The following is a 236763-nucleotide window of genomic DNA, read 5'->3' as shown; positions in this document are numbered from 1 at the left end:
GCCTCCCCTCTGCAAGTTGGGGCTATTAATACAACAGCAGCAGCAGCAAATATTTATATACCGCTTTTCAACAAAAGTTTCCAAAGCGGTTTACACAGAGAAATAATAAATAAATAAGATGGTCCCCTGTCCCCAAAGAGCTCACAATCTAAAAAGAAACATGAGATAGACACCAGCAGCAGTCACTGGAGGTCCTGTGCTGGGGGTGGATAGGGCCAGTTACTCTCCCCCTGCTAAAAAAAACAGAATCCCCATGTTAAAAAGGTGCCTCTTTGCCCAGTTAGCAGGAGTTGACCTGAGCACACTAAAAGTACTATATAGGATTGCTAAGTATTGTTATTATTGATTATTATTATTATTGTTAATCCCGTTTTTACAAAGCGCCTGCCTATTGCTCATAGCGACTGCAGTGCATCTTCTGTGTCAGGTCCAGACCTTGAGACGCTTCTTGGAACATGGTTGAGGCTTCTGAAATTACGTAGGGTGTGGAGAAAGTGGCCTCCCACAACGCCAGAACCAGGGAGCACCCCATGAAACAGATTGGCAGCAGCTTTAGGGTGGACGGAAGGCAGGACATTTTCACACAGCACATAATTGATCTGTGGGATTCCTCCACGGGATGTGGTGATGGCCACTAGCCTAGATAGCTTTAAAAGGCCAGTTCATGGCAGGCAAGAAGATGAGTGGCTACTAGGCATGAGGGCTGTGCGCTACCTCTGGGTTCAGAGCCAGGATGCTTCTGCATAACCGTTGCAGGGGAGCAATGGCAGGAGAAGGCCGTTTGCATTTATCTCCCGCTTGCGGGATTTCCAGAGGCATCTGGTGGACCACTATCTGGGGAACAGGATACTGGGCTACATAGGCCTTGGGCCTGATGCATAAGAACATAAGCATGGTGTAGTGGTTAGAGTGCTGGACTAGGACTGGGGAGACCCGAGTTCAAATCCCCATTCAGCCACGAGACTTGCTGGGTGACTCTGGGCCAGTCACGTCTCTCTCAGCCTAACCTACTTCACAGGGTTGTTGTGAGGAGAAACTCAAGCATGTAGTACACCGCTCTGGGCTCCTTGGAGGAAGAGCGGGATATAAAATGTAATAAATAATAAGAGCAGCCCTGATGGATCAGGCCCAAGGCCTTTCTAGTCCAGCATCCTGTCTCACGCAGTGGCCCACCAGATGCCGCTGGGGAGCCCACAGGCAAGAAGTGATGAGGGCACGCCAGCAAAACTCTCCTGACGTCCCTATGGCTCACCACCAAGCCAAACGCAGCTGCCAACCTTACCTGCCACGTCCGATGGCCTGCCAGGCGTGGTGATTCTGCACCTGCTTTTGTGGCCTCCAGCAGTCATGAAATGCAAGGAGGTTTTCAAGCCCCTGGTGGGGCACCATGCATGGCTGACGAGCTGCGTTCAGCTTGGCGGGCCTGTTGTAATGCCGGCCTGTTGTCACAGCAGCCCGGGCGGGACTTCAGTGTGCAGTCTGCTTTCTGGGCCGCTCTTAAAAGGAGGGTCGTCTTCTCTGCTCAGCCTGGACCTTGCAGCCTGCTCTGCAGGACAGCCAGGTAATCCTACAACGGCATCAAACATTCGCCCTATTCAGATAATGACTGTATGTACGTTCCCTTTAAAAATAAGCCCGGATACATACCCGCTAAAAATGCTAGATACAGATGGAAAATGTGCTTCTGTACATGCCTTGAGTGCATGTGAATTACCGTGCACATATACAGATGTGTACATGTGTGATTTGTGCATGTGTACACTGTACTTCAATTGTATGAATGTTGAACGTAGCGCATGAATGGGCTGCTGTGTCCTACAAATCTCCAGCTGTTGGGTGTGGTTAAAAAAAACCATTGCCACTGCAGTGGTGAATTCTGAAACATTTGCAAGAATCTGGCAAATCCAGGATTCCAGAATGGCTCGAGAGGCTTCCGGCGCTTGGTAGGGGTGCGTCTTTCTTCAAAGTAAAGTGTGCCGTTGAGTCGGTGTCGACTCCTGGTGCCCACAGAGCCCTGCGGTTGTCTTTGGTAGAATACAGGAGGGGTTTCCCATTGCCTCCTCCCGCACAGTATGAGATGATGCCTTTCAGCATCTTCCAATATCGCATCTGCCTGGTATAATACCAGCGGGGATTCGAACCGGCAACCTTCTGCTTGTTAGTCCAGCATTTCCCCGCTGCACCACTTAAGGTGGCGGGTCTTTCTTCCACAGATACTATTCACTGGCCCTTTCCTCGCCAGCCTGCCTGGCACCAGCTTCCATCATCCCTTTCCTGCGCCCTGTTCCATCTTTGCCAAAGCAGTCCGTTGCCGTTGCAGCCATTGTGCCAAATCAGCAAAGGGAGGAAGGTGGATTTGCAGTAGCTTCGAGGCTTCCCTGGCACGAAAGGTGGCCCAGTCTGGCACATCAGCTTGGCTGCCCAACATTTGGCTGCCCTGATGCTGCTGCTCCGGACGGAGATTGGATGAGACCTCCAGAGCCTCCTGCTTCAGGTCTCGTTCCCAGAGCATGGCAGCTACTCATTCAACCTTTTGTAATAAAGAGTTTAAACTAAATGTGCAGTGGATTGAGTGAGGGGTGGGTCCCGGACGCACTTGGGGGGGGGTCTCAAAAGCAAGGGGGAGAGAACTGCAAAAGAGAAGGAATTGGGGGTGATCTTAATAGAGGGAAAGAAGGTGAGAGTGAGTATTATTATTATTTTTCCATTTATATCCCACTCTTCCTCCAGGAAGCACAGAGCGGTGTACTACATACTTGAGTTTCTCTTTCACAACAACCCTGTGAAGTAGGTTAGGCTGAGAGAGAAGTGACTGGCCCAGAGTCACCCAGCTAGTATCATGAGGCTGAATGGGGATTTGAACTCGGGCCTCCCTGGTCCTAGTCCAGCACTCTGACCACTACACCACGCTGCACTGCAGGTAGGAAAATATTATGGACTGGCACACTCTAAGCCAGGCCTGCTCAACTTTGACCCTCCCCAATGTGTTTTTGGACTACAACTCCCATAATCCCCAGCCACAGTGGCCAATAGCCAGGGATTATGGGAGTTGTAAGCCAGCATCTGCAGGGGGGCTGAAGTTGAGCAAGCCTGCTCTAAGCAGAGGCAGACCTTCTAAAGGGTTGGGAAATATCACCGAGGAGGGTAGCCTGAAACTAGTTCCAGTAGCTCTCTATTTATTTATTTATGTATTGCATTTTTATACTGCCCCCATCCAAAGGCTCTGGGTAGTGCCCAGAGCTAGAATGAATCCACCGTTCAGAGGCAGTATACTTCTGATTGCCACGTGGCTGGGGATTATGAATGCCAAGAGTGGCAAAATCGCAATCGGGCTTTGCTTGTACGTTTCTTTTGGGCGGCTGGTTGTCCACTGTCTGGGGCAGAGAAGCAATACTTAACGTTTAACTGGCAGTACAGCAATTGTTTTAAGAGCCCAAAGTGGTACAAGTACCTCTTCCAATGGCATGCACACACTTGCTTTTTAATTTTTGTCCCCCTGTTGCCTCAGGTTACAAAATGGAATGAATGTGCATATCAGCTATGGGAAAATATATATACATATAATCTGCTTTAGCCTTGATTTCTATAACCAGTATCTTTCATTACCACCAACTGAAATCTTATCACGGTGCCCCTAAGAAGCTGCCTCCTACTGAGTCAGACCCTTGCTCCATCTAGCTCAGTATTGTCTACACAGACTGGCAGCGACCTCTCCAAGGTTAGAGGCAGGAGTCTCTCTCAGCCCTATCTGGAGATGCCAGAGCAGGAACATGGGGATGATAGGAGTTGTAGTCCAACAACATCTAGGGACCCAAGTTCAAGTATTCCTGCCCTATGCCCTTTTTTGATAAGGAATTCCACTTGACAATTGATCAATATTCTGACAACAAACCTTCCTCTTTTTTTCTTTCATTCATATATATATATATATATATATATATATATATATATATATATATATATATATATATAATGCCAAAGTTCCTCTCCATGAGCCAGTCCATGAATAAAACATCATTGCTTGCAATTACCAGCACGCTGAGGCCCGTTCAGCTTGACGGCTAATATGGCTTTTGGAGAAGAGCCTAGAACAATGGTTAAAAATTAAGCAATAATGGCCCATGACAACTGTTTTATAGAGAGCGGGGGGGGTATATTTCCACCATCCCCGGGTGATGTAATTGCCGTGAGCTCAGTTCCTCCACAGACGTAGAGTCTGCAGGGGTTCCCAAGACCCCTCGCAGGAAACCGGAGAGCTGGGCGTCCTTTGGGAGCTCACCTTCTCCTGAAACCCAGCAGCTGCCTTGCAAAGAGGAGCCACCGAGGGATAGGCTGTTGTGCAGTGATCACGGCTAGGCAGCTTGGCTTGAGCCCTCCAGCTGCTTTTGAGCCACAACTCCCAGCATCCCTAGCAATTGGCCACTGGGCCTAGAGAGGTTGGGAGTTGTAGTCCAGCCAAAGATGTGCAGCCCGGTGTGAATGTACCCTTGCATCTCCTAGCCATAAGCCTGGTTCTCAACATGAGAATCTTGCCCCTTTGAGAGAGCTGGGGGAGGGGCACACTTGTCCCCCCTCCCCGAGGCTCACATCATACATGATTGTGGGGTTGCAGCTCCTACCGCACGCTCAGCTCCCACACCGCTAGGGAGCAACACTGCTGATGTCGAAGTCACTGCATCGTCTGCCCACTCCACAGCTCTGTTTCACAAACCCTTAGCTGCACGGGACATGCCACTTCTGCCTGTTACAAAGGGCATATATCTAGAACACAGGGAACTGCTTTATACCGAGTCAGGCCCTTGGTCCATCTAGCTCAGAATTGTCTACACTGGATGGCAGCAGCTTCTCCAAGGTTCCAAGCAGGAGTCTCTCCCAGCCGTCCCTGGAGATGCTGCCAGGGATTGAGCCCAGGACCTTCGGCATACAAGCAATCAGACACTCTTCCACTGGGCTGCAATCTCCTCCCGCAAGGGGAATATCTTGCAGTGGTGTCCCATTCCAAATGTAAACCAAGGTGAACCCTGCTTAGCAAATTCACAATTTTAAATGTACCATATTCCAGCGAAAGTTCCCAAAGAGGCTTGCATAGATCATTTATTCCCCTGCTAACAGAGCAAAGAGGCACTTTTTAAAAGTGACAATTCTCTTTATTGAGCAGGGGGAGAGCAACTGGCCCTATCCATCCCCAACATAGCATCCCTCCAGTGGCTGTTGCTGGGGTCTATCTTATATCATTCATTCATTCGTTCGTTCATTCATTCATTCATTCATTCATTCGATTTCTATACTTCCCTTCCAAAAATGGCTCAGGGCGGTTTACACAGAGAAGTAACAAACAAATAAGATGGCTCCCTGCCCCCAAAGGGCTCACAATCTAAAAAAGAAACGTTAAGATAGACACCAGCAACAGCCACTGGAAAGGATGCTGTGCTGGGGTTGGAGAGGGCCAGTTGCTCTCCCCCTGCTAAAGACAAGAGAAATGGCTCTTTACAAGGTGCTCAGTGAGCAGCAGGGGTCTTCAGCCCATCTCTGACCCTCCCTCCTTTAAATCTGGCCTTTGTTAGTGCCCCTCATCTGCTGCTGCATCTTCTGCGGCCAGCCTCTGGCGACTCATCTGCCTGTGACAGACCCACACCCAGCCGTGGCCATCTCCATTGGGCCCAGAAACCCAGATGCGGACTTCTCTGTAAAGGGACTGGCAAGCAGCCATTTGTCTAAAGGTGAGGGAGGTGGCGAGAGGAAAAGGCATTGCCTGCTGCAAAGCTATTCACACTGGGGAGTGCAATCATTTGTGCAGGGACAGCCCTCCTATGGCCAAGTCGAAACTATCAAGGGCTTTGAGGACCCATAGGCAGCACCTGCAGCCTGAGCCCAGGTTTGGCCTGGCAGGAGAAGCATTCCCAGGTCTGTGTGGTGCAGAAGTTCCTGAGAGGAGGCAACAGCAGAGTAGCAGCACTACTCTAGCCGTGTGCTCCGAGCAACCAGGAAATGCAACCGTATTAAAAATTGATATTTCAATGAGATAATTCTGCTTGCGCTGGCTTTTAATTGATTGCCTGAAAGCCAAGTACCTTTTTTCCCCCCATGTGTGGCAAACATTAATATTTTTTACAGCCAAGTAAATCAAGCTCCGAGTGGGAGAGGTGTCCCCACAAATCATACGCACCAACTCTGCCAGCTGCACACATCTGGGTTAGGGATGTGCAGAACGTTTCGAGCTCGGAATGGCCTGCCTTGAAGCGGGCTGTTTGGACCGAGCCGAAACGGAACACCCTTCGAATGAAGGGCTCGTTCTGTCGGGACCACCAGCTCAACCAGTGGTTCCGACAGAACATTCTGGGCATTTGCATCCCGTTTGTGTTCCGAGCATTTTGTACCAAACTGAACGCAAATGCCTAGAACATTCAATCGGAACAACTGGTCGAGCCACTTGGTCTGACGCAATGAGCCCTTCATTTAAAGGGCGTTTGGCTCGGAACACTCGTTTCGGCCCGTTTCAAAGCTGACCATTCCGAGCTCGGAACATCCTGCACATCCCTAATCTGGGTGGGTTTGGAGCACAGACATCGGGGAGCAAAGTGGTCTGGAAGGATGAGAACAGGATTCCTTACCCATGTGCTGTGGAAGCCATTCCAGGAAGTAGGGGGCTGGTCCTCAAGAGTAAAATCAGGGTAGGAAGAGCATCCAGCCAGGCTCCAAGCCCTGTGCACCCTCCCGAGAAGGGACTACACCTACTATTTCTATTTCTACACCACTTACCAACACAAGTACTCACAGCGGTTCGCAAAAAATGAATAAGAAGATAATTCCCTGTCCCCAAAGGGCTCACAATCGCAAAAGAAAAACAAGGCAGAAACCAGCAAGAGCCACTGGAGGGATGCTAAATACAAAGATAAGTGATAATGACGTAGTGCCCAACAAGTGGTCACGTGTGAGCCACGATCTGGGTAGGGCAGCAGCGGCCAAGCCATCTCGTGTGCCCAGCACTGGGGGTGTGTGTGCCCAGCACACACACACCCCCAGATTGCAGCGACCACACGATCACTTCTGCCGCCTCCCACCTCGATGTTGGCTGAGGCACAATTGTTCCTCAGGAGCGCACCCAGGACTTGGGGCCTGGCATGGTGCTTCTCCCACCCAGCTGCTGGTTGTGAGAACAAACCCAGACTAAGTTGTATGGCTCTCCGTTATGACGAAGCCACTGCCTCCTGGGCTTAGCAATGAACACCTTCCTTACTGAGAACGTAAGAAGAGCCTTGCTAGATGAGTCCCAAGATCTGTCTGGTCCAGCATCCTGTTTCTTACAGTGGCCCACCAGATGTACTAGTACTGTTCTTACCACCACCACTAGTAGTAGTAGTCCTAGTAGTAGAGATGAAGGCAGGCTGCCCCCTCTCCTGCGGTTTCTCCCTTGCAGCTGGTATCTGGAGGCATCCTGCCTCTGAGGCTGAAGGTAGTCTAGAGCCATCAAGACCACTAGCCATTGACAGACCTGTCCTCCAAAGCGATCTGCATGGCCTAAAGGTTTGCAGACTAACTTAAGGGAACTTTTTCTTCATTGCTGAGGACTTGCCACATGTGATCTCTGCATGTTGCAGAGGATTCTGAGAAAACGAGGGCATGGGATGATGGGAGCTGTAGTCCTCCACATCTGGAGAGCCTCGGGTTACCAGCCCTGATATAAATTCACGATTGGAAGTGAAGGTTCACTTCGTGCTTCATTGCAGTGGCCAAAATAGCCAATAAACTCACTCTAGGGTCTTGATGAATTTGATATCCAGGATGTATGAACTGGCTTCCAACCACAAATGAACTTACTCTGTATACCATCTTCTTCTAATTGAACATTAAAAACCACAGCTGATCAACCATTTTTACAGGCCATTTGGAGCTTCTGTCTCTACAGATACGTTATTTTCCAATACAATGTTCAACTGGACCTGACGTGTTCTCTCTGTTTATTAATTCCCACCTCCAATTGAGGTTTTGTCTCATTTTTCACTTTTTTCAGACGCTCTTCTACTGAGCTATGGCCAAATCCATCCCTTAAGGGGAATATCTTACAGTACTCACATGTAGTCTCCCATCCAAATGCAAACCAGGGCAGAGCTTGCTTAGCAAAGAGGACAAGTCATGCTTGCTGCCACAAAACCAGCTCTCCTCCCACTGACACAGCACCCTATGGCCTAGGCAGCTGGGAACCTTGACTCCCCAGCTGCAACCCGGCATGTAGGGGGTTAAGGTGCGGAATGCGTGTCTGAGCCTGCTTGTCACTCTCTCTGGGCAGGTCTGCTTCTTTTCCTCCTGCAGCTTCATCCATCTGCATGCAAGCGACAGGCTGCTCCAGCTCTCCCCAGACGCCCAGGGAGCCTCCTGAGCCTCCTCTCCCAGATGGGTTGTGTAGACTGGGGTGGGAGGGGCTAGGGACTGGAGTGAGGAGATGCTGGCCCACCAGATCTGAGCCAACCTCACTGGAGAAAGGTGCTTGGTGCTCCTGACGGAGGCCTTGCCTGTGCTCTCAGGTTGCTGCCTCCTCCTCCTGCCTGGTTTCCCCTGCAGTAGGTGTTCTCAAATTTGGGTTGCCCAGATGCTGGTGGACTACAACTCCCATCACCCCCTGCTACATCATGGGAGTTGTAGTTCAGCAACATCTGTAGTGCCACAGGTTGGGAACCCCTGTCCTGAGCTATGTCAAGCTTAAAAGGTCCCAAAGCATTACCCCAAAATTAGTTTTATTATTTTCATTATTATTTCCCGTTTACACAGTCAGACAGGTGTTATTGACTGGTTTGTTTCATCCAGACATCAAGTCCTTCCCAAGGACCTGGGATGGCTGGATTTTATTGTCAATATCATTGTTATTATTATAGATAGATATTGTCGCGAAATGTAGGCTGTTCCCAGTAAGGTGTTTTGGAATTGTGGTGGAATTGCAAGGAACTGTGTTTTGGAATTGCACCTAGGGTGCCAGTAACCACTGGGATTATTTTGGTCTTTTTCTGCCACAGCCGTTCAATTTCAATTTGTAGATCTTTGTATTTGGTGATTTTTTTCTATTTCTTTTTCTTCTATTCTGCTATCCCCTGGTATTGCTATGTCGATTATTTTGACTTGTTTTTCTTTCTTCTCAACTACAGTTATATCTGGTGTATTGCGTGGCAGATGTTTGTCTGTTTGTACTTGCAAGTCCCGTAATATTTTTGCATCTTCATTTTCCACAACTTTTTCATTTTTATAAAATAAAATACACAAACCAATAAGCCCAGGGGGCAAGAGGCATGCATGCCACACTTCGATGCTTAAGCTGAAGAGACCCTGGTGAAGGAGCGCATGGTGAAGAATGACAACAGCTTCAGCTATATTCAATAAGAAAAGGTTAACACATGGGCACAGAGACAGAGTAGGTCAGCCCCCCCCCCCAGGCTGGATGGACTACAACTCCCATCATCCCTCTCCACAACATGGCGGGGGATGATGGGAGTTGTAGTCCAACAACATCTGGGGAACCAACCGTGGGAACTCCTGGACTAGAGACAGGTAGCAGAAGGCAGGGAGAGTGGTTGCCGTTTACGCAATTGAACGAGGGGAGGGAGACAAATCTCCCCTGGCCTCGGAGGGCGGCTTTCGGAGGAGGAGGCAGGCCCCACTCCTTCCTTGCCACTGAGGCCCCCCGCCTTCGACGTGCTTCGGAACGGTGCCGTCAGGCGCGCGCGTCGGGTCAGCTGGAGGAGCGCCGCACCACGGGTCTCCGTGGCACGTGTGGAGGGTCAGCTGGCTCTCGTTAACGCGGAGCTGCGGCGCGCGTCTTTTTTCCAGCCAGGCCGGGTTTGGTGGTGTCAGCAGCATCGGCGGCGGCGGCGGCGGGGCTGAGGTGTGGCCTGGGGATTCCCTCCCCCGCCCGCCCCGCCCTCTGCTCGGAGCAATACGGCGCAGCAGCGGCCGCAGCCAGAGGGGCAGAGCTTCGACGTGCTGGAGTCGGGCCGCGAGTTTGGCAGCAGGAGGCGAGGAGGAGCGCGCGCTCCGCAGCCACAGCCGCCGCCGCCGCCGCCAGCCCTGGCGCCAGGCTCGGCCGCTGCCGCAGCATCCCCGAGGGCGGCTCGCCTGGCCCCAGGCAGGGACGCAGCGGCAGGGAGGGACTCCCCGACGGCGGCTCCGCGGCCGCAGGGCGCTGCACAGCAGGCTCCGCGCGGGACTTCCAGGGCGCGGCAGAGCAGAGCAGCAGCGCCCTCGCTCCGCACCGGCCCAAAGGCGCCCCCTCCCCGGGCTCGACGGCGCCGCAAACCGGCAACAGCCGCTGCCTGGTGTGGAGGTGAGTGGCTCTGGCGGGCTCGCTTCTCCGCGCGACGGGATGGTGCGGGGCGCCAGGACCCCTTGCAGGCGCTCTGGGTTGCAGCGGCGGCACCAGAACCAAAGCTGACGGCGGGCGCAGCTGGGGCAAAGCGCCTCTCTGGGTGGGCGAGCTGGGCCGCGCCGCATGTTCGGTTTCCGCAACAGTCTTGCGGGGTGTGTGTGTGTGTGGAGCCACTTGTCTGGGGGGCTGCCCCCCCGCCCCCACTTGGAGCCGGCCTTGTCTAATTCTCCAGCCTGCCTCTAGGGACGACGGGACGGGACGGGGGCGCACCAGGACCGTTTGCAGGCGCTCTGGCTTGTCGCGTTGTCCCCAAATGCCATTGCTTGGCATCCCATCTAGCTGGGGCGGGGGAAGCGCCTGTTGGACAGGATGGAAGTGTCTCTCAGGTGCCCTTCGTGTGGATTGGCACCTTGGGATCCTAGTAGGAAAGCTTGCTGGCTTCTCTTGGCCATTAAGGGGCTCTGATTTGGGGGGGGGGGTGTTGGAAGGATTGTGCAGTGCTGAGCTTCCAAGAGGACCACCCAAAGACACTGCAGGAGCAGAAATTGTGCCCCCAGGGCTCCTAATGCAAAGGATCTGCTCCAAGCTGAAAAGAGAGCTGGTCCTTTAAGGGATGGAGCTGCTCTGGGAAGAACAGAAGGTTCCAAGTTCCCTCCCTGGCCGCATCTCCAAGACAGGGCTGAGAGAGATTCCTGCCTGCCGGCTTGGAGATGCCGCTGCCAGTCTGTGTAAAGGATGCTGAGCTAGATGGACCAAGGGTCTGACTCATACATGGCATCTTCCTGTGGTCCTCTGCAAGCTTTGGAGGTGGGTGGGTGGAGGAGGGTGGGTCGCAAGTCTCTCCTCCTGCTCCTTGCAAAGGAAGAGTCGGATTGGGCCCACAGATGGTGCCAGCAGGCAGAACCAGGTTTAGGCACAAGCTCAGTAAGTTACATCTTAGGGCCTTGCATGATGAAGGGCCTCTGAATGCAAAAAATTAAAAGTTTTGCCTAATGCGTTTTCATTTCCAGGCATTTCTCTTGCAAATAGGCTTATTGCAAGATACCTGCTCTGTTAGATGATTAGTTCTTCATTGCATCTTGGCTAAGTTCTTTTAAAAAAAAAGAAAAAGCATTGTTTCTGTTTTCGTTGCCCTTTTTGTTAGAATGGTGCGGGCCTCAGGCCTGTCTGAAAAGCATCTGGCTTTGCTGGCCAAAGGTCTTCCAGCCCTGGTGATGCCCCAGGAATCTCCTGCCTAAGGCAACTGCCCCACCTTCCCTCATGAAAGGACTGCCCTTGGTGACAGTGTAGAAAAGGGCTTCTCAACCTGTGGGATTAAACCACAATTTGTTGTGGCTGGGGGTGATGGGAATTGTAGTTCAGCAGCATCTGGAGTACCACAGGTTGGGAAGCCGTGGTTTAGGAGACCAGGAGTTCAGATCCCCACCCAGCCAGAAAACTCATTCAGTGATCTTGGCCCAGTCAGTCTCTCTCTCGGAGCTTAGCCTGCCTTGCAAGGTTGTTGTGAGCATAACATGGGAGGGGCGTTCTAATCTGTGTGTTTTGACCTATGCTTACAACAATAAACGTGTATTCCTTCGTGGCAGGGGCCATGTTCACCACCCCAAAAACCACCCTGGGAGAAGGGCAGGACAGAAATGTAATCGGAACAAATAGAATAATGACCATTCCTCTCTGTCTTCAGATGTGCATTTGAAAGTCAGTTGCTGCACTGAGGCTTTGGGATTGGTTGAGATGATGCTGGCTTGTCGGCTGCCTCTGCCTGGCTTGTATTTGGCTGTCGGTGTTGTCTCTCTTCAGTATTGTTATTTTAATTGTGTATTGTTAGCCACTTTGAGGCCGTAAGGCAAAAATGGCATATCAATCTAGATAACAGCAGCCGTACTGACAGCGATGAAAAGGAGTGTTAAATTATATCCTATTTTCTTCTGTGTGGAGTAATTCCGTCTGTGTTCAGAAGGGTAGATGGAAAGTCAGATACCACGTTGCTCAGGGGCTGAGTGAGAGCTGAGGCCAGACAGAGTGGCACCGTTGCAGCCGAGGGCATCCGCAGAGATAATTCGTGGGGAGGCTGGGCCCGGCCAGACCAGTGGTGCCTGGAGAATTCTTAGTTGCCGCGCCAGGGTGCTCTCGGTGGCTCACATCCTCTGCATGGGCCACTTCTGCGGGCCTGTGCATGTTTCCGAACACACTCGGCTCCTTCTCCTCCCACCCGCACAGACACCTATAGCTGCAGTTTCGTGCTGGCGCTGTGTTGGCAACGTGGTATATTCATTCATTCATTCATTCGATTTCTATACCGCCCTTCCAAAAATGGCTCAGGGCGGTTTACAAAGAGAGATAACAAACAAATAAAATGGTTCCCTGTCCCCAAAGGGCTCACATTCTAAAAGAAACATAAGACACACACCAGCAACAGTCACTGGAGGGATGCTGTGCTGGGGGTGGAGAGGGCCAGTTACTCTCCCCCTGCTAAATAAAGAGGATCACCACTTTAAAAAGGCGTCTCTTTGCCCAGTTAGCAGGGGTAACTTGGCAAAATACGAAAACCTATTTAGGTGGAGGAGAAATATGGTGCTGCTTTGGTTGGTTGGAGGTTTTTCCTTTGTTTCTTTGCACAGTACCTTCTATGCAGGAGCAGTCTGGGTAGTGCTAGGTACATTTTAATTTGCAGACAGGCCAGTGACTTTGGCAAAGCATAGCAAAACAGCAGCAGCAATCCAGATCTCTATAGTGATAAGGTGGAATTGTAGCAGCAGTATCTGTAAAGGCTCTCCACATATATATATTTTAATTTATTTTATGTTTATGTCCCACTCTTCCTCCACGGAGCCCAGAGTGGTGTATGTGAGGTAGGTTAGGCTGAGAGGGAAGTGACTGGTTTGTTTATTTTATTTATTTCTTTAATTTGATTTCTATACCGCCCTTCCAAAAATGGCTCAGAGCGCTTTACACAGAGAAATAATAAATGAATAGGATGGATCCCTGTCCCCAAAGGGCTCACAATCTAAAATGAAACACAAGATAGACACCAGCAACAGTCACTGGAGGGGTGCTGTGCTGGGGGTGGAAAGGGTTAGTTCCTGGTTTGGAGTCACGCAGTGTGCGTTGTTGCTGAAGGGGGATTGGAACTCGGGTCTCCTCAGTCCTAGTCCAACACTCTCACACAGGGCTGCAAAAGCTGCTGTTGGACTACAACTCCCATAGTCCCCAGCCACAGTGGCCAATAGTCAGGGGTTATGGGAGTTGCTGGGGTTATGGGAGTTGTAGTCAATCAGCAGCTGGAGGGCCAAGGTTGTGCAGCTGTGCTCTAACCGCTACACCACACTGGCTCTTTGTGCTAGTTCTCTGTGGTGTGCAGTGGGGGGGGGGGCAGATATGAAATTGGAAATCTACCCTGGGCATAGAAATGGCCCCTTGCAGCATTGCTGATCTCATTGTTTTTGTGAAGAATGCAAAAATGCAAGTAGGAAAACATTGCCAAAATGTTTAACAAACATTGCCAAAACCGAACCAAGCTACAGACGGGTTGATGATGTAGTAGTAGGAAATATTCCTTGCAGGCGGAACTGGGAAGTAGCCAGTAGGCCTCCCTTCTGCAGAGACGTCTCTTGCCATGTCTCTGGTCGTCACAGATCAAGCTGGGCTTGGAAAGGGGATTTCTCTTTCCATGGGGGAGCAAAATGACATCATCTGTGTCAAGATAAGCCCACAGTTTGGAGGTCAAAAGGCTTCCTCGGCACAGATCCTCTCAGCTTTCCTCGATATTGTACAGGACAGGGCTCCTCAAACTTGGGGCCCCAGCTGTTGGGACTACAACTCCCATCGCCCACAGCCACATTGGCTGGGGATGATGGGAGTTGTAGTCCATCAACATCTGGGGATCCAAGTCTGAGAAGTCCTGGTACAGGATTTATGCTTTGAATAAGTGTGTGATCTTCTATACGGGATAATAATCCCCCACCCACTAAATTTATTTGGCCTCAGTTCTGTGCTGACTTGCATCTAGGAGAGGACCCCACCCCACCCGGACTCAGTTGCTGGCCCACCCTGGGAATAATTCCCCAGTGGAGGTCGTAGCCCGGTGCCAGTCGTGTTTACACAGCCAGTCCTTAATTGCTACTGGTTGCTTGGGCAAGGCTGCAGGGTGACTGGTGGTGATAATGGGTCTGGCGTTGGGAGCTGTTAATCACATGGCTGGACTGAGAAAACAACTGCTTTGGAGGGGCAGAAGATGAGCCTTCTTGCTTATGTGCAGGACGTCTTGTACTTTTCGACTCAGAGTCTCAAGCCAGAGGCCAGGGTGCGGGGTGGCTGGAGAGAGGGTAGGTTTCTTCTGCAGGGAAGGGCGCACAGGCAATCCTCTGGTTGGCTAATTCCAAAGCTTCTCAAACTTGGGTCCCGCTGCCCTGGTGTTTTTGGACTACAGCTCCTGTCATCCCCAGCCACAATGGCCTTTGTCTGGGAATGATGGAAGCTGTAGTCCAGGGACATCTGGGGACCATTTTGAGAAGCCCTGATGTAAACCCCTTTAAGAACGTTTGTTGAAAAGCAGCATATAAATGTTCATAGCAGTAGCCAGGGATGATGGGAGTTAGAACATAGAACATAGGAAGCTGCCATATACTGAGTCAGACCATTGGTCTTCTTTGGCTATTGGGGTGGGCCATGGCCATGGGGGCTGTCATGGAGAGGCACCTTCTGCACTCTTTGGCAGCTACACAATTGGCAGCTACATCAGTGTTAGATGCTGGAGAAGCGTGTTGTGTCCTGGATAATTAGATGGTTATTAGGAGGCCTCCTTTTCTGGTCCTTGTCTGTCCCCTTGTTCCCATACACTTGCACACCATCTTCCTGCACTCTGAAGTTCGAGGGAGAAATCCTGTTGGCTGGCTTCCGTATATTCTTGAGGTCCCCAAAGGCACATCTCCCAAGTTGCTGCTCTTGTTATGTACAGAGGGGTATTCTGGGGTCGATAATTCCTAGTGAACAAGGTTTGCAAAGTGGTCAGACCAGAAGTGCCTTGGGAGTGACATCCTTGGAAGAAATGGTTTGCCACGTGAAAGAGGCCAAAAGTGCCTAAAGCTCCTTTGGTGCAAACGGGTTCTTCCTCCCCAGTTCTTCGGCTGCTGTGGTGAATGTGTGGTCAATTGTGGCTCTGTGGTCTGGCCTGACCCTTTTGTGCACTGCTTAAAATGTTGTTGTTTCCAATCTTTAGAGACTGGAGCATCTCCTGTTAGATCACTCAAATGTGGAATGTGCATGAAACTACCCCACACAGGTAAATTCATGTGGCCATATCCCCAAAATGATTAGAAAACAGTTGGCAAAAACTTAGTGTCGACCAAATAGAAAAACTTGTAGATGATTAATAAATTACTTTTTGGTTTCACTAATCCAGGGGCTCTCAACCTTGGGTCCCCAGATATTGTTGGACTACAACTCACATAATCCCCAGCCACAGTGGCCTTTGAGATGATGGGAGTTGTAGTCCAGCAACATCTGGGGACCCAGTTTGAGAGCACCTGCACGAATCACTCAATTTAATATTCATTGCATATTATCAAAGGAGATTACTTAAAATTTAAACAACAAGAGCTGACACTTATTCTTGCCATCTTAAATATTTTCCTTTTTTCATTTCTGGTTCAAAATATATTGCTTAAAAGCTTCAATAATAAACAGGTTTATTTTATACTACTAGCCCCATCAATTTGACTATTTATTTATTTGTATTTTAGGTGGCTCACAACACCATCTGTTAATGTATGTTATACAAATACATCACGGCAATAATTACATAAGCACAAAAACACAGAGTTATGGTGGGGTTAATAGCATAAGGTGCTCTTCAAAATGCAAGTTAAGAGTCTTGTATAATGACAGATAAATAGCAATACTTTTCTCCTCTTGAATCCCGGGGACCCTGTGGCCTGCTCAGTAATGCAACCTTGCAAAACAGTCCTCAAAAGTTACTAGCCTTCTTTAATTTGAGGGTATTTTTACCCATGATTTAATCTTCTGTAGTTATTTATTTAAGAGATGTATGCCCCGCCCTCCTGCAAAGCCTCAAGGCTGCTTAAAATCGATACCAAATCAGAATCGATGGAATACATTAAACCCAAACAAAGCAAAGCCAGCAGATGAAAACAGTAAAAATCACAACCGATAAAACTTCACATTCGATCTAATTTTAAGAGGGGGATTAAAATACTAAAAGGTCATGAAATGCCAATTAAATACCAATGATTGGTACATCCAAGAATGACCTTGTGATGAGTTGTCTGTTCAGGGCAGGTCTTGCACGCTATTCAGAATATATAGCAGGCCTGGCGAGAAGTGAATCCTGTTTTACTAAAGTATTGGTGTTACTACTGGGTTGCTGTTGTGCTCTTGTTTTTAAGTTTTGTTTTAGTGGTTTTAAGTTAACTTGTTCTATATTTCTGGCATTGTTTTAAAATCCCGCTCATAAGCCAACTCTAAGACAGACTGGTAGGAAGGCAGAATATAACTTGGATGTATGAGCTGCACGAATCCTTTCTGTGGCCCATTTGCAGATGACAAGCTGCAATTTGGAGCTGAAAAATAAGCATAGGCCCAGAGCCAGCATGATCAGAATTTTGCTTTTAAAGTAAATATGTAGGATCCAGATTAAGACAGAGCTGTGTATGCTTGTTTTATGTATGTATGTATGTATGTATATACACACACACACTCCTGGAGAATTAAAATCTTGCACCATGAAAAGCTGAGCTCTGTGACCTATATAACTTATTTAACATATTTGCCAGTTTCTCTTATTTTACATAATGTATTCTTTAGTCTGTAATTAATAATATATTACTTATTGTAGTAATTTATTCTGTTTTTCTAGTTATTGGGAGGGGTAAGGAGGATACTAGAAGTCTTATTAATTCTGAGAGTTCAGCAGCCATTGCCTACACAAATTTCAAGCATGTCTTCATTGCCTTAAGGACTAGAAACTTGGTGGCTTAAAAATATGTAAGGTGAGATACTTAGGTGGTTGAACTCTGTGCTCCCATGGAATAGTAGCTTACGCACAGGTCATGGTGTGCTGGTCTTCAGGGCTGGGAAATTAGAGCCAGCATATTGTTGTCGTTAGTGTTGGACTCAGACTGGGGAGATCCAAGTTCAAATCCCCATTCAGCCTTGAAACTCACTGGGTGACTCTGGGCCAGTCACTTCTCTCTCAGCCGAACCTACCTCACAGGGTTGCTGTGAGGATGAACATAACCATAACCATGTACAATGCTCTGGGCTCCTTGGAGGAAGAGAAGTGTATAAATGTGCAATTCCTCCCCACTCACCCCCACCCTCGATTTCTAGGTAATAGCATCAACGTCACACTTTCAGGCACTGGTCCAGATAGCTGAGTGGCAGAGCATCTGTTTTGCATGCAGAAGGTTGCAGGTTCACTCCCTGGCAGCATCACCAGGCAGAGGCTGGGAGAAACTCCTGCCTGCTGAAACCTTGGAGAGTTGCTGCCAGTCAGTCTAGTAGACCAAACTGGGTAGAAGGCAGCTTCTTAAGTTCCCATGAGTGTGTGCTTGTGCAGAATCTCATTGTTCTTAGAGGCCAGTAAACTATCAGCACTTAAAACTCAAGATTTCTCCAGCCTCCGTTCCTTCTATCTCCTCTTTGTGTTGGCTAAAAAAAGACGCCCATTGCAAGACACCTTAGAAGGACACAAATTAAATTTTTTTCCACTTTTGGAGCGGAGTTTCCTAGGAAAACCATTCTGGAGACACAGAGGCTGGCTCCCCTTCTCCGACCTTGCAGCAGTCTTCATCCCACCCCCAAACTGATAAGATTCCATTGGTATGATGGGATGTGGGGGTTTGCAGCTGGGGGCAGCAGACAGGAAGGGATGGGTCCTATCTCATAGTTTCCATAGCTCTTGATAATGTTGACATGCCAGGCTAGGAAGGGAACTAGACCAGCAAGCTTTTACTGTCCCAAAGAAGGTGAAACTGATAAGATCACTGAGCTGGGCCGATGAATGTGTTCCTTTCTCCTCCCTGCCCCCATCCCCAGTAAAGATAGCAGAGCTGGTGGGAAGCAGATAAGATAGCATCATCCTTCTTTGCTTTGTCTTACAGAGCTATTTGTTAACCCTGCAGGGCATCTCTGCAAGAATTGCTTGTTCTGAAAACAATGTAAGAATGTTTGTAGTACACACACACACACACACACACACACACACACACACACACACACAGAGCAACTGATTTAAGCTGCAGCAGATTTGGAAACTGAGGCCAAAGAGAGTCCCTTTGTGTGGCCAAGAGAATACTTGGCATAACAAAATTGGTTTCCATTTTTTACAAAGTTAAATTTTCTGAGCCACCTTCCAGACTTATTGGGCAGATTAAAACTAGCTTAATAAGTAAATATCTGTCCTTTCTTAAAGTTCATTCTAATAATAATAATATTGTGAATTTATCCATACTGGAGACTCAAATCTCCCTTTACTTGGAGTAGACCAGTTGTCATCTGCCTCCTCAGATTTTTCGCTACCTTTCAAAATTGCAGACAGGTTATGAAATGAGCAAATAGAACCATATATATCTGCAAACGATCGGTTTGGTCGTTACTTCATTATCTGGTCCTAAAATGCGCTATAGGGCTGTGTCTGTGCCGTGAGTGTGCCCGTCCTCTCCCAGTATACCAGGGACCTTTTTCCTAATCACACGGGGCTGGAGACCAGTTTAAACTAGTATTCGTGGTGTGTGTAGAGGGGCAGTTTAGACAATTCTCTCCTTTCCCAATTGTGGAAAAGGCACCTTGCATACAAGGTGAGGAAAGGTTAGGCATGCTCATAGCACACAGGCATCTGTATTGCTTTTTCCAGGGTCAGAGGACAGTGTTGAGCCAGCCCCCAAACATGTACATGTGTACAGACACCTGTATGCTCGTACGACGTAATGTCTAGATAGGAATAGAGTTTATAATTCGTGGCAGTGATGATGTCCAGCAGTTGAGAAGTGGGCATGGGCATTGGCAGGAATTTTTCCAAAGTGAGGGTGTGTGTCTCTCCCCTGCTAACTGAGCAGAGAGACACCTCTCAAAATGGCGATTCTCTTATATTTAGCACGGGGAGAGCAACTGGCCCTATCCAACCCCAGCACAGCATCCCTCCTGTGGCTGCTGCTGGTATTTGGCTTGGTTGTTTTTTTAAGATTGTGAGCCTTTTGGGGACAGGGGCCCATCTTATGTATTTTTCTGTGTAAACCACTTTGAGAACTTTGGTTGAAGAGTGGCATAGAAATATTCGTAGTAGTAGTATGCAAATATATAAGCCTGTGGCTCTGCATTAATTCAGCCATGAATTGGGAAAGGGTGTGTGTGTGGCGGGGGGGGGGGGAGGGAGACGGACTGCCAGTTTTGCCTCCACCCTGAGGACATTTATGAAAGTGGTGGTGGGGTAGTATTAACTAACACAACTGTGTTCTAGTTAAGACCTGAAATTAAAATTTACATAGTATTCTGGATTATTTTCATGGCCCCTTTTCCCCCAGGCGGGATCAAGCCCCAACGCTACATTTTATCATAAAATGTGGAGTGAGGGCTTGATCCAGCCCCAGGGAAAGGGGACTATTAAAAAAATATACAGCAGCACATTAAAATAATGCAGTGAAGCACCTCCTGTTCTCACGGATTTCCCCTGAGATTCATGCAAGAGACTCTGTGGGTGCATTTTGCTCTCTGTTGACGTGCCCGTCGGACTGCCCAGCTCTGTACCCACTCAGCTCCTCGATGGCTTTGGGCCACAAGCTTCTAGGGATGGGGTTCAGGGCAGGCCCAAGTGTCACAGGAAGGCCCTGGGGTCACCATGGGTCGCGCATCCCTGGACATAAGCTAAGCATGCCGTGCCGGCTTTTCCTGTGTGTTTTGCCCTGGAGTCTGGAAGTGAAGAGACCAGCTGAGTGTTTGGAGTGAATCTGTTGGTTTTTGTACTATTATCACCGCATGAATTATTTAACTTGGAGATGCTGCAGCTCATTGTGTGAGGGCTCCAGCTGGGCTGACGCCTTTGGTGTGTTGATGGAGGCGGCAGAGAAAATCAGATGCAGGCGGGTGGAGAGGTGGTTGCGCGTTCAGGCAGGGTGTGGGGTTGCTTCAACGGATGGATTGGGCTGGGAGCCCTGCACGGAGGCTGAAGAGGGGAGACACGACTTGGCCTGGGAATGCAGCCTCTCAAGGTCGTCCGCTGAAATGGAGACCCCTTGGCTGGGGACTCTGGGATTTGAATGGGGAACTTCGTCGGAGCGCGAGGCTGTGCCTTAGCCTAGTGACCTCACTGGGAGGAGGGACTGTGTGTGCTGCTCCATGGCATGAAAGGGAACATGCCACAGCCACCCCTGTGATTGGCAGGGAGTGTGGAGTCTTTGGATGGGCTGCCCCGCTGGGTATAAATACTAGGAGCCCAGCCTCCTGCCCTGCCTCTTCATGAGCATGCCTCTTGCTCCAGCATCCAGCCCCTGATCCTTGGGACCTGGGCTTGGCAAACCGTGCCCTCTGGCTTGCAGGCAGGCGTTTTGCCACCTCTCTGCGGAGGAAGAGCCTTGCTGTGTGCACGCCTGAAAGTGCCATGCAAGCCATGTTCGTTGCATGCAAGCCACACCAGCCATGCGATTGGCAAACGTGCCTGGTTGTGACTGGGTTTCTTATTTCTGGCCTAACCCTTTGCTCTGAGCATGTTCCTTGGTCCAGGCTTTACCAGAAACAGTCTGCCTCCTGCCCCTTCTCTAAGTCCCGAAGACCATCCCCGACTCCATTCAGAGCTACCATGTTAATTTACCGAATGGGTAAATTCTTTTCTATTTCTTTTGATGGAACACAGGAAGCTGCCATATACTGAGTCAGACCCTGGGCCCATCGAGCTCAGTGTCATTTACCCAGACTGGCAGCGGCTTCTCCCAGGCTGCAGGCAGGAGTCTCTCCTCTCAGCCCTGTCTTGGAGATGCTGCCCCGGAGGGAACTTGGGACCTTCTGCACGCAAGCAGGCAGGTGTTCTTCCGGGAGGGGCCCCATCCCATCAGGGGAACATTGTCCGGGGCTCATACATGGAGTTTCCCCTTGAAATGCAAACTGGGGCAGACCATACTTAGCAAAGGGGACCAGCCAGGCTCGCTGCCACCAAGCCGGCTCTCCTCCCTCCACATGGAGATAATGCTAGATAAGATGTCCATGTTAGCCCTCTTCAAACTTTATAATAAACACTCACCCCAGTTTACAGTATACATTTGTTCGCATGCTATGTTGATTGCAGGTACAGCAGTACATTTTCTATCCGTATGCTGCATTTGAGGAGCCTGAACCCAGGTTTGTTTTTAAAATGAGCACAGGTACATTCACACAAAAATGTGAGCAAGTGTACTGTACACTGAAACATTGTAATGTCTGAATAGGGCTTATGTGACGACATAACATGGAGACTGGCCATCAGGGATTTAAATGGGATATGATGTCTATCAGGGTTTCTTAACTTTGGGCCCCCAGATGTTTTTGGACTACAATTCCCATCCTCAGCCACAAAGGCCATATCTGGGGATGATGGGAGTTGTAGTCCAACAACATCTGGGGGCCCAAGGTTAAGAAACCCTGATGCATATAATATTTAGAAGCTTCCCTGGAAAGTTCAAAGTGTTTCACTTGCATTAGCGTGGTGTAGTGGTTAGAGTGCTGGACTAGGACTGGGGAGACCCGAGTTCAAATCCCCATTCAGCCATGATACTTGCTGGGTGACTCTGGGCCAGTCACTTCTCTCTCAGCCTAACCTACTTCACAGGGTTGCTGTGAAAGAGAAACTCAAGTATGTAGTACACCGCTCTGGGCTCCTTGGAGGAAGAGCGGGATATAAATGTAATAATAATAACAACAATAAACAACTTCAGATCCAGTTTACACATGTAACAGAATCAGGTGTGTGAATTCTGAGACTGGAGTGGGCCATTTCAGATTGCCGGTGAGGGATACTCAATTTGTGTGACTTGCTAAATAACTCCCTACAAGTAAATATCTAGAACCATCAGGGGGACCAGGAGCAATCCTAGTTTGTTCCCTGCATGCTCATTTCTACTTGCAGGAAGGTTTTTGGGGGGTTGGCGGAGACAGTTGGCAACCCTGATTCAAAGATGAAGCCCTCCCCGCTGCAGTCTGAAATTGGACCATCTGTTCTTCCACCTTGCCCCTCTGTCCTCTCATTCTGCTGCATGCGTAGACCAGGCCTCGGCCATCCGGACAACAATCCTGTAAGGCGGGTCAGTATTATGCCCGTGTTGCTTGTGGAGGCTGGGATGGAGAGAAAATAGCTTGCCTATGGCCCGCCATGGAGTTCATGGCAAGAGGCACGATTCAAATGCGAGACTTCCTGCCCTGTAGTTTGGGGAGGCGAGCTGGCTTTGTGGTAAGGTCAAGTGTGCCGTCGGGTTGGTGTCGCTTCCTGGCACCCACAGAGCCCTGTTGATTTTCTTTGGTGGGATACAGGAAGGGTTTGCCATTGCCATCTCCCGCTCAGGGTGAGATGATGCCTTTCAGCACCTTCCTCTATCGCTGCTGCCCGACAGAGGTGTTCCCCATTCGAGGTCTGCTTCCTACGCGGCCCCAGCTCTCCGCTGCTGCGCTCCCTCCTGGCTAGGCAAGGGGATGGGAGGGCCCCGATCCCCGCCCCCCAGTGCACTGGATCGAGAAACCACGTTTTGTGCACGAAGTCCCTGCTGGTCTCCAGCGCCGGGATGCCTCTCATTTCCAGGCCTGGTGGTTTGGCTCTCCACAAACATTCCGTCTGGCACAGCAAATCCAATCTCTTCCCAGGGCACGTTTCCAAGCACTCATGTCCTTAGTTTCCCGAGCGCTGTGTGGGGCCCTCGGCCACATTCTGCTAGACACGTCTGCTTTGGATCTCTGCCCGCGGCTCTTGCAGAAGCCACCTTCCGCGGCTTCTTCCCCTGAACAGCCCCCCCCCCCGAAGCAGAACAATAGAGTCTGCTACTCGGTTTTCCTCCTTGTGGTCCCCTCGTTTCGGCTGGCCCGAGTTGATCTGCTGCGTTCGTGCTAAGGGTTGAAGCTGTGTCCATGCTGTGGAATAAGTTTGATAAGACTGACTCTCACATCCCTCATTCATGAAGCATCCTGCATTTGTGAATGGGCCATCGCCGATCAAGTACAGCAGAGGGAGCTGTTCTTCTACCATTTGCACACATCATAATTATAACTGAGAGGAGAGCTGGTCTTGTGGTAAAGTGTGCCATTCCGATTCCTTGCGCCCACAGAGCCCTGTGGTTGCCTTTGGTAGAATACAGGAGGGGTTGACCATTGCCCCCTCCCGCGCAGGATGAGATGATGCCTTTCAGCATCTTCCTATATTGCTGCTGCCCAATATAGTACCAGTGGGGATTCAAACCAGCAACCTTCTGCTTGTTAGTCAACCATTTCCCTACTTCGCCACTTAAGCAAGCATGACTTGTCCCCTTTGCTAAGCAGTGTCCACCCTCATTTGCATTTGAATGGGAGACTACATGTGTGAGCACTGTAAGACCTTCTCCTTAGGGAATGGGGCCGCTCTGGGAAGAGCACCGGCATGCTTGCAGGCAGAAGGTTCCCAGTTCCCTCCCTGGCAGCATCTCCAAGACAGGGCTGAGAGAGACTCCTGCCTGCAACTTTGGAAGAAGCCACTGCCAGTCTGTGAAGACAATACTAAGCTAGATGGACCAAGGGTCTGACTCAATATAATGCAATCTCCTCTGTAATTGGGTCTGTTTTGTATGTCCAGCTGCCAATCAAGCATACAGCAGCCATGCAAAGAAATCAGGTGATCTACCTGGATGTTTGAAATATCCTTTGTGTGGGTACTTGGAGATGTGTCCCTGTTAACTCAGGGGTCCTCAGCCTTGGGTTCTCTGTTGCTGTCAGTCTACAACTCTCATTAATCCTGCCCACAATGGATGATGGGAGTTGTAGTACAATATCATCTGGTGACCCAAGGTTGAGAACCATGGATGAACTCTTCTCAGTTCAGTCCTCACTTTATCATCACCTCCAACAACTTGTATTTGGAGATGGAGAGTAAACTAAGACAGATCTTGTTTAACTAGATTTTTTTAATTGATTGATTGGACAGTGATTTCTCAAAGTAATCAGCCCTTCTGGGCTTGATTCTGTAAAACATGATCCAGCAGCCAACAGGCATCAATACCAGCTGTTCTCCCTGGGCAAATAGGAACTTCAGAGGGGATTTTCGTCATAGGATGTTAGAGCTAGAAGGGACCCTTGGCGGTCTACCCCCCTTGCTCAGGGCAGCAATCTATTACAGCATCTCAGCATCCCTGAGAGACGGCCATCCTGTCTGATTGAAAACCTCCAGCAAAAGACAGCCCATTGCTGCTCAGGAAAATCTTATGGAGGAAGGACCTTAAACCTACCTCCGCCCCCCCATGAACAGTCCAAATCCAGATTCCCCCCCCCCATGTTATTATTTTTAAAATAATGATGTACAGAATGACAAGGATGCTTTTAACATCATGTGTAGTTTGATCTTAAGATCCAGCAGTGAGTTCATCCAAGCAAATACTTTAAGAGAAAAGCATATTGCTAATGCTGCTTCCCCGTGTCCATTCTTGAAGGACCCAGTCAGGAAATGCATCATGTGAATATCGAGCGCTTCACTGGAGCCAGACAGATTAAAGTCGGTGGGGAGTGTCTAAAAGTAAAGTGGGAGTGAGAAAGGAGCCTCCTTTGCTGCTCGCCCTGGACTCCCACGTTTTAGCTGTCTCTCCACCTCCCACACCAGAGCTGGGCTTAACCCGACTTCAAACGCTTGCCACTGTGAAGACACCGTGACCTTGCTTGTCTCATCTTGTTCTCAGCCAAAGTCTTCCGAAACAGAATTTAGACTTGGATGCTAGGAAACTAGAAGCAGGCGGGAGCAGAGCAGTCTGTACTGGATTCTTCGCGGCAGTCTTGGATGGAGTGGAAAAAATCTCTCGCGTTTCGAAGTTCCAGCACCTAAGGGGCCTCAGATTTGGCCAGACCCCAGACTCTCACCAGATTTCTTAGAGCTTTTGGTCAGGTTTGAAGTTGAGGTTTGTTGTAGTACAAGAAGGATGTTCTTTGTGGAATGTCTTCTTCCTCCCTCCCACCCATCCAAAGATTTGACAAATCCCAGATTCCAGAGAGCCATACCTAGAAACTTAACCATGGTGCCTAGACTAGGCTATTCAGAGACAGTTGTGTAACATTTTATTTGTAATATTCATATATCTTACAGCAGACAGCACTCGCCTGTGGTCTCTCATCCAAATGCAAACCAAGGCAAACCCTGCTTAACAAAGGGGACAATTTCTGCTTGCTGCTGCAAGGCCAGCTCTCCTCTGTAACTTTTTTTTTTTTTGCTGTTCTTGCTGGTTTGGTATTTAAACAAGTGTAAACCAGCCACCAACAAGAAAGGATGTAGCAGCCAAGAAATACACCGCAGACTAGCACATGGTAGGGTTGCAATGAAGGCCTTGGGGAGGATATTTAGACGCCATGACGTGTCTATATCTACAAATATTAGAATTGTTCGGACCATGGTTTTTCCTGACTGTCACTGGTTAGCCAAGGTTCCAGGCAGGGCTCTTTCCTAGTCTTTGCCATGGATTGAACCTGGGGCCAATTCTGTGCAAAGCAAGTGCTTTTCTCCTGGGGTATGGCCCCATCACCCCTGCACAATTTGTATTGCAGACTTGATGGAACCCGAGTTCAGTAGCAGCTGAATATTCCTTGATGTGTCCGAGACCGTTGCCAAATACTGCTGGCCCAAAACAGTTGCCAAATACTGTCCTCCTTGTGTGCACCTTCTCCCCACTCCCAAAGGTAGGGAGAAGAGCATCTTGCTTCTCTCACTGGTGCCCCAAGAATCTGCTGCCTAAAGTGACCGCCTCACCGCTCCCCATGGAAGGACCACCCCTGCTCGAGCTGTGTGTGGCTAGTGCTTTAGTTGCACAGGAAGGCTTTTAAACAGGAGGGAGATGGGCACACGACATAGGACCAACAGTGATGCGTCCCAAACGTTGGCTTAACGTCTTGCGCTTTCTCCCTCAGAGACCTAATCTTCTCATTTGTCTCAGTCCCCGCCTTGGGATTGTTTTTAATGAAAGGCGTTATATAAATGTAATAATAAACAAATAAAATAAATGTGTGGGGGGCATCTGAACGTGCCTATAATTCCACCTGTCAGCTCAGCACAATAAGGCCTGAGAGGAGACCGCCCTGTATCTTTCTGATGGCTGTTGGCAACCTTGCCATTGGAAATTTTGCATCCTGAAGAGCAGAACGGGAATTAAAGCACGTTTGTGAAGTTGAAGAGACCGACTGTGTGGATGTGGCTGCAGAGAACACACTCTGCAGAATAGCATCTTGCAGGAGCAGAAGTGGCGAGCAAGGTTGATCCCCTTTTCATCTACCTTTCAAACAACAACAACAACAAAACCACCACGCAGACACTCTGCTTCTTGGGGCTGGAGACTGCACGTCCTTGTGAATGTGGAATAGAAAGCATCTGACGGGTTAACTGCTGGACTGTTCCATTTCTTCCTGTATGAGTCAACTTGGGTTCTCCTGAATGGTTCAGTCTGGAGCGGGTGGGTGGGGGGAGAGGGCAGGAGGGAAGGAAGGAAGGAAGGAAGGAAGGAAGGGGTGGAGGGGGAAAGCCAGCGAGAGAAAGATGTCACAGTCTCTAATCTATCTGTCATTTTTATTTTCCAGCAAACCAGAGGAAGGAGCAGCCCTTGAGCTCCTGAGGGCCAGAACAATGCTGAGGGAGAGGGAAGGGGAGAGGACCGGAGTGCCTGCAGGAGTCTGAAGACAGGTGAACGCCAGCAGCCGAGGGGAAAGGCGAGCTGGTCGCTGGGGAGCGCCTCTTGGCTCGGTGGAGGGGGGTCCTGGCTGCGCAGCGGCTGAGCCATGGCTACGAATTTCAACGACATCGTCAAACAGGGATACGTGAAGATGAAAAGCAGGAAATTGGGGGTGAGTGCCGGAGGGAGGGCTTGGTGCCTCCCAGCAGCTTGTGGGCTGTGTTTTGACGCTTTGTGGCCAGGCGGGCAGGTGCGAACTGCAGAAAACCGGGGCGAGCAGCAGCAGCTTTTGTGTGCAAGGATCTTCTGACGGGAGCCTTTCGCGCTCTCTCCTTCCTTTCCTCTCCCTGCCTCTTTCTCTGCCTGACTCCCAGGCAGAGCCCTTCTGGAGGGACCTCTGTTCCTGCCGCTGGCCTTGTTGGTGGGTGTTTGGGGCTGGTGGCATTGCTGGTCATTTGGGGCGTTGCTGGGGAGGAGATGGCCTCCGTGGAGTTAACGCTTTGAGTGCTCCAGGGAGCCTTTCTGTTTCCAGCCGGGAGGATTTCCTTCCAGGATACAAGCTGCTTACAAATGTGTTGGCTTCTCCAAAACTGTGTCTGTCTCTCTGTCTCTCTGTCTTCTCTGTGACGGTAGCTGGGCATTTCACCCTCCCCAGCTCTGTGTGCTGTTCGTGGTGCCCTGCTCTGGATGTGTCTGTGGCACTCCCTTCCCCGGGGACTCCTCGAAGCTGGGCATCTTATGCAAGTGTAGCCAGACCGGTTATCTTGGCCGTTTTCGGGGGGCTGGGTTTGGATTTGGTAGCAGGCGTCATGGCTTTTTGCATCGGCTGTGTGTTTTGCTTGAAAAATATGATTTGGATGGACAATGTCTCTTCCGTGCTGTATGATTTGTCTCCAGCTCTGCACCTTTGCTACACAGTGGGCTGGTATCTGGGCAACAGAGAAATGGAAATTGGTGTTGGGATTTCTCTTGCATCGTTGGGGGCTCTCAGCTGCCTGCAGAGTCATGTTGGCTGCATTCTTGGCCAGCACCTTTGGCCCCTGATGGGCAGCGCCAAGTCGGATGTCAAGTCTTGGGCACAGCCGAGCCCAGCAAGATCTCTCTCTGCCAGGGGTGCCTGGCCTAGATGTGTGCTGCTTTCAAGAGCAGGGGAATCTCCAAGACTTGGCTCCTAGGGTGTGTCTCCCGTGAGGCTTGCTGCTCGCCCTCTCTGTTTGCAACAGAAGTCCCTGGGATGGACCACCCTTCTCCCTCCTAGTGTGCTTGTACTGGCAGGGCTTTCAAACTCCGTGGCCAAAGAGCTCTGGATTGCCTACAGGGGAAATCCCATGGCTTATGCTTGGAAGGAAGACGTATATTCAAAATTAACACCACTTAACATGTACAGTTTGTCCTTTAGATCAGCGGCTCTCTACCTTGGCAACTCACATCTACTATATTGTGGCTGAGGATGATGGGAATTGGAGTTGGAAACCCCTGCTGCTTGCAATCTTTTTTTTTTTTTAAAAAAAATCCCCTTGTAGAATTTGTGAGAATCTGGAGGCCGCCTTAGTTTCCTGTAGCATTTGGGGATCCAGCTGTGGAAGGGGCCCTCTGATGGCTTCAGCGGGGCCTGGGAAGATGAAAGACCCCTGGGCCATGCTCCAGCTGCTGAATGACCGTGAGCAAATCACTTGGACCCTTTCTGCTCACTTTCATACTTGCCAGGGGGGGGTTCAGTTCCTGATTTCATGGTGACACGGGAAGAGGCGTTATTTATTATTCATTATTTATTGATTTGATTTATATCCCGCCCCTCCAAAAATGGCTCAGGGCGGTTATTCCGAGTCAGACCGTTGGTCCACCTAGCTCAGGACTGTCTGCACTGTACTGTCGACAGCGGTTCTCCAAGGTTTCAGGCAGGAGTCTTTCCCAGTTCCCATACCTGCCTGGGGATAGTGTCAGGGGCTTGAAGGTGGGACCTCCTTAATGCCAAGCAGGTGCTTTTCCACTGTGTGATGGCCCCCCATGCTCTAAGGGGAACATCTTCTAGTGCTCACACACGGTCACCCATCCAAGTATAAACCAAGGCAGACCCTGCTTAGCAAAGAGGGCCGTTCATACTTGCGAGACCAACTCTTCTCCCAGATCTTTTGGGCCGGCCACTTAGGGTTATAATGAGGGCTAATGGCCGGAGTTACCTGCCTAGACTCTGTTGCCATTGTAGTTGCGGATGATGGGAGCTGTAGTCCCAACAACATCTGGGGACCCAACTTTGCCAACTCCTGACTTATGGGATGTTTCCGTTGAATATAATGGCACAGCAGGGAAGTAGCTTGCCTAGGGAGCAAGAGCTTGCTGGTTCAAATCCCTGCTGGTATGTTTCCCAGACTACTGGAAACACCTCTGTTGGGCAGCAGCGATCGAGGAAGATGCTGAAAGGTAGATGGCAATAGTCAACCCTTCCTGTATTCTACCAAAGACAACCACAGAGCTCTGTGGGTGCCAGGAGTCGACACCAACTCGCTGGCATTACTTTACAGCAATTCAACGAGTCTCCAAAGGGGAAGGCAGACCTCGCCCAGGTGACTGCAAGGCAAGGTCTGGGATTAGGAAGCTGCCTACTAATGAGTCAGACCATCTAGCTCAGTATTGACTGGCAGTGACTTCTCCAAGGTTGCAGGCAGGAGTCTCTCCCAGATCTCTCTGGAGATGCCGCCAGGGAAGGAACCTGGACCTTTTGCATGCAAGCAGGCAGGTGTTCTTCCCAGAGCGGCCCCATCCTCTAAGAGGAATATCTTCCAGTGCTCACACATGTAGTCTCCCATTCAAACGCAAACCGGAGTGGACCCTGCCTAGCAAAGGTGACCATTGCTGCCACAAGACCAGCTCTCCTCCCTGATCCCTGCCAGTGAGCATTTTGGGGTGGGTGTCCATGAGCCATTGACTGGTATCGTGCCCGTATACAGAGGTGTTGATGCCACGGAGCCTTTCTCACCTGCTGTGGCCTCCTGCTGCCCAGCGTTCTCTTTCCCTTTGATCTGCCTGCCCGTGGGATGCAAGAGCGGCTGTTGCCAGGTGAACTGTCTCTTTTCATTTTTTTTGCTCCGCAGGCCAGATCTTGGCTCTGTTGCCAGCCACGCACAGCCGCTTTCAAGGCCTTGACCCTGGGCCGAGGGTGCTGGCAGCCGATACGGCTGTGGTGCTGTTTCAACCCTCGTGAGGGATCGGAAATGCCCCCTGAGGTGCCCCTGGTTCCTTCCAAATGGCCGTGGGATGCATCGGATTTCTGAATGGCCAACAGGAGCACTTTGTCCACTGAAAACTTGTTCTGAAATGATGAGTGTAAAATGGCTGGGCCTAAACGGAGGATGGCGGGGCAGATCAGGTTCTCGTCGTATCGTTCTTGTTGCCTTTCCACCAATAGGTTTGTTGCACTCTAGATTTGAATGGGTCGTTGGGGGTCGTGTGGTCCATCCCTCTCCACAGTGCAAGGATCTGCTGTAGCCAGGATTCCCAAGCTGGGGTCTCCAGAAGGTCTTGGGTTACAGCCCCTATCCCCCCACGGCTCTTGAGATGGGTTCGTTAACGGGACTGTTACTTGCCCAGCACAGAACTAGTAATCGGAAGTGTGTCTTACTGAGACGGGGAGCTTGCCTAGCTGTTGGGATAACGTGCGGGAAGAGTCCAGAACTGGAGACGTGCCCCTGGATATCTTATGTGCGATGGTGTGTTGTTTATAGGGATGAGGCCGTAGCTCAGGGGTAGAGCATTTGCTTTGCATGCAGAAGGTCCCGGCTTCCCAACTCCGGGAAGGGCTGGGCGAGAGACTCCTGCCTGGAACCTTCGAGGGCTGCTGCCAGTCGGTCGGGCTGTTCTCGCAATCCTAAACAGGGTTGGAGGAGCGCCCGGTTCGGGGTAAGAGAGCTGTGAGCAATCCCCAACGGCGCTTGTGTGTTTGCAAAGGCAGGAGGAGGGGAGAGGGATGGTGTGGGACGCTCCCCTACTAACTGAGCCAAGAGGCCCCTTTCTAAAAGTGGTGATTCTCTCTTATATTTAGCAGGTGGGGAGCAACTGGCCCTATCTGTCCCCAGCGCAACAGCCCTCCAGGGTGTCTGTCTTGTGTTTCTTTCTTAGATTGTGAGCCCTTTTGGGGATGGCACCATTTTATTTTTTTTATATATATCTATGTAAACCGCTTTGGGAACGTTTTGTTGAAAAGTGGTATATACACATTTGTTGCCATGTTTGTACTCGGAGCCAGGTAGGACAGCTTTTCATCCAGCACCAGTCAAAGTGTAGGGACAGAATGTGGGTGGGCTGTGCCCCTCCAAAGGCCATTGTGGCTGATGGGAGTTGTAGTCCAACATCTTCTGGGGACCCATGGTCTAGAACCCCAGGGCTGCCTTGTGCAATTGGTCTGTAGTCACGTCCTCCTTACAATTTGGTGGTGTGACCTCAGGCTGGGGTGCTTTGGCCATGCATGGCCTGGGATTCCTGCCCGGTGTTCCCTCTAACATGGGATTCCCAGATGTTGCTGACCACAACTCCCAGCATCCCCAAGCAAATGCCATTGCAGCAGGGGATTCTGGGTGGTGTAGTCAACAACATCTGGGAATCCCAGTAAGAGGGAACATTGTTCCAACACCATCCTGCCAAATGGCCTCCTTGGTTAGCTGGGGTCCTCCTATCCGCCCCCCCCTCCCCAATGCAAAGTGCAGTGCACTCTGTCTGAGAACAGCGGAAGGGGATCTTCTCTCTCTCTGAGTGGACCCCGGAGCTCAACTGGGCATGGGTCTCCCTCTCTGCAGCCGGTGTTCTCTCCTCTCTCTGGTTCCCCGACCAAGCAAGCCATGGAGGAGGTTGACTGGTTTGGAGGAAGGGGAAGAAAAGTGTGTCTGGTTCTGGCTGGTGTATCTTTCTCCTGGCCTGTGTGCCTTCCTGCTGGTCCGTCTGTGTGTGTTTCGGTGGCTCTGTTTTAGATTATTTGCTTGTGCTGGCACGGAGGCGCTTGTGAAAGACACAGGACAAGAGGAAGCTGCCGTGCGCCCCCAACCGGAAGGTGGGACTAGAGCCTCTCCACAGCCCCGGAAGACTTGCACTGAGCTGGGGCCCATCCCTGTAGGAAGCCCCCCTGCACCGAATCAGATGCTTGGTCTACGTAGCTCAGGACTGTCTACACAGGCTGGCAGCAGCCTTCCAAGGTTTCAGGCAGGAGTCTCTCCCAGCCCTACCTGGAGGTGCTGCCAGGAAGTGAATTGTCGACCTGCTGTGTGGGGGGTATGCAGATGCTCTTTCACTGCGCTGTGGTCCCGTTCCCTAAGGGGAATATCTTGCATGTAGTCTCCCATTCAAAGGCAAACCAGGGTGCACCCTGCTTAGCAAAGGGGGCAATTCATGTTTGCTACCAGAAGACCAGCTCTTCTTTCATAAGGCTTACCTCATACTGAGTCAGACCGTTGGTCCATCTAGCTCAGGATTGTCTACCCTGACTGGCAGCGGCTCTCCAAGGTTTCAGGCAGGCAGGAGTCTCTCCCAGCCCTACCTGGAGATGCTGCCAGAGAATGAACCTGGGACCTTCTGGGTGCAGAATGGCTGCTGTCCCACTGAGCTATGCCCTCACCCCCATCAAACAGGAACATAGAAAGCTGCCTTATACAGAGTCAGACCACTGGTCCCTCTAACTGAGCATTGTCAGATAAGCAGGGTCCGCTCTGGTTGCATATGAATGGGAGACTAGAAATGTGAACACTGTAAGCTGTTCCCCCTCAGGGGATGGAGCCACTCTGGGAAGTGCATCTAGGTTCCCAGTTCCCTCCCTGGGAGCATCTCCCAGACAGGGCTGAGAGAGATTCCTGCCTGCAACCTTGGAGAAGCTGCTGCCGGTCTGTGAAGACAGTACTGAGCTAGATGGACCAAGGGCCTGACTCAGTATATGGCAGCTTCCGATGTCCCCTCTGTTGAGACCACTGCCTTATTTGGTATCAGAATCCCAAGATTCCTCTGTAACATGGGAACAGGGTATACCAAGAGGGTGAGAACATGCGGCTTCCTTAAGGAACGGGTTCTCAACCTTGGGTCTCCTGCGGTTAGGGTTAGGCCAGGCCATTGCGGCAGGGGGTGATGTGGGGCTGTAGTCTGTCACCATCGGGGGACTCAAGGCTGAGAAGCCTTATCCTAAGGTGAGATCTGAGCCGGCCGACACGTAGGGCCAAACTACAAGCGGCATTAAACAGTCCTAAGCAAACAGGACTAACCAAGGGAGTCCCCCAGTGGTGGTCCTTCCATCCAGATTCAGCCATGGGGAACCGCTATCTGACTTGAAACCATGGGGCATCCTGTACCATTTTTGTGCCCCATATCCCCCCCCCAAAAAAAATCTATTTTGCCACTGCAGGGACAATTTCAGGGATGAAAATTATTATTATTATTTATTTACATAGTCAGACAGGTGTTATTGACTGGTTTGTTTTATCCAGACATCGAGTCCTTCCCAAGGACCTGGGATGCCAGAATTTTATTGTCAATTGTTATAGATATCGTCGCAGAATATAGGCTGTTCCCAGTAAAGCTGCTTTTTGTAATTGGCCGATGGTGATTTCTGTGGCCCCGATAGTGTTGAGGTGCTCTTCAAGGTCTTTTGGGACTGCACCCAGGGCGCCAATGACCACTGGGATCATTTTGGTCTTTTCCTGCCACAGCCTTTCTATTATTGTTGTTGTTGTTGTTAATAATAACAACAACAACAACATTTTATATCCCGCTCTTCCTCCAAGGAGCCCAGAGCAGTGTACTACATGCTTGAGTTTCTCCTCACAACAACCCTGTGAAGTAGGTTAGGCTGAGAGAGGAGTGACTGGCCCAGAGTCACCCAGCAAGTCTCATGGCTGAATGAGGATTTGAACTCGGGTCTCCCCGGTCCTAGTCCAGCACTCTAACCACTACCCCACTGTCCTCCTCCACACTTTGCAGCCCCAAACCAGATCGGGAGGGGTGGGTCTGTAGCTGGGGCTCAGAGTCCTGCCTCTCCTTCACTTTCCACTCTCAGCCGGTCTCTGCATGGCAGACTTAATGTCACGTTTAGTTTGTCCCGCCTCTGTACACCTGGCGAGCTCTGTGTGCTCCACGATTTAAATCACTAGCAGGGTGGATAAAAATCAATGATTTTTTTTGGTTTAAATCGGATTTTTTTGGTTTAAATCGGATTTTTTTTATTTTTTTAAAGAAATCATTGATTTTTATCCACCCTGCTAGTGATTTAAATCGTGATTTAAATCGAATCCACCCTGCCGCCAGCGAAGCAGGCAACGGGGCGAAAGGCCTCTTCCTTTGTCTCCTGGGGACCCCAGCGTAGCAGACACGGGCTTCAGCTTGAACCTGCCCTGCCGAGATCCGGTGCTGGATTCTTGCTGTTGTGAAGTCGGGGAGAGAAGAAAAGGCTTTGGATCTCCCCCCACCCCCCGTTTCCCAGGCAGCCTCGTGCTGCTTTGGTGCCATTCCGTGGGGTGGGGCGGGGGGGAGGCTTGGCTGGCACCCCCCAGAGCTTTGCCTGTGACAGGTGTTGCGGGCTTTGAAGTCTGTGCTGGGCCCGGCTTCCTCCGCTCCGTGGAGATGCCGTCTTCCAAGTGCAGGCCCTTTGAAAGCGCCGGAGATGCACCGGAGGTGGGCCGTGTGGATTGTGCTCTCAGGAAGCCTGTGCTACGTGCCAAACAGACGCTGGGCTGCTCCCGCGGGGCTCGTTAGGTGCCTCCAGAAGCCGTCAAGCCTCAGTTTCCTGCATCCAGGCAGCCCGACGGCCAACAGAGCCATCCCCATGTTTGCACAGGATTTCCTTCTGCAAAAAGTGTGTGTGTGGGGTGGGGGGCCGTGTTGATTGTAACCAAGGCTGGTCCCCCGGCTCTCTGCGTGTCCTCTCTTGGTGGCTTCATGTTGGGAGCAGGCGTGGAGCTCTGGGGCCAGGTTAGGCAACCAGCTGTTGCTGAACTACGACTCCCATCATCCCAGCCACAACAAATGGAGAGCCAAGGTCTGGAAAATAGGGACCCGGGGAGCTGCCATATGCCGAGTCAGACCCTTGGTCCATCTAGCTCAGTACTGTCTACACAGGCGGGCAGCGGCTTCTCCAAGGTTGCAGGTGGGAGTTCCTCTCGCCCCTTCTTCAAGATGCCAGGGAGGGAACCTGGGAGTTTCTGAAAAGCCTTCTGCATGCAGCTGCTCTTCCCAGAGTGGCCCCATCTCCTAAGGAGAAGATCTTGTGGTGCTCACACATGTAGTCTCCCATTCAAATGCAAACCAGGGTGGACCCTGCTGAGCAACGGGCCCATTCGTGCTGACTGCCACAAGGCCAGCTCTCCTCGGTTGCCTGCTCCTGCTCTAGAGTCTTGCTCCTCTTGAGGGGCGGAACAAAGGAAAGAGATTCCTGGAGTGAGAGATTCTGCATCATCCACTTCTGTAGGAAGATCAGAAGCTGCCTTATACCCAGTCAGGCCCTTGGCCCATCTAGATCAGTAATGTCGACACTGACTGGCAGCAGCTTGCCAGGGTTTCCGGGAGGACTCTCTCCTAGCCTTACTCAGAGATTATTTATTATTATTATTATTATTATTAATAACATTTTATAGCCCGCTCTTCCTCCAAGGAGCCCAGGGCGGTGTACTACATACTTGAGTTTCTCTTTCACAACAACCCTGTGAAGTAGGTTAGGCTGAGAGAGAAGTGACTGGCCCAGAGTCACCCAGCAAGTCTCATGAGGCTGAATGGGGATTTGAACTCGGGTCTCCCCAGTCCTAGTCCAGCACTCTAACCACACGGATTGAATCTGGGCCCTTCTGCATGCAAGCAGGCAGGTGCCCTTGCCGCCCCTGAGTTACAGCCCAATCCCCGAAGGCAAGTATCTTACAGTGCTCACATGGGAGTCACCCATCCAAATGCAGACCAGGCTGGACCCTGCTTAGCAAAGGGGACAACTCCTGCTTGCGCCCACAAGGCCAGCCGAGGACTCCCTGTTGCTCCACCTCTCAATTCCAGAGCAGTTGAGTCGCTGCCGGGGAAATGGATCTTTTTGCTGCAGTCACTCCTATCCGGGGTGTGTGTGTGTGTGTGCGCGTCTCTGCCTTGGGTCCCCGGGTGTCGCTGGACGACCACTGCCCTCCTCCCCAGCCCCATCTGCAGGAGGGCTGAAGCTGTGTGGCCCGGCTCCAAGAGATGCACGGAAGAGGGAGTTTCAGCAGGTCCCGCTTGTTGTGCCGTGGCAGGAGAAGCTGCGCCTGCTGAGATTCACCCTCCTGCCCATCTCCCCAATGCCCAGAAGGCCTGCCCTCGCTTGCATGTGGCAGCCCCCGAGGGAGAGTAGGGCAAGGCGGGGAAGGAGCCCTTTGTTGGGGATGGAGGGGGGTGCTGAGTCCCGGCAGGCTCAGGTGTGCCGCCTGCAGCGAAGGGGGCTGGGATGCAATAGGCAGAGCCTGCTCGCGGGAGGAGGTGGCGGCAGCGAGAGCCTCGAGGGTGCGTGCTCCCTTGCGGCGGCTGCGCTCCGCTCCGTCTGGTAATTAAGTGGCTGGGCTGTAATTAATACTGGCGTTGTGACAGGTAGGGAGTCCCGTGAGGGGGGGGCGGGGGCAGGAGAGCTGTCAAAGGCAGCTCCTGGTTCCCCACCCCCACCCCGCGGCTGCCCCCTCCCCCCTCCTGGGCTGCAGGGAAGGGTCTTCTCTCTGGGAAAGGAGACCCCTTTTGTGGGTGGGAAGGAGTCCGTCTGGTCTGCTAACGTGGGCGGGTGGGAGGACGGAAGAAGGCTTGTTGTGCACACAAGGGTGTGCCCCCCCCGCCCCGCCCCAGGGCTGCTGTAGATGCTTCCGCGCTTGCTCCAGCGGAGCCCCGCGCTCGGCTGCGCTGTGGGAGATGACGCAGGGGGCCAGGTGTACCGTGGCGGCCCTCCTCTGCCGCCTCCTCGCAGATGCTCCCAGCCCTGGCTTTGCTCTCGGGGTGCAGCGCAGGAAGCGGCCTTCGGCCGAGTCAGGCCTTTGGTCCAAACTACCTCAGTGTTGTCCACACTGACTGGCAGCAACTTCCCACAAGGTTTCAGGCAGGAGTCTGGAGGTCCTGGAGAACCCGGGCCCTTCTGCATGCGAAGCAGATGCCCTCAGCCCCATCCTCCGAATCCGGCAGCAGGAAGCGCTCACGTGTAGCCACCCACCCAAATGCAAGCCGAGGCAAGCCCTGCTTAGCGGAGGAGGCAGTTTGTGCCGCCTGCTGCAAGACCGACTCTCCTCTCTAGGCCGTGACGCGCTCAGCCACGGTAGCCGTTGGGAACTGTATCCCTGGCAGAAAGTGAAGCCGGGTCCAGGAGGGTTCAGGCTCCGAGCAAGCAAACAACGAATGCCTCGGAGGGCCTCTCTCTCCGCTGCAAACAACCCCACGCATCATCGGGGCTTAGGGGATCCCCACTCCTGGGCAAGAGGAGGCCAGGTTTTCCTCTGGCAGCCTCTCTCTCTTGCTAGGCTTGAGCCTCCAGTTTTGAAGCCTTCCCTTCTTCAGCTGTGTGTGAGTCTGCAGGCTGCAAGTCCTTCTGACAAGCACCCAAACTCCCTGTGCCTCTGCGAGGTCAGCATCTTGCTTGTTGCCGACCACGTACATGGCGTCCGCACGTGCATGGAGGCCGTGTGCCTGCCAGTGTCAGGTGTGGGTTGTTGTGTGGGTTGTTGCGGGGCAGTGCCCTCATAGTAGGAAGCTGCAGGGGATGGCGGAGCAGGTAAGGACCTGCTCTGCTCCCTTCTAAAGGTCCTGCTCGCCACTCCCCCTGCCCCCAGCAGTGCCGAACCGGTTTGGCACCGAACCAGTGCACAAGCTTTGGTTCATCAGTATTGTGTCTACACAGGCGGGCAGTGGCTTCTCGAAGGTTACAGGCAGGAGCCTCTCCCAGCCCTATCTGCAGATGCCAGGGAGGGAACCGCCTTCATGCAAAGCAGATGCTCTAAGAATGTCCTAAAATGGCGCTAAGATACAAGTGGCAACCTTACGGTCTCCCCCAGGAAGAGCTCAGCAGGAAGGGGTCCGATCAAGCCACGCGGGTCATCAGGCGGCGTGTCTTAGGTCTAGAACTGCAAGAAGAATCAGCAAAGCTGCTGAGAGGGATTTATATAGGCAATCGGTCCTTGCATGTAAGGCCTGTTGAGATCTAAACAGTTTAACCACAGCAAAATTTAGGAGAGCGTTGACTCTCGCTCGCCGAAATGAGCTCCCTACTGCAGTTCTAGAGGGGAAGTTCAAGAAACTGCCATATACATCGCCCGCCTCTGCGCTTGCGGCTCGGGAGTCATAGAAACTACTGCACGCGTAATTCTTTACTGCACATTTTACAAAGGTAGTCATACAAATTTTATTTCACCATTATTTAATGGAGTTTGCTGGGCATCCTGACAAGTTTTATTTAGATTACCTGCTGTCCAGTTGTAAAGAAACAGTCTCTAGCAATGTGACCATGTCTTGCTACATGGTTTGTAACACTCGCAAAGAATTTACTACTTGATTGGACGTTGTTCTTGTTCGTTTATCTTGCTGGTCAATGACCGAAGTAAAGTATCTATCTATCTATCTACTAAATGACAGGGAATGCCTGCTGAAAAGCCCTGGTTCCTTCCAAAGAGTCATAAAATGCATGGAATTTGGAAATTCAATGCATCCTACAAGCATTTGGAAGGAGGAACATAGGAAGCTGCCTTATAACCCAGTCAGACCCTTGGTCCATCTAGCTCAGTATTGTCTACACAGACTGGCAGCAGCTTCTCCAAGGTTGCAGGCAGGAGTCTCTCCCAGCCCTACCTGGAGATGCTGCCAGGGAGGGAACTGAGTACCTTCTGCATGCAAGCATTCAAGCAAGTCTCTCATTCAAATGCAAACCGGGGAGGGCCCTGCTTAGCAAAGGGGACAATTCATGTTTGCTTTCTTGTAGACAGGCTGGGCATCTGCAGAGCCCATGGAGGGCAGAATGTCCACTCTATGCAAACATCCTCCACTCCTAGTCCCCACACACTGCCTTGTATCAAGTCAGAGCCTTGGTCCCTTCAGTTTGCAATTGTCTGCTTTGACCAGCTCTCCCAGTTTCCAGGCAGGAGTCTTTCCCAGCCCTACCTGGAGTTGTTGCCAAGGGATGGAACGGGGTGGGTGGGTGGGTGTGCCTTCTGCATGCGGAGGAGCAAAGGCCCTGCTGCCACTCAGCTACGGCCTCATCCTTTCTAGACCCAGCCTAGACTAGGGTTGGGGTATTGTTAATGGTTTATCCATCCAGGGCAACTGGGTTGTGATTTCCGCTGCTGCAAGTCTGCAAGAACCAGCTGCTCTTTTGCTCCAACCTTTGCAACGGAGAGAGAGTCTTTGCTGACTGGTGGGGTTTCGGTGGGACGGCTCTCTTTGCTGAAGCCAGCGCCTTCTCCTCATTGTGTGGGGAGGACTGTTCCCTTTATTCCTTCCTCAGCCCCAGACTAATTACTTTCCGTTTGCCATCTGTTGGCTTGGGGACCCACAGCCTGCTGCCCCTTTCCAGCCCGCTCCTGTTGCTGGTGTCCTCTGTCACAAGCTCTGCCTCCAGGTTTTTCTGTCCCCCAAGACAGAGTGTCAGCGCCTCTGACCTCCTTTGCCAGAGGTCTGTCTCTCTTGCTTGGATGAGCTTGTGCAGGAAAACTGTCGGGTCTTTCCAGCCTCTGCCTGCCCTGCTTGGATCCAGAAGGCACCACGCTCTGTGCAAGGTGGGAATGGGGTGATATCATACAGAGCCATGTTAAGCGCACACTCAGAGCACACTTCACCCACGGCTGGAAAATACTCTGAATTCCTAAACATCAGGTCCCATTTTAAACGGCTGACCCTGTGGCTGGGATGAAGCGAAAGCCAGACTAGGCAATATGCAGCAGATTAACCCTCTCCTGATGCTCTGCTGATGCTGGGTTTTTGTCTGAAAAGGAGCCGAAAGAGGCTGCCGCCTGGAGGGGTGGGGTGGGGTGGGGTGCGCGGCTGCTTAAGGCAGTGCTGGATAGACCTCGGTTCAAATCCTCACTCAGCCGCAAACCTCACTGAATCGGGGCCCACAGTGGAGCTTACTAATTTTGCTGGGCAAGATCGCCTGGCTCGGCCCGCTCATATGGCCGCCTGTTGGCTGTGCGGTGCAGCGCAGGCTGGTGCCACTGGCATGGGGGCCGGGGGCACATTTGCAGGGCCCTCCACCCTGACTGGGTGAAGCAGCGTGGGCCGTTGCTACTGCCAGGGGGGAGATTTGGAGGGCCCCCTGCCAGACGAGCACTGGCAGCCCACCAGTTGCGGTGGTGCAATGCAGGCCAGTGTGTCACTGTGGAGGCTGGAGGGACATGATCCGGGGGACATTTGGAGCCACCACCACCCCCACACCCAGCGGAGGAAAGGACCTTGGACTGGAAGTCCGGTCCTAAAAGCACCACTGACTGTAAGTTGCTCTCGTTCAGCCTCACCTACCTCACAGGTGGCTGTGAAGATGAATGAGAGGAAGGCCATAAGAGCTGTTACGTGACAGACTTATGAACCAGTCTGACTGAAAAATGTAAAAAATGTATTCCCATAACATAATGGGAGGCAACAGTGTGTGTAAAGTCAGCCGCATGTTGTATTTGCCTGTTTGTGATTTAAAAAGTGAAACACCAGCTGAACAGAAATGCCACACGTACGATGGTGAGACGGCACTAACGCATCCTTCCAAAAAGCTTTATGGAAGAATAACGGCTTTCGTGTGAACAAGAATAGCGGAATAAACGGACACGTCCCCTTGCCGAAAAAGAAGCTGCTTTGTGCTTGGAAAAGCCTCTGTCAGGGCAGAATCTCAAAACAGCCTGCCTGCTTGGTACTGGCCCCTTGCCCTGAGACGTTAGTTCTGGCCTCTGACGAAGCAGAAACCCTGAAATTTCAGTTGCACTCTGTGACCTGGCCGGCCGGCCTGCAGCACGCTAATCCTAACCAGGTTGCTTCCTTGGCCTGCCTTCCAGTAGCGTGTCAGAGTGGGATTAGGCAAGGATGTTGGCCCGCGAGGCTGTCAGTGGGTGGAGACCACCCAGAGGGAAGCTGAAATTCTTCTTTGGAGCCGACGAGGCCGGTTGGATTGTACGTCGGGTCTGGCTCCAGGAGGCAACGGTTCAGACTTGTGCTGAGCTGTGAAGCTTGCAGGGAGCTCTTGCCCGACTTTCTCTCTTGACTTTCCCTACCACACAATAAGGAGACATCTCCGCCTACCTTGAACTCTTGGGGCAAGGCAGGAGCAGCGTCTGATTAAAATTTTAACCAAAAAATCTTTGGCCACCAGCTTGCTGGATGTACTTCTTCCCCATGCATTGGATAGAAGAGCTGCCTGGATTGTCCCCTTTGCGAAGCAGAATCTGTTCTGCCTTGCATTTGGATGGGAGACTACATGTGTGAGCACTGCAAGATATTCCCCTTAGGGGATGGGAAGAGGCCCTGCTGCTTGCACGAAGGTTCCCTCCCTGGCAGCATCTCCAAGACAGGGCTGAGAGAGATTCCTGCCTGTAACCTTAGAGAAGCCGCTGCCAGTCTGTGAAGGCAAAGCTGAGCTAGACGTTACCAATGATCTGAATCCGTATAAGGCCGTCTCCTTTGTTCCTAGAAGCCATCTTATTGGGACACCCGTGACAGCCACGCTTCCAGTTCTGGTCCCTGTACTCCTTGTGCCTGCACTCTGCATGTAGTGCTAATTGAGAGGCTTCCGTTTCGGCTCTTTCCCCCACCCCAAATCCACACACACACTCTTTAACCACCCTGATTGTGAACACTGCAGAGGGGTTAAGTAAGGGGTGCAGAATCCAGATCATGTGATCTGGGTGCAAATCCCAGGGTGGCAAGCGGAACAGAGAGCTGTTGTTCTGAAAGATCTACTCCAAAATAAAAATGCATACAGCGGTCTCCTCTTACATTCATGTAGGTGAGACAGACTTGCTCCAGCCTCAGAGGCAAGATGCTGCTCAGTACCCGTTGCAAGGGAGCAACAGCAAGACAGAGGACATGCAGATACCTCTTGCCTGGGGGCTTCCCAGAGGCATCTGGTGGGCCACTGTGGGAAACAGGAGGCTGGACTAGAAGCGCCTTGGGCCTGATCCAGCAGGGCGGTTCTTATGTTCTTAAGACATGCTTAACATTTGGCAGGGATGCTGAGCTTTGGGTTCGTCTGAGAGCCAGCGTGGTGGTGTGGTCAGAGTGTTGGGCTAGGACTGGGGAGAGCCCTAGTTCAGATGCCTACTCAGCCATGATGTTCACTGGATGCCCTAGGCTGCTCTCCTGCTTTCAGCCTAACCTACCTTGCAGGGTTGTTGTGAGGGTAAGCATAACTCTGTATGCTGCTCTGGGTTCCTTGGAGGAAGAGCAGGATATAAATGTAAGAATAAATGTTATTAAATGACAACGGTAGCCCAACAACAACATATGGGGACCCAAGATTCAGAAAGCCTGCATTGGGGGTACGGTTATAACTCAGTGGCAGAGCATCGGCTTTGCATGCAGAAGGCCCCAGGACCAGAATTATTTACTTGGATGAACCGGAGTCTGGGTAAAGCCAGCGTGATGTAGTGGTTCGAGTGCTGAACTCGGAGCGGGGAGACCCGAGTTCAAATCCCCGTTCAGCCATGAGACTAGCTGGGTGACTCTGGGCCAGTCACTTCTCTCTCTCAGCCTAACCTACTTCACAGGGTTGTTGTGAGGAGAAACCCAAGTATGTAGTACACCGCTCTGAGCTCCTTGGAGGAAGAGTGGGATATAAATGTAATAATAAATAATAGTAGTAACAACTCGGTGGCAGAGCATTTGGTGAGCACGCAAATGGTCCCAGGTTCAATCCCTGGCAGTGATTCCAGGGAAAGGCTCCTGTCTGAAGCCCTGGAGAGTTTCTGCCTGTCAGTGCAGACAAGACTGAGAAAGACTAGGGGGATAAAACAGGGTCTTAACACTCATTCCCGTGTCCTTGTTGCTGTATCTCAATTCTGCCCTTTCCTTCTATTCTCTGTCCCCAACGCCCCCCACCCCAGCCCCATTACCGCTTTGATTCAGTCCGAAAGCAAATACAGGAACAATCAGCAGAAAAGAGAGAGAGAGAGTCAGTTGACAGGTATTTTCTATTAGCCCAGAGGCTGCCCTTCTCAATCTGTAACCAACTTGGCAGCCCCTGGTTAGCTGGTACAAGCTGCAAAGTCAACAAGATCACTCTGCTGGGTGTTGATGGATAGCATGACATCCCCGTCGTCCAAGGAGAGATGGATGGACAGCAGCAAAGGAGGTAGCAGCAGTGAGAAGGGGAGAAGGCTGTTCCCTGGCCTCTCTTCTGAGTGTCTCTGCGTGGAGCTTTCCTCTGAGCTCCAGTGCAGCATGGACAGTGACTTCAGACCGTCAACCGGTGGTGTGGTCCTTGTATTCTGCAGACCACCCCCTGCCCTGCCCTGCCCTGCCCTGCCCTGCCCTGCCCTGCCCTGCCCTGCCCTGCTCTGCTGCAGGGAATTTTGGCACTTAAAGCTCTGAACTGGGAATGAGAGAAAGGCCTGATATGGAACATAGGAAGCTGCCATATACTGAGTCAGACAATACTGAGTCTAGCTCAGTATTGTCTTCACAGACTGGCAGTGGCTTCTCCAAGGTTGCAGGCAGGAATCTCTCTCAACCGTATCTTGGAGATGCTGCCAGGGAGGGAACTTGGAATCTTCTACATGCAAGCATGCAGATGCTCTTCTCAGAGTGGCCCCATCCCCTAGGGGGAATATCTTACCATGTGCAAACATGTAGTCTCCCATTCAGATGCAAACCAGGGTGGACTTTGCTTAACAAAGGGGAGAATTCATGCTTGCTGCCACTAGACCTAATCTCTCTTCCCCTCCTAACTGAGCAAAAAGACACCTTTTTAAAGTAGTGATTCTCTTATATTTAGCAGGGGGAGAGCAACTGGCCCTATCCATCCCCAGCACAGCATTCCTTCAGTGACTCTTGCTAGGGTCTGTGTATGTTTCTTTTTAGATTGTGAGGCCTTTGGGGACAGGGAGCCATCTTAATTTGTTTTAATTTTATTTCTCTGTGTAAACCGCTTTGGGAGTTTTTGTTGAAAAAAACATTCATCAGAGTACTAATGCGGTGAGATGAGAGCCCTGTTCAGACGACTGAAATCCGGGGAGGAGTCAGGAGTCAGCCAGGATAGAAAAGCTGGGCGCGCCCCTGATCAGCAGTGATGTCAACTCCGGGAGCAAGAGAAGAGGTGGAGAGAGGATCATGTGGGAGGCTGGAGCTAGTTTGGATGGGCACAGCCAACCCGTGTTCTGTCCCCAGCGTTTTATCGGGGGTGGAGGAAAAGGCATCCACCCCAGCTCCTGCCTCCCTCCCAATCACACTCCTCTCATCCTACCCCGTGGTGGAGCCAGCCTAATGGTGGCCTGTGTCCGCCCCGCCAGCAGCACCGTGAGTGACGCCCCATGCACACCATGTCACATGCATGGGGGTGTGGCCTGGGCTTGGGAGAGTCCTTGTCAGCCCTCCCGATCTCATTTTCAGCCAGTGTTTGCTGCTTGGCTGTGTTTATTTCCCTTCCTCTCCCTCGCTGGAGGGAAACGAACGCAGCCAGGAAGCAAACGCTGGTTGAAAATGAGTTCGGGAGGCCTGGGACAGGCTCTCTGGTGATTGGGCCATGCACCCTTTGCACGTGATGTCATTCTCCGGTGGCCCTTTTCATTGGCGGCCTGGGTTCTTTGAACCCATTCACTCAATGGTGGCTCCGGCCCTGATCCTACCTTGATCTTGGAGTTCACACAACTGCCGATTGAGAATGCACCCAGCTCTCCTACTCTGGCTGGGTGCTCCCTCTACACTGATTTCGACTGTGTGAACTAGCCTGTTATGGGAAGAGAACTGGTCTTGTGGTGGCAAGCATGAATTGTCCCCTTTGCTAAGCAGGGTCCATCCTGGTTTGCATTTGAATGGGAGACTACATGTGAGCACTGTGAGATATTCCCCTTAGAGGATGGGGCTGCTCTGGGAAGAGCATCTGCATACAGAAGGTTCCAAGTTCCCTCCCTGGCAGCATCTCCAAGATAGGGCTGAAAGAGATTCCTGCCTATAACCTTGAAGAAGCTGCTGCCAGTCTGGGTAGACAATTCTGAGCAAGATGGACCAAGGGTCTCACTCAGTATATGGCAGCTTCCTATGTTCCTAACTAAGAGGACAGAAAACTCTAAAGATTGTTTTGTTTGTTTGTTTTGTTTAAAATGTTTATACCCTGCTCCTCCAGTACATTACTGCTTGGGGTGGTTCACAACATTTATAAAACAGTTACAATATAAAGTCAGACTAATAAAATTAACCAAATTAAACAAGTTCAAAAGCGAAGCTAAAACCACAATCAGAATTAGCTTTTAAATCTTCAAGTTGTTTTAAAAGCTAAAGACTAAGAATTATAAAAACTAAAGTATTTATAAACTTGAAAGAGTTTATAAACAAGTTTAAGAATTATAAAACTACTAAGTCTTAGATCAGGCATTCTTGATTCTCTCTTAGCCTAGGATGTGTGATCATGTAACCACAGCCAGCGGGGTTCTCTCTGACTGGAGCTGACCACTCCTCTGAGAAACACAGAAACTTGGGAGTGCCTCTGGACACAAGAGAGTCTGGCTGAAGCACCTTTGCTCCAGGAGTTGGGTGTGTTCAGCTCTGGGTGTCCACTTCACTTCTTGTTTATGTCAACAGACTGTCTCTCCTTCTCTCTCGGTTAGATTTACCGGCGTTGCTGGCTGGTGTTCCGGAAATCTTCCAGCAAAGGCCCCCAGCGGCTGGAGAAATATCCCGATGAGAAGTCCGTGTGTTTGCGTGGCTGTCCCAAGGTGAGTCTCCCTCCCTTACCTAATCGCCAGGGGCATCATTAGGGGGTGGTCCAGGGGGCATGGCCCCCCATGAGTTGCTCAGAGCCCTGAATCTCATCAGCCGCCACCTCCCTCCTCTCTGACCTCTTCCAGAAAGGAAGTTTGTCAAGGGAGGAGGCACCTGCACAGAACATGATGGGGAAAGAGCTCTGAGCCTTCCCTGGCTTTCGCCTGCTTCCACCCTCATAGGTGCTGTATTAGAGACTTTGAAAAACATAGATAACTAGGAGGCGAAGTGTGTTGTTGACTGGCTAAAGTCATTCTGCATAGATTATACTTATTGGGGAGTTCAAGAAATGTATGTCATAGAATTTTTTATTAATCTGCTTCCAAAAGGGAAGTAAAAGAACAGTTTTGAATTTGTTGGATTTCAACTTCAAACATTATTCATTTTATTGACTGATTCTCATATATAGTAAATTTGAACCATAGTAAATTTGAATCTGAGAAAGATCTTCTGCTTCCCTTGGGCGTGATGTCATTTTTGAATGATTGATTATCGTTAAGTGTTTAAAAAAACCTGTTGAATTTTAAAAATCTGTTGAATAACACAACAGCTAAAAAAGAACGTTATATTCAGAATTTCTTTGAAAAAATAAAAACTATTTACATGTTTCATTGAGCATATCCTGGTGTAAAAATAGTGCATTCCTCTCATTTCAGTGGCAGGCTTGCATATGCAACATTTGGTATTTGTAAGTAATTGCAAAGTAAGAAGTTGTTTTGCACAAACAAATCCACAAACGCACTCTTTGTTTGTGGATTTGTTTATGGCATCTCCAGGTACTTAAAATCAGGGGTGTTTTAATACTTAAAATAAGTATTATTTTATACTTATATTATACTAGAGTCTTTAAAAGTCTTTAATTAAAATTCAATCATATTTGTCCAAGAATACTTATATGTAAGTATTTATTTCTTGAGCAAGTATGATTGAGTTTAATTATCAAAAGACGGGCTGTGGGCCCAGGGCCCAGACCTTTTAGGAACCAAGCAACACCCCTGGTTTTAAGTACCTGGCAGTGCCACTTCTATCCTGGGGAGGAGGGAGGCTGGAGAGCAAACGCAGGGGGCCATCCCAGCACCCCTTGCTCTGGCAGTATGCTTAAGTCATTCCCAGCAAGGGGGCTGCGAGAGGTAGGAGTGGGCGACCTCCTGCATTGAGCCAACTTAGGAGTTGTCCACTTTGGTGATGAGCATTCCCTCCTCTAGCCGTGTTCTCATTATCACGAAATGCCTCTCTGGGGCACCATTGTGGTCTGTGTGACACTTCATGCAGGAAAAACATCTCTGCCCAGGGGAGCCGCTGTGGCAAAAATAACCTTGTTTATGTTTGCAAGGGAGGGGCCCTTCCCGCGTGGCCTCTCCCTGCCCGGCTCTTCTCCCTTGGCACCTGGCCTCCCAGGGCCTCTGTTCCTGCCAGGGCCGTTGTTTTCAGAACAGAAGGTGGTCTTGGGCTCCTGAAAAATGGGGCCAGTGCTAGCAGGACAGAAGGCTAGGTGTGTTAGCTGGGCATCCTCCTCCTCCTTTTCAGGGATGACATCCTGCCTCTCCAAGACCACTCGCAGCAATGCAGCACTAAACATGTAATAGCATTAAAAGAAACTGGAGGCGACACCAATCAAAATGGGGAAGAGATGCAAATATAGCTGCTTTCAAAAATGGGGCCAGCAGAGAGAGAGAAACCTCTGCAGGCCAAAAGCTTAGGCTGCTAGGAGCATAAGAAACTGCCATATACAGAGTCAGACCCTTGGTTCATCTCGCTCATTATTGTCTACCCAGACTGGCAGCGGCTTCTCCCAGGTTGCAGGCAGGAATCTCTCTCAGCCCTCTCTTGGAGATGCTGCCAGGGAGGGAACATGGACCCTTCTGCATGCAAGCAGGCAGGTGCTCTTCCCAGAGTGGCCCCATCCCCAAGGGGAATATCTTACAGTGCTCATGTGCAGTCTCCCATTCTAATGCAAACCAGGGCAGATCCTGCTTAGCAAAGGAGGCAATTCATGCTGGCTACCACAAGACCAGCTCTCAGAATTGTCGGGCTGGGAGGGGCCCTGGAGGTCATCTTCTAGTCCAGCCTCCTGCTGAGTGTAGGAAACTGCTCCAGCCTCCCTGGCGGCTGGACATCCCGCCTCTGTTTGTTTTGAAAACCCTCAGCAAGAGAGAGCCCACCACTGCACCAGGCAGACTGTTGCACTGGCAAGCAGCTCCTGCACTCCGGAAATCCCTCCGACTCTGCAGTCGTTTCCTTGGTTTCCTTGCCCTTTCAAGGCGTTGGTTCTAGTGCTGCCTCACTTGGGAAGCAACCCAGAGGGAGGCGTCTGCAACTTGTAGGTGGCAGCTCTTGGGATGTTTTGAAGACGGCTCCCCTCTCCCCCCTCTCAGTCCTCTCTTTGTTGCTTCGCTTACTTAAAAGGAGACTTGGTACATGGCAGAGAAAGGCCAGGAGGGAGCGAGTCGGATGGGCCTCTTGAAACAGGGTGTCCCACAAACACATTCTCCGTTTGCACCTCCCACCTCTTGTGGGTTTTAAAGCGGGAAGCCTCCTTGTCGGGAGTCCCGTCCCCACCTGCCCCAATCCTGGAGCCGGATTTGCAGAAAAACAAGCCCATCCAGCTCATTCCCCCCACCCACCCGCCCGCAGCTAGAGAAACCAGAAGGTGGTTTGTTTGAGCCTCTTTGTAGAGCCACTGAGACGTTCTTGTGTCGGGGCTGCTGAGCAACACAGGATTCCCTTCGTCCTCTCTGTGTTGGAAGGTCGCTTGCAGGGCCTGGTGGGGCTGTAGCTCAATGCTGGAGCATTGCCTTTGCATGCAGGTTCCCAGGTTCCATCCCCAGCACCTGCAGTTGGGGCCGGGAAAGGCTCCTGCCTGAAACCTTGGAGAGCTGCTGCCAGAAACAGAGTGGAAAATACTGAGCTAGAGGGACCGGGGAATCTAACTCGGGAGATTGAAACTACCGATGTTCCTATACAAGGTCTCTATGGGGATGGGGCCGTGACTCACTGGTAAAGCATCTGCTTCCATGCAGGAAGTCCCAGCACCAGTCTAAGAACTGCGAAGGACTCACACTCTATGATCACGCCATGTCTTCCTTTTTTGAAAGATGAGACTGGGACCACGGCTCAGTGGGAGGGTACCTGCTTTGCATGCAGAAGGTCCTGGGTTCAGTCGCAGGCAACATCTCCAGGTAGGGCTGGGAAAAACTCTGGCCTAAAACCTTGGAAAAGCCGCTGCTGGTCAGTGCAGATGGTGCTATCCTGAGCCAGATGGACCAGTGGTCTGACGCTGTATAAGGCAGCTTCTTGTGTTCATGTTGGAAGTGCCCCCAAAGTGCCTTTCCTTATTTATTTATGTATTTATTTATTTATTATAACATTTATATACCACCCCAAACCAAAGTCTCGGGGCGGTTCACAATTATAAAACAATACAAATAAATAAAACATTAAAATCAATTAAAACTCCCAAAAGCTGCTTAAAATGAAAACAGTTTACGATATTTAAAATTACAAAAGCTAAAAGGCCTGGTTGAAAAAGATGAGTCTTCAAAGATCTTTTAAAAATCGCTAGAGATGGGGAGAGCCTTATGTCAGCGGGAAGCGCATTCCAAAGTCTCGGAGCGACAAGGCCCATCCCTGAGTGGCTACCAAACGACTTGAAGGTAGCCACAGACGGGCCTCCCCTGACGAATGCTTTCCTTAATGAATCTCTCTCCCCTGCAGGTCACAGAGATCAGCAGTGTCAAATGCATCACGCGGCTGCCCAAGGAGACAAAACGGCAGGCCGTGGCCATTATATTTACTGACGACTCCGCCCGGACGTTCACCTGCGAATCTGGTAGGAAGCTGCCGCCATCCAGTGGTGGGGTTTCTAGCTTTTTATGAGGCTATGTGGGGTTGGAGTGCGGGTGGAGGGTTGCCTTTAATTGGCCCCTTCTGCCCAGGGGGCTGGATGGTGACAGAGCTGTTCCCATCTTGCAGAGCTGGAGGCCGAGGAGTGGTACAAGACCTTGTCCATCGAGTGCCTGGGAGCGCGGCTCAACGACATCAGCCTCGGGGAGCCAGATCTGCTCGCCCCCGGGGTGCAGTGCGAGCAAACAGGTAAGAAAATCGGGAGGAAGCTGCGTACAATCGGATAGCAGGTAGGAGCGTCTCTCACCACCACCCCTAAACAAAATTTTTTTAAAGACCTCGCTCGTCACTCCCCTCCCTCCAATGCCAAACCGATTCGGACCTTGTCTGAGCCAGTGCACGAACCTCGGTGTGTGCACATCCCTAATACAAAGTGCGGGGGGCAGAGTCAGTGCCGGGAGCTGAACAATGGCTCGTAGCCAGTGGGATGAGCGCACCAGTGCTTTGCTAGGAAGCAATTAGGTGATGCTGAGCCCATGGAGCCTGCAAGGCAGCAGGTGAGCGAGTCGCACTGTCCAAGCGAAATCTCCCACCCTGGCCTAGAGTATTTCTCCCGGGCCAGTCCAATTCCAGACTTCCTTGCAGGATCTCCATCAGGGATGGCTCCAGTCTAGCCTGATGAGGAGCTGTTGACCTCACTTCGCCCCCTCTTCCCGCAGATCGCTTTAACGTCTTCCTGCTGCCCTGTCCCAACCTGGACATCTACGGCGAATGCAAGCTGCAGATCACCCATGAAAACATTTACCTCTGGGACATGCACAACCCCCGCGTCAAGCTCGTCTCCTGGCCCTTGTGCTCGCTGCGCCGCTACGGACGAGACGCCACACGGTTCACTTTCGAGGCTGGCCGGTACGATACGCGTGCATAGCACGTCCTTGAGCTGCTTTCGTAGAGTAGGCCTGCCTTTTGCCTGGAAGCCACGCAGCCCTGAGTTGCTCAAAGAGGTTCTGTGTTCTGCTGCTGGGGAAGGGTTTAAAGCACCGTCCAGCTCTACACTTGGAGGGAACAGCTGAGAACTTTTACATGAGTAAGATGTGGGCCTGGGAAGGGGCAGGCTGGGGCGCCCTTAAGACACATGTGCCTGTAGCCACTCCCAGCTGCACCCCAGTGCATTTGCTGCAAAGTATGTGTCTGCTAAATGAGGAAAGAGGCGTCTTTTTAAAAAGTGGCACTTCTTTTATATTTAGAAGGGGGAGAGCAACTGGCCCTATCCCTCCCCAGCACAGCATCCCTCCAGTGGCTCTTGCTGGCTGCTTCTTTTAGATGGTGAGCCCTTTTGGAGTAGGCAGCCACGTTATTTTTATACTGTTGATTTTTTTTATGTAAACCACTTTGAGACTCTGTTGATAAGTGATATCATGATGTTCTTAGGAGCCACCTAATGGCACAGTGGGGAAGTAACTTGCCTAGGGAGCAAGAGGTTGACAGTTCGAATCCCCGCTGGTATGTTTCCCAGACTATATATATATCAGGCAGCAGCGATATAGGAAGATGCTGAAAGGCATCATCTCCTACTGCGCAGGAGAAGGCAATGGTAAACTCCTCCTGTATTATACCAAAGGCAACCACAGGACTCAACGGCACAGCTTTATTTTACTTTTAATGTTCTTAGACTCTGCTTCTGTAACACATTCAGGAAGGGAACAAAGATGCTCCCGTCTTTCCATTCAGAAATAATTACTTTTTTTAACCATTCACACCCAAATCCCTTTGGATTCTGGTTCACCTCATAAATAAGCTTGGGTTGTTCCGAGTTGCCTTCATCTGCTTCCCTTTCCCCAACACTTTACCTTCCTGCAGCAGTTATGGGTGGTGGGGGTGTCTCCTTGGACCTTCCTTAGGCCCCAAAGTCTTAGCAACAGAAAACTCCTCAGTGCAAAGATCCCTGGATTTTTGCCAGGCACTCGGAAGCCAGCTTTTCAATGTTCAAGGATCCTGGCACTGGGATCTCCAAGATAGGCCTGAGAGAGACTCCTGCCTGCAACCTTGGAGAAGCTGCTGCCAGTCTGTGTAGACAATACTCAGCTAGATGGACCAGTGGTCTGACTCTCAGTATGTGGCAGCTTCCTATGCAGGAGAAGAAAAGTCAAGCAAGAGCTGGGGCCGAGAAGGAAGAAAAAAGGATGCATATGGCATACCTAGAAATAGCAGCTAGTAAAGCTTTTCTTTCTTGTGTGGGGTGAGCCCAGTTTCAGCTTCCTCTACACCACAAACAATGGTCCACCCAATAAAGATCTCATTTAGTCTTCAGTTTTGCCCATCAGGTGGCAAATAATCACCTTTTTAATTATTTAGAGCACTTCTTGTACATTTATTCAGTTAAAAATTCATTTAGCACCTCAGTTTTTTTAAAAAAAGCATAACATTTGAAAAACTGTTGCAAGAGGAGGAGAGGGTTTCCTGATGCTACAGGTACCAGCCAATCCATGCTTTTCACAGCCAGCGTCTGCCAAAACCCAGCAGAATCACTTTGATCCTGGCAAGCAGATTGCACATCGAGACAAAACAGAGAGAGTCTGGTTCCATAGCACCTCCACTATTCAAGTGATGGGTGTCTCTGTGCGCCCTGCAAAAACTTGAGCTGGCCCAGAATTGCTTGTGTTTTGAGCACTCAGACCTGGATAGTTCATCATGGATGAGGTTTGCTGCAATTGTGCTGGGGGAAATCATGTTCTGCTCGGAAAAACCAGCCCTGTAATCCCCAGCCTCATGGAATAAAACTGAAATGTTTACTGTTCCATGGAAGGATTTAATCTCTAGGTCCGTGAAACCATAAGCTCCCAGCCCCTTTCCTCTTTCTGCAGGCCTACACGACTGAACTTTGCAAATTGATTTAGGTCACCCCAGTCTGTGTCTATTAGCGACTCCAGTTAATTACCAGTTACAAAGGAAAGAAATGCGATCTTTTCCTTTTATCCCAGACCTTCACTGACTCATTATGCCCGCCTTTTATACAGAGATTAGAGAAGCCCATCCTGCCCTGCTTCAAGGCCATGGAACAGGCCCTTCTGACAATAAAGCTGTTTGTTTCTTTGACAGCATGAATGCTGGGGAATAACCCACCCACCATTGGGAAGAAAGGGGAAAAACTGAGCAAAGCAGGCAGAGGGCTCCATTCACCTCCTTCGTTTCCATTGTGGGAGGATCCCAGGTCTTTGAAATGGGGGAAGAATGCATGACCTGTTCAAAAGATTATTCCAGTGCAATATGAGATCTCATATTGCATCATTGGCAAAAATTGTATTTGCTCGCTTCCATTTTAAAAATTTAGGCTTACGGAGCTCAGGGAGATACAGTTCTCCCCACCCCCTGCCTTATCCTCACAACAACCCAGCAAGGTAGGTTAGCCTGTGTGTGAGAGAGAGAGAGAGAGAGAGAGAGACAGCCTGGCCCCAGGTTGCCTAGTGAGTTTCATGGCCGAGTGAGGATTTAAACCCAGATCTTAGGAGGTTTAGATGTTCTAGTTTCTCTGTGCCACTGTTTCTGAAAAAGCTGGTATATGTGTGTTTTGGGATTGTGTTGGTCATGCTGGAAGATAGTGAATTACAGGGTAACAGCTCTGGGGTAATGCACTCGTATATGGGTGAGGAATGTTTGTTAGGGCGGCCTAGAGGCAAGCTGGGAAGCAGGTAGGCATGGATGCTCAAGCTGAGACCTTGATGTGTGGCTGGATGACAAACTGAAGAGCCAGCCCAGAGTCGGTGGGCTGATAGGACCAAGTGGCCTCCATTATCACCTAACCCCTGTGAAGTCCGTAGCTGCAGTAACCCCTTCTGGCCATCTGCTGTGGTGGTGCTCATGAGCAGCCAAGAGCAGGCCAACAGTGCCCTCGTCTGGCAAGCTACGGTGACACAAAAAGTGGTCCCCAGTTTAACACCCTGATGTCTTACAAAGATATTTCAGCAAGGTGTGGCATGTATTTATGGACCGCCTGTGCATGATTTTGCATTGTGTGGGGCTTAAGCATGCTGCTTTTGTGGTGTACGAAGTTCATAATGGATTAAAGTATAAAAATCTGTAGTGGCCGGTGGGTGGGTGTGTTTGAGAGGAGGAGGAGAGGACAGGTGGACGGCACATATTCTGATATGATGAAGGATATTGAGAGAGTGCTTTTCAACAAAGAGTTCTCAAGGCAATTCACATAGAAAAAGGAATGAGATGGTTCCCTGTCCCAGAAAAGCTTGTGATCTCACAAGGGAAAAACCAGCATCTGCCGTTGGGAGGGGTGCTATGCTGGGACCAGAGGGGGACCGTTACTCTCCCGCTGCTAAGAAAGTCACCACACTCAAAGGTGCTTCTTTGCCCGAAAAGGGGTTGCAGTTGAAAAACCAAGCACAAGGAAGGCAGCAGTGACAGGAAGCAGTTCTGTGCTGGGATGGAGAGGGAAAGGTGTTCTCTCCTTGCTAAATGCAAGACAGTTGCCACTTAGGCCAGTCGGCAGAGCTTCTCGCAGGAGTGCGCAACTTCCTCCTGCCAGTGTTGGACTACAGCTCCCATCATCCGTGGCTGTTGGCCACTGTGGCAAAAAATAATAGGGGTTGGTGTCCAAAAACAGCTTGGAGAGCAACAGTTGTGCAGCCCTGGGTTATGGGATGGAGACGGAGCACGACTGGGCAAACCTGGCCCTCCAGCTGCTGTTGGACTACAACTCCCAGCATCCCCAGCCCCAAGCTTGCGCCCACCCCCCGAGACAGAGAACTACCTATCTCGGAGACAGTGAACTATCGGCCGTAGACCAGCTCACAAAGCAAACGGTTATGGGATGGATGTCGCCTGCAAGTGGCATGAAGGGTCTTTGCATTTGGGCTGCGGAAGACTGTGTGTCTCTCTCCCCCCCCCCCGTGATGTCCTCCCTCGTGGCCTGTTTCTATCCGTTGCTGCCCTTTTGCTTAGCAGGATGTGCGACGCCGGTGAAGGGCTGTACACCTTCCAGACCCAGGAGGGCGAGCAGATCTACCAGAGGGTGCACAGCGCCACCCTGGCCATTGCGGAGCAGCACAAGCGCGTCCTGCTGGAGATGGAGAAGAACGTGAGGGTGAGTGTCAGGTGCCGGGCTCAGGCTGCCCAGAGGGTTGCTTTCGGCTCTGAGGTTTGGAAAGGGTCTGTCCGGGGTTCCCTCTAATTTTTGTCATCAGTGAGCAGAAAGAGGTTTTTGTTCTGGCTGGCAGGATCAAGGCAGTTATCACTAGTTGCCTCATCCTACAGAGCGTGAACGCAGCCGGGATCACCAGCCTCCCAAGGCGGAGGATGCTCCTTGCCGCAGAGAAGACCGGAAGCGTGGTCATGAAATCAACTCAGTGGTGTAACAGGCTGCCGGAATAGCAAGAGCCACGTCTTGTTTCCTTGTAGAAAGTGGAGGGCTCTGCGTCCCTGCTGAGACCCTGCAGAGGGCGGGGGGAGGCCCGGGACTGTGCCCCGCCCCTCCTTGCAAGCACTGCCCCATTGCACGGGAGGAGTCGAATACAGTCCTTCCCACGGTCTCCCCAAGAAAACAGCTGTGTGTGTTGCTGCTGCTGCTGCTGCAAGTGCACCCTCTCCTCTCCTCTTCTCTTCCAGCTGCTGAACAAGGGCACCGAGCACTATTCCTACCCCTGCACACCCACCACCATGCTGCCACGCAGCGCCTACTGGCACCACATTACTGGGTCACAAAACATCGCCGAATCCTCCAGCTATGTCGGTGAGTTTCTCCTCTGCCTGAGGAACAGAGGCTTCCTCCTGAGAGGCTTCCTCTGCTGGCGTCTGTGTCTGTGTCTGTGTGTTACGGCTGCGCCTGGAGGGGCCGTCGGCTTCCGCCTGCCCCCAAAAGATTGCCCAAGATCCAGCTACTGGCTGTGTCCTGGGTGCTTCTGCGCGAGAGCTCTGGAGCACTGCTTGGGGCCTTGCGTTTCCACAACTCACTGCATGGAATTAAAACAAAGGTTCCACCTAGTATTTAACCTAGTGCTATACTGTATTAACTAGTGATCCCCTTCGCCATAGCCAAATCCTTCAATAATGTCCATTCCCAAGTAAATTATATTTTAATTTTTATTTTATGTTTACATTTTTATCCCACTCTTCCGCCAAGGAGCCCAGAGCAGGACACATAGTTATGTTTATCCTCACAACATCCCTGTGAGGTAGGTTAGGCTGAGAGATATGTGACTGGCCCAGAGTCACCCAGTGAGTTTCATGGCCAAATGGGAATTTGAACTCAGGTTTCCCCGGTCCTAGTCCAACCCTCTAACCACTACACCACATTAGCAACTTGGCAAAGAGGCACCTTTTACCGTGGTGATTCTCTTTATTTAGCAGGGGGAGAGTAAGTGGCCCTATCCACCCCCCTAAATATCATCATCATCGTTAATAAAGTGTTTATTGTTTGCAGGTTCAGGCCATTTTATTGCTTCCTGTTGATCCCAATTGAAGGATTAATGAGTAATTGCTCCTTGAACTGTGTGAATTGCCACATGTCAGTGTCTGTTCTGATGTCGGGAAGAATCTTTCATTACTGATTTCTTTTCTATTTAAAGACGAGAAATAAAGAGAGAAAAACCTGTAATTAAAGAGTTCTGCACAGAAGTAGAAAGTGACGTGGGGCAATCCACGCTGAGGCTATTCAAGGGGCAATTACTTGGAATCAATGCAAGCAATAAAGCAGATTGAACCTGCAAGGAGGAAGTGTTTACTTTAAAGGCACAGGAACCCAGAAAACTCTTCCTAGTGCTTTGGCGGTCCACACTGGACAAACTGGAGCTGTATTTGCAATTTATTACTCAAAATTTCAAAACCCTCTCAGATTCTTGTGCTTTGCTTCAGCACGTTTTTCCAAAGAGGGGGGAAATAGAGGGGTGAGGTGATGCATCTTGGCAAACGGGAGCTGTGCTCTCTGTCCACAGGCGACACGTACTCGGGACCCCAGGCCAGCTCAGAGACTGACCTCCTGAACCGGTTCATCCTACTGAAGCCAAATGCTCCCAAAAGCGGAAAGAAAGACAACGACTGCAGCTCAGCCTCACAGTGACGCAGCTCTGGGTGGAAAGAGAGACGGCAAGAAAGAGACAGACCCAGTCAAGAGTCCAGCTCAGTCCCAGGGGACAGCTGCTCTGTACTGAAGATCTTTTGTTCCGGTCCCTGCTCCCCTCCTTCTGTGAAGGGGTCTGTGGTTTGGGGACAGCTTTTCCACTGCTGGGAAGAGGGAGCAGCATTTGCACTGAGGTCGCTCAGAGTGGAAGGTCCCAGACCCAGGAATGGGCCCCGGGCAGGCCGAAACTTCAGCCTGGCAGACAAAAGACCTCTTGGGCTCAGTGTGAAGGCAAGAGCCTAGAGAGGAGGAGGATGGCCAGGACTAGCTTATATATTGTCGAAACAATTTTAAGTATATAATATTGCTTATGCATATTCTATATATCGAGAGATTTTTCTCACGCGAATGCACATTTCTTCGCCGCCGAGGCGAGATTTTTAAATGGTTGGTGGGGTGGGCTGGGCTGTCTGTCCCCTTTCTTCCTTTCTTCCTTTCACAGAGGCTGCAATTCCAGGCCAAAGCGGGAGAATGTTTAGCCACAATAAATCTTCCTGGATCATTGCTGGGAGCAGAAAGGTTAGGCTTTTCTCGTGGACAAAACTGGGTTGTTGCTGATACAGGCCTTTCTGCGGACGAGCAGGCCCACCTCTGTCTCCGCCAGGGCATTTGCTGCCGATATGAGCCAGGTCTTTTGGCGAAAGTGAGAATATAAAAAAGAGCAAAGTTTGCACTTCTCTGAAACATTCACACACACACAAATGAGTAGACCTTTGCAACATCTCAGGAGAACCCGGTTTGTCTTTCCCGGCTGTGACTTCTGCACAAGTCTGCTCCTTCGGGCCTTCAGAGGGAGGTGCCTGCTGCCCCCACATCCGGGCTACTGGCTCAAGACAGTCTGGGCCTTCTGGGGCCTGCGCAGGGCAGGCGGGGAGGTGTTCCTTGTGGCCGTGTGCGCGCCTGGCTGTCCCTGGCGGATATTTGCAAACGGTCCATTCGCTTTCAAGCGTGGGTGCTATGTACAGAGACGCGCGCGAGGCCCCAGAGCAAGGCAGTTTCCAGCTGGGTGTTGGGTGAGGTCAGTGGTGCACCTCGGCCATGTTGGAGCCTGGCACTTAAAGGCCTTTGGAGGGTCCCCCGCTGCGCGTGAAGCACCATTTTTCAACACGTAGGTTCTTGAGGGCACAAATCACACCACCTAGGACAGATTAAAGACTATTTGGGGGCGGGGGGTGGGGACAGGGCATGTGGAGGCCCTGGACTCCGGCCCCGTAAGAGCATCCTCGTAAGAGCGCCTCTGGATGAGGTGGCAGGCACAGGGGAGAGAGCCATTTTCAGGCGGCCTTGTTTTCATCGGCTTATTATGGCAGGGGTTCTCCGATTGGGATTCCCAGATGTTGCAGTCCAACAACATCCCCCAGGCAATGCTGCCTCACTCCGTAGGAAGCTGCCTTATGCTGTCAGACGTTTGGTCCATCTGGCTCAGTATCGCCTGCTCTGACTGGCAGCAGCTCTCCAAGGTGTCCAGCAGGGCTCTCTGCTGGCCCGGCCTGGAGATGCTGCCAGGGAGTGAACTTGGGCCCTTCTGCTTGCAGGCATACAGATGCCCACATCCCCGAAGGGGGAAATCTAACAGCACTCACACGTAGTCACCTACAGTGTTCCCTGTAACAGGGAATTCCAGATGTTGTTGACTGCAACTCCCAGCATCCCCAGCCAAAGACCGAAGCAGCTGAGGATGATGGGAGTTGCAGTTGTCAATGACTGAGATTCCCCGTTTCAGGCAACATTGGTCACCTGTGCAGATGCAGACCAAGGCAGACGCTGCTTAGCAGAGGGGACGCTTCATGCTTGCTCTCACGGCTCTCCTCTCCATCTCCCTGGTGAGAGCCAGCTCCGTTTCCAAACTGACCCTTGCAAGTGTTGAGAGCGGCGGGGAGCAACACGGAGGAGAGGCGCTTGCCAGCCACCACCTGTTGTGCCTTTTGGAAGCCTTGCAGAAGTCCGAGGGGCGGTGCTACCTGCCAGGGTCAGAAGAGAGGCTCCGGTGGCCAGGGCAGAGACGATCTTGCTGCCGCCTGGCCTGGCCTGGCCTTGCGGAAGGGCCACCCTGAATGCCCATCATTCCCATTCATGGTGGTTTTGGCCACACTGGCTGGAGATGATGGGAGTTGTAGTCCGGAAAGAGGAGAGCAGGTCTTGTGGTAGCAACCATGACTTGTCTCCTTTGCTAAGCAGTGCCTGCCCTGCTTTGTGTTTGAATGGGAGACTACATGTGTGAGCACTGCAAGATATTCCCCTTGTGGGATGGGGCTCCTCTGGGAAGAGCTTGTATGCAGAAGGTTCCAAGTTCCCTCCCCGGCAGCATCTCCTGATCGGGCTGAGACTCCTGCCTGAAACCTTGGGAAAGCTGCTGCCAGTCTGTGTGTAGACAATACTGAGCTGGATGGATCAGTGTTCTGGCTCAGCAGAAGGCAACTCCCCATGTGCCTATGAGATGCTGCCGTTCAGTGCAGACAATACTGAGCCAGACAGACCAAAGGTCTGACTCAGAAGGCAGCTTCCTGTGTTCCCGTTTTTGGGAAGCCCAGTTTGCGAACCCCTGGCTTATAGAAAGGCTCTTGCTCTCCTCCTCTGGGAAAGCTTCCCCTGCGCCCAGAGTCGTCTCCCCACTCCTCAACCCACCAAGATCCACCCACCAGGCAGAGCCTGCACTGACCACTCCATCCTCGCTGGCCTCCTAATGGGCCCTGCCCGGCTTCCCCAGATGTTCTGCACTCAAACCTTCCTTTTGCGGGCTGGAGACCATCAGCTGGTCACGAGGGCTCTGCTTTTCTAGCAGTCTCACCCCAGAAGCGGCTTCCCCCTCTGTCCTGAACAGCAGCAGTCTTCAAAGTGGGCAGCTGTGGGGTTGCCAGCTTTCTAACTAGCTCCTGCTCCTATGTCTCTTGCACTTTGACATTCACAGGCGATAGAGGCTTCTTGAAATACGTCGTTGCTGACGTCTGCAGATCGAGCTGCTGCCGGAAGCACCAGAGCAGGTCAGTGGCAGCCCTGTTTTCTGTCCTCCCAGCTTGCCATCCAAAAGGCCAGTCTCTATCCCTGCACAAAGCTCCGTCTATTTCCCCCGCCCCCTTCTGCCATCGACATCTTCAATGCCATTTTCCACCCGGCCAGTTAGTGATTTGAAGAATTGGTGGAACACACTCACAGGGCGGTTGGTTTTTTCCTATGCCGAAATTTTAAACAAAGCAATTGATTTTCTAGTTTTACTATTTATTGAATACCTTTCTAGAAGGGCTATCTTTTTATTGTAGTACAAAACTTGGTATTGTGTTTGTTTTGTGTTCCTTTTTTTCTTTTTACAATAATGCTGGAGGTACTTACGCTATCTTGTGCTTTTTTGTGTAAATAACTGTATTTTGGATCCTGTGTGTACTTGGGCAAAAGAAGACACTTCCAAGCAGTTCAGCTGCATTAAAAAAAAAATCCAAGAAGGGGCCAGCATTTGTCCAAAACTGCCTTATTCCAACTACGGTTCAAAGATAATTTCAGACCAAAGTTTAGTGGGGAACGAGAAACCCACAAAATGGATGTTCCCTGGATAGGCTTTCCCTCTATTCTTCACAACAAATATTTATATACCACTTTTCAGCAAAAGTTTCCAAAGCAGTTTAAGTAGAGAAATAATAAATAAATAAGATGGATCCCTCTCCCCAAAGGGCTCACAATCTAAGGCCTGGAGCTTGATCCAAATTCCTGTGCTTGGGGGGTCCTCAAAACAGAATCCCCAGATGTCATTGGGATACAGCAGCCATCATCCAGTTGCAATGGCTGTGGGTGATGGGAGTTGTATTCCATGGTAATCTGGGGGCCTATGCCTTGTTACCGAATATTCCTAAGGTCACACCACAGGTCCTAAGATTTCGAGAGCATTTGATTTGATAGCGCTGTTGATGAATGATGTTCCACCCCCCTGGGTGTCTGCAGAGCCGGCTTCTGTCTCCCCGCCATTGTTTCAGAAGTTGATTCTTCTCCTGGAGGTTTGCCAGAACTTTAGGGGTGAGCATGGTTTGTCGATTTCTCTCTGCTGAGAAGGCAATTTGTGGCTGGAAATAACATTTTGTGAGGTTTCTTGTTTTCTCACATGATGAGATCACCATGGTGGTCTGCCCTGGGATCCAGGGGTCTCAAACTCAGGCCCTCAGATGACCATGGACTACAACTCCCATCATCCACAGCCATTGCAACTGGGTGGTGGTTTCATGAGGTGGTTGCCCCAGTGGCAGGCGACTGGGGGACCAGCAGGGCAGTGAGATGCCGCCCTCTCCAAGTTGCCATCAGAGCAGATCTTCGAAACTGACCTGACCCTTGCAAGGAGCTCTGCTCTGCACACTCCTGGCAAAATCTGCTAGAAGCAGGGCCATAGCAAGGCCCCGGGACCAGAAGTGAGGATGGGGCCATGTCCCCCTCCCTGCTGCCTTCAGAGAGGTGCAAGGAGGAGAGCAAAAAGCAAGCTGCTGCCACCCAACTGGTGGGGCCTTCTCCCCCCAGGGGCCCTGCTAGGGTGCAGCCACACCTGCAGCAAGAAGCAGGAAGCTGCCTGTGGGTAACCTTCCCACCTCTCCACCCCTTGAACCACCTTCAGAACTGACCTTTGCAAGTTTTGAAAGGGAACTGGCCCCGTTTGCTGCCTTGCCTCGGCAACTGCATTATCGTGGGCCACCCGTTAAGAAGAAGCAAGAAAGCCCAAATACTTACAGGTCCCCATACACTTGGGGTGCTGATGCTAAATCCCATCCATTCAGTCAAGACACACACCAACCATGCCTCTCTGCTTTGTATGCCCCATGTTCATTTCGCCCGCCCGCCCGCCCGCCCACCCAGTAAATGCACAAAAATCACCTGCCCCCACCCCAGGGAATTGCTCGTGCCAAACCTCCTCCTGAAATCGCCTGCAGAAAAGAGAGCTGCATTTTTGGTCCTCCTTCCACAGTGGCTGCTTTTAAGCTTCTTCAGCCATGGGAATGTGGTCCCCGTTCTGTTGGGTGGCAAGAATCAAGGCTTGGTCTACAAAGAGCATCACAACTTTGGGGACACACACACACCCCTGCAGATGCTAGACAACAGCTCCTATAAACCTCCAAATATTGGCCTCTGTGGCTGGGGATGATGGGAGTTGTAGTCCAAAAAAGAGCTGGAGGGCCACAGTTGTGGAGCTCTGTTCTACACACACATGCACCTGGCAGCCCTGCTCCAACACACCATTGCCCACATTTAACCCTTCAGAGGTGCCCTGTGGAGGCTTAGGACTCACAAACCAACCCCCATGTAGCCGGGCTTATGCATGCAGCAAGGAGGTGATGGATTCTTGCAGTGAACTGTATTATTTGAGGTGGATGGTGGTTATTTACTGTATTTACCTAAATCCAGGATTAGGTCTCCCCCCCCGCCCCGCCCAAGTTCTTTGATGTTAGAAATCAGGAGGTCAGCTTAAATTCAGTCCCCTTCCTTTTGAGTAAATTATAGGTATAACTTGTATTTAACCTTTGAATTTAAGATAAGCTCCTTTAAAATAGAATCTTGCATTTGGGTAGATATGGGTATGCTTCTCTATGTAAACAACTCCCTGCAAGCAGAAACAGTACAGCAGGGAGCAGCTGAGCCTTTCTCTCTCACTTTCTATTTGCAGTGAGTGAGAGCGAGTGAGAGATCGTGCACAAACATAGGGGAATAATTTTTTTAAAAGGGATCCTCCCACCTCTCATCTGAAATGGTAGAGCCCATTTTCATGGAAGCAAAATTATGGATCTCTGCCACTGTTTGTTCATGGGTCTTTTGGGAAAATAGGTGGATTTGTTTGGGCTCTGACAATTTCCCACCACTGGACCTGCTATTAGGCATCAAGTTGTTGGTGGTTTAAATTATTGTGCTGATTTCTGCTAAAGAGAAGAGGGGAGAGAACTATTTTTAGGCTGTTCCTCTACTAGTATAAGCACTTCTGTGGAAAGAGGGGGAAACAGATGACATAAAAGCCTTGGAGTTATAAGTTTTGTGCGTTGTTTTTTTTTTTTTTAAGTCCTACACCATCTCAGGAGTCTGCAAACTGCATAGATTTGAGTATATGGTGAATTAAGTCATTCTCTAATACAAGAGTTCCCAACCTGGGTGTACCCAGATTGATGGACTACAACTCCCATCATCCCCTGCCAGAATGGCTTTGGGCATTCTGGCAAGGGGTGATGTGGGTCATAGTCCAACAGCAGCTGGGACCCTCAGGTTGGAAGTCCCTGCTACGTGTACATATAGCAAGTACAGATAAAAACAGATATTCCAGGTGAAGTTGATACAAAGAATATGACCTCAGGTTGGGATAGGTAAAAGCTTGGACAGCAACTCATCAACACAAGGCTGGCCCCAGAGTAGAGGATGCCCAGAGGGGTTTAAACTGTGATGTGGAGGGGCTTTTAAAGGGTTTGCCCAGAAAGATTGGTTTCTGCTTTTTTAATTATTAAAAAATGGAACTGCTCGGTCAATAAACATTACTCACTATTCCACTCCTGGTCTGGGTTTTAAATCCACACTATAGATGAGAACCAGTTGCAGGGCTGGAGTTGCTGAAGCTTTGAACAGACTGAAAAGCATTGCTTGAGGCCATATAAACACTCTAGGCCTGTTCATGCACATTCAATACTTGTATGAGTGTACAGTAGACACAGGTACAGTCATTCACATGTTAGGTCTGGCCCATTTATCTGAAGGGCCTGTATCCAGGTTCACTTTAAAAATGAACACCAGTCAGTCGAACATGTGTGCGCCCTAGTGTCTGGATTGGGCTTTGGTGATGGCCCATTCACACATGCCAGTCATCAATGTGTGAACCAACCCTGCCTAAAACAAACCCCTATTCACTGTATGCTTACTGCATACCTCTGTTCTTTGACAGGCTCTTCCTAGCAGTTATGCTTAAAGCTCTGCAACAGCCCACTGAAAGCAGTCTCAGCATGGAGGTATAAATTATCACCTTCATAATTACACAACTTATTGTGTAAATTATCACACAGGAAGCCATTTCAAGGGTTTTATTAATGCACAGGCCTGTTAATATCCAGGAGCAGAGGAAGTTGCAGGTTCACAAGAGTGCTGTGAATATATGGTCACCGGGAAGCCATCGTTAGGGGGCTGATCTCTGAGCGGATGCTTGCCACCTTTGACATCATTCGTCCTGGAAAAGAACTGAGACTAGAGAGGAGACAATCCCACCAGGAGCCTGCACCGATACAGACTTCTAATACAGACACACAGAGCAAGCCATTTCCACCAATGACCTCCAAGTCTTTCTCTTTGGGCTAAAGACCCAAATGGTGTGTGCTATGTGGGAGTGTGAAAACAAGACATTCTGGGCTCCAAAAATTTACCAACATTTAGTAGCAGCTCATACTAGGGCACCACAGTGCGGGGAGGAGACACATCTTTGGCACACGTGCGCACCCCTCCCCCAGCTCCTTAGGACAAGCTGCTACTGCCAATATTCATTTACAATTTTAAAACAAAACAAAACAATGGACCCTGCTCATTACTTTATGCTGAGTGGGTAAAGGTAAATGGCAACCAGCAAAACCCCCAGCTTTGACATTCTTTCCAAATCCATGCTGATGACCTCTGCGTGTACTAAAGCTTAGAGTTCTTGTGGCGGGATTCCTGGACACCATGCTCCATTTCTTCATGAGTCTTGCGAAAGAGGCTCACACTCTCCCTCCTCATCGGCGTTGGCTCAGTCCTGTGAGATTCTTTAGCTGCCAGGGACACAGACAGGCATTGGGTTAGCTACTCGGGTGCCTTCTCAAAGGAGAGGACAAGTGGGATATAACATTTTTAAATGAAAAAGCTGCTTTAAAAAGTGGATGACAAAATCAACATGCAGGCAGGAATATGCCACTGCCCGATACAGCTGGGGAGGGCCATTCTCTAGGAACATAGGAAGCTGCCTTTTACTGAGTCAGACTGCTAGTCCATCTAGCTCAGTATTGTCTACACAGACTGGCAGCAGCTTCTCCAAGGTTGCAGGGAGGAATCTCTCCCAGCCCTACCTAGAGATGCTGCCAGGGAGGGAACTTAGGACCTTCTGATTGTATAGCAGATGCTCTAAGGCAATAAATTGTAGTGGGGGGTGATGGGAGTTGTAGTTCATCAACAACTGGAGGCCCCCAGGTTGCGATGCTCCAGGGAATGAATGACAGGGAATGCCCTCTGAAAAGCTCTGGTTCCTTCCAAAGGGCCAACACGCACTGCTTGTTTCAGGGAATACTCCACTCACTGAGGAAGGGCGTGAAGGTCCCAACAGGCCTGACTGCTTTCTTGGATTGAGCGCATAGCCATAAACACCCCAGAATCCTGTGCAAAGTACAGAGGTTCAAAAGGGAAACTAGCAACCATTGATTGTGTGAACAGCTTCCAAACTACTTGTACTCACCAGCTATGCCATTTAACAAAACGTTATGTGAGGATTAAGCACCTTCTCATGGAGAAACTAGGCCGCTTCCGATGCTATAAATTCACCTCGCTGTAGCCATGTGCAGCGGGGCGAAGGGAGAGGAAGTCCCGCCTCCAGTGCATCCCTCTCCCATGTGCCTGGATTGCAATCCAATGGGTCAGGCAAGCCACATCGCAAGTGGGACAGGTGGACGATGGCGGGACTTCCTCTCCCTTCGCCTTGCTGTACATGGCTACAGCAGGATGAGTTTATAAATGTCTGAGGAGGGCTAATGTCTCCCAATCAACACCACCACCGAGTGTAGCTATAATTGAGTGGATGGGTTCAAAGCACCCAGGCCCCACCGCTCCACCCCTGGCTATTTTCTTCATTATCTCCCTCACTCTGAGGGGCCACCGGGGAGACGGACGAACACGGCCCCTCCTCTCCTCTAGATACATCCCTGAACATTAAGTTAAGCCAGGCTGGAGTAGTAATCTACACCACGGCTTGGGATAACCACCACCAATAACCTCTTGCAATGTAATATTTATGTCTCCAATTAGAACAATTTTTGTACAAGTATACACGTGAAAAACTGGTCATCCGTACTGATTATTCTGTTGACAATCCCACAAAGCAGCTTCCGCACAGATTCTGCCATAAACAACCCATGTGCATAACCAATTTTGACGCAAGCTGGTCACGCTCTTTCTCCACTGGAATAATTACAAAAAGATCCCCCTGCGCCACGGCTGCCACTTTGCAAGGGCCTGCAGTAATCCTGCTTCTGGCATGACTTACAGTAACAGCAGCACCCACGAGTCCCTGGACAAGGGCTTCTCCGGTTGCTTGCACCTAGGAAACACAAGTGTGTGAACTGTAACGGCCACTTCCTTCCTTGTTTTGACACCTCTGGGTGAACCAAAGCGGAGTATCCTCCACAGCCAGCCTGTGTTACTGGGCTGGAAGCATTTGTGGAAGCCTGAAACTGCATTGCAGGGACATTCAGAAGTAGGGACTTAGTGGGAAATTGAAAGAGCTGCACACACGCGTACACAAACACACACAGAGAGCAGATGCTCAGGAACAATCAGGACAAACACAACAGATTAGCTTTGGAGCTACTGCTGGGATGTTAAAGAGCAATTTGCCTAGAAACCTACAGGAAAATTTTCTAAGCAAATTTGCCTGATTCAATTCAGAGACCCAATAAAGCGTTCTGTATGCAGCGTCAATTCCCAATCCCTCCCCACCACACACACCTTTTAATGTGAGTAGTTCATAGGCATTCTTCATTGTGCCTCCGACAGCACAAGGCTGCGAGATTATGAGAGGGGAGTACATATGGATCAACTGCAAACATGTAGGCGATGACAAGTTCCCTACAGTTTGCATGCAGGAACAAACAGGTGCCAGTTTACCCTTTTCATGCATCTTGCTGCCCTCACACATCCAATGAATGCTGGGGTAAGCAGGTCATAGCAGCCAGGGTTATCTAGAACTGGGAAGAGCCAAGTTCAAATCCCCGTTCAGCCATGAAACTCACTAGGCTAATTCACACGCTTAGAAACAGGGTAGAACCAGCATCCCAACCCAGTTCAGGAGCTGTGTATGCTCCTAATTTCTGATCATCTGCGAGAAAAAAACAAGGTCAGCAATGACAGGCAGCATGCCTCTTGCTGGGTACGAGGGGTCCATCCTACCCAGCAGCTGAACGAGGTGGGAGAAAAAGACCTCCTACCCAGCAGGAAGCAAGCGGATGATCACTGCCTGAGTCTCCTGCCTTGTTTTTCACCTACACATGATCAGGAAGCACAAGTGCACACAGCCCCCAAACCTGGGTGGGACACTTGTCCTGACCTATTTCTGCTTGTGTGAACTAGGCTGCCATCTTGGAGAAGCCACTGCCAGTCTGTGCAGACAATACTGAGCTAGATGGACCAAGGGTCTGACTCAGTAGAAGCTTCCTTTGTTCCTAATTGGCCTAGTGGGTGACTCTGGGCCAGTCACTTCTTTTTCAGCCTCACCTACCTCACAGGGTTGTTGTGAGGATAAACATAATCATGTACACCACTCTGGGCTCCTTGGAGGAAGAGCGGAACATAAATGTAGTAAATAAATTGGAAAATAGGAAGCTGCCTTATACTGAGTCTGATTCTTGGTCCATCTAGCTCAGTATTGTCTACACAGACTGGCAGCAGCTTCTCCAGGGTTGCAGGCAGGAGTCTCTCTCAACCCTATCTTGGATATTCCAGGGTGGGAACTTGGAACCTTCTGCACGCAAGCAAGCAAATGCTCTTCCCAGAGTGGCCCCAGCCCCTAAAGGGGTCAATCTTGCAGAGCTCACTCATGTAGTCTCCCATCCAAATGCAGACCAGGTGTTCCCTGCTTAGCAAAAGGGACAATTCATGCTTGCTACCACAAGACCAGCTCTCAGGCTCAAATCCTATAAATCTACATGTATTCACTGAACACCTGGACAGGCACACACGTGGCCGGGGGAGCGGGCGGAGGGGGGTGTTATTCACTAAATGTTGGAGGAGCAACAGCTAGTCTCTGGGAACGGCTTTTGTCTCCATCCAAAGCCATGAAGCAGGTTGCAAAGAATCTCCTTATGGGACGTGCTCCTCCTGGATATAAAGGGTTTCACATGCTATCTGAGAAGTTTGACAGGGTGTTGACTCTCCTAAGAGCTTTAGGCACCATAAATGTGGGGATTTCTCAGAGCACCACTTGAGAAGTGTACAGCACGAGAAACCTGATAAGAAGCACATGACCCTGTTTAGATGCTTGGAAGGTCACAGGCTAGAACCATTCAGTGCATCAAGTAAAAATAGAGTTGAGTCCAAGACAGCAATCACGAACAGTGGCTGACATACTTTGCTAGAGAAAGTCCTCCTGAAATTTAGTAGTGCAGCAGTCTACTTACTCCCTGAGTTAGTCTGGATGTCAGCCAGTAAACTTACTGCAGTCAGTTGAAGTTAAAAGCTGAGATGTTTAAAAGACACACAACTAGAAGTCTCCTATCATTTTCCAGACAATAGGAACACAGGAAGCTGCCTTCTACTGAGTCAGACCATTGGTCCATCTAGCTCAGTACTACACTGACTGGCAGCAGCTTCTCCAAGGTTTCAGGCATGAGGCTCTCCCAGCCCTACCTGGAGATGCTGCCAGGGAATGAACCTGAGACCTTTGCATGCATAATAGATGCTCTACTTCTGAGCAACAGCCCCATTCCCAAAGATACGCCTACCCCTTCTTCACACGTCATTTTAGGCGGCCACTTTGCATCAGCGACTGTAAAAGTTTACGGTCCCTAACATTTCTCTGTACTCTACTTACTCAGTAATGACTCCCAGCTGTTCTTGTTTAATTTCTCTCTCTTTTCCTGGTCTAAGACAAGCTGCATCTTGTTTTTTACACTTACACACACACCCCAAATGGAAAGTTGGCTAAAGCTACGGCTCACATGATCAATGCAAACGTGCACTTTCTATAAATCTAGCACGACTGCATCACCTGCTTAGCTGTGTGTCCCATGTTCATGGCATCAGCCATTCGGTTTTCTAGGAAGGTCCAGGTCTCCTCAAAGTCGGGAGAGGAGTCCTGAATCATCACCAGCTCTGTAGTGTTGTAAATGCCAGTCAGCACTGCCCGACGAGTATACCAGTTTATCTGCAAAGGCAGAAATCACAAGACGAGTGTTATCTAGGTATCAGTAAAATTTAGATTTTGAAAACCACACTTCATAGACTCTCTCCCATCATCAGTAGGCCAAGCACTCCTAATTCGCTTCACTCAGAACTGGAATGCTCTCCCAGTGAATATCTGCTCTTTGACATCTGTGGCTGCTTAAAAAAAACAACTAAAAGACCTTTTCATTTGCTCTGGCTTTTAGCTCTTAGGGGCTGCCATGTCTCTCGGCTTTCCTGCTTCTGCTTGTATTTTTAATGGGTTTTTTGTTTTGTTTTGTTTGGGGGGAGGTATATTACGGTTTGTATTGTTTAACCGACGTTAAGGTTTTTAATGTGATTGTTATGGACTCTTACTGTATTTCAGCTTTTGTAAACTGCCTTGGTATGTTTTATGAAAGGCGGTATAAAAATTGAACAAAGAGGGATATTTAAAAGAGGGACTGCCGAGGGACATTTAAAAGCCTTCTTGACTAGTGCCAATATGGCACTGTGCAGTCAGCCACACTGTCGAAAAAATTCACACCATCATCCTGCATTTCAATACTGGGTTTTGTATCTACGTACTTTGCGATTATCTCCCTCATGTCTTAATAAGCATAGCTAGGGACGTCCAGGTCAGCAACTGACTTTCTTTTTAGACTAACATCTATTGGGGACTATGCTGGCTGACTTCTACTTCTTCCAAACCAGCGCTATCCAAAGTGGAAAATGGGACTGGTGTGCAACTCCGCACAGCCCATGTCTGGTGTTACCCACAGGAGCTGCAAGTGATCCATACACATTTTTTCCAGTCTCCAAGGGAACTGGGGTGGGGTGGGGGGAGCAAGTTAGATGCTACTTCTACAGTTCTTTTAAAAGCGCAGCCACAATTTGCATACTCCATGAAGAACTTTCATTTCCTGGTGTGATCACTGTCTTTATTTGGCTTTCTGTTTTATTCCTTTAATTTGTCTGCGTACTACTGTCACTGCAGCGGTTTTATTCTCACACCAGTTTATTAAAGCCATTCATTAAAAAGACCTGTTAAGTTCTTCCTACCCTTTACTTATGCTCACAATAGGTCGAGTAATTCATTAATTGCTTTAATTAAGATATAATTTACTTTGCTTTAATTTCCTGCCAGAAAGATGATGGCTCTTATTGTAAGCCCTGGGTATTTTTAGGAAGCTGCTTAGGAGTTTTCAAACAGCATATTTCACTTTCTGTCATCCTGGCTGGAGCTAGGAGCCTAAACAGCAGAAATGCATTTTAAACTGGCAAATGCCCAATTCAGCTCTGTGTGCCACTTAAACACTCCCCATTTTGTTCAATTCTATTAAAAGAAGAACAATGTTATAAATAAAAGCATAATGCTATTTAGGCTTACTGACTGCCAGTTTTAGATATACCGAGTTCTAAAAGTGCTGTTGGTTTTGTTGGCTTTTAGGTAGCATTATTATTATGGTTCCTTTTAATGTTTTATTGTATGTCATCCTGGGAATCCCTGGAGAGAACACAGGAAGCTGCCACATATGGAGTCTGACCCTTGGTCCATCTAGCTCACTACTGTCTACACTGACTGGCAGCAGTTCTCCAAAGTTTCAGGCAGGAGACTCTCCCAGCCCTAACCTGGAGATGCTGCCAGGGACTGAACTAGTGGTGTGCACAGAACCAGTGCCTGCTGGTTCGAAGGTGGTGCTGGGGATAGCTTTAAGGACTAGGGAAGATGCTCTTACACACACACCTGCCACATTTCCCCTGCTGATGCTGTGTCTAAAAACAATCCCGTGGAGCAGCAGCGTACCTCCATGCTACCCAGAAGTACCTCCTTGCCACATCAGAAGCACCCGGAAGTGCTTGGTGTGCGTGTTGCAATAAGTTCTTCCGATCCGACATACAGCAAGGGGGCAGCAAGGAGGTACACTGTCACCCCACAGGACCATTTTTAGACACAGCAGCAGCGGGATGATGCAAGAGCATCCTCCCTGGTCCTTATAGCTATCCCCCACCGCCCACCTTCAAAACAGTCGAACCTTCGAACCGGTTCGGAGGTCCATAAAAGGGCCTCCGAACTAGTTCATGCACATCCCTAGACTGAACCTGGGACCTTTTGCATGCAAAGCAGATGCTCTGCTACTGAGCTATGACCCCCACCCTGGTGATACATTATACAAAAATAAGAATAGAAGGTGACGAGCAATCTATAGCTGTATTCTGGTATCTGGCTCAGAGGTCTGCATCACTGAAAACTGAGCTTACATCAACAAACATTTGGCAACTTGTTTCCTAGCCTTCATAGGCTTGGAGCAAACAAAGCCATGGAGTTTCCAAACCATTGTTGGGAGATCAGGTGAGCCCCTTGGGTACTCCTTCCTCGTCTACTATGGTTAGTAAGATAACCATAGTTAAATGTTCCACATGCACCAATTTTAACATTCATTTTGGACAGCGGCAAACCAGTTTGCAACCAGGACTAGAAACTAGTTTGCAAAGTCTGGTGGGTGAAAGCTCACACATGCAGAGCCCTCAGCAGAGGGCAGGTCTATCAGCCACCTCCAGGTTCAGAGGCAGGATGCAGATCCTGAGGAATTATAAGGGAGCAACCACAGAAGAGAGGGCATTCCTTCATCTTTTGCCCGTGGGCTTCCCAGAGGCATCTGGTGGGCCACTGTGGGAAACAAGATGCTGGACTAGACAGGCCTTGGGCCTGATCCAGCAGGGCTGTTCTTATGTCCCCACTGGCTGGTGGCAGGGAGCTTGAAAACCAGGATATTCTTACAGTACATATTTACTATTTATTTATTATTTTATTTATTTTATTCAATTTCTATACCACCCTTCCAAAAATGGCTCAGGGCGGTTTACACAGAGAAATAATAAATAAGATGGATCCCTGTCCCCAAAGGGCTCACAATCTAAAGAATACTCATGCAATACATACTCATGAGTCTCTCTGATCTTCAGGGAACAGAAGAAATCCTTCATCAGTTTGCAATATGGCCACATATGGAACATACACTTTACTAATAATTAGAATGATACTGGAGGGAGAGCTTGGGTTTTAATACAATTATATGCTACATTTTGGAAACTGATGTAACCTAAAGCGAATGCAATAGCGACACTTACATCGGTGGATTGGTCTCCAGCGTAATGCCACATGTCATCCACCATGCTCGTCAGGAGGTTGAGGCTGGCTGGGATATTGTGTGGCATCAACAACATACTAATAGCCTAGGAGAGGAAGAAAAGCCACAGAAATGAAGGCAGCAACAAGAAACACTCTTGAGAACTCTGTTCTCAAGCATCGGAGAGAACTACCATCTCTCAGATGCTTTCCTCTGTTCTTTTCTAACAGCCCAGCTTTCTTCTGCAGCATGAATTTCTTGGTCTCCTGCTGGTTTCTACTGTCAGCAGCGTCACTCCAGTCCCGTTCACTGCCTGCCTGTGCTCTACAGAGCAGGAAACCTGGTAACGTTTTTTGCTGCTATGAGGAAGGCCAATAGACAGCGCCTAAGCTCTGAGGTATCTCTGAAAGAACCCTATTTGATTCCAGGGGCAATCTAACTGAAGCTTGAGTTTCTTATAGGTTCTTGAACAGAAGAAATCTATCACGGACACTTCTGATCATTTGCTACTGCAAGAAAGAAATCTGGAATCAGATATACTGATAGGAGTGGACTCTACACCCACTTTGATAGACCTAGTAATGAACACAGATGGAGCACTAGGAAAAGCACATTGAAGAATAATCTTAGTTTTGTACCTGGGGCCATTTTTCAATATATGGAATCAGCATCCTCAGTCTGGTCTCTACAGCATCCCTTAGAAACTGGTCAGTCTTCTTCTTCCTTTAAAATAAAAAAATAAAAATAAAAGGAAAATATTTGGTAATTTGGCACTGACCTGACCCATATCCTTCAATCAAGGTTAACATCCAAGATGTATGAGGAAGGCTATCTTGCAGGCTGCCTTATCATCACCAAATTCTGGTTACCTTTATCTACACACATTTGTTGCACATATACTACATGCAGCCCTTGAATGTACGTGCTCCTAGTTAAGACACATGGCACTTAAGATGTGTATGAATTGCCACCTTGTTTCAACTTTACAACACTCACTGCAGAAAGGGAGACTCTGCTAGAGAGTAGCTGGTGTGTTGGCTAGAGGAGGCAGCAACCATGGCCACTCAGGCTCACAATGGCATGGAGGCTTGCAGTCCTGGCTGCAGGCGCTGCATCGGAGACTGCAGAGGGGTCGGTTGACTTGTCCGTCCCAAATGCTCCATCTGCTGCCATTGCTGCGGCTTCTCATCCTGTGCTGCGGGAGTGAGAGGCAAAGAGTGCGGACTGTTCCCAGCCCACATGCTGCCTTCCGCCATCCTCCTTCCTTCCCTGTCTAACACTTGCCTAGGAGGAGGAGGCGGCGTCTGAGGAGATGGAGGCAAGCAACCCAGTTGCCCCCTTCCTTCCATGGAAAAAGTGAGAAAGAACCAGGAGGGGACTGGGCAGCGAGGGTGAGCAGCTTCCAATTCTCCAACATCAATTTCACTGCTGTACGCCTGCACGTCTGTGACTGACACACCACTATCTTTGACAGCAGCATTAAGAAACAGACTATCTGGTCTTGGTTCAGGAACCAAACCCCCATTCCGAACGTATTTTCTTTTGGGGGAAAGAGACTCTAAGTTACAATATTTCTATTTAAAACACAGTTTTCAGGGACCAATTCCGTTGTAAGTCTGAGGACTTCCTGTATTTACGTCATCTCCCCCAGCAGCTGCAGTGCCCAGTACTCACTCTGCCTGGCCCAGCTGCACCAGTTTGTGCTGTTCCTCGAGAAGTTCAGAGAGCTTAGTGTTACACTGCGACACAAAGTGCAGGATCAGTTCACTGCCATCATTGTGAAACAGCCCCGCGGCAGCAACAGAGAGACCCAGTGACTAAAGGAAGGAAGGGAGACAGGTTGAGTAGGTCAATTCTCACTCGAGAGCCAGCAAGTTGGCAACACTGCTCCACAGTCTACTGTGGGGTGGGCAAACTTGTCCCTCTCCTCCCATCATCAATCAATAAAGTTGTTGTTCAACAACATCTGGAGGGCCAGGTTTGCCCACTCCTGGCCAACTGGGTAGAGATTCAAAATGAAGCAACCCTGCGTTAGAACACTTGCCCTTGGAGAGCAGCACGGCAGAAGTCAAGAATCTGAACGGCAAATTCAGGAGTCCCTGATTCAAATCTCAAGTTGCCAAAAATTTACTAGGTGGCCTTTGGCAAGCCATTCTCTCCCAGCCTTAGCACCGCATTACAATATGGGGAGGATAATTCTGACCTACCCTTTGAAAAGGATGTATTTGAAATCCTCTGAACAGTTTACAAGGCTATATAAATTGCCTACTGTTTCTACTACTATATATCTTTAACAGGTCCCCCTTTCCAGAAACTTAGTGTGTCTACATTTAGTACATGAATGAACTGGGATGGCTGGTGCCATCTGGGGCGGGAAGGGACAAACACTCATTGGGATTCTTAACAAGGTCTACATGCCTACGGATGGAAAAGAGGCGAAAGCATTGTGAGATGTTCAGCTTTCAGTGTGTTCTCATGCATTTATTGTCCTGACCATCAGTGGCCACATTGGCAATTGTGTTTTAAAAGTTTTAATAACACAAAGACCACTATGAAATGGTATCGATGTTGGCAGAGGAAAGGACATGAAAATGGGCAGGAATGACCTCCAAAGATTACTCCATGGAGAGAGGACAATGATTTGTTCATTGTTACCCTAACCCTGATCCTCACGTCATCTACTGAGGTTTGCTAAGGTAGTTCCCCTGCTAACTGAGCAAAGAGGCACCTTTTAAAAGTGGCAATTCTTTTTATTGAACAGGGGGAGAGCAACTGGCCCTATCCAGCCCCAGCACAGTACCTCCAGTGTGGTCTGTCTTATGCTTCTTTTCAGATTGTGAGCCCTTTGGGGACAGGGAGCCATCTTATCTTATTTATTATTTTTCAATGTAAACCACTTTGGGAACTTTTTTTGAAAAGTGATATATAAATATCCATTGTCCTCGTCGTCCTAACCTCACTCTGTGCAAAAATTGCTGCAATTTTACCTAATCATTTGGGGGTAGGGAAACACAGAGAAAGCTGTAAGTGCAATGCTATCACCTATTTTCCATCTCTAGGGGGTTAGATGTTGCCAAAAATCGCTATAAGCATTTGCCCCCTGAGACGATATAGATGGTCAAAATCTGTGGGCCTGGCTTGTGGACTAATTATGGTCCTTTCTTTTATACAATCCTTTTTCATGCTGCTGGGCAAACCTAGGCAGTTCTGTGCCCACAGAAGATCTACAAGGATCCTTAATTTATCCTCTGCGCTGCATGGATACTCCACATCCAAAAACCCTTAGGTTAGCACCTCATCTAAATTACAGCCTGCCACAAGTAGGAAGCAGAAGGAAGCAAGGTTTTCTACAAGGGGGGCAGGTGGGCAGTTTAGTCAATTCTCATGTTGGGAGGCAGGTCCCTTACCCCACTCAGCCTTCACAAGGATCTGGGAGGGTTCCTGGGGAGCAGGGAGAGAGCCGTGGCAGGGCACAGAACTGGGAGAAGCCCCTGCCACAGCTCCGGCTGCCAGCCAATGAGCTGGAAACAGCCTGGGCTTTCAGCAGTGAGTTCTCACAAGCGCTCAATAGATTTCCCCACAAGCCTAGAGTGCAGGTCGTCGGTGACAAATATTTATATACTGCTTTTCAACAAAAGTTGAAATCCCAGATGTGGGGTTGCAAGCAATGTCAGCATCTGCAGGGTAGGGAGACCAAGGAGAATGGTGGTGTGAAGGGGGGGGCTGTGGCTCAGAGATAATGAGGAAGCCCCAAGAGGAAGCTTCAGGGGGCGCACAGGAAGAACGGAAGTGTCAAAGAGCCCCCTCCCTCTCCTTGTAACCAAGGCCTTCAAGGGTGTGGGTCAGACAAAGCACCAAGAGACAAAGCAACCGCAAGAGGGCTGTCTGTCCAGAAGAAGCAACATCTCGCATGTGTTTATTAGGTAAATAACGCTGAGGTCCAAGAGACTTAAACAGTACAGCTACAATGGTTCCCCACTCAGGCTCCCGGGAGCTGTAGTTCTGCTAAGGGCTTGAAGTGCTTCATTGGAGAATTCTCAGCATTCCTTCAAGAACACCATGGCAGTTACAAATCAACTTAAGCTTGTCATGTAGACCAAGGCTCCCAACTGGGGGTCATAGGAACATAGGAAGCTGCCTTCCACTGAGTCAGACCATTGCTCAGTATTGTCTACACAGACTGGCAGCGGCTTCTCCAAGGTTGCAGGCAGGAGTCTCTCTCAGCCCTATCTTGGAGATGCTGCCAGGGAGGGGACTTGGAAACCTTCTGCATGCAACTGCTCTTCCCAGAGCAGCCCCATCCCCTAAGGGGAATATCTTCTAATGCTCACACATGTAGTCTCCCATTCAAATGCAAACTAGGGTGGACCCAGCTTAGTAAAGGGGACAATTCATGCTTGCTACCACAGGGTCAGCTCTCCTGCTAACAGCAATGGTTGCCCAATCAGGTTCCCGGGAGCTGTAGTTCAGCATGTGCTTCATCAGAGAATTCTCAGCGTTTCAATAACACAGAATTCCTTCAGGAACACCCTGGCAGCTAAAAATCAACTTGGGCTCACAGCACAGACCAGGGGTTCCCACCTGTGGGTCCCCAGATGATGCTGGACTACAGCTCCCATCATCCCCAGCCACAATGGCCATTGGCCACTGTGACAGGGGATGATGGGAGTTGTAATTCAACAGACTCTGGGGGCCACATTTTGGAAGCCCTGGCATAAGTACACCACATGTGTCCACTGGCACACCACTGGTGCTTTGGATGTATACCTTGGCTCCCTCAGCAATAGCATCTGATGTCCAGCCATGAGTAGGCACAAACTCCAGGGCTGCAGTCAGGATCCGATTCTGCAGCTGCTCCTCACTCTCATAGCCCTCGGATTCTTCACCTCCCTGATCAGTGTAACTAGGAGGGAAAGAGCAGTAATAGGAATTACCCGAAACGTCAGCAAGTCCACAGCTCTAGCCCCTCAGATGCCTTTTCATTAACTGTTATTTATTTATTTATTATTTATTTATTCGATTTCTACACCGCCCATCCAAAAAATGGCTCAGGGCGGTTCACATAGAGGAATAATGAATAAATAAGATAAGATGGATCCCTGTCCCCAAAGGGCTCACAATCTAAAAAGAAATATAAGATAGACACCAGCAATAGTCACTGGAGGTACTGTGCTGGGGTTGGATGGGGCCAGTTACTCTCCCCCTGCTAAATAAAGAGAATCACCACGTTAAAAGATGCCTCTGCCAAGTTAGCAGGGGTTTAAGAACTGGTGTTAGAACTGCTGCCAACAACAGGCAGGGATGGGGCTGTGGTTCAGTGGCAGAGCCCCTGCTTTGAATGCAAAAGGTCCCAGATGTAATCCCAGGCAGCATCTCCAGGTAGGGCTAAGAGAAAATTCCTGCCGGAAACCTTGGAGATCCCCTGCCAGTCAACGTAGACAATACTGAGCTGGATGGACCAATGGTCTGACTCGGGTTAAGGCAAGATCCTATATTCGGGTCCCAGAGCATGGTGATAAGGGCACACGATGCAGAGTCCTTGCTGAAGCTAAGTAGGTCTTGGTGTGATCAAGATGCTGGATGGTGTGGTCAAGATGCTGGTTGGGAGATGCAGGTAGGCTACCTTTGGGGACGGGGCCATTGTTCAGTAGTGGAGCACCTGCTTTACATACAGAAAGTATCAGGTGCAATCCCTGGAAGCATCTCCAGGTAGGGCTGGGAGAGATTTTTGCCTGAAACCTTGGAGTGCTGCTTCCAGTCAGTGCAGACAATACTGAACTAGATGGACCAACAGTCTGACTCGGTATAAGGCAGCTTCCTGTCTTCTATGTGCCTAAGGCCAGGGAATTGGTAAAGTCCAATAGCAAACCAAAACTACTCTTTCCGTTTTACTAATTTTGTGAGCTCCAGCAGTATACTGGAGGGGTGGAGTAAAAATATTTTAAATAAACATCTCAATGCACACACCTTGCATATAGTCTTACAAAACAACTGTTTGTCTGTAAACAAAGGGATAGTGGCTGTTGCCAGTGTACCTCCTGTTTCTTTTTAGAGTGTGAGCCCTTTATGGAAATGGAACCATCTTCACCTTGTTATTCTTTCTCTGTGTAAACTGCTTTTGATAACTTTTGTTGAAAAGCAGTATATAAATAATAATAGTAGTAATAGATGCCTGATACATTCAGGAATCAGCTTTTCACAGGGCCATTTGATTGTCAACACCGTTTGTGTACAGTTAATACTAGAAGAAGCACTGAGATGCTGCTCATGTTGTCTTGGGATTACGGACAGTGGAAGGAGATAATAGAACCGCGCAGATGTGTGTTTCAAAAAGGTTTGCACTGGAACAAATGCCCCCAGGGATGCAGCAACATCACACCCTGCTTACAATTCAAAGGATGACACCAGAATTGGCTGTTTATTTGAGAGAAATGAGCTCTCAGAGTTTTTGCTCCGGGGGAATCCCTGTAGATTACCTGGGGCGTGAGTGTGGATGCTCTTGATCATGCTGCTCACCCACAGGTGGAGACTCCACATGCTCCTGGCTGGAAGACTGTGGTGGCGGCTGCTTCTGCTCTTCTGAAGCTCTCTGCAGCACAGCTGCAGTGTGGACGGCATGCTGAGCTGGATACAGCCGGTGTCTGACAACTGAATGAGAAACCAGATCAGCAAGACAAGCGATTCCCCTTACTGACAGTTTCGACAATGGCACCGTTAAAATACAATCTTTACTATGTGGAGAGCAGTTAGAATGTGTGAATAGGGCTGAGGACTCCCAAGTCTAAATCCTCATTCAGGAAGCAACCTGGGTGACAACAGTCCAGTCATCTCTCAGGTCAACCACAAGGTTGTTGGAAGGACAATGGGTTAAGCAGGGGGAAATACACACCAACCAAAACTTAGAGGAAGGGTGGGGCAAAGATATAATACTGACAACCAACGCATTGTTACTTATATCACACAAACCTATTGAGAAACAACACTTTATAAGGGAAGCCAAGAGAAAATGGCTTGTTCGGGACACCTTATAAATATACAAAGGATAAGTAGCGACTGGATCCCAGGTTCATGTCCATACTTTACTCACTGGACAAAACCACCTCAATAATTGGGCTGGATTATTTGTACAAGTGTATGCAGTTACAATTCCAAACAGTATACACTTTTAAAGCCTTTTTGAAAGCATGAAACACTTATTGTTCAGAAGCTCCAACATGCCAAAGGAAGTTAACTACCACAACTGGCAAGTTAGCCAAGAGCCTATTTCCAACAATGAAATTAGATGAGGGGTTCTCAACCTGTGGTACTCCAGATGTTGCTGAACTACAACTCCCATTATCCCCAGCTACAATTTATTGATGCAAGTTGCAGTTCAGCAACATCTGGAGTACCACAGCTTGGGAACCCCTGACTTAGATTATGTCAGCATGTCACTATTACTTATTCAGTCATTGGTCAGTATAAACATACTTCATACTGGATTGCTGTAGAAACAAACATTTCTTTTCACCCAAACATAGCTTTTTCTAAGCAGATTTGATCAGTTGTGCTATGCTGCTCAAAGTGGAAAAATGTAGAAGTCCGAGTTCTACATTGAACTCGGGTCATTTGGCAAGGAATATGCATGTCATTGCTGGAAAAGTGAGGTTTGCTCTACCCTTTACTCAACAAACACCTTCAGAGTAAAATCCACTCACATGGCACAAAGCTTCCTAAATGCACAGAGAAACAGGAACCCAGGAAGCTGCCTTATTGGTTCATGTAACTCTAGATTGTCTACACTGACTGCCAGCAGCTTGCCAAGGTTACAAGCAGGAATCTTTCCTAGAGATACTTGGAGATACTGCCTTCTGCACACAAAGCAGATGCTCTTCCACTGAGGTATACCACCATATCCATCTGAAGCTGTCAGTTAAGGTTATAAGCAGGGCTGCAGAAATCCACTAGTCTATTAGTTTATGTTGAGTGAAAAATGATGCCTGACGAGTTAAAAAAAAAAAAGTCTTGATAAGCAATATACCAACATAGCTTGATGAGTAAAGTATTTTGTCTGGTTGATAAACTGAGCCAACATTTCTTCACCCTGGGTTATCAGGCATGGGCCGGGCATTTGCATAGCAGATCCTTTCTACTTGTACAAGGAGATCTTTATCAGGGGCTCTTCTCGGGGTGCCCCGAAGGTGAGGTGCTATGGAGAAGAGAAACTTTTAGGCTAGGCCAACCCATTTTGAGAAGGCATGCCTGGCACCTTCATTTTTGGGTGCCAAGCAAATACTTTTTATTTCCCCAGGCCTTGAAAACTGCCAAACTCTTTTCATTTGTTGTGTTTTTGTTCAACTGTTTCCATTTTGTTCTCTTTTTACTCCTAAAGACAATTCTTGTTACTTTTTAAAGACAGTCTCTCTTTATGCACTGTGACTATATAAGTATATAAATTAACAAGCATCAAGGAAATAAATCTGAATGACCAGGAATTTTAGAAGTTGTAACAAAAGCGTTTGGGTGGTGTACATATGACAAAGAGGAACAAAATTCATTCATTTTATATGGTTTTTATTTGAGCTCCCTGAAGCCCTGTAGAAGAATTAATGTACTGAAGGGTGCTATAAATTTTTAGCAGACTTAAGATTGCTGCTATCCAGTTTTGATCTGTTGGGTTTATTTTACTCATTTTTGTGGCTGTCATTCTTGTGTGCCCGCTACAGGTCACCCCGATAATTTTAATTTCAAAGTGGGGCATACTTTTTCACTAGGCAGTGATTTTCATACAGGTTGCTTTTCTCGGTTTGTACACGTGTCTTTCTATTTTTACTACATTTTGCTTTTGGGAAACAAAAGAAATACTTTGGGAAACAAAAACGGGGAGTGCTGTTTAAGAACAACCAAAAAAGCAGAGCCCACATTCAACAATAAAGAGCGAGCACTGAGTCCACGAAGGGAGCCACGCAGCAGGCCTGCCCAACGCTCCCCCGCCAAGGGGCTGGGGGTCAAGCCGAGACGAAGGGAAAGGCACTCTGCACACACTCAGAGGCACCCTTGCGGCGTCCGCCCCGCCTCCTCCTCCAAGTCCTCGAAGCCCCAGCCTTGGGAAGAGGCGGGGGGGGGGGTGGAACGAGCCCCCTTGGGAAACAGCTCCAGCCCAGAGTCATTTGCATATGCAAATGAGGCCCTTGAATCACCTCAGGCGCCTCTTGCCCTTCACTTCACCTCCCCCCCGGGGGCGGCGGACTGCAGAGCCCGGCCTGCTCCCGGCGCGGGAAGCAGCTGGCCGCCGCGCCCGCGCTCCTCTCCCACCGGCCGCCGCGCTCCCCGCTTCCTCATCGCGCCCGCGAGCAGCCTCACCCGCCTGGCAGCGCAGCAGCCGCCAGCTCGCTCGCCTCAGACTCGCCGCTGCGGCCGCCGCCATCTTTGATGCGGGTCAGGGTGGTGCCGACGCCTCCAGCAGCCAGGCCCGTCTTGCCGCGGCCGCCATCTTTGGTGCGGGCAAGAGGAGGCGAGCTCTGGGCGTGGCCTGAAAGCGGGAGGCGGCCCGTCGCGAGTCGGAAGTGCGTCACCAGCCGGAAAGGGCCCCCTCGACCACCAGAGTGGAGCGAGGAGCGACGGCGGGTTGCTGCTGCGGAGGCGAAAAGAGGTGAGGGAGCGAACGGCGCGGCGGGCCGGGATGGGCTCCCTGCGAGGCCCGCCCGGTGGGGCTAGAGAAGGGAGGCTCGCCTCTCGTTTGCGCACGCGCGCCCCCTGGCCTGGGGGAAAGCTCTGATGACGTCATCCCTGGGCTCTCCGGATTTGTATGCCGCTGCTCAGCCAAAGTGGCCGAAGCGGCTTGCCTGGAAGAATCCCGATAAGATGCTTCCCTCTCTCCAGAGGGCTCGTGGTCGGGAAGGGATTAGGGGAGGCAGAGACCGCAGCAGCATCTTCTTCATGAGACACACACGCCCTCCACTTTCTCATTCGCAACTTTTAGATCCCGCTTTGAGTCTGGTTTGTACTCTCTGCTGTTAAGAAGGCATCTCGTCTGCTTTGCGCAGAGCAGCTCGCAGAGTTAGTAAGTGGTGCACTGGAGGGGAAATAATAGGGGTATATGCCTTTTAAAGAATAGACAGGCCACTGGCAGGGATGCTGTGCTGGGGATGGAGAGGGCCAGTTGCTCTCCCCCTGCTAAATATGAGAGAACCACCACTTTGATAGGTGCCTCTTTGCTCAATTAGCAGGGGTTATGTGGCCTTCTCTTGTCTTTTGCCGGGAGGATCTGCCCACTGCAGCCTCGTTTCCTTCCCTTCGCCCAGTATCTAATCACAGAAACTCATCTCGGATCCTTTTGTCCTCCTTGGGAGCACCCTAGCTCTTTAAACTAGCTCTGTAGTTTAAAGGCTTGATCCTCCTCCCAGGTTTCCTAAAGGACTCTTGCTTTTCAGGTTGAGCAGCACTCGTTTTCCAGTTCCTATTGGCATACAAGGGCATTTAGTCTGAAACTAAACAGGCAGAAAGAGCAAAAGGCCTCAGAAGGAATCTTGTTTAGAAAACGGCAGTGGCAGCCCATGGTTGAAACCTGAGTCCTGTTGCCTTCCACAAAAAGAGAGGACCCCAGTGGAAATAGCAAGCTCCCTAAACTGGATCTGCAGACTTGGTTTCATAACTTGCTGCACTCTTATCTGCTGATGCTCTTTGGGATTGTTTAGTTTTCATTGGTTGCCTGAGACCTCCTTCCTGCTTAAGTCTACTGTTAGTGCTTTTCTAAAATTCTTATCTTTACCATTTGGAGGAGGATGGGTTCTCTCTCATTAAAGATTGGTTATGTTAAATGTGTGCTGCTGAGATAAGGAAGAAATTCCTTCCTCTTCTGTGTGTTCCATTTTTGTGTTTTTTGTTTCTTAGTATACTATAAACCTACCATGCTATAACTGAAAATGAATTCCTTGGTTGAAGATTTGAGAAGAGATGCTTTTAATTTAATTTTAATCTATCAGCCAGCCCAGAAATGTAGAAGCCGGACAGTGGTCACAATTCGGGTACTTATTAACAGACATTATGGAGTGGAGGGATATATGGGCTTCTCTTTATCTCCCAGAGTTGCCGGGGTCTCCCTCTAAATATCCTAGACAGCATGGCTCCCTGGCACCTGGGATTTGTCAAGCTCTCATTTAAGCAGAGTCGCATTGATATTAATTGATAAGTTTCAATCGAAGTGGAGCCAGTCGATAAAGGAAAGATTATTGTTCTATGGGTTTTCCACTGAGTTCTTACCCCCTTTGCCCTGGAGCTTTGATGGGGCCAAAATGATGCTCAAACAAAGGGGTTTGGATATGGAATTTCAGAATGGGGTAGGCAAACTCTCCAATTCTATTAAGAGTTGGTGGATATCACCTTTCTTTCTTTCTTTCTTTCTTTCTTCTAATTTAAAATCTATAAAATACAAACATTAAAGCTTAAAACCAGCTGTTTACCTATCTACTGTTACAGTCCCAAAACGACAAAGAGCATTTACCTTCACTCAATTTAATGCTTTCCCATCAGTGTGGCTGGAGGGCAGATATAAAAGAACTCCATATTATTTACATAATGCCTAGGTGACTTACCCTGTAAAATTAGAGTCCCTTTTTTATCTTACTTACGTAGATCAGAGGAATTTTATGTTTCTTATCTCCTCTCCTACAAAAATGTACATGTAACTTCATGAATTGCTACATTTTGGGCCATTGCACACAACATGTGTTAAGAAGTTTTGAAGGCTTCCCTCATTATCGTAGATGGTGATAGTTAAGTAATTGTATATAGGTTTCTTGTGTTCCAGATTGATTTATTAGATAGTTTCATATGGATGGTGATGTGTTTCATTCTGGTGTGCTGGTAATAAAGATCTGCATCTGAATAATAAAGATCTGAATCTGAAAAACTGGCTGAGTGTGGCGGAGTTCAGACATAACAAACTATTCTTTTAGTGAAGCTATAGTTTTATGTTATGTCTGGACTTAAGCCTCCCCACAAACCAAGGCTTGTTTGGGGGTAACCATACCAGAACCTGAAACCACCATTTGAAGCTAGTTTGCAAGCCATGATTTATACCAAGTGTGTTTTTCAGTTTGAATTTAGAGACCATGGGCAAGCCACAGTTAGGACCCCTGCTAACTGGGCAAAGAGGCACTCTTCAAAAGTGGTGGTTCTCCTTGTATTAAGCAGGGGGTGATCAAGTGGCCCTATTCCACCCCAGCACAGAATCTTGCCAGTGGCTGTCTACCTTGTTTCTTTTTAGATTGTGAGCCCTTTGGAACAGGGCATTATTTTTCCCCAGTGTAAACCACTTTCAGAACTTTTGTTGGAAAGTGATATATAAATATTTGTAGGAGGAGGACAACCATCAATCCATCTCAAGAAGCTGCTTTACCATTGGAATAGGAGCGAATCTGCATCCTGCACTGATGGGGAGACAAAAGCAGAGCTCAGACATGGTTGGCCTGTTTGTCTTGAAGCTGCAGCCATGATGCAGAGTCTTGGCTGAAGGTAGCACCGACTGATTTTGCATTATGCCTGAACTCATCCAATAACTTATTAGACCAATATTCACAACCAGGAGCTAATGGATTAAGTAAATCTCTAATCTTTGCCTCTTGCTTCATGCAAATGTCCTTGGTTTTTGTCATCAATCCTTCCAGTCCAGCAATTATTTCAGACACGATGGAGCACGGGATCTCTGCCGGCCAGCAAGTGGCCCTGGTTTGGGATAGCCACTCGTCCCCAGAGGCACTCCAAAGCCTTGTGCAGAAGATTCAGGCTGTTGTGGGAGCTGAAGGTGGCGTGTCTGTAGAAAACCTCAACCAGCTACTCAAGTGTAAGAGCTCGAAAGTATTCAATGTGTTGTTTAAGATGGTGCGGGACAGATAGGAGTTAAGACCATTAGAATTCCTCACCGGGTCACTAACAGCATGAGAAAATGCCCTTTGCCTGTCGTACTGCTTGTGCTGGGCAGCAGTGGCATTTCCTTGGACAACGTGGACAGAACCTGTGTCTGTCTAAAGAGAGAGCTGCCTTCCATTGAAACGCGGCATCAGTCCCTCTGTCTCAGCACTGTCTATGCTGACTTTAAAAAAATTTTTTTTACATTTTATATCCTGCTCTTCTTCCAAGGAGCCCAGAGTGGTGTACAACTACATACTTAAGTTTCTCCTCCCAACCTAACCTCCCAACCTGTGAGGAAGGTTAGGCTGAGAGACAAGTGGCTGGCCCAGAGCCACCCAGTAAGTTTCATGGCTGAATGGGGATTTGAACTTGGGTCTCCCCGGTCCTGGTCCAGCACTCTAGCTACTACACCACGCGATTGACAGCAGCTTCTAGGGTTTTCAGTGGGGGCCATTTCCAGCCCGACTTGGAGATACCAGGAATTGAACCTGAGACCTTCTCCATGCAGTGTGTCCACCAATGCGCCCATTTTATATATGTATATGTATATATACACACACACACACACAGAGTAGTTCTGGTAAAAACTAATTCGCCTACTTTCCTTTCACTGTAATCTTAATTGATAATTGCCATCTTCACAACTTAGCCCACTTCTGCCTCAAACGTTCATGCACCTGCTATCTCAAATTGGGGTAGATGACCTCATCACAAACTACCCTGTTGAGGTGTCCCTATGTGTCCATACAACAGTACTCAATGTGGTTCAAATCAGTTCAGAAGTTAGCCCACTTGTGCCTCAAACGTTCTCATGTCCACCATCTTGGGGTGGATGAAATCATCACAAATGCCGCCTCTGAGGTGTCCCTACAACTGGACCAAATTTGGTTCAAATTGGTCCAAAGGCAGAGAGTAACAGAAACGTAGGCTAAAAACCGCCCTGAGCCATTTTGGAAGGGCGGTATATAAATCAAATAAATAAATAACTAAATAATAAAAAGTCTCCTTATTTTTGCCTGGCTGATCCAGATTGCATGACTGACCTCAACGTGCCTTAAACTTCTGCTCAGTGACTGGCTTACATGATGTGAAGGTGACCTTCAGCAAAGCTTTCAAAGATTGCTACTTGGAGGGTTTTCCCCAAACTGTGGTGATTTCACCACTCGGAATGTATAGTTCTCAACTTGGTCAATTGTGATATTATGTGTGTATGTAAAGTTACTAGAATGTACATGTACATGCTTACCATTGTATATTTTCAGCATCCTATAAGGAGTCCCAGTTTGATGTGCTTCTGTCTGGACTGGTGCCTGGCAGCTTAACGGTGCATAGTGCAGAAATACTAGCTGAAATGGCTCGGATAGTCAAGCCGGGGGGCCGTATCCTCCTGAAGGAAGTAGTGACAACAACAGAAGCAGGTAAGGAACAGTTGGCCCCTCTTGGACTGTGTGCTTCAGAAAAATAGAGCAGCCAAAGGCGCATTGTTGGGTGTCAGCCAATGTGGAGTGCATCAGAAGGTTGGTGTTGAGTTGACACTGATAATTGCATCTTCATGAGAATTAAGATCAGCTGCAGGGCTTTTGGGGAACTTGCAGCCAAGATACTAATGAGAGGCTAAGCCACTCTCTGTGTCACTGGAGAAATCCATGGCTAATACTTCCTTAATCACATCAGGCACTAAAAGGTCCAGGCTTAGGTGTTCTCTCCTGTTGGCTTCTCAAGTTTTGTGCGCCACACCCAGTTCTTAATTATGGGCTTTGCTTTCTCCCTGCTGTACCTCCCAGGTAACAACAGGAAACTCAAGACAGTAACCAAGTTATCCACCGCTCTGACACTCTCTGGATTAGTGGAAGTGAAGGAGGTATGTGTGCAGATTTGGAGTCTTCTGCAGATTATCTACTCAAGAAACAGGCATTGTGAAAAATGCTCAGTGCTTTGTGTGTTTAAAATCTTGTTGGATTTATACAGAGAGCAAATCAAAGTAGCTTTGACAATCTTGGAATTGTGTTGATATTGTTGTGCCCAAAGGGGTAGTTTGGACCCAGAAGGCCTTGTTATTGTGTGTATATTATGCTTATGCATAAGCTTATGTATATTATGCTTATTGACTCTAAGTGTCAATAATGTACCTATCATTTTAATAACCTTCACTTAAAAGTCTTGTTCAATTTATCTCATATATATAACAGGGTGAATTTAAAATATCTTAACCCCTAAAGCTAGATACTTGGTCAATATTCCAAATATATCTCTCTCTTTCTCTCTCAGAGCAGAGACAGACCAGCCCAATTCCATTGTTACAAATTTAGACCCTTATTCCAAGGATCTGTCCAATTCCAGTGAATGCAGTCCAAGTTCTTCAACCGAGTCCATACATTGTTCTGAGACAAAGCACTTCTCAGATGCTGTGTTCTCAGCCACTTTGCACTCTGCATATGCTCTAGAGCACCTCAGAGCCAAAGGAACTGAACACTACCCCCTGAGGACTCTCTGGTCCTCTAGTGAGATAAAGCAATTTCTTGGCTGAGACATGAGAAAGACACAGACACCAAACTGTCTTTTGAATGTTTACTTAACTAATAGCAGATTTTACAGAGAAATAACAGCTGGCAGATGGTGTGTATGCATGTTGCCTTAATTATTAGCAATAACTAATACATACAAAACTACTAAGAATATCCTAAATTTGTAAGAAAAGGAAGAAGGTGGGGAGAGATAGAGATTTGGATTGGAGTGGGGGATGGAACTGAGGTTTTCCAAAAAAAGTTCATATTACCAGGCTTCAGACTAGGCTCAAGGCTGCTCTTGTTGAAAACTGGAATCTGGAGACTTGCCTCAGGTGCTGGAGGGCCTCGGAGCTTATTGAGAGCGTAGGCCTGGAAAAACCTAGAACCAAGTTCCAAGTAGAAATCTGTGCTCTGAACTCCACTCTTCGCCAGAGTTCACAAACAGGGACTCTGTGCTGTGGATAAGGCCCGGCTCACCACCGTCTCCTTTTGGACCCACACTCCACAGTGCCCAACCCAAAGAGTCAGAAGCCCTTCTTCCTTTTCTCAGAAATCTCTGTCTCTCCTTTTAACAGCATTTCGTTCATGCTCTTCAGTGAAAAATGGCTCCTGCCCTCCCTTCGGGGGGGGGGGGGACTTTCACACAGAACCTTACCAGTCTTATCACTGAAAAAAGTATCGCTTCTACCAGTTTCATACAGCCTCTAGTGTCTTTTCTTGCAGCTAAGACAGGCCTGCTCAACTTAACCCCCGCCCCATGTTTTTGAACGACAACTCCCATAATTCCCAGCCACAGTGGCCAAGAGCCAGGGATAATGGGAATTGTAGGCCAACATCTGCAGGAGGACCGAAGCTGAGCAGCCCTGAGCTTAAGACATCATGAATTTTGCTATCTCTTGAGTTTGTCTCTGAGTAACTAAAGTACAACAAAGATGAGAGATGGGCGGGGGGTGGGGGAGTGAGAACACTGTTCCCTCTAAGATGTGCACACATGCGCTCACAAGTTTTTGCATGTTCGCTCACTTCATTTAAAATCCCGCTCAGGTTGAATCAGGAAGGCTCCACTCTGAATGCCGGTATGCGCACACTGCCTTGATACTGCCACCCCGAACATAACTCATTTCGCAGAGATGAAAAAAATTAGAAGGACCACTGAGTGAGAGTAAGGGAAATCAAGAGATGCAAAATAACCTTATCGGTGCTTATTGACAGTTATCTCTAATGTTTCAGTGTGACATAAACCTTGCCTGCTCAGGTTACAATATAGTCAGATATGCATTGATTAGCATGATTATTGCAGAACTCAGGCCCAAATGGCCTTTTAAGTTTGGTGCATTATCTTGATCAGAGTTTCAAAAGCTGCTTCATCCTTAGGAGAGGAGAGCTGGTCTTCTGGTAGCAAGCATGACTTGTCCCCATAGCTAAGCAGGGTCTGCCATGGTTGCATATGAATGGGTGACTTCATGTGTGAGCACTGCAAGATATTCCCCTCAGGGGATGGAGCCGCTGTGGGAAGAGCAGAAGGTTCCAAGTTCCCTCCCTGTCTTCTCCAAGAGAGGGCTGAGAGAGATTCCTGCCTGCAACCTTGGAGAAGCCGCTGCTGGTCTGTGAAGACAATACTGAGCTAGATAGACCAATGGTCTGACTCAGTATATGGCAGTTTCCTATGTCAACATTTCTATGAGCACAACACAGCCACAGCGATCCCAGAGGAAAGCCTCTCGGTCAGCATATCTTCAGCCTCAGCACCCCATTCTCGGAGACAAAAGGTCAAAGTTCAGAGCTCCCCAAAGAATCTCCTGCTCTATGAACAGGCCTGGTATACATCTTAGGTGAGGGTCTGACTATCCCTGATACAGATCTAAGCTGAGTCCATTGCATGCATTACAATATGATTTCTGTAAGAGAAGAATATATTGTGTAATACAGTGATTCCCAACCTGGGGGCCTCCAAATGTTGCTGAACTACAACTCCCATCATCCCTGGCTCCTGGCCATCATGACTGGGGGTGTTGGGAGTTGTAATGCAGCAAGAGCTGCGGTTTGAGACCCTGATTCTAGACGATCTGTGCCTCTTCTGGGAGGATGTGAGCAAAGGATTAATACCTTGCTTTGTCTTTCATTCCAGCTGCAGAAGGAGCCTCTAGCCTCTGAGCAAACGCAGTCTATCCAGGAGCGTCTGGGCTTTCAGGGCAATGACGTCCTTTCCGTGCAGATGGAGGGCAGGAAGCCCAACTTTGAAGTAGGCTCTTCTAGTCAGCTCAAGCTATCTTTTGCCAAGAAACCAGCTCAATCTGGTGAGTGAGTGAGAGATGGGGAGTTCCCCCTTTCCCGGTGTGCTCAGGGACAGATGCACTCACTGTAGAGTCGGAATCCCGCTATTCTTTGGTCGAAGGCCCCCTAATAATGCTAGTGGGCGACTGATGGGCCGCTGTGGGGAATGGAAAGCTGGAACAGACAGGCCTCCTCGAGAGATTGTGTCCATGTGGGAATGGCGATGTTGAAACAGTAGCTCATGTGCTTTTGTACTGCTCATTTTATCGTGATCTGCGTCTTAGACTCCATTGCCCCTCTTGTTCTTAGACATACAAATAATTCTGATGAGTTTTATACAAACCTATTTCTTTCCGATACATATATCGATGTCTCGTATCTGGTGGTCAGATTCTGTACAGCTGCGATTAAGGCCCACATACAGTGTGTCGGAGATGGTTAAATTCAGATTCTTCATTTGTTTTGTTTTTATTTTGTTATCTTATTCCATTGTATGTTCTGTGTAATAGTTCTTAATTGTATATTTGTGTGTATTATTATTATTTCTTGTTTACACAGTCAGACAGGTGTTATTGACTGGTTTGTTTTATACAGACATCGAGTCTTTCCCAAAGACCTGGGATGCCAGAATTTTATTATCAGTGTTGTTGTTGTTTAGATTTCTATACTGCCCTTCCAAAAATGGCTCAGGGTGGTTTACACAAAGAAATAACGAACAAATTAGAGGGCTCCCTGTCCCCCAGGGGCTCACAATGTAAAAAATAAACAAGGCCGACCCCAGCAACAGCCACTGGAGGGATGCTATGCTGGGGGTAGATAGGGCTAGTTACTCTCCCCCTGCTAAATAAAGAGAATCACCACCTTAAAAGGTGCCTCTTTGCCCAGTTAAAACTACCGGTATATATGCATGTACTGTTATCGACATTAATTTTTGGGGACTCTTGTATCTTGATTTGAGCTGGGTGCTGATCTTTGATCGTAATAAACTCAGTTGATCTGAATTGAATTGAATTGACAGGCCTCCTTGGGCCTGATCCAGCAGGACTGTTTTTATCTTCTTAATGGCCTAGGCAGTGATAGAAATATGATCTTTGCAAACTTGATTGTGTTCTCTAGTCAGTAAGTGTAGCTTTCTCTATTGGTAGCTTCCGTTTCAGTCCCAAGAGAAACAGACTGATGATGATTGGTAGCTGTACTTCGTTTTTGATTAAAGACATTTTGCATTAGTCCATTCAACATCTTGAGACCCTCCCCCCACCCCTCTTGAAGGGTTGCATTAGACTAAGATTTGCCTGTCAGAAATGTAGGGTCCCTTGCTCTCTTTTGAACTCTGGCAGTCTATTTTATAGGACTGCAGAGGTCCCTGTACCTCTGAACATGGTGTAATACAGGGCTGCACAACTTCAGTCCTCCAGCTGTTGGACTACAATTCCCATCATCCTTGACTGTTGGTCAGTATGGCTGGGGTGATGGGAGTTGTAGTCCAACAGGCACTGGAGGGCCGAAGTTGTGCAATCCTGGCATATTATATCATCACATTCTGCACTGGCAGAAGCTTCCAAAGGGAGCCTTGTTCTGGATACATTACACTAGAGTTTTCATAGCTAATCTCCTTAAAACAAGGGTTCACATGTTTGGCCCTCCAACTTGGCCTTCCATCATCCCAGCAAATTGTGACTGGGAATAATGGAAGTTGTAGTCCAATAGTTGGAGGGCTAATTTTGCCCACACCTGATTTAGTGGGTGCTATTCATTCATTCATTCATTCAATTTCTATTCCGCCCTTCCAAAAATGGCTCAGGGCGGTTTACACAAAGAAATAACAAACAAATATGATGGATCCCTGTCCCCAAAGGGCTCACAATCTAAAAAGAAACATAAAATAGACACCGGCAACAGTCACTGGAAGTACTGTGCTGGGGGTGGATCGGGCCAGTTATTCTCCCCCTGCTAAATAAAGAGAATCATCACATTAAAAGGTGCCTCTTTGCTAAGTTTGCAGGGACTAATGTAGATCCATTATGCCATATCTCAACAACCATTCCTTCTTTTTGTCCCCAGAAAAGCTGGCTGTGGATCCAGCTGCTGCAAAACTCTGGACTCTTTCTGCCAATGATATGGATGATGACACAGTAAGTGGTGGGGTGGGGGGAGCTGAAAGATGTTGTAGAATCTATATATTTAATTCTCCTGGGTGTGCCTTTGGAACGTGCGTCCCGGCAGCCCAGCTGATTGGCTGGGCTGCGGAGGCGCCTGATTGGTCCTGGCGCACCCAGGAGAATTGCCTGGCTGGGCGGCTGCGGAGGCAAGGCAGCGGGCCAGGCCGTGCCACGGGCCAAGCGGCGGCGGGCCAGGCAGCGGCACTCTCGGGCCCGGCAGCGGCGCTACTAGGGGCGCAGATGCTATGTGCCTGGTCAGCTAGTTTATTATTATTATTATTATTTCTTGTTTACACAGTCAGACAGGTGTTATTGACTGGTTTGTTTTATCCAGACATCGAGTCCTTCCCAAGGACCTGGGATGGCTGAATTTTATTGTCACTTGTTATAGATATCGTCGCAGAATATAGGCTGTACCCAGTAAAGCTGCTTTTTGTAATTGGCTGATGGTGATTTCTGTGGCCCCGATGGTGTTGAGGTGCTCTTCAAGGTCTTTTGCAACTGCACCCAGGGCGCCAATTACCACTGGGATTATTTTGGTCTTTTTCTGCCACAGCCTTTCAATTTCAACTTGTAGATCTTTGTATTTGGTGATTTTTTTCTATTTCTTTTTCTTCTATTCTGCTATCCCCTGGTATTGCTGTGTCGATTATTTTGACTTGTTTTTCTTTCTTCTCGACTACAGTTATATCTGGTGTATTGTGTGGCAGATGTTTGTCTGTTTGTAGTCGGAAGTCCCATGATATTTTTACATCTTCATTTTCTACAACTTTTTCAATTTTATGGTCCCACCAATTCTTGGCTACAGGTAGCTTGTATTTTTGCAGATGTTCCAGTGTATCATCCCTGCTACCTTGTCATGCCTTTGTTTGTAGTCAGTCTGTGCGATCTTCTTACAACAGCTGATTAGGTGGTCCACTGTTTCATCTGCTTCTTTACAAAGGCGGCACGTGCTGTTTGTGGTGGATTTTTCGACTTTTGCTCTTATTGCATTTGTTCTTAGTGCCTGTTCTTGTGCAGCCAGTATTAAACCCTCTGTTTCTTTCTTCAAGTTGCCATTCTTAAGCCATTGCCAGGTCTTGGTGATGTCTGATTTTCCACTTATATTGTGCAAATATTGACCATGCAGGGGCTTATTTCTCCATTTTTCTGCTCGGTTCTTGACTTGTTCTTTCTTGTAGGCCTGCTTTCTTTCATTGGTGTTGAATAGTTTTGCGTTATCGACCATTTGAAGCGCATCTTCTTCACTGTCCTTGATATATTCTTCAAGGCCTCTTTTCTCCTCCTCTACTGTTTGATGGACTTGCAGCATTCCTCTTCCACCTGAGCTGCGAGGGAGGTAGAGCCTATCGACATCACTGCGGGGGTGCAGAGCATGATTGATGGTCATGATTTTCCTGGTTTTACGATCTAGCGTCTCTAGCTCTGCCTGGGTCCAGTCTATTATTCCTGTAGTGTATCTGATAACAGGTATAGCCCAGGTGTTTATGGCTTGTATGGTGTTCCCGCCATTGAGTTTGGACTTGAGGATTTTTCTAACTCTCCTGATGTTCACTCCTAATTTTTCTTTTAACTTCAGTGTGTGCGATGTTATCAGCCTGGAGAATGCCCAAGTATTTGTAAGGTTCTTTCTCTTCCAGGTTCTTGATCTTGCTTCCATTGGGCAGTTCTATTCCTTCTGTTTTTGTTATTTTTCCTCTGTTCATTATTAATGCAGCACACTTGTCTAGTCCAAACTCCATTGCTATATCGCTACTGAATATACGGATAGTGTTTAGCAGTGATTCGATTTCTGACTGGGACTTTCCATACAACTTCAGATCGTCCATGTACAGCAGATGGTTGATTTTACTTGACGTTTTAGATGTTTGGTATCCGAGGCTTGTTTTGTTTAGTATTTGTGAAAGTGGGGTCATGGCGATTACAAACAACAGAGGGGATAGTGAGTCCCCTTGGAAAATGCCTCTTCTAATGCTAACCTGTCCAAGTGCCTCGCCATTGATTGTTAACTGTGTACTCCACATGCTCATTGCTTTTTTTAATAAATATCTGAATAATAATAATAATAATTATTATTATTATTATTAATTTAGAGTTAGAAGGGACCCTGACGGTAATTTAGTCTAATCCCCTGCTCAGGGCAGGAATCTGCTACGGCAGTTCCTGACAGATGGCCGCCCAGCCTGTGTCTGAAAACCCTCCAGCAAAGGAGAGCCCACCTCTGCATGAGGCAGGCTGTTCCACTGTCCAACAGCTCTTACAGTTAGGAAATTCCTGCTCATGTCTAACCTGAATTTGTTTCCTTCTAAGTTCAATCCATTGTATATTGTGATCTTTATCCACCTGTTGTTTTTTTTAGGAGAGTTTGTATTCTGTGCATTTCTCTGTGGTCAGATCCACAACACGTTACTGCTGCTGCTTTACTGTGAAATAGCTACAACCGTCTGCAACAGTCACAGCAGGAACTCGCCCAAAGTGGGGGGAAAGACTTAACGTAAACATTTTCATTTTGTGCGCATTAGCGTCTGTATTCTCGGCCTCTTTTCAGGATCTCCTCGATTCAGATGAGCTGCTGGATCCTGAGGATTTGAAAAAGCCAGACCCAGCTTCACTCAGAGCCCCCTCCTGTAGGGAATCTGGAAAGAAGAAAGCCTGTAAGAACTGGTAAGTGCTAAAAGGCAGGAACACACTGACCCCCAAGCTGGATTGGATCTGGGGATCGTAAGCCTGGAAGCTGGTTACTCTTACTGGACAAGGGAGGTCACACATTGAATGGCATGAATGAAGCTTCAGAGTGTTGGAAACAAGACTTTCCCATTGCAGGCTGCTCAAGTATCCGTGTTATTATATTTTTAAAAATTTGATCTAGATTTAATCAGTCAAGTTGGATGAAACCGCGTAGGTTCTCACCACTTGTCACTCTGCAGTGGTCCAGTTACCTCCCAGGGTGCTCTCCAGCCTGTCCTCTAGCAGGCTCTTTCTTTGAAGAAATATTTGCTGGAATGTGGCCTTGACGGTGCCTCTCACTTCTTCCTCTCACTTCTTCTTAGAGCCTTCTTGCTACACTTACAACCCGTTTAGCTTTGCTGCTTGGATCAGTGATGCTGTGCCTGTTTCTGAAACAGGGCAGCAAAATGTCATCAAGGTGTAAGAGGGGGGAAATCCAGCCAGGAAGTTATAGGGATATCGGACGCTGCCATATACTGAGTCAGACCCTTGGTCTGTCTCACTCAGTATTGTCTACACGGACTGGCAGCGGCTTCTCCAAGGTTGCAGGCAGGAGTCTCTCTCAGCCCTATCTTGGAGATGCTGCCAGGGAGGGAACTGGGAACCTTCTGCATGCATGAAGAGATGTGGGGCTGCCATCGTACAAACACATGCTGAAGGTCATTGTCATCCAGCAACATCTGGGGACCCAAGTTTGAGGACCCCTGCAAAATCTTTGCATGATGTTATAACCACCTTTGTAACCGAAATGCCCGCATCGTCGCCCCTAGTTTATTCCTGCTGCTTCCCCCACCCTCCCCTTCCTCCGTTGTCTCCCTTGTGTTGATTTTTGGATTGTGAGCCCCTTGGGGGCAGAGTCCTGACCTCTGGTTCCTCGTAAAGCATTGCGCACGTGGTGCTCTATCAGTATCCAAGTCACCAAAGAGACTCATCCATCCTCTTCCTTCCGCAGCACGTGTGGCCTTGCTGAAGAGCTAGAACAGGAGAGGAAGAGCTCACAGCCCAAATCCGCTTGTGGAAATGTAAGGATGAACGCTGAAATTGCCCGTACCAACTGGTTTTATCCCAGAGCATTTGCGACTTAATGCCAGCTTCGTAACATCACTGCACGCGCGATGCACTTTCCTGCATGGCTATGTTTGCCTTGATCAAAGTTCCACTGGACATTTCATGCAGGGAAAATGATCACGCTCAGCACTCCCAAGTGCTTCCCTTGGCAGGAACCTGACGCCCCCTTTCTTCTCTCCCCACAGTGCTACTTGGGGGACGCATTCCGCTGTGCCAGCTGTCCTTACCGGGGCATGCCAGCCTTCAAACCTGGGGAGAAGATCCTCCTGAATGAGAACAACCTTCACGATGCCTGAAAGAGGGGTAGACCCCCAACTCCTGGCACACAGCTGTCCAAGACTTCCGGGCTCCTGACCGCTCTGCTGTCAAAACTCACGCGCTGGGAAAAAACCCCTCCTAAAAGGGGAGGAGAGTAGGGGGCTTCGGGGGGGGGTAGCAGCTGGGCTGCCGGGAGCTAAAGGGAAGACCTTGCATTCCAGACTCGCTTCTGAGTAGCTCATCATCGTCACTGTTCACAGCGTTCCTATTTATGAACGTGTCCTTGGGAGCACCAGGGGCTCCTTAAAACGAGTCTGTATTGGCATCTAGGCATCTGTGGTCTGCCTCGTAGACAAGGCCGCTGCGAGGGATGCCTTGAATTGCTGAGCCAGTGTGCCAACCCACTGCCCACCCCCTTCCTGCTTGCTTCTGTCAATGGGTCGTTCTTCCATTCAGAGGAGCAGGAAGCGATCGCTGTAAAAGCTACCAGGATGCCAGCAAGAGGAACCGACAGGGGTGGTTTCGCGCCAAGGAAAGTATTGAAGGCTTGCCGAAGATTGTCAAAAGAGGCTGGGGCAGGGGATTGTTCTTACTAAACACAATAAAAGGGTACACCACAGCATTAAACGTGTGCCATGGTCTTAGTCCTATAGGTGGGTGGGCTTGGGGTGAGCTTTTCCATGCGACCCTTCCACATGAGGCCGTCCTGTCTGGCCACCTGTGGGCCATCCAAAGGACTAATCCAGAGGGGTTCTTGGAAAGGCCACTGTGGCAGGGGATGATGGGAGTTGGAGTCCAACATCATCAGGGAACCCCTGGGCTGATTGATCGTACAAGACAGTCAAGCCGCGTGTTGCTTTGGCCCTGGGTAAGTGTTTCCAGTAAACAGAAGCTGCTGGGGGTCAGTGCAGTGGAATGGGGTGGGCGTAGGGGGTGAACCCCTGTGGTGTGGTCCTGACAAAAATCCACCCCCCCGCCCCACATTTCCAAGGTGTTTACCTCTGAAGAGGGAAGTCCCCATTGATGCAATGGGAGCCTCTCTCTTCAGACAAGTGGCAGAGTGGATTCTATAGAGCAGGCCTGCTCAACTTCGGCCCTCCTGCAGATGTTGGCCTACAATTCCCATAATCCCTAGCTATTGACCACTGTGGCTGGGAATTATGGGAGTTCTAGTTCAAAAACAGCTGGGGGGCCTAAGTTGAGCAGGCCTGCTATAGAGAGATCAATGGCTTGGGGTGGGTAATCAAGACTGCAGTGCTGGCGGGGGTGGAGAGGAGAAGGGCTAAATTTCTCCTACCTACGTACCATGGTCTACATCTAGGCTGCACCACTTTTACCCTCCAACTACTTTTGGACTACAAATCCCATTATCCCCAGCCACAATGGCCAACATGATGGGAGTTGTAGAACAACATCTGCAGGATGCTGAAAGCTGTGCAACCCTGGTCTGGATTCCGTGCCCTCTCCTGTATAAGTAGCCACCAGTTGGGGTACCGAGGCAGAAGGGCTCCCCAGCCCTAGTGAGCCCCCTTCCCTGCGATGAGGAACTCTGGGGAGGGAGCCTTGGCCCCTTGATTCATGCCAAGTGCGGACACCCCACAGGAAGAAAAGTGCAACATCTCTATGGACTACAGCCCCAAGTGTCATTCTGGTATCTCTTTGCTGACAACAATACAAGTGATATTGATGATCAATTTATACTCAGATTTGTCCTGGCCTCCTAGCTTGGGCCACATACTGTGTTTTTGTGAATATTACCTCTGGCTTGCACCCGGGGTGTGTGGGTAACAGAAGGGTGTGCGGTATACAACATCAGTTTTAGATTGGAGCAGAATGTTAGAAGAGGTGAAGATATTTCTAGTTCTGACTGGCCATTTGAACCGTATGAGAGCCAATGTGGGTAATAGAAGGGCGTGAGCACCCTTGGTTTTCCCCTCAGAACTTCCAATCAGCTGTCGGTTATGCTCATGCATGGGTTATATTTGTGAAAATACAGTCTCCAGTGTTGTCTTAGTACAGATGTACTCAGCTTTAAAACATAGGGCAGTCGTAAGAGTACCTCTGCACATGTGGAGAGTTGCTTGCCCTGACCACTGACTTGACTCCACACAACTGGGATTGAGGGAGAGGCTTCCATAGTGACAGCCTGCCATGTCACACCTTACAACTTATTTATTATTTATTTAGTGCATTTTTCTACTGTCCCAACCCAAGGTCTCAGGGCGGTTAAACACACAATGTATTCTGGAACTTTCTGTACCGTGTAATGCAAATTGGTGTTTTCTGAAATGCCATGCATTCTTTTAGCTGGTGCAAAAGGCAGTTACTTGGTATATTTATAGACAGCATAACTCTTCCATCTGCATTAAAATGCATTATTAATGGAGCATCTGCGTGCTAATGCATAGTTACAAAGAGTGACTCTTAATAGCAACCAATTAGCAGGTTAAGGAGTTGGGACTACAGTGTCAGTCTTATCATATCGTTATTGTTAATGGTCAATGACCAGCTTCCTTTAGTAAATGCAATAACAGTAGCAGTAGTAACAGCAGAGCAAAACAATTGTGCATACAAATAGATGATAAAACTCTAATGTACAGTATACAACCGAAAATCATTTAGCCAGGGTGTAATTGGCTGCAGTTGTTGTTAGCACACAGTTTATGAATTTTGCAAGCTACACAGAATTTAGCAACACTTGTGATATCTGACTACTGATCAGAAAGGAGGTGCATAATATAAAAATTGTCAGTTCTTCCTGGATACTTTATCAATAAAGGCGATATTAATTCATAGCATATATCACAATAGAAGGAGCAATATAAGAGAACGTGACCCAATGTTTTAACTTCATCCAAACTTCCCCATGGGCATGTTCAATTCACATATGGGATGTTCTGATACCTATGATCCAAAACAGTAGATGGAAGAACATGGAAGCTGCCATATACTGAGTCAGACCATAGGTCCATCTAGCTCAGTATTGTCTACACAGACCAGCAGTGGCTTCTCCAAGGTTGCAGGCAGGAGTCTCTCTCAGCCTCGGCTATTCCCTAAGAGGGGGAAAAAAGCTCTTTGACCCATCCTGTAACGATAGAAGGGGTCAGAGCAGTTATCTCAACGGGAAAGAACACATCGGCCCCGGGGCATGATGGTCTGACATGGCCTTTCTATAAGATTTACGCAGATCAGCTACTACCAGTTTTAGTAAAATTATTTAATTTTGTCCTAGACAATGGGCGTTTAAATAGGTCCTTTGGGGACGTCCTCTTAATTTTCCCCCCAAGAAAGGTGACACCACTTTACCACAAAACTGGAGACTGATAACCCTCACAAATATTGATTACAGAATCTTTGCCAAAATCCTAAATAACAGATTGGTGAAAGTGGCCCCTAAATTGGTCCACAGATTGCAGACAAGCGCTATCTCGGGAAGAAAGATGAGACTCATTGTGTCTGCTGAGAGAACTTTTTTACTCTATACAGAATGAAAGTTAGAAAGGTCACCTCCTCTTATTGGATCAAAGGCCTTTGACAAAGTGAACCACAATTATCTGTGGACATTGTTGAAAGCTAAAGGTATACCACCCCTATTCGTTACTTGGATACAGCTGCTGTATATGAATGCAAAGGTGACACCACAGATTAATGGATGGTGGGGCGACCCGATCATTTTGCATTCGGGTGTCTGCCAAAGATGCCCACTGAGCCCATTACTTTATGTTTTTGCCCTGGATCCGATCCTGATCAGGATTCAGAGAGAACCCCATCTGCAAGGACTCTCGGTCTCTATCCCTCCGCCCTGCGAGATCTTCCCAGGAGGGAGGAGGAAGGAGAGTGAGGGGATAGCCGAACCACCTGTCCACTCAGAACCACATACTGAGTTTAGGGTAAAATTTCTAACTCATGCCGATGATGTTACGTTACTGTTATCGAATGAAAATGAAATCTCTGTAATACTAGACCTCTTCTGGGAATATGGCAAGATCTCGGACTCAGAATTAAATGCTGACAAAAGTGTATTTGTTAAAATGGACCCCGGACGCCAGCAACTCTCATGCCTACCCATCTCTGAATGTAAAAGCGAAGGGGCCCCAGAGTCCAAATGGAAGTGGGTAGATACAGTAAACATTTTGGGGATTGAATATGGGATTAAGGAAAAAGTCTGGGGGGGAAATTGGACAGATTGGGAAGAAAAAGTAATGCTTAAAATCACCATGTGGAAAATAATGGAGCCTTGCCATGTACCAGAAAGCGGTTTACATCCGGACTTACCTGATACCCCCGGTGCATAACCTGGCGGTAGTCTATCCTCCCCCGCTCGATCTCCTTCGGAGAGTTGAAAGCCAGATCTTCCGTTTAGTATGGCACACAGCGTCCTTCCCTTTGGCCCGTGCGGTAGCATTTAAGGAGGTTGAGCGGGGAGGCCTAGCCCTGCCTGCCCTGCAACCCTATTTTGTAACTGAATTCATGTCCTACAATTTTGGAAACTGGATTTTCGTGAATGTCCATAATATGTCCAACCTCCTGCAAAAAACCTGGGTCTCGCTTTTCGCTCTGCGTTGGTGCAAGTCAGCATGGGGCATAGCATGGTGGGGGAAAGGATCTTTCAATGGTAATATCACACAAGTATTAAAAAGAGAACACCAGGACTACTTGAGAGATTTGTTATTCACACTTAAAAAATGGAAGGTTGAACCAGATCTATTTAAAGGATCCTCCTCAGTTAAGCAGCTAAGGAAAACAATTTATGGAGAGATTCTAGAAGTGGGTTTCTTAAAACCTAATTTAGAACGTAAACGCTACAAACACCGCACTTCACAGTACTTGTTGCAACCCGACCACCCTATCACTCTCTTTAAGGAGAAAAAAGTCCCTTTCCATTTATGGGAAACAAGGTGGCGCTTATACCATCAAGTACTACCACTTAATGCGGCTAAGCCATGGCTCCCAGAGGACCAGCAAGAGTGCCCTAAAATCACCTGCAAACAGAAAGCTAGTGAGCTAGGCAAAACATTCAGGGAAACCCACTCACATTTCTTAAAAGAGTGTGTGGTAGCCAAAAGACTGTGGCAGGGAGTAAGCAAGCTGTTAGAGTGGCCTGATTTGGAAAAACAGACTTGGGAAGAACTAACCTCGGGTTTGAGCGATAGAACCTCCTTTTGAGGTCCCAGAAAGAAACCTTCAAGGAAATGGGACGGAACGGGTGCCCTCATACTAGGGAATTGGAACGTCCCCCTTCTCGTAATCAGGTTAGTAAACCTGTATGTCATTTATGCAATGCTCCTGCATAGGAATAGGGAGGGAAGACGCGACCAAGAGGTTCACGCAGATGAGACAGTAAATCTCTTCTGGAAAAGTTTGTATGGTTATGTGCAAAAAGACAAGAGTATCTCTTCTAAACAGCAATGGGACAAATTGTGGGAATGGACGTTAGACGTAACCCCACCCCCCACCCACCCCAATTACCTGATGTGCCTTGAAATCCCCCACCCCCGAGTTACAGTACTACCTGCATATACTTCATAACTTGTGAGTTTCCAAATCCTTGTAAATCTTTGTAGATATATCATGTACAAACAACCACTTTGTATATAATTGTGCTTTGGCAACGTACTGTATGCTTTGGTAGTTTGTTGGTTCAATAAAAAAATCTTGTCCTATCAAAAATAAAATAAAAATCTTGTCCTATTTTGGAGATGCTGCCAGGGAGGGAACTTGGAACCTAGATGCTCTTCCCAGAGCCGCTGGAACCTAGATGCTCTTCTCCATCCCCTGAGGGGAATCTCTTACTCAAGTCTTCTATTCAAATGCAACTAGGGTGGACCCTGCTTAGCTAACGGGGCAAGTCAACCACAAGACCAGCTCTCCTCTCCTAATCAGTGATAGAATCACAGTGTATTGATCAGTGACAGATGTACTGCATCAGCCGCATAGAGTAAAGTGGATATGATGCTTTGGCTTTACCTGACACATCAGATAGATGTCTATCACCTAATTCTGGAGGATGGAATCTTATATTGATTAGCCTCTAAATCATAGAGTTGGCGTAGCAGTTAAATAATATGGGTGCTGCTAGTATGTATCCCTGCCACACCCCTTTCTCAACCTCTATTGCTTTAGTCAACTGTCCTTGTGGGTTACACTGTACTCTAAGAAAAGTATTCTCTTAGAGATTTTGAATACACGACAAATACAATGAATATTTATACACCGCTTTTCAAAAAAACGTTCCCAAAGTGGTTTACATAGATATTAAATAAATAAATAAAAATGGCTCCCTCTCTCCAAGGGGCTCACAATCTAAAAAAGAAACATTAGACACCAGCAATAGCCACTGGAGGGATGCAGTGCTGGGGATGGATTGCTCTCCCCCTGCTCAATAGAGAGAACCACCACTTTTAAAAAGTGGCTCTGCTCAGTTTTTGGATAACTAGGAGCAACCTCCAGTTAAAGGATGTATCGGTCAAACTTCTCCATAATCTGTCTATCAAAAGCTGCTTTAAAGTCAATGAATGTAGCATGCAATGCCCCTTTTGACTTATTTATGTACTTATTCACCAATCGTTGCAAAACGAATCCCTGGTCAAGTGTGGTCTGGCCAGCTCTGAAACCTGCTTGCTCATTGGCTATGATATGTTTGTTGTCTAGCAGAATCACTGATTTCCATAATTGATGCATACGTATAATTTGCTTATTGCACTTAAAAGATCGACTGGCCCATAACTAGATGGATTGGCCTTATTACCTTTCCTTAAAATGTGTATAATTATCGCCAGTGAAACATGCTTCTTTAGATCTCACAATGTGGCTAATACAGCAGAAACATTTTATTTATTTATTTATTTTTCAAATTTGTACACCGCCCCAAACATTCATCTCTGGGTGGTTAACAATAGCATAAAGCAAATTAAAAACATACAAAAACTCAAAACAATGTAACAATTTAAAAATAAACCAGAGATTAAAACCTAAAAATTTAAAAAGCTGAGAAAGCTTGGTCGAACAGATGAGTTTTCAGGTGTTGTTTTTTTAGAAACTGCCAGAGATGGGGAGGATATTCCACGTTTCTTCCACGCTGGAAAGGAGAGATTGGCAACCCGTAAGGGGTCAAAGCCTGAACAAGTAAAAGAGTTTTCAGTTGTTTTTTTAAAAGCAGCCACAGATGCCAGAGAACGGACGCCCATTCCAGAGCATTCCCGCGCCTGGGGCAATGAGAGAGAAGGCCCCGTCCCGCGTGCCTGACAATCAAGGCTCCCTCCATGTCGGCATGTGGAGCAAAGTCCCCTCTGACAAATGTGGGAGCAAACCGTGAAGAGCTTTAAAGGGAATAAGCTTGACCTTAAATTGGATCCAACCCTTGAACTGGATCCAGAGACCAATTGGCAGCCAGTGCAGCTCTTTCGTTTTCTGATCCTTCCAAGGGAAAGCCTGAAGGGCGCATCAGTTTCTTCCCATTCAAGTGATGCCTTGGGCTGGACCTAGGGGCGGGCAATCGAGGCAGGACTCAGGGTGCCTCACTGAGGGGGATGCCAAGCTGAGCTTACACAAGCCACGGTACTTGAAAACACTGATACAGTAGCGGGCACAGGGGCGGATTAAGCTTTGCTTTTACCCATAGGCAAAAGGGCTTTTGCCACCCTTAAACAAAAAAGATTTGCTTTCCCCCCCCCAAGGTAAAAGGGGGGATTTTCTCCTCACCCACTCCACCCTTGCTGCAGCTGCCGCTGCCCACAGAGAGGGGCGGCAACATTTGAGGAGGGGCAAAATTTGCTGCTCCTCACGTTTTGCCGCCATAGGCAAATGCCTCCTCTGCCTCTCCGTTAATCCGCCACTGGGCGGGCGGCAAAAGCAACCCTTGCCCAGGGTGCTGCTAATGCTAGGGCTTGCTCTGCTGCTGCTGAACTGTGGAAGACTTGGCATCTTTTAGAGACCTGTCAAACGGGAAAGCTCTTGAGGGAACTTTCCCGCAGAGCAAGGAAGATAGGAGGCTGCCTTCTACTGAGTCAGACCCTTGATCCATCTGGCTCGGGATTGTCCACACTGACTGGTAGCATCTCTCCAAGGTTCCAGGCAGGAGTCTCTCCCAGCCCTACCTGGAGATGCTGCCAGGGAGGGAACCTGGAACCTTCGGTGCACAATCAGAGGCTCTTCTGCTGAGCTACTATAGCCCCATCCCCGAAGGGGAATAGCTTACAACAGATGGTGCTCGCATTTAGCCACCCATCGGCATGCATATCCTCTACATGCGTCTTCACTCTGCCTAACAAAGGGGACAATTCATGCTTCCTACCGGAAGACCATCTAGCTTACTCAGGCTACACTGACTGGCAGCATCTCTCCAAAGTTTTGTGCAGAAGTCTCCTCCAGCCCTACCTGAGATGCTGCCAGGGCATGAACCTGGGACCTTCTGCATGCAACTATGCAGATGCTCTTCCACTGAGCGACTGTACAGCCTCATCCCCTCAGGGGAATATCTGACAGTGCTCACTGCAGTCACCCATCCAAATGCAACCAAGTGAACCTTGCTTAGCGAAGGGGATCATTAATGCTCGCTCCTGCAAGACTAGCTTAAGCGAGGTGGTAAAGCTCTGAGGTGGGAGAATAAATGGCACCCTTTCAGGGGTGGGCATCTCTCTTTTGAATTCTCCACTATGTCAAAAACCAACTTGCAAGGAGGAAGCCAGCACAGCAGGGAGTGGACCGGGCCAGGACCTTTTCCCCAGCACAGGTCATTTTCCATTGTTAAAATTTAAAAATGCAGCTCTCTTGCTGCCTGCAGCTGGAAGTGGTACAGCCCATTCTGAGGACTCTACCACCTTGTTTTGTGTGCTGCATGTGTACCTGGGCATAGGGGCCTACACCCATGGGCACAATCTACTCTGCTTTGTTGAAGCTCTTTACTCAGTCACGGATGTGAAACTAATGCATATTTGTTGATTCAGATCAGATTTCTCCCATGAATCATGCTATTAAGCTTTGCACGGAAAGGGCAAGGTGCCAAGTTGTGTTGTGCTGTGGCAGCGAGCAGAGAGGCTAGAAGCAGCCACACAGCCCAGGCTCAGCAGACCTCCCGAAGAAGAGAGGACTCACAGGGCCAGAAGAGCAAGGATGTCGGGGGGCGATTTCTGCAGCGTCCTGGTGACTGGTGCAAACCGGGGCATCGGGCTGGAAATGGTGAAGCAGCTCCTGGGGCGGCCAAAGCCCCCGCAGTGGGTCTTTGCCACTTGCCGGGACCCACAGGGAGAAAAAGCCAAGGTAAGAGCCAGAAATGTTGGAGCTGACCATTCTTTTAAGAGAGGGCCACTTCTGGACAGCAGATTTCTGGGGGCAGGAAAAGGTAGCCAGAGTGCAAAAATATTTTCCAGAGGCCTCTGTCTTTATGGATTATGAGCTGCGGAGGCCCTAAGCAAGGCCAAGCTTAAAAGGCCCCATAGCATTATTGAAGGAAAATTATTCTAACAAAACAGACAACAAACACAGAAATAATTAAGCTGTATTTTTACATCTCTACTTGGCAAAGATGTAATGAAAGATTAATCATCTAACAAGGACAGTTATCTTGCAATCAGCCTATTTGCATTAGAAATTTATTTAAATGAAAGCACATGATGGTTTCTTAGCACTTATTAAAGCTTTTAATGTATGGGTTCTGCACATTAAATCTCACATATTTACAAAATTTAATTGTAAACCACCCAGAGACACAAGTTTGGGGCGGTATTGAAATATTTTAAATAAATAAACATACAGATTTGTAAACAATACCATTTTATAAATTATTGTGTAGCCATGTAAGTATATCTTTGCCTTATCACAAGGAACATGTCTATTTTGGAGGTGTTTTGCCCATTCTCCTTTGTTTCCCAAGCAATTATGTAAAACTTGAAATTATTATTATTATTATTAATTCAGAGGCCCCATATAATCTGAGTCCCTATGCCGTTGTTTCCTTAGCTTGTGCCTAAATCTGGCGTTATGGGAAACTCGCCTTAGCAACGAACATAGGCTTTTATGTTGCAAAGCTGCCCACAGTTACTATTTTGCAGGCATGGACGTGACGTGACTTTCTGGTCCCAATCCCAATCCCTGGTAAAACGTGCTGCCTGTTAATGTCCTCCTTTTTGCTTCCTGAGAATCCCCTTTTAATGTGAGTTGCTAGATCTCTTGTCATTCTTCAGAGATCTGCTCCCTCTCCAAGGGCTTTAGAAATTAAATATGTGTGGGGGCAGGTGGGGTTGGGGATTGGGCCGTAGTTCAGGTAGTTATTATAGTATTATAGAAATACTTAGGCACTGTTAACATGCTAAGGTACTTAGTTGGTTTGCAGTGATATTTATGGTTCCCAAGGCAAAACTTATTGTAACTTGGAGCCAGGGGCGTAACTGTACTAGGGCAAGGGGAGACAGTTGTCTGGGGCCCCACTGCCTTGGGGGCCCCCCCAGAGGCAAGTCACATGGCTGACACCCCAGCCGCCCACCCGCCCGGGCTTCCTTTCACTATCCCCATTAAATGACTTGCATCGTCCACAATTTACAAGACCTTCTGTTGTGGCACATAGTGTGTGTGTGTGTGTATGCTTTTTATTACCACTATTCAGCCTCATTTAAGACTTCTTTACTTCATGAGCTGAGCTTCAGTGAGTGGGGGCCCATTTTAAAATCTTGTCTCTGGGCCCACTCCAACCTTGCTACGCCCCTGCTTGGAGCATTTTGGTGTGAGATACAGATATCTGGGAGCCTTTGTTTGAATGCGAACTTGGCATGTTCATGGCCCCACCAGTGACATAGTTGCCAGTCCAGAAGTGCAGAAGGCATTCTTCATGACAGCCCCCAAGGCCATGGCCCACCCCAACTGCCAGAGAAGCCAAGTACCAGTGCTCCCTCCGTCCCTGCACCCCCCCTCATTACACCCCCGGCCCCACGCCATCAATAGCCCAGGAGAGGCAGCATCTCCAAGATAGGGCTTGGAGAGATCCCTGCCTGCAGCCTTGGAGAAGCTGCTGCCAGTCTGTGTAGACGATCCTGAGATAGATGGACCAAGGGACTGACTCAGTATACAGCAGCTTCCAGTGCTCCTAAACTTCAACTGTGCCACTAGCCAAACCCCAGTTTTCCCACTTGGTACACCTGATGTACTTAAATCAATGACAGGGAATGCCGACGGAACTGCATGGGTTCCTTCCAAATGTGCATAGGAATGCATGGAATTTCCGAATGGCTGTTCAGGCTTATACAAATACATTAAGTGTCCGTCCCCCCCCCCCCCCGGAGGATTTGCAGGCTGTCCTGGTTTGCCCTCATCCCCTTTTTTTCTAATTCCAGGCACTGAAAACTCTGGCTTCCAATCATCCCAGCCTGGTGATCCTGCAGTTTGGTATGTCTGCTTGATGGCTCTTTGTTTCTCCCTTCCGCCTCAGACCTTGAACCAGGCACACACCTGACACCGAACCCTCCTGATGGGAAAGAGCTGTGTCAACATGCCCGCCAGGGCAGTGCTCGGCTTTTGTCTCCCAGTCTGCTCTGCAAAAACCGACATGCCCTCGGGCTCCATTCAGGGCAGGGCAGATTAACGTGCCTTGAATAAGGGCTGCTGTCATAACACGCCTGTGCAGTATGCTCACCCCTCTTAGCTTTGTTCTTGTGAAAAGCAGGTTCTTCCTGCGGCCACCTGCAGAGGTGGGCCATTCAGGGCGATTGCTAGTACTGGCAGAAGACCCTTTGTGCAGCAAGGTGGGGCAGTTGCCTCAGGCGGAGGATTACTGGGGCGCCACCAGGGCAGCTGGGGGTCCCCTACAGCCACGCTCAGAGCCGCTTTGGGGGACTGACCTGATCCATGCAGGCTTTGCTGGGAGCTCCTCTCCTCCCACTCTGTAAAGCTTGCAAGGAGCACAAGGAGAGGAGAGGAGGCCGGTGGGAACCTTCCCTCCTCCCTGCCTCCTGTGCAAGTTCAAAGCTTTCAAGGGTCAGCTTCTGCAAGGGGGCGGCTGACCCCCACCAGGATCGTGGGGCAAGGCCGCATTGGGTGCCTCATATCAGGTGCCACAATGCCTTGGGCCACCCCCTGATCATGGGGGCTGAGTCAAGGCCCAGGCAAGTCACTCCTGCAATGAGGAACAACATTATTGTTATTTACTTATTATCATTTACATTTTATATCCCGCTCTTCCTCCAAGGAACCCTGAGTGGTGTACTGCATACTTAAGTTTCTCCTCACAACAACCCTGTGAAGTAGGTTAGGCTGAGAGAGAAGTGACTTGCCCAGAGTCACCCAGCAAGTCTCATGAGGCTGAATGGGGATTTGAACTCGGGTCTCCCCGGTCCTAGTCTGGCACTCTAACCACGCTGGCCCAATGTGCGTGCATGGGATCATCCCTTTGGCTTTGGGGAGGCAACTAGAATCAGCGAATGACATCTAAAGTGGCCCCAAGTATCCTTTGGGAAGAGCATACTAGAGAATCATGATGTCTTTTGTAATCAAGGTTTATCACAGATTATATGGGGCTAGCTACAGGGCATAACTCTGGCTGTGTTAATGCAGCAGCAGTGGCAACATGAGCCAGCGTGGTGTAGTGGTTAGAGTGCTGGACTAGGACTGGGGAGACCCGAGTTCAAATCCCCATTCAGCCATAAAACTAGCTGGGTGACTCTGGGCCAGTCACTTCTTTCTCAGCCTAACCTACTTCACAGGGTTGTTGTGAAAGAGAAACTAAAGTGTGTAATACACCGCTCTGGGCTCCTTGGAGGCAGGGGCGTAACTACCATTAGGCAAGGGGAGGCAGTCGTCTTGGGGCCCCACTGCCTTGAGGGCCCCCCCAGAGGCACATCACATGATTCCCCACCTGCCCATGTTGCACCCCCTATGAACTATGTTGCGTCTCTTGGAGATCGGCAGGAGCAGAGAGTAAAAGAAACTCAATTCAATGTGAACTAAGTATTCACCGTATTCATAATGGGGATGTGAGTGTGGGTGCACTATATATTGTGAAGTGTGTTTGTGTGTGTATATCAGCGGGGGGCCCATTTTAAAATCTTGTCTCTGGGCCCCCTCCAACCTTGCTACGCCCCTGCTTGGAGGAAAAGCGGGATATAAAATGTAGATAATAATAAAATAAATAAAAATAATAAAATAACATAACTCCAGGCTCCAACTGACTTTTTTTTCGCGTGGCACCCCCAGCAGGCTTCCTCAACCTACTGGTGGTTGCTTTTAGAAAACTAGGAGGTTCCAGGGCAGCTCGGCCATGAGGCAAGGTGAGGCGGTCGCCTCAGGAAGAAGATTATTGGAACACCTCCAAACTGGGAAGATGCCCTTCTGTCCCTGGTTTTTTAAAGGGGTGGGAGAGAAGGGTGCACAAAAAGGGGGGGGGTGGCATCTGGAAGACAGGATTGCCAAGGATTGAACCTGGGACCTTTTGTATGAAAAGCAGATGCTGTACCACTGAGCTTACAGCCCCATCCCCGAAGAGAAATATCTAACAGGGCTCACATGTAGTCTCCCATCCAAATGCAAACCAAAGCATATCCTGCTTAGCAACAGGGGACAATTCACGCTCACTACAAGACCAGCTCTTCTCCCAGCACCCGGCACAGGAGCCTTAAGCCAACACTGGGAGAAGCCAATAAGGATCTAGGAGCTATATCTTTGGGTGTGCCACCTCCTCCAGGACATGCTCCCGCAAACGGCTGCACAGTTCACCATTCGTTTTGCAAGAGAGAGTGGGGTGGGGGGGAGAGGTTCTCCTGACATTTGTATCCTGCCTTTCTCACATCACAGGGCTCTGTGCAGAATGGCTGAGTCCTGTCCCTGGGCACTTCAGCCGGGTGCCTTCAAACCGTGTCCTAGCTGGCAGCTGAGAGGGCTGTTGCATATTTCATTTACAACTGTTAATTCTGTTTATATCAACCACACAGTAGAACCAACATGACTCTGGCAATTTGCAACATAAGAGAAGATCTCAGGTCTGTCAATAAAGCCTTGATTCTGCAAACATTACTCAACAGCTCCCAATTAGTCATAAAGCGATTCCATTTCGGTCTTCTCACTTAAGCTGTCAATTTCACCCTCCGTGCATACGCCCACATCTTTTCTACCCTTCTTCTTGTTGCAGTGATTCCATCAGTATCACGGCATGTTTACAAAGTAACACGTTCGAAATATAGGTCCCTGCTCCTATGGGCTTACATTTGTTAGACTTGGGTGGGGCAGGAAAAGAACACAGAGGAGGAAGAGGAGAGCTGGCCTTGTGGCAGCCAGCACGGATTGTCCCCTTTGCTAAGCAGGGTCCACCCTGGTTTGCACTTTAATGGTAGACTACATGTGAGCACTATCAGATAGTCCCTTTAGGGGAGGGGGCTGTTCTGGGTTCCAGGTTCCCTCCCTGGCATGTCAGGGCTGAGAGACTCCTGCCTGCAACCTTGGAAAAGCTGCTGCCAGTCTATGTAGACAAGGAACCAGGCTTTTTCAGAGGGCATTCCTTGTCATTAATTTTAGTACATTCCCTAGAGCATCTGTTTTGCATGCAGAAGGTTCCAAGTTCCCTCCCTGGCAGCATCTCCAAGATAGGGCTGAGAGAGATGCCTGCCTGCAACCTTGGAGAAGCCGCTGCCAGTCTGTCTAGACAATACTGAGCTAGATGGGCCAAGGGTCTGACTCAGTAAAAGGCAGCTTCCTATGATCCTAATCAAGGTTAGCAATTGATGGATGCAACCAATATGCAGCTATAACTGAGCCCTATTACAATCACTGCACATACAATCTGTGTACACATGCAGTTATTCACACACTGTATTCAACACTGGTACCGTCGAACACTTCCAGTCTGTACAACAACAACAGCAACAAAATATTTATATACCGCTTTTCAACAAAAATTTCCAAAGCAGTTTTATGGAGAGAAATAATAAATAAGATGACTCTCTGTCACCAAAGGGCTCACAATGTAGAAACGTAAGACAGACACCAGCAACAGCCACTGGAGGAATGCTGTGCTGGGGATGGATAGGGCCAGTTGCTCTCCCCCTGCTAAATAAAGAGAATCATGACATTAAAAAGGTGTCTTTTTGCCCATTTAGCAGGGGTGTACATGCACGTAAGAGGTATCCCTGTACATATACCTGTAGCGTGTGCAGCATAATGCCTGAACAGGGCACTGGGCAAGCTGAATTTGAGCTGAGTTTGCAGACTAGAGGGTCAGAACCAAGTGGAAGAGGTGGACGGATGCAAAGCTAGCCATGGCATGCCAAATCTTGTGCCAATAATCAAATAAAATCTCTTTATTTCGGTCAGCGACCAGCATAAGGTTAAAACAAATGTAGAAGATAAAACAGTCAAACTTCTACTACAAACAATAAAACCAAATAAACTAAAGAAAAGTCCTCCTGGACATAGATCAAGGTACTGAAAGTGGACCCACCAGAACGACTAAGAATACATCACTTAGAATAAAAGGAGACCGCAGTATTTCATAATAGACCTTGACATCCCATGTGCTCTTCCCGCAGAATCCACAGACGAAGCAAGCATCCAGGCCCTTGCAAAGGAAGTCACGGCCCGCCTGGCTGGGGGCGGCCTGAATCTGCTGATCAACAATGCCGGCGTCATGCCACCAAGCACCCTGGCGTCGGTGACGGAGGAGGACATGATGAGCATCTACCACATCAACGTGATTGGGCCGATGCTGCTGGCCAAGGTGGAGGACTTGGCTTTCCCCTGGGCCTTGCTGGGCACAATAGGCTTGTTCGCATGACCCTAAACCGGGGTAGGAGAGCCATATGCACAGCCCCGATTGGTGGTCGTGTGCGGCTCAGGTTCTTTGAACCCCGCCTCTGCCCTCTTATAGCCCCGCCCCTGACCCTACCCTCATTCTGTCCCCAGGATGTTACCAAGGGGGGATGAAAGACGGTCCTCCCCAGCGGCCTCCCATCCTCTTACCCTGATGTTTGGGTTCATATGGCCACAGATCGGGCTCTCGCCTCCTCTGGCTGGGCACTCCTCCAACCCTGGTCCTGTGGATCATCAGCCTAGAGTCTGGTCTTCCAGGGAAGGATCTGAGCAGCGGGACAAGGCAAGTGCCTCTTTTCAAACAAGAAAGAGGCTCCCCAGCTGGCCCCTCCCTCAGCTGTGCTGTGAGCCTGCTTCCCTCCCAGCTTTTATGATGGGGACATGACCTGCACCCCCCTAGCCAAGGGAGTGATGCTAGCTCAGCTGAACCACGGAGTGCAAAACAATGGCCGTCCTTTCTGCACAGAGGAAAGCGTTAGGGCAGGGATCCCCAGCCCTGCGTTACTCCAGATGTGGCGGAATTACAACTCCCATCACCCCCAACCACAATATGTTGTGACTGGGGGTGATGGGAGTTGTAGTTCGTCAACATCTGTTTGGGAATCCTTGGGTTAGAGTAACAATGCTGAACATATGGCCGTCCTCTCTCCGTGGCAAAATCTCTGGAGGACATTCCTGCCGATTTTCAGGTCCCTTCCTCTGACATTTCATAGTGGTTTTTGTGTTTTTAAAACTCTTTAAAGCTTTTAAAACATGATTGCAAATGTGGCCGCTGCTGGTCCAATGGGCAGGACAATACACGCACGAGAACCCCCTGATAGCTGAACGTCTCTCAACACAACCACCTCTTTCCCATCTCTAGGGGTGGTGTGCATCTTGTCAAAATCACAATGAGCATCCGACTGTCCCCAGCCCTGATACCCTCCCAGCGGGCTCATGGACTACAGAAAGAAGAAAATAACTGTGTGTGTGTGTGTGGATTTCCCTGCAGGCATGTCTCCCCCTTCTGAGGGCAGCTGCAGAGAAGAGCAGCAGGAAGGGACTGAGCTGCAGCAGGGCGGCTGTGATCAACATCACCTCAATTGGTGGCTCCATCGGCAACCCTCCCAGCATGAACATGTTCCCAGTCATCGCTTACCGCTGCAGCAAGGTAACTTAGCAAAGTGGGCTTCTGCTTCCACTCCCTGGCCTTCTGGCCATCAGTGCAAACATGTGAGGGTGATGGAGAGCTGGTCTTATGGTAATAGGCATGAGTTGTCCCCTTTGCTAAGCAGGCTTCACCCTGCTTTGCATTGGAATGGGAAATTGCATGCATGAGCACTGGGAGTGTAGCGGATTCAAGCCTTTGTCTCAGAGCAAGCGAGCAAGTGAGGGAAAGAAATGCTGAATCATCCCTGCTGAGCTGCCTGGCTAAGCTTCTCCTAATTTAGGGGAAGGTTTGTGTAGTCAGACTTTGCGTTAAAAGTTAAATTTCTTTGGTGTGTGTGCTCTGTATATTCTGGATGCTATCCTATTATAGTTTACCTGCAACATAATTGAAATAAGAAACACTAGCCTATGCCCACCATACCTAGGGCATTGCAAAAGACTCTATAAACATTTAAGCGTGCCTAAGACAACCTATTTTTGTAACCTACTAAGTATTTCTGAGTGTATTTAAAGCCTAAAAGCCTCAGATGGAAGAATTCTGTATAACTGAATGAAACTGGGGGTTTTTTTAGTTCTTTTATTTTTACATGCCTCTCTGAGTTGGTTTTAAATTCAGAAAAAGGGCCCCCCAAAGGGGAATTTATCTGGTGCAAACAAGTCCAAAAAATCCAGCAATTATTTTATTTTTATTTTATTTTATTTATTTTTGCATTTCTATACCGCCTTTCGTTAAAATATAGCCCCAAGGAGGTTTACAAAAGTTTAAAACATACAATAAAAACACAATAAAAACAACATGCTAAGAGTATAAAAACATATAAAAACAGACATAAAACAATACAACAAATAAATAACAAATAATCAGTTTTCCCACCATGTGTAGTCTTGCACATGGAAGATTTTTGTACTTATCCAACAGCAAAATAAAGAGAGTTTTCCCTGGGATTCCATCCCAAGCCCAGAGAGGCTCAAGCTCTGTCGATAAGGGGGTGGTAGTGGTGGCGGCAGCAGCATTTAAAACCTACCAGGAATATAGAATAGTTTAAGGAGAAGCCTAGCCAGGCAGCTCAGCAGGGATGGTTCAGCATTACTTTCCCTCACATAGGCTTGTTCTGAGACAAAAGCTTTAATCCGCTTCAGGGAGATATTCCCCTTAGTGGATGGGGCCGCTCTGGGAAGAGCACCTGCAAGCTTGCATGCAGAAGGTTCCAAGTTCCCTCTCTGGCATCTCCAAGACAGGGCTACGACTCCTGCCTTGGAGAAGCTGCTGCCAGTCTGTGTAGACAATACTGAGCTAGATGGACCAAGGGTCTGACTCAGTATAAGGCATCTTCCTATGTATGTCCCTATAGTGAGCTAGTCTTGTGGTAGTGAACATGAATTGTACTTTGCTAAGAAGGTCCATCTTGGTTTGCATTTGGATGGGTGACTACATATGAGCACTGTCTGCTGATTGATATTCCTCTTAGGGGATGGACCATAGCTTAGTGGAAGAGCATCTGCTTTGCATGCAGAAGGTCCAAGATTCAGTCCCTGGCAGCATCTCCAGATAGGGCTGGGAGAGACTCCTGCCTGTAACCTTGAAGAAGCCACTGCCAGTCAGTGTAGACAATACTCAACTAGATGAACCAATGGTCTGACTCAGGATAAGGCAGCTTCCTGCATCCCTAGGAGGTTCCTATGATAAGCACCTAGACACTTCAGTACAACTTTATAATGCTGTTCCAAATGCACTATGTTAGCCATGTTAGATGGCATTGTTAAGCTTTTAATGTTTGACTTGCAAGGGCCCCAAAGCAAAACCTGGAGTTCTCAAACGCAGCTCCCCAGATGCTGTTGGACTACAACACCCATCATCCCCGTTGTAGTGGGGGATGATGGGATTTGTGATCCATATGCAAAACGCATGGGGATCCAATGTTGGGAACCCCTACCTTAAGCTGCTGTACTCCCACAGAACCCTTGGCTACAAGCCTGAGCATAACACAGGTTGACCTGAGCATAACACAGATTGGTTGTTGCCCTGACATCACAACACAGGCCAAGGAAATACTAGCAGTTATTTCAGGATGTCTCCTCAAATGCTTCAGCTGCAATGCAATTCCCCTGCTCACTGAGCAAAGAGGCACCTTTTAAAAGTGGTTTTCTTTACTGAGCAGCGGGAGAGTATCTGGCCCTATCCATCCCCTGCACAACATCCCTCCAGTGGCAGTTGCTGGTGTCTCTCTTCTGTCTCTTTTTAGATTGTGAGCCCTTTGGGGACAGGGAACCATTTTATTTATTGACTGATACCTATATAAACCACTTTGGGAACTTTTGTTGCAAATCAGTATATAAATATCCGCCGTATTCGTATCAGAGGAGTTTTGTGAAGCCTGTGCGCCCACTTCCGTTCTGCCATTTCATGATGATTCTCTGGCCTTTTTTTCCAGGCGGCCCTGAATATGCTCACGCGGTGCCAGGCATTGGAGTACAACTGTTATGGCATTCTGTGTGCTGCAATCCATCCAGGCTGGGTGAAAACGGACTTGGGGACCAACAAGGTAATGTTTCCTAAGGCAGGGCTTCTCCAAATGTTGTCGTACAATACTGCTCAGGGCAGCTCGCAACAGTAAAAGTAATAGAACATTTCACATAATAAAGCAATGTAGAATAAAAACAACTAAACCCAATTAAAATTCAAATGAGAACCCCACCAGGCTGCAGCAAAACATATTGAAAAAGCAAGTACTAAAACCCGGCAACGTCTTTTGCACATTTCTCTGCTAGAGACACTTGCATACCTTTCCTCCTCATAGTCCTCAAAGTTGCTGGTATCTCCAGGGCCTCTACACTTGGGTATGAATGGAGCTTCTGCCTTTCTCTGATAAATGGCAAATCCTATCTGTAGCTGCAAACCATGTGTGATATTTTAATGCCACTGACACACAGATAGACTCCCATTTCTGTCCACTGGGTGATACCGACTGTTTCAAGGTAGGGACGAATCTCAAGTGGCGTAGGGACATGGCCTGATTACTGTGCCCTGCGGAAGGCTGGTTCTTAGGATCCTGAAATCGCTCTTAGCGTGGGGCCTCCGAACCTCTTGGACCTGTGCTTCTACACCGCAGTGCTGCTCAGGGTATTTGGCAGGGGATGCGTTGCTACAGTGCCCGGTTTCCTGTCCTTGTGGCAGGACTAATTTCTAAAAATGGCTTTGAATAATGCAGGCGGAGCTGACCGTGGAGGAGAGTGTGCGTGGAATCCTCAGCGTACTTTCTGGCCTCTCCGAAGAGCAAAATGGCCGCGTGGTGGATTGGCGGGGGGAACCGGTGCCCTGGTGAACAGCCCCAAAGAGGCCCAGCAGCGGAAGCAGGCCCGGCTAGCCTGAGAATGAAACATAGATCTACTTTAAATTTTTTTATAAAATTATTATTTTTTGCAGTCAGCCTAAGAAATGTAAAACTGATTGATGACTAAATTGTTTTGGGTTGGCTTTCTAATAAAGTCAGTGCTTTGGAAAAAAACTTTTTGTTTTTAGTTAAAATGTCATTTATTCCTTAAATAAAATTCTATGAGTTATCTTGCATTTGGCATTGGCACAGCCAAAAAAATAAAGCAGAAACCCCCACACAGATACAAAAATACAAACAAGGGCAAGAAAGTCCAGTATGTTTTCGAGGGGGCAGGTAGGAAAAAAGAGCACAAATATAGAGGCAGGGAAATATTGAGAAGTCCAGAAGTGCCAGGGATACACAAGCAGAGATGTAGCCATTAGGGGTCGAATGAACGGAATGAGGCATAGGAAAAGCTCCTGCTAGAGGGAAATCTAGAACCAGCAGGGCTGTGGCCAAGGCAGGTGTGGGAAGATCCTCTTTGTTCAGAGGACCGAAACTAGGCACCTGGCACAGAACAGAATTATTATTATTATTTATTATTTTTTTTTTAACATTTATATCCCACTCTTCCTCCAAGGAGCCCAGAGCGGTGTACTACATACTTAGGTTTCTCCTCACAACAACCCTGTGAAGTAGGTTAGGCTGAGAGAGAAGTGACTGGCCCAGAGTCACCCAGCTAGTTTCATGGCTAAATGAGGATTTGAACTCGGGTCTCCCCGGTCCTCAAAACCTTGTTCCAAGAAGATGGGAGCAGCCTGAGGTGGGCAGGGCTGCGGAGAGTCTGGGGTGAGCGGTCTACATCAGTGTTAAGGACCAGAACTCTCCTGGGAGCGCTTTGAAAAAACTTAGGAGCATAGGAAGCTGCCATCTACCGAGTCAGACCTTTGGTCTATCTAGCTCAGGATTGTCTTCACAGACTGGCAGTGGCTTCTCCAAGGTTGCAGAAAGGAATGTCTCTCAGTCCTATCTTGGAGATGCTGCCAGGGAGGGAACTTGGAACATAGATGCCTCTTCCCAGAGCAGCTCCATCCCCTGAGGGGGAACAGCTTACAGTGCTCACACTTCGAGTCTCCCATTCAAATGCAACCAGGGCAGACCCTGCTTAGCAAAGGGGACAAGTCATGATTCAGTTGCCATTCTCCAGCTTCAGTCACGCTGGCTGACATTCTGCACAGAAAAAGACACAACACCCCTATTCACAAGGATCAGCAGGGATTTTATTAGTCAAAATACCAATCGGAAGTGTCAATAGAAAAATAAAAGCGAATATTAGCAGTGCTGTTCTCCCATACAAAGATTTGTTCACATTTGCAAGAGTTATTAGTGGACTGCAGAGGTTCAGAAACTGCTTCGATGCAGTAAGGGCGGACTCTCTTCACCTCACGGCTGCAGCTTTTGGGAAGAACTCGCTGCAGGGGGAGGGGTCCTATGGAGCATTGCCCTTATGTGCATCTTACACCTTGGTGAAGTTCACAATGAGAAGAGGCGGCATGGTGCAATTGACGAGTTAACTTTTGGGGCATGAATGTTTCATCGTGATACACAAGGTTTATGCCCCCATGCATGCCTTTAATACAGAGTTTTCCTGCTTGGGTCCCCAGAGGTTGCTGGGACTACAACTCCCATCATCCCCAGTGACCGAGGATGATGGGAATTGTAGTCCCAACAACCTCTGGGGACCCAAGCTGCAGAACATCTGATTTAGGAGGTATTTTGGTCACAGGATACCCCATCCCGCTATTGTGTGTAGATTGGTAAGAGTGTGAACTCGTGAAACCTTCCCAAGCGATAGTGTTTTCACTGGCAAGCTATTTGGCTATATCTCCAGCTGGTGGGGACGGCCCCTTGTAACCTTCTGGGTTGCAGTGGGAATGCCTAGAGGCAAAGCAGATTTGATCGTGGGAGGAAGAGGACCTCGTTTCAAGGAAGACTCCCAGACTGCAGTGGGTTCAGAAGGCAGCAACCAAGCAGTTGGAGAGGCTGGGAACGCTTAGCCAAGAGACAATGGAGAGATGCCACCACGGTCAACTAGCTGAAAGCCTGTCCCACAGGGAAAAGGGAGGTCTTGTTCTCTGTTGCTCTTGAGCTCAGGACGAGAAGCAAGGGGTAGAAATGACAAGGAAGCAGGAATCCTTCCTAGTGGCTAGGCTGAATCTAACGGCAAGAACGCTTTGACAGTGGAACAGTCTGCCTCAGGAAGAGACGGGCTCTCCTCCTCTAGTGGCTTGAAAACAGCAACTGGATAGGCATCTGTCAGGGATGCTGGAGCAGTTTCCTGAACTGAGCAGGGGCGGGCGGGCTAGAAGAGGGGTAGGCACACCTGGCTCGCCAGCTGTTGCTGAACTACAACTCATAAGAACATGAGAAGAGCCTGCTGGATCAGGCCCAAGGTGGCCCATCTAGTCCAGCATCCTGTTTCACACAGTGGCCCACCAGATGCCTCTGGGGAGCCCACAGGCAAGAGGTGTGTGCCTGCCCTCTCTCCTGCCGTGGCTCCCCTCGCCCTCAGCTGTAGTTTACTGCAGCTGGGGATTATAGGCATTGCAGTCCGGCAGCAGCTGGAGAACCAAGGATGCCTGCCCCCTTCATGGCTGGAAGAGGGTTCTGGTCCCTTCCAACTCCAAAATTTGATTGAAACAGGTTTTCAACCACTGGGTTAACATGGAGCTACAAAATCAAGCAGAACCAAATTGAAGAGCAGAAGGTTGGATAGAGTTATGAGACAACGATGGCCACATTTTTTCAGATGCAGAGAAGGTAAAAAGAAACAACTGACAGAAGTGCCCACCCAATCTTAGGGCATGGAAAAATCACAACCAAATGGTTGGAAGAATCATAACAGAGGGTCAGGCGGATTAAACCCAATGGATAACATCCAAATGACACAAGGATAGCTGTGTAGGTGCCCTTCTGGTAGCAACCGCACGGCTTATGCCAATGGCTTCTCAAACTTGGGTCCCCAGATGTTGATGAACAGGGGTCAGCCCATGAAACTGACTGCCAATCATTTTGGGAACGACCGAAGGAAGTACTTCTTCACAACACAAATTTTAATCTGTGGAATTCCCTGCGACAAGGTTGGTGATGGCCATTAGCTTAGATGGCTTTAAAAGGGGCTTAGACAAATTCATGGAGGACAGGTCTATCAATAACTACTAGTCTTGATGGCTGTAGGTTGTCTCCAGGCTCAGAAGCAGGATACCTCTGAAGAACAGTTGAGGGGAGCAAGAGCAGGAGAGAGCATGCCTTCATCTTCTGTTTGGGAGCTTCCTAGATGCATCAAGCAGGCCATTTTGAGAAACAGGATGCTGGCCTTGGGCCTGATCCAGCAGGGCTGCTCTTATGTTGTTGGGCTACAGCTCCCACCATCTTATTTATGTATTCTTTTAATTTTTCTATGTGAACTGCTTTGAAAATTTTGTTGAAGAGCGGTATATAAATATCTGTTGTCATCGTTGCCAGCCACAATGGCCAAAACTCAACAATATCCAGGCTAGAGAATCCCTGGCCTATGCAATTCATGACATGGAGAGAATTCTGGGACAGGGGCAGAAGCAGGGAGGGAAAATTGTACAAAAAGATTAGATCAGAGGTCACTGCATTTCATTTTATGTTTATAAAATCCTATTCGATCACAGCATTTAGAGCCGCTTTTTTAAAAAATCAGGGAAGCTTCAACCCTGAATGCCTGAGGGAAGAGGTATGATTCAAAGGTTTACTCAGAGCAAAAAGGCTTCCAAATTTCGATATGGGGAGGGGTTGTGTGTGGTTTTAAAAAGCAATTCTGTTTGTATTCTGAGACTCCACAAGCACATGAGAGGTCTGTAGCACATCCAGACACACACAGGTGCATAGAAACTTCTGAATTTGCTCTATAACGGCCTCCCTAAGAGTGAGTTTATACCAGCTCTTTCTTCAACACTGGGGTGTTTCCCGAAGTTCACTGATGAATCATGGAGCACCCCCTTCTCCTCCTGGGGCAGCATGTCTGAATCCCCAGGCAGCGGGCCAGCAATCTACACGGACGCCACTCGAGGGGGCTAGGCCAGGGGTGGGCAAACTGGGGCTTCCACTGTTGTTGAACTACAACTCCCCCCCTCATGAACTGTAGCTGGGGAAGATGGGAGTTCTCGTGCAGCAACTCCTAGAGGGCCAAGTTTGCCCACCCCTGGGCTATGGGCAAGGAACCGGTCACTGGGAGAGGGGCAAGTGGCCCAGGCACTTGTGAGGTCCAAAACACAACCCAGGCTCCCAGTGGGAAGCCTGGCTTGCAGATAAACCATTCGTGCACCTGAATGCAAACTTCTACAAAAACAAGCCAATGTTTTTGTGTGGTTAAGAAGAAGAAGAAAAACAAGCAAGATTCAGACCACAGATCATCACAACACTCCTTACGTAAACAGACGTGGGGAATATTTCACAGGAAATCTGCACGAACTAATAACGGTGGGCCTCATTAACAAGGGAACACCCCAGTATTCAGGAACTTGTTACTTTAGCAATTGCCGGATTTCCTCCAGCTACGGTTTGCCCTGTGAGACAGAGACACCATGACCATCTGCAAGACTGGTGAAACTGCACTTCAAATCCATCATGGTGTGTGTGTGTTGTTTTTGAGGTAGCAACAGAAATTCTTCCTTGTATCTCAGCCTCAACACAGCTCCAGCTGGCATTCAAAAAGGTCCTTGCCAGAAGGAGCTGCTTGACGGGTTGTTTATAGCTTCCAATTCACATTCGTCCCTACGAAAAGGGCTACAGTTAATTAAAGTGCATGTCCTTTGCAGGAGCAAGATTCAGGAGCAAGGTATCAAGACAACCATCCCAAGTCCTGTGTGGGACTCTTTCAGTTACTATAGAACAGTCTCATCTTCACATTGCTTCACACCCCGCCCCCAACGCCCCCCACCCCCACCCCCCGCTTGGCACTTAAGGTGACAAAAAGTGTTACAAAACGTAAACGCCTAATTGGCTTCTGTTTCAGTCGGGAAATCTGAAAGCTTGTTCAACAGCAGAGCCAGAGGGGAGACCTTCCAGGCTTGGTGGCCAGATCTTTGCTTTCATCTTCCTCTCAACAGGGAGATTCCGTCAGGATGCCTTGTGCACAATTAGAAAGCAATCACAGCTGTGCCACGACATCGCTCGGGGCCTGGAAAACGTGTGCGTCTGTTCACAGAATCCTCAGTTGCCTTCCCAAAGAGGGCCTCTCCAGCCAGGGAGGTGCACATGGTGCAAGAAAGCTGTTTTGGGGCACTGTCCAAAACTTCTCCCACACAAGCCTCAGTGAAATGAACACAAGCTTTTCAGGTAGCTCTTGTTCACTCTCGTGGGACTTACGCCAGAATACTTCCCTGCGGATTATGGACCTCTTTGCTCCGTTGACTCTGCACAGTCTATTCCTGTTGGCCTCCAATTCCAAGTTGATGCTAAAGCGTGGCCAGGATCCGTAAGAAGGAAATCACCACCACGCAAAAGGTCTGTCCCACTCCAAAAGTCAGGGCCACAAAAGGGACCATTTCCTTCCCGGCAGATCTGTAAACTCCAGCAATCACAGCACCTGCAGAGGAGGGGGGAAAGGGACTTCACAGGCTGGTTGCTGATCACTTCTCCCTCTGGCCTCACAGCAACCATGAGGACGACAAATATGGAGATACAATCAAGCCTGCAGGCCAGCTTGCTTAACTTTTCTGATGGCTTCAGCTAATGGCTAGAAATGAAAAACCACCACCCCGGATCAGATCTAGGCTCCCTCCTACTTAGAATTTTAATTTACTTCCCACATTTTCACCCTGCCCTTCCTTCCAAGGAGGTCAGAGCAACAAACATGGGTTTTCTCCGCAATTTCAACTGAGAACTCCCTTGGGAGGTAGGATAGGCAGAGCGGTGATGACTTCAAGGTCACCCAGCGGGTCTCATGGCTGAGCAGCGATTTGAGCCTGGCCCCCCAGATGTTATTGACTACAACTCCCATCATCCCCAGCCAAAGCACATTGCAGCTGAGGATGTTGGGAGTTGTAGTCAACATGCAGGAATCCCTGTGACAGGGAACCCAGATACTCATCTCAGCTCTGACCACTGTTCCCTCTAAGGCATGAGCACATGCATTCAGAGTGGGGCATTCCTCAATGTCCATCTGCACTCACCAGCAGCGTTCCCTGGGGCAAGGATTTCCTGCAATGGTCTCTGGCTAGGTTTTCTGGGAGTTGTAAGTCAACACCACCTTGGGATCCCTGTTACAGGAAACGCTGTTCACCCCATCAGCGGTTACCATTATCGGGTGCACAGTCGGGAAGAAGCCGGCCCCAGCTGTGTCCCAGTGACCTGGCAGACAGGTTCTTTGTGCTGGAAGTGAAGGACTCTGCGCTGTCTCATGCCTCAATGACAGAGGGGGACAGACCAGTGAGTCAGAGGGCTAGAGGGGTCAAGGCATTGGTCATTCCTCCGCTCTACTGCTCTGACACTATCCCTTTGAGATGTAGATTGCTACTCTCAGGGATTTCCTTCCTGCCTCCTTCCTCTCCCTAACTCACACACGCTTGCCTCACTCTGCACCATGTGTGCACAGAGATGCAGACAGCATCTGTCTGCATCCAGCTAGCTAGCTGGATTAGAGAGTCTATCTCTCTACTTTCCTATCTAGAATGGAGTTCTCCAATAAAGACTCCTCATATTGATTTGAAACTAAGAACTGGCTCCAAGTTGCTTTTGGCTCTTCGCAAACATGCATGCCTGGGCAGACTCTGCTGAGTTTTGCCTCTGGGCACTCTGCTGTAATAGAAGGGTATCTCTGACCAGGGAGAATTCCCAACACTTTGGAAAAGCCAACCTACTTGTTAAGGTCCCCACAGTGATGGGTCCCACGATGCCCATCAGCAGGATGCTCACCGACATGAACTTGCCGTATCTGTGCCGCCGGAGAGTGACGAGGGCTAGCAGTGCTGCGGGGATGTGGAAGAAGAGGGAGGACACCAGCGTCCACAGGAAGACACCGTACCACATCTCTGCCATGAAAGAGGAAAGCAGGCTTAGCAGTGGGACTTCCTTTGCACGTCTGCAGCAGTTGACTTGCTGCCAGGGAAAGTCATTCGCTGACTACAGTTGCTTCTACAGCAAAGGTTCGGCAGTCCTGGGTCCCCAGATGTTGCTGGACTACAATCCCCATCACCCCCAGCCACAATGGCCAAAGCCCATTGTGGCTGCAGGTGATGGGAGTTGTAGTCCAGCAACATCTGGGGACCCAAGGCCAATGTTCCCTGCAACAGGGATTCCCATATGTCAACTACAATTCCCATCATCCCCAGCTGCAATGCCCTTTGTCCAATGCAGCTGGGGATTATGGAAGTCGTAGTCAACAACATCTGGGAATCCCTGATACAGGGAACTCTGCCCAAGGTTGAGAACCTCTGCCCTATATAGGAACATAGGCAGCGGCCTCCTACCGAGTCAGACCGTTGGTCTATCTGGCTCAGTATTGTCTACCCAGACTGGCAGCGGCTTCTCCAAGGTTGCAGACAGGAGTCTCTCCCAGCTCTACTTGGAGATGCCCAGGAGGGAACTTCTGTATGCAAGCAGACAGGTGCTCTTCCCAGAGTGGCCCCATCCCTGATAGAGAATATCTTACAGTGATCCCACTGAAATGCAAACCAGGGCACACCCTGCTTAGCAAAGGGGACATTTCATGCTTGCTACCACAAGACAGACTGTGTGTTGCCTGGGGCGTACTGCCTGGCATTCAAGTACAGACAGATACCTATGGTTGTGGACTTGCAGGAAAATACCATCAATGTTCCAAAACCCTGTAAATGCTGACCCAGCCTACACCACAAAACGTCTTTGTGTCACAGAGTAGCGTGAATGGCGAGTCTGGTATGTGAACTCAACCAACACCTAATGAATCAATAAGAACTGCAAGGCTGCCCAGGCGTACTGTGAAGTCTACCACCACTAGAAGTCACGCTCCAGACTTCAGGCCTGGTGGGGCTTTTTACTCTCCAGAACCCCCCTCATCCAACACATTTACGTTCACAAAGCAAGTGGGGATGCTCCAGATCTCTTCCTCATTGAGGCTTAACTAATCTGTTCTAGCCACCTTCAGTGGCGCAGCGGAGAAACGCTTGACTAACAAGCAGAAGGTTGCTGGTTTGAATCCCCACTGGCACTATATCGGGCAGCAGCGATATAGGGAGATGCTGAAAGGCCATCGTCTCATACTGTGCGGGAGGAGGCAATGGTCAACCCCTCCTGTATTCTACCAAAGACAACCACGGGGCTGTGTGGGCGCCAGGAGTCGAAATCGACTTGATGGCACACTTTAATCTGTGCTAACTGATCCTGCTCACAAATAAGCAAAAACACACATTCTTGCTCACAAACACAAGATGGATCAGACTAGAGTCCCAGCATGCACTAGGTAAATGTTCTTCATTGTAGCGCCCGGGGGCCAGTGGTGGCCCCCCCCTTCAACCCTATGTGTAGATCCCGGACTAATTTTGCACTTATTGGGTGTGTGCAAAACTTCAGCCAAAGCCGAAAACTCTGCACAGTCCCCCAGGACCATGTAGGAATTCCCACAGTGCTGTGCCTTGCCCAGGGCCAGAGAACCCCCATAAGGGAAATCGAGCCCTTTTGAGCCCCTGCACCATCTCAGAAGGCCCAAGGAGTGCCGGGAAGTGTAGCCCTGTCCAGTGCTTTCCTCCTAGACTCTTAAGAGAGTGCTCAGTCTCCCTGAAAGGGCCCTCTCAGCACTGAGAAAAGTGCAGGTCAGCACAGTGGCAACAAATGGGAACATAAGCTCTGGCAAAATAAATGCAAGGAGACAATAAGGGATGCAAAGAGAGAGTATGAGGAGCATATAGCTAGAAGTGTCAAGGGGAATAACAAAAACTTCTTTAAATATCTCAGAAGTAGAAAACCTGCCAGGGAGGTGGTTGGCCCCTTAGATGATGAGGGTGTGAAAGGGATTATTGAGGAGGATAAGGAGATTGCAGAGAAGCTGAATGAGTTCTTTGCACCTGTCTTCATGGCAGAGGATACTGAGCATATACCCTCTCCGGAATTGAGCTTTTCAGGTTTAGAGGCTGAAGAACTGGGCCAGTTTGGGGCAATGAGGGAAGATGTTCTAAACAGTCTTGAAAAGCTAAAAATTATCAAATTGCCAGGGCCAGGTGGCATCCACCCAAGAGTTCTGAAGGAACTCAAATGTCAAATTACCGAACACCTAGCCAAAATACGTAACTTGTCCCTACAATCAGGCTCTGTACCAGAGGACTGCAGAAAAGCCAATGCGGCTCCAATTTTCAAAAAGGGATCTGGTGGGATCCAGCAAACTACAGGCTGGTCAGCTGTGCCAGGTAAATTGATGGAAAGCATACTTAAGGACAACTTTGTTAAACATATAGAAGAACAGGCCTTTCTGAAGGAGAACCAGCATAGCTTCTGCAAAGGCATGTCCTACCTCAATAACCTTTTGGAGTTCTTTGAAAGTGTCAACAGGCATGTGGATAAAGTTGATCTGGATGACATAGTATATTTAGATTTCCAAAAAGCTTTTGACAAAGTTCCCAACCAAAGGCTCTTGTATAAACTTATCTGTCATGGGATAAGGAGAGAGATGATGCCTTTCAGCATCTTCCTATATCTCTGCTGTCCGATATAGTACCAGCGGGGAATCGAACCGGCAACCTTCTGCTTGTTAGTCAAGCATTTCCTCGCTGTGCCATTTAAGATGACATTCTAGGACTTTAGGGACACAGAAAACTGCCTTATACCGAGTCTGATTATTGGTCCATCAAACGGAGCACAGTCTACACTGACTAGCAGAGGCAGCTCTCCAAGGTTTCAGGCAGGGGTCTTTCCCAGCCCTACCTGGAGATGCTGCCAGAGATTGAACCTGGGACCTTCTGCATGCAAAGCAGACGCTCTACCACTGAGCTACAGCTCCACCATCTAAGGAAGCTGCCCTCTTTCAAGCCAGACCCTTGGTCCGTCTAGCTCATTCTTGTCTATACTGACTGGCAGCGGCTCTCCAAGGTTTCAAGCAGGAATCTTTCCCAGCCCTGCCAGGGAGTGAAGCTTCGGCCTTCTGCATCTGGAGGAGATGCTCTGCCACGGAGCTACAGCCCCATCCCCTGGGGGAATCTCTTACACCAGTCAGCACTCACAGGTAGCCCCCATCCAAATGCAAACCAAGGCAAGCCTTGCTTAGCAAACGGGAAAGTCCACCCTGGCTATTGCAAGGCCAGCCCTCCGCCACTTCAACAGGGCTGTAGTGTCCTCTGTTTGCGGTGTGTGTGTGTGTGTGCGTGCGGGTGTGCATGCATGTGAACATGTGTGCGTGCATGCATGTATTGTGGCTGGGGGTGCTGGGAGCTGTCACCCCGAAGCTTCCGGGCACCCAAAGTTGGGGGCTCCCCGCTGCACTGAGCAGAGGTGGGGTTGGACTAGGAGACCTCCAGGGGCCCTCCCCCCCCTCACAGTCCACGCGAGGCCCTCTGGGCATGTGCAGAGTGCAGCGCGCCTCCCTCCCCCCACCCGGGGCCCGATTTCTTTGATTACGCCGGCAGAGAGTCGCTTTGCCGGCCACCCCGCCCGGCCGCAGCACGTTGCAAAGCCCGGAGATGGGGGGGAGCCCCCGGCGGGAACCAAGGCCCCGGTCCCGGTCCCGGCCCCGCCCCCGATCAGACTCGCGGCAGCGAAGGGGGCGCCTACCCGAGAAGTGGCAGAGGGCGTTGGGGCAGGCGATGTAAGTGAAGTTGCCGCGCGGCACCACGCGGAGGCTCAGGATCTGCTGCAGGAGGCCACTCGCCGCGGAGGGCTCCATTCCGCCAGCCCGCCGCCGCCGCCGCCGCGGGCACCATGGAGTGGGCGGCCCAGAGCGGACCTCCCCCCTCCCCAGCCTGCACTTCCGTCTGGCCTCCCATTGGCCAGGCCTAGGCCGGAGGGCGTCGCTCTCTCCTTCCGCCCGTCTCTGCGGCGCTCTCCTTAGAGATAGGAAGAGGAGAGGGAGACGCTCGGCCCGCACTTCGGGTAAACGTTGGACGCAGGAGAGTTGCAAATCGTCACGTTTTGTTTTTTACGCAGCGGAATTGCAAATCGTTATGTTTAAACTTGCACAAGTAACATGAACAAACACCATCTAAAACACACCACTTAAAAACTATATAAAAACAATTCAGAACCATCTAAAACCAATTAAAATACTAAAAAACAATTTCAAACAAACAAATTGAGTTGCAAATCGTTATGTTTTGCTTCCCCGGGTTCCATATCCCCCGCTTTGAAGTGTTACAGGCTGGTTGGGGAAGGGACGAAGGAGGGGAAATATATAGGCAAGCCTAGGGAGGAGGAGGCCTGTATCCCCAGAGAATTATAATTAGGAGCTTGGCCTGCAGTTCTGTTATTACCTGCTGCTGCTGTTCTTAAGGGTTTTTGTTACATTTCAAAGTCGTCGTCGTCGTTGTTTTAAGTATTTTATGATGATTGTATATGATGGTTGCAAGTCACGTTGGGACTTCATATATATATATATATATATATATATATATATATATATATATATATATATATACATACACACACACACACACACACACACACACACGATTTCTACATATAGAAACACACTAACATGCTCCTTCTAGGATCCAGAAACTATTTGGTCTGAGTATCTGTTTAATACTTTAATTTTCATCTATCAAGGTGGGGTGAGGGATAAACACATGCACATATACAAGGTATAGAGAAAGGGGAAAGGAGAAGAATCTGTCAAATGAGATAACAGTTGGTGCATAAGGTGAAGAAGGCTCCCAACCTTGGGTCCCCAGTTGTGGTTGGTTGGACTACAACTCCCATCTTCCATTCCCCAGCGGCCACAAAAAGCTGGAGAGCCTCAGCTTGGCCAGTCCTGCACTAGCCCATCGGTTGGGCACTGAAGACGCCTCCGGGCTCCCTTGCTCTTGCTGCAGACAGTACAGCTACCCCAAGGGAAGAAAGCCCAATAAGAAAAGTCGGCTGAGACCCCAGAGCAGGGGTAAGCAACCCTGGCTCTCCAGCTGTTGTTGAACTACGACTCCCATCACCCCCAGCCACAACTCATTTTATTTATTTATCACAGAAGTATTTATTTATTTATTTATTTATTATGAAAAATAAATAAAAATTTATTTAACATCCAAATATTTATTTATTTATTTATTTATCTATCCAATATTTAATTTATTCATTCATTCATTTATTTATTATAAAATCAATTGTGGCTGGGGATGATGGGAGTTGTAGTTCAACCATGGCTGGAGAGCCAAGATTGCTCGCCCCGCTCCCTGTCGCAGAGCGTCCTCCCGGAGGCCACACGGCCGGCCTCTCTTCCTTGCATCTCTGTGGTTAAGGCGGGGCGACGCTCTTGCTCAGGCGACGGGGTCCCGTTCTCGATGGTAGCAGCGTCGCTTCCGGAGGCGCTTCCGGTGGAGGGCGCTGGGGCGGCTTCGAGCCATGTCGGACTCGGAGGAGTATTCGTCGTCGGAGGAGGACGAGGATTACTTGCCCTCAGGTGGGCACCTCTGCCCTCCCGCGGAGGGGGGCCGCGGCGACGTGGTGGGGCCGGCCAGGGAGGCCGGAGGGAGAGCGAGAGAGAGGGCCGGGCCGGGCTCCCAGAGCGTCCACTCCATCCGGGCTACACGGGAGGGGGGCCACGTGACCACAGCCTGCCTCGGCCTCTGAGCTGCTGGCCCTGCACGAAGCCCAAAGGGTTGTTTTCAGGCCATGTAAACAGGGCTGAGCTGGCTCAGGGCTGGGGGTGGGGTGTCGACGGACTACAACTCCCACCAGCCCCTGCTGCAGTTTATGGCTGCTGGGGGTGATGGGAGTTGTAGTCCTGCAAGAGCTGGAGAGCCTCAGCATGGCCAGCCCTGAGCTAGAGGGGCCAAGGGTCTGATACAGGAGAAGGTGCTTTACAGCAAGGACTCCCAGTGTTGGGCACCATTGGACTACAGCTCCCATCATCCCTGGTCACAGTGGCACGGTGGGAGTTGTAGCCTAGCATCATCTGCGGACCCAAGGTTGGGATCCTCGGTTTGTAGCAATGGAGCTGTGGCTCACCGTTGCATGCGGAAGGTTCCAGGTTCAATCCCTGCGTGCATCTCAAAAATGCTGGGAGTGGTTGAAGCTGGGTCTTCCTGCAGGCAAAGCAGGCGTGCTTCCTCTGTGTGGCAGCTCCATGTAACCTCCCTCACAGGCTAGCTGTGAGGATAAATTGTGGGAGAGGAAGGGGCCATAGATGTCGCCCTGAGCTACTTGGAATGCGGGCAAGTAGGCCACCAGGTGGAGAAAGATGACCTCCAGTTCCTCTCTTCTGCACAGGCTGCCTGTGATTTCTGTCTCCTGCATTTGCCACAGAAGCCTCCAAGACGTGCATGGGCCAGTGCTCTCCGGCAGTGAATTGAGTGCATAGCCAGGCTTTCTGGGCTGGGTTCGCCATATTCGCTTTGATTGTAGGCTGTCGTTACAGTTACTTTATTTAAAGAAATTAATCAAAAGGTGTCTGAGAGCCCCAAGCCAGCCCTACAGAGGAGGCTGCTGCTTGTATGAGAGTCCCTGACTTTACTTTCTTCCAGTCTTTACTTTTTAGGATGGGTCCATTCCAAGGGAGTGATTGAGCCACTTGATACCCAGCACAAAGACTAAATGGAATTGTCCTGCACTCAGGGGTGCCTTTCTCATGGTGTCTCAGTATGAGTCCGTGTTCTGAGTTTTCTACCTTCACGTTTGGCACAGTGACTCATGCAGAAACTGGGGAGTGAGTTTCTCTGACACAGAGAAATGTGTCACACTGATGTTTGTACACTAAAAGTAAGCCTTTTGAAGTGCATGGGTGAACTGCGCCCCCAGTCTTCTGGGATGAGCACAAGTGTACATAGGGTTGGGCTCCGTATGTGTTACACTGTCTTAGTCTCACTTGTTGCCCAGTGGCAAAACCATCCTTCCCCCCCACCCTGTTAATCATCTGCCATCTAGGGTACCATAGGCACAAGATTTGTTGTGCTAAATGACCTTTTTTTTGGTAACTGAAGCTCTGTTGGCATAGGTGAAGAGTATAGTGAAGATGACGTGGAAGAGCTGGTGAAGGAGGATGAGGTGGTGGAGGAGGAGAAGCAGTCGCCCCGGGTAAAACGCAAGAAGACTTCCAAAGGCATTGCATGCCGGTAGGTGCTGGCACTGGAAGTGAGCAAGCATGTGGTGATAGGTACCCCTGCCAGCAGGGTATAGGCACCCTTGAAAGTGCCAGCTGTCTCCTCTTTAGCCAGGGAGAACAACTGCATCTCTTCATCCCAGCAGAGCATCCCTCCCAGTAACTGTTGCTGGTGTCTCCCTTGGGTTTCTTTTTTAGGTTGTGAGTCCCTTTGGGGCTGGGAACTATTTTCTTTCTCCTTTTGCTATGAAAACCACTTCAGGCACTTTTTGTTGAATAATAGTATTATAAATATTATTAATATGAATATAGACAAATATTTATATACCACTTTTCAACAAAAGTTCCCAAAGTGGTTTACATAGATAAAAATAAACAAAAATGGCTCCCTGTCCCCAAAAGGCTCACAATCTAAAAAGGGGGACTTACTGTATGTTTCAGTCTTTTTGCAACCACAGTTCCCCTAACCCGCTGTTGCCATTGATTTCAGCGGCTCGTCTACCACAAATTTGCCAATGGCGAGGTTTCCCCAGATCGGTACCCTTGTGGTTGGCAAGGGATGACTGTATTTAAAAGAGATAAATAGCTCTGCCTCTGAATATCTCAGTCTAGCTGCTGTGGATAAACTGCCATGGCTTTCTGGTGCCTAGGATTTGTCAAGTCCTGGGTTACATTGATGCCTGCAGTACTTCCATACTGTTGATCCCTCACTTATGAGCCTTCCAGCCTCGTTCAGGATTTCTCTTCACAGCTTTGGGCATCTGAAACGCTGCCAATGATGTTCATAAGCAGTAGCAATCACTTGTTTGCTGATTTGGCGTTGGTGACCTTCGTCCTTAGGAAGAGGAACAAAGGAGGTGGCTGGTTGGAGCCCGGTGGAGGAGAGGCATCGAAAGAGGAGGACAGCGACAGCGAGGGTGGCGAGTCAGGCGGGCATCCGACACAGACAGATGCACCTGAGAAGAAGAAGGAGGAAGATGCTCTGTGGGCCAGCTTCCTCAGCGATGTGGGCCAGAAACCGAAAGCCACTGCCCCACCTCAGGGAACCCGCACACTGAAAGATAAGGTAAGGGGAAAGTCTGGTTCAGGCATTGCTGTTGGGGAAATGAAGAAAGGAGTGGGGCCTTTTCAGTTGTGGTACTCCCCTCTGGCACTAGAGATGGGAGGGCCTGCGGGGGAACACCAATTTTTCCAGGGAAAAAACATGTTTTCCCCTCAAGCCTTCACACCTGGAGAGCTGGTCTTGTGGTAGCAAGCATGACTTGTCCCCATAGCTAAGCAGGGTCTGCCCTGGCTGCATCTGAATGGGAGACTTGATGTGTGAACATTGTCAGATGTATTTCCCTCAGGGGATGGAGCCGCTCTGGAAAGATCAGAAGGTTTCAAGTTCCCTCCCTGGTTTCTCCAAGATAGGGCTGAGAGAGACTCCTGCCTGCAACCTTGGAGAAGCCGCTGCCAGTCTGTGAAGACAATATTGAGCTAGAGGGACCAAGGGTCTGACTCAGTAGAAGGCAGCTTCCTCTGTTCCAGCTCTATCTGGCACACCCTTCCCTACCACTTGCCATGTTCTGTCTCTGCTGATCTTTCAGGGTGGGGAGGGATGCTGCTCTTCTTTTCAGCTTTTGACATGATTGTATGTTGCGCCTCTTCAGCTGACAGGATTCAGAGACCATTGGCATTGGACATGGCATTGCAAGTGTAGAAATGTCAGACTGTATTAAGCACTAGAGAAAACTGGGGCTGGCTGTGGTATTTGACCAACGTACACTCTCATCCTCTGTCTTGTAGCCTGCTGAAGAGAAGGATTCACGCAAGCCACAGGAGATGGCCAAGGACCCCCAGAAGCCCAAAGTTGCCATCACCAAAGTGTTTGATTTTGCTGGCGAGGAGGTGAGGTGAGTTTGGCCATTTCAAGCAGTGAGGTGCTGTGTCCTCTTGGAGTGCTTGCCTCTCTCTTTAGCTGTGGCCCAAGGCGTTCACCTACAACTGTGTCTGCAAAATAATGTTTAAAGGGCACAACTTTTTATATCAATTAAAATATATGTATTGCAACTTTCTGTCCTGTAATGGGGCCCCCCACAGCGGCTGCTGTAGACATTAACTCAAGCAAACACAGACCTTTACTGCATAGAGCAGCAATGTGGTAGCCAGGCAATCAAAGCTTTCCCAGTTCGATTGGGAGAAGCCCGGGAGCCTTCTTTCTGTTTCACTGCAGGAGACATAACATAATTACTGGTAAAAGAAGAGCTGAGGGCTGTAAAAAAAACCCCATTTATTCACCCAGGCTTTTTATTAGATTTATAGAATCTATCATTGCTTTACATGGTGTTTTAACTTTGTTTTTTAATCTGTGCTTCAATGTAAACCCCCTTGAGACATGAGTTTTGGGCGGTATACAAAAGAGCCCTGTTGGTTTAGACCAGTATCCATGTTGTCCTGCTTCCTAACTGGCTGGCCAGATGCTCCTGCAAGACGTCCAGGTCAGGCATAAAGGGAGCAGCCTCTGTCTTCTCTCCGCAGTTTTTGGTGCTTGATATAAATGAGACCTTCAGGTCTCATTTAAATATTGTTGCTAGATCTATCCTGTCTGAATTTGTCCAATTCCCTCACAACAGGGGCCCCCAACCTTGGATCCCCAGGTATTGTAGGACTACAACTCTCATCATCCCCAGCGGCCAGGCATGATGGGAGTTGTAGTCCCACAGCACCTGGTGACCCAGGGTTGAGAATCTCTGCCTTACAAGATAATGATATAATCCAGAGGTAAGCAACCTTTGGCACTCCAGCTCCCATCAGTCCCAGCCACAATGTATTGTGGTTGGAGATGATGGGAGTTGTAGTTCAACAACTACTGGAGGGCCAAAGATTGCCTGCCCATGATCTAATCAGTGGCTGGATTCCAGCATGGAGATGGGGAGTGGGGGCGGCGGGAGATTTCCCTTCCCTTTCTCTCCACCCCAATGCCCAGCCATACTAAGCAGGCCTAACTAGATTCCATTAGTGCCTTGGGACTGTGAGGAAGGCAAAAGGCAGGCCTGGTTCAGCGCTCCTCACTAGGCTTCGCCTTGATCTGCAAGTGCAAACGTTCCGAGGCTTTTCTCCGTCTTCCCTCTTGACCCAGAACGGGGTCGCGCACTTGCTCCTCCTGGCTTCCGTGCCCTCTGGCTGGGGATGGACTGGTCTTGCCAAAGGCTGAAAGCTGCTTCTTGTCTCATGGAGGAGAGTGAGCTGAATGGCAGGACTGAACCCGGAGGACGGATGGCTAGAAGTGCCGTCTAAAAAGTTCTTAATGCCTTTTAGTAGAAGCAAAACCTTTAAGGAACCTTTAAAAGAGCCCTTAAGACACACTTTTAAAGCCAGGCTTTTAATCATCTCTGGATGGTTTAAAATTTTGATTGCTCTTAAATTTTGCTCTTTAAATTTTTTAATTGCGGTAGTCTTTGAATGTTTTAAATTTTAATTGTTGTTTAATAGTTGGTTTTATTCTGCTTTATTGTGTTTGTTTTTGTAAACTGCCTAGAGCCTTTGGAGTCAGGCGGCATGTAAATTAAATAAATAAATAGTATAGATTAAATAAATAAAATTAAATAAAATAAAAGCACAAGCAATCAATGTACTCACTGCACTGGGTGCCAGTCTGTTTTGAGGTACAGTTCAAGGTGCTGGTTATTATCTTTAAAGCCCCAAATGGCTTGGGCCTCCGGTTCCTTAGGGACTGCCTGCTCCCAGCTGGATCTACCCACCTGACTAGGTCGGCTGGGAGGGCTCTGCTGTGCGTGCCAGCACCTGCTGAGGCCCTTTTGTCGAGCGTGCAGGACGGGGCCTTCTCAGTTGCAGCCCCCAGGCTGTGGAACGTGCTCTCAGCCGAGACCCTCATGGCTCCCTCCCTCCCAAGGAAGGTGAAGCCTGTCCTTTTTATTTGGGCTTTTGGCCAATGAACTGTCCCTTGCTGCTTTAAAACACACACACACATTTTGGCTGCATTTGTTCTGTTTTTGTTTGTTCGATTCGATTCGATTTCTATACTGCCCTTCCAAAAATGGCTCAGGGCGGTTAACACAGAGAAATAACAAACAAATAAGATGGCTCCCTGTCCCCAAAGGGCTCCCAGTGTAAAAATAAACACAAGATAGACCCCAGCAACAGTCACTGGGGGGGTGCTGTGTTGGGGGTGGAGAGGGTTTATGGTTTTTATTGAATTGGTTTAAACGTGCCATTAACTGCCCTGGGTCATTCGGATGAAGGGTGATCTATAAAGGAGTATGAGGCAGGGCCCTCCAGATCGGTTTGCCACAGCTGCCATGGTGAGCGTGGAGCTGAGTGCCCCAGGGATGGAAGAGTCCCTGCCCTCTTTCCCAGCTCAGAGATGGGGGGGGCCCCCTGCACTTAAGCAGCGTAGGAGTGTGAGCCTGTCCCCCTCCGGGTCTTGTCCCTTTCATGCAGCCACAGGCTTCAGGCCAGCGCTGGGCCCGGAGTTGGGGTGGGGCAGCTGGGAGGGAAGGGAGGAGGGCAACAGGGAAAGATGTATGTCCAGTGCAGAATGTCAAAAAACATTGAACCAAAAGACGTAGTGATCTTCGGCCGCTTCCAAACCTCAGCATGATGTCAGCAGCGGGGACTGTCGGAGTCAGCGGAGAGCAGAGGTTTTAGCTGCATGCTAAGACTGGGCAAAGTGTGTGAGTCCCTGTGGAGGAGGGTGGAGGGCGAGCAGAGGCAAACCAGGTAAGCAGGTCCTGGACAAACAGCAAAAGGCCCAGGCCGTTTCAGTTGCTGTAATGGGCGCCTGGGAAGTCGTGCTGCCGCTGATGAGAAGAGAGGAGAGCTGGTCTGGTGGTAGCAGGCAGGAATTGTCTCTTTTGCGAAGCAGGATCTGCCCTGGTTCCTGTTTGGATGGGAGACTACATGTGAGCACTGCAAGATATTCCCCTTCGGGGAGGGGGCCATAGCTGAGCGGGAGAGCATCTCCTTTGCATGCAGAAGGTCCCCGGTTCCCTCCCTGGCAGCAGCTCCAGGAAGGGCTGGGAGACACTCCTGCCTGCAACCTTGGAGAAGCCGCTGCCAGTCTGTGTGAGCTAGATGGCTCAATGCAGCATAAGGCAGCTTCCTGGGTTCCTGTGAGACTGGACTGTGTTCACTTTGAGTAGCTATAATTCAGAAAGCGATTGACAGATCAGAGAATATTCAGACAAGCCTTAGACAGTTTGAAGGCAAGTCCTAGAAAGGGGAGGACTGAAGAAACGCTGCTTGTTTACCCTGATGAGAAGGCTACGGAGAGGGGGGCGGGCCTGTTGACCCTTTCCTAATATTTAGGAAGGAAGAGGCTCACATTGTTCACCAGGCCCACTGAGGATAGGGCAGGAAGCAACAGGTTTAAATAACAGGAAGGTGGATCTGGGTTAAATGTGAAGCAGAACTTCCTAAGATCAGTTCAGTCGCTGGATAAGCTGACCCCCCTGGGGATGTTGTGGAGTCTTCGTGCTCGAAAGTTTTCAAGGAAAAGCAATGCCGGCATCTGTGGAGGAATGATTAGTGTTGGGCTAAACTAACGAAAGGGCCGTGAATGGGCAAAATGACTGGATTGAGCATGGCTTGGACCACAGACTCCCCAACCTGGATCCTCTGTGTCGTCGGACTACAGCTCCCATCATTCCCAGCCACAATGGCCAAAGGCATGCTGAGAGTTGTAGTCCAAAAAGATCCAGAGACCCAAGGTTGGGACCCCTGTTTTAAGAGAATGTGGAAGGCAGCGGTTTTGCCTCTGGGCTCACTAGAGTGAAAACCAGTGCTGGGTTTATTATCTACTGACATTGTTAACTCTGCTTTCTCCAAGAAGCTCAAGGCAGCATAACTGTTCCCCCTTTTATCTTCACACAACAGCCCTGCAAGGTAGGCTGGACTGAGAGTGAGGGACTGGCCCAAGATCATCCAGTGAGCTTCATGCTTTAGCAGTGATTTGGAGTGCCCTGCCTGTGCCATCACCCAGGCCCTCTGGAGTGTATGACCAGGAGTCCCTTTTGCTGTCTCTCTGGTTCTGACGGTGCACAAACGTTCCCCCTTGAACCGGTGGCTTTGCCATTCTCTCCTTGCATCATCTCAGGGTCACGAAGGAAGTTGATGCTGCTTCAGAAGAAGCCCAGTTGTTCCTGAAACAGCAGGGCCAGAAACCGGTGGGCCCAGCTCCTCATCCAACGGGTTCTGGGTAAGTCCCTGGCATTTTGGCTGTACGGTGGCAGAAGTCATGTGGGTGGGGGTCAGAATCCTGCTTTGCAGGTGTTGCATACAAATCAGTGGGGGGGGGGTCTTGGAAGGGAGAGAAGAGGATCTTGGGAGCCTCATTCATGGGTCCCTGCAGTTCCCCCATGGTGGAACTCTTGCTTGCTTCACCATCGGCGAAAGTGGATGCATGTACCAGGGTGAGCATGTGGGTTTATCTGACTGGGCCATGGAGGCCCCACGTGGGCTCTCTCTAGCCGAGTCACATTTCTCTCCCACTGAAAGGAGTCGGGGAGCCCAAGGCCTACTCCCGGTCTTTCTCAACAAGCTAGAATTGGACCCAGAAGGCATTCTAAGGATCCATCCTGTTTATTTTGCCATAAAGGGAATCATTAGGAAAGGGATTGAAAATAAAAACGGCTAATGTTATAATGCCATTATTAGACAGATCTATGCTGTGGCCAGATCTGGAGTACTGAGTACAGTTCTGGTCGCCATATTTTAAGAAGGATCTTGTAGAACTGGAAAAAGTACCGAAGAGGGAAACCAGAGTGATCAGGGGGCTAGAGCAGCTCCCTTACGAGGCAAGGCTACGATATCTGGGACTTCTTGGTTTAGAAAAAAGGCAACTGAGGGGATGCATGATAGAGACCTATAAAATCATGCATGGTGTGGAGGAAGTGGATAGAAAGAGAAATCCTCCCTCTCTCACAACACTAGAACCAGGAGTCAGCCCTTGAAAGTGATTGCCAGGAAATTTGGGACTGACACAAGAAGGACTTTTTCACCCAACACATAATCTTTGGAGTTCTCTGCCATGAGACATGGTGATGGCCACTTGCTTGGATGGCTTTAAGTGGGGCTTCATCAAATTCAAATTCATGGCAGGCAGGTCTGTCAGTGGCTACTAGTCTTGATGGCTGTAGGCTATATCCAGGCTCAGAGAGAGGATTCATCGGAGTACCAGTTGTAGGGGAGCCACAGCAGGGGAGGCGGCATGCCTTCATCTCCGCTTGTGGGCTCCCCAGAGGCATCAGGTGGGCTGCTGTGTGAAGCAGGAGGCTGGAGTAGATGGGCCTCCTTGGGCCTGATCCAGCAGGGCTCTTCTGATGTTCTTATGCACATGCAAATGACGGTTAAGTTGCATCACTCGCTGAGAAGTCAAGGTGTGGCAGAAGCCATACATCTGCCCAAGTTGTATCTGTGTTGGGGACTTGTTCCTGCAGAGCACCAAAAATTCCTTCCATCTAGACAGGTGGGATGCCATGAGATGCTGGACTGAAGGGTGAGGAGGTTCAGTTGCTGATTGGGCAAGATCCACGGTCCCTGTGCTGTGCACTGCCTTGCAAAATCTTGGCAGGCCCTGATGTTCCTGACCTTTCAGCTGCCTTAGTCTGCACACAGTGACACCACTTTGTGAATAAAAGGTTCCCTTTTCCACTCCAGATTTCCCGGCTTCTATAACCCAAATTCAGTGTGCCAATCACTGCTGAAGCTATGGCGAAAGTGAGCTCCAGGAACAATGTCATGAGAGTCTCTTCCCATTCACAGTGGGCTTGTTCTTCCTCTTGTTTGGATGTTCTCCCAAATGACAGGTCTGAGTGCGTGACCTCCACGGCCTCCTGGTGCCTCCCTCCAGGTTGCTCAAATTAACACAGAGGGAAGTTTGGCTTGGCAGCGACTGGAGGCAGCTCTGTTCTGTTGGTGCCTGGACTTGCCTGGAGGGTCACAGGCAAACCTCTGGGTCAACATAATGCCTCGTTGCAATGGCTTTTGCTTCTGGCAGTTGAGGGGCGGAGGCAGAGAGGTGCCTCGTGCTCCTGAAGACTCCCCCACCCCCTGCCCTTGAGTCTTTGGTTCATGAAACTACTGCAGTGTGTTCAGATTCAGGAACAAATCTGAGAGCTTGAGTGGAGTAGCCGCCGCTGGCGGGGAACAGAATCCCCCCACCCCGTCTGCCACCACTCTGCGTAAAGCCCCGTTGCCTTCCCCCTGTGTGTACCGGGGTGGCCAAGTGGCGGGACTGCAACTCCCATCAGCCCCAGTTGTCTTCATGTAGGGGATGGGTAGAGCTTCTGCCTCACACGGGCCCAGGTTCCATCCCTGGCAGTGCCTCCAGGTAGGGCTGGGCGGGACTCCTGCCTGAAAGCTTGGCGATGTCGCTGCCGGTCCTTGTAGACAGTGCTGGGATAGATGGACCATGAGGATGGGGCTGTAGCTCAGAGGTAGAGCAGCCTGCTTTGCATGCAGAAGGTCCCAGCTTCAGTCCCTGGCTGGATCTCCAGGCAGAGCTGTGAGAGACTCCTGCCTGAAAGCTTGGAGGAGCCGCTGCCGGCTAGTGTAGACAGTAGTGATCTAGACAGACGAAGGGTCTGACTCGGTATAAGGCAGCAGCATCCTACGGGCCTCAGGTTGGCCTCTCCTGATATGTACTGTATTGACCAGAAGAGAAGGCAACTCTGAATGTAAGACGATGCCTTAAAAGATAGAAGTTAAATATAGATTTATATGCGTATTTACCCACAAGAAAGAGGATGCTAAATCTAAGACAGCCTCTCTATATTTAATAGGAAAGAACTGGGGGGGGGGTGGAGGGGAGGAGGAACCTCGTCCTAGATTTGGGTAAACACAGTACTGATGCTGTGGCCTGTCTTTCAGACCAGAAAGCACTTTGGGAGGCGGCAGGGGTTGGGGCTTCTGCTCTTGCAGGACCTGGACTCTGTGCAAAAAGATGGTGAGCGGCCATTGGCTTTCCTAGTAGGGAGCTGCCCGAGCTCTGCCCTGTCACCACGAACCAGGGATGTGCACGGACCGGTTCAGCGCTCCTTTTATGGAGCACCGAGCCGGTTCGAAAAGTCTGGCGTTCAAGCCGGTTGGGAAGCAGTGGGGGAGTCCTTTTAAGGGGCAGGGAGGGTGCCCTTCCCTACCCTGCTGCCCCCAGAGCTCAGTGCTGACTGGGGCTGCAAGGTGGTATGCTACAGCCCCATGCTAGCAGTTTTGGGGAGAGCGCTGGTGGGCGGAAAGCGGCAGGGCGGAGAAGGGCACCCTCCCTGCCCCTTAAAGGAAGCCCCGCCCTGCCTCCTGGGAGTTCACGAACCAGTCCGTGCTCATGCCCACCACTGAGCAGCAACAGCTCTCTGGCACTTCCGGGAGATGCTGCCAGGGATGGAGCCCGAGACCTTGAGCCCGCCAAGCAGCGTGTTCCCCCCCTGAAAGGGAGAGAGGAGAAGTGTTGTCAGGGCAGCCAGGTCTGTGGCCCGCTATCGGGGGGATGTCTGGGCCCTTCCTTTTGGGCCCGTTAGCCGTCTTGTCTTTTGAGGGTGCCCTTCGGGAGGGGGGTGTGACTGCGGGGTGGTCTTTGGAGGAGTGCCTTGCTGATGCCGGCCACCAGAGGGCGCAGGCTGGCTCCCAGCCACACCCGCCATGAAAGCAGCTCCTCTTCGGGTGATGTCATCCCATCTCTCTGCACGTTTCGCCATTCTTGGGGGACTCTTTGTCAGGTGCAGAGTGGGCCTCGGCTGGTCCCTCCGGCAGTTCCAGCAGCACACTGGAGCAGTCGGGCAAGCAACGTGGCTGGCCTAAGTGGCTGCTTCCCCCTGGATTTGTTTGCTAGACCCACTGTGGTGCTTTTGGCGTGGGGTGTTGTGGTTCACGTTCGCTGATTGCATCCAGATCCCCGGCCTTGTTTCAACTTGGAGCTCTCATCAAGAGGTTTCTTGCTGAGAAAAGTGCAGGCCCCTTGAACCGCTGATTGCCGGCAGCTTCAAGTGCTGCTACGCAAAGCGTAGACCTGCAGGTTAGCCTGACAGCAGGGATCCTGTGTTTCTGAGCCAGCACTCGCGGAGTCGGGAGTGTATTGGTGGGACATGGGAAGTGGCCTTGTACTGGGTCAGGCCCTTGGTCCATCTAGCTCCGTCTTGTCTATGTCGACTGGCAGCAGCTCTTCAGGCAGGAATCTCTCCCAGCCCTACCTCGAGATCCTGCCAGGGAGTGAACCTGGGGCCTACCCCATCCCCTTAGGGCAGGAGAAGGCCACCGTGGCTCTCAATGATGGATACCAGTTCTGTCATTCGCAGCTGCAGCTGGGGATGATGGGAGTTGTAGTTCAGCAACAGCTAATCTCGCATGGAGTCTCCCATCCAAATGCAAACCAAGGCAGGCGCTGCTTCGCAGAGGAGGCAATTCATGCTCGCTGCCACAAGACCAGCTCTCCTCCCCCATTAAGCTTCTGGCCCCATAGAGGCACCTTCTTTGGAAAGGCTGGTGAACTTTGTGACGGAAACGGTTGGAAGGAGTCTTCCATTTAGGAGAGAGTCTCTCTTGGCTGCCCAGGCAGACGGCCAGCTGGGGAAACCATTTCCGGTGGCTTCAGAAACCGAAGCCGCCTTGCAGCTGCCGGTGGCGGAGCGGAGCTTGCTTTGGACGGCGCCTGCCCCGCTCCTCCTCCTGCGGACCCGGCAGGTTTGGGCCCTTCTGCTCCGTGGCGCTGTGCCTTGACTCCTGGCCAAGTGGGGGCACAGTGTGGCCATCAGCAGTAGGCGGCTGATTTGCCCAGGAGGAGGAGGAGGAGGAGGGCAGCCCAGGCCGGGAGCATCTGGCCTTCATGAAGCCGCTCTGTGCTTGGTGGAGGCCCGGAGCGCAGCTGCGACGCACCGATTCTGCAGGCAGCAGCCAGAAGGGGAGCCTGAAGCCGCTCGGCAAATGTGCCTTGGAACGAAACGCGGCTCCTGGAACTGCAGGCGCCTTGCCCTGAGAGCAGCAGCACGCTGGGAGGAGAGCGCCTCCTTTGGTTGGTTTGCGGGCTGCTGCTGGCCGAGTGGCAGCCTTTGAGTGGGGCGCCAGCCACTGGCTCTGCTGGGGCTTGGAGTCCGAGACCTTCCCGGCCCCGTAAAAGCCAGAGCCTTGCGCTCCGCGTTGGACACAATGTCTAACCCTCCATGGCAGCCAAATCTTCCAGTGAAAACAGGTGACGGGCATTAAATTTCTCTCCCCAGCTGTGGAAGTCCAGTGACCAGCCAGGATCTTAAGGAGCAGCTGTCTGGCTGAGGATGGGAGCTGCCTCCTTCTGAGCCAGACCCTTGGGCCGTCTAGCTCAGCATTGTCTGCTCTGACTGGCAGCAGTTCTCCAAGGATTCAGGCAGGAGGCTCTCCCAGCCCTACCTGGCGAGGCTGCCAGGGATGGAGCCAGGGGCCTTCTGCCTGCCAAGCAGATGTTTTGCCACTGAGCTACATCCCCATCTCCGAATACCTGGCAGTGCTGACACGTAGTCACCCATCCAAACGCAAACCAGGCTGGACCCTGCTTAGCAAAGGCGACAGTTCACACTCACTCCTGCAGGCCCTGCTCTCCTCCCCAAGTGAGTGGGGTGGATTGCCACAACTGCAGGCATGTGGGAAGGCGTTGGCCCAGGACCTTAAGAGGGGAACAGGCTCCCCTCTGACTCTGTAGGAGAGCAAACTGCCCACACAGAGGAGCTACGGTACCCCCTCGCTCTTGCACGTGCCATTGCTCTCAACACGCACCCTGAATGCAAGAGGGCTAGCCCAGAATGAGAGGCTCACACACAGGCACCCTCCTCCACCATCAGTGTGCTCAGATCTCCTCCCTGCCACTTGCTACACGGGATTACCATCAGCACACCAAACCACTCCCCCCCCTCCCCCCTCCATAAAGCAACATAAAGGTGCAGCTTTCTGAATCACACTCAGGTCTTGCAGAGCTACCAAAGGGTCAGGAGGAGTGTTCCCACTGACAGGAATTCCTAGATGTTGTTGACTACAACTCCCAGCATCCCCAGCTGCAATAGCCTTGGCTTGGGGATTATGGGAGTTGTAGTTAACATCTAGGAATCCCTGTTAGAGGGCACACTGGTCAGGAAAGGACAGCTGGGAGGATCAAGGCATTAGAGGAGTTTCTGTACACAGGAAGGTTCATTGTTTGGAGGACTTTAATGGGGAGGCGATGACTAGGAGGAAACACAGCAGAAGTTTATGAGATGATGATCAGCAGAAGCCGAGGGAAATTTTTCTCTGACATATCATATGAGAACTTGGGGTCACTGAGGGGACCTGGGAGAAGGTCTACAGGAGCCAAGAAGGAAACACTCCCACACAACACGGAACTGCCTGACAAAATTTGCAATCGTAGCTCTTTGTCAGGTTCCTTCCCTGGCAGCATCTCCAGGTAGGGCTGGGAAAGAGTCCTGTCTGAAGCCGCGGAGAGCTGCTGCCAGCCAGTGTAGACAAGCCTGGGCTATACGGACAAGGGCCTGACTCTGTACAAGGCAGCTCCCTACGTTCCTGCCACCAAAACAGAGTCGCCTTCTGCCCGCGGCTACCGAGACCAACAGTATCATGATGAAAAACAACCATGGCTAGAGTGTTAGACTAGGACCATGAAACCCACTGGGTGACCCTAGGCCAGTCAGTTACTCCTCAGCCTAGCCTACCTCACAGGACTGTTGTGAGGATAAACGAGACGGTGTACACCGCTCTGGGCTCCTGGGAGGAAGAGCGGGATATAAATGCAAGCAAATAAGGACACAGAGCTAGAAGCCAGCTGCCTGCTCAGCGGAAAGAGTGGTGCCTCCTGGATCCCAGGGTGTGCAGAAACCACCCCGTGGCTTGAAGTGGGGGAACTGCAGGTCAGTCGCTGAAGACTCGGAAAGCCGGAGCCAAGCTTGCATGAGCCCTCGGCAGAGCCTCAAGCCTGCCGTGTATCTGCATTCCTGGGATAACTGCCTTTCTGCCGATCCAGGGGCATCCTGAAAAGCCGGAGAGGAAATGACTGCCATTCTAAGGCAGGTGGGGGGAAGCCGTGGCCAGAGTACACCCTTCGGTCACAAGATGTTACTGGAAAACAATGAGTCATGGGGGGGGGAGTGTTTTCCAGACTATTCTTTCCAAGATTCTGTCCAAAACCAGGACAGGTGTGCATCTCTCTCTCTCTCTTTCCCCCCCCTCCTCTGGCCAGACCTTTGAATCCAGTTGGAAATGCGACCCAGAGCCATGTCTGGGTTCAGAGGAGCAGCCAGACTGGAGAGAGAGCAGCAGGAAAAGGGCCTCCAGCCAGGATTTTAAAGGCACTGCAGGCGCACAGAGATATAGATGGCCCTCCAGGTACCTGGGTCCTGAGCTGGAAAGGGAGATAAACGTTGAGCACCAGACCAGCACCCAGGCACATCATTGGGCAGCCATGGAGTGGGGACTCACTCTGGACACCTCCAGTCCTGAGCTGGATGGACCAAGGGTCTGACTCAGTAGAAGGCAGCTTGCTGTGTTCCTATGTTCTTGTTGCATCCAATTTATTTGTTATTACTCTCTGTGAACCGCCCTGAGCCATTTTGGGAAGGGCGGTATAGAAATCGAATAAATAAAAATAAATAAAATAAGAGCCTAGGAACCTAGGAAACTGCCATATACTGAGTCAGACCATTGGTCTATCTTGCTCAGTATTGTCTTCACAGACTGGCAGCGGCTTCTCCAAGGTTGCAGGCAGGAATCTCTCTCAGCCCCATCTTGGAGATGCTGCCAGGGAGGGAACTTGGAACCTTCTGCTCTTCCCACAGCGGCTTCATCCCCTGAGGGGAATATCTTGCAGTGCTCTCACATCAAGTCTCCCATTCATATGCAACCAGGGCAGACCCTGCTTAGCTATGGGGACAAGTCATGCTTGCTCCCACAAGACCAGCTCTCCTCTCCTGATTCAGATGTTTCTCTGCAGTTTCTTATTGTTGCCCAAGTCCTCTCTGACAATCTCAGGGCCTGTTAGTGAAGAATCGAATGCTTCAGAGAGGTTTTTCAGCAAACTGCAACTGAGCCTGAACTCTCTTGGTTGCCTTGAACCTGAACTGGAACCGCAACACAAAAAGCGGCGGTTCCTTAAAAACAAGTGGCTCAATCATCTGGCACTCTGCTTACAGTTGTACAATGGTTTTGTTTTCCTGTTTTTATCCTGCTGTGTGTTTTGTTTATCTGAACATGTTTACACAGTGTTTTAAACAATGCATATTTTTCTCAAATTAAATACACATTGTATTAATTGCATAGAGTGACACAGCAATCAAAAATGTTTAGTACTATTCTGAATGAGATGCTTCTAAACCAGCTCAAAATCCTTTCTGTGCATCTGAAGCAGTTAGTGCTCAAACCCGAGAGTTAGAAAATGTTGAGGAACTGGTCCCAAATTGTTCACAGATTGAATTCCTGCCTATTGCTACATAGGAAGCTGCCACTGGACCATAAGAAAAGGCCTGCTGGATCAGGCTTAAAGCTTATCTAGTCCAGCATCCTGTTTCCCACAGTGGCCCACCAGATGCCTCTGGGAAGCCCACAGGCAAGAGGAGAGGGAATGCCCTCTCTCCTCCTGTTGCTCCCCTGCAGCTGGGATTTAGAGGCATCTTGACTCTTAGGTTGGAGGTGGCCTACAGCCCAAGCATGACTTGTCCCCTGAACTAAGCAGGGTCCACCCTGGTTGCATATGAATGGGAGACTAGAAGTGTGAGCACTGTAAGATATCCCCCTTAAGGGATAGAGCTGCTCTGGGAAGAGCATCTAGGTTCCAAGTTCATTCCCTGGTGGCATCTCCAAGACAGGGCTGAGAGAGATGCCTGCCTGCAACCTTGGAGAAGCCGCTACCACTCAGTGAAGACAATACTGAGCTAGATAGACCAATGGTCTGACTCAATATGTGGCTGCTTCCTATGTTCCTAGCAGCCATTGATAGACTTGTCCCCCCCGCCCTCTCTCTCCATCCATCCACACCATGCATGATTTTATAGACCTCTATCATGACGTCTTTTTTTGAAACTAAAAAGCCCCAGGTGTTGTAGCCTTAGCCCATAAGGAAGGTCCATCTAGCTCAGTATTGTCTACACAGACTGGTAGTGGCTTCTCCAAGGTTACAGGCAGGAGTCTCTCTCAGCCCTATATGAAAATGCCAGATGCAAGCATGCAGGTTCTCTTTCCAGAGTGGCTCCATCCCTTAAGAGGAATAATGCAGTGCTCACACATGTCTCCCATTCAAATGCAAACCAGGGTGGACCCTGCTTAGCAAACTGGAAAATTCATGCTTGCAGTTAGCTGTCCAGGTCTCTCCAAAGACATGCGGAGCCTTCGCCTGTGCCTCACTGTCTTCCAGCTCAGACTTTGGGGTGGGGGTGGGTGGGATTGGCCACCCCTCTCCTCTCTTGGGAGGTTAACAACTGCTTCTGGAGCTTAAAAGTCCTCACTAGGAAGCGGGTCCAATCAGGTTGACCTTGGACTCCCGCAAGAGGAAAGGCGGGTGTTCAATTTCTGCCCTCTGATTTGCACTTTCAAAATAACTGTGGCACAGAGGAGGCTGCACAGTTGCTTAGTGACTGAGGGAGGCACCCTTCCAGGATGGGTGGGGAGGAGACCACCCTCTCCATCCTGTGTGTGTTTTCCTTATCCTTCCGAGTAAATAAATACAGGCAGCGGGTGGAGAGTTTGGCTTACCTCTTGCCTGCATGGAACCTTTGATGGGACTTCTGGGGGCCGTTTTTACTCCCACGCCCCCAAAGGGTGAAACTGAAGATAAGATCCGTTGCAACCAATCTTCCCTCTAACAGGGATTCCCAGATGCTGATGACTACAACTCCCAGAATCCCCAAGCAAAAGCCATTGCAGCTGGGGATTCTGGGAGTTGTGGTCAGCAACATCTGGGGATCCCCATTAGAGGGAACACTGGTTGCAACTATTGGAAGTTTGGGAAGCTGAAGTGTGCACTGCTTCGTGCTTTAATAAAGCCCGGGGCACCCAAGGATTGAGAGCAGCAGAGGCTTTGGAGGCCGGACCCTGTCGAAGGGCTGCTTCCCAGGCGGCCAGCACGCTAGCCCCCTCCAGACATGATGCTGTACGAGTGTACAGATGCCTGTACCCTCGTACCCATATTTGTGTGAATGATGTATTCGTATTGAATACACATATTTGTATTGAAGGGATACAGGCCCTTAAGATGTATGGTACATATGAAACTGCCTTCTGCCGAGTCAGACCATTGATCCATCTAGCTCAGTATTGTCAACCCAGACTGGCAGCGGCTTCTCCAGGGTTACAGGCAGGAGTCTCTCTTAGCCCTATCGTGGAGATGCTGCCAGGGAGGGAACTTGGGACCTTCTGCCTGCAAACAGGCAGATGTTCTTCCACTGAGCAGTGGCCCCATCCCCTCGGGGGAATCTCCCCGTGCTCCCAGATGTTGTCTCCTCTCCAAATGCAAACCAGGGTGGACCCAGCTTAGCAAAGGGGACGGTCCATGCTTGCTACCCCAGGTCCAGCAGTGTACTTCATTCTGCGTTCTGCATAACGTGTGCATTACTGTGCCTGTGTACAGCTCTGTGCCTGTGTAGACTGTACAGTCGTCCCGTGAGTGTTGGGCGTGTGGATGGGGCTGCTGCCTTTTGCCAGGACTCTCTTGAACACACTTCTGTTTGGGTGCCCCTGCAGGGTGAAGCGGCCAAGCGGCATGAGCAGCTTGCTGGGGAAGATCGGTGCCAAGAAGCAGAAGCTGAGCACGCTGGAGAAGTCGAAGCTGGACTGGGAGACCTTCAAGGAGGAGGAGGGCATCGGCGAGGAGCTGGCCACCCACAACCGAGGGAAAGAAGGGTAAGGGAGGGAGGGAGGATGGCCTCGCAGCCGGCCGTCTCTGGAGTTCTGATTCTGGCAGAAGGCTTGAAGTGGATCTCAGGCTCCCAGCAAGCTCCCGGGACTAGGCCAGGGGCTCTCAAATGCTGGCCCCCAGATGCGGTATGACTACAACTCCCACCATCCATAGCTGAAGTGGCCTTTGGGGCGATGCAGCTGTGGATGGTGGGCGTTGTGGTCACACCGCATCTTGGGACCCACATTTGAGAGCCCCTGGTGTAGAACTATAGTCCCTATAACCAAGGGGTGTGTATGTGTGTATGTATCTAAAATTTTAAAAAATACACATTCACACCCACCTGCAGTGGGTTCCAGGCTGTTGAAACCAGAACTCACTCTCGTTCCGGCCCGGTTTGGTTTTGCAAGAAGGGAGCAGGAGCTGAACCCTCTCGGGTTCCCAGCCTGGCACTCATTATGGTCTTATGTAGGGCAGGCCCCACAGGAAATGGCCCTTAGGTGCTGATCTCTGTGTCTGCTCTTATATAGGACAGGCCTCCCAAGAACGGGTGGGGTGGGGAGGGGAGAGTGGGCCCTGTACTGTCAAGCGGCGCTGTTCCTGCAAGTACCCAATGAGGGGACTGCAGGCTCCACCCCAGTGTGCCTGAGCCCATCAGCTTGTGCCTCCGCGTCTTTATTGGAAATTATTTATAGCAAGCAATTAGCTGGGCAATCTGGGTGGTTTTGCGAGTCAGGCGGAGGAGTGCGGCACCACCGGTTGCTTTCCAGCCCGCGCTCTGAATCCCACCGGCAAACAGCTAGCCCAGAAGGCTTGGCCTGCTGCGGGGGCCGGGAGCTGGCCCACCCCGTGCGAGTGTGTAGGCATGTCAGGGGCAAAGGGCGACAGGGAGGGGGAGGAGGGAACGGCCGGGCCGCCTGGGGAGGAGTGCCGCCTTTGGGTCCTTCTGCGCCGGGCCTGCACAGACTTCGCCGCCTTGCTGTTTTTGGCCCACAACTCCCATCATCCCCAGCCCCAATGGCCAGTCGCCGGGGATTGTGGGAGCTTCAGCCCAGCATCTTCAGGAGGCCTGAAGTCGGGCTGTGCACCGAGCCGGCTTTAAGAGCGGGGAAGGGGGCACTTATACCTCGCACCACTTCCCCCCCACCGGCGTCCGTCTTTATTCATGCCCATGGAGGCGGCAGCCTACCTACCTCCCTGCTGCCCCGCTGCCCTCGTCTTCCCGATATGACCGGAGGTCGCAGGTGCCGCGGTTCCGTGCACATTCCGAGCCGGTGTCCTGCTCTGCTCTGCTTAGCTCTGCCTGCTCTTTAGAGGCCCCGGAGCTGACCCCGTCTCTCCCCCCCCCCGCCCCCTGTCGCAGGTACCTGGAAAGGAAAGCGTTCCTGGAGAGAGTCGACCACAGGCAGTTTGAGATCGAGCGCGACATCCGCTTGAGCAGCATGAAGCCCTGAGGCTCATCTGGCCACCGCTGGACAAGAGTAACTCAGTGCTCCAGGCGGATTTTCTTTTTCACCGCAATCGTCAAGAGGTGGACGGAGGTCTCTGCAGCAGAGGCTGCCGGGTGGCCCAGACCCCAGCAGGGCTCGGCTGGGTCCTTGGCAGTAGCCGCTTGCCCGGTGGGGGCGGATGTGGCGGATATTTCCCAGGCCTCCCCCCAGCTGGTAGTTAGAGGGGGATGAAGCAGACTCGCTGGCCCCCAGCCTGGGCACTGATGGGGCTCGGCACTGGGGGTCCCCACAGCGGCTGTCATGCCCATCTGGAAGGCTTCCTTCACAAGGACACCCGGCAGACGATGGTGAGTGGTTGCTCATCCTCCTGCTTTCTGAAGAGGCTTCTTCTCGTCGTGAAGTCTCCACTTTAAAAAAAAGCCTTTTCCAAGGGACGTGTGTGTGTTTCTTCTTCTTTGTAACCAAGCTCTCCAAGTAGTTTAACTCCATTCGTGCTCTCCGGCGGGGGTTCCCAACCTGGCTTCCCAGATGTTTTCAGAATACAGCTCCCATCATCTCCAGCCACCATGGCCAAAGGGCATGATGGGAGTTGTAGTCCAGCAGCAGCTGGGGACCCAGATTTGCGAATCCTGGCTCTACAGGAATGCAGAGGATCGGCAGCATGCGTGCAGAGAAGGCCTGGGCCCATTCCCCCGCCTTTGAATAAAGTCTTGAATCTGGACTTGTGGGCGAGTCGTTCTTCTGTCTCTGGCAGAGTAGCCTGGATGGCCGGGGGCCCAGCGAGGCCCATCCAGCAAGGACAGCGGGCACCCCACAGGCTGGCGGCGGATGGGGCAGGACTCATTCTCGCCACCTTAAGCTCACATAGTAGGAGTTGAAAACTCTGCCGCTCCTTCAACAAATACTTTTGTACCACTTTTCAACAAAAGTTCACACAGCAGTACAATAGAGATATAAGATCATTCCCTGCCTCCAAAGGGCTCGAAATCTAGACGACAACAGCAGCAAGCAACCCCTGGAGGCGTGCTGTGCTGGGTCTGGGTATGGATAGTCCATCTCAGGCCCGGGGTCAGCAACGTCTGGCTCTCCAGATGCTGCTGACCTACAACTGTAATAAGTTGTAGCTGGAGATGATGGGATCTGTAGGTCACCAGCATCTGGAGAACCACATGTTGCTTATTGTCTTCACAGACTGGCAGCGGCTTCCCCAAGGTTGCAGGCAGGAGTCTCTCCCAGCCCTATCTTCAAGATGCTGCCATGGATGGCGGGGACTTGGAACCTTCTGCCCTTCCCAGGACGGCTCCATCCCTTGAGGGGAAGATCTTCCAGTGCTCACACATCAAGTCTCCCATTCATATGCAACCAGGGCAGACCCTGCTTAGCTAAGGGGACAAGTCATGCTTGCTACCACAAGACCAGCTCTCCTCTCCAATGGCCACCCCATAATTTCAGAAGGCAGGGGGCTCTGAGGAGGGCCTCTGATGCTGACTGTAACATTTGGAACATAGGAAGCTGCCTTAAACCAAGTCAGATCCTTGGTCCATCTCGCTTAGCATTGTTTACACAGACTGGCAGCGGCTTCTCCAAGGTTGCAGGCAGGAATCACTCCCAGCCCTATCTTGGAGATACTGCCAGAGAGGGAACTTGGAACCTAGATGCTTTTCCCAGAGTGGCCCTATCCCCTGAGGGGAATAGCTTACAGTGCTCACATGTGGTCTCCCATTCAAATGCAAACCAGGGTGGACTCTGCTTAGCAAAGGGGGCAGTTGAGACTCATGCAAAGACAGGGAGTCCTTCAGAAGCCTAGGAACTTCTAGGATTGATTACTATAATGGTTTCTGCATGGGGCTGCCCCTGAAGACTGTTTGAAGCGACAACTGGTGTAGAATTGTGCATACTGGAATGGTACAGGCAAGAGCTGTGTTATTCCATTTGGCCTGCGTTACAGTTGTGGCCATTAGCGCCTCTTGGGTGTGAAAGGGCTTGGGCCCAGCATAACGGCAAGACCCCCTTTGCCCCATATAAGCTCCCTACACCTGGAGAGCTCTTGATGGGCGGTGGGCCCCTTTGCCAACCTTTTGATAAGTAGGCCTGCTTAGTAGGCTAGTTCAGACAACCAAAATCCAGGTTGGAAGAGCACCTCGCCAGGGTAGGAGAGCTGGGCACTCTCCCCATCCGCAGTGGTGTGAACTCCCCGATCAAGGTAGGGAGAATGATGTGGGAGGCAGGAATGGGGCCAGGGGCAACCTTTCCTCCACCCTTGGTAAATACTGGAGGGATAATCTGGGTAGAGCGTGCCAGTCCAACCCAGCTCTCACCCCGCACACACAATCACTCTCCCCCCTTCCTCCTTTTCCTCCCTTGATCTTAGAGTTCACCCGACTGTTGATTGGGAGCAGGTCTGGCTCTCCAACCCTGGCTGAAAGCTCCTCCTACCTGGTTTTCAATTATGTGGACTAGCCGAGTATCTTCTGTACAGACTCTATGCTCTCACATAGTATTTTCATATGATGGCTGGACTGGAGGATACTTTTTGCTCTGTCCCAACCAGCCCACAATATTGAAGAGGATCTTGTGCCCATCTGGACATCCTGATATCCTCCCACTTTCAATCCAGACTGCCACTCTGCACACGACGCAAAAACTAACTTAAACTAGTATTTGGGTTGCGTATAGAATTGTGATCTGGACTAACCACTAAAGAAATGCACCAAAAGCCCTATTCAGACATTATGTTGTACGAGTGTACAGATGTCTGTACACTTGTGCATGTTTTTGTGTGAGTGACTGTACCTGTGTTGGTTGTAAGAACCTGGGCAGGGTACAGATGTGAAGTGCACTGCTTTACCTGGGTCCAACGTAATGTGTGAATAACTGTATGTGTGCACAGACCTATACCTGTGTACACTGTACACTTGTGTGCCGTATTGCTCTGTGTTGCTCAGTAGCTGATCTTCGATCGTAATAAATGGATGGATTGCCTGTACACTTGTACGAGAGTTGAATGTAACATCTGAATAGGACTAGGACGGCATCAGAACAGCCAGGAAAGACACTGGCAGCCTCTCAGTATGTCTCCTTCCTTAATCATGTGGGCTGGTTCAGTGAGAGTAGAGCGTCAGGCAAACTGTTCCGCACTCAGGTGTTCAAAGCACTTGCTGTACATTAGCTTGCAATTTAAATAGCAGCCCCGAAGGTGGTATTCTCTTCCAACTTCACAGGTGGGGCTCAGACAGGGCTTGCCAAAGGGCCCCTGGCGAGTTCACGGCCAACAGAGAGGAGGCTCGAACTGGGGAAGTCCCCGTTGAGCTACTCCGCTACACAGCAGATTGTGATTCTCAGCAATGAGCAACCATGCTTTGATCCTTGCTGGATCGGTTGTGTTTCACTTCTCTGGCTGAGTGTTTATCTGAACTGATGTCTGTTTTATTGATGTTTTATTGCACAGTTGTCTTCCTTGATGCATTTGGCTTGATGCGCCCTGTGAGCACACTTGTGGAAAAAGCATCTGAGAAAATATATAAATAGACTTGCCAATCCTCCCAGGCCTGCCTGTGAGCCCAGCCTCCCCGATGCCTCTCCTTGGCTTGCAGAAGCGCCCTTCCCAGCCAGCTCGGAGCGCGCTTGCAGAAGGGCTGCCACGTCTTCTTTGGCTTGTGCGTTTGTGCTTTCGCGGCACCCCCTCCGAGCAGTGGGGGCGTCCATTTTTGGCCGGGCTGGGAGGCAAAGCCGACCGTGTGCAATGAACGCTGGTAGGGTGTGCGGAATGGAATGTCTGCTCTAGGTCCTTTTGATGGCCAGAGCCCTAGAGATTCATCAAGGCCTGAGCTGGAGGATTTTCCACTAGTGCTGTAAGATGTTCTGGCTGGGGCTGAACTGCTCTTAATGGGTGGGTTTCCGCCAGAATGAGGTCATTGTAATGCATTTTCATACACACAATTGCATGTGCTTTCATCCCCGCCCCCCTTCAAGTGGGTATTTTATCTCATTGATTGTATTGGTTGTTGTTACTTGGAGTTCTAGAAACGAGATGGGTTAGAATTTATTTTATTTAATTTAAGCATATGATGTGCTCTGCTTCCCCATCCTGACATTTAGGTATGTATGTATATGCGAACTGACCTTAGTCCAGAATCCATTGAATCATTTCCCTTGGGGTGTTATGTGTGTGATGCTTTTAAATGCTCCATCCAGGCAGTAAACTAGCCGTGATAACCCTTTCTCTTTACTGCATGCAGTGGGAGGTTTTTATGTATGTGGAGGGGGGGGTGTTAAAAAGATATCTTCTCCCCAGCCGCAGTCAAAGTGGTACAGTCCAGAATGCATGATGCACAGAGAGAGAGAGAGAGAGAGAGAAGTTGTACTGGTGTGAGTTTTATTCCTTCCAAGGTTATCCCCTGCTCACCCCCAAATTTTACAGTCTCACGTTGCTGATATGGACAGATTAGAGGAGGGAACTTCAAACCCTGGGAAGAAAAATTGCGTGGAGCATGTCCCATATCATAGGAACATTGGAAAGTGTCTTCTTCTGAGTCTGAGCCTTGGTTCATCTAGCTCAGTACTGTCTACTCCAGGGGTGCACAACTCAAATGCCCCAGTGGGCCAGCACCCACCGTGACTGGCTGCACAGGGCCGAGGTTAATTTTATGCTTGTCAATTACTACATTAAAACTGATTATTCAAAATATGAATGCAAGTGAGGGGGCAGAGGGTTGGCGTCTGGGAGAAAGGCAAGGGAAAAGGTGTCATTGGTGTAGGGATGTGCACGGAACCGGGGCCTGCTGGCCCGAAGGTGGGGGTGGGGATAACTTTAAGGGCAGAGGAGGGTGCTCTTACTGACCGGAAGTTCGCGGTACAACGTGTGCACGTGCACCGGTCACTTCTGGTCCAAGGAAGCAGCAGGGAGATACACAGCCGTCCCGCCGGACCGTTTGAATACACAGTGCCGGCGGGGGAAACACGGCAGGAAGGGTAGAATCACCCTTCCCCGCCCTTAAAAGTTCTCCACCACCCCCCACCTTCAAACCAGCTCAAACGCTGGTCCATGGAACCAGTTTGGCGCTCCTGGAATAGAGTGCCAAACGGTTCCGTGCACATCCCTGCAGTAGGCCCTCGTCCGGGGGTAGGGGACATCGGGTCTCAAGTGGCCGCTGGCTGCATTGAGCTGCTGCTGCTGCTGCTGCTTCTCATCAGTGGGAAAGGCCAAGAGCTCTTCCTGGCTCCTGCTGTTGCTGCAGGATATTCCTCCCTGGGAGACAGCAGAAAAGTCCCCCTGGGCCAGATCCGGCCGCCGAGCCGCTCTCCAAGGTTGCAAGCAGGAGCCTCTCCCAGCGCTAGCTGGAGATGCTGCCGCCAGGGAGGGAACCGGGGACCTCTGCACTGATCGACGGCCCCATCCCCTAAGGCTCAACTTCGGCCCTCCTGCAGATGTTGGCCCATAACTCCCATTATCCCTGGATATTGGCCACTGTGGCTGGGGGTGATGGGAGTTGTTGTTCAAAAACAGCTGGGGCGGAGGCCTAAGTTGATCAGGCCTGCGGGAATATCGTCCAGACTGACATAAACTCTCCCATTCAAATGCAAACCAAGGCAGACTCGGCATAGCAAAGGGGACAGTTCATGCTTGCTGCCATCCGGCCAGCTTCTCCTGCACAACTTCGGCCCTCCAGCTGTTTCTGAACACTACAACTCCCATTATCCCCAGCCATAGCGGTCGATAGGGATGATGGGAGTTGCAGATCAATGCCTGTAGGAGGGCCAAAGTCATACAGCCCTGTTGTATGCTGATCACACACTACCGATTGCTCAAATCACACGTTTATGCCCTGAAATTCAACCAGTATTGGAGACACTGCCTTGACTGACTCTCTGCAGTTGTGCACACCACACAAGACCTGCAGGCGCCTAGCCTGTACCCCTGAATACAGTGGAGCAGGGGTTCTCCAACGTGGGTTCCCAGATGATGGACTGCAACTCCCCTCATCCCCAGCCAAAGGCCATTGTGGCTGCGGATGATGGGAGTTGTAGTCCAACAACATTCGGGGACCCACGTGGGAGAGTCCCTGCAGTGGAGGAAATCCAGATTTATGTTTTTGTTTTGAATCCAGTTTGGTGGAGGAGGGGGAAGCTGGCTGGTCTTCTGCAACCTGCATGGTCTTGGAATCTTGTTCCGCTTTGCTTGCTGCTGCCCCTTTCTATTAATCAGGGGACAGTTGCTTAATCTGAGGCTGAAGCTGGCAAATTGGAGTAGTTAATCAGTTCAGGCTTGCAGGCCTCATTTCTTCCGTCCAGCTCTTAACTCTTCTATGCTTGCTCCAGAAATGTGGGAATCTTGGAAGGAGTTTGACATGCTGGCAGTGCGGGTTGCAGGCCTCGGCTGCTCCGTTCTGGGCGACCTTCCCGGGAGATCGCGATCTTCCAGCATCCCAAATAGCAATGCCTATATAGAGCGAGGTTCAGCGGCACACTGCAGCTGAGGCCCGGCCAGGAGTTGTGGGTAAGTGGAAAACGCCAAGAGACCTTTCCCGATGGATATTCATATGCACTGGAAAACTGTGCTCTGAGATGTTGAAGGACCCGGGGAAAGACCCCATTGGTGAGCCCCCTTAGCCAGTGGGGGAGTGGGGAGTCCTGAGTCCCCAGGGTCCTCTTCTTGGATAAGTCTTGCAACTTTCTTTTGAGGCCATTCTTAAAATTCTGTTAAAATATCTTCTGTCTAGGGCTGGAGTTCTCAAACTTGGGGGTCCCCAAATGTTGTTGGACCTACTACAACGCCCATCATCCCCAGCCAGAATGGCCTTGAGCTAAGGAAACCATGATCCTGTTAGCTTGACTTCTTTATCTGGGAAGATATTAGAACAAATAGTAAAACAATTAATTGCCAAGTGCCCAGAGGGAAATTAAGTGCTTAAAAGCTGCCAATGTGCTTTTATTAGGAGCTAATCAAGCTCAAACAGCCTACTTTCTTCCTTTGATAAAATAATTGGTTCAGCATACAAGGGAAAAGCGGTTCTAGAAAAGAACAAGACTTCTGAAGGGCTCTTCCCAAATGATCTCCTCCCAAGAAATGAGGACAGAAGATGCGATCAGAGGTGAAAAATCACTGTTCACTAGGAGCCGGCGTGTAGTGGTTATGGTGTTGGACTGGGGAGACACGAGTTCAAATCCAGCCATAAAACTGACTAGGTGACTGAGTCAGCTATCTCTCAAACTAACCTACCTCACAGGGTTGTTGTGAGGATAAACTTAATCATCTCGGGGCTGCTTAGAGGAGGAGTGGGATATAAATGTAAAAATGTAAATCTATAAATGGCATTCCAAAATGTTCAACAGTGCTGAAAAGTGACTTTGCAAAGGGCGTCAATGGATGAGTTGGTAGGATTTATTTTTATTGAATGATATTTCTGTTCCACTATCCCTACAAGGAGCCCAGGATGGCTGACTCCTCCCCATTCCTGTTCTGTCCTCACAACAATCCTGTGAGGTAGGCTGAGAGATAATGGCTGGTCTAGGATCACCCATGCTTGAGTGGGGATTTGAACTCAGGTCTCCCAGTACTAGGCCAGCGCTCTGCCCATTACAACACACAGGCTCACCTACCAAATCTGCTGAAGCAAACCTAGACAGAGCTCACGACACTTTTAAAGCAGGAGGAGTGGGTGGTCCCATTTTTGTAATCTTGGAGGCCATTCTGTGAACTTGGGGGTAACGGAAAAGATTTCTCCAGATGTTTAATGGCTAATAAACACTCTTTTATCTATCATGGTTTTGATGAGTTTATTGCTCTTTATAGATTTTATTTTCACCATGTCCCCGAACAGGAGGTTAGGCTGAGAGATCACAACTGGTCCCATGACCATCCACTGAGTTTTGTGGTTTATCAGGGATTTGAACTTGGGTCTTTCCAGTCCATTCATTACACCAGCTCACTATGGTGTAATATGGGAGGAGAGCTGATCTTGTGTCAGCAAGCATGAATCGCCCCCTTTGCTAAGCAGGGTCCACCCTGGTTTACAGTTGAATGGGAGACCTGATGTGTGAGCACTGCAAGATATTCCCCTCAGGGGATGGAGCCGCTCTGGGAAGAGCATTTGCAGGTTCCAAGTTCCCTCCCTGGCAGCATCTCCAAGATCCGGCTGAGAGAGATTCCTACCTGCAATGCTGCCAGTCTGTGTAGACAAGACTGAGCTAGATAAACCAATGGGTCACAGTATATGGCAGCTTCCTATGTTCCTAATTGTCTCCTTTGCTAAGCATGGCCCACCCTGGTTTGCATTTGAATGGGATACTACATGTGTGAGCATTGTAAGATCTTCCCTTTAGGGGATGGGGCTGCTCTGGGAAGAACACGTGCCTGTTTCCATGCAAAGGTTTCTCTGGCATCTCCACGATAGGGCTGAAAGGGACTCATGGCCGAAACCTTGGAGAAGCCGCTGCCAGTCCGGGTAGACAATACTGAGCTAGATGGACCAAGGGTCTGACTCGGTAGAAGGCAGCTTCCTAGGTTCCTATGCACTACAAGCGGGCCACACTTAACATCAAAAGTTGCCTTTTACTTGAGTCACACCTTTCCCCAGCTAATTCAGTATTGTCTGCTCTGACTGGCAGCGGCTCTCCAGCGTCTCAGGCAGGAGTCTGTCCCTGCCCTACCTGGAGATGCTGCCAGGGAGTGAACCCGGGACCTTCTGCGTGCAAAGCAGATGCTCTTCCACTGAACTACGACCCCCTCTTCTGCTGTACAGCTGAAGTTCTGGATTCAGGCTTATGCTGTCATTTTCTTTGGCATGCTTCCTATACCCACTCACACCCTCACCCAATATTTGTCTCCCGCCCCCACCTCAAAAGAATGAACTGGCCAGGAATTCACCCCAGTTCACCCGTGGCAGGATGCAGCCAGCCTCTGATGCTCTTCTCTACCAACCCCCAGCTGGCCTGCGTGGTGAAAAGCAGAGAGTGGGATCATTGTCTGGCCCCATGAATGGGCCGTGGCTCGTCTTTGGCCCTGGCAGGAGGGATGATACGTTCTGCGTGTCTGCTCAGAAGTTAGTCCCACATTCCCTAGCAAATGTGTTTCAGAATCCAGCTGGAGGGATAAAAGAAGGGGCTTTGCTGAGGAGTGCAAAGTTCCAGGAGGCTGGGAAGAGCCCGCCTGTTCCTCTTAGCTTTTTTAACAGGACTGCGCAACTGGCATTGTACTCCAACTCCCATCGCCCTAGCCGCAACGACCAGTAGTCAGTGATGCAGTCCAAGAGCTGTGAGAGGGCCCAAGTGCTGCCCTGCACTCCTGCCTTTGGCCTTTAAAGGCTGCAGTATAGGCATCTCTCTGCATCTGCTCAGACATTCTGCCTCTTGTTTTGCGTTACCACTTGGAGACACAGCGGGGGGGCGGGGGGGGCCCTTTGAGGGCTGGCAGCGCTGTCCGTGTGCTCCTGGAGGGCCCCCCCCGCCATTGGGCTTGTGCTGCTTAGAGACCACAAGCCCTTGCTCCATGGGAACCGGCCAGCTTGGGAGGCAGGAGGGCTGGCGCCTGCTGAGCTCTCTGCCAAGCCTGGCCGCTTAGGAGCGCCACTCCGGCATTTCCTTGTATTAGCCCTGGCCACGTCAGGACAAGGGATCATAGGCCGCTGCCATATACCGAGCCAGACCATTGCTCAAGCGAGCTCAGCATTGTCTACACAGACTGGCAGCAGCTTCTTTAAGGTTGCAGGCAGGAGTTTCTCCCAGCTCTGTCTTGGGGATGCTGCCAGGGAGGAAACTGGAGGCCTTCTGCATGCAAGCAGGCCGGTGCTCTTCCCAGAGCAGCTAAGGGGAATCTCTTCCAGTGCTCACACCTCTAGTCTCCCATTCAGATGCAACCAGGGCAGACCCTGCTTAGCAAAGGGGACAATTCATGCTTGCTCCCACAAGACCTGCTCTCCTCCTCCTCCTCCTCCTCCACCACACATACGAGCACTTTGGTAATGGTGTAAGCTTCCTCTCCTTTCTGTAGAGAGATTCAAGGAAAAGCCACTGGGGCACCACCTGTAATTTCTCCAGAAATTAAAGTTAGGTGTTTTAATTTGCAGCAGGTGTCAGGTGAGCGACACGGAAGGCACCTAATGAAAAATGAAGAATGGTTTCATCACTCCTTCAGACAGGTGGTTTGATTCCAAACACATCACAGGACACTCCTCAGCATTCTTCCACGGAGTGTGAGAATGGTGAAAAGTAAGACGTGGCTCAGCCTGACACGCAAGTTCCAACCACCTCAGTACCCAGGGGGATTTCGTGGTGAAGCTCTGTGATTTCTTATTCGCATCATAGACCAAAGTTCAACAGAAGTACAGCGCATGTTGCATTGTGAGCCCCTGCATGGGAAACTGCCATATACTGAGTCCAACCATAGATCCATCTCGCTCAGTATTGTCAACCCAGACTGGCAGCGGCTTCTCCAAGGTTGCAGGCAGGAATCTCTCTCAGCCAGATCTCGGAGATGCTGCCAGGGAGCAAACCTGGAACCTAGATGCTCTTCCCAGAGCGGCTCCATCCCCTAAAGGGAATATCTTCCAGTGCTCACACATCAAGTCTCCCATTCAAATGCAACCAGGGTGGAACCTGCTTAGCTAAGGGGACAAGTCACTCTTGCTCCCACCAAACCAGCTCTCCTCTACAGCCAGAGGCACCTTTTAAAAGTGATTATCTTTCTTTTTAAAAGTGATTCTCTTTATTGAGCAGGAGGAGAGGAACTGGCCCTATCCATCCCCAGCACAGCATCCCTCCAGTGGTTGTTGCTGGAGTCTGTCTTACTTTTTTTTTTTAAGATTGTGATCCCTTTGGGGACAGGGAGCCATAACTATGTAAACCAATTTGGGAACTCTGGTTGAAACGTGGTATATAAATTCGTATTTGTATTATCCGTAAAGTTCATCCTTCCCTCTGTTCCTGCAATGACAGGCTCTTTGCTGCCGTGGGAATAATAGAATTTTGGAGCAGGAAGGGACCTTAAGGGGTCTTCTAGTCCAACCCCCTGTTCAATGCAGGGCAGTGGTACACCATCCCTGACAGGTGGCCCTCTGGACACTATTTGAAACCCTCCCGTGAAAGAGAGCCCACCACCGCATGTGGCAGACTGTTCTGCTGTCAGCAGTTAGGAAATTCTCCCTAATGCCCAGCCAAAATCTGCTTCCTTGCAGTTCCAACCCCTCGGTTCGAGGCCTGCCCTCAGGAGCGGCAGAGAACAAGTCCTCTCCTCCTCCTGAGTGACAGCCCTTCAGATATTTGCAGAAGGCACCCCAGGGACATGCCTTCTGCTGCCCTAAATAGACACATCATTGTCAATAGATGGGCTCTGAAAGGTTTGCCTGGCCCCAAGGCCGCCAGGTTGAGTCCAAGGCAGAGCGCCGGCCGCTGGCGCAGAGGTTGCTAATGGGCCCCACGCCGTCCTTGGCCACCCTGCCGTGGCCGCCACTAATTGCGGGCTGGCTGGGGCCTGCTCATCGCCATGGCAACCCTCTGCGCAGCGAGGGGCATCGGTCTCTCTCGGGATGCAGGAGGAGCAGAAGAGCCCCCCCCCGCTGCTGATGGGGAAAGAAGCCCTCGTGGCAGCTGGAGGCCCAGGGTGGCCACGTTCAACCCAGTCATCGCTTCGGCCCTGAGATGGATTTAATGAGCGGGACAGTTTGGGTTCAGCGCTTCCTCTCCCCCCCTCCCTGCCCACCACGAGCTCCGTCACTGCTGCTTTATTGGGTCCCTTGGCGAGAGACTCCCAAGAGCAGAAGCTGATTCCGCTCATCCTGACTAGGGACACACGTGGGGAAAGCCTTTGGCTTAGCTACGCAGGCCGGAGGGAGAGGAAAGCAGAGTCCCTCACTTTTGCTTAGGGCCCCAGCTTCAATCCATGGCAGCATCTCCGGATAGCAGTGGGAAAGATCCATGCCTGAAACCCCAAAGAGCTGCTGCTGGATAGTGCAGATCATTCTGAGCTCTGGGCGGGTTATAACAAAACAATTAAAACAACAGATAAAAAGGTTAAAACATTACAACAATTAAAATTTCAGCCGGAAGTGTATTCCAAAGCCTCAGGGCAAGCCGGGCAAGCCGGTGGGAACTGCAGACAAACCTCTCCAGATGGTCTCAATGGGTGGTGTGGTTCATAGCGAAGAAGGCATTCTCTTAAATACCCAGGGCCCAAGCTTGTTTAGGGCTTTATAGGTTACTAGTATTTTTAAGCCCGTTATGATAACGGGCACTAGCTTTCTATCCCGTCTTTTCTGTCTCTCTCTCTCTCTTTCTGTCTCTTTTTTTCCCCCTTGTCCCCTCTCTCTTTTTGTTTTTGTTGTTGTTGTTGTCTCTGTTTTTGTTCTTCCTTATTTTGCTTATACTTTTTTTTGGGGGGGGGGGGGTTGTGTGGATGAATAACGGCCAAAATGGCCCATGAGAAGGTGGCCGCCCCCGCCTATCGCCCTCCCGCGCACCCAGCTGCCGGAGCCCACCTTACCCGCTCCAGCCCGAAGGAGAAGAGAGGAACTCGGGAACAGAGCTACTCTCTGTGTTAAGCTGCTGCCCATACTGTCGCAATGGATGCAATAGGCGTCCTTTGCGTCCATAGCGGCAGTTTGAGCAGTGACTTAGCACAGAGAGGAGCTCTGCTCGTGAGCTCCTCTCTTTTCCCTCGGGCTGGAGCGGGTAAGGTGGTCTTCGGCAGCTGGGTGGGCGGGAGGGCGATAGGCGGGGGCGGCGACCTTCTCATGGGCCATTTTGGCCCTTAATCTTTTTTGGGGGGGAGCGGGGAAGGTGATTTTGGGCAGCTGGGAGGGAGGGTGAGCAGGCGGGGGCGACGGCTGTGAGCGGGCGGGGGCCTCGTTGGCGGCTTTGCCGCCACCTCGCCCAGCTTCCCTGTCCCCCGTCTCGGTCTTCCCCCGCCGCCATTGCCCTCGCCTTTTTCAGGGCGGCCGCTTCTGGTTGCCTCGGCCTCCTCTCGCCGTGCCGCAGCTCATGGCCGAGGCGGCGGCTCTGCCGCCGCCTCGGCCACTTTCCCCCACCGCCACACACCGGCTAATGGCCGCCCGTGGCTGTGGGACACTGGTGTCTGCAGTCCTGTGTCCCTTGGGCTCTTCTGGGCCTGCGCTTCGCGCAGGCCCAGAACAGCCCAGGGAGGCAGGGACGCAGATCCCCAACATTCCAAAGCCACGGCCACTCACTTAGCCTTTTATTATATAGGATAACCAAAACCTTGTATTTAGCCCGGGAACTTATCAGCAACCAGTGTAGATCTTTTAAGATAGGAGCAATATGGTCTCTCCGAGATCACGTAGACTCTGCAGAATGTACTAAAATGAATGACAGGGAATGCCCAACTGAAATGCACTGGTTCTTTCCAAATAGCCTTAGGAATGCCTGGGATTTCCGAATGGCTGTTGGCCGTTCGGAAATCCAGTGCATTCCATGGCCAATAGGAAGGAACCCATGCATTTCAGAGGGCATTCCCTGCCATTCATTTCCACCGTAGGACCTGCATGCTCACAGTTCCAGGTTCACCCCCTGGCAGCATCTCCAGGTAGGCCTGGGAAAGAATCCTGCCCCAAACCTTGGAGAGCTGCTGCCAGTCAGTGTAGACAGTCCTGAGCCACATGGATCAAGGGTCTGACTCTGACTAAGGCAGCTTCCTATGTTCCTGCTAGTTGCGTGTGACTATAGCTAGATCAGGGCAAAGCATTTGGACTCTAATAAATGCTTGTGTATGCCTTATAATAAATACTTGTGCACCATAAATACTTGTGAAAACATCCAATTGCTGTCCACCACTCAAGGGTTCCGGGGGAAATGGCTGGTGTTGAACAAAAAAGAACAACTGTCTTTGTTGGCTGCCACATCACAAATGGTTTTCTGGGCGGTTCCCTTTCTGTTTGGAACAGGCAACGGCAGTGCCTCCGAGGCAAATCTGGTGGGCAGCCGCCTCAAAAGTGGAGTTGCTCTTAGCTGTGCCTAAGTCATCATAAACAGGCTTAAAAGAAGCAAAGAGATTCCTGCCACTGAGACGGAGCTGGTCCTGACATCCAGATGAAAGGGAGAGCTGGGGTCCCCTGTGCCAGCTGAAAGGTGTTGAAGAGCCACTCAGGCCTAGGGTGCAAGGGACCTCTCTGGAGGTTTGCAGTAGTGAGCATGACCTGTCCCCTTTGCTAAGCAGGGTTAGGCTTGGTTTGCATTTGGATGGGTGACTGCATGTGAGCGCTGTAAGAGGGGTGTGTGTAGCTCAGTGGTAGAGCATCTGCTTGTATGCAGAAGGCCCCAGGTTCAGATCCAGGTAGGACTGGGTCGGGCTCCTGTTTGAAACCTGGGAGAACTGCAGCCAGTCACTGGAGACTATGCTGAACGAGATGGACCAGTGATCGGATTCGGTATGAGGCAGCTTCCTGCGTTCCTGTCTCATGACTCTGGGCTCATTGCAAAGTTTCCAAACTGATGTTTTAGCCAGGCCGGCCGGCCATGAGGCTGTCTGGGTGGATGCTTCCCTCCCTGGCCTTGGGCACGGAGCAATCCGGAAGCTGGAAGGAGCCAGATAAGCAAGGCCAGGCCAGCATGTCGGATGAGCTGGCGGGCCTCGGCGGCGTCTACGTCTTGCTGCCTGGGCATCTCCCAGCCCAGGGGGCTTTCATTCACGCAGCGTTTGGCCATCTGGTTCGGCGTGTTCTTCCAGGCCGGACTTGGTTTCTGCTGACTCCAGTGAGACAGCAAGGAAGCACCTTTTGCCATCTGGGCAGCTGCAGAGTCCGATTGGCCCAGTGGAGTCTGTGCTGGGGGCCAGCACAGGGAGGAAATTCAGGGGAAGCCGGGCGGGTTTTGTGAAATGAATTGGGATCTGTTCCTCCCCCTGCCTGAGCCAGGCACCACTGGCAGGCTCCGTGCCCTCCCAAGACTGCAACAGCTGCAGAAAACAAACCCACACGCCGTGGGGAGAGCAGGTAGGCAAGGACTGACTTGGACTCAGCCTGGGGATTCGGGCTGCCAGCCCAACAGCAGTGGACCCTGGAGCCTCCAGGAATCCACCTCCAGTTTGGAGCAGGCGATCTGGTTCGTGAAGCTCTCTTGGTAGCCATGGGCCAGTCCCTGCTTCTCAGCCTAACCGGCGGTTTTCACCATTGGGTCCTCCTACGTGGGACTACAATTCCCAACACGCCCTGCCACAATGTCCAAGGTCAGTATGGCAGGGAAGGATGCCCAACCGGCCATTGTGGCAGGGGATGTTAGGAATTGCAGTCCCTCTACATCTGGGGAGCCGAGACTGGGAATCTCTGGCCTAGCCCAGTTCAGATCATTATTCTAAGACGGTTGGAGGGGACAGACCACTAGTGCTTAGCTCAGCCTTGCCCAGCTGCCAGCAGCGAGACTCGATGGTCTCCATTCTCCCTCCTAACCTCAGAGCGTTGTTCCAAATTAGATAGGGGCTTGGCAAACGAAGTCCAGAGCTCTGCTGCCCCCCACCCCACCACTGGGAGGCCTTTGGGTGTGACTCTCTCTGCACGCCTGCCCTGAGGGTGGCATGGAACTGAGAGAGAGATTTCTTGCTTTGATTAATGCATGGTGTTGTTATGCCAGCCTCCCTCCTCTAAGGGGCTCAGGACACATTTAGCTGCCAAAAGCCCAGCGAAAAGTGGGTCAGAGCAGCATCCTCCCCGGCTTTGGGGGCTGCATGCCCTCCTGGTTTTCAGAGGTGTGTTTGGAAAAACCGAGGTCGGAGGAGGTCGGAGTGGTCGTGCAGGAGCTGGCAGCCAGATCGGATTGCACTGTCCCACATAGTGCTTGTACGCAGCATATTATTGAGGGTGGAGGAAACGGCATCCAGCCCAGCTCCTGCCTCCTACACAATCACTGCCCTCTCCTCCTATCTAGGTTTTTTCAGGGACACACCGAAAACCAGGAGCGTGCCCAGCTCCCCAAGCCGTCTTGGATGCTTCTCCGATTCACTTTACGTTCATGAGAACTGACCTAATAAATCCCAGTAAATTGTGGCTGGTGTGCAAGAGAGTGGTAGCCACACCCTGGGACGGGACCCAAAGTTGGGAGTGCCTGCTTTCAGCAAACAAGAGAAGACCCCAAACTGCAGTTGGCGCCAACCCCGGATTTGTTTATTTGTTTATTTTTATTTAGCATCTCCGTAGGCCACCCGAAACTCACATCTCTGGGCGGTTTGCAACAAAACAACGCAGGTTAAAAACAAAGTTAGAACATTAGAAAACAGTTTTAAAACCAATGATAAATTCTATAAATTGAATTAAAAGCCTGGGTGACTAAATGTGCCTTGACAGCCTGTTATTTGTTTATTTACACTCTCAAGGGGAAGAATCTGCCAAATGAAGTGAGCTTAACTGGAATCCTTCTGTTCCTAGCTCTTCATTTCCTTCCCTTTCATCCAGGGATAAGCGAGGTCTTGTAAAGGGCAGCAGGAGGGTTGTTCTCCGTGGGCAGAGTTTCCTGCAAAGACAAAGTGCCCCTGAATGACCGGGAACAGGCTGCCAGGATGGGGGCCGACACACCCTGGCGTCTCTGCCCTGTGTGGACAGGGGTCAGGTTAAAAAGCCCGAGCCAGCCGTCTTAAGTTGCCCTGATCACACCTGCAAGCCCAAGGAGCTGGGGATAATGTCCGAGAGACCTACGCTATTTCTTGCTTGCTTGGTTGACTGCCTGGAAGGATTTGCTCCCCAGCTGTCCAGGCAGAGATAGTTCAAGGCAAATACAGACAATGAAATAATACAGACAATGAAATAATCCCCAAAATCAAATGCAACCAAATAAAAACCACCCACTGGACATTGAGTCCATTCTTAAGAACTCAGCAAGGGGAGCATCCAGCCAGGATTCCAGACCGGTGTGCGCCCTCCCGGGAACTGGTCATTATGTGTTGGCAAAAATCAGGCCAGGAGGAAAGGAAAGTGATCGTGTGTGATAGCTACGGTCTGGGTGAGGACGGCAGTGGCCAACTGACACGGCTTACCTAGCATTGAATTCAGAGGGGTGGGGAGGCACGTCCTGTGTGTCATCCGACCCATAGGAAGCTGCCATATACTGAGTCAGGCCCTTGGTCCATCTAGCTCAGTATTGTCTACACAGACTGGCAGCGGCTTTTCTAAGGTCTCAGGCAGGTGTGTCTCTCAACCCTATCTGGAGAGGCAGCCAGGGATTGAACGTGGGACTTTCTGCATGCAAGCGGGCAGGTGCTCTTCCCAGAGTGGCCTCATCCCCTAAGGAGAAGACCTTACTGTGCTCACACGTCTCCTGTTCAAATGCAAACCATGGTGGACCTCTGCGTAGCAAAGAGGGCATGTTTGCTACCACAAGGCCAGCAACCCTCTCATAATCTCCGGATATCTAGATCACAGCTTGCACACGGTTACTTTCCTGTCCTGCTGCCACCTTGACTTTTGCCAACACTTGGCCTGTTCTTGGGTCTGGGATCTTAGCTGGACACTCCTTCTACTCAGCTTTTGATTGCATGAATGGGCCTGCTCCTTTATTGATTTCAACTATTTGTATGTTCTACTGCCTTTCAGTCTAACATAAGGCAAACGCTTTGCCAAAGGCTTGCATCCTCTGACTTTTTCCCCCAGCGGCACAATGACCATGTGCAGACTGTTAGTGCTACTCTTCTGTCCAAGATGTGCATGCCCAGATACAACAGGCTGCAACAGAAACAGGAGGGCAAAAAGGGGGCTTCTGTGTTCCAAAAACATGTAATTTATTTCTTATTTATTTATTTATTTATTTATTTATTTATTTATTTATTTATTTACACACACACACCCCTACCTACCCCCTGCTAACTTGGCGAAGAGGCACCTTTTACCATGGTGATTCTCTTTATTTAAGCAGGGGGAGAGTAACTGGCCCTATCCAACCCCAGCACAGTACTTCCAGTGACTGTTGCTGGTGTCTATCTTTTAGATTGTGAGCCCTTTGGGGACAGGGATCCATCTTATTTATTTATTATTTCTCTATGTAAACTGCCCTGAGTCATTTTTGGAAGAGCAGCATAGAAATTGAATTATTATTATCTATCTATCTATCTATCTATCTATCTATCTATCTATCTATCTATCTATCTATCTATCTATCTAGAGCCTGGTTCACATGATTGTTTGGATCTAGGTTTAACATGGTGGGTTACTGACATGAGTGTGTTTGTGTGAACCCACGCCAAGGTGGTTTGTGGCCTGAGATGAATCTGAGAGTCTTGTTTTGGTGTGGGTTCACACATCCACACTCATGTCGGTAACCCACATCAAACCTAGCTTCAAATGATTGTGGGAACCAGGCCAATATCTGCTGGGGTGTGGACGGAATGTTGCAACTGGATCAGCAACAACAGGGACGATGCTGAAAGGAGCCCATCTAGAAATATCCCTGCAATAAGGACAACCAGGTCCATTGTGAGATTGTGTGTGTGTGTTTTAAAGGAGGCTATTATAGTCTGTTTCCATTGCTTCAGAAGCTGGTGCAGAACAGGCCCTCTCAGAGCGAATGAATGCAAGGCTCTGCAGACAGAGGAGAGTCTTTGTGCTGATGGGGGCAGTGATTCTTGGGGTGGGGACAAGAGCGTCCCTGTCTCAGCTGGGGAATGTTGGAGGTCGGTATGTGCTCGGGCCCCGCTGTATCTCAAGCCAAGCAAAATGTCGTCCTAGTCTCCAGGCCCTGTTGCTTAATACATCCCAGCCTGCTCTAAAGGCCTTTTCTTTCTCTCACTCGAGGTGGGGGTCTCGTGATTCTAATGATATCAGAGACCCCAGAGCCAAACGTATACAACCCCCCCACCCCGTCCAAACCATCATTTCCTCTTGAGAGAACCTGGATCATTATTTGCAAAATGGTGCTGTATTCTAAGTGAACTACTATGGAAGACGGAATCGGTGAGAAGCCATTTGTAAGAACATTTAAAGAACAAACAGGCACTGGGAACATCCCATTCCAGTTTCTTCCTTTCTCTGGGCGGTGATTGGAATCAAGATTCATTCATTCCCATTCCAATGTTATTAATCATGCAATTGACTCCAGAAGTTCCTGTGACCATTGCAGATCTTTGAACGTGCTCCACCTGCTTTATGGAAAGCACTGCGATCATACCCCATGTCCCCAGCTTCAAACCAGTTTAGGATGGTAGTGGTACCTCACTGATTACGGAGTTAGGAACATTGGAAGCTGCCTTCTACTGAGTCAGACCACTGGTTCATTTAGGTCAGCATTGTCTACACGAACTGGCAGCGGCTTCTCCAAGGCTGCAGGCAGGAGTCTCTCTCAGCCCTACCTGGAGATGCTGCCAGGGATTGAACCTGGGACCTTCTGCGTGCAAAGGAGATGCTCTTCCACTGAGCTATGGGTCCCCAAAGGGAAGTATTCTACAACACTCACATGTAGTCCTCCAACCAAATGCAAACCAAGGCCAATTTATGCTTCCTACACCTTAAGGGGCGCAGCAGGGAAATGCTTGACTAACAAGCAGAAGGTTGCTGGTTTGAATCCCCGCTGATACTATATCGGGCAGCAGCAATATAGGAAGATGCTGAAAGGCATCATTTCCTGCATTCTACCAACGAAAACCACAGGGCTCTGTGGGTGCCAGGAGTCGGCACCGACTCAATGACACAACTTTACTTTATGCAACCATGAGAACTAGAACTGTTTTTTAAAAATGCAAAGCTCACATTCACAGGAATTCAGAAGCTGTGCCGAGGGCTGGATTCCACAGGGTATTTGTGCCCTAGTTTGCCTGCGTTCCACTCCGTTTTGACCTCATAATCTTTTTAAACCTTTTTGTCCGTGGCTGCTTTCCATATTCAGAACATAGGAAGCTGCCTTTCACAGAGTCAGACCATAGGTCCATCTTGCTCAGTATTGTCTACACAGTCTGGCAGCGGCTTCTCCCAGCTTTCAGGCAGGAGTCTCTCTCCCAGCCCTACCTGGAGATGCTGCCAGGGATTGAACCTGGGACCTTCTGCATGCAAAGCAGATGCTCTCCCGCTCAGCTACGGCCCCCTCCCCTAAGGGGAATATCTTGCAGCCCTCATAGGGAGTCACCCATCCCAATGCAAACCAGGACAGACCCTGTTTGACAAAGGGGACAATTCATACTTGCTACCACGAGACCGGCTTCCCTTCCCTATTCCTGGCCATTTCTCTTCCCCTTTGCACAACATTTTCAGTTTTAGACCCCTCCCTCTCTCCCTCCCTTGCCTTCCCCATAATATATGGATTGGCTCACTCGCTTAAGGCATTGGGAGCCCTTTGCCTTCTGTGTTTGGCATGTTTTAACAAGACTGTGTAGGCTGGCCTAACCTAGAGGGCAAGTAAGCAGGGTAGTTCTGGTGGAGGGGTGTTCCTTTGGCTCTCTGGTCCCTTACAACCCAATGGCTTTCTGACAAGGGTTCTCAACCTTGGGCCCCCAGAGGTTGTTGGACAACTCCCATCATCCCCAGCCACAATGCCCAAGGGATAATGGGAGCTGTAGTCCTACAACATCTGGGGCCTTGAGGCTGAGAAGCCCTGCTCTGCCGGCGGGATCATCAGATGAGTCTGAATCAGATTTTTAAGTCTGAATCAGCCTCGCAGCTCGTACCTTGCCATACAGACTGAAGTCTGGTACCCCCTCAGTCACGGTGGTGGTCAGTGAAGTCATAAGAACAGGTCTAACCTACCTCACAGGGTTGTTGCGAGGATAAAAATTACCGTGTACTCTGAGCTCCTTGGAGGAAGAGTGGCATATAAGTGTGAATAAATAAGAACAGCCCTGCTAGATCAGGGCCCAGGCCTCTCTAGTCCAGCATCCCAGTGACAAACCAGATGCCCCCGAGAATCCCACAGGCAAGAGGTGAGGACATCCCTCTCTCTTGCTGTTGCTCCCCTTCATCTTGCCTCTGAGACTGGGGGTGGCCTATAGCCACCAGACTAGTAGCCACTGATAGACCTGACCGCCATGAATTTGTCTAAGCCCCTTTTAAAGCCATCCAAGCTAGTGGCCATCACCACATTCCGCAGCTGAGAATTCCACAGACTAATTATGTGCTGTGTGAAGAAGTACTTCCTTTTGTCTGTCCTAAATTTCCTGGCCTTCAGTTTTATGGGATGACCCCTGGTTCTAGTGTTGTGAGAGAGGGAGAACAAATGCTCTCTGTCCCCTCTCTCTGCTCCATGCATAACTTCACACACCTCTACCCTGTCTCCCCATAGTCACTTCTTTTCCAAACTTTCCCACAGTTGTTCCATGGACTCAAGTGTATGGTAATCAAAGGCAGAGAAAGAGAAGTCGTTAACCCTGCACCACGCAGACCTCTTTTGGAGTTCTGGCTGACGTCTTGATCCTGACTAATTTTACTAGAGAAAGTCCTCTTGAATTTTAATAGTCCTTTAGACTGCTTCCCGAGAAATCCTATTCAGTAGGTTAGTCTGGATGTCAGCCCATGTGTCCAGTTCTGGGTGCCACATTTTTTTAAAAAAAGACATAAACTGGAATGAGTCCAGAGGAAGGCAATAATGGTGGTGAGGATTCTGGAAGCAAAGTCCTATGCAGATCACTTGAAAGAGCTGGGCATATTTATGACAATGACAAGGACGACAAATATTTATATACTGCTGTTCAACAAAAGTGTGTGTGTGTGTGCGCGCACGCCAAGTGTGGCAACCACAGAGCTCTGTGGTTTTTCTTTGGTACAGGAGGGGTTGACCATGGCCTCCTCCCACGCAGTATGGGATTATGCTGCCTTTCAGCATCTTCCTATATCACTGCTGCCCAATATCGGTGTTTCCCATAGTCTGGGGAACAGACCAGTCGGGATGCAATGGCCACTAGAGGGATGCTGTGCTGGATAAGGCCTGCTGTTCTCCACCTGCTCAATAAAGATAACCAACACTTTTCAAAGGTGCCTCTTTGCTCATTTAGCCGAGGAAGAAGCTAACTGCAGAAGAAAAGACTCCAGGGGTGTATGACAGCCAAATATCTGAAGGAATGTCACATAGAAGGAGGAGTGGACTTGTTATGTCTTGCTCCTGAGAGCAGGATTCGAACTAATGAGCAGAAAAGGAAGCAGATTCAAGCTAGATGGAATGAGTTTCCTGACGGCCAGATCTGTTGGGCAGCAGAGCAGTCAGCCCTGTGTGGTGGCTGGCTCTCCTTCGCTAGACTGGACAGCCATCTTTCAGGTACAGATTCCTGCGCTGAGCAGGGGAATGGACTAGATGAGAAAACCTCCAAGGGTCCTTAGGGAATCAACCCTAAGATTCTACAGTTCTGTCCCAACTGCGGAAGATGAGGGTTATAGATCAGCCACATCTGGGGACCCAACGTGCAGAACCCCTGCTTTAAGGGGGTAGCTCAGCTCCTTTTCAGTGCTTGTAACTGAGTCTTGTCCCCAGATTTGAAGGTGAGGAGGAGGAAGGAGAGCTGGTCTTGTGGTCGCAAGCATGACTTGTCCCCTTAACTAAGCAGGGTCCGCCCTGGTTGCATATGTAAGGGAGACTTGATGTGTGAGCACTGGAAGAGATTCCCCTCAGGGGATGCAGCCAGTCTGGGAAGAGCAGAAGGCTCCAAGTTCCCTCCCTGGCAGCATCTCCAAGATAGGGCTGAGAGAGATTCCTGCCTGCAACCTTGGAGAAGCTGCTGCCAGTCTGTGAAGACAATACTGAGCTACATAAGAACATAAGAACCGCCCTGCTGGATCAGGCCCAAGGCCCATCTAGTCCAGCATCCTGTTTCACACAGTGGCCCACCAGATGCCTCTGGGGAGCCCACAGGCAAGCTAGATAGACCAAGGGTCTGACTCAGAATATGGCAGCTTCCTATGTTCCTGTGTTCCCCCTTCTCTTTCTCTCTCTGTCTCCATGTCAGTCAAAAGCAGTGAAATGCATCTGATGCCTGAGCAGCCTTGAGATTCTCCAGCTCCAGGCCATACCTCCAGGGATCCAGGAGGGAGCTCTCTTAATGACTTGAGAACCAAAAAGGCATCATAAGGAGAGGAAGAACAAATCAACATGTCTGAGCAAAACTGAGTCGTGGCCTAGATTTGTACAGCACAAATGTTCAGGGGCAAGTGGAAAGGAGAAGTCGCAGCTAACAAGGGATATGGAAAACGTAAGCCACAAATTGGCTTACAAAGCATCAGCAATCTGCTTGATATCTGGGGTGGGGGGAGCTTTCTTCACCAACTGTCCCCACATACCAGCCACAATCCTTTCCTTCAGCTGGCCCTCTGCAGCCTTGCAGGCACAATTTAAACCTCCTTGCCATCCGAAGCCCTCAGTGGCTTGATCCTTACTGACATGAGAAAATGCTAGAACTGTGCATCCTATCTGGATACTAATCTGAACCGATGTGATACAAGCCGTATCGGACAATTTTTCATCTAATATGATCCGATTAAGAATTTGCTTGATAAAAAGAGACAATTCGATATACTACCATATTGTATTGTATCATATTGAACTGTATCAGTGGTGGGTGGGGGCTTACCTGAATTTAAGAACTAGAACTCCTCCTATTTTTAAACTGGAAATTTTCTACTTTCTGAGTAGAAGGAAGCCTGCTTCTTGAATTCAGGTAAGTGGACCCACTCCACTCTGATGCATCAAACCAATCCAATATACTGGCTTGGTTCGAAGCATAAAACCCAGTGTGTCTGCAGCACAATAGGTTTGTTCTCACAACCAGCAGTAGGTAGGAACTTTAGAAGGAACTTGCCCTACCCAAGTTCTGGATCTGGGCACACTCCCGTTTCGTGGTCATATTATCGTAAAAAACAAGGTAGGAGGCAAGGGAAGTGATTGGCTGCCAGGCTCCCTCTGGGTAGGAGGGCTTCATCCTACCCTGCAGCTGTACCCAGCTGTTTAATAAGGTAGGATCCATACATTAATCTATGGAATGCGCTGCCACAGGATGTGGTGATGACCACTAGCTTGGATGGCTTTTAAAGGGGCTTAGACAAATCTATGGAGGTGAGGTCTATCAATGGCTACTAGTCTGGAGGCTATAGGCCACCTCCAGTCTCACTGGCCATAATGGCTAAAGAGATAATGGGAGTTGTAGTCCAGCAACAGCTAGGGACCCAAGTTTTGAAATTTTCTACAACTCCCATGATCTCCAGCCAAAGGCCATTGTAGCTGGGGATGCTGGGAGTTGTAGTGAACAACATCTGAGAATCCCTGTTGGAGAGAAGACTGGACCACGTTGCAGAGGGAGCCTTGAGATTTAACAAGTTGTTTTAGTAAGAACTCATCTGCTTTTTATTTATTTATTTATTTATTTATTTATTTATTTATTTATTTCATTTTATATCCCGCTCTTCCTCCAAGGAGCCCAGAACGGTGTACTACATACTTAAGTTTCTCCTCACAACAACCCTGTGAAGTGGGTTAGGCTGAGAGAGAAGTGACTGGCCCAGAGTCACCCAGTAAGTCTCATGGCTGAATGGGGATTTGAACTCTTGGTCTCCCCGGTCCTAGTCCAGCACTCTAGCCACTACACCACACTGGCTCTCATTTTCGTTTCACTATCCCTAAAACAGGACTAAATTTGATTCAGATCAGTTAGGTGGTCCACAAGTTAGACCTCTTGTGCCTCAAATGTTCATACTTCTGCCATCTTGGATCGGAGTGTGGATGTCACCATTACAAATGACACCACTGAGGTGTTCCTATGTGTCACTCACTACAATTGTATCTAATTTGGTTTAAGCCTCTTAAATGGTCCACAAGTTAACCCACTTGCACCTCAAACAATTAGGTGTCCGCCATCTTGAAGTGGGTGGATGACATCATCACAGACTATACCATTGAGGTGTCCCTGTGTATCCCTACAGCTGTAGGAAATTTGGTTCAAATCGGTTAGGCAATTCACAAGTTAGCCCATTTGCACCTCAAATGTTTACACATCTGCCATCTTGAATTGTGGTGGATGACATCACCACAGACTATGCCATTGAGGTATCCCTGTATGTCACTCACTAGAAATGTACCTAATTTGATTCAAATTGGTTAGACATTCCACAAGTTAGCCCACGCGCCTCAGAGATCTACACGTCCACCCACTTGAATTGAGGTGGATGAAATCATCGCCAACTACGTCATTGGGGCACCCCTATATGTCCCTATAACTGTATCAAATTTGGTTCAGATTGGTTAGGTGGCTCACAAGTTAGCCTACTTGCATGCATGCTGTCTTGAATCGGGGTGGATGACATCATCACAACCTACACCGTTGAGGTGTCCTATGTGACCCTACAACTGTACCTGATTTGGTTCGTATTGATCTAGGTCAGGACTGCTCAACTTCAGCCCTCCAGCTGTTTTTGGACTACAATTCCCACAATCCCCAACCAGGGGTTATGGGAGTTGTAGGCCAACAACTGCAGGAGGGCCAAAATTGATTGATTGATTGATTTCTATACCGCCCTTTCAAAAATGGCTCAGGGCGGTCTAGGCGTTTCAAAGTTGATGTTTGGAGGTGGGGCACACACAGGGACACACGGAATGCCAGGTGATCTCATAAGCCTACTGGAAAGTAGGTTAAAAAAAACCCAGTTTCTTGAAGGGCTCAGGTTGTAGCGAAGGGATCTGCTGCCCCCATAAAATCCCCCTTTCCAAGAGACAAAGGATCTCTCTGAAGGCAACGGTGGTCTCTTCATTATGATTGTCAACTTCACCATGGGATGTCTTCTATAGCAACAGTTGCCAGGGCAACCCACAGGCAAAGCTTAATTCCCTGAAACTTTCCACCTGCATAGTTGTTGCGAAAGGATCAGACGACAGCGAGGCTGCATGATGGACGCGGCTTCCCATGAAACAGAGAGAGGAGCTGTACAAGCCAGCAGTGCCGAAGGATGCTCCTTCTCCTCCACGTCCCCTTCGGACTGCTGCTGGCAAGTTACCTTGGCAGTTGGCAACAGGCTTGTAGCACACAGCATCATATCCAGCTCTGCCTGTATCCCACATGACTGTGATCCCGCATGGCACAAGCACAGACACCGCATGGCACAAGCACAGACAAGCACAGACACAAGAACAGTGCGAATTCGGCAGCTTGAACATCGCAGATATGTGCATTCTGAAGGCTGCCGTATAAAACTGTGAAATCTGCAGGGCGGTTCCATGTGAGATCTTAGAAGCCACAGTGGTTGAGATGGTTGTCTGTCTATCTATCTATCTATCTATCTATCTATCTATCTATCTATCTATCTATCTATCTATCAATTTCTATACCACCCGACATAGACAGCTCTAGGTGGTGTAAAGGTAAATGTAAAGTGTGCTGTCAAGTCGATTTCAACTCCTGGTGCCCACAGAGTCCTGTGGTTTTCTTGGGTAGAATACAGGAGGGGTTGACCATTGCCTCCCCCCTCGTAGGATGAGACGATGCCTTTCAGCATCTTCCTGTATCGCTGCTGTCCAATATAGTACCAGCGAGGATTCGAACTGGCAACTTTCTGGGTGTGCAAAATTAGCAAACGTAAAACAGTATAAACAGTTAAAATTCACAAAAGTAAAAACAATCTCAGTAGAAAAAACATATTGAAAATTTAAAATTTCAGTTAAAAGCCGGGAAAAACCGATACATCTTGAGGGTCTTCCTAAAAGCAAGCAGAGAAAGAGATGTTCTCATTTCAACAGGGAGCACATTCTAGAGCCCCCAGGCAGCCACAGAGAAGGCCTGGTCCTGAGTTGCCACCAAACGAACTGGCAGTGACTGTAACCGGACCTCTCCAGATTATCTTAATCGGCGACAGGGTTCATGACAGAGAAGGTGCTCTCTGAAGTACCCTGGGCCCAAGCCGTTCCAATGAGATGGATGTCCCAGTTGGTTTGGCAGTGGAACAGCCTGCCTCATGAAGTGATGGGCTCTCCTTCACTGGAGATCGTCCAAGAGAGGCTGGGTGGCCTTCTAGCAGAGTCCTGCACTGAGCTGGGAGGTGGACTAGAACTCCAGGGACACCTTCCAATCCTGTAGGCTATGGTTCTATGTAAACTGCCTCAGGTTCCCAAGTTGGTGTAGAAATGTTGTGTGCGTGTGATGTGTTTTGAAGACCTCCTGTTAATATTTATTTATTTAAAATAAAAAATAAAGAATGAAGACAATGAAAGCAATGCAGCCTTTTTAAACATTGCAAGCAAATTAACACATTGCTCTTGCCTGTTTGTTCCAAAGAGCTGGTATTCAGAGGTAGGCTGCCCCTGGATAGGGAGGCTCTCTTTAGTCCTCTTGGCTAATAGCAGTCAATAGACCTCTCCTAAGCAGGACCAGAGGACCTCCAAGGGCGATGAAGGCAATGCAGCCTTTTTAAACATTGCAGAAGCCATTCACACTTTGATCCACTTCAGCCTCATGGAAAGCTATAGGCCTCCTTGGATTCAGGTAGCCTTACCGATCCGTTGCCTTGCTCCATGTGTGTGGTCCTTGTGGCCCAACAGCCAGGCTTGTTTGGCCTCAGTGTGGCCCTTGCGTGCATGGACAGCGCACCCCTGGAACGCACCCAGCACTGCCCCTTTCGTTGTCTGTAGCCCCAAAAGCTCAGTAGTGGCCGGCAAGCTGTCATCAGAGAAGAGAAGCCAAAACTCCTGATGAAGCCAGCAACAGCCTGGCAGAATTCTGCTGTTGGGTTGTTTTTGTCTTTTGCAGCTTTTATTTTGTCTTGTTGGTCCTTTAGATTGTAAACCTTTCTGCGCACATTGGCAGCATTGTGTTAAATCAGCAGACAAACAAATACAGGGAAGCTTGTTTGTTATCACACAGCCTCCACAAGGAAACCCTAATAAGCTTCCGAGGGCTCTTCAGCATTCATGAAGACAGTTCACACGGCCATTCATTGGGCAGGACAAGCATCCTACCCAGCTTGGGCAGCTGTGCATGTGCTTGATGTTTGGTCATGTGCTAGCAGGAAGCTAGTTGGGCGGCGGGAGTGATCATGCCTGGGAGAGAGGAGCTGGCGAGGACGCTCCTGCCCAGAGCATGCACCCAGCATTTGAATGAGGTACACCGAAGACTGAGTGATTGATTACGTGCCGTCAAGTCGGTGTCTACTCTTAGCGACCACATAGATAGATTCTCTCCAGGACAACGAATATACATACAACGAATTTACAACGAATATTACAATACAACCAATAGTTATATACCTTTTTTCAACAAGTTTCCCAAGCGGTTTACACAGATATCAACCAGTACATGTCTAGGTAGGAGGAGCAGCCGTCCTGCCCAACTCCAGCCTCAAGATGACCACTCCCTCCTCCTGTTTAATGATGATGATGATGATGATTAGTAAACAGACAAACATCTGCCACACAATACACCAGGTACAACTGTAGTCGAGAAGAAAGAAAAACAAGTCAAAATAATCGACATAGCAATACCAGGGGATAGCAGAATAGAAGAAAAAGAAATAGAAAAAATCACCAAATACAAAGATCTACGAATTGAAATTGAAAGTCTGTGGCAGAAAAAGACCAAATTAATCCCAGTGGTAACTGGCGCCCTGGGTGCAGTTCCAAAAGACCTTGAAGAGCACCTCAACACCATCGGGGCCACAGAAATCACCATCAGCCAATTACAAAAAGCAGCTTTACTGGGAACAGCCTATATTCTGTGACGATATCTATAACCATTGACAATAAAATTCAGCCATCCCAGGTCCTTGGGAAGGACTCGATGTCTGGATAAAACAAACCAGTCAATAACACCTGCCTGGCTGTGTAAACAAGAAATAATAATTGATGTGGTGGTTCAGTGGTGGTTCCAGAACCCAGCTCCAGTCCGGAAGCATGCTTGCTGCACGGCTGGACTTGGTACAAGAGGTTTAGCGGGTAACTGGGGTGGGAAACTCAAGAGTCATGCTACCCAGAACCCCTAATCGACATGGGGTCCACGGTCCACCATGCAAGGCTTCAGCAAGGCTTCTGGCTTGTTTGTGCAGAGCCTGGCACCGGATCTCCTCTGCCCCACTGTGCCCCGTGGCAGGACTGCCTGTGAGAGGCATGTGCTGAGCTTCCTGGCTGCAAAGATGTGGAGGGTGGGGTCAGGGTTCCCTTAGTGGGTGGGCCCCTGGGGGGTCGTGTGCCTCTTCCTGGATCCGAGGGGGGGCAAGAGGCGGGGGGGCAGGGGGGCTGTAAATCAGGGCGGGCATAGGTTGCATCCCAGCAGAAGGTCACCGCTGGTGACAGCGGCCTCTGTGAGTCATGATTGGTGGGCAAAAGAGGGTCTTGGAGCCCCCCCCCCGGATTGCCCAGATGCTGCTGCCTTGGTGGGAGAGGAAAAGGAAGAGCAAGCAGATGGGCTGGGCGGGGGAGAGGGGGCAGCCCCCTGCCCGTCATTCCATCAGGGTGGCTTTCAATGGCCTGCCCCCATTCTCAACTGTCTGGTCTCGGTGGAGGGTGGGAGGGGGGCAGGAATCTTCTGGCTAGGGGGCAGATGGTCTGCGATCCCACTCATGTGATTATTCCCTGCTCCCAAAGGTAGCCTGCGCAGTAATGTGAAGATCGCGGAAGCAGTCAGTCTGTGAGCAAAGGAAGAGGGGAAGCTGCGTTATATCCAGAGTCAGACCCTTGGTCCATTGAGCTCAGGCTTGTCCTCACTGGCTCTCCAAGGTTGCAGGCAGGAGTCTCTCCTAGCCCTACTAGTGTCAGTGGGGGGGGGGCATCCTAGAATCAATGGCTGGGAATGCCCTCTGAAAAGCCCCAGTTCCTTCCAAACGGCCGTGGGATGCATTGGATTTCCTATGGCCATTGGGAAGGAGCTCGGGCATTTCAGTGGGCATTTCCTGGAGTTCATTTTAGTACATTCCGTAGAATCTACATGATCAGATTCATGGTGTCAGCCTAGTGGACTAGAAACATAGGAAGCTGCCATATACCGAGTCAGAGCATTGGCCTATCTATCTATCTATCTATCTATCTATCTATCTATCTATCTATCTCATTTATATCCCACTCTTCCTCCAAGGAGCCCAGAAGAGTGTATATGATTATGTTTCTCCTCACAATAACCCTGAGAGGTAGGTTGGGCTGAGAGAGAAGTGTCTGGCCCAGAGTCACCCAGCAAGTCTCATGGCTGAATGGGGATTTGAACTCGGGTCTCCCCGGTCTTAGTCCAACACTCTAAACACTACACCTCACTGGCTCTCTTCTTAGGTCCACCGATGTTGTTGGCTGAAGGCCGTTGTAGCTGGGGGTGATGGGATTTGTAGTCCAACAATGACTGGGGACCAGGGATTATGGGATTTGTAGTCCAACAATGACTGGGGACCAGGGATTATGGGATTTGTAGTCCAACAATGACTGGGGACCCAAGCTTAGGAGCCCCTGGTGCAAACAACTCCTTACTTAACTATCAGGATTGCAGTGCTGGACCCAAGAAGTCTGCTTTCCACTTCAGGCATTTCGCTGTATTCCAGCGACATCTGGAATAGATGCATTTGGGGACCTTGCGGTGATGTAAGTGGGGTGAGGCGAAACCGCCAGTGGCGACTGTGTGTGTGTGGGGGGGGCGTGTTACAAGAACCTCCCACTCCACTTTGTGAGGTTCCTGAAATTTCCACAAGAGAGCTGGTCTGGTGGTAGCAAGCATGACTTGTCCCCTTAGCTAAGCAGGGTCCACCCTGGTTGCATTTGAATGGGAGGCTTGATGTGTGAGCACTAGAAGAGATTCCCCTCAGGATGGAGGTGCTCTGGGAAGAGCATCTGGGTTCCAAGTTCCCTCCCTGGCAGCATCTCCAAGGTAGGGCTGAGAGAGACTCCTGCCTGCAACCTTGGAACCAGTCTGTGTAGACATAGGAACATAGGAAGATGCCATATACTGAGTCAGACCATTGGTCCATCTAGCTCAGTATTGTCTTCACAGACTGGCAGCAGCTTCTCCAAGGCTGCAGGCAGGAGTCTGTCTCAGCCCTGTCTTGGAGATACTGCCAGGGAGGGATCTTGGAGCCTAGATGCTCTTTCCAGAGCTGCTCCATCCCCTGAGGGGAATATCTTGCAGTGCTCACACATCAAATCTCCCATTCAGATGCAACCAGGGCAGACCATGCTTAGCTATGGGGACAAGTCATGCTTGCTACCACAAGGCCAGCTCTCCTCCCTCTCCTCAGACAATACTGAGCTAGATGGACCAAGGGTCTGACTCAGTATATGGCAGCTTCCTATGTTCCCACTTGCATAGTGTCTGGGTTCCAGAGGACTTGAATGAAATTGCGAAATCACGGTGGGGAAAAACAGCTCTGGTTTATTGTCTCCAGTCCAGCAGACAATGCAGCCATTACTTCAGGGGTCAGAGAACGATTGTAGCATTTGATTTCCAAAAACCCTGGCCCTGAGAAGGATCAGGGTGTGAACCTGGAAAGGGCCGAGAGCCCAAGGAAGTCACAGCTGGTGTCTGGCACCTGGGGACATGTGTACAGTCAGCTGCCAAAATGGGTCCATTTCCTGGCTGATGAACCCTCTGTGACCACCACGGTGAGGAATGCTATGTCTCAGGGATAACCCAAGGCATGGTAGCGCCTGAGGTCAGCTGTCAAATGCTGCCTTGCCCTATACGCTTGGTGGGGGCCACCCCCTTCAAAAACGGACCCTTGCAAGCTTTGAGCTTGCACGGGAGGCAGGGAAGAGGGAAGCCTCCTCCTCTCTCCTGGCTTGCAAGAGCTGCTTGGAGCCTTTTACTGCCCTGCCATATTCCGCCACCCGAGGTGACCTCCTCACCTTGCCTCATGAAAAGGCCGCCTCTCTCCTATGCCTTGTCTTCACCCTGACCATGGGTGGGTTGAGACAAACAGCTGGGGGTTCAAAGCCAACATTTAGGGGACGGGGAGGCTCGGCCATATGGTGATGTGACCAAATGGTGGCACACCATCTCCTGGCTGGGTCCAGATTCCATACAGCCTCTGGAAAGTAAGGAGTTGGGCTTGCACAGCTGTTCATGGCCAAGATGCCACTCTAACCGATAGAGTTCTCTGAATGTGTCAAGAGCTCTGCTGGATCAGGCCCAAGGAGCCCATGTAGTCCAGCATCCTGTTTCCCACAGCGGCCCGCCAGATGAGAAGCCCACAAGCAAGAGGTGTGTGCATGCCCTTTCTCCTGCTGTTGCTCCCTTGCAACTCGGATTTGGAGGCATCCTGCCTCTGACCTGGAGGCCAGCCCCTGCATCTGTTTCATAGGACCATAGGAAGCTGCCATATACTGAGTCCGACCACTGGTCTATCTAGCTCAGTATTGTCTTCACAGACCGGCAGCGACTTCTCCAAGGTTGCAGGCAGGAATCTCTCTCAGCCCTGTCTTGGAGATGCTGCCAGGGAGGGAACTTGGAACCTCCTGCTCTTCGAGTGGGGTTAGGGGGTTTCAGTGGGGTTAGGGGGTGTAGCTATAATTGAACAAGTGGGGGCAAATGTCCCTGGGCCTGTGAGGGCAGGGGCCCCTGCAGACTGCCTGACAGCTCACTCCGCTCTTCACTGCCAAGTTTGCATGAATACATGAGGAGACTGTAGTAAGTATATAGGTGACAAATGTTTCTGAGCCGTGCATGCAAGTGTGCGTGAAAGTGTAGGTGCGGGGAGTCTGTGGAACTATCCGCCCAGGAGCGAGGGAAAGGTCATGCCAAGAACGTTTGGCTTTTCACCAGCAGTCCTTATGCAGCAAAGATGCAGGGAGGAGGAGGAGGAGGAGGAGGAGGCAGGGGCCCAAGGGCCCATCTTTGCTTCATAGGAACAGAGGAAGCCGCCTTCTACCGAGTCAGACCCTTGTTCCATCTAGCTCAGCATTGTCTCTGCACAGACTGGCAGGGGCTCTCCAAGGTTTGAGGCCGGAGTCTCCTTGATGCAAGGGAGGGAGCTTGGAATGTTCTGCAGGCAGGCAGGCAGGCAGGCAGGGGATCTCCCCAGAGTGGCCCCACCCCCTAAGGACCATATCCTGCACTGCTCATGCAGGCAGCCTCCCATTCAAATGCAAACCAGGGTGCTTAGCAAGGGGGACCATTCATGCTTGCTCCCACAAGAGCAGCTCTGCTCCCTCCTCCTCTGTGTCCAAGGGCCCTCTCCAACCTTGCTACACCCTTGAATGGGACCTTCAGGAGTCCTTAGCAGCTTGCGGACGAGGGTTTGGCAGAAAATCAGAGCGGAAGCGAAGGGTTACGAAGTTCCTACCTCTGCACCCTCCCTGGTCCTAACCTGGATCAGCAGGCCCACAGCTGCTGTTTTGACTCCAAAGAAAATTCGGAACTGTACAATGGTATGCGAGTATCGTTTGGGGTGTGTGTAGAGTATTACAGCCCGCCCCTGCGCATTTCCCTTATCTGTGCACACATGCTTTGCTGGCTTTCCCATGACATTGAGAAAGCTACAAAGAGTGGGAGAAAACCCTCCCAACTGGGGATTTGATGGCACTGTTGCCGAAGAAGAGTGTTGTATACATTGCAGAAGACTCTGTGGGGAGTAGCCGTGGAGTCTGCGGGAAGCGTCTTTGGCAGGGGGAGGAGAAACGGGGACTCTGGATCAGGGTCTCTGGGTTCCAGAGGCGTCTGGACCACTCGCTTGGCTTTTCTCAGGCATCAGACATAATCCAACTTGTGGATGCCTTCAATGTTTGAACCGCACAGATGGGCTTTTAGAACGGCACATTTTGTGTCTGGCTGCATGTTAAAAAATCCCTGTTTGCATCTAGTTTCACCCTTCATGTGTGAACACACAGAGAGATGGCTGCCTTTCTTAGCAGTTGCAGAGAAGCCAAGAGTGCCCTGCCCAAGTGGAGGCAAAGTGAGCCCTGGTTTCTCAGGCATCGGCTTCCTCGGGCAAGGGGATGGCTCTGGGAAGACCCACGCAGTGCTGCAGAAGATCAAATAGGGGAGGCTCTTCCTGCAGCTCTGGTCTTGGAAAATGAAAGCATGTTGTAAAACAAGCTCTGAGGAATCAAGGGAGGGAGGCGGAGGGTGTTTCCGCTCATGCAAGAAGATTCCCGCCCCCCCCCCCCCGCGGTTTCCTAGGTCTGCGATGTGAATCGAAAACCTGCACTAGCCAGAAGAAGGCACAAAGGATTCCATTTTAGAACCCACATATAAACAGCATTCGCACATGCACGGTAATTGTGCAAGAAAGACACTGCAAGGAAGCAGATTTAGGCTAGAGGGTTTCTTAACTGTGAGAGCTGTTGGACAGGGGAACTGTCTGCCTCATGCAGAAAGTGAGCTCTCCTTTGCTGGAGATTTTCAAACAGAGGTTGGAGGGTTGTCCTTAGATAACCCTGGCAGGGAGCAGGGCCTGGGGCAAATCAGCCAATGTGCGGGTGGTGGGGAGGGGAGGGGGCTTCCAGTTAATTTTCATGGGGGTTAAAAGAGTGGGGCCTGGGATGGTCACCCTGCTTGCCTTGCCCTAAGGACACCCCTGCTAGACAACCATTTCTCAGGGACACAACAACACACAAAAACATAGAAAACTGCTGTCTACTGAGCCAGACCATTTGCTAATGTCCAGCTAGCTCAATATTGTCAACTCTGACTGGCAGCAGCTCTCCAGGGCTACAGGTAGGATCCCACCACCCCCACCCCCGCCCTACCCAGTGATGCTGGGGACTGAGTCTGGGATCTTCTTTCATCCTGCTAACTGAGCAAAGAGGCACCTTTTAAAAAGTGGTGATTATCTTTATTGAGCTGGGGGAGAGCAACTGGCCCTATCCATCCCCAGCACAGCATCCCTCCGGTGGCTGTTGCTGGTATCTATTTCCCCTTTTAAAGATTGTGAGCCATTTGTTTGTTTGTTTATATGTAAACGTCTGGGAACTTTGGTTGAAACGTGGTATATACATATGTGTCATATATTTTATGTTTATAGGAACATAGGAAGCTGCCACATACTGAGTCAGATAATTGGTCCATCTAACTCAGTGTTGTCTTCACAGACTGGCAGCGGCTTCTCCAATGTTGCAGGCAGGAATCTCTCTTAGCCCTACCTTGGAGATGCTGCCAGGGAGGGAACTGGGAAGGAATCTTCTGCTCTTCCCAGAGCAGCTCCATCCCGAGGGATGGTAGACTATATCCAGATTCTTCTGCTCTGAGTTCTGGCCCCCTCCCCACTGGGTTCCCAACCTTGGGTCCCCAGATGTTGTTGGACTACAACTCCCATCACCCTCCACCACAATGGTCTTTAGCCATTGTGGCGGGGAGTGACGAGAGCCGTTGAAGTCCACCTGGGGACCTAAGGCTGAGAATCCTGCCGCAGCAGATTCCTGCACTGAGCGGGGGGGGGGGGGAGAGGGGTGGACTAGAAGATCTCAAGGGTATCTTCTGACTCAAAAAGAAATCTATCCAGTGACTCAAAGGTGCTTGCAGTGCTGTGTCCCCAAAGCCTCTTAAGGTGGGCAAGCCGAGGGCTTGGAGCTTGGTCACACAGGCAGGCCCCCTGGGTGCTGCCCTGCCCTTTCTCACCAGAGTGGTGATGGCTTCTGGCTAGCGGAGACCACAGCTGCCTGATCTACGGCCACGGTCTTCTGCCAAAAACAACCCACAGGAAACTGTCAGAGATTGTTCCAAAGTCCACAGGGTGTGCGGCGTTAGGTGTGTCCAGGCTTGCTCCAAGCACATGACTGTACAGCACTGTTTTGTGAGAAGGGTGTGGGCGTTTGCACTGGCGCCCAGTTGGGGGACACCCCGCCTGCCTGATGTGCGAGGGCATGTGCTTGCAGAGGCCGTCCTCAGCAGAATGGAGCGTGTGTCGCTAACTCTGCAGCTATAGCCCCTGTGCCATGCTAGCTGGCCCTTTGACCTTCCTTGCCGTCTTAGTGGTGTGGGAACTGCACCTTTAAGAGAGCTGTGCCTCGTGTGCATTGCGGACCCTTGAGGCGTTACATGGGAACATCGGAAGCTGCCTTATACTGAGTCTGGCCCTTGGTCCGGCTAGCTCAGTACTGCCTACACTGACTGGCAGGGGCTCTTCAAAGTTTCAAGGCAGGAACCTTCCCCAGCGCTACCTGGAGATGCTGCCAGGGACTGAATCTGAGACCTTCTGCACGCAAAACATGGACTTCTCCTTCAGGGGTCGCCCTGGCCTAGATATCGTACAGCAGACAGCACTCACATGTGGCCTCCCATCCAAATGCAAGCCAGGGTGGACCCTGCTTAGTAAAGGGGAGAATTCATGCTTGCTAGCACAAACTCTCCTCCCCTGCTGGAGACGGTGCCTTCGAGGCAGCAAGGCCTGTGTGCTGCTGCATTCATTATGTATTTCTTTAAAGCTTGATGGATCTACCACCATTCCTCATGGTGGCTTACAAGAGAATGTTTTAAAAACTGCAATAAAAGGTGTATGTGTATGTTGGACCACCTTGGGCCCCCCATCTCTTCCGCCACCCTCTTACCACGGATCGGCTTCATGGCAAATTTAAGGGGTGGCACATTTGAGATCATCCTGGAGAGAATCTATCGACGTGGTCACTAAGAGTCGACCCTGACTTGACGGCCCTTCAAACCAGTCACTCCATCCATCACATTTGGGATTGCTCCAGCCACCCCAAACTGACCATCCCCACACTGCCCTTGAATGCTGTCTCCTGCCATTTAAGCGGGGGGGGGGGCAACCTTGTGGCAGGTTAGGTGGTGTGCTTCTCAGACCCCCTTGCGATGGAGTCCACCGGCATATGAGTGGAGTCTTCATGTTCTGGAAGTGAGAACTGTGCCATAGCTGGATCACGCACCCTGCCGCACATGATGCGTGAAGAGCATTGCTGGGAAGAGGGAGGCGGACTGGGGAGAGAAATCGCCACTGTCACTGTCTGAAGGACACAAGTGCCCTTTGCAAGACCGGCTTCAGGAAAACTTCTCCTGGGTGCCCTGCTGATGATGTGGCGGGCACTAAATTGATGCTGCTGCTGCTGCTGATCATCATCATCATTTATTTTGTACACCACCTAGGGATGTATATATCAGGCGGTATAAAATATGATAAATAAATAAACTATGATGCTGCTGGAGGAGGAGGAGGAGAAGCACTTCTCATTAGAGCTGTCCAGTTATATTAGTTAATTAATGGTATGAGTTTCAGTTAGTTCATGAAATCTGGGTAATGCAATTGTCTTGTATTATGTTAAGGAAGGAGACGACTTCCTTTGTTTTCCGATGGCGATGCAGGTCCGCATCAGGCAAGGCCTCCTTCCAGAAGAGGTTCCCCCTCTTGTCTGAGAGAAAAGGCGAACCCTTCTCCCAAGACGCTGCTTTTGCCTTCAGAAGAAGAGGTATCCCCCTTTTCCTGTCCGAGGCGGGGAGAATACCTCTTCTGGAAGGAGACCTTTAGAAGGAGTTGCAACAAAAACACGACCTCTGGGTGCGGGCGGGCGCCTGCCAAGGGGGGTTTGGCTGGCTGGCCGGCCCCCCGCTCCCCCCGGAAAGGGTCTTGCGTCCGCCCCTGGAGGGAGGCGGCTGATGAGATCCGGGGCTCTGGGCCATTCAAGGACGCCCCCCCGCCGCGGCTGCTGCTGCTGCTTTGCCGGGTCGGGGCGGGGAGAGCAAGCAAGCCCTCTAGTCTACCCAGCAGGAGGAAGCGCGGCCAGCCTTTTTCTGGAGCGGCGGCTCCGCGGCTGTAGGAAGTGACTGGCACCGACCGCTGTGCGCCCTGACCGCGGCAGCAGGAGGAGGAGCTGCGCAGCGCTGGGGGCGGGGAGGGGAGGGGAGGGGAGGGGGGGGCTGGCGTCAGAGAGAGCCCTCCGCTCCGCCTCGTCCTCTTGCGGACAGAGCCGCCGCCGCCGCCGCGGGTCCGGCCCCTGCCTCGGTGCCAGGCGCAGGCAGCCTCTCCGTCCCATCCCTCCAGCTCCGCCCGCGCCGCCTCCCCTTCTCCCGGGCAGCCAATGAAGGCGGCGTGAGGGGGCCGGGCGGGCTCTCTTCTCGCCAGCAGCAGCTCGGCCGGCGCTCGCTCCCTCCGTCTCGGCTCGTCGGCCCGGCTGCTGCAGGAGCCGCGGGGACGCCGCCTCCGCCGACGGGATCATGCGTTAAGGCGCACGGCCGGGCACTGCGGCCGCGCCATCCGCGCGGCGGGCCGAGAAGATGAACTACCTGGTGAGTACGCGGGCGCCGTCGGCAGAGGCCGCCCGAGCCCCGGCATCCTCTGGCTGTGGCGGGGAGAGAAGCGGGGGGGGGGGAGAGCGGGTCCCCCTCTGGCCCCCAGGAAGAGGGAACGGAGCAGCAGACTACGGGATCGGGGCGCCCGGAGCGGAGGTCCGCGTTGGCACTCCGCTTTGCGTGTAAACGTCTGGGAGGGAGGAGGGAGGGAGGGAAGCGAATCCCTAGCGAGTGGGAGAGAAAGCCGCTTGCCTGCCCTCCGCGAGTCGGCTGGCAGCGGGTCCGGGCCATCGCTCTGCTCGCTCCGACGGCGTGGCGAGCTTCCGCGGCTGGGTTGCCCGAGCTCGCCAAGGCAGTGGCTGCTGCGGTGGCCCGAGGAGGCAGCCAGCGAGCAGCGGAGCGCAGGGAGGGGAGAGGGCAGGGCTGCTGCTGGGCCGACGTGGCTGGCTGGCGGGCTGGCTGGGCCGGAGGAGGACGGCGCCCCTGGCTCCTGAGCGCCCCGACGCGAACCCTCGAGGCTGCGGGCAGGGATCGGGCTTCCCGGCCGGGGCCTCTCCAGGCAGTCTGTGTGTGTGTAGTCGTCGCGCGGGAGGCGCCGTGGCTCTCGGGATCTGCGCGGCGGGCCGGGATCGGGCCCTTGGCAGGACCCGCAGGCAGGGGGAGCCGTCGGGCCCCCGCAGGAAACGGAGGCGGCTCCTGCTCGCCCGAAAGGTCGCTCTCAGGACCGCGCGACGGGAAGTGCCGGAGCTTTGCTTTCCCAAAAACCTTTCCCAGGGAAATGGGTGGGCCGGGCCTGGCCTCGGACGGAGAGCGGGGAAGGGGCCCGCTCGGAGCCAGCCTGCCTGCCCTTCCGCTCCTCCCCCGCCCCCGCCTCGGGCCTGCCGCCGCCGCCGCTCATTCCTCGGGGGGCTTTCCCAGGCCGGGCGAGAGCGAGGGAGCAGCGGCCTCTCCTGCCCGCTTGCCCAGCACCCCCGCCCTGGACAGGGCTCTTTGCCCCCACCCCAGCCGATCCCCCGCGGAAGGGAGGGCACGCAGCAGCCGAGAGGCGGGGCGGGGGGAGGCACCTTCCAGACGAGCAGACGGACAGATTGTTCTCTCCAGCTCCAGTGTCTGTACGATTTGGCTAGTGGATGGATGGATGGATGGATGGATGACGTGCCCTCAAGGCAGTGTCGGCTCTTAGCGACCACATAGATAGATTCTCTCCAGATCCCACAATTAATTAACCCAGAAAAACTTGCTGTCGATGCTGCTGATTTAGTGACTCGCCCAGTCTGACAAGGGGGCTGTTGCCTGTCCTGCCCAGAGATGCCAGCAGGGCTGTCCTTAGAGAGCCCTGGCGGGGGGTGGGTGCTCTGGGCAAATCAGCCCGGGGGGGGGGGCTTCCAGTCAGTTCTAATGGGGATCAAAAGAGTGGGGATGGATGAGGTCCTGCTTGCCATGCCCTAAGGACAGCCCTGGAGGCCAGGGGTTGAACCTGGGACCACCTCCATGCAGGAGATGTGGGTGCTCCTGATGGATCTAGCAAGCGGCCTCCTGCTGAGTCAGACTCCTGGCCCATCTCGCTCAGGATTCTGTGCACTGACTGGCAGCAGCAGCAGCAGCTCTTCAGGGTTCCAGACAGGGTCTCCCCCAGCCGTGCTTGTAAGTGTGCATTGAAAGGGTGGTAAAAATCCACAATGGCACGATTCAGATGGATGTGAGTGTGGCGAAGGCATTCAAGGGTGCTTGCCAGGAAGATGCATCCCCAGGTTGAAAGGGATGGGTGGGTTTCATTTAGACCTGGACTTGGGAAGGGGAGTGCCGAAAGGAGTTATTTAGTGGAGCCTGAACCCTTTCCAAATGTCCCCAAATCTCATCCAAACGAGAAGCTTGAAAAAGAAGGATTTGTGATGAAGCAGCACAAAAGGACGTCTCTGAATCCCAGATGAGAACTGGATACATTGATGTGGGGGTTCCCGAGCTTGGGTGGGTCTCCAGATGTTGTTGGACTACAACTCTCATCGTGCCTCAGCCACCTGGTGCACCACACTGTAGAGCCACGTTGCCCAACAACATCTGGGGACTCAAGCCTGGGAACCTGTGATCTTCTCGGGCACCTTCATTGCCTCTCCCCTCCTCTATGCCCACGAGTATGGAGTGATGTGTATATGTATGCATGTGGCACTTCATGAGTCTTAGAAAATGGGCTCTAGTCCACACAAGCTTCTGTCGCAGCAAATCTGTAAGTTTTTGAGGTGCCACAAGACTCTTTTGTGTTCCATAATTAGGCAACTGGTGTGGCGTGGACTGTGGCTGAACAAAACTCCCCAGAGAATGGGATTTCCTCCTGTCTTTATCACCCTCCTCGGTGGTGTGCGGCTTCCTTGAGCTGCCTGCACCTTTTGCAGTGGCTGTGCTTGCACTTAGCCTCAAGTTCAGAGGTGGGTCTGGGGTGGCGAGAGCTGGTGGAGATCTAGCCAGATGGACCCCCGGCCCGCCAACCTTGGGGATGAGCCAGCCAAAGTTCCATGTCTCTCTTTAAGAAGGCACTCTTTGTGGTTTGGGGGTCTCTTTGGCAAGGCACTGTTTTTGGGTCCCCTAACCCTGGGAGAGGCGAAGCAGGTCAGCGAAGAATTCTCTCTTGGGTGCTCCGGGCAAAGTGAGACTGGCAGCTGTGTGGGTTCAGTTGGGACCCTGCAAATGCCGAATGTTGCCTCCTCTTAGAGCAGGGGGCCCCAACCAGTAGTATGCCTGATGTGGCTGAACTTCAACCCCCACCATCCCCAGCCACAATAAATTGTAGGATAATGGGAGTTGTAGTTTAACAACACCTGTCTTGGGAACCCCTCTCTTAGAGCAGGGTTGGTCCATTTGAGGGGCTCCAGCTGTTGGTGGACTACAACTCCCATCATCCCCAGCTAGGGATGATTAGGGCTGGAGAGCCCCAAGCCAGCCAGCCCTCGTAGGAGAGATTGACGTCTCCCCAAAGGGCAGACTTCGAGTACCTGCTTTTGACTGGATTCTGATTTCCGATTTCATGCTCTGGCGCGGTATCCTGACATCAGAGGTGCCTTTTTAATACTTACTCCCCGATTCACAAATAAACTCCTGCTCAGCTGAGCCATGATTTTTGGAAACGGCTCCCCTGTGCAGATTTTGCTGGAGTCAAGCTCTGGCAGCGGTCCATGGCCCCTCAGTTTCCACAGAGTGTCAAAGAATGAATAACACAGCCCCTGATCTCCAGCAGGCTTAACACCCCATCGTAAACATGTTTACTCTGAAGTAAGCCCTGCTGCTTTCACTGGGGCTTTTGCCCTTGTAAACAGTGGGTGGGGTGCAAAGCCCTCCTTTGCTACAAATCTCGGTTCTCTCGGTTTGGTGGTTTGGGGGCCCAGGCTGGGTCAGGATGTTGTCGGTCAGTCTGGTGTTTGCTGACGGAGAGCAGCTCTCTGATTTGTGCGTTTGAAACGCGCTGCCTGCGTCAGGCCTTGTGGAGCTGGGCAGCTGGAGCTGGCAGGGACGTCTGTGGCAGCCAGACGTGTTTCTCTCTCTCTCTCCTGTGCCAGTTGGTGGTCACGGCAAATGTTTCAACCTAAGGAATCTCTCTGCAGGCCATTTGATCTGCTTGGGGTTGGTGGCTGGAGGAGCAGCAAATAGGCTCTCTGGCTTGAGTTCTGGGGTGACTCTGAGGAGGCTGGACCTTGTGGATGGCTGGCTGGCAGCAGAAAGCTACGCCCGGCAGAATGGAAAATTTGGAGGCCTGAAATCACAGGAGGAGGAAGGCATTGCTTTGAACATCGTTTCGGTGCAGTCCGAGCTAGCTGTTCCTAAAGCCCCCAATGGACTGATCCACCTGACGGAGTTCTGAAAGCGTCACAAACTCTCTTTGAGGGCTATTCACATGTTGCATTGTGGGCACGTACAGTGTGGGTGCTGTGTGTTCTGACAGGGTGTGTGTGTGTGTGTGTGTGTGTGTGCAGGTTGTTCTGGGCCTTAACAGATTGTCTTTGGATCTAGGAGCCAGTCCAAACATTTAGGAGCCAGACACTGGACACTTTGCAAAATCACTGCACTTAGTGATGGACACTGTGAAGGGGGAGAATAAATGGATTTCTCTATATCCCCTTAATGGAAGACCAGAAACAGGAGGACCAAAGCTGCCATAGACTGAGTCAGACCATAGGTCCATCTAGCTCAGTATTGTCTACGCACACTGGCAGCAGTTTCTCCAAGGTTGCAGGTAGGAATCTCTCTCAACCTTATTTTGGAGATGCTGCCAGGGAGGGAACTTGGGACCTTCTGCTGCTCTTCCCAGAGCGGCCCCATCCTCAGAGGGAAACATCTTACAGTGTTCACACTTCTAGTCTCCCTTTCATATGCAACCAGGGCAGACCCTGCTTAGCTAAGGGGACAAGTCATGCTTGCGACCACAAGACCAGCTCTCCTCCTCAACTTAAGTAATTCCATCTCTGAATATCCTAGTCTCGGTGCCACAGTTAAACTTCTAGGTTCCATGGCTCCCTGGTGCCTGGGATTTATCAAGTCCTGGGTTATTCACATGACTCATTCAGCACATGTAAATCTCTACCCTGCATTTGAGGGATATGTTCTCCAGGGTTCACTTTTAAATGAATGCACATACAATCATTCACACAAAACTCTGTGTGTGTGTGTGTGTGTGTGTGTGTGTGTGTGTGTGTACACGTGTATGTACTACTGAACACACATGCCGGTGTGGTGTAGTGGTTGGAGTGCTGGTCTAGGACTGGGGAGATCTGAGTTCAAATCCCTGTCCAGCCACAAAACTCACTGGCTGACTCTGGACCAATCACTTCTCTCTCAGCTTAACCTACTTCGCAGGGCGTGTTGGGAGGATAAACCTAACCATGTGCACCACTCTGGGCTCCTTGGAGGAACAGTGGGGTAGAAATGTAAGAATGAAATGAATGCAACCAACAAATATAATACACCCATATCCCCAGCTAAACTGGCTCTAATCCTTGGGATCTGTGTACCTGTTTAATATTTGCCTCTAGTTCTGGAAGTGGCCCAGCCGGCGGGGGCTGAAGGTTGCCTCCTGTTCTGGCTGTGGAATGTTGGCTGCAGAGGCCGCTGCGGGCGGAGAAACTCTGCTGGATGCCTCCTCCAGGTGCTGGGCCAGGACTTTTGCTGGTACGCAGGTGCTTGGCAGTGTTCTCTCCCAGGTGCTCTGGTCTTTCAGTGCCCTGGCCGGCTCTTCTCCCTCCCTCTCCATTGTGCTGATCGACAAGGCTGTTAGGTTTTTCTGCACCCCCTTTAGAGAACTCGGGTCCCGATTTCAAGTATTTTGGCTCGGAATGTGCCGGCTGCAAGCTTGCATCAGAAGTAGGTGGCAGGCAAGATGTTTAGTGGATTTTGTTTACTGTGATGCTTACGGGAAGAGGTGGGTGGGTGGGGGAAACCCAGATTCCCCCTTGGAATGTCTCAGCAACATCCCTGCACTGGCACCCTTAAAATACTCTGATGCCTTCCCACCCGCCCTTCTGTGGTCATGGGAGGGAGGCTGATGCCGTTTGTCATAGGGAATTTCCCTGCCCTTCTGTCTCTGACTACACCAGTTCTACCCTTCGTGCTGTTGACTGCTTTATCCAGGACTCTTCTCCAAGGTACTTTCCAGGCTCTTCCCTATGATTATCCTTCCAAACAGCCCTGTGAGGTAGGACTGTGGCTCCCTGACTCTGGGGGAACTTGAAAAAAGATGGGGATCCAGGCCCCCGACTCCCTCCTTCTCTGCAGGACACAGAGACCTGAGCAAGATGCTCTGTGGGTTGCCAGACTGCTTTTTAAAAGAGCACTTGAGTTTCCCAAGTGAGAGCCTTAGGCCAGAGAAATCCAGGTTCAAATCTTCATTCAGCCCCAAAGTCACCTGGGTGACTTGGGGATCAGTCACTCTCTCTCAACCTTGGGTCCCCAGATGTTGGACCACAACTCCCATCACCCCTCCATGCAGCTGTTGCAGTGGGGGAAGATGGTGGTTGTAATCATAAGAACATAAGAACAGCCCTGCTGGATCAGGCCCAAGGAGGCCCATCTGGTCCAGCATCCTCTTTCACACAGTGGCCCACCAGATGCCTCTGAGAAGCCCACAGGCAGGCATTGAGGCATGCCCTTTCTCCTGCTGTTACTCCCCTGCAACTGGGACTCAGAGGCATCCTGCCTTGGAGGCAGGATGCCTCAACATCCAACAACATCTGGGGACCCAAGCTTGCAAACCCCTGGGCTCTCACAGGATTTATCAATAAAGGTGGGAGTAGAGAGCCCTGAAAGGTGTCCTCAACTCCTTGGAGGAAGGGTGGGTAGCAGTCGTAATGCATGCCATAAACACTACTTTATTGGATCAGACCAAGGCCCCAGTATTCTGTTTCCAACAGCAGCCAGCTCATGCCTCTGGAAAGCTCCCAAGCAGACTGTATTCCTGTCTTCAGAGGTGTGCATGTTTGCCCTGATTAGACTGGATTTAGCTGCTGCCGGGAGTGGGTGGATAGGATGGGCAGGCAAGCTGAGAATTGGGTTTGGAACTTAACCCTCGATGGCCTGCGGGATGTTGAAACTGTTGGAGAAATCCTGAGGTTCCTGCTTTCAGTGGTGAGACCCCAGTGCCAATAGCAGACTCTTTGAGAGGGCATGAAAGCAGGAGAGGGGAGGGGAGACAGGTGGGAAGGTGTCTATAGTCCAGGAAAGGGGTGTCCCTCATGGCTTCCTCTCCGGGCAAGGCTGTGGAAAGGGATCCATTAGGATGGAGTTGGAGAAGGAAAGACGAGGACTGAGACTGAAACTAACGTGTCATAGTTAATTTCTGGCACATGTGTCCAGCACTCCAGAAGTATGTATGCATTTGTCTAATACATACAGAAAACTCTGGAATCTATGAGAAATGGACAGAAGTGCCCCTGAGCTGGTGCAGAGTGCCTCTTGGGGGATGGGCACTAACTTAGGTGGCTCTAGAGCAGGGGTTCTCAAACCTGGGTCCCCGAAGGCCATTGTGGCTGGGGGTTATGGGAGTTGGAGTCCAACAACATCTGGGGGAATCCAAGTTTGAGAATCCCTGCTCTAGACCAGTTCATGGAGCAAAGGCCTGTCAATGGCTGTTAGTTCTGAGGTCTGTATGGAGCCTTCATGTTCAGTAGCAGTATGCCACAGAATATGAGCAGCACTGGGGAGAAACAGCAGGGGTGATCTAGAGTGGGGTGGCCAGCTTGAGTCTCTCCAGGTGCCATGGGACTACAATTCCCATCGTCCTCTGCTATAACTTATTGCAGCAGGGGATGATGGGAATTGTAGTCCAACAGCACCTAGAGAGACTCAGTTTGGCCACCTGGCTGCTCTGCTCAAAGACTCCAGGAGGCATCGGTCTGGCCACTTTGGCAAGCAGGAACATTGGCTAAATGCACCTTTGGTCTGATCCAGCAGGGCATTTGCCGAAATTAAGCCTGACATGTGGCAATGGACATGAAAGTCCCCTCTGCTATGCAGGGTCTACCCTGGTTTGTATTTGGATGGGCAACAAGAGACACACGAATGGGGGTGGTATAGAAAAATTTTAAATAAAAATAAATCACCCGCCTATGAGTGCTGTAAACTATTCCCTTTAGGGGATGGGGCCGCAGGTCGGTTGTGGAGGATCTTCCTTGCATGCATGGATTAGGCCCCAGCTTTAGTCTCCAAGTAGGAGACTAAAGACTAAGTAGGAGTACACACTCCAAGTAGGGCCAGGAAAAACTCCTGCCTGCAACCTTGGAGAGCTGCTGCCAGTCAGTGTAGACAATACTGAGCTAGATGGACCAAGGGCCTGACTCAGTAGAAGGCAGCTTCCTATGTGGGGAGTGGGGCCAAAGCTCAGTGGCAGAGCATCTGCTTGCACACAGAAGGTTGCAGGTTCAGTGCCTGCCAGGCAGTGTTCCCTCTCCCAGGAAATCCCAGATGTTTTTGACTACAACTCCCATAATTCCCAGCCAAAGGCCACTGCATCTGGGGATGCTGGGAGTTGTAGTCAACAACATCTAGAATTCCCTGTAAGAGCAGCTATGCTCAACTTAGCCCCCTCCCGGCTGTTTTTGGACTACAACTCCCATAATCCCCAGCCACAGTAGCCAATAGCCAGGGATTATGGGAGTTGTAGGCCAACATCTGCAGGAGGGCCGAAGTTGAGCAGGCCTGTGTTGGAGGGAAGGCTGTCTGGCAGCAGCATCTCCAGGTAGGGCTGGGAGAGACTCCTCCCTGAAACCTTGGAGAGCTGCTGCCAGTCAGTGTGGAGACAATCCTGAGCTAAAGGGATGAGCGGTCTGACTCCGTATAAGGCAGCTTCCTATGTCCCTATTGTGATGATGTCCCTGTGCCTCCCTGGTTGCTGCAGAGATCCCACTCCTGTAGGGGTTTAGGTGGCACAGTTTCCACATGGGAAGGTGAGTTTCCAGACAGGTTTGAGACTTGGCACTTTTGCAGAAATTAAGCTCCAAAAACTAGCCTAGCCAGTTGCGCGCGCACACACACCCCCCCTGGGCAGCTGCCTTGTGGCTTCCTCTGCCATTGGCTCTGTGGCTCCCCTCCTCCTTTTTGCTGCTGCTGCTGCCGCCGCTGCCTGGGAGGCTGGACCCACTGAGTAAGAGGCTGGGCAGAGCCAGGCCTGGCGGCAGCCAAAGTGTCTGCGTGTCAGGCGGCTGCAGAGCCCGGCGTTAATGATTCACCAGCCAGGCAGTGGTTCTCCGAGCCAGGACGGGGGACGCAGGTGGGGCGGAGGCGGGGAGCAGCTGAACTGGAGCAGAGAGCAGTGTGTGTGGAGGTCTCAGGTGCAGCAAGGCTCGGTCTGTGTGCCGAGAGGCCTGGCAGTGCTCCTCCCTGTGGGGCTCAATTTCGTGGAAAGAGGGAGGGAGGGAGGGAGGCAGGCCGAGGGGGGCAGACTTTTCCAGCGTGGCGGCGGTGGTGCACCTTGGCAAAATTGGCCCCCGGAGGTGCAGGGGCTCGGGTCGGCCTGGAATGAACCTCGGTTGGCTGGGGTTACGCTCAAGTGTCCAAACTGTGGGCATTACCCTCTGGATGGGTTGTTGGGGCAGAAGGGAGTCATTTTGCAGGGCTCTGCGAGTGAACTGCTGCCACCAGAGCAAGTTGGGCCTGGGGGAGATTCCCTCCCCAAGAGGGCTTCCCCTTCTCTCTTCACAGGAACATAAGAGAGATGCCATATACTGAGTCAGACCCTTGGTCCATCTAGCTCAGCATTGTCTACACAGACTGGCAGCGGCTTCTCCAAGGTTGCAGGCAGGAGTCTCTCTCAGTCCCGTCTTGGAGATACTGCCAGGGAGGGAACTGGGAGCCTTCTGCACGCAGGCAGGCAAGTGCTCTTCCCAGGGTGGCCCCATCCCTAAGGCAAGCCTGCTCAACTTCGGGCCCCCAGCTGTTTTTGGACTACAACTCCCATCATCCCCAGCCACAGTGGCCAATAGACAGGGATTATGGGAGTTATAGGCGAACATCTGCAGGAGAGCTGGGAATATCTTACAGTGCTCACATGTAGTCTCCCTTTCAGGTGCAAATCAGGGCAGACCCTGCTTAGCAAAGGGGACAATTCACACTTGCTCCCACAAGACCAGCTCTCCTTCCCCGCACCCGAAGATTTTTTTGTGGGCCTGACTGCTCCGTTCCTCTCTTTCAGCCGCGCAGAATAAGCAGGCAAGGGAGACAAAAAGGGTGTGAGTTCCAGATGTCTGAGAAACACTCAATTACTCCTGATGGGAATTCTGTGCCTTAGAGGCACTTGTGATTTTGCCAAGCCTGCCTTACCAGCGGGGTTCAGGCAGGGCCAAGACATGGCATCAATGAAGTCTAGCTCACGGAGGGAAGCCGTCATCACGTCCCCAGTGATGAATATTGCACCATCCTGGACCTTGTACCTTACAGTCCCTGCCCAGGCAGGGGTGTGTGTGTGTGTATTTGTGTGTCTTTTATGTACGAATGTTGCCAGATAACAGCGCATAGCATAATTAATCTCCGGAATTCCCCGCCACGGGATGTGGTGATGGCTTGGCTGGCTTTAAAAGGGGCTTAGACAAATTCACGGAGGACAAGTCCATCAGTGGCTACTAGTCTGGTGGCTATAGGCCACCTCCAGCTAAGAGGCAAGATGCCTCTCAATGCCAGTTGCAGGGGAGCCACAGCAGCAGGAAAGAGGGCATGCACACACCTCTTGCCTGTGGGCTTCTCAGGGGCATCTGGTGGGCCACTGTGGGAAAGAGGATGCTGGGCTAGATGGGCCTCCTTGGGCCTGATCCCGTTCTTTCATGGGGGTTGGCTACACTGTTCCCCGAGTCTTTCAATCCAGCCCTGGCTTGAGATTCTGGGCTCGAGGCGATGTTCTTCACCGTTTCCCGGGTGCACAACCGGAGAGGTGGACCCTTGGATGCCTTGCAGCGGGCACTGGGCCACAGCTGAGCAGTGCATCCCGGCTTCCTCGGTGGCTTCCCAAGGAGTCCATGGGCTGCAACTCTCCGTCTGTGCTGGGCGGCCGAATGTCGCGGGCCGCAGCTGCCGCCACCGAATGCTCCCGGGAGATGGCCAGAGGAACGGATTGCCAGGGAGGGGAGCTGGGTGGGTGGGTGGGCGGGTGGGGGAGAGGGGCCGGCTGGCTTCCCTCCCCCTCGCCCCGGATGATCTGCTGCCCTACCCCAAGCGGGAGCAGGATGAGTGCGGGCATGCCTGCCGAGTGCAGGATTCCTCGCCTGCGGCTACGGGCTGGGGCTGAGGAATGGCTGACGCAGTGCCGCAGACGTGTTGGGACAGGCTGCCAAGAAGCGGGCTCCGGAGCTTTTTGACCGCCGGCCTTCTGTTCACCCAGCCAGGGTGGGCCGTGTACCCCTGCCCTGCTTTGGAGTGCGTGGCCATTTCTGCAGCGAGAGCACAGCCGCTGCAGAAGATACCATGTCTGCAGCCACCACACGGGCGCTGCGCTCGGCTTCTCGGCCCCTGGCGTGAGGACAGCCTTGCTGGATCAAACAAACGCTCCTGTGTTCTGCTGGGCCAGCCAGATGTGCCTGGAAGCCCACCTGTCGGGCATGAAGGCAGGGGCCCCCGCTTTCTGTTCCTCCTGAGGAACTGGCATTGACTGGCAGGCTGCCTCTGAACCTGGAGGTTCTGTTTTCCCATCAGACCTCTCTAATCCCCTTTAATTGCCACCTAAGCTGGTGGCCATCGCCACCGCATCTAGTGGCAATGAGTTCCTTAAATTAGTTGTGTGCTGGGTAAATAAGGGCTTCCCCTGGACTGCCCTGAATCTTCTGCCAATCACTCGGTGGCCCTGAATGGTAGTGTCACGAGAGAGGGAACAAAACATTCTCATTATTCCCTTCCACCCAGCTTCATAAACCCTGGTCTTTTTTCCTTTGCTTCTCGCCGCATGAGACAGTCTCAGCCATCCCTGTCGGCCTCCATCTTCTGCTTGGTACTAGGCTGAAACTGGTAAATGGGCCAGTTTCAGTCGCATGAGCCCACCTGAGCCGTGGCTGTCTGGAGTGCTGATACTAGAGGTGTCAAAACCGGTGACCCAATTCTGGTGATGCTGGCTGTGTTAACCTGGCCTCTTGAACTCCCTCAGCTTTGCTTTTCTGTAGGGCCTAAGCTAGACCTCGTCTTTCGCAGTGTCTTGCTGTCATACGCTGTGTCTTCCTGCTGTGTGTCTTTCCCGAACCTCCTACATATAATCATCTCTGGGGATGGGGCTGTAGCTCAGAGGCAGAGCATCTTCTTTGGATGAAGAAGGTCCAGGTTCCCTCTCTGGGGCCTCCGGGTAGGGCTGGGGAAGATTCCTGCCTGAAACCTCAAAACGCTGCTGCCAGTCAGTGCAGACAGTACTCCGCTTGATGGACCAGTGGTCTGACTCGGTAGACAGCAGCTTCCAGTGTCTCCCTGTCTTCACTGGATGATGCTCTCCTTCCTGCCCACCCCACCTTCTAGAGAAAGCATTGTTCTCTTGGCTGGGCTCGCTTCTTGCTGGCAGAATGCCGAGGGGTGAGCCTTGCTTGTTCTCTCGGGGAGCTGGTGATGAGGAAGGGTCGGCCTCCTCTGGCACGAGCCAGAAGCTGAGTGAGACGGTCCAAGGGGGTGGGAGAGGGGCGCTCTCGGTTTGGCTGCCCCGTACCAGACACTGGCAGGCTTCCCTTCCCACGCTTTCAGTAGCTCGCCCCAAGTCACCCGGGGAGGGGGTGGGGTGAAGGAGTGCGGAGCTTTGCTGGCTCGCTTATGGGGTCACCGAGGCCAATCCAGCCCCGGAGAGGGAGGGAGGGAGGGAGATCTGGGCTCCAGGCTGCTTCCTGCCTGCAGCGTCCTCACACACGTCCCGGTCCAGTTCTGGGAGGCTGGCTGCTTGCATCACCCAAAGAGGGTCACGCCCCGGTTGTCAAGCTCAGCACATGGGGAGGAGAGGAAGTGTCTGCCAGGGAGGGGGAAGAACCTGTGCCCCCCCCCCGCCGCCTCTGTCGAGTTCGCTTGGGCTGCTGGATCGGCACAAGGAGAGGTCATCGCCCCGTGGCTGAGCATATGCGTGGCACGCAGAAGGGCCCAGGGTCAGTCCTGAGCCAGGATCAGGTAGCAGGGGATGAGAGAGCTCCTCCCCTGCTGGGGACCCAGGAGATCTGCTGCCTGCCCGTAAAAAGGAGGTGGCAGGACTGACTGTACCACTTCAGATTGCATGGTTGGGGGAAGCAGAGTTTGGAATGCGCTCCTACTTTAAAAACAAAACAAAACCTCCCTCTGCAAATATTTATTTTACTTCAATGCATGTCATAAACAGACAGCTAGCACAGCAGCGAGAGAGTTAGGGGAAGAACCTCTCCCCCTTTTTGTGCAGCTTTTATTCTTGCAGGAAGTTTATCTTGTTCTGAAATGTGACTCCTCCACCTGCAGTCCAAAGTGGTATTTTATTCATTCATTCATTCATTCATTCATTCATTCATTCATTCATTCATTCATTTGATTTCTATACTGCCCTTCCAAAAATGGCTCAGTGCGGTTTACACAGAGAAATAACAAACAAATAAGATGGATCCCTGTCCCCTGAAAGGGCTCACAATCTAAAAAGAAACATAAGACAGACACCAGCAAGAGTCACTGGAGGTCCTGTGCTGGGGATGGATAGGGCCAGTTACTCTCCCCCTGCTATATAAAGAGAATCACCACGTGAAAAGGTGCCTCTTCGCCAAGTTAGCAGGGTTCAGGCCTTGACCAATTTTCTCTGGGTCTTGGAGCTGGCCCCAAAATTGAGGAGCCAGACAGTGGACACTTCGCAGGGTTACCGGATTTAGTGACAGACATTGTGGAGGGGGAGGTAAAGGGGCTTCTCTTTGTCCCCTTTACAAGTAACCTATTTGGAACAGAAACAGGGACAAATCGAGGTTTTATTGAATAACTCCACCTCTGAATATCCTAGTCTAGGCACCAGGGGTCCCTGACATCCAGGATTTGTCAAGCCCTGCCTGGTTTAGTCCACTTTACCACCACATTCTATCCCACGCATACACCAGGCCTTTGCTTTTGGGGGAGTACAGGCAGCTGGACTGGATACTTTCTAGGATTTCTCAAGAGTTGTTCTGCTTCAGTAAAGAGAGAATTGGATTGGGAGGGGAGGGGCTTAGCTGGTTTCCAGTTCTGCACCCACCTTGGACATGCACACGGAATCCTGGTTTAATGTGGGTTACTGACATCCATGTGATATTGTGAACCCACACTAAGGTGGTTTATGGTGGCCCAATCTGAGATTCCTGCCTTGGTGTGGGTTCCCACAATCATGCTAATGTTGGAAACCCACATTTAACCTAGATTCAAATGATGGTGTGAACCTGGCCAGTGTGCCTTTTGGGGAAATCAAAATCTCTCCACCTTGGTTTGGTGTTGGTGAAATGAAAATGTCAAGGGAGGTGAGTGCAATCGTAGTAAAGGCTGTAAAATTAAATTTGCTGTGTGAGAGAGTTGAGTGGTAGTCATGGGATCTGTGAGACACAGTTTTGATGTACTAATTATGTACTCGGTGTGTGTCAGAAAGAGGGTGGGATCATTGCAACAAAATATAGTTTGGACCACCAATATTCTGGGAGCCATGTGCAGGCTTGGAGAATCTTTGTGTAAGACAAGGATTCCCGGTGAACCTATTGGTGATTTGTACTCGTAAGCATGCTCTCTTCCTTGGATTCTTGGCTTAGTCTTGAGCTTCACAGTGGATGCATCTTTAGGAAATTGGAGTGCATTTCTCTTTCCAACATAGCTGTGCTGTAGCAGTGGCAACCCCCTGCACGCCAACACAGTCAGCCGGCAACAACAGATTCGCCGTTGTCTGAGTGATGCTTTAATGATCTGTTGGTTTTCATAAATGAACATTTTGGAGTGTGCAGTCTAAACCACAGCTCCAGGCCACAAGATCACCGGCGAAGCAAACCCGCCATCCTCCCCGAGGGAAGCGTGGGAGCCCGTTTGGTCAATTAGCGGCACTTTGGTGGCTAATGTCCAATTTTCCGCCACTCTGGAGCCGAGGCCGCGGTGGGTCCACGTGCTGGACCAGGGTGCTGGGAGCTTTTCTGTCCGGCCAACACTGTGCACCATTGTGCAAAGGGAGCTCCTTACCGCCAGCAATTCTTGGGCAGGCTTTTGAGGGGGGGTGTTGCTCTGCCCATCCACCACTTTGCCTGCTAAATGCCCGCCTCCACCTAGCCGAGAGAATTGGTAGCCAACGTGCCTTGAAGAGCCCAGAGATGAGGCTGATGTCAACCTACAAGCCGTCAAGGGGCGAGCAGGGAATGCCCAGGCCTGGTCTGAGGGCGCATGACGCAGCCCCCTTGTTGAAGCTAAGCAGGTGCAGGTCTGATCAGGGTCTGCATGGGAGCCCCTGATTCTCCACTTCGTGATCCATGATGGATGGAAACCACCAGCTCTCTGTGTAACACATGAATTAACCCCCTGCCAGTCCCAGATGAATTGCACGAAGGGGCACTCATTTTCTGCAGGCTTAAGTGAGAGTGTATCTACCATGCATGCAGAAGGCCCCAAGGTCCTTCCCTGGCAGCATCTCCAGGTAGGACTGAGAGAGACTCCTGCCTGAAACCTTGGAGAGCTGCTGCCAGCCAGTGTAGGCAGCTCTGAGCTAGATGGACCAAGAGCCTGACTCAGTTTCTCTCATGTAAATCATGTAGGGGAAGGACCGTAGCTTAGAGGAAGAACATCTGCTTGCATGAAGAAAGTACCGGGTTCATAAGAACAGCCCTGCTGAATCAGGCCTTTCTCAGAAGCATCTGGTGGGCCACTGTGTGAAACAGGATGCTGGACTAGAGGGGCCTCCTTGGGCCTGATCCAGCAGGGCTGTTCTGATGTTCTTAGGCCCAAGGAGGCCCCTCTAGTCCAACATCCTGATTCACACAGTGGCCCACCAGATGCCTCTGAGGAGCCCACAGGCAAGAGGTAGTGAGTGCATGCCCTCTCTCCTGCTGTTGCTCCCCTGCCACTGGTATTGAGAGGCATCCTGCCTCTGAGGCTGGAGGTGGCCTATAGCCACCAGACTAGTAGCCATTGATGGGCCTGTCCTCCATGGATTTGTCCAAGCCCCTTTTTGAAGTCACCCCAGCTGCGATGGCCATCATCACAGCGCATGGTAGAGAATTCCATAATTCCTTCCTTTTGTCAGCCCTATAAATTCCTGGCCACCAGTTTCATGGGATGACCCATGAAAGTGTTGTCGTGAGAGAGGGAGAACGATTTCTCTCTGTCCACTCTCTCCACACACCAGGCATAATTCTGTAACCTCCGCCGGCACCTCCAGGTAGGGCTGGGAGTGATGCCTGCCTGAAACCTTGGGAGAGCCCTGGCCAGTCGGGTATATGGACCCAATGTCTGATGTAGTATAAGGCAGCTTCCTGTGTTCTTATGCTGGGCCTTCGAGGCCTCAGATCTGGTGCAGGAGAAGTCATGTTCTCTGCGCTCCCCTGGAGCGTCCGGGTGTGCGGTGCTTGCAGCTGCTCCCCTGTGGCTGCGGGGTTTCCAAAGAAGCCATTGTAGGGGGTGCCACCCGTGCACAGCGAGCTCTTTGGGATTCCTCAGAGTCGGGGAGGGTTGTATTTGAGGCCCGGAACTTAGGGGCAGTGTTATGTGTATATGAACTTGGGCCCCCTGCTAACGGGGCCAAGCGGCCCCTTTGGCAGTGACGGCTCCCTTTTGTTTAGCAGGGGGAGAGCAACTGTCCCTGTTCATCTCCGCACAGCATCTCTCCCAGTGGCTGTTGCTGGCATCTCCCTGTTCTTCTTTTGAGGTTGATTCCCAATCCCTAAAGGGCTCACAAATCCCCCCCCCCAACTGGGCCAAGATGCACCTTTTCAAGTGATGTCTCTCGTCTGTTTATCAGGGGGAGAGTAACTGTCCCTGTTCATCTCCGCACAGCATCTCTCCCAGTGGCTGTTGCTGGCATCTCCCTGTTCTTCTTTTGAGGTTGATTCCCAATCCCTAAAGGGCTCACAAATCTCCCCCCGCCCCCGCCATTAACTGGGCCAAGAGGCACCTTTTCAAGTGATGCCTCTCTTCTGTTTCGCAGGGGGAGAGCAACTGTCCCTCTTCAGCCCAGCAAAGGCTTCCTCCCAGTGGTCGCTCTTGTTCTTACTCTGTGACTGGAAGCCCCCTTGGGACAGAGGGTGGTCTTCTCATTCTTCTTGCTATGCAAACCACTTTGAAAAGGGGTCTATAAATAGAACCGCATGAAGCATCTTGATATGGAGCCAGGGCATCGGCTTGTCTGCAGAGGTCTGTATATCCAGGCTTCACTTACTAGCCAGCCATTATTTGAGATGGCCACCAATCCTTCAGAGCCTTTTCTGGCACGCATGCAGAGGGCTTCGGAGAGAAGCGAGTCTTCTGTCATTTTTGCACTGGGAGATGGAAATGGTGGGAAATGGGGGGTCCTACTGCTCAGAAAGGAGAGCTGGTCTTGTGGCAGCAGGCATGACTTGTCCCCTTTGCTAAGCAGGATCTGCCCTGGTTTCCATTTGGATGGGAGACTACATATGTGAGCACTGAAATATATCCCCCTTAGGGGATGGAGCTACTCTGGGAAGAAAGAGCACCTGCCTGCATGCATGCAGAAGATCCCAGGTTCCCTCCCTGGCGGCATCTCCAAGAGAGGGCTGAGAGAGACTCCTGCCTGCAGCCTTGGAGAAGCCACTGCCAGTCTGTGAAGACAATACTGAGCTAGATAGACCAATGGCCTGACTCAGTAGGAGGCAGCTTCCTATGTTCTTATCCCTTCTGTTGCTGACCTTCTCAAAAATGGCAGTGGAAATGAGAGCTCTGGGGAGGAGATCGGTGTGGTGCTGGGTATCCTGCTTGCCAGAGGGCCGGGGGATGCTCGCCACTGGCGAGCTGGCAAGTGGATTTGTGGAGGCCTGTCTCTCTGACCCAACTCGGGGAGAGCGAGCTGTGTGATCCGCGTCTCAGACCCTTGTGCCGTTTTCAGTGATGCTTCCCTCCAGGAAACGAGCAGGCATGGATCTCGGCTGCAGCAGGGGCTCCGAGGTCTGTGAATGGCTGCTCTGCTTGCCGAGGATTGGGGCCCGGCGGTTTGGCTAGCAGAGAGCTTGTTCGCCCTTCCCCCAGTGTTGAGGCCTCGAGGGGCAGCTGAGCGAGGCTGCAAAGAGGCTGCAGATTTGCAGGTATGCTGAGCTCCCCCGCACCCCCCCCCCCCCGGTCCAGCTGCCTCGGGGGCCTGTCACTGCCAGCTTCCCGGGACAATCCCTGTGCTGTCTGCAGCCACCCGGGCACAAAAGCACATTGTTGTCCAGGGCCCCCCGAGAGCCAGCAGTGAGTGGACGGATTGCGCCAGTGCCCCTGAGCAGGCTTTGACTGGGGCTGAATAACCACAGCGATGTTCTAGCTTGCTAAGGAATGTGTGGCCGCAGGAGGCAGAGAAGCAGCCGGAAGATCCAGAGGAGCGCGGCTGGCTCCTTGCAGGGTCTTGAGTGCAAGACACGCCGTCTGCTCTGCTGTCACATGGTGTCTCCCCCAACTGAAATTAGCATCCTCCATGCTTAGAGGCAAAAGACGCTTTTACGTTTGTAGAGCATGCCAGGGTGAGAATTTCCCAAGCTGAATGGAACCACCCTTAGGAGGTCTTTGCATGAGTCATTAGGCTGGGTGTGCTTTCTGATTGGAAACAGTGACTCAGCACAGGGAAGGAACAAGCATAGGAACATAGGAAGCTGCCATAAACTGAGTCAGACCATTGGTCTATCTAGCTCAGTATTGTCTTCACAGACTGGCAGCGGCTCCTCCAAGGTTGCAGGCAGGAAACTCTCTCAGCCCTATCTTGGAGAAGCCAGGGAGTGAACTTGAAATCTTCTGCTCTTCCCAGAGTGGCGGCTCCATCCCCTGAGGGGAAGATCTTGCAGTGCATCAAGTCTCCCATTCATATGCAACCAGGGCAGACCCTCCTTAGCTAAGGGGGCAAGTCATGCTTGCTACCACAAGACCAGCTCTCCTCTGGGGCTAGAGGATTTGGTGGGTTTATGTCCAGCTGTATCATAGATGTGGTGAAGTTGAGCACCACCACCAGAGGCCAGTTGGAAGGATGCAAAGTCAAAGCAGGGACTCGTACAGAGTTGCAGCGGGCAGTCTTCTCCTCTGCATATGCTGGGCTTATGAGAGCCTTGGCTTTAATTTCTCCCAGCACAAAAGTTGGAAATTATTCGTGACAACGAATAAAGGCCCCCACTCTAAAAATCTGGGTCCAGGTTCTTCAAAGAAGCACCGGCTCCTGTCCTACTCTTCCTGCTCACCAAAGTATTTGGGAAAGGTTCCACTCCATGTCCCACTGCAGTCAAAAGTGAGGTTTGTGGGATCACAGGACAGGCCTTCCTGGTCACAGTGACTGGACTGTGGAACCCCCCTCCACCAGGAAGTCCATCAGGCCCTTTCCTTCCTGAACTCTCAGTGTTTAATGAAGACATCTTATTTCAACAGGCTCTCTATATGGGTTAGTTATTCCCACTTTCTTGAGGTTGCTAACTGGGCCGGGGACACTGCTGCTCTCAGTTCTGTTGCACTGGTCTCTTCTAGTTATTTTTCTTAATGTCTGTTGTGTTTCGTTGCTTTTTCTGTGTACTGCTTTGAGAAGAGCACCGGCCTGCTTGCATCCAGAAGGTTCCAAGTTCCTTCCCTAGCAACATCTCCAGATAGGGCTGGGAGAGATTCCTGCCTGCAACCTTGAAGAAATCGCTGCCAGTCTGTGTAGACAGTCCTGAGCTAGGTGGACCAAGGGTCTGAATCGGTAGACGGCGGTGTCCTCTGTTCCTAACCCTTTCTCGGTAGAAAATCTGTGTTCCTTGTGTTTTCCCTAAAATGTTGAGGAATTTTGAAAGAAAAATCAAGGAAACTCTCCCCCTCAAATCTTCTGTCTTCCCCCCACTCAGCTTTCATAAGAACAGCCCTGCTGGATCAGGCCCAAGGAGGCCCATCTAGTCCAGCATCCTGTTTCGCACAGTGGCCCACCAGATGCCGCTGGAAGCCACAGGCAGGAGTTGAGGGCCTGCCCTCCCTCCTGCTGTTACTCCCCTGCAACTGGTACTCAGAGGCATCCTGCGCTTCTTCCAATCTCTAGTCCCAGGTTCAGTCCCTGGCAGCATCTCTGGTTAGGTCTGGGAAAGAATCCTACCTGAAACCCTGGAGAAGCTGCTGCCCGTCAGTGAAGACAGTTCGAAGCGAGATGGACCAAGGGTCTGACTCAGCACAAGGCAGCTTCCTGTGTTCTTCTGGCTGAGCTTCCAGAACTTTTTTCCTTTTATAAAGAAGGATCTGAAGCCCTTCCTGGGGGTAGAAGCAGCTGCACAGTAGAGCTGCAGCGGAAGCTGGTGGGCAGGGGAAACGCTAAGCGCCCTGGCTGACATCCAGACTAGCAAAGCGCTTGCACAGGGATGTTTCACAAGGGAGCTTGTGTTCTAGACCAGTGTTGCACTAGTGCAAACCTCCTTGTGCGACAAGGTGCACTGCCCGTTGCAAGATTCACTTGTGCGAGAGCAGAGCTCCCGGAATGTGTGCAGTGACTGCACTGGAACTTAATCCAGCCTGGGCCACACATACTCTTCAGCTTGGGGATGCTAGACATCATTGTTAACTAGTGGCACCTCTTCTGCAACAACTCCATCTTGCTTGCTGATTTCTCCAAGAACAAAAGCCAATAGGAAGCTGGGTCAAACTAAATCGCTTTTCTCACCTTGATGGTGGCACATTGGAGCAGTGAGTGGGGGGTGTTGTTGCCAGAAATGTTCCATCTTTGGCAGGAAGGAATTTATGATAGTGATCTACCACCCTTCAACCGTAACAGCTGAAAACCCCAGTGAGCTAAACGGGGTTGCTTTCAGGACAACATGCCCAGGATTGGGGCTGAAAACCGGGCTGCTGTTTCCCTTGAGTGTTCTCTTTTCTGTCTCCTGCTCATGGCTTATTTTTGCACGGTGCTTGGATGGTGTTTTGTGAAGAATTATCTGGATTCTGGGTAGGTCGGATAGGTCTTTTGTCCATTGCTCCATGGTAGATCATCTCCTTTGCTCAAAAGGCCTTGGGTTCCATCCCTGGCAGCATCTCCAGGTAGGGCTGGGAGAGACTCCTGCCTGCAACCCTGGAGAGCTGCAATACTGAGCTAGATGGACAAATGGTCTAACTCAGGAGAAGACAGCTTCCTATGTTCCTGAGATTTCCCTGTGCTGTAGGATCTTCTGCCCGAGATGGTGCTAGAAAGAAGCTTGTGCATAATTATTCTCTGCCATGGGATGTGGTGACGACTGCTGCCTTGGATGGCTTTAAAAGGGGCTTAGACAAATTCATGGAGGACAGGTCTGTCGATGGCTACTAGTCTGGTGGCTGTGGGCCAGCTCCAGCCTCAGAGGCAAGATGCCTGTAAATCCCAGTTGCAGGGGAGCAACAGCAGGAGAGAGGGCCTGCCCTCAGCTCCTGCCTGTGGGCTCCTCAGAGGCATCTGGTGGGCCACTGTGGGAAACAGGATGCTGGTCTAGATGGGTCTGATCCAGCAGGGCTCTTCTTATGCGGGACATGAGGGTTTCCCTTTCATCCCACTGGGTAGCATGCTGTCCCGTGCTTTGGTCCAAGTCATGCATGAAATGTGGGTCAGTTTTATGGAGCAGAGATTTCCCCCTTCTCCCAATTACTTGCATACTCTCTGGAAGGCAGCACCAGAATCCTGAGAATGGCCGTATCTATCCCTGTTAAAAGCAGGGGCAGCTCAAGACTTTGGTGTGCTGGAGGCAGGCTCCAGATTGATTGATTGATTGAAGGAAAGGCAGTATAAAAAGCTAACCATCTCAGATGCCGCCCCCGTTCAACCCCCTTCCCCTCGTTCCCCTTTTTAAAAGTGGGAGGGGGCAGGGGGGCATCTTGGCACCTCTCTGGCACCCCAAGAATCTGCTTCCTGAGGAGACTGCCTCCCTTCGCCACATGGAGGGGCCGCCTGAGTGACAAGCCAGGGACCGCAGCCCGTACAAGCGGGAGTTCAGTCCAGGGCCATGGCTCTGGCTCTGGCTTAGAAAGTGATGTAGCCACCGGTTCCGACACTTTGAACCGGCTTAGGTACATTTCATGCAGAGTAATAACCTCCGCTTTAGCTTGCAATGGAAGTTTAGACAATGAATACAACGTGAGTGGTTGAACATGGGGGATATAGGGGCTATTCTTAAACGGCTTGTTTTTTCATCTTGCAATGATGTTCACGAACAAAATGCACACAAACAAAACATGCACGCAACCAGGAAAATAAAGCAATCCTGCCCTTGAAAGACAAGCCTCTGGTTATTGAATCACTGAAGCCCTGTTCAGACAGTGGTTCGGTTCGGACGATACCTTACTGGCCCACCCGATTGGGCCAGTAAGGCTGTACAGAGAGCGTGCCCGTCAGAGTGGCCATTCAGATGAACCGCTCACCCCTGTGCAATAAAGGGGCGCGTCGAGAGGGCATTGGGACATCCGCGGAAGACTCCTTGACAGACACACTCTCAGCAGGTTCCCTTTATGATTGTGTGGGCTGGTGAGTTATTGTCTGAATTGTCCCGGTTGTATATGCCTACAATGTCTATACACATGCACATTTTTGTGTGTGAATGACTGTACCTGCGTCCATTTTAAAAGTGAACCTGGCGACAGGTCCCTCTCGCATGCAGGGTACAAGTGGGGAGTGTACTGTTGTATGTGCATTCAGTATGATGTGTGAATTACTGCACATGTGTACTGTACACAGATTGCACATGCATTGGACATCATGACTGAACTGGGAGGAGAGCTGGTCTTGGGGAAGCACGCATTAATTGTCCCCTTTGCTAAGCAGGGTCTGCCCTGGTTTGCATTTGAACGGGAGACATGTGTGAGCACTGTAAGGTATTCCCCTTTGGGGATGGGGCCGCTCTGGGAAGAGCTTCTGCATGCTTGCATTCAGAAGATTCCACGTTCCCTCCCTGGCATGTCCAAGATAGGATTGAGAGAGATTCCTCCCTGCAACCTTAGAGAAGACGCTGCCAGTCTGTGTAGACAATACTGAGCTAGATGGACCAATGGTCTGACTCAGTATATGGCAGCTTCCTATGTCATTATTTTGAACCACATTTTTGTGTTTAAGTTCATTTGTGGTTCAGGTTCAAGGCAACGAAGAGATGTTAGGTTGGTTCTATTCTAGGTTAGTGAAAAACCTTATCTGAACTGTTTTTTGGCTTATATTCAAATTTGGCTTGACTCCCTGGTTAAAAGCCTCCGGGAGAAGGCTAGGGTGGTGAAGTTTGGCTCTTCCTTTGATGGGTCCTTTTTAGGAGAAGGCCCCATGAGCAGACCCAACCGGAAACTAGGATTCTCTTTAAAAGATTGTATATAACTGACTCATTCTGCTGTTGGAGTAATTCCCAGGCCCGTTTATCTGCTCACCGAATGACTTTAGAAAGACGTTGCGTGTGCACTGCGTATTATGGTGTAATCAAACCCTTATCTGAGAAATAGGGATTGTGGCTTCCGTGATGCTGTTTCCTTTCTCTTTGAACGAAGCTGCATTAATCACATATTCCCCGTGACTGCAGCGAAGGTGAGGTTTAACTCCTTCATCTCTGCACGGTGGTGTCGGGACGGAGAAGTGTGCCATGGTGGTCTTTCTGCAGCTCATTTCCTCCTGTGATGGAGGCTGGCTGGGCATCTCTCTCGCAATCTGTCTCCCCAGCGATGGCAGCAAAAATGCACCAGACAGGCTCTTGCGCCTGGTAATTACGGCCCAGTCTCAGAAGCTTCTGCTGCACTCTGTGCGGGGTGTTGGTACAGGAAGTGGTGAGTCAGCAAATGCTGCCAGTCGCGAATTCATCAACACCTTTTCCAGGGCATGGCTGAGGACCTAGAGCACATCTTTGCATGTCGGCTGTCTGATCCTTAGCCTGATTTCGGGGAGCCAGGCTGGAAAAGACCCAGGATCTTGGGAGAGCCAGAAGCTAGTCACAAAAGACAGTGCTGGTCTAGACAGAGCAAGAGTCTGCACCCATCGATGACAGCTTCTGCAGGAGGGCTGAAGTGGAGGAGTCCTGTTGTTTAGGGATGCAAGCGCAGGCAGGCCAGTGACTGGTGGTTGTGTGAGGCTCTCCAGCTGCTGTGGCTGTGGATGATGGGAGCTGTGGTCCACCAACAGGGGAAAGCCTCAGATTGGGCACTGTGACAGTTCCTGTATCTGCTGCCACCACTTATTGTTAATCGCCCTCTCCAGTGTTCCCTTTAACAGGGGTTCCCAGATGTTGCTCACTACAGCTCCCAGCATTCCCAGCTGCAGTGGCCTTTGCTTGGGGATTCTGGGAGTTGTAGTCCACAGCATCTGGGAATCCCTGTTAGAGGGAACATCAGAACAGCCCTGCTGGATCAGGCCCAAGGAAGCCCATCTAGTCCAGCATCCTGTTTCACACAGTGGCCCACCAGATGCCGCTGGGAGCCTACAGGCAAGAGGTAAGTCTCTCTGAATACCAGTGGCAGGGGAGCATCAGCAGGAGAGGGGGCCTGCCCTCAGCTCTTGCCTGGGGGCTTTTCAGAGGCATCTGGTGGGCCACTGTGGGAAACAGGATGCTGGTCGAGATGGGCCTCCTTGGGCCTGATCCAGTAGGGCAGTTCTTATGTTAACTAGTCAGTCCCCACAGAGCCTCCTCTGCCCTGGGGCAGGGCAGGGAGAGGGTGGCAGTATTTCCTAGCACAAACACCCACGGCTTCCCAAGGCCTTCTCCATGTGTGTTGGAAGCTGCCACAGGTGAGAAGCTAAGAGCACGTCTAGGGAACTGGAGAACAGCTCAGTCAGGGTGTTGGAGGACAACAAAGAGTCCAGAGCAGTGTTCCCTGCAACAAGGATTCCCAGATGTTGTTGACTACAACTCCCAGCATCCCCAGCTGTAATGGCCTCTGTCTGGGGATTATTGGGGTTGTCGTCAGCGACATCTGGGAATCCCTGTTACAGGGACCGCTGGTACAGAGGTGTTGTCCACACCCTAAGAGGGTCAGCAGGGCACTCCTCCTTGCCCTATGCACCTGGAATTGGGCGGGGCCCAGAGAAAGGTGCCCCCAGTGAATGCACCGTATTTGAACTTTTCGGAAGTCTTTTCTTCTTGTTCTGCTGAAGAGCCACCCGGCCTGCTGCGAGCTGTAAACAAAATGCCCTTGCTGGATAAAGCCTAGCTCTGGTCTCCTGGGACTCTGAGAGGAAACGCAGCACAGGAAGAGCGAACCGACGTAGAGCCAGGGGCCAGATTAAGGACAGGCCGCCTGAACAAAGCATTGCACCGAAGTCTCTTGACGGGCACCTCCCCAAACCGTGAAGGACACCTTTCCCTAATCACGTCGTCACCCTCTTCTGCAAGCATTCCGATGCCACCACTCGACACACTTCTCGGTGTGCATTCCAAGCGTCGCTTCCAAATGCTGCCACTTTCCGTGCGAGCCCATCTCTTGCGTCTGGCTCTTTCTAACCAGCCAAACCCTTGGGAGAACGCCTGTCACTGCAGCCTGCCAGGCAGGGACACGCTAGCAGCTGGGACCCAACAATGGGAAATCGGTCCCTGCCTCTTTTTAAATTGGATGCAGCTGGAAAGAAGAGGCCTGGGAAGAAATCTCCCTCCACCCTCGACACCTCTTGGTGCCTCTGCCTGGAATTCTTGCATTGGGAAATGAACTCTGGATCCCAACCCAGCCCTGTCATCCTGTCTGGAACGGGGCCAAGGGAATTCTCTGGCTGACTCACAGCTCTGGCACTTCCTGCGAGGACCTCGTGGGGGTGGGGGTGGGGGGTCCTGCCTGAACTCAGGAGGGTCTAGGCCTCTCTCGGCTAGCAGGCTGCCCCTTTCAGGAAGTGTCTGGGAGAATGTGTTCTTCCCCGGTTGGATCTGTCAGACTCCACGATGCTTTAAAAAAGGATAAAAGCAACCAGCACACATGGCTATTTATCTGCTTCAAGTTCTTTGAACTCGAGGGAGAGTAAATGATCACACATGCACTGGGAGAAAAGTGGGGAAAGAGAACGGGGTAAAGGGTCAGGGGAACAGCACTAAATTTGTCAGTTTTGATCAAGCAGGAACCGAGGCATGCAAATTCCGTATACTTCTGTCATTTTATTCAAAGTGGGCCAGCTGTGCTCATGCGGTACACACAGCCACAATGATCGGAAGTTTGTATTTTTCACACTAAGTTTATTTTTTAAATGGTTATGGTTTTACCTATATAATTACAAATCATGCTAACGCAAACCAATAACATGTAATCAGACAATATACATACAATATATGTCCATAGAAACAAACTTTACCATCCTAAAAATATAAAAGGCAAACTATTACTCATCAGAATGGAATATCAGAGGGCTGTTCACACGACCGAAAACTGGCTTAGACAAGCACCTGACTCAGCTTTGGGATCTGTGTGTACTCCTGATTTTTGAGAATCGGTTTGCAAACAACTCGGTAGGAGGAGGGGGAAGTGACCCTGTGTAAGTGTGAGGGAGGAGCTGGGGAGGGTGGCTTTTCCTCCTGCCTTGTGAAAATGCTGGGTACAGGAACCCAGACGTGGTCCTCCCCAGCTCCTGTCTCACCCACAGTCACTCCCATTCCTCTTTCTGAGTTGTTTGTTAACAGATTCTCAAAAATCAGGAGCACACACCGTTCCTGTAGCTGGGAAGGAGGTTTCTCCTGCCCAGTTTTTGGTCGTGTGAACAGCCCTCGTGTGTCTTAATAGATCACTCCGTTTCTTGGTCCCCAGCGGATGCTCGCTTAACCAATACTGAAAGAAACTGTTGTTTCAGATGTCTGATATGCTGCAGTCTCGCCCTGCTCTGATTTTTAATAAACATGCAAGCTTGCGGCAGTTTGTCAGAGACTGGCATTTCAGTTCCTGTTACAAAACGGAGAGAGCCTTGGCAATGCTGAAACGGAACCTCCTCGGGTGTAAGGGTGAAGTGCGTCTCCAGCTTTTACATTCCGGGGGAACTGGGGGCCTGAGGGGGCCTGAGAGTCAGACTGCGCATGAAACACACCTGCGCTCTTCCTCCCACAGGGCTAATAACCGGCTTCAGGGCCACAATGCAAGCCCGGGGGGGTGGGGATGGCACCAGGGTGTCCGGGTTTCGGTGGAGGAACGCTGCCTCCCGCTAATACCACAGCTCTGCTCGAATTCAGAAACCTGAGTGCCTGTGTGTCGGGCAGGAGATCTCTTCCCAGATCTCCCCTGTAACGAGGTCTTTCACACGACCAAACAGTGGGGAACTTGTTGGAAGGCAGGATCCTACCTACCTTCCTCAGACCATTGGATCTTCTTTGGGGCTCCACCAGTTGTGTGCCCACATGACCAGCATGGCGGTGGACGCCCAAAGCGGGATCAGCGGGAGGTGGTCATCCTGCATCCCACAATGCAGCAGGGTTCCTCTCCCTGGCCACACTGCACTCTGGACTCTATGGCCGCTGCTCCCGGTCGCCATTTCCAGATGACCAGAAGGTGAGGCAAGATAGACTCCTTTCCCCTTCTACCTCTCCTTTTGCCCACATAGTGGATCTGGGCTACCCAGGTCTGTAGCATCTGGCTCAGGAGGCCTCCTGGTGGCCCAGACGACCACGGGCTACTTGGGTCAAATATCTTGGGTCAAATCTACTTGGTCAAAACCCAAGCCACTCGTGTCATGTGAATGACCTCAGCGTGTCAGACATTTGGGGACGTCTTTATCCACTCTGCCCCATGGCTATGCACAACTACCTCGCTGCCAACGCTGTGCTGTCTAAAGGGATGGCCTCTCACCTGTGCACACACTTGGCTGGGTTTTGTGTTCGTTCCTAAAACCCAGCTCTTGTATCTTCGTTTTGGGCCTGCTCTGAGAGTATCCGGCAGCCCGATTCTTGCCATGGGTGAAGGCTGGGATCTGGGACTCTGCAGCAGTAGAGCAGTACACCGCTGTGGTGTAGTGGTTAGAGTGTTGTTCTAGGACCAGGGAGACCCACGTTCTAACCCCCATTCAGCCATGGAACTTGCCGGGTGACTCTGGGCCAATCACTTCTCTCTCCGCCTGACCTACCTAGCAGCGTTGTTGTGAGGACAAAGATAGCCATGTACACCACTCTGGACTTCTTGGAGGAGGAGAGGAATATAAATGTAGTAAATAAATACATAAACACATTTTCTTTAGATCTAGGAGCCAGCCCAAAGATTTAAGAGCCATACCGTAGACCCGTGTCAAGATTACTGGACTTAGTGACAGACATTGTGGAAGGGGAGGGTAAACGAGCTTCTCTGAATCCTCTTCACAAGCACTTAGGACAGAAACAGGCTGCCTGAGACAAATAAATATTTTATTAAATAACACTACACCAGAATAGCCTGGTCTAGGCGCCATGGTTAAATTTCTAAGTGCCATGGCTCCCTGGCGCCTGGGATTTGTCAAGTTCTGGTACGGTAGCCTCATGTTGATTGGAAATCTGGTTAGGAAAGGGTATCTATGCAGAGATCGCATGTCCACGAAGGGCAAGGAGCAAGATGGCACAAAGGTATTAAATCCCTGTCTCTTTAAGAGCATGCAATCTTGGTCAACTATGAGGAAATCTGGTTAGGAAAGGGTATCTGTGCGTGACACGTGAGAGATCTGGGGCTTGGATCTGATCCTTTTGTTCTCGCTTTGCGCCACGATCCATATAAGAGATTCACGGCTGTTTCCGATCATTCGCCAGCCTAATAGTAAGCCAGGTCAGCAGAAAATAATGGCTTTTCTGAATATTGGCGCAACTGAGGTGTTTAAAGCAGTTCCTTTGAGAATCAGTTATCATGCTGAGGCTGCAAAAATCAGTATTGCCTACAAAAGAGGGATGAGGCAGTCCGAAATTGATATCACTGAGAGGAGGGATATTTTCAAGACGTTCGTGTGATGTCACAGAATTGCCTTCTTTGCTAGAGGTTTTCAGACAGAGGCTGTTGTAGCCATTTCTTGCACTGAACAGGGGCCTAAATTAGAAGATCTCCATGGTGCCTTTCACTTTGAAAACTCTACAACTCATAGGATTGTCGAGTTGGCGGTCTTCTGGCCTAGCCTTCTGCTCAGGATAAATCTACTGGTAGCTATTAGCTGTGATGGCTGAGTAGAACCTCCATCTCTAGGGGCAGCCTACCTCTGAATACCAGCTCTTTGGAATGAAGAAGTGAGGGCTGCTGCCTTCCTGTTTGTGGGCTTTCTGGAAGGGTTTCGTTGGTCGCTGTTGGAAACCAGATGCTAGAGCAAGTGAACTCCTGATCGGAATCAGAGGGGCTCTCCTTCAATTCCCTCCTTATGGGGGGAACTGGAGTTGCCAGTTTCATGCTGCCCAGACAGGGGACGCTTACCCATACAGGGATGACCCCAGGCGTGGGGGAAATGAGGAGGATTATGTGACTGGTTGCCTAGCAGCCACTCAACCGTCCCCTCTTGCTTCAGAGTTTCATAAGGAAGTGGCAGTAAGGAACAGAATTGTTGTTGCCCACAAAGGAGAGGAGAGCTGGTCTTGCGGTAGCAAGCATGAATCGAGCCCTTTGCTAAGAAGGGTTCACCTTGGTCTGCATTTGGATAGTGACTGCGAAGGATTATGCACGTGACAGCATTTGCGTTCCGTTCCGAGCTCGGATCACAACGCAAACTCCTTGAATCGTTCCATCAGAAGAACCCCGTTCTGAGTTGGAACGTTCCAAGACGCATGAGCGTCCAGAATAGCGCTCGGAACGTCCCGAGTGTTCCGAGTTGGAACGTGGTCATTCTGTCCTGAGCTCGGAACAGGCGCTTCATTTGAAGGATGTTCTGTTCCGAGCTCGGCGCACTAGAAACAGCCAGGTTCGCAGCTGGAACATGCCAACCGCGAACCGTTGTGCGTATCCCTGTTGACTACATGTGAGCAGTGTAAGCTCTTAGCCAAAACCAGACGTTAGAAACTTCACCGCTGTAACCATGGGAAGGAGGTCCAGCCCCCTCCCTGTCAATCAGCACGGCTGCCCACCACTCACGCCTAGAATGGGCTTTGTCTGAATAGAGAAGCACCCTAACCGTGGTGGTGGGTGCTTTTGGGATTGTGAGGCTGGATCGATCCAGAGCTGTCCAGACAAACCCTGCTGTAAGGGTGAGTGGTGGGGAATTCTGCTGATTGACGGGGCGGGGGGCGGGACTTCCTTCCCATTCATACCCTGGGGGGCTATAGCTCAGTGGTGAGGCACCTGCTTTGCATGCAGAAGGTCCCAGGTTGACTCCCTCGCAGCATCCCCAGGTAGGGCTGGGAGAGACTCCTGCCTGCAACCTTGGAGAGCTGCTGCCAGTCTGTGTAGGCATTCCTGAGCGAGATGGACCAAGGGCCTGACTCAGTATATGGCAGCTTCCTCTGCCTCCCGCCTCACCCTCGCGGGCTGTCATCCTAACCGCCTCTCCCGTCTCTCCTGCAGAACGTGCTGGCCAAGGCCCTCTACGACAACGTGGCCGAGTCCCCGGACGAGCTCTCCTTCCGCAAGGGCGACATCATGACGGTGCTGGAGCGCAACACGCAGGGCCTGGACGGCTGGTGGCTCTGCTCGCTGCACGGGCGGCAAGGCATCGTCCCCGGCAACCGCCTGAAGATCCTGGTGGGCATGCTGCCCGGGCCGGCCCACGGGCAGCCTCAGTCCCCCCCGCAACCCCAGCCGCCGCCGCCGCTGCAACAGCCGGCAGGGCAGACCCCCCTGGCCTACCCGGCGCCCCAAGGCGGCTACACCCCGCTTTCCCCTGCCTCTCAGTACACGCCTATGCACCCCTCCTGCCTGCCCCAAGAGGACAATGTCTATCTGGTGCCAGCACCAAACAAGGCCCCGGGAGGCCTCCCGCACGGCTCCGGGTCAGCGGGCCAGTTCCAGACTCCCCCGGGGAAGCAGCCGCCCGCCTACCCAAAGCAGAGCCCCCCGCAAGGCCAGGACGTGTACCAAGTGCCCACTGGGCCTGCCAGCCCGCCCCAGGACATTTACCAGGTGCCTCCAGCGCCCGCTGGGCTGGGGCAGGATATCTACCAAGTGCCCCCTTCCCTGGACGGCCGGGGCTGGGAAGCGCCCAAGCCCCAAAGAAAGGTAAGCTCATGACCCCCGGGCACTTCTGCTCGCGCGAGAGAGACAGAGAACCGGCACTGTGCTCGGGTGTGGGAGGCAGACACTTGGAGCCGAAAGAGATGTGAGCTGAGATCTCCAGGTCTGGAATGCCCAATATTTGGGGTGATGGTGGTGGATTCTAAGACCAGTGAACACCAACACTAATCTGTGGTCCCCCTGCTTGTAGCAATATTTATATTTATATTTATTTTATTTTCACACAGTCTGCCAGATGTTATGGACTGGATTTGGTACTTTAATTATTGGGCCCTTCCCAAGGGTCTAGGATAACTAAAGAAGAATTAAAGATAGCGTTGCAGTATTCGTGCTGTCCCAAGTACGGTGGCCTTCTGTAGTTGAAGTGTTGTGGTTTTCTCGATGCCCAAGATGTCGAGATGGTGTTCAGGTTCTTTTGGTACTGCACCGAGGGCACCCACAACTATTGGCACCACTATTGTTTTCTTTTTCCAGAGCCGCTCAATTTCAGTCTGAAGGTCCTTGTTTTTAGTTATTTTCTCCAATTCTCTTCTAAATCCCCTGGGATTGCAGTATCAATTATCAGATCCCGATTCTTCTCGATGACTGTCAGATCAGGCGTGTTGTGCACTAAATGCCTATCAGTTTGTATTCGAAAATCCCTAAGGATTTTTGCCTCTTCACAATAATAGATTATTATTATTATTATTATTATTATTATTATTATTATTATTATTATTTTGATGTTATTGATGTTGTGGTTGTTGTTGTTGTTTGCTGCCCCATAACAAATTGTTCTCACAATTTGTTATGGGGTGGCTAACAAGTAAAGTTGTTGTTATTTTATTTAGATTGGAACCCAATAATATTAAACAAACACAAACACAAATTACTGTAATACAAAAGCACATGCAGTCTCCCATTCAAATGCAAACCAGGGCAGACCTTGCTCAGCAAAGGGGGCAAATCATGCTGGCTGCCACAATTTCCTTGGTTAAGCATTGTTCTAAAACACATTTCAAAGAGATGGTTTGTGCTAAATCAAGGACTGACTCTGTTGGGGGCACACGGAGAGGAGGCCCCCCCCACCCGCCACCCGTCTCTTTGGTCTTCAAGGGAGGCTTTGCTCCACCCGTCACCAAGTGGCACGGAGGGCTCAGTGGACAAAGCCAGACTTTCCTGGCTGCGAGGGGGGGGCGGGGGCCGGCCACGGCCAGCCTTCTTGCCCAGAGCTCAGTCCGTGCTGGCGGCCCCTTCCCGGCACCTCGGAGATGCCCCTTGGCCTCCCCTCAAAGGCGGGGAGAGCAGCAAGGTCAGCGGCGGCGGGCCAGAGAGGTGTGGGCGGGCCCTGGCAGCCGGGCTTGGCCGGGCGTCAAGCCAGAGCCGCTTGCTCTGAATAATTGACTGCCCTGCTCAGCTTGTGCCGTCCAAATCTCCTTCAAGGTCAGGCAGCTGCTGCAGCCCTCTGCGGAGGACAAGCGCAGGGCAGCCGGGCGCAGGGAGGGACGGAGGCTCGCCACCCCCCGCAGAAAAGGCTCCTTCCTGCAAGGAAGCAGCTTGTCGGCTGAGCGGCCCCCAGAGAGCGCCTGGAAGGGGGCTGTGCAGGCCTGTCCAGGGTGCGCCTCTTCCCCCCGGACCCTCACGCAGGGGAGTGCCCGGTGCAGAGCCCCTCACCCGCCCCCTGCAGGAACTGGGCTGCCTCGGAACGGAGACCAGGAGCCGCAGAGGAGGATTAGGAGGCCTCCAGCCTGAGCAGAGGCCATTTCCTTTCCCAGGGAGCGACAGGAAGCTGCTGCCTGCCCCCAGCCCCAGCCCCCCACAGATGGCCACGGAGGAGCCACGCTAGCCCAAGACTGCAGAGCCTCCTTGGTGACTGGGCGCGCTGCCCCGTAGAGACCCCTGCCTGTGGCCTTGGAGAAGCTGCTGCCAGTCTGGGTGGACAATCCTGAGTGAGATGGACCAAAGGTCCTGACTCGGTATATGGCAGCTTCCTATGTTCCAGATGCAAACCAAGGCAGGCCCTACTCAGCCTTCTAGCTGGAAGGAGAGGAGAGCTGGTCTTGTGGGAGCCAGCATGACTGGTCCCCTTAGCTAAGCAGGGTCCGCCCTGGTTGCATATGGATGGGAGACTTGATGTGTGAGCAACACTGTCCGAGATTCCCCTCAGGGGATGGAGCTGCCGCTCTGGGAAGAGCAGAAGGTCCCAAGTTCCCTCCCAGGCAGCATCTCCAAGAGGAGCACGGTGAATCAACAGGAAAAACCAAAAAAAAGAACCATTGCCAGACTCCCCCCCCCCCCAATCATTTTTGATACAGATTTTTTCTCTATACAGATAAGAACAACATTTTTTCATATACTCATGTTGCTTTTTCTAATACATATATGTTTGGGTTGAATTTGTACATATCTTTAACAATGACTTTTTGTCCAATGTGTTGAGATGCAATATCTCTGTCACATGTATGTGCAGATACGATTTGCAAGATAATTGTTATTGTTATCCATTCATTCTAGACTATTAATATAGCATCTTCAGTTTCAGACAAAACGGATCTATGTGTTTTGTTTATTCCCTCCACATAGATCATTAGATCTTTAGATGTAGCACAGTTTGTGCTCTTGCAATTATTGGCAACTTTTTCATGGCCCCTCTGTTTCTACATTTCGCACGGTTCTTTTTTTGTTTTTCCTGTTGCAACCTTGGAGGAGCCGCTGCCAGTCTGGGTAGACAATACTGAACTAGATGGACCCGTGGCCTGACTCAGTAGACGGCAACTCAAAGCTGTGTTGCTAAGAGCAGCTGCCTTGGCACACAGAAGGAGAACCAGCTGTGCCTGTGATCTTTCCTCTCTGCCTCCTACTGTGCCTGGAATAGAGGCTGTCTCTAGGGAGGAAGACCGTACGGGGCGTTGCTTTGTGGCTGAGTCCCTGTTTTGCGTGCAGACGGTCCTTGGTTCGGTCCCAGGCAGCATCTCCAGGTAGGGCTGGGAAGACACCCTGCCTGAAACCTTGGAGAGCCTACCACTTACCCAAAGCAGAGCCCAGGATGCGTACCAAGGGCCTACTGGGCCCGCCAGCCCGCCCCAGGACATCTAACAGGCGCCTCCAGGGGGCAGCAGGCTATCTACCAAGTGCCCCCTTCTCTGGACAGTCGGGGCTGAGAAATGCCAAAGCCCCAAAGGCATTTCTGAGAGAGAGAGAGAGCGCCGACTTTGTGTGTGTGTGCTTGTGTGTGTGTGTGTGTGTGTGTGTGTGTGTGTGTGTGTGTGTGTGTGTGGAGGGTCCGACTGGCTAGAAGGCTGCTTCCAAAGTTGCCTTTTACTCTTGGGAAACCTCCAGAGAGTCCCCTCCCCATGGAGGAAGCTGGGCCAGCTCCCTCACTGGCAGTTCAAGCGAGGGCTGGCACTTGCTTCAGGAAATGGTGCGACGGAAGCACCTCCCGGAAGAGGGCACGGGGGTCAGAGAGGCGGAAGGAAGAGCTCTCGCCAGCAGCTGAGGCAGATCTCCTGTTGTCAGGCTGGGCATTCCTGGGACATCCAAAGCGGCCTTCTACGGAGTCAGGCCCTCGGTCCCTCTAGCTCAGTATTGTCTACACGGACTGGCAGCGGCTCCTCAGGGTTTCAAGCACAGGAGTCTTTCCCAGCCCTACCGGGAGATGCCGCCAGGGACTGAACCTGGTATCTTCTCCATGCAACACCAATTCTGTACCACTGCCAGGGTCTGAACCTGGAACCTCCTGCACGCAAAGCAGCAGCAGACAGCGCTCCTAGAAGTCACCCATCCACATGCAAGCCAAGGTGGATGCAACTTAGCCGAGAGGACAATCCGTGCTTGATTCTGCAAGACCACCTCTCCACTTTGTGGGCACCCTGGAGAAAAGTGTGAGCAGGGGAGGTGGGCAGCTTCAGTGTTGGGCGAAGCTCCTGGTCTCTGAGGAGAGAGAGTAAATTATGGGCTAAACAGAAGCAAAGGTTTGTTTTGGGGTTGGTTTTTGTTTTTTGTTTAAAAAAGCCACATAAGTGAACTGCTGGTGAATGGGCTTTTCACAGACTAGAATTCAGGCTTTTCTTAGAGCAGAAGAATTCCAAGTGTTTGTGTCGGTCTCTGTGCCCCCGTTCAGCCGGGAGTCTGACTTGCAAATTGCAAATCCTTTGTGCTGCTGCTGCTGCTGCTTCTCCTGGCTTTTGGGGGCTCCTCTGCACGCTGCTGCTGCTGCGCTCTCCCCTCGCAAACTCTCAACAGCCAGGAAGGCTGCTCCAGAAGCGACCGCCCATCAGGGAACGCGGGTGCCCCCTCCGTGTGCTGCTTCGCCTCCCTCCTCCTCCTCCTCCTCCAAGCCCCTCGGTGACTCAGATCCAGAAATAGAGCCATGATGTCATCCCTGCCTTTCCCAGAGAGGAGGGGCGCCTGCCTGCCTGCCTGCCTGCCGCAAGGTGCCCAGAAGTTCCTTCTTCCAGCCAGGAGCTGCTGGTCATGGGCGGGTAGCACCCTCTGCTGGAGAAAGGGCCAACCGCAGCCCATGAGCCGCAGGTGGCAGAGGCAGGCGTCTGGAATATTTAGAAGCTGCCCCTTAGACAGACCACTGGCCCATCCAGCTCACTATTGTCTTCACAGACTGGCAGCAGCTTCTCCAAGGTTGCCGGCAGGAGTCTCTCCCAGCCCTATCTTGGAGATGCTGCCAGGGAGGGAACTTGGGACCTAGATGCTCTTCCCGGAGTGGCTCTGTCCCCCAAGGGGAATATCTTCCAGTGCTCACACATCAAGTCTCATAGGAACATAAGAGAGCTGCCTTCTACTGAGTCAGACCCTTGGTCTATCTAGCTCAGTATTGTCTTCACAGACCGGCAGCGGCTTCTCCAAGGTTGCAGGCAGGAATCTCTCAGCCCTATCTTGGAGATGCTGCCAGGGAGGGAAATGGGAACCTCCTGCTCTTCCCAGAGTGGCGGCTCCATCCCCTGAGGGGGAATCTCTTCCAGTGCTCACACTTCTAGTCTCCCATTCCTATGCAACCAGGGCGGACCCTGCTTAGCTAAGGGGACAAGTCACGCTCACTACCACAAGGCCAGCTCTCCTCTCAGTGTAGAAAGCTGTTTCAGTGTAGAAAAAAGCCCAGGGGGAGATGGAAGGAGGGAGAGAAATCCCAGATGACTGGGAACGCCTGTAGCATTGACCTCTTTTGCCCTTGTTCTGGGTGGAGGGGAAGGCATTGTCCATAACCCCCAGCCATGTGCGTCCACCCAGCCCTGCCATCTCTCCTCTTTCTTCTGGGCAGGTGGTGGTCCCCACACGCGTGGGGCAGGTCTATGTCTACGACTCCCCCAAAGGAGAGCAGGATGAGTACGACGTCCCCCGCCACCTCCAGGAGATCTATGACGTGCCCCCGACTCGGGGCCTGCTGTCGAACCAATGCAGCCTGGAGGTGAGTCAGAGCTGTCAAAACAATGCAATTAACGGTTATGTCAAAAAGCCACAGCCAGTAAGGGAGGGCAAGTCAAATCAGCAGCATGAAGCCAGAGATTCTTCATGAATCCTGTCGCCTATGGAGATCATCTGGTGGCGACCCCAAACGGGTCTTCTCTAGGGTTGCCCCCCCCCGGGCTCGGGAACACGCTCCCAGATGAATTCAGAGCCTCCCCATCTGTGGCTGTTTTTAAGCGACTCTTGAAAACACTCCTCGTTTATCAGGCTTTTAGTTTATGATGTTTTAAAGTTTTGTTGATGGCTATTTTGTTTGATATGATTTAAGATTTTAATTGTTGGCTTTTAATTGTATCCTGCCCAGAGGTTTTATATAGGGCAGTGTAGAAATAAGATAAATGAATGAAATGAAATATTCACTTTGAAACTTGGGCAGTGTATTATTATTATTATTATTACATTAATATCCTGCTCTTCCTCCAAGGAGCCCAGAGCAGTGTACTACATACTTGAGTTTCTCTTTCACAACAACCCTGTGAAGTAGGCTAAGCTGAGAGAGAAGTGACTGGCCCAGAGTCACCCAGCTAGTCTCATGGCTGAATGGGGATTTGAACTCGGGTCTCCCCGGTCCTTGTCCAGCACTCTAACCACTACACCACACTGGCTCTGTAGAAAGCATTATGGCCTTGAACCTGGCGCCTGAGGGCGTGGAGCCCCTGGCCTCCGCAGAGTGGGCATCTAGAGGGCTGGGACAGGGGAGGGGTTTCTGGGAGCGAGCACCCAAGCCGCCTTGCCCTCCTCTTCCAGGTGTACAATATGCCCACCATGGTGGTGAAGGGCCCCAACAGCCGGGATCTGGCCCATGCCCAAGAGATCTATGACGTGCCCCCCAGTGTGGAGAAAGGCCTGCAAGTGGTGAGTAGGATCTGAGCTGGCGGTGACGGACCAGGAGAGGGATCTTGGGGTGGTGGTGGACAGCTCGTTGAAAGTGTCGTCTCAGTGCGCGGCAGCTGTGAAAAAGGCCAATTCCATGCTAGGGATCGTTAGGAAGGGGATCGAAAAGAAAAATGGCAATATTACAATGCCCTTCTACAAATCTATGGTGCAGCCACATCTGGAGTACTGCGAACAGCTTTGGTCACCGTATCTTAAGAAGGACATTGTAGAACTGGGAAAGGTGCAGAAGAGGGCAACCAAAATGACCAGGGGCCTGGAGCACCTTCCTTAGGAGGCTAGGTTACAGCATCTGGGGCTCTTTGCCTTGGAAAAGAGGCGACTATGGGGAGACAGGATAGACGTGTATAAACATTATGCATGGAGTGGAGAGGGTGGGCAGAGAAGTTTTTCTCCCTCTCTCACACCACTAGATCCAGGGGTCACCCCATGAAAGTGAAGGTCGGGAAATTTAGGACCAACAAGAGGAAGCACTTTTTCACCCAGCGCATAATTAATCTATGGAATTCTTTGCCATGGGATGCGGTGATGGCCACCAGCTTGGATGGCCTTAAAAGGGGTTTAGACAGATTCATGGTGGACAGGTGTATCAATGGCTACTAATCTGGTGGCTGTGGGCCACCTGCAGCCTCAGAGGCACGATGCCTCTCAATGCCAGTCGCAGGGGAGCCACAGCAGCAGGAGGGAGGGCAGGCACACACCTCTTGCCTGTGGGCTTCCCAGAGGCATCTGGTGGGCCACTGTGGGAAACAGGATGCTGGACTAGATGGGCATTCTTGGGCCTGATCTTATGAAGCACAAGTTTCCAAAGTGGGGCTGGGGGCTCTGACACCGGATTTTGCAGGAATGCAGCTGGTGCAGCGGGCAGGCTCTTCAGGAGAGAGGGAGACCCCGTCCTACTTCATGGGAGAGCTGAGTCGAAGAGCAGCTCTTCTCCCTGTGGAAGACCCCCAGTTCCGTCCCTGGCAGCATCTCCAGATTGAGCTGGGAAAGACTCCTGCCTGGAGACGCCGCTGCCCGTCAGGGTAGACAAGGCTGGTCTCCAGCCAGCTTCAGTGCTCCCGTTGCTGTTGGACTACAGCTCCCATCAGCCACAGCAGCCAACAGTCAGGGATGATGGGAGTTGTAGTCCAAGGACAGCTGGAGGGCCCAGGTTGTGCAGCCCTGACGCAGACCCTAGATCAGTGATGGGGAACTTTGGCACTCCAGCTGTTGTTGAACTACAACTCCCATCATCCCCAGCCACAATAATTGTGTCTGGGGATGCTGGGAGTTGTAGTTCAAAAACAGCTGGAGTGCCAAGGTTCCCCATCACTGCCCTAGATGGTCTGACTTGGTCTAAGGCAGCTTCTAATGGTGCTGTGTAAACCAGGGAAGACTGTATATTGGGGTTCTCCAGCATGTTGGACTATAACTCCCATCATCCTCAGCTGCAGTCTCCAGTAGTTAGGGATGATGGGAGTTGTAGTCCAACAACATCTGTGGCTCCACGTCTGAGGACTTGTGCTGTATATATTTTGCAGCATTGCACCTGCAGAATCTGGAACTGATGCCAGTTTCTAGATTCTGGAAATCTCAGCTTTTATTTGGAAAGCGAGTTTCTAGCTCCAAAGGCGAGTGTGAAAACACACGGGTGACAGCTAGCGAAATCTCAAAAGGAGGCTAAGAAATGGTGGCCACCGAGCAGTATTCTGCCGATTCCTTTCCCCTCGTAGTGCGGTACAGAGTATCTCAGCCTTGGGTGCCCAGATGTGTTGGATTCCAATCCCTGTTGTCTGCATCCACAATGGCTTCGGCCGTAGTGGTTGGGGTGATGGGAGTGGCTGTCCAGCTACATCTGGGCACTCGGGGTTGAGAAGCCCTGGTGTGCAACATGAGAAGATCCCTGCTGGATCCCACCTCGCTCAGCATCCTGTTCTCTCGACAATGTCCCTCTAGATGTTCCAGGAAGTCAGCAAGCAAGGCATTCCCTCTTATTTGTCCCTCGGCATCTGGTGGTCAGAGGTATACTACTGTTGAATATGGAGGCTCCATCTACCTCTCATGGCTGACCGCAACTCACAGACCAGAGCCTGCATTAATTTGTCTAAACTGCTCCCCTCTTGCCTTTCAAGCCTCCTATGGTGATAAAAATTGCTGGCTAGCAAAGGCAGAATGCCCCCAACCCTGCCAAAGGCAAAGACATGCAGATGTTCTTAATCGGCACCGAGCTCTAAGGATTTGGTGGGCACGGCCCTCCAGCAGTTCAGCTCTGGTGCTTCCCGAGATTTCCCCTCTCTCCGCCTGCCGTTCAGGACTGCCCACACGTGAGAAGGTGGCTGTCTGAAACAGTGCTGGGGGTGAGACAGAGCGCAGGGGCATGCCGGGTTCCCTCTGGACGCTGTTTCCAGGGGTGGCAGGGTGAGGCTCTGGGGGCAACAGAAGGCCGATTTGGGAAACCTGGGGCTAAACAACGGCTCCCTCGGTCCCTGCAGGTGTACGACATCCCCCCGTCGGTCAGCAAGGATGTCCCCGATGGCCCGACGCGGGAGGAGACCTACGACGTGCCCCCGGCCTTCTGCAAGGCCAAGCCCTTTGATCCGTCTCGACACCCGCTGATCCTCGCGCAGCCTCTGGCGCCGTCGGCGGCGGACCCTTACTTGCCCGAAGACGTGTACGATGTCCCGCCGGCGGCCAGCAAAGGGGTGCCGGAGGCCCAGGAGATCTACGACGTCCCGCCTGGGCTGAGGAAGCTGGCCGGCCAAGAGGTGTATGACGTGCCCCGGGAGCTGCCGGTGGGCTGCAAGGACCGGGAGGGCGACTACATCTACGACGTGCCCCCGCAGGCGGACCGGGAGGGCAAGGGCGGCGACGGCAAGCGCCTCTCGGCCTCCAGCACGGGCAGCACCCGCAGCAACCTCTCCAGCTCTTCGCTGGACACGGTGCCGGTCAAGGAGGCCCCCGACCGAGAGCTGCCCCTGGACCAGGACGTTGCCATGGAGACCCTGGCCCGGCTCCAGGGCAACGTCGCCACCGCCGTCTCCTACCTCATGTCCTTCATCAGCGGCAGCTGGCGGAGCCCTGAGCAGCTGGAGGCCCACGCGGCCCACCTCCAGGGGGCGGCCGAGAGCGTCAGGGGGGCGCTCCGGGACCTGCTGGACTTTGCCCGGGGGGCCGTCAGCAGCGCCGCCCACACCTCCGACCGCTCCCTCTACGCCAAGCTCAGCAAGCAGCTGCAGAAGATGGAGGAGGTCTACCAGGCGCTGCTGCGGCACAGCCAGGCCCTGGACGGCTGCGGCTGGGCCCCCAGCGCCCTGGCGCCCGGCAAGGCCGGCGCCCCCGACGACCTGGAGCACCTGGTGATGTGTTCGCGGGGGGTGCCGGACGACACCAAGCAGCTGGCCTCCTTCCTGCACGGCAACGCCTCCTTGCTCTTCCGGCGGACCAAGGCGCCCCCGGCCTCCCTGGGGGACGGCGGCCTGGCCGACAAGGCCAGCAGCATCCAGTCCCGGCCCTTGCCCTCGCCGCCCAAGTTCTTGGCGCAGGACTCGCCCGAGGGGCAGTACGAGAACCACGAGGGCGGCTGGATGGAAGATTACGACTACGTGCACCTCCAGGTGGGGCTGGGGGCAGGGGGGGCACTCTGATGGGCCGGCGGGGGGGGAGGCCGAGGTGCTCCACTCCCTTGCAGAAGGGAGAGGGGGGCCCTCCGTCTCTCTCTGCTGTCTCGGCCCCCACGTTGAGGTTGCCCAAGCGACTTCCAAGAGCCGAATCCCCGCTGATGAGATCGGGGTGTCTCTACAGTCGACCTCTGGCTTGGGACGCCAGTCCCTGTCTCTCGGTGCTCTTCATTGGCTAGTGGTGACCCTCGTCGACCCTAAGTGCGCCCCCCCCCCACTAGCTAGCTATTGGGCCCATGTGACCCTTCGGCCAAAGCGGCATATTCTGCCCAGTCCTGCTGGCACCATCTGGAGACGGCCGTTCCCACCGTGCACAGCACTGGCCTTTGCCCAGCTCTCGGGGGGTGGGGGGCTCTCCTTGAAGGGCAGCGGGGCCCTCTGCCACCCCTGCACCATCTTGGGAGGTGTGCGCAGAGTGCCGGGAAGGGTAGCCTTGAGGGAGGGCTCCGTCCCTCTTCAAGGGCCTGAGGAAAGGGCCGTTCTGGGCAGAGGTCAGCACCGTGGGGACCGGCTCTCGCCCTGAAGGTTGGCCGTCAAAAGTGGCCCCCGCTTGGAAAATAGTGACAGTCGCTGACCTAGACACCTCCAAGGGCCAAACCGCTTGCTCGGAGCCACCTCCCAACTCGGCAGATTAGGGGTGTCCCTGCAGAAGGCCTCTGCCTTGGGACACCAGTCCCCATAGGTGCGACCAGAGAGACCTTGCCCATCGCTCTGGCTCCCAGCAGCTCCCTAGATTTCCACCCACCACCACTTCCCCAAACCATCGGAGCGGGACCAGCGGGTGTCATCCCACTCTCCTCTCCGTGCATTCGTTCTGCACGTTGATGGAGCACGAGAAGACAGCTTGGGGTGGAGCTGGGCGTGGTGGGGCCTTTGGGGCTAACATCTGGATCAGCAGTTCCCAGCGAGTTTCCTTCTGTTACACCAAAGCCAGCCAGGGCTGCTTATCCCAAATGCTCCCTCTCTACTGGATGGCCCTTGGGGAGTGTCCCTACCAATCCATTAGAATCCTGCCACTGGAAGGGGTCTGGGGGGTCTTCTAGCCCAACCCCCTTCACAGGGCAGGGTTCTGCTACAGCAGAGCTTCCCAGGTGATGTGGGTGCAGGACTACGACTCCCATCATCCTCAGCCACAATGGCTGAAGGGAGCTGTCATCCAATTACATCAGGGGACCTGAGGTCGGGACCCCCTGAACTACAGTAGGGGTGTGCACGGAGCCAGTTTGGCCAGTTCGCTTCGAATCTGAACCAGATTCTAACTGACCCGGTCCAGCTCCGTGTGTGGCTGAACCAGGTCTGGTCCGATTCGATCACCAAACTGGGTTGAACCGGGTCGGGGGATATACTTGTAACGGAGAATCCGGTGAGGATTCCCCTTTACAACGAAAGGGGCATTCCCCAGCTGGCGGCGGCGGCGGGGGATGGGGTGGGGCAGCTGCTTGCCCCAGCTGCTCGCTGCCACTCACCCTCCCCAAGTAGCAAGCACGCGCCCCACTCCTTTGCCAAGCTGCTGGCGGAGCAGCAGCTGAGTTCTGGCCTCCGTGCACGTGCAGAGGCCCTTTGGGTGGGTGACGTGAATGCACAGAGGCCATTTACACCGCCACGCAGTTTGTGTGGGGACACCGACGGCCTCTGCAGATGTGCGCAAGTCACAAGAATGGGCTCCTCATGTGCACGGAGGCCAGAACTGAGCTGCCACCAAGACAGCAGCTCAGGAAAGGAGCGGGGAGTGGGCTTGCCGCAGGGTGGGCGGCCGAGGGAAGGTGCTTTCCCCCTCTTGCTGCCGCTGCCTTGGGAATGCCCTTTGCCATCCTGAACCAGTTCCTCCAGACTGGGCCCAGTTCGGTTCAATCACAGACCGAACCTTCGAACCGGCCTCTGTTCAGTATGAACTGGTTTGGGACGAATCGTCCATGCACACCCCCGAAGGCCATTGTGGCTGAGGATGATGGGAGTTGTAGTCCAGCATCCTCTCAGCACCCAAAGCCGGGAGTCTCTGGGCTAGGAAATTTCTTCCCGAGTTCCCTCTGAATTTGTTTCCCTGTCATTTCAGTGGCTTGTTCTCATCCAGTGAACATAGGAAGCTGCCATATACTGAGTCAGACCATTGCCTTAACCCCTCCTGCTGGCAAAGGGCAGGCAGAATTTGAATCAGATTCTAACTGACCCGGTCCAGCTCTGTGTGCGGCTGAACCAGATCCGGTCTGATTCGACCACCAAACTGGGCCTACTCGGCTCGGCATATCCCACAGACAAAGCCAGGTTCTCTGTGCCGTGGGGGTCTGCCTGAGGCTCTCTGGGTGCCCCCCACTCACTCGCTTCCATCCTTTCAAACCAGGGCAAGGAGGAGTTTGAGAAGATCCAGAAGGAGCTGCTTGAGAAGGGCAACATCATCCGGCAGGGCAAAGGGCAGCTGGAGCATCAGCAGGTCAGTAGGACGAGGGGTCCTGTGTGTCCCACCACCAGTGTTCAGTCCAGTGCGCTGTGGCTGAGCATGCTCACTCACTATCACAGGAACGTAGGGAGCGGCCTTCTACTGAGCCCAGCCCTTGGTCCATCTAGCTCAGGATTGGCAGCTCTGACTGGCAGCAGCTCTCCAGGGTTTCGGGCAGGGGTCTTTCCCAGGCTTACTTGGAGATGCTGCCAGGGACCGAACCTGGGACCTCCTGACCAGCGCTCCCCCAAGCCCCGACCGTGAGCTGATGCGCTCAGAAACCTCACCCACCATGCTGAACAGCATTACAGTATTTGTCTGCAGAGACAAAAAGTGTAAGCAAGAAGGGATTCTTTCCACAGTCGGAAGGTGCGAGTGCAGCGAAATGCTGTAACCATGTTCAGCACGGGGGTGAGGTTTCTGAGCGCACCAGTGATGGGGCAGGGTTGGTGGGGTGTGTCACTCGAGTACAGCATCTCCCCCATTGTAATTTTTTTTTTTTTAAGTCTGAAGAGGGCTTAGGAGCATCAACATTTCAAGCTAACACGGTCCTTGTCCAGGATAGCATCTCACGTGTCTTCTTGTCATCCACAATCAGCCCCTGACTGTGGGGCTGATTCCTAATGCCCTCCACTTCATGAGGCAGACTGTTCCTCTGTCCAACAGCTCTGACAGTCGAGGAATTCCTCTGAATGTCGAGCCAGAATCTGCTTGCCTGTAATTCAGCCTCCTGCTTCTAGCCCTGCCCTTAGGAGCCACAGAGAACATGTCCACTTCTGTGTGGCAGCCCTTCAGATATTATCCACTCTTTGTGGGCTGTCCGGGTCCTTAGTCCTTTTCCTTAAGCTCACGAGAATCTGGCTGCTGTGGCCCTCTTTGAGATGTCAAAAAAGAAACAAAAGAGACAGCATGTCCCGAAGTGCCTCTGTACTTTATAGTGATGCCCAAAGCGTTCCGGATATCATCTTAATGAGGGGCTGTCTGCAAAATAAGAAATAAAAACAAACAATTACTGAAATGCTAAACATCTCCAAATAAACGGCTTTTGAAATGCAACAGCACAAACGTAAGTCAGAAAATCAAAGCCAAACCACCACGACAAAAGGCAATATATGCATTTAACTATAAATAAATATTTTGCCACTCTGTCTCTGCATTTTATGGTTTGCATTGCTGGTGGTTTTAATGCCATTTTTATGGATTTTATGGCTCTCTTTATTTTACCCTAACCTTGTAAACCACTGTGGGGTGAATGTATGAAAGGCAGAATATAAATAGATTTAACTGTAAATAAATATACAAAGGAAGCTCTGAACCGTGTTGGGCATTACAGGAACATTGTAGAGCCCAGAGAGACTTGGAGAAAGTCTCCTCTATCCCTGCTTTTTACTTTCCTCCTCTGATTGGGTGACCTCTCTTGCATGTTCCACTCTGAGGTGTCCCCATATCTCGGTGGCCAAGCCCTTGTTTTGGTTCTCAGCTGGGACCCACAGATTCAGGCTTAGCCCACTAGCCAGGCATTTTTTATGTTCGCCACCAATCTGCTCTCTTCCCTCAGACCCTTTCCTGGCACACATGCAGGTGAGAAGTGGGTCTTCTCTCCTTTGCACTGGAAGGTGGAGATGTTAAGGAACAGAGGGGGAGCCCTCTCCAGCTGCTCAGAAGGGATTCCGGCTGTATCTGACCTTCTCTAAAAATGGCAGTGGAAAGGAGACCTCTGGGGAAGAGAGCCGTGTGGTGCTGGGTGTTCTGCTCATAGGGTCAAAGGAAGCTGCCTTCCACCGAGTCAGACCCTTGGTCCATCTCGCTCAGTATTGTCTACACTGACTGGCAGCGGCTTCTCCAGGGTTGCAGGCAGGAGTCTGTCTCAGCCCTACCTGGAGGTGCCAGGGAGGGAACCTGGGACCTTCTGCACGCAAGGAGGCAGGTGCTCTTCCCAGAGCGTCCCCGTCCCCTTAGGGCAGGCTTCCCCAAACTGCGGCCCTCCAGATGTTGCTGAACTACAACTCCCAGCATCCCTGGCCACAACTTATTGTGGCTGGGTATGCTGGGAGTTGTAGTTCAGCAACATCTGGAGGGCCACAGTTTGGGGAAGCCTGCCTTAGGGGAAGATCGCCCAGTGCTCACACATGTGGTCCCCATTCAAATGCAAACCAGGGCAGATCCTGCTTAGCAAAGGGGGCAATTTATTCTTGCTAGTGCAAGACCGGCTCTCCACTTTAAGACCAGCTGGAGGCACTCACCACTGGCAAGCTAGCCGGTGGATTTGTTCTCAGCACCAGGCCGGGCAGCCGTCTCTGCAAACCCTGCCTGACGGAAGGTCTCCCGCTTTCTCCCCGCAGCTGAAACAGTTTGAACGGCTGGAGCAGGAGGTGACCCGGCCCATCGACAACGACCTGTCCAACTGGACCCCCCCGCAACACTACGCCCACGTCCGGGGGGGCGGCTCGGCCCTGAGCGCCTCCGACCGGCAGCTGCTGCTCTTCTACCTGGAGCAGTGCGAGGCCAACCTCACCACCCTGACCAACGCCGTGGACGCCTTCTTCACGGCCGTGAGCACCAACCAGCCGCCCAAGATCTTCGTGGCCCACAGCAAGTTCGTCATCCTGAGTGCCCACAAGCTGGTCTTCATCGGGGACACTCTCTCGCGCCAGGCCCAGGCCCCGGAGGTGCGCCACAAGGTCACTCACTACAGCAACCTGCTCTGCGAGATGCTCAGGGGGATCGTGGCCACCACCAAGGCGGCCGCGCTCCAGTACCCCTCCCCCGCGGCGGCCAAGGACATGGTGGAGCGGGTCCACGCGCTCGCCAACAGCACGCAGCAGTTCCGGATGGTGCTGGGGCAGCTCTCGGCCCTGTGATCCCGCTCCCCCAAGCAGACTCTCCCCTGTACATGGACTGTAAATACTTCTCCAGACTCCGGCTTGTCCGTGGGGAGCGGCAGGTGGGTTGGCTGGCTGGCTGCTCCCTCCCCCCATCATAGGGTGCTCTGGGCATAGACCCTTGTCCCAGAGGGCCTGACGCGGCCCCGACCCTGGGAGGGCTGTTGCGGCCTTGAGGGCGGCCCAGGGAGGGGTGGGGTGTTGGGAGGCAAATAATTATTTTTCCTGTTTGATTCTGAAATTGTTTGGCTAACGGTCACTATTTAAATCAAATAAAGAGACATAGAATCCAAGCAGTGAAGTGAAGTCAAGGAGCAAGAGGAGCTTCCTGTGTCTCAATGTGTGCGCGCTTGCGTGTGGATGGCTCTGGTCTCAGCAGAGGCGTAACTAGGGAAAACGATGCCCGGGGCAAGCATGGAAATGGCGCCCCCCGCGCCCCGCCAACATACTACATTATACTTAGGTTTTTCCTCACAAGCGCCCGCCGCCGCCGCCGCCACCAAGCCAGGCCACTGACTGGCCACCAGGCGCCAGCAAAGCAATGGGGGGGGGCGCAGAAGGGACCGCTTATGGGGGAGGGGGCGCCAACGCGCTCCCTTGACTGCTGCAGTGCTGCTGCACTGAGCAGGAAACATTTGTATTAACAAAAAAAATTTTTAAAAAATTTTGTCATGGCGGCGCCCCCCACGTGACCAGAAAAGATGGTGCCCGGGGCATGTGCCCCCCCTGCCCCCCCTATAGTTACGCCTCTGGGTCTCGGATTTGCCCTGATGAACCAGCCTGTGTGTCCGTGTGCACATCTGGATTCTGCCGGATGAATTGGCAGAGATGGCTCAATGGAGACCCATCAGCTTACAGGGGAGGTGTCTTCCTGAGGATAAGGGCTCGCTAATGTGTAACGGGGCCATATTCAGAAATCTATCTATCTATCTATCTATCTATCTATCTATCTATCTATCTATCTATCACATCTCTAGGCGGTGTACACAATCCAAATTACAATATAAAAACACTTTCACAGAATAAAAGCAATTCAGTGAAACAATTAAAACGATTTCGTAGGATAAAAACAATTTAAAATTAATTTTAATTAAAAGCCTGAGAAAACAGGTTTGTCTTAAGGGTCTTTTAAAAAAGCAATCAGGGATGGAGAAGCTCTTCTTTTGACAGGGAGAGCATTCCAAAGCCCTGGGGCAGCCACAGAGAAGGCCCAGCCCCGAGTTGCCCCCAGGTTTGCTGGAGGGAACCGTATTCAGATCTCCCCAGATGATCTTAACAGACAGCAGCAGGGTTCATGACAAAGAAGGTGGTCTCTTGAATACCCTGGACCTAAGCCATTGAAGGCTTTATAGGGAATGAGCAACACTTCGTATTTCACTCGGAAACATATCGACAGCCAGTCCAGTTCTTTCAGAATCGGTCTTATGTGGTCTCTTCGTGTTGTTCCAGAAACCAACCTGGCTGCCACATTCTACTTTAGTTTTAGTTTCTAATCTATGTGCAAAGGCAGCCCCACACAGAGTGCATTACATTAGTCAAGCCTGGAGGTCACCAGCATCTGTACTATCCTTGTAAGCTCATGTGCCTCCAGAAATGGGCGTAGCTGTCATATCCGCCAAAGCTGATAAATAGCGCTTCTAGCCAGTGCCTCAACCTGAGAAACCAGAGAGAGTTTGGGATCCAGGAGCTCACGCAAGCTACGTACCTGATATTTCAGGGGAAGTGTAATCCCATCCAGAACAGGCAGATCTAACCCCTCTCTCGGTTCTTGACCCCGCCCCACCCCCAACCAGTAAAGGCTGTGCCATCAAGGCAGTTTTGACTCCTGGTGGACCACAGAGCCATGTGGTTTTCTTGGTGGAATACAGGAGTGGTTTACCATTGCCTTCTCCTCTCACAACCAGTAACTCTGTCTTATTCTGATTCAACTTCAGTTTGTTATCCTTCATCCAGCCCATTACCACCTCCAGGCAGGCATTTAGGGAAGTTATGCCATTTCCTGATGAAGTTGCTAGGGAGAAATAGATTTGGGTGTCATCAGCATATTGATAACACCTGAACCAAATCTCCTAATGATCTCTCTCCAGGTTTCATGTAGATTTTAAAGAACATTGGAGACAGTATGGAGCCTTGTGGAATTCCATACAGTAATTCTTGCTTTGCAGAACAATGAGACACCATCTGGAATCTACCCGAGAGGTAGGAACAGAACCACCTAACCCCACCGTCTTCTGGTGATCCAGAAGGATACCATGGTCGATGGTATCGAAAGCCACTGAGAGAGCCAAAAGGATCAGCAGAATCACACTCCCTCTGTCACTACCTAATTGGAGATCATCCATCAGGCCAACCAAGGCAGTCTCAACCCCATGGCCTGCCTGAAAGCCAGTTTGAAATGGGTCTAGAATAATCAGTTTCCTCCAGGACTGTCTGGAGCTAAGAAGCCACCACCCTCACAATCCCTTGTCCAACCATGGGAGATTAGAGTGGAGCCTATAGTTGCCTAACTCTGTGGGGCCCAATGTAGGTTTTTTTCAAGTATGGTCTAATGATAGCCTCCTTAAGACAAGGAGGCATCCTACCTCCCCCCAGAGAAGCATTTATGGTTTCCCAGACCGTCTCCGATAATCTGAGTTTTAGATAAAATAAGCCAAGTTGGGCAAGCGTAAGAGAGCAGGTGGTTTTAGGACACACACACAGTCCAAAACGGCTTGCCCACATCCTCAGGAGTCACAAACTGAAAGTGATCCAGTCTGACCACATAAGATTTGTTGCTCTGCATAATAGATTCTGCCCTAATGGTAGAATCCAGATCAGCCCGAGTACGAGAAATTTTGTCCCCTGTTACAGAGCTTCCCCAATGTTGACTACAATTGCCATAATCCACAGCTGCAATGGCCAAAGGCATGATGAGAGGTGTAGTCAACAGCATCGGGGAATCCCTGTTGCAGGAACACTGGCCATATTGTGAATGGAGCAGGAGCTGATGAGCTGATGGCAGCACGAACTCTGCCTGCCGACTCACTCCCACCCAAGGCATCTTAACACTTTCGTCCGCAGTGTGGTTGCACACAGCACAGGGACGGAGGAAGCTGCCCTATACCGAGTCAGGCCCTTGGTCCATCTAGCTCCGGGATTCTCAGCATCGGGTCCCCAGACGTTATTGGACTTCAACGCCCATCATCTCCAGCCCCAGTGGCCTTTGCTTGGGGATGATGGGAGTTGAAGTCCAAAAAATCTGGAGATCTAGCGCTGAGAATTCCCAACACTATTGTCTACGCTTTTCTCAATGTTTTTGGAGTCATGGACCAGTACATTCTTCGTGCACAGTTTCCCGGACTAGTAGTTAGTAAAGGGGGGGCTCCCCACCCCACCCCAGGACCACCCCCTCCAAAAAAAAACCCAGTTTTGAGCCAGTGGAGGCTGCTGCTGAACATAATCCTGAGCTATGGCCCCCTCCCCTTGGGGAATATTTTACAGCACTTCCCAACCTTGAGTCCCCAGATATTGCTGGACTACAACTCCCATCACCCCCTGCCACTGCTAGCCCCATTGCATAGGTTAAGGGATGTGGCATTTTGAGCATCCTTCCATGCAAACTGAGGGCTCCGATAATGACGCAAATGTTTGGGGGTCGGGGGGGGCGTGTCCAAAAAGATGGCACTGCTCCACTGAGCCCTATTTCAGTGGGACTTGCCAGCTTCGGCATTGTTTCCATCCCCTGAAGATAAAACATTATAAAATAGAATATGGAGTCTGTAGGCCTGTCCACCCAATTGTCTGAATCTGGGTTTAACGTTAGTGTGATTGTGTGAACCCGTGCCAAGGAGGTTTATGGCCTG

The 236763-nt window shown here is 50.9% G+C and overlaps 7 protein-coding genes across 17 annotated transcripts; 5 read left to right on the top strand and 2 right to left on the bottom strand.

Annotated features, from left to right (window-relative positions):
• The first annotated feature begins 9733 nt into the window (after positions 1–9733).
• On the top strand, positions 9734–63570 carry DOK4 (docking protein 4). 4 transcript variants are annotated; one of them, XM_053270608.1, is made up of 9 exons: positions 9734–10309; positions 27119–27382; positions 45951–46058; positions 49819–49933; positions 50077–50196; positions 50667–50856; positions 54901–55042; positions 55564–55687; positions 56889–63570. In XM_053270608.1, the coding sequence occupies exons 2-9, from the start codon at positions 27317–27319 to the stop codon at positions 57011–57013; spliced, it is 990 nt and encodes a 329-aa protein (XP_053126583.1). In that variant the 5' UTR covers positions 9734–10309; positions 27119–27316; the 3' UTR covers positions 57014–63570. The 4 variants fall into 4 exon arrangements, with proteins under 4 accessions (XP_053126583.1, XP_053126585.1, XP_053126584.1 ...); XM_053270610.1 differs by lacking the exon at positions 9734–10309 and adding an exon at positions 28734–28870 and having other exon boundaries at positions 27025–27382; XM_053270609.1 differs by lacking the exon at positions 9734–10309 and having other exon boundaries at positions 27025–27382; positions 54904–55042.
• A 510-nt stretch (positions 63571–64080) lies between these two features.
• On the bottom strand, positions 64081–81771 carry COQ9 (coenzyme Q9). The gene is made up of 9 exons (XM_053270611.1): positions 81634–81771; positions 78768–78939; positions 77059–77194; positions 73966–74108; positions 72930–73014; positions 72293–72397; positions 69009–69164; positions 66291–66344; positions 64081–64809 (listed from the first exon to the last, which is right to left on the bottom strand). The coding sequence occupies exons 1-9, from the start codon at positions 81695–81697 to the stop codon at positions 64774–64776; spliced, it is 951 nt and encodes a 316-aa protein (XP_053126586.1). The 5' UTR covers positions 81698–81771; the 3' UTR covers positions 64081–64773.
• On the top strand, positions 81772–96802 carry CIAPIN1 (cytokine induced apoptosis inhibitor 1). 3 transcript variants are annotated; one of them, XM_053270612.1, is made up of 9 exons: positions 81772–81922; positions 84939–85114; positions 86445–86600; positions 86967–87043; positions 89818–89986; positions 92025–92095; positions 94671–94786; positions 95802–95871; positions 96103–96802. In XM_053270612.1, exons 2-9 carry the CDS (start codon positions 84961–84963, stop codon positions 96211–96213), a joined length of 924 nt encoding a protein of 307 aa, XP_053126587.1. In that variant the 5' UTR covers positions 81772–81922; positions 84939–84960; the 3' UTR covers positions 96214–96802. The 3 variants fall into 3 exon arrangements, with proteins under 3 accessions (XP_053126587.1, XP_053126588.1, XP_053126589.1); XM_053270613.1 differs by lacking the exon at positions 81772–81922 and adding an exon at positions 82077–82333; XM_053270614.1 differs by lacking the exon at positions 81772–81922 and adding an exon at positions 84626–84786.
• An 8232-nt stretch (positions 96803–105034) lies between these two features.
• LOC128334570 (C-factor-like) lies at positions 105035–116613 on the top strand. The gene is made up of 6 exons (XM_053271508.1): positions 105035–105433; positions 107500–107551; positions 111679–111866; positions 112950–113108; positions 115540–115650; positions 116317–116613. The coding sequence occupies exons 1-6, from the start codon at positions 105287–105289 to the stop codon at positions 116428–116430; spliced, it is 771 nt and encodes a 256-aa protein (XP_053127483.1). The 5' UTR covers positions 105035–105286; the 3' UTR covers positions 116431–116613.
• Positions 116614–121378: 4765 nt separating this feature from the next.
• Positions 121379–127419, bottom strand: TMEM170A (transmembrane protein 170A). Its single transcript, XM_053271509.1, has 3 exons — positions 127189–127419; positions 123312–123482; positions 121379–122038 (listed from the first exon to the last, which is right to left on the bottom strand). The coding sequence occupies exons 1-3, from the start codon at positions 127298–127300 to the stop codon at positions 121908–121910; spliced, it is 414 nt and encodes a 137-aa protein (XP_053127484.1). The 5' UTR covers positions 127301–127419; the 3' UTR covers positions 121379–121907.
• Positions 127420–128874: 1455 nt separating this feature from the next.
• Positions 128875–149666, top strand: CFDP1 (craniofacial development protein 1). 2 transcript variants are annotated; one of them, XM_053271213.1, is made up of 7 exons: positions 128875–129025; positions 130559–130676; positions 131504–131729; positions 132452–132558; positions 136761–136862; positions 147341–147499; positions 148858–149666. In XM_053271213.1, the coding sequence occupies exons 1-7, from the start codon at positions 128968–128970 to the stop codon at positions 148946–148948; spliced, it is 861 nt and encodes a 286-aa protein (XP_053127188.1). In that variant the 5' UTR covers positions 128875–128967; the 3' UTR covers positions 148949–149666. The 2 variants fall into 2 exon arrangements, with proteins under 2 accessions (XP_053127188.1, XP_053127189.1); XM_053271214.1 differs by lacking the exon at positions 130559–130676 and having other exon boundaries at positions 128892–129025.
• Positions 149667–186598: 36932 nt separating this feature from the next.
• On the top strand, positions 186599–233214 carry BCAR1 (BCAR1 scaffold protein, Cas family member). 5 transcript variants are annotated; one of them, XM_053271500.1, is made up of 7 exons: positions 186599–186962; positions 216930–217580; positions 222847–222993; positions 223800–223907; positions 226421–227542; positions 229944–230033; positions 232382–233214. In XM_053271500.1, exons 1-7 carry the CDS (start codon positions 186951–186953, stop codon positions 232898–232900), a joined length of 2649 nt encoding a protein of 882 aa, XP_053127475.1. In that variant the 5' UTR covers positions 186599–186950; the 3' UTR covers positions 232901–233214. The 5 variants fall into 5 exon arrangements, with proteins under 5 accessions (XP_053127475.1, XP_053127474.1, XP_053127477.1 ...); XM_053271499.1 differs by lacking the exon at positions 186599–186962 and adding an exon at positions 216278–216364; XM_053271502.1 differs by lacking the exon at positions 186599–186962 and adding an exon at positions 216284–216396.
• The last annotated feature ends 3549 nt before the right edge of the window (positions 233215–236763 follow it).

Source organism: Hemicordylus capensis, chromosome 9 (genome assembly GCF_027244095.1).
Source record: "Hemicordylus capensis ecotype Gifberg chromosome 9, rHemCap1.1.pri, whole genome shotgun sequence".
Lineage (NCBI taxonomy): Eukaryota > Metazoa > Chordata > Lepidosauria > Squamata > Cordylidae > Hemicordylus > Hemicordylus capensis.
Note: the sequence above shows the minus strand (reverse complement) of the source record. Positions and strands in the feature narration are given on the sequence as shown.

Excerpts from the sequence above, each read along its gene's own strand:
- DOK4 (XM_053270608.1), top strand. The coding sequence starts at position 27,317 with ATGGCTACGAATTTCAACGACATCGTCAAACAGGGATACGTGAAGATG. Across the intron at positions 27,383-45,950 it reads TGAAAAGCAGGAAATTGGGG|ATTTACCGGCGTTGCTGGCT; the intron begins GTGAGTGCCGGA and ends TCTCTCGGTTAG. Across the intron at positions 46,059-49,818 it reads GTTTGCGTGGCTGTCCCAAG|GTCACAGAGATCAGCAGTGT; the intron begins GTGAGTCTCCCT and ends TCTCCCCTGCAG.
- COQ9 (XM_053270611.1), bottom strand. The coding sequence starts at position 81,697 with ATGGCGGCGGCCGCAGCGGCGAGTCTGAGGCGAGCGAGCTGGCGGCTG. Across the intron at positions 78,940-81,633 it reads GCTGCTGCGCTGCCAGGCGG|TTGTCAGACACCGGCTGTAT; the intron begins GTGAGGCTGCTC and ends TTTCTCATTCAG. Across the intron at positions 73,015-73,965 it reads GTGCAGCTGGGCCAGGCAGA|GAAGAAGAAGACTGACCAGT; the intron begins GTGAGTACTGGG and ends TTTATTTTAAAG.
- CIAPIN1 (XM_053270612.1), top strand. The coding sequence starts at position 84,961 with ATGGAGCACGGGATCTCTGCCGGCCAGCAAGTGGCCCTGGTTTGGGAT. Across the intron at positions 85,115-86,444 it reads CCTCAACCAGCTACTCAAGT|CATCCTATAAGGAGTCCCAG; the intron begins GTAAGAGCTCGA and ends GTATATTTTCAG. Across the intron at positions 94,787-95,801 it reads AAGAAAGCCTGTAAGAACTG|CACGTGTGGCCTTGCTGAAG; the intron begins GTAAGTGCTAAA and ends TTCCTTCCGCAG.
- LOC128334570 (XM_053271508.1), top strand. The coding sequence starts at position 105,287 with ATGTCGGGGGGCGATTTCTGCAGCGTCCTGGTGACTGGTGCAAACCGG. Across the intron at positions 107,552-111,678 it reads CCTGGTGATCCTGCAGTTTG|AATCCACAGACGAAGCAAGC; the intron begins GTATGTCTGCTT and ends CTCTTCCCGCAG. Across the intron at positions 111,867-112,949 it reads GGCCGATGCTGCTGGCCAAG|GCATGTCTCCCCCTTCTGAG; the intron begins GTGGAGGACTTG and ends ATTTCCCTGCAG.
- TMEM170A (XM_053271509.1), bottom strand. The coding sequence starts at position 127,300 with ATGGAGCCCTCCGCGGCGAGTGGCCTCCTGCAGCAGATCCTGAGCCTC. Across the intron at positions 123,483-127,188 it reads CGCCCTCTGCCACTTCTCGG|AGATGTGGTACGGTGTCTTC; the intron begins GTAGGCGCCCCC and ends CTTTCATGGCAG. Across the intron at positions 122,039-123,311 it reads CACTGTGGGGACCTTAACAA|GTGCTGTGATTGCTGGAGTT; the intron begins GTAGGTTGGCTT and ends CCTCCTCTGCAG.
- CFDP1 (XM_053271213.1), top strand. The coding sequence starts at position 128,968 with ATGTCGGACTCGGAGGAGTATTCGTCGTCGGAGGAGGACGAGGATTAC. Across the intron at positions 132,559-136,760 it reads TTTGCTGGCGAGGAGGTGAG|GGTCACGAAGGAAGTTGATG; the intron begins GTGAGTTTGGCC and ends GCATCATCTCAG. Across the intron at positions 136,863-147,340 it reads CCTCATCCAACGGGTTCTGG|GGTGAAGCGGCCAAGCGGCA; the intron begins GTAAGTCCCTGG and ends GTGCCCCTGCAG.
- BCAR1 (XM_053271499.1), top strand. The coding sequence starts at position 216,293 with ATGTTCTGTTCCGAGCTCGGCGCACTAGAAACAGCCAGGTTCGCAGCT. Across the intron at positions 217,581-222,846 it reads CGCCCAAGCCCCAAAGAAAG|GTGGTGGTCCCCACACGCGT; the intron begins GTAAGCTCATGA and ends TCTTCTGGGCAG. Across the intron at positions 230,034-232,381 it reads GGCAGCTGGAGCATCAGCAG|CTGAAACAGTTTGAACGGCT; the intron begins GTCAGTAGGACG and ends TTCTCCCCGCAG.